Consider the following 212,493-nt stretch of genomic DNA (forward strand, 5'->3'; position numbering starts at 1 on the left):
GGAGAGTAGAATAAATTACTATTGTCTGTCAACTATTTAGCTTCAATTCTCGCTAAATCTTTATCAAGATTTTTGTTTTAATAAATAATCTTAAGCTTAATTGTAAGTTTAACTCTATAAAGACTAAAAACTGCTAGATTTTAAAAACTTAAATCTATTTTTTTAAATTAAAGCTTCCAAAACTATTTGGACTACAAACTTTGTTTAAGCCCATATCATGATATCCCTTTGTTCATGTAACAATTTGAGGATCTGTGGCTGTGAGATATGTGTTGTGGTCCTTTCAGTTTCAGATGCATGCAACGCAGTAAATATGGCTGTTACTATTATTATGAAGCATTTTCTGTTGTTGGCATCCAAATAGAAACAGGTATGGAAAGAGCAGGATAAACATTTTTAATACGTTAAAAATGTATTAAAAATCAGGATAACTATGTCCTGATCACATTTTTAATTAAAAATTATTCTTTGGATTTCTTAATATGCACTTATCAGCATTCTACTAGAGTACATGTATTACTTTCCAGAGAATGCGTTCATGCTTGCTGAATTAAGCCATAGCCATGACTTGAGGCTCGAAAAATTTGCAATTTAGTGTCTTCTGTTCCTCATATATAACAAATGAAGATGTATCATGTATAATTCCAAAAGCAAAAGCATTTTTTGATTTGCTGAACGACCATGGGGATCCCAGAGAAATTGCTGTGTGTAAAAGGTTCATCAGAAAATGTTGTCTCAAGCACAGAATGTTTGGTGCCAACAAGGAGCAATAATTGGCAATTTAAACGCATGGGAATCGCTTCACTTTTATTCACAGCAGTCAATAAAGAAATAAAACAGTATTTGCATTTTTCGTAAATGTATGCACTTTCTATGCCAATTTGGACACATCAACACATTAGTAATGGTGCCAATCTTGGTTTCACGTCCCTAGGGTTAGTGTCCCTTCAAATTTTGGCCATTTCTAATATAAGTGATGAAGAATATTTATCACACATTTTCACTGTTAGTTAAAACTTAATTACAACCAAAGCACCAAAATAATTTAAGATGGAGTACTCACTAAAGGTAGACTGTGAAAACGGGTCCCCTGGGGCACTACTTAATTTAAGTTATAATTTTTTATACTTTTAATAAAATATAATTATTACTTTTGATATTTTGAAATCATAGATAATATAAGTCCGTACCCATAGGTGTTATCACACTAAGATTAAACATAATTTAGTAGTAATTGTAATGTGATGAACGAGGACGCTTCTTAGTGGGAGTCTATCATTATCTCATTATCACATCGTTCGTGTGTGCAATAAAGATGTGGATGTTAGTGATTATAAGTCTTGACTTTTAGTGTCACATTTCAATAAAGATATTTTTATAAAGTAAATTATTGATTATTGATTACGGACTATGGTATAATATTTTCAGTTGTTCTTTGATCTTAACTCAGCCTGATGTAAGTGCAATGTAATAAATAGTTGAAAAATATCTCCACCAAATTATTGATCATAAATTGTTAGTCCTAAGCTGTAATTTTAATTTATTTTTTAAGTTATGTTGGCAGTAATTTTCCTTAGGCGTTGATTGTGGAGTGAAAATTGTGCATATGATTCTGCATGTAATAAAAATTCATATACAAAATTTGTATTAAGAATTACATAATTTAATACAGTTAAATACAAAATATTATATTCTTGATAAAAATATAATATTATTTGTAACTTCTCATCATATTATTATTTGCTGAAAGGTTCACATATCTTTGACCATGTTTTAATTTAAATTAAAAGTGAAAATGAATTGTTTTAAATTAAGTTTTACAAAGTTAGGTTTTGTTAGTTCATTTGTAAAATTTAAAGTTTAAATTTCTCATTTTTACTTGATATAAATGTTTTAAGAACATTAACTAAATTAGACAAAGCTTGTTTAATATTTCTTTTTGAATTTTTTTTTTATCTTAGATGTATTTAAATCTATTTTTTTAATTTTAAATTGGGGTATCACTAGATTTATAAATGTGGTGACTAGCAAGTAATTTTAGAATAACACTATCTTGTTTATATGCTATTTGATATGTTACTATTAGAGTTTTTTTAAAAATAATTTTATCTTTTATTATCTAAGTTTATGTTTTTTTTTTTAATGTTGCATCTTTGATTATTTTTCTTTCATACTTTTTTTAATTTTAATTTTAGATATGAGTTCTAATACCTTATTTAGATTTTAAAATCTGTGCTCATGATTTATTTTTCAAAGTCAGAGGTCTAATTTTATTTTATTCTTCTGACTTTTTTACATTAAACTTTTTTTTTTCAAATCTTTATACTAATAAAGATTTTAGAACATGAGCCTAGAGTTTAAAGATAAGCTCTCTTGTTTTTATACTGTGTTATGTTGTTAATTCATTTTGACACTCCTTAACCAAACTCCATTGAAATCATTGTTCACCCTCACACCTGGTAGCACATTCAAGTTTTATGGTCATAAGAGTTCCACTGTTAAACACCCATAATTCAACACCCCACTCCATTTGTGTCACACTTTAACATTGGCATTAAGCATGTGTTTGGAGCTAATATGGAAAGAAGAAAATATGTGCATTAATTAAGTGTAGTTTTCATGTTAACGTGAAAAGCTAATGCATATGTGTGCATTTTTTTAACTAAGATCACATTTTGAGTTGCTTAGTGTGTCCAAAGCTGCAACCATTTATCTCATTACCTTCCTCCATTTTCATCATTTCTCATTGAAGCTTTAGAATTGACTTTGAATGGGTGGCAACCGTTCTTCAAATATCTTGTGAAATTATAACGACAATCAGATACCCAAACACAAACACAACTGCTTTTTGTTTTAATTTATCACCAGACATATTTTTCTTTCCTTTTTCCTCAAAAATTGATTTTTAAAATAAAAAATAAAAAAACCATGAAATATAATTTTGAGAGTATATTTCAGGAGTCTTTGTTTTTTCAAATCTTAAATTGAGTCAAGTAAGATTTTCAGGGAAATATATGTTGAATTATTTTATTACTTTTGATATTATAAATTTATTTATAAGAAAACTTTCAAAATAAGTAAAGAAAGAAACGTAAAACTTAATTACTTCAAGTTTTTCATTTTCTTTCTAATATGTTTTTTTTTTAAAATTAACAAATGATAATTAATGTCCTAAAACTAACAATTTAAAAAGTTAATATTTTTAAAAAATATATTATTAATATGTATTTTCAATTTATTCGTCCTATAATTGTCAATGTTTTCTAGTGTATGCATTTAAAACATTATTTGTCAAAATTTTAAAAAACATATATTGTTAATCCTTGATCCTTGGTTGACATTAAACAGGGAACCAATCAAAATTTCATTTTTAATATATGAAGGCGATAATTATTTATTTTTCCATTTAAATTTTGAATACCGAAATGACCTATAATCCCATGGGAAGTAAATTACAGGCTCACAGAAGAAGTGAAAGCTACACATATTTTGGGAAGTTTCATTATGTGACACAGTGAATACATAATGAATGATTGATTAGATACAAGTGCAACTATATTTTAATAGGTAGAAGTATATTGATTTGATAATGTATTGACATTCACATCCACATCACATTCTAAACAGATCCACCTCCCCAAACTGTACCTTGATTAGTTAGTTTAATTAATAATTATAATTACTACTATTTCTCTCTCCAATGTAAGAAAGAAAGCACAAAATCTGACAAAAGTCACAACAAGTTAACTATAATTATTGCTGTTTTTTTAAAAGTGTATCTAGGAATGCGTATTAAGAAGTTATTTTTTTTTATTAAAAATTATAATATTAAAAGTTTTTAATAATTTTTTTCATAAAAATTTACTCTATATATTTTACATGAATTTATTTAAATGAATTGATTTAAATTCGTATAACAAAATATAAAACTCTAAATTCATAAAAAAATTATAAAGATTTAAAAAAATTAAATTTACTAAATTTAGACACTAGTTTTATAATTATTATTGCAAAAAGAGGAACATTATATAGGCAGTGGCACAGTGACAGACGGGAAGGAGGAGAGAGCAAGGACAACACAACACAGACAGACATGCGCCCATTAAGATGAACAGAACACAACAATTGCAAATTGCAAAGAAAGAAAGAAAGAAAGAACCTTTAGCTTTTTTTTTTTAACCTCTCTCTCTGCCTTTCTTTTTCATTGATCAGAGATCGTGTTTCTTCTTCTTCTTCTTCTTTTTCCCACTCTCACTCTCGCAGTAACAGTCACCCTATCTGTGTTAGTGAGATGGGTATGCGATGGCGGTGCTGAGAATGGCTCAGCCTCAAAATGGGAGCAAGAGCAGTGCCAGCCAGCAATTGGTCCTTCATGACTTTCTGGGCATGAAGCCCGCAGCTGATTCCCCCAAAACCACCGATGTCAGGTTGTCGGAGCCGTCGCCCTCTGCTTCTTCCGCCGCTCCACGCGCCCCCTTCTCCACCGCCTCTGACATCGCTTCTGGTGTCCTCTCTCAACCATTTCCTTTTCCTCTTTCACTTTTTACTTGTTCTAATAACAGGAATAAAACCCAAGAAATAAAAAAAAAACTTTAAAGCTCCTTCCTTGTGTTACTTGTGATTTCTCTCTCTCTCTTCTCCTTGCATTGAATCTCATCCACTAATGTTCTCTACCCTCTCTTTCTTCGTTAGTGCGGTCAGTATTGTGGGCGTTTGTTTTCTTTATTGATTCCTCCCCACCCCGTCAATTTTCTAGTGTCTTAAGCCTTCATCAGCAAGTGTTCTTTTTAGTTTGTTTGAGTTTTCCCCCTCTTGGTATGTTGATATACTGCAAGGGTTTTTATGTATTTTGTTTTGTTTTGTAGTCTTGAGTATCATTGTTCAATTAATGTAGTAATTGAGTGGGAGAATCGAGTTTATGCTGAAAATTTCCGTTATTTTAAATAGAAAACTATGTTATGTTGTGTCAACGTTTGTGCATTGGGCAGTAATGATGTATATGTTTTGGGTTTTATCATAATTCTTGTGATTGTATTCTTACTTTTTTCTTTTTCTTGATTTTTCCATCAATAAATGGCCGTTCTTTCTTTCTAGTCCTTATTATTATTTTTTAAAATTATAGTTGGAAATAAAAAGCATTTCTGAAAGCTTCTGTTATCTTCTAATTGTAATGTTTTCCCCCCGCATCAATTTGGTAGAAAAACAGGTTGGAAATCATCTTGAGGGAGTTCCATTCTATGGCCCAAGAAGTGAATTTTCTGGCACTGAGATAAGTAACAGATTAGTGGGAAGCAAGAGAAGTAATTCTGATTCAACTTTTATGGGTTCCTCCAGAGATGCCTTCCAAACGGTCCCTGATTCCTTTCAAAACTCACATTTGATGAAGGTTGCTTTGAATTATCACTTAATTATTCTTCTCCAATGTTCTTGATAATCAAAAGGGAAAATAACGTTACTTTTGTCTTCTTTTCTTTGATATCTTGAGTTCTGTGTTTATGCAGGTGCTCCGAAATGCGGCTGGAGGAGAGAGGTCTAGAAGGCACAATGATGATGAAGTGTTACTTGGTATGCAGTCAATGAAGCCATCTTCCTCTCAGTTATTTCAGCCTCCTACCAACACTAAGATTGATGCCAGTAAATGGGAAAGATCTATTCTCATGAATGTTGGCCCTTCCATGCCACATGCACCGCGTGGCGGGCAATTGGCACCTTTTGTACACCAAATAGCTTCAAGCAAGATTAGAGATACTAATGCTGGCCCTTCATTTATCTCTCAGTCAGCTGCTGATGAAGGTTCTAGAACTGGAATCAAGGGCCCTGGAATTTTAAGTACTATAAACACAACTGCTACAGCCCCTGAGAAAACTTCATCTGCAGTACTGCTTGGCAGCAGCAGCAGCAGGCCAAAGCCTGTAACTAATATAATAGATTCATCCACATCTCCAAGGTAACGTATATAATAAATACAGTTACTCAATTTCCATTGATTCTTTTTTATTTTCACCCCCTTTACCTTGGAAAATGGAGATGTTACTTGACTTCATGCATTTTGGTATTGGCAGCAGTCAACATGGGCTAACATCTGTCAGCCGCCAGATGACTATTTTTTATGGAGGTCAAGCTCATGTATTTGATGATGTCCACCCTCAGAAGGTCTGACCTCTGATTGTTAGCACGGTATATTTGGTTGTTGCATTTAGTGAAATAGGGCCTGAAAGTTTAGTTTGTCATTGTTAGAGATGTTATAAAAAACCATTCAGATGTTTTTGCCTAATAGCTAATGGTTTTGGGATTGTTGATTCATCAAATGTTATAAAAGTGTCTATGACTTAGTAGTTGAGAGTTTGATCCTTGCCACTCTCACTCTTCTAATAAAAATGCACATAGGTCAAATGGCTCTTGCATGAAGAGATGTAATATAAGACCATTCATGTGTCCTCACCTAATAGTTTAAGCTTTTTATATTGTTAATTTATGACAGTTGTTTACTCGTGGGATGATTTAGCAATCATTCTTTCTGTTCGTAAAACTATGGAGACTACATTTTCTTAAAAGCCATATGGCAGGAAAATTATAAACTCTTGTTGGACCTTCTACAGTCATACTGATTTAGTTGAGAAATGTGTCGATATTAAGGGTTGATTTCCATACCACACTTATGTTTTAGTTTCTACAACCTATTTTACCTACTAGTTGCAGAATTTGGTGTTTGTACTGAACCTATAGTTGCTGATAGATAGGACTTCATAGCAACCAATAATCTGGTGTCTGACTGATTCGCTCTGCTATTTAGGATTAATAACTGCAAATTTATAAGTTCATTTAAAAGAATAAATAAGGATCAGTGTTTTTTCTTTTGTAAGTGTTGAAATTATTGGGTTTTGGGTATATAAGGAAAAAAGACAGAGTAAAGAGACTTTGAATTTAAACATCATGCGGATACACCTTTGCATTTTCCACCCTCCAAGTTTAAAGGACTCTTGCATGAGAGGGTGTGCTGAAGATTTAATATAATATGAATAAAATCTTCGTGTGTCTCGTAATAGTTTATAAGCTTCTGGGATACTTGATAATTGGTTCATAAAAATATGCTTTCTCCTGAAACGATATGATAGCAGCGATGGGATCTCATCAATTGCCTTGAGGTCCAAAATTTGTTCATATATACTTCTGGTTTGCATCAATTTTTTCTTCTGTGATCCTCTCTTAATATGGATTAATTCTATCAATCAGTTTTATATTTTTATGCTTAGTTTCTTCTTTGTTAGAAATCTCTTTTTCATATATATTGTTATTAACATTGATGTGATTGTTGAGCAGCAAGTGTACTGTACCACCTGTTCTTGGTTTATTTTCATTTTATCTGTCCAAAATTTCAAATTACTAACGATTTGTATTGTACATATGTGTGGATTTGGATTCTCTCAAGAGAACAAGTGTGTCAAGGAATAATATAGGTGTATATCCACCCTTGATTTAAAATTGGTTAAGTTTACAAAGGTACTTCGATTCAAATCAAGGTCAAGGATAGATACATCCACACTTTTAAAACGATCAAAAACCAAAATTTCAGTAAAGGAAAAAGTCTGTTTTAATGATTTCTCCTATAATTTTTTTCAAGACCTAGTTTTGAATATTAATTGATGAGCAAGCTATGATATTCTTGGAAGTTTTGAAGAGCATGTAGGTTGGCTTTGCTTTCAAAGCCTAATAACAGACAGTCTTATCATTTACTCTTCAGTCATTCTACTGTTCTGAAGTTATATGCATGCAAAAATGGGCAAATATGGTTTAGTATTTTATCATGATTTTTGCTTGCTCTCTAATGTATGCAGGCAGATATTATAATGGCTTTGGCTGGGTCAAATGGTGGATCTTGGTCCACTGCATTCTCTCCTAAATCTGCTGCAAAGATGGTCAATGAAAGTAACTTGCACAGTGGAGAAAATGAAACAGGTGCAGTGAGTAATGTGGCATTCCCACAGGAGCTTCACGGGAAATTGTCTATTACTGGCAGTTCTAGCCATGCCATTGGGCCTGGTGATCGAATATCTACTCCAGCAGGTAATCCTCAGGCATAGTACATGGTTTGATTTGGTTACATTCTATTGTCATATCATAACTCCCAGTAGTGGAGTTTTACAAAAACAAAAGATCTTTTACCCCGAAACTATGGGAGAATACCAATCCTTCCTGTGCCATTCTTTTGTTGACCTTATTGGCCTTGCTATCTAAATTCAGTAGAATATCTATCACATGCTTTCTAATTGACCTTGCTTAAATCAACTCAATGTTTTTTTTATTTTGGTTGTGACACAAAGCATAGGAAAACGCTTCTCTTGTTTTAGGTCAAAGTTTTGTTTTGTCTGAGGAAAATAATACGGTGGACCAAGGTTTGCCAGTGATCATTCCTGCAAATTTAGTCATTGGATGTGATGGTTAATATTTTAAGAACATTAAATAAATACGAAAATGATTCATTGATAAAAATAAGGACAAAATTTAGATACAGTACCTTAGGTATTTTTGGTACTATTCTCCAATCAAATAAGATTTTCCCTTCACTAATCAGCATAATAAATGTTGGTATTAGAGGTTAGCTCCAATTTTTGAGGTAAAATTTTAATTGAAAAATAGCATAAAGTACTAAAGGTACTACATTTAAGCTTTCTCCTAAAAATAAGTGTGGACTGACTCGACTTTTGAACTGTTATCTTTGTTATTGATTGGCATTGGTGAATCACTGGTCGCAGGGGCACACCAAGGAAGCGTTTTTGCTAAAGATGGAAGAAATCCGGTTCAAGCAGCAGATCCCAGTTCTGAAGACAAAAGAGCACAGTGATAGAGTTTGAGGCTGAAAGGTTTTGTGTTCCTATTTATATAGGAAGGCTTAAGAAGAGCTTTCTCTTATCCTGATTTATATTGGGTATCATCCTCTTCCTTTGTCAAATTTTCTACTGATCTTTCAACTCCCCCCCCCCCCCCTCCCTCTTCCCCTTTGGTCTCTTTTGTCTTTCTTTCTTTTTTCAAATGTATGTGGGAAAGCAAGAATAGGATGATTGTTTAAAGAGGCCTAACAGATATATCAAGATAATTTATGAAGTGATTTCAACGTTAGAAGCACCTTTATATCATTGTCTAAAACAGTCAACATATTAGAGGAGAAGCTCTTTTATAGAAATAACTTCTATGAAACCTGAGTTATACCACTGCTTTAATCTCGTGTGTCTATTTAAACACTAATAATATACATACACATGCATGAATGCTGCTGAAGTGGATCAAAAGTACCAGATAACTACTGTAATTGAAAAACTTTTACCGTATCCGAATGTAGGGCGAGATTACTAACATCTTGATCTTCATTTTTCAAGTGTTTATGCCCACTTTACATTTTTTTATGTATTCTTTATCACATCTATTAATTTTTTTCAAAGATTAATTGATTAAAATGTAACATTTACCAAAAAAAAAATGAATGTTAAATTATGGGAGCATTGAAAATCAAGTTTGCATGTAAAAATCTAAATATTATTTAGCTAACTTAAAATACCCTGACACGACAAAACTAAAGCTAAGTAACGGTGATAGATATGATAGTGTTATGTGTCGTGTGACAATGGTCTGGTGAAAGGGGGCGTCTTTAGCAGTTCAATTGTAAGTGGAAAATGTGGAGAATGGGGTGGTGAAAGGAGAAAGGAAGGTGGTGATGAGGTGAAAGAGAGAAAGAAATGAGAAGAGGATTGCTATTTTTGCTCTTTGGTTTCTTTTTTGTGCTAATTCTCACTTAGGGTTGACCTATAAATTGGCCCCAAAAATCCTTAAATTTTATGGGTCTGGACTGAAAAGTAAGTGACCCATTTATGGTGGGATTGCTATTTGCGTCATTTTTTTTTTATTTACACTTTTTTTTTAAATTTAATTTTCAGAAGCTTGTTTATTTCATTCTAAAATTTAATTTTTTTAAGATATAAAATTCTTAAAAATTAAATTTTAGACTCAGAGAAAGAACTTTGCAGTCCATAATTGAAAAAATGAATGACAAAATGCAAAGAGTAAGAGTATCTTTGATTTTCTTTTTAAAAATAATTTTTTACTTTTAAAAATAAAAATAAAATGCAGTATAAATTTATTGTACATTTTATTTTTAAAAACAAAGAACTATTTTTAAAAAGAAAATCAAACATGCTTTAATTTTTTCTATTTAATTGGCATGTAAGTTGAGTGAGTTTGTCGATCTACCTATTAACTTGCAATTTTAAAAAAATATTTTTTAGTTATTTATAGAAGAAAAAATAAAGCATAAATAAAGAAAAAGGCCTACTAACTCATTGACTGATCTTTTTTTAACCATAAATTTATTAGTAAAGGTCTATTTAAAGTATTTTTCCTATTTTTATCACTTTAAATAGCCTAATTCTTTTCTATCTATTTTTTCTTTAATTTCTGAATTGAAATTGTCGACCCTGACACGGTGAACTGTTTGAGTAGATGCAGACTTCGGAGATTGGTGCCAACATCTTGTCATCTTTGCTTGCTCCTCTTTCTTGGATTTCTTTTGTTTGAAAAATGATATTTATACACTTATTAAATGTATGTATTGAAAGAGATATAAGAAAAATAAAAATAAAGTTAAAAGTAATTAAAAATAAAGTAAAACACTAAAATAATAAGGATACAGTAGAAATGTGTACAATTATCCCAATTTATTGATTAGTTGACTTGTACTTCCCTCAGTTTTAACTTTTCATGAATGTCTCCACAAGCTAATCTAATTTCATATAAACCATAAAATTGACTAAAAATAAAAATAAAATATTTATGAAATTGTAATACTAAATTATTTTTTGATAATTTTTCTTTTAAAGTTATATTTTATTATTTTAATATATTGATGTATTTGTTTTAAAATGATTTAAATTTATTCTTGTGCAACATATTATTTTTTATCATCTTCTAACCAAGTTAAATATAAATTTGTGAAAATCATATTATTCAATCCAAACCAATCACTTTAAAATTGAATTGTAACATGTATATATATATATATATATATATATATATATATAATATTAAAAATTAAATGTTAGATTAAACTATGATAATATTTATCAAACATAAATAGAGTTTTTAATAATAATATTGTCATTTTATATTAACGTAATAAATAATATTTTTGTTCTGTTAATAGATAAAATATTAGGTTGACATATCCTAAAACTTTCTATAACTGAATATCTTGAAAAATGTTTAGACATGAGAATATTAAAAATACCTTTTAGGTTTGGAAATATATTTTCTAAAACTTTTTATAATCTCATGTCATAATTTTTAAATTTCAATAATTTCTCTATACAATATCAAGGAAGTAGATATATTTAGATAAAATAAAAGTTTTGAAAATTTTGATTAATATTTGATGATGATAGTAATAAAATGTTTAATAAAGATAATATTGAAGATATTTAAAAGGCATAGCCTTTTCGTTTCAAGAGTTGTAAAAAAAATTATTAGTAAAGAGTTAGACATCTGTTGACCAAAACAAAAAGTTAGAGTATCTTAAAAATTAGTATTAGATTTATCTGGTAAAAAATATTTTATTTATTTATTATGGATTGTTTTAAAATTTATGTTAATATTCTGAATTTATTTATGACTGTGAATTAATGATTAAATCTACGGCCACGGGTTATGATAAATAAATGTATTGAAATTTTTATTTTTTATTTTTATTTTTTAATCTAGTTTATATTTTTTGTATTGAGTTTGTTTTATTGTGATGAATTATTGAAATTTATTGTCTTATTTTATTTTTATTTAATTAAATTAATTACTTTGTCTCAACTAAATAATTAAATACAAAAAACAACTTAGGAAGAATCCAATAAAATAAGATAAAATATTGTCCAAAAAAAGAATCTTGGATTTAGAATAAAAAATAATTGTGTAATTTCATTTCTTTTCTCTTAATTTTTCCCTCATTCTTCTCACATTTAATCTTAAATCCCAAGTTTAAGAGTTCAATGATTTAATTAAATACTTAGTATATAATCTTTATGAGATGATACTTTTAAGTTTTGAATACAGAATTTCATTATTCACTAATAGATACACTTGTCTGACAGAAAGATACACACATGTTTGAAGCTCAACATGAATTATTTGGTTTTGTTCATCATGTTTCACATGACTTCAGTCTCACGTATTTTCCATCAGATCACCCATCATTCATGTAATTTGGCTTTGCTTCTTTGAGACCTGCGAAAGAAGCTCAAGTGATCTTGTCAACCTGCACATAAAACAAACACAAGTGTCTTTATTGCACACACACACACATATATACACACTTTGATCTGATATAAACGTTCCCACCTCCACTTTTTAGTTTTAACCTTATGTGATGCAAAGGGAATCATATCCTTTTTAATTTATTTATGGCAAAGGCATCACCACAGTTCCATATGCTCCTGTTAGTGGCAGCTTTCAATATTAATATTACATATAAATATCAACATATGGTCCACTTCATAATATGCAAGATTTGTCTCATCAATAAGATCTCTGACCTTCCTGCCACACATAAACTTAATGAGACAAATCCATACAAAACTTTTTATCAATATTAAGACATTCTTAGATACCCTTAAGTTATATGTATGTTTGTATCTTAACGTTACATTGGCCGAGTCAGGCTTTGCATGTTACGAGAGCACTAATAACTATTAAAATATGTAACATGAATATATTAAGAATATCATGACACGTATATAAACTTTGTACGTATTTTCTTTGGACTTTACTTTTATAGCATTTTGGACAATAAGACAAAATTTTAGAAAGTAAACTTATCCTAACTTTTTATCGCTTTCTTCGAGAGGAATTTTAGCCTTCACAATGTTCAGAAATTACTTTTTTAAGGAATTAATATGAACTAAAAAAATATAATATGATTACCATCATATTAATTTTTTAATTTATCTAGATTATTTTGATTCTAACACTTGAAATTCTTGAAAGATCATTACATTAGACGAGTTGAAAGTTATACCAAGTTCATAAAAGCATCAATTAGAAACACTAAAAGAAAATGATAAAAAAACAACTAAATGCTGCTAAATCTTTTAAAATAATTAATCTATTTTTTTTTTCATATAATAAGTCAGGAGATTTTGTGTTCTTATCTTTTAACCTAGCCCTGCAGTTAAAATTTTTCGTTCACAATGAGCTAGTCTGAATCAGCTAAATAGTCCATTTTATCAGCTATAATATTAATATACAAGTATTAATACATTGTTTAAAGTCTTTAGTGATAATTTAACTTTTGTTAAGCAAAATTTATATGAACAAAAGTCATTCTAACATTTAATAATTTTGATTTATCAGTTGATAATTTTTTTTAACAATATATTATTCACATGAATATTTTAACATACTTCATAAAACTGCTTTTAGAAATTAAGTAATATTATGCAATTTTCTTACATAAATATATACAATATTCATTGCTCAACTTTTCATTATAAAAACCACAAATCTGTAAATTTTTTGCCCTGGAAAAAATGTCGGTAATATTCTGTGTCATATCAGTAGCTCACTCTAATTAATCCATATTTAATTGTTCATTAAGTTTTAGCCTCTACGTGACAAATGTGTGTTCCTTTTTAGTCCACAAAAGCGAACAAAAGTGAGTGTATCGATATTTCTAGATTTTGAAGTGTTTTATGCGTTGGAATTATTTTCAGTCAACTTATGCTTTGCTGAAAAAGTGAAAGCTTATCATGATTTCTGATCTTAAGCCCAAAGCCAGAAACTCAGCCCGCAAAAATCCATGATTTAACACGCGAGAATGTTGACCAATAAAGACACCACATTTCGGAAATCTAGGAATTCCTGTCAGAATTAAATTCCTTGATCGCACATAAGTTTAATTCCTCAAACCTGGTTGCAACATGAGCCAAGTTGTTTAGCTAATTATATTATTGAAATGCCAATTTAATAATTTTTATTATGCAATAATAATTTTCGTTATAAAATTATTGTTAAAGTGAAATATTTGAACACTATACAAAGAAGACTATTCTCACATCATCAAAATGACCATTTGTACAAGAGCATGATGTTTACTTTTTCTACGCTTTTAAGTTTTAATATTATGAATGCAAAAATAAGTATTAGAATATTTTTATTTTTAAACAAGTTTATTTAACATGACTCGAATAATTAATCAGAACTCGGTTTATCTTTCGATTAACCATCAAAAGGCTAATAAAAAAGTGACTATTTTCACAACCAAATACACATGAAACTTTAATTTCTCGCCTTTATTGTGCTTTAACTTACCTATTTCTAAGTTAGCATGAAAGTTGAATCTAAAAAAAAAAGGTAAAAATAAATAAATTAACATACTAATTATATATGAAAAGGTTTTAAGATTATTATTTTTAAAACAAATATAGCTTACAGATTATTTTATTTTATTTTATAAAAGGAGGGAGGATATAAGAGGCAATACATATTCCTCCCTAAGTCTGTTGTCTGCACCATTGCACATGAAAGCAACCCTTCCCAGATATTGAAAACCAGAACTTGGCTTACCCCATATAACTTGTTCTATATTAAATTTTATTGTGTACCTTTTCTCTTTTCCTTTTTATATTATTTAAGACTTTCAGATGCTACAACCTCTTCAGAATAACTTGTTCCTTCTTTTGTCTTTTTCAACGATACATTCCTCCCAATTCCAAAACTCGACACCACTGAGTCCAACAGCCACCCTTCTTCCATCTGTATCATTTTAACCTAATCTCCCTTCATATATACTCATTGTTAAAATATATAAAATATTAAAGTGTATCTTGATTATTTTTGTGATTAATTTCCATATCCCTTTTCCTAATGTGTATTATTATTGACTGATCTATATTTATTAGAGCTTAATCACACCCCTCTCTCTCTATATATAACCAAGAAATAATAAACACTACTAATTCTAAAGATTCATCTAAAACATTTAAAAATAATCAACATAAGCTATTTAATATTTTGACATACACATTTAAGTTCCAATCAATCAACATGTATATATAGCACCCTAATCTCTAGCTAGTTTGCTTGTAATAGTTTCATCTTAATTAAAATGGAAACTCTCTCTGAAGCCTACAGAGAACACCCTCTCCACCTCCGTCATATTATCCCCTTAGACTTTTCTTCAGTCCTTAGCTTACCAGATTCCCACTCATGGTCTCTATCTCAAGATAATGATTATTTTTCGTTCAAGGATACTTCATCATCATCCATACCCATCATAGACCTCATGGATCCTAATGCTAAGGAACTCATAGGCCTTGCATGTGAACAATGGGGTGCTTTCCAAATAAAGAATCATGGCATACCCTTAAGTGTTATTGAAGGGGTTGAAAATGAGGCAAAGCGTCTCTTCTCTCTTCCCTCTGAGCAGAAGTTGAAGGCCCTTAGATCTCCCGGTGGTGCCACTGGCTATGGCAGAGCAAGGATATCACCATTCTTCCCAAAGTTCATGTGGCATGAAGGATTTACCATCATTGGTTCTCCCTCTCATGATGCCAAAAAGATATGGCCTAATGATTATGCACGGTTTTGGTAAGTACAATCTCATGCACTTTCCATGCAACGTGGACAAAACACTCGCTTTGCTTTGCTGAGATTTTTAGTTTGGTCTGCGTAGCTAGCTAGAAATTAAATGAAGCATCGCAAGGCTGGGTAGTTTCCATTTGCAAGAGAAAAAAATATATATAAAAAAACTCGTTTAAGCTCTATTTGATTAAGGCATTCCAACTAACACATGGTACACGATAAAATTATCCGTTAAAACTTCAATTCTGTAACTAATAAATTTATTGTTAGAATATTGTAAATAAATTCAAACTCTTGAATAAATTTAGCTAGCCAACTAAAGAAATACACGACAAGTAATTTTCAATTAGAATCAACATTTTATTTCATTAGTTTCCGATGGTTTTAGCTATAAACTAATTAAGAATACTACTTATCAAACTAAAACATTAATTTAATTTAATTAAAAACCTTTGAGTAAGTTTTAGTTAAAATTTTATGTATAATAATAAACTTAGAACTAGCTAAAGCATGATTGAGTCTTAAGGAAGGTATTTACAATGTAGACTTAGATTAGTTTAATTAGATAACATTATATAATTACTTAAATTCCATGTCTGATGCAGTGATTTGATGGAGAATTATGAGAAGCAGATGAAGTTTATAGCAGAGCGACTAACAGAGATGATGTTGGAGATGTTGGAGATAAGTGAGGAGAAAAGAGAATGGGTTGGTGGAAGCAACATTTGTGGTGCGGTTCAGTTGAATTTCTACCCGACATGTCCCGAACCGAACCGAGCCATGGGTTTAGCCCCTCACACCGACACCTCTCTCTTCACAATCTTACACCAAAGCCAAACCACAGGTCTTCAAATATTTAGGGAAGAAAATGGGTGGGTTCCAGTGCAACCACACCCTAACGCCCTGGTCGTTAACACAGGCGATCTCTTACACATCATTTCCAATGCAAGGTTTCGATGTGCTCTTCACCGCGTCACTGTGAATAGGACCTTCCAACGTTACTCTGTGGCTTATTTCTACTCTCCACCCATTGATTATCTGCTTTCTCCTATGCCCACTTCATATCTCAACTCTGTTCAACGTTTTCGTCCTGTCACTGTAAAAGAGTACATTGGAATTAAGGCCAAGAATCTTGGAGAAGCACTTTCTTTCATTAGTATTTAAAACTACTACTATATTATGTTATCTTATTATGCATCTGTTCCTTAATTTCTTTGCTTCTTCATTTTGTTTCTATGTAAATTTATCACTTAGGTTAATAAGTTGTCAATTTTGTTAATTTTAACTCTTATCATTGAATTTAAGTATTTAAAATTAACTTTTTTATTGAGAGATAATACATATATTATAGTAAATTATGAGCAGTAATCAAATTATTCTAAACATAACTTTAACAAGAGTTATTACACTCGATAATATTTTATAAACATTAAATTTCATCAAATGAACTATTAATTAAAAATTTCTTTTAAGTAAATAAAGTTTGAAAAAACAATTAATATTTTTGAAACATTTATTTTAATATCTAATATATAATTTTAAAATATATGGAATTGGTAAAAATTAATGTTTATAAAATTTTATTAAATGATATAATTTTTATTATATTTTTTAAAATTTTATTATTATTAGTTCTTAAAATTAACCTATAAAAATTGAGGATAATATTTTCATGAATTATTAAAAATTGGTAGATCATAGTTTGTGTGTGTTAGGAAAATGTCGTGGTAGGAAGGATAACGAACAGTTTAGAAGTTGAGTGCTAAGTTGATGTGTCACTAACTGTTCACCAAGTTTTAGTTTTAGCACATGCAAATTTCTGACCTCAAGCTATAATAAATCTCCGGCCATCATATTTAAAGTGAACAAGACGTTTACATTCTTATAAATAAGAGTATTAGGAATATATTATTTAAATACACGATCCTGCAGTATATTTTGTTATAAATTCATATAATTTTTTTATTAAAATTTAATCAAGAAGTTAGAATTTGATCTTTGATATTGGAATGGGTGAAGAGTTAAATGATTTCACAATTTCTCATACAAATCTCTATTCTATACCTTTCTAGAGTTCAGTCTCTAAAAAAATTTAATTTTTATGAACTCGTTAGTAATCATAAAAAGACAATTCTCTTTTAATATAGCTATTTGTGTAACTATTTTACACTTAAGAAGCAATTGCTTCTTGTATATATTATAAATTAAATTATTATAAATATAGTATATTTTTAGATTTTTGTGAATTACTGCATTTATTCGACTAATTCATAAACTGCGAAAATCTCTTTTTTGCTATCTTTATCCCGATGAGTTGAAACCAAAGCTTTAATTTTCTGTTGAGGAATAGTTTGAGTAAATTCTCGCGAAAGTTTCATGTAAATAAACGAATTTTTGTCCTGTGTTTTCTAGCTATATATCCTCGTTTAATTTTAGTCATTGAGTAAATGAGACTTTAGTGAATAATTATTTCATTTTTTTCTTTCAGTTATTCTTTTCACCATAGCGGCTTACTCGAAATCATAATAACCAATTTTTAGTCAATTGTCAAGATTCAAAAGAATCAATTAAAGTGTAATATTTGTTTACTAAACATTAATGAATTAAAAGAAGTCTATTAGATAATCTATTAGAATTTTCTAAATTCTATATATATATATATATATATATATATATATATATATATTATTCTATATTCTTATTCTAAATAGGTTAAAGAAAAAAAGAATTCTATCTATCTATAGATAGAATAAAAAAAATAGAATAATAAATAAATAAATAATCAAATTCAATTGAATATAAATAACGAAAATGAATTTCTAAATTTTTCTTTGGCCAAATTATAAATTAGAAGAATTAGCTTGTATAAATCGTTATTGGTTTAATACCCATAATGGAAGTCATTTCAATATAGTAAAGCTACATATGTATCCGCAATTGAAAATTTGTTAATCGAAATTTGTCTTCTATTTACCATAATATATATATGGTATATTCATAGAATCTATTAGTCTATTGGAAATTTGTATATCTTGTTTTGATATATAACTTAATATGTATTTTTATAGACAATTTAAGACAATTTTTGCTATCTGTATATAACTAAATAATATTATTTTTTATCTTATAATATTCTAACGAATTCTTATTTCTATTTTTCTTTTTTCTTTTATTATCATATCGTATCACATCTGATTGGCAAAAATAAAAAAAATTCAATAAAATCTAAATTTTTGCGGGTGACAATTCACTCTTTTATTACCAAATTCAGATGGAATGTAGGGCATAATTCCTCAATAAAAAAAAAATGGATTCTTTTTTGGTTTGTTTCGCCATCCCACCTAATGAATCATTAAGATTTGTTTTAAAAAAATCATAGATATTCGCAGGTTTCGTGTTCCCGTCACTTCTCAATTAATGGTTAAGTCTGAATTCTACAACCAGAGCCTCTCTAATTATAAGATTTTTTTTAAATACTATTTCTTTTTTCTTGAATAAACTTTCTCAGTTTTTATTGATTTGGAACTCTTGATTTGTTTGTGTTATGAATATATCCATTTATATATGAATTAATTCCTATTGATGCTTTATTACCCTTCTTTTTATGAGATGACCTATAGACTTTTACATATTAGAATTCTATATCATAGATTTTTTTTCTCTCTTTCTTTCACCTCTTCATTTATCTGTATATTTTTATTTTATTGCTTTACAACTGATAATCATATTCATTTTTTTTTCTGCAATATTTGAGTTGCTATAATTATATCACTAATATATCATATCTTTATTTAATTTTTTTGTTTTGACTATTTCTTTAAATCTAGATAATTCGAAGCAATGAGTTGGTTATTAGTTCTTTTTAATTAATTCATATTATGAGTTGGTTTCTTTTTTTTTTTTGTTGAATTTTAAGCATTCTTCTCAAATTAAAAGCACTTCAATAAAAAATTAGTAACTAAGATTCTTCTAAAAAAAAATTTACAGGATTTGAGATTTAATTTTATCTCCTTAATCCTTTTAATTTAATACAACTTTTTTTTTCTATTAATTAATCTATTAAATTAATAAAATATAAGTAATTCATAATCATCGAGTTAGGATTGATATAAACCGGCTCATTATGTCTATAGGATTCACCAGCCAACTATGAAACAACTTATTAGAAACACAAGACAGCCAATCCAAAATGTCACGAAATCCCCCGCTTTTCGGGAATGCCGTCAGCGCCAAGGGACATGTACCAGGTGTATGTGTGACTCGTTTAGATCATTATACTAATAATAAAAAAAAAAACTCATTTTTTTAGTATTAGCAATAAGTTAAGATAGTGTGAATGGATAATATTCTTTCTGGAAATGGAAAATCAATTCCGAGAATTTCTAATACAAGGATTCAATTAGTTCAGACTTGTTTAGTTTTAAATTGGGATCAAGACAAAACAAGTTCTTCTATCAAAAATGTCCACGCTTCTTTTGTTCAAGTAAGTACAAATGATTTGATTAGAGATTTCCTAAGAATTGACTTAGTTAAATCTCATATTTCATATATCAGAAAAAGAAATGATCCGTCCAGTTTAGGATTGATCTTAGATAATGAGTCAGATCAGACCTTTATCAATCTATTTTTTTCTATTTATTCGAAGGCAAAAATTCAACAATCACTTAGACAAAATCACGGAACTATTCGTATGTTGTTGAATAGAAATGATAAATGTTGATCTTTGATAATTTTGTCATCATCTAATTGTGATAATTTTGATAATAAGACAGAGTTAGTTCATTATTTGTATGTCACTATTATGTTATTTAACTTTTTGAATATTTTAACTTTAATTATGTTTTTGATTCATATAAATATAACACTTTTTGTGATAAATTTTTATAATTTTTTATTAAAATTTTTATTTATAAATAAGTCTTTGACATATCTTAAATATTTATAAAAAAGTTATTTAGAACTCTAATCTCCTTTCCTTTCATCACATTCTCTTTTTTTATCTCCTTCTCCTTTATTCCTATTAGTTTTGGAGTACTCTAATGACAAGTTCTATGCATTTACATTAAGATTCTTAACAAGATGTAAATCATTTAGCCCATTAGTAAGATGCTTGTTAAACTTTCCTAATCTTAAAAACAGAAGAAGGAGAAGCTGAAGAAGGTGATGGAAAAGAAAAAGATTAAAGTCACTTCTAACTAATTTTTTATAAATATTTAAAATATATTATTAAACTTATTTGATTAATAAATTGTGAGTCAATTTAACGCTTAACAGAAAAGAAGTTGACAAAAATAATTAAATTTTAATTTCTTTAATATTTCATGAACTAAATTTTAACAAATATTTAAAAATGTATTAAAAATATAAAAAATTATTAAATTAAATATAAATTTTTTTAATTTTAATTAAAAATTAAACAAAATTGCCAACACTTTGTAAATATAAAAAAAAAGAAAGATATGAAAGTAATATATAAATACTCTCTCCTGTCTTTTTTATAAGAAACAAAATGAAACATTTTCTTAGTTCTTATTATAAAAATAAATGATAAATTTAAGATACACTAATTGTTAAATTTTTTTTATATTTTTTTATTATTAGTATAATTAAATATATAAATTACTAACTATACTATTTAATATTATGGGTATTTTTAAAATAAAATTTATATTTATGAAAAATATAATAGAATTAATTATTTTTTTAATCTTGATAATTTTATTTTTTATTTTTTATAGAAAAAATTACAGGAAGTATTATATTATTTAAATATTTAAAATAAAATTGATGTAAAATTGTGACAACCTAGTCTAGTTATGGCACGTACGTGGGGGCTGAGTCTCTATCTCTCTGCATTTATGTGTAAAGTATGCTTTTACCTTTAATTATGAATATCACGATCATAAACAGTTAGTCTACTGAATTAGGTAGTGCGATGTGCAATTGTGCACCGTTCTGAATAAACAACTTTATTAAGTTTGGTGAACATCATTCTTCTACGCTGTGTATCATGTCTCTGCTTTCTAATTTTTTACTGCTATTACCATTGATACTCATTTATATTGAAATTAAATGTGAAGTGAGTTTCACATAAAAGAAGATATAGATAAATTAAGAATTTATAAAAAGATAAATTTATGTATTTATTGCTTTAAAATTTTAAAATTGTATTATAATATTCTATTTATTGTAAAACTCTTTACTTAAATAGTTCTCCAATTTAATAATAGTACATGTCTTTGTAATTTTTTTTTCTTTACATAACTTTAATGGATATCTATCAATTTTAATTGAGATTAAATTTAATTCGCCCTCACCTGTGAATTAATCGATATTTTTTACAAATTTTACAGATAAAAGCTTCTATTTTTATATTTGTAATTTTTTAATAAGTTTATACCAAATCTATTTATTGAAAAAAAATAAAGTTTATTTACATTTTAAACTTATACCAAAAAAAAAATTGTTGAAATTAAAAAACAGTCTATTGAAATGACAAAACATATATTTAGTTCAAATGTAATTTCACAAGAAGTCATCTAACAAAGCATATTTCAACTATACAAAATTATTGTTTCCATCAATGTGTTATACATGGGATCACTTATATCAAAATTTATATACAGTTTATTAAAGTGGGTTTTCCAAAGTTATCTATTCCCAGCATATATAATCTAATGTGATGACTTGACCCATTTTAACGCATCTAACGTGTTATGTCGTGGTATTAATGTGACATGTAATGTGAGGGTTGACATGCATGGCGACAAAGCTTTCTCCAAACTCTTCCAAATGATTTGGCGTAAATGTCACACAATGTCCAGTATTCACGTGACATTCTCAGTACAAATCTAAATTTAAAGTGATAACTTTTGACAATTGTTAGTGTATTTTAGTTGGTTTCCTTTAGGGGTGTAAATGACTTAAATTGAATAGTTAAAATTAAAGAATGTTTAAATTTGACTCATTTATTTAGTAAGTTAAAATTTAAATTTAATTCATTAATTTATTATTTAACATATATCTGGTTAAAAAATAAAGAATAAAACAGAGTGAATTTAAATATATTTATTTGATTATAATATCGATAAATTTGAACAAAATGGTTCGAACAGTGTGTGAATTGTTTATCTGTACAACTTTCGGCGATGGAGTCAGCTTTCTTGCATGAATTTTGAACTCACGGAAGAGCATGTAAAACATTTTGAAATTAAGAAGATACATGCATGAGGACATGCATGAGGTAATGCAAGTCTCAGTCATCGCCATTATAATGTCCTCAAGTTTTCATACAGTTCCACAAAGACGTGTACCGTAAACCAGAAGAAAAATGTATCAAAACCGATATTTACCACAAACACTACTATTTCTTAATTTGACTTTGAGTCTGACTCCAAACACAATGAAGATGTAAAAAGAAATAGAGAAACGCTTGCAATATATTTTCTTATATTTTTTAACATATCTTTAATTATAACTTGAAATTCATTAAAAGTTATAAAAATTTTATGAGTTTCATTCTTTTTCACTTTTGTAGTTTTTATTAAATTTTAATCAATAATAATAAAAATATTAATAGTATATTATTAACATTCATAATAAAATAATAAATGACAAGAAAAAAATAAAAATAAAAATAATTATATAAATCAGCACACATTCCAATTTCATCATATATATATATATATATATATATATATATATATATATATATATTTGTAGTACATGTGTAAAATTGTATTTTAAATTAAAGGTTAATTAATAAACTTAACAATATATAAGAACTTCAACTTAAAAAATTTTAAATAATAAATTTAATAATAAAATTTGCTAAAGTAAGCTCAAGAAAACTCATTGTAACGGGTTATGTCAAAAATAATTTAAGAGATAATTAGAATCAATTTCATGTACACAAATAAGTTACAATTAATTTCTTTTAATAGCCCAAAATTTTATTTTAAAATATTAACTGTTCATATTTGACCTAGCAAAACCGGCCTGATATGTGTAATCTTTAATATCTTGAATTCGATCTGATCAATTAAAAATTTAATCATGAAGCTGGAAGATTAGTGTATTGATCAAAGAAGGCGCACTTTGTCATACTTATACAGCTTAAATACAGTCAACTACCCATTTATAACTTACAAAATGATCCAAAATGTAAAGTTTAAACACTTACATCTCTTTATAATTCTTTATAAAATACAAAATTAACTGATCTAATTAGTAGTTTAAAACTTTTATCAAATAAATAAATTTTATAAAATTTCATATAAAAATAAAATTTATAAATATTTAATCACATTACTTTCTTTTAATATTATATTTTTGAAATATAAATATATATTAACTTTTAAATAACATACCTATATATATTTAAATTATGTAAAATTTGATATATACAATTGTAAAAATAATATAAAATAATTCAATAGTTAAATTAGTCAATCTAATAGTCTATTAAAAATTAATGTTTTGTTTGAGAATTTAGAAAGTGAAGAAAAAAAAGAGTGGAGAAAAAAAGGACGAGGGTTAGGCTTGATTAGGAAGTTAGTTTTTAAGGAAAAAAAAATAAAAGAAAGAATATTTACTAAGTGACAATCCTTATTTAAAAGTTTTTAAATGAGAAAAGAAGAGTTTATAAATTTTTCATAATTATGCTAAAATAATGTTCTGTAGTTCTCTAAATTGAAATTTTTTTTATTAACACCTTCCTCTTTTTGCACTCCTCCTTTTCCTTTCAAATCCTTTCTTTTTCTCTTCCTTCAAATTCTTAAGAATAAATGTTCATTTAAAAATTAATAACAAATTTTCTAATAATAAGACCTTTATGTTAAAGTAAATCGGTGAGATTAATAAAAAAAAATGTCCCTTTTCAAAATTACAGCAAAAGAATTTTCAACGCCTAAAAAAGAGTTGAATATCAATTGGAGAATTCTTCATCCTCACTGGGATCGTCTACAGTTACAGAAAAACCTGTACAAAAATCTCAACCATTAAAAATGCTTTATTTTACCTTAAAATAGAAAATGTAGTCAGTGAATATGAATTATCACAACTGCACTTCACTCATCAGTTTTTGAACTACAGATGATTCTGTTCAATTCCTCACCATCATGGTAAAGATAAAATACACGAGGTGTGAGCACAACCTCTCTGCTTTGACAAGATACACATATTTTGTAACTCAACCTCTAAGTTGTCAGCAATTTTCACTTGGAATTCTGGGACCGAAACCTCTCATTCTTTGCAAATTCGGCCTGGTCATTAGATAAACCTATTTAATAAGAGTCCAAAAAAAAAAAAAAAGCAACGCTAAAGAATGAGTAATGAAGATTGGATCAACGTCCAAATTGCATCGGAACTTTCTGATAAATTTTTTTTTTTTAAACTATTTTGTCAAGAATGTAAACAAAATTATTGAACTGAAATGGTTTTTTGACACTTGTTCACTTCGTTTTATCCATGTCAAGGGAAAAACATATAAAAAATAAAGTAGAAATCAATTTCGTATTTAGCATGGATGAAACTATCTGGAATTAATAAGTGATCCACATTCAGAGTTTTGTTCGTTGCTTGGGCAAAACATGCTTAAAAAGAAGTCATTGACAGCATGACACATGACACTTGGTTGTGCAATAATAAAAGAACACCGCGCGTTGTTGGCAAAACTGCCTTTGCTAACCCTCTCCCTTATTTTTCATTCCTCCCACTTCTTACTCTTATTCTGTTATTATAGTTTACTGTTATTGTTCCAATTACACAGTCTCCTCTTACAGTTTTTGCATATTTACATTGCTAGTATAAAAATAAGTATAATTTTTATATAAGACTAGTTTAGATATAGATTTCTAAATGAGTCTTACTGGAGTATAATCATATAACCTGTTATTTTTGAAATAATTCGTATCCCTAGTATGCTGCCATACAAAAGTTGTTATATTTCACAAAAATAATAGATTAATTAGCTGATTTTTTAAAAAAAATGAAAACTAAAAAAAAATTCATTTTTTCAGCTGAAATTTTGACAAATTTTTGTTTTCCTTTTTGGTAGATTTAATTTGTAAAGGTTTGACAATTAATATTGTATTAATTGATAAATATAAAGTAACAGAAAAAGACACTCAAACAGCTTTTTTTTTTATATATATATAAATTCTAGTTTTATTTTATAAACAAGAATATATTTTTAGCATGTTGTAAGTGTCATAATAAATATTAGGAATTGGCCAAAGTCATTACACCTATCATGAATAGGCTGATAACAAAAGGTGGAACTTCCTCGTACCAAATAGAATCAGAGTTTTTAACAAAAGAAAGTTTTATTAGATTTCCGACTAAAGTTTCATTTCTGCTAACATGAAACACATAACCTAAAGCAAAGCTATTTCGAGGGTTATTTATATAATTCTAGATGATCTAGTTAATTTTGAACTCTTGTGCTTTTTTGTTTAAATATCAATATTTCATTAAAAACTTTAAATGAATAGTATAAATGGTGTGATAATTAAAATAATAAATAATATGATATTAAAAGATACGATAAATGAGAGTTTTTATTAGGATATTGAGGATGAAAAAAAAGTAAATCACAGGCTCAAATGCTATGTTAAGTAGCGTGTAGAAAAAAACACCGTAAACTAGTTAAGTATATTCGTTTACTAAACAACACTATTTAAGGAAAAGTAATCGAATAAAGTTCAAATGATGAACATAGTCTGTATAGATGCTATGCCAAACTGCCAATTGATCAATTCTATTCTTAAAATATACTTATGCTTTATCAGGTAAACACAGCCATCCATTATGGAGCGCGGAAAAAGGCCCACACGAAGAAGAAAACGATGCAGAATTAGCACAAAAAAATAACCAATAAGCTTAACTCTGCGCCACCTACACTGCCATCTGATGAACCGAAAAGCTTACCTGAAAAGCTTTCAACAGAGAATAGCATCGCCTCTGCTCACCATTTGCTGTAGCATACCTATCCTTGAGATCATCACGAATTCTCTCTTCTTCTTGAAGCCCTAGCTGAACCCTTTCTAGCTTCTGCACATAAGTGCGGCAGTTAAAACACTTACAGAAAACACATTTAGTGAATGAATATAAACAGGGGGCAGATTAAAAAAATAAATTGCTAACATTTATAGTCTACTAAAATTAATAATGCCTGCCCCAAACAGGAAATATAAGGACTTTTGTCCACAAAATTATCATGAAACTAAACATGGATTCACAGATTTATTATCTAAATTATAATTTTAATATACTTGTGTTAAAATCAACACAACACCTGAAGAGCAGCAGTTAACTCTTCCAAATTTATAATTTACACATGTCAGAAAATAGCATTACCTGTTGACTTCCCTTGACAATTCCTTCCATGGAATGAACAAGTTTTATACGACCATCGGTGCTACTAAAGGCCTGTTGAAACTGCAACCGAGTGAAAAGAAACATAACAGTTAAAACTTGTTTAGATAACATTATAGAAAAGACACAGATTTTTACTTAACAGTACAAGATTATATCAATATGATGTTCTAATACATGTATCTAAGATCTATAATGCCGATAAAATCCAATGGGGTCAGTAATAAAAAAATGCTCAACATATACTTCATGAAAAAATATTTATGCTTTGTTATGCAGCTAAAAGTTTAGTCTCAAGTTTCATTATATGAGGGATTTGGTTAAAAGAAATTGGAATGAAATACCAACTTATTGAAAATTAATAACCAAAGAGAATTTAACTTTGAGAAAAATCAGAAGACAAATTAAAAACAAGGACATAACATTTGATCAGCAGGAGTGCTAAGCATATATACAAGCAGAAGAATATTGAATAGGTGCAAAGATTATGTATATAATGTTTCAAAATTAAACTCTCAGAAAGACCACTGAACCAAATGCTAAAGAAAAGTTACAATATGTTTCCAATTCTCCAATATATACCTGGGAAATGATCGAATTCAATAAAGACGTTTCCTTCAACATCAATTCTTTTATTTCCAAGAGAGCATTGTAAGTAGCATAGTATTTACGAGTTTGTCGATGTTTCCCCTGCACAACGGCATTGTAGGTTGCATAGTATTTAGTGATTGGATAAACATTATAAGGTATTATTCTACCTCTAAGTGAACTTTTTCTCTTTTCTTTCATTCACAATAAACTCTCTTTTCATAAAAACAATTCATGAACCTGAATTTGAGCATACAGTTCTGAGAGCCGGCATTCATACCTACACAGACACAAAAATAAAGAAATATCCAGTAAATAATATTTTTAAGAAGACAACTTGGTGCGACACTCTTATTGAACAAACCATGTCAAACATGCATGGCATTGCTTTCCCTGTTCCATGCACCTTAACTATAGTTATTTTTTAAAGATATTTCTTTCATGTTACATATTCTATTTCATCTCATACAAGGATACATTTGTAGCTGGGAGATAACTCCCACATGAATAAATATATTTTTAAGACTAGTAAGTGTTTAAGTAAACAGGGATGTGGTATCTTTCTACCAAATTTCCCCTGCAATTTTAAGTAATGTGGGTCTCTCCATATCCTGTAATCAAACCCTGCCCAAACGTTTAGGAAACAAAAATATTGTGGAAATGAAGAACATATCTTAACTTAAAAAACAATTCTATTGAGTTCTAATAAAACAAAATTGGAATCAAGCAATGCATGTATTTTAACTCCATTCAAGAAGAGCTTTCAAGAGTATAGGAGCATATGAAAACATGTGCAAATGAAATTTGAAAGAAGATATCCTGAATTAGTTTAGTTGCACATAATTATAACTTCATTCAGCAAAGAGTTTTAAGGAGCATAATGAAAATGGAAATTGTGTATCAGTGAAAGGTGAAAGAAACAAACATACTGGATGAATTCTGATTGGCATGGTAGGTCGTCAATCTCTCGTCTTACTGCCATAATATCCCTCAGTCTAGCAGCAAGTTGCTAACACAAAGGATAAAAGCATGAAGCATATAGTCATTGAAACAATGGAATATGCAATGATCAAGAAATAATCCAAGGAAGTGTATGGTTCTATACAGCATTTCACAAATGCAATTTCAGCTACAACATTGCAATTGGGATATTTTTGCAACTGTATTGTCACTGCATTTGCAACTGCATGAGCCGTATTTGCTTGCATGTTCCACAATTTCACCAATTGCAGCATGACCGCAACAACAATTTAAAACCATTGAATTGAGTGACACAAAACGAGAATAAAAAGAATAGGAGACACGTCCATTTATTAAATTTGTTTTACCTTTTTCATCAAATTGACTTTTTCAATTAATTCACTAAAAGAATGATGTAGCTCATCAGAGAGGTTCTCATTCTCACAATCATTTGCTATTTTCCTCTCCAATTCACCAATCTCAGCTTGAAGTTCCAAGTGCTTAGAATCACGATTGGACTGAAAACAAATTTCCTGCTTTTCAAGATCCTGAACAAAGAGTGAATAACATAAGCATCACATAATATTCAATTTTTGTGGAATTGTTAATTAAAAATAGTTAAATCCCCTGCACTATATGGCAGGTTTGAAAATTTGAATATTTACTAAATTCAAAGAAGCAATTCACCTTCAGAGACGTCATTAAAGAGACCAATTTCTGTACAGCAGAATTAGCACCCTCCTTATTGATTCTCTCTCGTAGATTATCTAATTGCTTCACAACATTCATCTTCCGGAGATTCTTTAGACCAAAAAAATATATATACAATCTCTATTAACATTAACAGATTAAGCACAAAGCTAACAATCAAAGAATACAAAGAGGGGAGGATGGGGGCATCCGTCTCACCAACCAGTTCATCCAAGTTGCCACTCAATGTCTTAATCGAAGTTTCACACCCATCCACTTCAATAGTATTTTCAACATGACAAACCTATGGTTCCATAGGATACGAAAAATCAGAACTGCATTAAACAAATAATAAACACAAGGTAAATGCGAAGACATTACGAAACCATCGAAATAACTCAAATATCCTCGAAGCTTCCCTTTCATTTTCATCAAAGAGTTACATAACCAGTCCTTCCATTTTAAGAAATGATTCTAAAGAATGAGATATTCAAAAGTTTCGGTCACTATTAGCAATAGTCTAATACCTCGTCGACGCGGTGTTCTTGATTTGATGGAAGGTGTGACGTAAGCCATTGAATTACAGGAAAAAGAACCTCCGCGTCAAGATCTTGAACATGAGAAGATCGAAGAGAAAACGGACATCCAACTAATCTTAATGATTCCTCGATGCATCGTGTATTGTCGTCGTTTCTGCAAGGCGAGTTAGCAAGATTGAGCGCCGAAGAAAACCCTAACCAAATTGACTGAGAGGAAGGAAGAAAGAGATACTTGCATTACGGCGGCGATGCACCAAGAGAGGCCACCGGCGATCTTCTGAGACGGCGACGCATCGGAATTTACGGCGTCGACGTAGCCGGCAGCGTAGAGAAGATCCAAAATCTGCTCAATAGTTATTGAGTTTGAGTCTTTATCATCCATCGTGCTTCTTTCTTTGTTCTTTCTTACTTCTTAGTTCTGAACACTGACTTCAGCATGCTAGCTAATACTGCCTCAGTCGAGTTCTTGAATAGTTTGGATTGTGATTTTTAGTTTTTTTACAATCTATTTTTAGTTTTAAAATTCATTGAATGAATTTTGTCTTATTCATTAGTTTCCTAAATAAAATGACACAGCATACATATAAATATAGAATAAGGATCAAATTATTTTTAAAAAATTATGATTAATGTTAGTTTTCTTAATAACTATTTATAAGAATTATATTTTATTAATTAAACTATTAAATAATGTAATATTTACATATTGATCGTGTATATTAAATTTTAAATAAATTAAATAATAATAAAGATATAATTTTAAATTTAATATTTATTTATATTTTTAAAAAATATATACTATATATAAAATAAAATTATTTAATAAAATATTTATTATTTTTACTTATATAAATTTGTATAGACTTGTATACTCAATAAAATATTTTAATTAAATGATTAACGTTTATAAATAATTATTGAATAAAATAATATTAATAAGCGTTATTTTTTAAATTTTTTTATCTTCAACTATAAATATATACACAATAAAAAAATAAAAAAATAAATTATTGATGATGGAAAGATAATTTGTTATAAGTGTATATTATGGTTTTCTTATGATAAAAATATAAACAATAGTTATATTGATGTGCATATTTTAATAATAGTTATCATGATATGATTCCGATGATTATTTAAAATTTAATATTAATACATTGTTTATTACAATTTTTAATATACTCTCAATATAATTTTTTATAAAAAAAAATAATTTTATTTTTAAAATTCTTCAATAGGAACAATTATAGAGGATCTAGATCCATCTATTTGAAGCCCATATGCCTCATATCCTTTAGAAATTATAAGTGGACTTCTTAGATTGGAAGTCCAAACACACAGTCACATGTTGGATTGTTGAGTACCCGTTAGACCAGTCTGATTAATGAGGAGAAAATCGAGAAAATATGGCAAATGAAAAACTACGGTTTTAAAAAACTATTGAAATATACATATCGTTAATTTACTTAAGCTTATATATATATGTGGAAAAAATGAACATAGTTGTGCGTATCTGATATGGCTGACTTCTTTTGTAAGTGAGAAAATGAAAATAAAATATATATAAGTGAAAATGAAAAATAATTTTTTAAATGTATAAGTGAGAACGTAAGAGTGTATTTATCTTTGATAAAAAATTATTTATTTTATAAAATACGTGAATTAAAATTAAAAATAAATATGTTCTCATTTTTTAGTTCATGGTTTTTTTTTAATTTAACAGAGTTAATTTCATGGTACTTAATCTCGTGTTTTTTTACTATAACATTTTTCTTTCGCATATTTTATTATTTTCCATAAAGTTTCTTTGTGATAAAATAATAATTGAATTTTTAAAAAAAAATCCCTTTTCTATCTTAAAAAGGAAGTGTGTGAGAACATTACATATTAACGGTGGAATCGACTTTTACTACTGCAAATGAAATAAAAATTAAAGTTAAAATAGGATGTGTAACACGTGGATAGGATTTTTTAAAAGCTCCAAGTAAGAAATTCAAAGATTGAAGTAAGAAAATTAGTTAAAGAATTAATGACATTAAAGATGACCTGAGTTAATGTGAAAAAAATGAAAAAATTCAGTGTTATTAATTTATTATGATATAACAATGATATTTAATTGTATTGAGGTAGAATTATATAGTTTTAATTGGAAAGGCATTAAAAATTGGTTTGCAATCATAATAGTAGACAAAATATGAAGATCCTGAAGGTCTCTCAAGCACATCACAATCAGTATTATTCACATGAGCCGCATTTCACAACTTCAACTACAATTGCTATTTAAAATTTTGAGAGTGACCAAAAAGAAAAGTACCATTGTTATTAAAAATATTAGTTATATAAGCAGTTGACGAAAAAAACAATAGTATTCTACAAACACGAATAATATTGCTGTCGTATGAAATAGTGTTCCCATTTTAAGGTTAATGTCGGAATTGTAGCACCCAAACTAATTCAATTGTCTAATACTTGTTGTGTTGGCATTTTGATTATTACTGTATTTTCACTTTTAATCAAATTCATAATTTGTCAAATTCCGACAAAGACATTATTTTGTGCTTAAGAAATGAATTAGTGATATAAAATCGACTATCATAAAAATATAAATTAAGCATATTTGGTTTTGACAATATTTTCAGAATAAATTTTAATTAACCTCTGAAATTATAAGATATTGGTTCATTTTAATCTTTAATTTTACAAAATTCTTACTTCAGTCTTTAATTTTAAATAATAATTTATTTTACTTATTTTTATTTCATTTTTAATTGTTATTTTACACCCAAAAAAACTAAAATAAGAACTTTAATAATCAAGAACTAAAACGATAACAATTTTAAGCACTAGAATGGGGTTTACTCAAGTTTTGTAGAAGAGAAAAAACAGATTTAGAAACTATATATATCTAAAGGGGTAATAAATAACAAACTTTAACTTAAATAATAATATCAATAAATCATAAAGTACTATTTTCATTAAAAAAAAAAAAAAAGACTAAGGATGGAAAAGCTGGAATCCATGCTTACTTCTTCCTAAACTCTTCTATTCTTGGAGAGAATTATGTTGTTTTGCTTTAGGCTTGAAAAAGGTTGGAATCTCAAAATAGCTGTATCATTTATGATGATTTCTAGGATATCCTTAACTTTTTGGATAGGTGAATTTGACTCTTCTACTGTGTGGGGTACACGACTTTATATGATAAAGTATATATAAAATACTAATCATTAAATACAAAATTAATAATTAAAATTTGAACTTCATGAATTATTTTATTATATATATATATACTGAACAAGCACCATATATATCAAAGAAAAAGAAATTTTGGACAAAACAAATGGAATAGTGAGCAGAATCTGTACGTGCTGTCAGTAGATTGAAGTGAAGGTAATCATAACAAGCACCAAGGACAAATCAATAACCCATTTCTTCGTGTCATTTATAAACATTATTTTTTTGCAAATTCATACTTCATCCTCAAACATTGACCCTAATACAAAATATGAATGCATTTTCTTATTAAAATAGTGTAGAAAAATCCCTGTTCATTGTAAGTTCTTTCTTCCATTTTCAATAGATTCTTACATGCAAAAAAAAAAAAAAAAACCAAATGATCAATTTAAATCCCACGAAAGTTAAAGAAATAATAATAATAATGATCTTGAAAATACTGATGATAATAATATATTTATATACAACTAATAATGAGAGGGACACAAATAAGCATAATAAATATGAAAAGTCTTTGTATTTTGCAATAGATCTTAATGCAAAAGTTGGTCTAATTATTCTCCATTACACAAAAGACAAATAGAGTCTTATAGCGACCCCTAGTATATTTTGCCTTGCTCCTATGCATATATATTATATAAAACACTTTTCAATTTCAAAGCCCAGCAAACACTTCAAGTGCGTTTTCTTTGAGAGTTGAAACAAAGTAATGGAAGTACTCTCCATAATTAAATGGACGATAACGGAGAGGATGAGTTTTGTCGTCTACCAACTCAATGGGCACCTCAATATTCACCTCTTCCTTTGGCATTGCAAAAAACCCAAACGAGTACCTCTCTTTCTCTCCACTCATCACCACTCTGTGTGTGGCTGCATGAAGCCTCCCATTGCTCCATGCCTATTCATTCATGCAACACAATTGTAACTATTTAATTAATATTATATAACAACTTCAATTCATTATAGTTAAGTAACCACTAACTATTACTCTCTGAATATATAACTCAATATTGTTCTAATCTTTGTCTACAAATCTTTTTAATTATTAAATATTTTCATATTTCTAAGACAATAATTTAAAAAAAAAATGTTAAGAAGATAAGTAGTGGAACATAATAAAGCTCTTATTTTATACACACCTTAAGTATATCACCAATAATGACCACAAAGCCATCTTGGGGTACCTCTAATCCAACCCATTTGCCTGTTTTGGATAGCACTTGCAAACCCTGGACGTCATTTTGGAATAGAATGGTTAAAGCACTTTTGTCAGTGTGAGGCAACAGGGCATTCTTGGAGTCATTGTTGCTTTTAGGAACTTGGTACTTGATCAACCGTGAATCACTAGAGCCCTTCATGTTTCCAACATCCAAATTGTAATGCCGGGGAAGGCCATAACCCTCCACAATCATTTTCAGGATGAGGAAGCTTAGTTCTAGCATCTTTGAGCTCATAGACTTCAGTGTCTCGCTGCATGTCATTGTCCCATCCCATCAGCAAAGAAAATAATATATTCAAAAACAAAAATGTATGTAGTTAATATAGTAACCACCTCTTTACCATACTTATTGAAATTCATTCCAATTCAACGAACATATTTAAAGGAAAAACTTAATAAAACTGATTAAAAACTAATTAACCATAATTTCCTAGATAAATAACAATCAATATTTGACAGCCCATAAAAACATCATATTTAATAACGAAATTGCTTCTATAGCAATTCACTGGTATTGATGTTGTCTTTTTTAAATTAATTCTAACAACTTCCGGAAAAGAAGAATTCGTTACTCTTTCTTACGTGACGAAATTGACTCATTAATTTTCTTTTCACCGAATTATCGACGAAAAAGACATATTAAGAGCCTGATTGGTTTAACGCTTGTGAAAAAGAAATGTAGTTTTGTCAAAGACAAAATGCTTTTATTGATCTGTAATTCATGCAAAAACAAGGGGCCGTTGATAGAATTTGGCGAAGTGTGTCACATTCAAACACCGCCAAAACAAATAGATCCTGAATTTTTTTTTTAATAACAGATTTTTTAGAGAAAAAGATAGTGTTCTATTTTAAGACAGGAAAATTTGTGAGTTTAAAGAAAGTAGATGACTTGCATTTTCTCAACCCAATGAAATGAGTGGAAGTTCATACAAATTATAAAATATTCATTGTTTACTAATTATATTCATTATTATATGACATATTATATTATGAAAACCCGACAACAATACATTTTAAATAACTAATCAATAAAAATATTTTAAATATTTCTTGCACTAGGGAAATTTATATGTACTCTAGTTTTTCTGTTTGCTAGATCGATATTTTTTTTTCTTTTCAGTATATACCTTAACGAATTATTAAATATTCATAAGCTGTTAGTTATATTTTAATGAATTATTGATATATATTATAAGATATAGTCAATAATCAGTACATAGCAAATAATCACGACGTCAACTAAATGAAAAAAAAAAGTGTAACAACTAATTTATCCTCAGAGTAGAATGGAAATAATCAATCATCTAATAAATATGATATCAGCAGGTATTAATGAACGGTTTTGTGGCTTCTATATTGTAATTCAAATCCAGGATTTTAAGCCAAAATAAAGCAAAAATACCATGGCCAATCCAGTAATAAGCATGTAGTAACAGCAACATAAGAAAGTAATTAAAAGAATAATAATAATAAAAAGACCATGGTTGCATCCAAGTGTTTTGACTTTTGAGTGTTTATTTGAATTGACTCTTACTAGTTACAGGTCTACTAAAATGTTGTACATGTATATTATTAAATGAAACCAATTAAAAGGAGATCTCATGATATGCGCATGCTATTAAAAAGTAATTAAATGACAATAAAAAGAATTAAGTACCTGAAAGATGGGTTTCCTTGAGGCCACATGAGGTTAGTGAAGGCTTCAGCCATAGCTGGTAGAGGAGCATCATCAATACCAAAGCTTTCACAAAGAGGAATGATGGGGTTCTTGCCATTGTAGCTCCTATAAGGTTTTGGACTCGTGTGCTTTTTCTTGGTTTCTTCGGGTAGATCAAACAATGCTCTCATTCCCATGAACATTTGTTCACGTAGACCCTTTGGGATCTCATCAAACATGAAGAGAAAGCAACCATGATTCTCACACGCTTCTCTCACGTTCTTGCTCATTGTTTTCCACTCCTCACTCCCTTCTTCTAATGCTTTGCGAAAATCAAAACATGGGATCAGCATCTCACTCTCACTTTCCATTTCCCTACCCTCTTCTTCTCTCTATCTATCTTTTGCTCTGTCTCTAGCTGTGGATTGTTCTTATACAAGGTTTCGCTATATATAGCGAGTTGGTCATACAATGGCTATAGCTAGCTGCGGAAAAGAAGGAAAATATAAATAAATAAAAATTTTGATATGAAGACAGAAAGAAAGCCTTATATTATGGAAAGTAACATTGGAATGCAGCCCCGGCCCCATCATATAAATGTCAAAGCTACGTTTAAACGTGTGTTTAATTGGTCGACAACATTTCCAGTTTTACTTAAATTTATATATAAGGATATTTTATTAAGAAAAATAACGATTGGTCTTTCAAAGTTGAAAATGATGTAATCAAATAGCTCTTTTAAATATTTTGATATCATTGAATTAATTTATTAAAATCTTAAATTATTATCATTAATTTTTAAAATTTCATTACTAAATTAGTCTTTCAAAAATTTAAAATATTATCACATTAATTATTAAATACGATTAGAGTGGTAAAAACAAGAGTTTAATTTAGTGATAAATTCAAGTTTTGAGGAAAAAAATTACAATTTCATCAAGTTGAGCTTTATAAAGAATTAAAGTGGTTATAAAAAAAATCAAAGAAAAATAATAGGATAACAACTCAAATTAGAAAAAAATCAATTTGATAGTCCAAAACACTTTTACTTTAAAAGGAATAAGTTAAAGGATTTTTCATATTTATTTCATGTTCACAAGTTTCATTTTTGTTTATGTAGATCCGATTGTAAAATAATGAGTTATGTAATATATATACATATAATATGAAAGTGATATAAAAAGATGGTGAAAGTAATGTATAACAAACGTTGGTATTGTATATAGCAAGGTGCTTTGCTTGCTTAAGATGGTTACTTTAAAGAATATAAGGAGTGTTGCACATTTGTAGTTTCTCCTTTTTCAGTTAGCAATGTGTTGTGTGTGTGCTCATTGTCAATGTACAGCTTACACCAGATATGAGCAAGTTGAAGTCAATTTGTCTTTGAATATTACATATGCATTTCACCATTCTCGTTATGAATTTCTTCAGACACACACTCAAATTATAGGGTATCAAAGTGTTGGAACTGCATATATATGTGCTTGAAAGTAGGGTTTTGGAAGAATAAATAATATTTTTCTTTATTTTAAATGAACATTATTTAATTTCATAATTCTTTAAAACGTTATTCATTTAATACAATATATTTTATTTTTTCAATATTATTAAATACGTTTGAATTACAAATAAATTAATCATAATTTATTTTATTATAAACCTTTCTACTATTGTTTTTAGGACAATACCAGCAAATAACATTGTTTAAAATGATTTTTTTTATTTTTTTCCATTCATGTACTGAACTTCGACTAATCCGAAATCAATAAGAATATTTTATTTAAAAAAACTCTTCCTCTTTGGTTTTTGTCTTTCACAAGAATTATTGTGAAACTTTATTTAGGAAAATAAATTCCTTTTCATTTTAACAGACAAGCATTAGCGATTTGAAAGATATTTACTAACAACTCGACAACGCACCGACATATCGTTTATTAATAGAATTATTTAATGAATAATTTTTCATAATTATTTTAAATTATTATAAATTCAAAATAATAAATTTTTTTAGTAAAATTAAAAGAATTATAATAAAAATTTAATAAAACAATATAAATTTAAGTTTGATGTGATTTAGGAGTATTAAAAATGTAAATACTTAAACATAAACGCTTATTTAATGACTTTTTTATATATAAAAATTATGATATAAATTTGATTATAAAATTTATTAAAATAATAAAAATTATGAAAGTCATAGATCATTTTCATAAAATGTTTACCAGCTTTCTTAAATATTTCAAACTAAATCATTAAATTAAAAATTAGAAAATTACAATAATTTCTATAAATTAAAATTTTATTTTTAATTTTTTAAAAATAAAATAATGCACAATAATTGCTATAAATAAATTTATGTGAATTGAAAGAAAATATTAAAATAATTTTTGCTAGTATAGATTTTTTAATAAAAATGAAATTATTAAATTTAAATTTTCTATTAATAATAATATTTATTTATATAATATACCGTATTGTTAGTACAAATTTAAAATTTTATACTAATAATTTAATATTTGATAAAAAAATTATACTAGTAAAAAATAAAAGTTAGTTCAAGGCGTAAAGGATAATCTTTTTATAGTATTTGTATCATTAATTATACCCCAATCATACATAGATAACGTAAATTTTTAAAAATATTTTTTCATTTGCCTCTAAACTAATTATAACAAATATTAATCAAAATAGGACATTGGATGGGCATTTACTATATATGGATAAAAAATTATGCTTTCAAAAGTTCGCATGATAAACTAACGTATTATTTCATTCTAATTATCCTATTTTCCAACTGTCAATTCTTATTGGTAGTATTTTATTAGGGTAAAGTATTAAAACATAATTAATAATAATGATGATACTAAAGATTTTTTAAACTAGAATGTAACTATATGACTAAAAGTTAATTAATATTTAAAAACACATAATTAGAGAAAAAAAATCTACAATTTTATCATTTTTACTCGCGACTGTGCTTTAAACACGATTATAAAGATATGTACACGTGAAACAAAAACAATATTTATTTTATACATATTTATTTTTTTTATTTTTTTTAAATCATGCGGTGAGAAATTGAAAATATTGATTTTGAAAAATTATGCACAAATATATTTTGGAAAAATATAAAATAGATATATTACATATACCATGCATTACATATACATATATAACGAATCACGAGTTTGTTATAATTACTGCACTGTTAAGTCTTTTCCACATCATGATTTAACTCTTTCTTTAATAACTTTGATTATATCAACGATTATATCACTCAAAAGTATTATGTAATTTGATGTTAGTTTAATTTAATGATAATGTATCAACGATAATATAGTCAACATTACACAGTATTTATTGACATCGACAATTCACATTAACTTTTAATAAAACTTTGCAAGTTATTGAAAAAATAAATTTGTAATGACATGCGAAATTAGAGCTTTGCCAATATGTACAGTGCCCATGCCTATTATGCCAAATATCTTGAGGATCCATCATTTCAAAATGAATATCAACTTATGATACGAATCTATATATGTAATTAAAAATATGAGGATTTGGTACCACTTCTTGTATAAGTCAAATCAGTCCTTAGGTAATTAAATTTCTATAAATTTTCCAAAAGCACTTTTTAAAATCTCTTCTCCATTTTTTGATAATTTATTATATGTTTTTTGTAATAATTTTACTTCAACCTTCTAAAAATGTGATACTTTGATAATTTTTAATTGTTAATTTAAATTTTTTCTGATTTATTTTCTGGAACTCTCAAAGTGAACAGGAGGAGCTGCCAGCCATGGGAAAGTGAGGGAATAAAGCTCTTAACCATAACGAACACACATACACAAATTATGCAGAATCAAGACACTTCAGCTCCAATGGAAGTGACTAGCATTGGTGAGATGCTTTGACCTTAACAAAGCAAAAGGCTTAGTGCATGGTGGAAACACTATTTGTACAAGATTAAGAGACATTTAGTTACAAATCATTCGTTTCTCGTACTCCCTTTGGTTTTGTTGTTAGGATTAACGGTAATTAGATATTTTTGTCCTTAACTATGTTGAGATCGAGCAATAATCATTACTAGCTGCATGCTCGTTTGTCTTTCATCAACTATTAATTCTTGGTAATTAAAATATAATAATTATAACTACAATTTTGTTTAGATGTTATAATTACAAATTTGAAGATAATAAAGTTATGTGACCTTGTTTTGTAGTAGTTAATATTGGACGTGGGACTCCAAAACAAGTCGGCAAAGTCACATGCTAGAAGAGTATTAAAATGTAGATCCCTTTGGAGGGTTATTGACACAATTAATTAGTTTGCTGCTGATCCAACAACAATGTCAGTTTAGTACATATCACTACATTCAGTTGTTGACAAGTCGTAATCAATGGGAGAATAAAATTATATTTATCTGAAACATTTTGACTCTCGAGACATTGACATGCATGGAGATTAAATGTATTATAATTCCTTTCCGCTAGCTATTATGGAAGAACAGTGCCTAATCTGAAATTATTTCCATATAACTTCGCTTTATTTCTATTTTATTTTCTTCTCTCTATCTGTTTCTTTTTTGATTGAGGAAAGGCTCTTTTGTCATTGTATTGTTGTCCAAACATAAACACTTAGAATCCGAATATATGAAAAATCAAGTACCGTGTTCTTTTATGTAGATAAAAGGAAGATTGTACAAAACTGCAAATTAAATTGGTGTCACATTTGGAAATGCAGAATATTTCAATTGATTTGTCTTTGTTTAGTCTTTACCTTCTCTATCTCTTTCCACTTTGATTGAAGTGAATGCTTAATTTCTTCGCCTTCGGTTGTCCCAACAAGACAATTACTAAGTTAGAAGAGGATAGAGAAATAGAAGGAAAAAAACAGACGTTGATGCACTAGCTGTCTGGTTGCAAGAAGGACAAAAGGTTGAACATGTAACACGATTTAAGCATTTGTTTGTTATTTTAGGCCTTGTCCTTCGGGAGGTCACAACATTGGCTTTCATTTCCCTGGGTGTTCCAAAATAACAGAACCACATGCACTTTGTTTTGAGAATTATGTCTCTTTATCTTTCATTAGTTGTAGTTTGATAGAGAATACATGCACAGTGTTTGTCACACACTTCATTTTAGTTTTTATAAAATATTTTTTTATTTTAATTCTTACATTTCCCAAAAACTTTAGTTTTAGTTTTCAATTATTAAATGATGACGTGGTTAATTTAACATACTTTGAGGGTTTAAAAACATATTTAAACTAAAAATAATAACAAACAGTATCATGTGATAGTAAAAACATGAAAAAGATACTTTTATATCAAGCCCATTAACATATATAATTGTTGTTTGATTAATATGATAAATGGGTAAGAGGTTGTAGCAAGTTGAATGGTCCTAATATGTGGGGGACCAGAGGTTATACATCACATTCTTTAGTAGCTGTCATCACTTTCTGTACATAATTCAGAAGGTCGGCTTTAGAAAGGTATAGCATCTTCCTGTAGGGTGAGGTTGATGAAGAAGCTCTTACTGATATAGTGTTGTGTAGGATGGCAGAAAGAAACTAACTATATGACAAGAATTGGATACATATATTCCAAAATTCCATAATACCAATTGGGAGAGTAGATAGAATAATAACTTTGAATTGTTTAGCATATTCAGTGTCAAATGTTGTTGAAACTTGGCCACTAATTAATTCTTAAAATCGTCTAATCTTGAAATAAACAGGGACTTGGATCTCCACCGGTTCAGCCTATGCAGTAGAAATTTCTGGCGTTAAATTTACATCCAATCATTATAAAAAATTATAATATTTTACTGTAAATTAATTTTATATTTGAAGGGTCATGGTGGGTTGAAAATGTTGACACTAACAAGGTTGGTGATGACTTGTATCTGAAACCGACAGCCCCATATAACAGTTGTTCAAGTGTTTTGGGGAGTGTTGTTATCCCTTCAATTACATTATTATCCACAAAAACGTGAAATTTGGGTGTCTTAATTATAGTAACTTCTCCTTCCATCAGTGCACACTGCATGTGTTCATATAGTTTCGCTTAATTATGTGGTAATATTTTTTAATTAACAAAAGATTAAAATTCTATCACGTGTGCTTCATGAAGATTGACTGAGATTATAGATAAATGGGAGAAAACGAGATCCAAGATTATAATTCCCTTAGAAATTTTGTACGGAGTTGTTTCTAAAGCTTTTTTAAAAAAATACTTTTTTTTATTAACATAAAAACTTTAGACAACTTTTAATATATAACAAAACGCTTCTGGTGTAAAAAAGAACAAACAAACAAATCCTTAGAAGAGTAAGAAGAAATAATTTTTCATTTTTAACCTCTATATTGCTTGGTAGAGTAACAAATTATAAAATACAAAAATTCAGGCAAGGAATGTTTGGAACAACAAAATGAAAATTAAATTGATTTATATAAATGAATTTTATCTTGTTTATTTACTTTTTAAAACTCAAGAAGAAGACGAAGAAGAAGGTTTATGATTGAGACTCTAATTTCGTATGAAGAGTTGAATACACATTCCAATGAGTTCTGGAAAATTTATGAGGTGTTGCAATAGACTTTTCTATAAAACGTAAAAATAATAAAAATAAAAATCACTACATGTCAATTTTTATTGCCAGCCCAAAGACAAATGAGTTCAAAGTATTAATATTAATTGACACGTTATTTTACATTTTTTAGTACATGTTAAAGCTATCATTTTGTGAGAATGCAAGTTAGTCCTTTATTTAAATGATTTGTAGAATGAGTTTAGAGTTTAATCTCGTTGTTAGTAGACATTTGAATAAGGTTTGACTTAGGTAGTATAATATTCATTCACGTACTCGCACTTTAAAAATTATTTGCATTCGTACTTACATAGTTAATAACTTTGATTTTCATTTATCACAGTTTGTTAATTCAAATAAACTCTTCCGTAACATTATTTTTACAAATTAATAAATATGAATATCATTGTAGAATAAAATAAAAATGTTTATTTAAAAAAATACCATTCAAGCACAGTATCATAAGCTACCAAATTACACATCATAATACAAGTATGCAGTTTTACAGTACCCATATCCAAATCTATAAAATTTAAAAAGTATTTAAATTCATCTAATTAATATTTATCATACCCATTACGAATGTTATTTACCAATATTCAATAAATATAAAATTCGTGATCATCCTTCACTGTTGGTTATGGTTGGTTGTATGGACTGTGGAACCTAGTGTGCAGTTTCAATTTGCGATTAAGATATGTTTATTTATAAACTTAATTTTGCAATTTTCATAATTTTTTACTTTTTAATATAATAAAATATTTAATTAAATCTTAAAATAATTATATAATATCTTTTAAATTAATCAGTTAAAAATTAATTTAATAATACAAGAAAATTATTAATTACTTGTTTGTTTCTACTACTCACTATTCATCTAACTAATCTATATCTACCATCATCTAACTGTACGTCGGAATAGAAAAAATAATAATAGGCAGCGATGTAAGCAAGTAATGATACAATTTTTTAACTTCAACCCTGCTTACCACTTTGAAATAAATATTTCTTTATATTATATAACTCACAAATTTTAGTTACTTAACACAGACCAGTGTTAGAACTAATTTTAAACAATTTAAAAATAATTTTTTATTAAAATAAGAATATTTATTATAGTTTTATGTTTTAAATCTAATAAATATTTTGTCAATAAAAACTTAAGTTTAGATACTTAAAATTAACCTAAACATGAATGTTAACAAAATAATAATACAAAGTTAATGATTTTGCTAACTGGATCACCAATTCTCTACCAACATTGGGAAAAATAAACGCACAAAATATTAAAACCAGTCCATGATACAAAAGCAGAAATATCCAAGTAAATATTTTAAATGGAAGATATGACAACAGGAAGTGAATGTTACATTACATAGGTTAGTAGCTAAAGATACATATAAAATAAAATACACCAAAGGGAAAAAGATGGAGGTGGGTCGATCAAGAAGCAAAAAAGGGAAATAAACTACAAACCTGTGATCAACATTGATAAAGACCTATTTATATTGCCATTATAGTCATTTGGAGACACAAGCAGCTGAAGTTACTCATCTCCAAAGTTTGATGAACTTGTCATGACTGGCAGAAGCAACCAAACCATTTACAGTTGAAACAGCCAAAGCAGTAATAAGACCATCATGAGCAGACAGAGTCATTGTCTTGTTCTCGGACGTGTTCCAGAGTTCCAATGACTACACAACATTTACTAAGCATAAGAGGTCAAAACTACAACAGTAAGAATCAAATGTACTCACCATTCAACCAAGACAAAATACAACTAGGTCATGGCCCCATAAGTAGCCACATCGTAACAATTAGGATCAAATTTCTTTATTTATATCAAAGTAAATTTAATTTTCGCCAAAATTTTAAGGGAATGAAATGAAAAGAATAATTAAAAAATGTAGACTTGCCTGGTAACATCCAATGACCAGCAATGAAGGGTATGTTGGGTGGAAAACACATGCATGAAACTTATTGCCACTACAGCTAAGTTCATGAATAGATTCTCCTTCACTTCCTGATCTAAGAGACCAAACCCTGACAGAGTCCTCACTCACAGATGCCAGCAACTCCCCAGAAGGGTCCCAACACACACAATTTACTGTCTTTGTGTGTCCCTACAACAATATACAACATTTCAATAAAGAAAATTGGTGTTATTCTTGAGACAGTAAAATCAATTACCAAATGAGCAAATGTAAAATTATTGCTGAAATCAACAAGACAATGAACATAACACTGCAAAGTGGTTATTTTTTATGATATATAAATACATTACTGTCGAGGGATTTGATTCTTAGAACAATTATAATTGATGTTTCCTTCCTTAACTTCCCTCCAACAAAGACAGATAAATTGGCAGTTTGCTTTGGAGCAAATGTAATCATCACTTGCAGGTTACAACATTATAAAAATATCTTGGCTAGACTCATCAACTACCCAATAGCTCCATAATCAGCATTTTTTCACATGCAAGAAACTCGTGCTCTCAAATGAGCGAAAAACTTTATTTCCACAATCATATTCTGTCAGGATGTCACTGTCAGGATGGAAAAATACTGACTAATATATGGTAATAATAGACACTTGCGCCAGCCTGCCAGATCATATGGTTAACACATATAGCATTGAGATTGTCACAAAAATAATAAATTATAACCAAATGGCTAGCTATCACGTGCCCGACTATTAAAATTCATGTCTCTACATAATTATGTATATGCCCAAATAAATACAAAATAAAACATTGAATAAAATTGCAAAATTATTGAACACAGAAACTGACTCAAACAGAGACGTGATCGATCACATTGCAAATTTTACAAGTATGTGCGTCATCTTTTGGCCATCTTGTCCTAGGTTATCTATCATTCAATTCATATTTTAACTTTACCTTTGAATCTCCGATGATAACCAGAGAAGATATAAGTTGCATAACAGTGACTCTGACTTCAGCAAAATTGCAAGCCTCTTATTGAAAGAATTGATTTTATACCTCCAAGAAGAAACTAACAAATATAATTATGAAAACCAACCTTCAATGAATATCGGCATGTTTGTGTCTCCACATCAAATATAGACACAATGTTTTCTGCAGCTGCAGCAAGGTACCTCCCTAGACGAGGTTGAAATCTCAACTGGGTGGTGCAACCCTAATCAACAAGAAAATTGTCAGTTAGCAGGCTGAAATGAATGCATCATCACTTAATGCACAATCTACAAAATAGATTTTTCAATTTTTCTTTTAAAAGGGGGCAGCCTAGTGCTATAAAACATATATTATGCACTATCCAGCGAAGGGTCAATCCCACTATGTGGGTCTTTAATAGAACTGGTACCAAAAGGACTCTGAATCTTTATTGATTTGGTTTCTGTTGATTGACCCAAGATAAGGATGATACCCAGATCTATGAGAAGCTAAGAATAATGAAAACAACTCAACTTCAGGCTCTTTGAGTGGCCTGTTAACTCCCACTCTACTTTTTCGTTGAGATTACAGCCTCCCACTCTCCTCCCTCTTTTCTATTTATACTTGTCTGTAATACTAACAAACTTTTAAGTAGACTGGTACAAACGAACCTATTCTGTAACAATTTCTTTAATTCCCTGTTTTGTCCCCTTTATTCCTTCTCATCTAAACTTTTTTCTTGGGGTCTATCAGTCTTGGTTTGAGAACTAAACGTAAAATATGATAATAATTATTGACATTTTACCTTGGCAGTTCTAGCACAACTACCATTTTTTATGCTCCAATACCGTATCTCGCTATTGCCATCACAAGAGCAGATAAGGTCTTCTTCATTTGGATGAAAATCTAGAGACATAACAGTTGAAGAATGCCCCGTAAAGGTGCGAAGTGAATACCCAGGCTGCATAGTAATTATATATTCAGTTAAATCAGAATGCAAACTAGAAAAAAACACACAATTTATCAACTTCTAGACAAAGGAAAGTAAACTATCCAAGATTACAATCAATAGCAACATCCCAGCAAATAAAAAAGTCCTAATGTTCATGTCAAAATACAGCAACAGGGAAACTTTTTCCGAGCCTTGTAAGCTCCATAGCTGAGACATTAATCTAGCAGTGAAAAAAATTAAGCACAGACCACATGTGCTTAAAAATAAGACATTTAGAACATTAGAATTCATGGTAGAATTCAACACACATACTGAATACAATACAATCTTTATAAACATGTATCTGCAAGACACGCTAAATATTACCAGCAATGTGGATTCCTTAAGTTTTATAAGCACTATTGCACCACACTAATTATCTTCATCACGAAAGAATAAATATAACCTTTCTGTATAAAAACCGTCTTTTAATGATTAACTTTTTCATTGCAACTCACCATATGTCTATTGCAATACAGAATAGTAAAAAACAACCACATTAATAAATTTTATGATCTTTGTCACTCTGTACATATTTTCAGTGAAAGATGGCCATCTACACAACTCTGTAACTTCCTGCTCTGCCACCCATAAGTCATGGGAGATATTAGCATTTGTGATGTGCAAGGTCAAGTTACTTCAAACTATTGAAATAAAAAGGGAAAGAAATCTACTTACATTGTCAACATCCCAAACCCTAACAGTTTTGTCAAATGAGGATGTTGCAAGACGAGGCATGCTTGGACTGAAACGGACATCAGTGATTAAAGATGAATGTTCTTCAAGCGTAGCTTTTTGTTTTAGAGAATCGGCATACCATAAAACAACCTGCATTACAAAACAATCAGAAGGAGAAGACCATATTATGACATAGCTAAACAGAATAGAAGGAAAAGAAAAAGTTCTTGATTTTGTTTTCTAACAAGTTCAATGCTTATTTCAGGAAGTTGGTTGAACACAGAAAGTACTAAATAAATATTATTATCAAGACTAATGCTCCGACTAACCTTTTTGTCATGGCCACCACTTGCAAGTAATTTCCCATCAGATGAGAAATGGCAACAGACAACTTTGCTTGTGCTTGCACGCACAGAATTTTCATCAGAAAATGTGAATCCTGAAAATAAAACAAACACATGCCCTTAATGTCTGAATTCTAAGTAATTGCCTTGCTATGCAAGTCAATAAGTTAAAGAGCAACCATGCAGATCCACATATAAACAAAAGTGAAGCACACCCCTTCTAAATTGTATATAGTCCCTGTTTGGATGAATTTGTAGAGAAATCCTTATAGAAGGAAAAAAATATTATAAAAAATAAATAAAACTTCTCTAGTAAGTTAAAAACAACTTATCTTGTCAATTTTAGAGAAACTAAATGAGAGAGCTTATCAGAATTTCTAAAAGAATAGAGAAGTATAAGTTATTTCTAATTTACGAGGGATTTTTTTTTTACTTATTTTTTCTCCTATGAGGAATTCTCGAAAAGTATACCCAAACACGGCCATAACCAACAACATTTATTTGTCAAAACATAAAAAAAAAAAAAAAAAAAAAGAAAGGAGGAATTGAACATGCTCATCATAAATATTGTAAAGAATATTTGAGGCAAGAAGAAGAAAGATACAAAACAAGTATTAAATCATTTTTAATTGTTTAAAATGTGCACTTCATTGTATTTTGCCATAACGTAATGAGTTATCTATTAATCTATTAACAGAAAAGAATTCAAACTTTCACATTGGAGTGAGGGAAAATTAGACATACACTTTGAGAAACTCTTTTGCAAGGATGATGCCAGAATATTTTATGATCAAGATAAAATCGTGTTTACTGCACCTTTGCTTACATCCATACAACGGCCAACCGTATCTCTAGGGTCTGTATCATCATGGGATAAAAAAGACTCGACATTGTCATCTAGAGATCCATCCTCCACAAAGCGATCCACATCAGCCTGCAATTCAAGATCCTTATCATCCCACTGCCAAAATGGAATGGCAATGAGTCTACAGGCAAGGAACTTTATAATTCCTTCCATCAATTCAACCACACAGAAAAGCCACTCACCAACTGGTTTGAAGGTGATGTAAGGGTTCCAGTGCCATCAGCACCAAACATCATTGGAGGCTTTGAAGAACTACCACTATGAGGCAAGGCAGGCATTGATATCACATCTCCAGGCGTATGAGTTGAGGGAGTTGAGGGTGCTGAACTTGGTGATGGCCCTGTTGTATTTGCTGTTCCTGTACTATTGGCAGGACCTGAAGAGGATCCAGGCTGCTTTCTCTTTCTCCCGATCTGGTTTTTTGAAACCTTAAAGTGCATCCAGAAAACCATATTAGGAACCTATTCCATACTCTTCATACGGTATTAAAATCAGATGTCTGTCAACTCCAGGGATAGAAATTTCAAATCATGTAATTTATATAGAAAAAAATAATTGTCAAAAATCTTGTGGCAAAGATGTAAACAAACTAGTAGTTGAAGCTGTGATTTCCACATTGCTAATAAGAAATGGCCTTTCCTTTTATAATTTTTCTGCAAATGGGTCATAATATATCTTTTCAGGAGACTTGAAAAAAAGAAAGAAGTAAATTCCATTTCCAACTAGTCAGTTCTGGAAAGCTTGAGATTACAGAGACTATATGCTGCAATACTTGAATTCAAAACCAGTGAAGAAATGAACAAGGAAATAAATTCACAATGTATAATTTCTCAAAAGTCATAAGTCACAATCATTAAAAGAAATATATGTTGCAGACTTGCAGTCCAAAATTGTAAAAACATAACAGCAAAATTAAACAAAATAGACATAGCAAAGGGAAAGGTAGATGAGATTTTTAATCAAGCAACTAGATGTCAGATCTATCTTACAATTTGCATAAAGATATATGCATATTTTAATATATTTAACAAAATAAACTAATTGTGTACATGAGAAATTTGCTGGCTATGTGGGTCAATAATTATATATTCTTCTACAAGTCAGAAGAAATATATTGCCCAATGATTCCATAAGGAATTAGGATCCAAGAAACAATGTATTGCTTGAACATTTGTGTGGTATCAACAGCTATAAAAGGACAAACCTGATCATTTCCTCTAAATGAGTTTGACATGCTACCATCCACAGTGACACTGGCACCACCTCCCCCTGCTTTATCTTGCTGATGCATGCTATGATTTGAAGTCTGAGATTGCTGATTTGAAAGAGCATGCTGTTGAAGTTGCTGCTGCTGTGCATTGGTACTTGGCTGTTGTTGATGTTGCTGCTGCAACTGAGCCAGTTTCAACTACACATACAATATTTCATAAGATACAATTCATGAAACTTTTGGTAAACATAAAAAAAAAATAAAAAATATATATATATATATATATATATATATATAAAAGTTTAGTGAATTATACAAGAACCATTCTGAAAAATAGAAAGAAAATTAAAATAACTAAAACCTTCATTAGCATATCTGTGTCTCCACGAGGAAAAGGAGGACCACCACCTTGAAGAGGGGATCCAACATTTGATACCACATCACCAACAGGATTTGAAAGACCATCCTTATTTAGACCAATACCCCTACTATTATTCAATAGCATTCTTAGTCTTCTACTTTCTTCGCTGGCAGACGGTGATGCCAAATTTTGTTGCGCTAGCATGAGCTGTTGCTGATGCTGTGGTGTCAACATTTGGAGTTGATGAAAAGGCTGAGGAGCCTGCATGAAAGGTTTTTGTTGCTGAAGTAGACCAGAGCGTAGTTGCTCCAAACCCTAAAAACGGATAAAAAAATGAATTGCTATGTTTCAATAATTAAAGATATTTAGGTGACAAAAAACTCAGTAATACAACTGAGACTTCAGAGAAGTGGGCACCATTTCTAGGAGAAGACAGAGGTTTACTTAGGTTAAAACATACAAGAAAAGGAGGGCCTCTTCTGCCACTTGGGCATGGCTCAAGTAGTTAGAGTCGAATATGGTTTAAGATAGAAGTCATAGGTTCATAAGCTATGTGTACATACACACATACACACACACAGAGAGAGAGAGAGAGAAAGAGGACTACATCCATATCTCACTATGCAATGACTACAGTACTAAGTACACAATTTTGAAGAAAATATGATTTGATTCACATTTAAGAAGACAATATATACATCCACCAGAAGAAATGACATTAACTAAAATAACTATATAATAAAAAGATTACTCACTGTGAGTGGCCACCCTTTCAAAGTCAAATTGTTGCCACCTTGATTCGGTCCTGACACAAGATAATATCTTGTTTACTCCATTTACGTACAAGAAAGAATAATAGTAATAAAAACATTAAAAAAAAAAAACTGCATCCTAAAATATCCTCATCCAACCCCATAAATTACAAAAGAAAAATAATCAAGTTCTATTAACTTGCAGCAAAACAGTTTCAAAATAACACAAATCAGATACAGAAGGAAAAAATCATGGGAAATACCAGGCATTGCTATCAATGATCCTTCAGGACCTCCAGCTCTGGGATTTAACACAGGATTAATCTCACTCTTTATATCCTGATTCCAAGTGGCAAGTCAGGGAAAAACATCTGATAAGAAATATAGAAATTAATGAGGTCACTCTAAAAACAACGGTGTACCAGAGTAGACCCTGGTAATTGCTGACTACGAGCTTGGACTTGTGGAGACATCCCACCACCAGCATTATGCAAAACTTGCCTGAAATCAAGAAATTTGATGCCGGCAAAGTCAACACCCATAAATATAGAGAATGTGGGACACTATGAGAATTGAACACCAAATAACTGTTTTCTTAATAGGGAGGGCATGATCATTGATTCTTCAGAGGCAGGAGCATACTGTACAGAGAAGACTAGAAAATAAAAAGATGATCTTTTTATTTCTCATAAACAAGTAAGCTTTAACTTATAGAATTTCAAATCCAATTTAAATTAGCTATTCTTGATCTGAAATTATGTATTGATCAGGTACAAACTGCGTTCTGTCTCCAGAAAGATTTAGTGCATGTTTGGTAACAATTGTTTCTGTGAAAATAATAGCATATATTTTAAAAACTCCATCAAAAGTTAACAAAAGTAAGCAATTATTTCATAGAAATAAACTGAACCAAACATACACTTAAATCAATAAGCAATAAAGTGAAGTTATGAAAACAATACCCTGAAGGCTGGCCAGTAGCTGCAGCTGACTTCAACATTGATGCATGATTTGGGTCCAAGAGTTGACCCATGTTCTCACCAAATCTTTGCTGTATATAATATACCAAAAGAAAGCAATGAAGATATGCATCATAAAACCAGCATTTTATCTTATAATCAGATTAGATAGCCAGAACTTCCCCTAACCTTCATTGCTGCATCATCCAAAGAATCCCTCTGAAGGGAAAGTTTTAACCTTTCCTCATACATCTTTGTTGCTAGTGCATTTGCAGTTCCGGAGTTTCCAACTAACCCATTTGCACTACCATTCAAAAGATGAGCCCTATCCCTACTTTGCTGTTGTTGTGGTGGTGGCTGCTGTTGCTGTGGTTGTGGCTGTTGCTGTTGTTGCTGCTGTTGTTGTTGTTGCTGTTGCTGTTGCTGTTGCTGTTGCTGTTGTTGCTGTGCTCTCAGGAGCTGCTGCATTTGCATGTGCTGTTGCTGCTGCTGTTGTTGATGTTGTGACTGCGGTGGTTGTGGCTGCTGCTGTTGTTGCTGTTGCTCCCTTGCCTTTATTAATTGTGTCTGCAGATAGAATTTCACAAACTATAAACTTAAAGCAGGGGACCTGACTTATTTTTTCTTAACTGAGAATCTCGTATGAAGAATTGTACAATCTAGTATACCAGTATTGCAACCTAATGGAGATATTAGCTATAGAAACCTATAGTAGATGCTCAAATTGAAATGATTGAGTTCTTGTCACTCTGTAATTTCTGCAGTTCAATAAAGCAGCCAAAGCAGTCCAGTTGGGACCAATTTTCCTGTTTGGCACTAAACTAGCATGCAAAGGCCCCACACCTCCAACAAAAGAGAGACATGGACAGATCACAAATTCATGAAACATGAGCCCAGAGAGGAAAAGGAAATGTAAGCTCTCAGCACAAATCATAGAAATGTAATTAATCAAACCAGGCAAGTGAATTTATCACAGGTTGAGCTCATGGACATAGAGGGGTCATTAAGTACACAAATAATCACAGGCTCAAATGACACAATGAAGTATCAAATCATATTGCTAGTGATATCAACCTGGAACTAAATAATAAAGATTTTCCACAATATTATTTAACTAAAAATGATAGTAAAGAATCACAACTTTCCTTAATGCTATAGAGAAATTAGGTTTGCTCGAGAAACTCAAATCAATAGGAACAACCAGCCAAACCAAATCTGGTTTCCTTATATTAAACGGTGTACAGAAAGCAAGGAACAACTAACCAGAGCAGGTGACTGGCCAAATTAAAAGTTGAAACCAATGAAATCCATAAACTTCCTTATGGAATACATGTAAAGGCATAGTGCAATTTTTTCAACTGCCAATCACATGCAATTCAAAAAAGTGAATATGTGGCAAGATTACTTTTTCTTTGCTGAGTTTCAAGCACCCTCATCCTACTCAAATTTAGCATGATAGAAGGTTGCATAATGTGAAATCTATGAATTTTTTTCCAACCAACCTCAATATATGACGCAGCAACCTCTGAGTGCTTCTCATTAGTCCTTGCAATAAATATGTCCCAGAAAACCGACCACCACTCGAACAGAAAACCTCCAGGAGCATCAATAGCTGCAACCCCACATTGCCATCACACCCGCGCGCGCACACGCACACACAAAAGCAACCAAGTCATTAAATAAAATGGGAAAGAACCAATATGAAAGTAGAAAAACGGAAAAATGTCACCCTTAAACCAAGCTTTTTCTTTGATAAAGAGTACAGTTTTCAGACATCTCACCAACAGGGTCCGAGGATACTTTGCCTTCATCCTGAAAAGCCTGAGCAGAAGTTTTCAAATTCCTCTTGACTAGATAATCATGGATGTAAACATCTAACCTGAAATCAATAGCAGGTTACATCACCCCAGTGAACAGGGAAAGACAAAGATTGCAACTTTACATTGACTACATCACAAAACACCCCACAAAATCCAGTGAACTGCTACATAAAAACTGAAGTTCAGCAGCCAAAAAATAGTAACTTCCAACAAAACCAAGAAAACTACAAACCCTAAGATACCCAGCAACAAAATTTGGAACATTTAAAACACAAAAAATACCATAAACATGTTTAGTTCATCAGAAAAACCCAGACCCCAAATCAACAAAGGAAAGCGAAACAATTGAGCATGAACCCCAAAACCCATGTTGCAAATGTTAAAAAAAAACACTTACATCTTATCAGCTTCCCAGTTAGTTTGAGACATGCTTGAGAGGAACCAATAGTAGAAAACTATATAGAGGAATGAGGTGGGTGTTGTGGAACCAAGTAGCAGTAGTGAAAGAAAGAGTTGAAATTTCTGGCTACAACTGCGTCAGAAGGATAGGACAAGAATGGAAAAGATACAGTGGAGAGATAGAGGAGGAGGCAAAAGAGGTATTACCAGAGAAGAAGAAAATCCAACAAATCAACAGAACACCCTATTGATTTTATGAAATGTATATTTATTTATCAACCACTTAACTAAATTTAAGTCCTCGTTTCAGATAAGATTATAATGTTTTTAATTTTAATCCGTAATTATCGTCGACAACAAAGTATCTTAGTTAGCATTATTATCGATTATGTTAACGTGATAAGTTGTCTTGTCCTGTTACTTTATCAAATGATAACTTTAAATAGGATAAAATAATTAATTTTATCATTTTCTCAAATGATCATATATGAGTTTGAAATATGGATAAAAATGTTGGAAAATTACTTATATGATTAGATGTATAAATTAAGGAGTAAAAAATAAAAATATATGAAAAATTTAATTTTAATGCATTGGTAAAGTTAAAAATATATAATATATGGCAATTATAACTTTTATATGAATTGTTATAAAAGTAATAACTTCTGTTAATATTATAAATGCTAATTAAATAACAATGCATTCTAATTAAATTTCAAAGAAAAATATTGTATCATAAATGAAAGATTATTTGTAATGTTAAAATTGTATATATTTTAACTTTTTAAGGTATACACTTAATGTATAAAATAAAAATTATTAAATTTGATTATCTATACAAAATTACATTATTTAAAATAAAAATTGTTATTACTTTGTGCATTCTATAAAAAATATATAACAATGTAACTAAATTAACTATTCTCGTCTCTTGTACAGTTCCAGCCACAGGAGATGGAGAGAAAGATTTGTAACATTATCAAATAAAGCATTTGATTTTGATAATGTCTGTACTTTTTATCAATTAGTGTTCTATGCTAGACAAACCTGTTAATACGATAAGTTTATCTGTGTCTTTATCGAACAATAAATCTAAATAGGATAAAATAACTAATTCTACCATATCTTTGGTAAAATTTGGATGATTTTTTTATCACAATAAATACATGTGTTGGACAATGTTAAATTAGTAATAAAATACAATGTTGTTTAAAAAGTATCATATTTTTAATCTATTAAAAAAGATTAAAAATTAAACAGCGACAGGAAGAATCTATGACAACTTGGGAGGGTGCTTTCTCCCATCCCAAATAAAAGAGGGACTTTGAATTGCTTTTGAAAATGAAATGAATCAAAACATTCTTAGTCCATAGCATAAAACATGGACTCATGCACCTCAAATTTCAAGAATCCACCAAAATTCAAAGGAATTCCACTCACCATTCGAAATTTGATCAAATGAACTCAGTATTTATTGTTTAATGTAGGCTTTGGCCGAGGAAGATGCTATGCTTTCAGCCTTTCACTGTTCACTTCATTGAAGGATGACATGCCTTTGACCACTTCAAGAAGATTTCCATCAAAACTAGACAATATATTTTAAAAAGTATAACAATAAATACTCATTAAAAATAATTAGTTAAAATTAAATGTTTTAATTATATTTATAACACATGAATAAACAATAATAAAATAAATTTTACATAAAAAAAACAATAGATTTACAAAATTTATTGTTTTTCTTTTTTAAAATACTGCCTTTTTTTGGTCAGCGGTGAAATAGTTATTGCCTTTTCTTTTGGGTTCAATATTCAATATTGCCTTGAATTTATAGTTGCAGTAGAGCATGCTTATATTTGGGCTGGGCCTTGAAAAAGTTCACTTCACCACACTTATAGATAACTGAACTATATGTAATTCTCCCCAGGCCCGGTTTCATTCCTATTGTAATATGTTTTATTTTATTTTATTTAAATATAACTTAACCTTTATCCAATGGCTTTTTTTTTGTGGTTTTTTCTTAAATTATAGAAATATAATTTTTTGGCAAAACTATAAAAATATTCTTTTTTTTCAAATTATCATTGACGATTTTTGACACTATTACTTTTTTATCGTTTACCTGTAAATTTATATACTTACACAAAAGATGGTCTCCATAGTAAATTTTCTAAAACAACATCATATTTTAGTTTATATAATTTTTAAAAATTATATATAAAATATTATCATTATTCCATTAACAAAATAAAAATATATCCCTAAATAGCTTTAGTAGAAAACCCTTTACTGTAAAAAGTCTACCCACATCAAGTTATGATTATCAACGGAAACATACCTCTAGACCTTTTTTTCATCCTTCCAACTTGCTTCTTCATTCTTTTATCAAAATCAGCACCGAATTGCTTTTAAATTTGTTCTAGCATAATTATTTAATAATAATAAGGATAAAAATGTAAGAAAAAAATAATATTATCTAACTCAAGATTTAATATATAAAAAATTAATTAATATCATGAATATTTTTAGAATAGATAATATATGTATACTATATAACTAATTTTTATAATTTTATTTCTTATAAATAAGATTGAAAAGAGTATTAAACTAAAAAATAAAAGGAAAAAATTTCTCAAAGCGTGTTTAATTTTTCCTCCATTTATTATATTGTCTAACTCAAGCCAACCACCTACTATTTGCCGTAAATGCTAGTTGCATCATCAAGCGTTGATATTTCCAAATATACATATGGTGTAAGTACGTACTATGGCAGAGACAGAGATGTGTGAGTAGTGAGGTATACAGGTAACAAAAAGAGGTCAGCAACGGTGGACATTGAGAGGTCTTTCTCCATCTCTTGCTCTGTGTGTGCGTGTGTGTATATATATACGCTTACCCTTCATGTGTCAGCTTAACCAAGCTGCTAGAAAAGCAACGTAGCACTGATGATGATGAGATCAAGAGACCCCACAGAAAACCTGAATCATAGATAAATTCTCTGTTGCTACCACGACCAAACAATGGAGTGGACCCTTAATTAACTATATATATCATCATCGCCTCATCAGCGGTGCCCAAAACAAAATGTAACAGTTTTGCTTTTGGCATATATACACTACAAAATAAAATTTGGTACATACAGAACAGTATAAACTGACATAATAAAGAAAGATCCAATTCCACTTTAATTCATGCGTCGATAAATAAAAATAAAACTGGATGGTCTATTGTGAATCGATGCATTTTCTTGAATGGTGTGTGTTATATTTATGTGTATGTACACGTGGGGCCTGTGCGTTACTTGCACTGCATGCAAAAGAATTTTTATCTTTGCATGGGGATGGGCCAAAGAGTATTGTAGAGTAACAACGAATATTGGCATGCGTTCCATTTCATGTCCACAGCAATTGATTCAGACCTGATAATAGCCTAGCCAGTACCTGTAAATGCCATATCATTCCAACCTACGTTTTGGTAAGATATATATGCACATGTAAGTACACACTTAAGCTTAAAGATAAAAATAGTTATGATTTTACACCTCATCTCTCTTGTGTCTTAACTTTAATTGATGCCTTGAAGCAATTTGTTGTCACATAATATTTTAACATATCACGTTAAAAAATCAATAAATTTTAACATGCTTTACGAAACATAATAGTATAATGTATTAATGTGTTTGTTTTTAACCGACAAATTTTTAATTTTTTTAATCTAATTTACTAATATGCATTTTAACACGTGAACAGCTGTTAATTTATGAAGAAATTGGAGTGAAGCTGAAGAAGAAGGAGAGGGGGGTTGTTTGTTTGCTTCTTGTTGAAACGAAGCCATAGAAATGGAAAATATTGCAATCTGCCCCTGAGAGAGACTGAGACTGAGACTGAGACTCAGAGAAAGCTCAGTAGGCTCAGTGCGTTCTGCGTAATTACACATAGAAAGAGGAGAGAGGGTGTTGTGGTGACGTAACCAGTGACACGGCAACGCGTGCTTCCAACTTGGAAGCGTGTCACGATGGCAATGCCTCAATGGGATGCCATTTGCCCATTTCCAATTCCACACTTTTTTTATATAAAAAATGTTTAATTTAGAGAATTATTTTTTATATGTAGTAATTAAAAATATATATCAAAATATGATATTTTAAAAAAAAATGTAAGATTAAAAAATTTACAGTGTAAAAATTTAAAGATAAAACAAAAAAAATTTAAAATTTTAAAAATTGTTCATGACTATATTTAAAAGAAATTATAAACTAATGATGGTTTTTCATAAAATAATAATAAAATTTGAAAATAATATTTTTTTAAAATGTTAAAAGATATTATTGACGATTTTTGTCAAAAATTATTATTAATTTTTTTAAATGTATCATATTTTTATAAATTATATTTTAGTAATTTTTTCTCATATTTTGATATTAATAATTTTTATGGCAACGAGAACAATTGACTTAATCATAATTGATGGGTTTTTTTATTTATTTTTGTAACGGTGAGGATTGTGCTTTTATAAAGAATTAAATTTTGTGAAATATATCAATATGTTTTAGAAATATTTTTTAATACGTATTATAATAAATTAAATTATGAAACATTCTGTGTATTCAAATTTTATAAAAAAAAAATACTCACCTTAAATCGAATTAATATATTTTAAAATACGATGGGAAATATAAAATTTGTTCAATTTAAATTAATTATGATAGTTTTGAATTTTATGAGCTAGCCCTGTAAACATTTTTATTGAGTTGAGTTTAGCATAGTTACGTTTTTTATTTAACATTTTTTTTACAATATTATTCTTCTGTATATCTCTTTGTCCTATTAATTATATTATCACACACTTTTTCCCTCTTCTCTTTTTATAATGAAATATAAATACATTTATTTGACAAATATAATTTTTTTACATTCTTTAAGTGTATATATACAAAATATATTTAGTGCGAATAATTCTTATCTTAGAATTATAAATTTATAATATATAATTATACATAGATTGTTAAGTCACATGTATTATTTTTAAGTTTAATACTTTAAATGAGATATAATGGTAGATATTAAATTTATTGTTTTTCATTCTCCTTATCTAATAACTAAGTACATGAGCTTGTGTATCTTTAAAATAAAAATAAATGATTGTATAAGTTTAAAGATTAACAAGACTCGTAAATGTATGTATGGCAGGCTACGTACAATTACATTGACAAGAAGAAGACGATGCATCAAAGTAGAGATTCAAAATGTATAAAATTGAGTTTTCTTTGAAATAATGTCATTTATTCACATGAGTTTCACTTCAAACTCCGACAGTTTTTACAGAATAGAAATGGTGTTAAAGATACAGTTTAGAAGATAAAAATAGAATTACAAAAATGTAATAACGAAGCTTATAAAGAGAAAAAACAAAAACTTAAAATTTAAGCTACACCAAAACTACCCTATTCTGGCTGAACATGAACACCATAAGCAATGTTTATGAGCCATGCTAATTTCGGCATTTCTGGTAACGATTTCTAGACACTACTGTCTAAAAAGTTTTCTCGTTACGACTTCTCTTACTTTTCATATCAAAGAGAGTTTCGTTGTCTAAGTTTGTCATAACATAGCCACTACAAGCTTTTTAAATTTGTCTGGCTTTTTTAGCAAATCTCAAATCTGCATCATATGCTAGATAGAATACAAGAGAGAGAGAGACAGAGTTGCAATTAAAGAACGATACATTTTTTTATTCAAATAAACCCTTAACTAAGCATTATATGCTTAATATGGTTCTATAATGAATATCGTAGAGTTGTTTAGGGCCCCCCAAAAAAAACATATAAACATTAGCACACATTAATATAACACTTTGATTTTCTTTTTCGTGAAAGAAAAAAAAAACTCTTAATTATATATCTGAGTCATTTTTCAAACAATTTTTTTTTTAATATATCTCTTCACACAAAGACAATGTCTTCTTCTCTTTTAAGTATCTAATTTTCATTTTATTTATATTTGTATTCCTTTGAGTAATATTACTTAAATTTACTTTATTCAAATTTAAATATTAAATTGCAATATAATACGTCAAATTAAATATATTATTTTTTAGATAAACTACATTTTAAATTATTATAAAAATTAGCCAATTATTATTTAATTTAATTTTAGAAATTGGTTAAGTAATCTATTTTAATAATTTTCTATAATTTTTATTATTTTTTTCTGTAAAAATATTCACAATTAATATTCTCTTTAATATATCTCTATTTGATATTTTATTTAAATTTAAAAATACTTATAAATTTTACTATTTTTTAATAATTTATTTTCGGGTTATGTTAATTACGTAGGCATGTCTCAACGAAAGGGTACGTGAAAAGGATTTTTGCTAAGTTATATACTTATTGCCATGTCTTATGCTACTTTTCTCTCTCAGTTATCCTACATGGCACATTATTTGTGTACCAACCAAATGCCTTTCGTTTCAGAGGATGGGTAGAGACATTTTTTTTTATCACACCGTAGTTTTACACATACATTTTCATTGAAAATTATTTTATATGTAAAAAAGAAAAATAAATCATGAAAATTAATTTACTCACTGTTATTTTATGAAAGAAAGGTATATATATAACATAATGTATGAAATTTGATAATGCCCATGACCAGTTTATCATCTATTCTTTGAAGAAAGGTAGCATTTCATTTACGAAACTGTTTTGAACAAAGCCAAGAGTTGAGAAGTTACACGTAAGAATGCTGGAAATACAAAATTGTACATACACAAAAAAGAAATTAAAAAAAAATAGAAAAAGCCCTCTGCACGAAAAAGAAAATGCTAAGACAATTACGTGAATACCCACGTGATCCTATGTACTCTTAAGCAGGATGACATGTGTGGGAATTAAAGTATGGCTTGTCTCCACTGATCAGCTATGTCTTTAGCAATCTTTACTGCATCTGAGGCAGTTCCGAGAAGACCTCTCCTTGTGAACCCCACCGTATACAATCCATTCTCTCCTTTCCAACCCATTGGAAACGGCGTTTTGGGCATTCCATCTTTGGTGAAAGATTCACAGTTCTGCAGTTCCATATATAGCTTTGTAATTAATATCATTTTACTCACTTCAAAAATTGAATCAGTGTCCATACACATGTGACCGAGTCAGTATTTAAATCATCTTAAAATTGAAGTTGTAATGTAAAATTAAACAAAGTACTAATTTGCATAATTAGTCATTTTAATGATGGCATGCATGGTGAGAAGCAACGTGGAGGGGTGTTTACAATTTCACCCCTATCCCAGAAAAAAAAAAAAAAAAGGGAAAACTCAGACTATTATGGAATGAATTTGTAACAAATTAAGCAAAGGAATTGTGAGAAGAGTTTTAACATAAAAGAATTGACGCGATGTTTCATGATGTGTTTCATGATCCTAACACATCATGAAACGTCACAGGAATGAAGTTTGAACTTCGTTATGCGCACACCCCAAAGTTATTTTATTCTCTCTTTCTTTCTATGTTGCATGAAGAAGAAAACCCGTTTGTAGGTTTCTACACTGCACGTCCCAACTCTACCAAGCCACTACACGACAATATAGAGCCAAAAACGCAAAAGACCAGGTCAACGTTTTTACCTTGAGCCAAGTAGGCACGTTGCTCTTGTATCCAGTTGCCAATATTATAGCACTAAACTCCTTTTCATGTCCATCCATAAATTTGGCACCACTTCTTGTTATCTCCCTCACACCTTCCATTACCTGAAAACCCTAACAAATATTAGCTAAAAGACTAAAGATATGGCTAATTAACATTAATTAACAGTCTTGATCGAATCAACAAACAAGGCAGAGTAAAATGTTTGTAGTATAGTTACACTTTAAGAGATATAAGAATAAAAGAGAGAAAAATGATAGACGAAAAAGATTAAATGTTAATACTTTGTAAATGTATATGAATTGAAGTTATCCGTTAAATGTACACGTGCCTTTATGTTACCGGATCTTATTTGTGCCACTTGTCCTACATCAAGCACAGGGGTTTTCCCGGTGACAAGTTTGAGCTCTATTGGCCCCGTTTTTGGCCTCCTAACACCATGACGATCGGTGTTACCCAGCATGAACCTAGCCACCAGCAAGAGCAACTTATCTACTAACTTTACAGGAAGCCATTTCAAGAGAGCCATAGCTATTCCAAACGTTGAGAAACCAAACATCTCCCTAGGCAGAACATGTACCTGTACCAAAAAAACAAAAATTTGTTTTATTTTTGCGAACAGGTTGAAAAACTTATAAAATAAATGTGAATCTATAGTTTTTTAAACAAGCGTGGATTCAAACCCGTTCTTAAATGATGATTTACTAACTTACCCAGATGAAAATAACATGCATGGGAACTAAGAACGTTCCCATGAACTTGTATTACTGAAAAATAAAAGTGATTGTTTCTTTAAAATAAGTTAAACCAAACAACTACTTACTGTGTTTCTTGCAACCATGTGAGGCATGGCGTTGTATCTACAAAGATCCAAGCTAACTTCCATTCCTGAGTTACCACATCCAATGACCAAAACCCTTTGGTTTTTGTAATCAGAACCAGACTTGTAGTCACTGGTGTGAACAATGGGTCCATGAAACTTGTCCATCCCAGGAATTGAGGGAATCACAGGCTCAGCATTCTCTCCAGTAGCAACCACAAGCCAAGGGGAAATGTACTGAAAATCACCGGTTCTTACAACCCAAAATTCTCCATTGAACTTTGCACTATGAACGGCTTGGTTGAACCTGGGCCGAATAGAAAAGCGTGAAGCGTACGAGTCCATGTAGGAAATGAACTGGTACTTGGAAGGGTATTTTGGGAAATCATCAGGGAAACCCATTAAGGGAAGTTCACAAAACTGTTTGGGAAGGTGAAGTTTGAGACGATCATAGGTTCTGTTTTGCCAAAGTGAAGTTATGCGATCACTCCTCTCGAGAATAACGTAAGGTACTCCATGGTGAGAAAGACAAGCTGCAACGGCTAACCCTGAGGGTCCAGCACCTACAATGATAGGTCCATGAACCCACACACACTTTACTTCCTCTCCTTCTTGCCCTTTACAAGACTCCATGTACGAAAATATGCCAAGAAAGCAAGGGGAATTAAGGGTTCAAGATCTTACAAAGAAGAAGAAAAAGGTTTCTTTTTTATATAAATATTTATTTGGTTTGTTTCAGTTGCTGGGTTTCTTGTGACGAGAAAGAGTGGTTATGGGAAATTAAAGAGATAGCGTGAAGTGGGAGTGGTCAATGAAGTGTGTCTGTGTGTCTTTTAAATGCATGGGGAGAAGGATAGAGGGAAAATGAGCGGTGAAAGAGTGAAGAGACGACTGGGCTGGGAAATGCTGTAATTGAGACGTGAAGCTTAAGGAAAGGATTCGATTCTCTTCCTCCTTCCCCTCTCTCCACTCTCCAATCTTTTAAGCTCAGAAATTATGGTCATGTTATTTATATTTTTTTTTTCTTTTTTCCTTTTTGTAATATCACTTGTTTTATTGTATATTTATTTTTATTTATATTTTGTTTTATGATGCATTATACAAAAATAAAGTACAACTAAATGTCTTTTTGTAATTATATCCCCGTTCATAATTTCACAACCTTTTTTTTAATACTAATTCAAATATTTTCGTCGCTTATTTTTTATGAAATAATTTTTTTACGTATCACATTTTTTCACTTGAGATGTCCTTTTCTAGAGTTTGACTTGAAAGTCAACTTAAAGCTTTACTGTGGATTAAAAGTCGATCATAAGTATACCATTAAAATTAAATAGACTTCTAAATTTATATATATCATCAATTAATTTTTTTATTTTTTATATGATTATAAATTTTTTAGCATTGGCATGATCCATAAAAAACTTTATATATATATATATATATATATATATATATATAAAATAAAATAAGTATATGATATTTACTTACTTTGAAGTGAAATCAACGTTAAACCATTATTATTATCATAAAAAATACAATCGATTGATATTTTTATATTTATTTTCAACGGATGCAAATTAGATAATGAACTATTAATATGTTATTTTCATATTCAAATTCACTTTTGTTTTTTATTAAATAAAACTAATAAAAATATTAATGACTAAAATTGACAGTAAATTTTTTCATCTATATATGTCTTAAATGGAGGAACATCCCTGAAGATGTCCAATTGCAACGTTAAGGAAGTTTAAAGATCAATTGAGTCAACATAAAAGCTTAAGGTGTCTAATTGAAAAAAAATGTATAAAAAATAATTAAGATAAAAGTAAATATTAAAAAGTCTATTTACAAAGAGGATAAAGTTTAAAGTAAATAATTTGAATATTTTTTCTCATTAATTTATTATATATATTTTTTATGACACTAGTAATAGTTCAAGATGGATATCATTTCAGATATATCCGTTGTGAGATGAGAAGTAACATGTCGAAGAAAACAAAATTGCAAATTGCAAATTAGGTCAATAGATGTTTAAAAATTTGACAATAACAAAAATAAAAAAAAGGCAACAAACAAAATTGATACAGAATATAAATAAATAAAATAATGGAGGGGAACCATAAAGATAAAAAAAATATAAAAAAAAAACGAAGGAAAAGATGAACGAGATAAAGAAACTTTGTTAATGGGGTTAATAAAATTTGGAATGGTTATCGAGCTTTTTCATATAGATAAGCAAAAAGGGAAGACACAATTTTCATGCTTTTTTTTTAATTATATGTAAATTTTAGTTATTAATCTAATTTGGTCATGTATAGTTTATTTCTCTATCATATGAATTTTGATTTGCTATTTAGTACTTAGCTAATATGATATTTAATAATACTATTAATATTTTATATATTTTAAATTATATTATTTGTCACATTTATTGTTTTTATTCTTTAAAATAATAATAATAATAATAATAATAATAATAATAATAATTATTATTATTATTATTATTATTATTATTATTATTATTTCCATTACATTATCCATCAAATTTATTGTTTTTTAAAAATATGAATGAACAATTTAAAATTTTCTAAAACTGTTAATTTTGTGTTTTTTAGCGGCACTTGAAAAAATCTTAAATAAAATATAAAAGGTATATACGTCTATGAATTTAATATATATATATATATATATATATATATAATCATTTTTAGTTATTTGATATTTTTTGTTAAAATAAAATATTTATTATTTTTACTATTCTCAACGAAATAACAGTGTTTAAAAGTAATTTTTCATAGTATATGACTTAGAATATAAATAAGTGAAGTATAATGGAAGAAAAAAGTCATAAATATATTATTTATATTTTAAATAAAAAATTATCAAATTTAATTTTTATGGATGAATGTAAATATAAATAAATAATATTTTTAATTAAAAAATATTTAATTCATTAAAAAATTAAAAATATAATAATTACTTTTTAATAAAATTTTATTATTATCTTGAACATTGGGATTAAATTTTTCTTATAAACATTAGTAATTTTTTCTTTAATTTTTTCAAAATTATTATTTTTAATTTAATCCTATATTTTTAATTTTATTTTAAATTAGTCTTTGATAAAAACTAACCATTTTATATTTGATGCACGAGTGAAAAGGAGATCAAATCTGTATTTTAAAAAAATTTATAATTGCTTAAAAATATTAGATATTTTTTATTTTAAATATGATAAATATTTTTTAATAAAAAAAATTCTCATCCCATACATTTGTTATACATGATATAAATTTATTAAAAAAAATTGTTTTTAATAAAAATAAAAATTGCTTAAATTTTATTCACAACAATAGTTTAAAATAATGTAATAAATCTTTACATCAAAATATTATCTCAAATATTTATTTAAAAATCCATTTGTTAACAGTGACTAATAAGATAAGTTTCATTTACATTTCTTAAAGTTGTATGAAATTTTACTTGATATTCCTTCAATTCTTTGACATTACTTTGACCCCTTTTCATTTATATATTTATACAAAAAATAAAGAGCGATTCATAGTTATATAATTTATAAAAAGTGTGTAATTTTATTTTATTATATTTAAAGGAAAATTATATATAATAAAAATATTACTAAATAAATTTTTGCATTTAAGGAATGTGAATTTAATTTATTGTAATTAATAAAATTTTCATGTTTAAAAAAATTATATATTTTAATTTAAATATATTATATAATATAGTAGTCATAACATAATTTTAAGTCAAACTTTATAAGATCACTCAATAATTATATTAGTAAATTTTGTATTTTATGAAATATTATTAAGTATGGTAAGTTTTTAAGTTTAATATTTATTGTTAACATATCTTTATATATATATATATATATATATATATATATATACTATTTTTAAGAGATTAATTTTGAATTTTATTAAATTAAGTACGAAATGGAATAAAAAAAAGTGTAAAAATTATGATAAAAGGTAAAAGATATATATTATTTGGATTGGTAAAAATATTTTTTTAAATTTAAAATATTTTATCTATTTATTAGATAAGTGAAGAGAATAAAAAATAAAATATATTTTAAAATATTAATAATAATCATAAAAGCAATTTAATAAAATAAAGTTTTTATGTTATTTTTTAAATATATTTATGTGATATAAAAAATATTTAATAATATACTCACTCATAAGATTCAAGTATTCGAATGAGATCAAAATTAAACTGGATGAAACAAAAATAATTAAAATAAAATAAATAAAAATATAAATATTTCAAATAATTTTATATTATATAAATATTAATTACTATATATAAAAAAGCAAACAAAAACAACTTACCGTGGCCCCTCCCCTCAGATCCATCTGTCTTTTCAATATTTTTGTGACTTCACCGGAGACAGTGGAGACAATTTGGATTTTTGCGGTTAATCTTTCTTTCAGTCAGTGATCTCGGTAAATTATTTTTTAAAAAATAAAATATTAATAAAAATTATAACTAAAAAAAATAAACGGTGAAAGAGACATAATATATTAATAAAAAAATATATTATAAAATAACACTAATAATATTTACATTATTGTATTTAATTTTTGTAGGTAAGAAAAGGTAAATTGTTTAAATTTAAATGCTTGGGAAGCCTTTGACCTTACCCCGTATGATAAAAGAGACAAATAGATGAAACATTAATTTGAATACAAAACGTTGGAAAAAGTGGTTGAAGCTTATTCATTGCAGCATGAGAATGAGATGTACAAGGTTCAAAAACATCAAATGTTTGAATTGCAAAGTAACGCTTTGGCATATGTAATAGTATAATCAGCTGAAGAGTGAGAGTTTAATTAGCAATATTTTGTAAACCATGTAATAAACATAAGAAAAACAAATTAATTATATAAAATGAGAGTTGCTAAATTAGGGTTATTCGACTCGATATGGTTCAAATAACAGACAAATTAAAAGAGTTTGGAGTTATTGAAGTCTTTTAAGATGTCAACCTATTCTTAACTCTATACAAATAACGAGTTTCTGCAATATAACTTGCATAATTATAATTATAATAATAATCTTATCATCATCATCATTATTATTATTATATAAGAAAACCTAAATAAAGACGAGGAAATTATGAACCATTAAAAGATAAAATATTGTAAATTTTATGTTTTAAGCAACTTAAGATTATCTCAAACGAGAAAAAATATTAGTTTTAGCTATTACTTTTAATTAAAATTAAAAGTTACGATTTGATAACATGCGATAATGTTAAATGTTTATTTATTTATATTAAAATAATGTCCTGTTTTTAAATATTCACTTTAATTAATAAATAATGTTGTTGATTGAAGACGATTAATTTTAAGGAATGAAATTCAAATTATTCTTAATTTAAGTAACCAATAAAATACAATTTTTTTAAAAACAAAACAAACAAACGAATGAATAAACAAACAATGTCTCGAGAAATATTTAAAAATTTAAACATGATTTTTAAATAATATGTAATATTATTAATATATCTTTTTCATGTTTTTATTTTTATTTTTCGATCCTTTGAGATATGCATTAGCAAACTCTAAAAAAAATATTCCGTTCGACAATTTTGAGTGGGAGACAAAAAAAGAAACACAAAATCGGGAGAACTGATTTGAAATTTTGAATCTTCCCCTCTTTAGCATGGCTAGAACAGAACATTAGTTTACCGAAAAAAACAAGACACTAAATCTTAAAATTAATAACCATAAACTTTTTTATACAGATGCAAAAAATAATTAAATAGGTTATTTTCCAAATTAAATTTATAAATCAGTAGATGTGTAACTTTAGGAACTAGATATGCCCAAATATTAAAAGAAAATATGAGTAGTCATATGTATTTTTCTTTTCGAACAGGCATGCATATTTTTATTTTCTAACACGTGTCTTTACAGTTTATCATAAAATTAAATATTTTTTTAATTACTTATCAAAACAATTTTATTTTGTAATTTTAAATTTTAAACTTCAAATTTTCCAATCAACATTATGTATAATATATTTTTTTTGAACTCACAAAATAACATTCTATCAATTGAAAAACTTTTAATTTATTTAAAATTAAAACTTTCAATTTCATAATTTTCTATGGTTTGATTATTTGATTACTAACAAAAATTATAATCCTTAGATACTCTTAAATTTATATTTTGATACTATATATATTTAGAATATGTGCAATATTTAAGATAATTGATAGAAACTTTATCAAAGTAATTCAAATTGAAGCCCGGTTGCACTCTTTATGATATATGAAAGTAATTACGTGTGATATTTTATTATTATTTTGGGAGAATAAAGATATATAACTAGCAAGTTGTAAAGTGGGAGTTGACGTTGGTGCGTGAATGGATCTTTTCATCGAAGCAATTAGATGTCTAGAGAAGAAGAAACACCAAAGGAGCATAACGAAACTTCAATCAACGACGAAATGAAATCCGTATACGTGACTTTCAGTGAATATATTATAGTGTTTGGATACGGGGATCTACATAAACATGCATTTTAGATTCACCTGCCACAAAATCTTACATATCTTGGGACTAAGGATCGACAGGGATCTTTTATGGGATATATACCTAGTTGGAGTCCATCAACCCCTCTTCTATTTAAAGTGATTTAATTCAAATAAAATAAGAAATTACACTATTTTTTTACTGAATAAAAGTTTATAATATCTCTTTCATTTAAATGACGAACATTCTTTCAGTCATATTAAATAAATTAATAAAGATAATTAAAAAAATAAAAAAAATAATCATTAATTATCTATTTTAATCAGAAAACTAAAGATATGGCTGAGTTATGAAATCTATTAGTCAAATATCTTGCTTATAAAAGAAAAATAAAAGATACATGCAAAAGGTTGAGTTATGAGTAATAAATACCATTTATTATCTAAACTGACATCTGACTTTACTATTAAAATATCTTTTCAGGTAACTCTCACGTCATAACAAAAGAATTGGTAATATTCACATCCGTCGTACCAAAGACACTACGTCAAAAGATAAGGAGAGAGATCACGAAAGACATTAAGGAACATTTTTTGCGCCCACCGTGAGGCTCGAACCCTCGACTAGATATGGTATTAACACGAAGCCAGCATGAAGGTCCCAGCCAACCATGGAGAATGTCGCGTCAATATGAAGAGCCTGAGGAGAATCCACCCATGCTGAAGTTTTTCCTGAGAGGAGAGAAGACAAAGATCTTTCCTCAGTTGTAAAGCAACTAAAAGCTGAGATGATGGAGATACAACATCAAAGAGAAAGAGATGCCCTTGAACTGTCGACCCTACAGAGAGAAAATGTTGATTTGAGGAGTGAAATCAGGACCTATATACCTTCTTAGGATACACCACTCGTTCAGGAACAAGGCAAATCATCAGCCTTACAAGAAAGACTAAAAACAGTTCACAGTAACAAAGGCTAACCCTTCGATTGAAAAGTTAACTGGCCGAAGTCTTTTTGTCCAGACTATCCTGGAAGTCAAGTTACCAGACACCTAGAAGGGTATAACTTTAGAAAAGTACGATGAAACTTTTGATCTCAAAGAACATGTAGATATATTCACTACACAAGTTGGGTTATATACTGATGATGATGATTTGTTATGCCAAATATTCCCAACATCGCTACGGGGACAAGCCTTCAATTGGTTCACCAAATTACCTCCTGTGCCTATAGACTCATTTGCAACACTCATCATACGCTTCAATCTGCAGTTTGTTACTAGTCGGCCTCATCGGCTAATATCATTAGCATTGGTTAACACCCAACAAGAGAAAAAGGAATCTCTTAGGGCCTTCATAGAGCGATTTGGGCAAGTGGACCTATCCATCCAGAACTTGGAACCAGCGGTTGTCATGCACCATATTACGATCGCCCTCAAACCAGGACCATTCGTCAATAACATTTGCAAGAAACCACTTGCTGACTTGGATGACTTAAGAAGTCGAGCTACTAAATATATGCAAATGGAGGAACTTGTCGAGTTTTGAAGCCAGGTTAGGATGGAACAAGGACAGAATCAAAGAGACATCAATGGAAACAAACACATAAGAAACATGCAAGAAAAGAGAGACTGAAAAGTTGGAGCCGAGCGACCCCTTAGGGGACCGAAGTATAATACCTACACAACCTTAAACACTAATCGGTCAAGGATATTGGAATAAGCCTTAGCAACAGAGATATTAACCATCCCCAGACGTGCAAACAGCCCCCTCGAGCAAACAAGTCAAAGACGTGCCGAGTCACTATCAAAACAACTAAGTTTTTTAAAGACTTTTGTAGTACAGAGTCAAAACTAGGTCAATTCACGAAGACACATTCTCAGTCAAATTCAATTTTAGGTTTTCTTTTAAAAAAATATAAATAAGATTTTGGGATTTTGAAAATTACAATTAATCAAATTAAATCACAAACAAAATTAAAGTGAGTAAAAAAATGAATTAAGAAACATCAATCCACAAAATACCAATTACGTGTAATTCAGACTATCATAGTATCTAAAGATTTAAATCCACTTTGAACAATTGCCCAATTCAATTACTAATTCAATCGAATAACCTAATTAAATAGAGTTACGAATTAAATCAAATAATCATTTAACATAATTTGCATTAATTATCAAATTAGAGCATCAATCGAGTCCTATTTGAAATCTAACAACAGAAAAGTCAATCATGATCGAAATAAACAATTATAAGATTAGAGAGAAAAAGAGAACAAACTTAGAACAATTAGCGTAGAACTTAAGTAAGAATTACAACATTTGGATTCCGCAGATTGAACAAGAGGTTTAGCCTTCCATCGAAACGCTTAACCCATGCAAGAATGAGAAAAGCACAAGAGAGTTTGAGAGAAAGTAAAAACAATGATTCTTATTTCGGCCTAGTCTCAAAAACTCAAAGTGTCTAATCTCTCCCCCTAATTCAGAACCTTATTAGTCTATTTTTAGGTTTTGATTAGGATAAATTAAGTGGCCAAAATGCGGGCCTCAATAATATCTTAAAGCCCAAATACAATTATTAAATAAAAAGGATCCAAATGCAATCCTGCAACAATATTCAGCAAATCTGTCTCAACTTCATAAAATCATAAAAAATAGAAAGCAACTCTAAATCCAGCGATCCATATATGTATTTTGAAGCCCTGAATGTGTAGAATTTAATGCAACTAGAATCAGCAAAAAATGATATATGTATAAAAAGTTATAGCCAAAAGAGTAGTCAAAGTTCAGAGGTCAGAATAACTAGTTGCTCAGAAAAAAAGTAAAGCTGGGGGTGACCAAGCTCGCGCAATCTGGGAGGAAACTAATAAGCTGTTAAAAGCTGGCTTTATTCAAGAAGTACAATATTCTACCTGGCTAGCTAATGTCGTAATAGTAAAAAAGACGAATGAAAAATGGAGGATGTGTACCGACTTTATAGATTTAAACAAAGTCTGGCCTAAAGATTGTTACCATTTGCCCAATATAGACACTTTAGTTGACAGTACAGCCGGCCACCTAATACTCAGCTTTTTGGATGGATATTCCAGGTACAACCAGATTCGAATGTATCCACTAGATGAAGAAAAAAATAGCTTTCATTACCGATACGACGAACATTTGTTACAGAGTTATGTCGTTCGGCTTAAAGAATGCAGGAGCAACTTATCAATAGCTAATGGGCAAGATTTTTACTAGACAAATAGGAAGGTGTATGGAGGCCTATTTTGACGACATGGTAGTAAAACCGGCTTCCCTCTGCTATCATATAACCCATCTAATTGAAGTCTTTGCCGAAGCACGACGTCATGGGATGCGATTCAATCCAGAGAAATGCATATTGGGGTAGCCGGAGGAAATGAAAGACTTTTTTTATAATACCAACTGGTTGGGAATAAACACCTTCTACCCTTTACAACTATCACCTAAAAATACTAATTCAGGATTTGCCGAGCCATCCCCTCGGCAGACCTTTACAGGTATCGGATAAAGGTTCGAAGCATTGATCTACAAAAGATTGCAACCTCTTATTCTATTGAAAGCATGAGAAGTATGCGGCTACTTCACCATCCACCCACTCATAACCTAGAATGGTATAGGGCAGAAACTTGGGCCTCTTTCTTGGAGGACTAACATTTAGCAGTGACTCATCCGACTCAAAAACCTACCCTTTGATATTAGAGGATTCAACTTCATCTCCAGAATCTCTAACAATATCATTAGGATAATTTATAATACCAACTGGTTGGGAATAAACACCTTTTACCCTTTCGGTCTCAATCACATTGCCCATCTTGTTAGCAGATTTAGTATTCGGCCTTGATTGATCCGATAGGGAATCCTCCCACTCAATTGAAATATCCATACAAGATTAAGAGAAAAGACGAGAAAGGGTAACGGTGAATCAAACGTACCTTAGATTTTACAAATGAAGAAAACTCGAAATAATCAAATGAAATGTACCTCTCGGTATAGAGCAAAAGCGTATATAATGCCTGGACCACCACCTTTTTATAGAACACAAGCCTTTGGGTAGATGAAGAGACACCCTCTCTTCAACCGTTAGATCTCCTTTTAGATCAATTATTATAAATATACAACCTTTCATTTCATAACACGGACTACGAGGAAATCCTAAAAATGCCAACATATCTTTCTTCGAGCTGAGGAGGGCTAATCACTCTAGATAGCGTTGTCTATGGGAGTCAAACTCACGATAATATGGTGATCCGAATACCTATTTAGTCTGACAGCAATATAATCAAAATTGAGTATCCAATCGGTTTCACTAATCATATTCATTCGACATATATAAATAAGGATCATAGTAATAAATCGCCAATAGATCTAATTAAAAGCTCTTACGTCATACCTCTTCGGGTTTGGGGGACTAATATATTAAATAAGATACTACTCGGTCATTACGACAGAAAGAGAAATTTGAATACCTCCTTGGCGTAAAGAACATACATCCTTCCAATCATATTAAATAAATTAATAAAGATAATTAAAAAGACTAAAAAAGATAATCATTAATTATCTATTTTAATTAGAAAGCTAAAAACAGGACTAAGTCACGAAACCTATTAGCCTAATATCTTGTCTATAAAAGAAAAGTAAGAGATATAAGTAAATAGTTGACTTATGAGTAATAAATAACATTTATTACATAAACCGACATCTAACTTTACTATTAAAATATCTTTTGAGGTAATTCTAACGTCATAACAAGAAAATTAAGAATATTCACATACTAATAACACTAAGTCAAAAGATGAGGAAAAAAATTACAACAAGTATATCCTTATTAGAAACAATTTTTATATGTTATATAACTTCAACAAATAAAATATACAAATAGTACATCAATCCTTTCTCGTGTGTGTGCATACAAAGATATATTTAATGAAACAAATATTTTTATATGAAAATAAATGGAAATAATTCCATAATACATAACATCATTGAGTTTATATATATATATATGTATATGTATATAAAAGACACAGAGACGAGTATGAAAGGCCATGAAATGTGCGAAGAAAATTATGGAAAAGAACGAGTCAACGACGGCGAGCACCCTCTAACCCCAACAGCCTCCTCCTTGATTGGGAGCATGCAAATCGAAATTATCGTGACATAGACTGACAAAAGAACACGGGGAAGGCTATTTCCTTTCTGTAATCATATATACAATTGAAGAACGATAATATTTTTTTTCATGGTTTTTTCAGTCTTTTGTTATTATATTATTTATTTATTTTAACCCCCCCCCCCCCCCTTTTTTTTTCTGTTTTCGTATTATCTCTCTGTCAAAAGTTTTAAAAAAATGTACATTAGAGTCATCACATGGATCATCATATTAGAAAATTGCCCGTTTTGATTTTTTTGGACTCATGTTTCTCAGTGAATTACTCTTATTTGATGTAGCACTTTACACTAAGATGACCTTATATATTGCTTCTTGTTATTTGTTGACTACGTAAGCAATGATGCGAAGATAATAAAAAATTAATAGGTCTCTCTCTATACATAATGTATGCTTTGAAATTTAATATAGTTAATCAAAGTGAACTTTGAAAAGGAACATGTGGCCTAAAACTGAACAAAGGGAAGTTGGCGACATAGTTTGGTCTGCCATATTGGCAATAAGAAGCCCTCAAACATTCAATGATAAAAGTTGCCCACAGGTCTCCAATTTGATTTGAAAGTGAATATCTCCCTCTCTTTATATGTGCACCAGAGAGGGAGAGAGGGGGACAATTTATTTGTTAATTTCCACACCAAATCCGTGCTCGTTCGCTATCTGTGATCAGATCTTCAAGGATTGAACAAGCATGAAATTAATACAACATCACTTTGTGTGAAGAGTCTTGTAAAGCATTTATTAATTTCAAAGCTATAAACTCATAGGTTGACTCCCTTAAAACATAGATAACTCACAATCACTCATCCATCAAGTCACTCAATCTTCATTCAAAACAAATTAAAATCAAAACTTTGTTCCAGATAGTGCTTTCACGTATCATGTCGATCATACGTTTTATTAATTACCAATATTATTAGATTCAAATAATTTTTAAAATCAAATTTTGAAGATATATTCTATTAGTATTTTTAAAATTTAATAAAATTTTAAAAATATTTTTATTTATGAAGAAAAAATTATATTGTATTTAATAAGGTTAAATCAAAAGATAACGTTTTTGAAATAAAAAAACAAATTTAAATTTAAATTAAAAAATAATATTAAACTAAAAATCCACATGATATAATACAAAAACGATAATAATTTTTAAATATATATTTTGAAGAATAAATACTTAAATTTAATATATAGAGGTAGATTTATGATTGAAACTAATATTAACATATAGTTCCTCAGTTTCTTTTTATTTGTCACATTTTTAAGAAAGGAATTTTTTTTTTTATCAATTATATCCTTAACTTATAAAAAGCAGTTCATTGTTAAGAACTTGATTTGTTTGCCAGACAAGCTCTGAAATCAAGTTTTTTGTTTTTTTTAATGGAAGCCGTCAAACTTATATCACAGTACGCTAACTAATTAATTATCGATGAGTTTATTCAGATAAACTACGTTGCGTTGATTCATCTAAAATATAGATAGGATTCAAACCTATTTCCTAATTCACGTATCAAAATCTTAAATGTTATAATTGCCATGAAGATATAATAATTAACCCTTAACTTATATAGATATACAGACATAAACACATATATACAGTTACGCGATTCTACTGTTTATAGACGTGAGAAATGAGTAGAAAGCGTGATGTCATCCTTCCCATGTTGCCACCACTAACTCTATATATATAATCTAAAATTTGTGTAGTTGCAGAATGGAAACTACCCATAAATCATGATGCAATTGGATTTCGATCGGAAGTGTACGTGTGATCACATTCCGAGTGGATGCAGAACAAGTGGCTTTTTTTCTTTGGTAAAAGAAAGCACTTAGCCACTTACTGCATGGCTTGTCTTGGAATCTCTTCCCTAATAGAGTGGGATATCAGTAGACACAGTGAAAGAAATATATATAAATGAAACCCAATGCACGCCGAGGCTGACCTATATTTCGACTCTATGGTGATTGGTGAGGTTCCAAGCCGTAGCTGAGAACTTCAGAGTTCTGACCTTCTGGGACACAATGCACACATCATGACCCAGCATCTTGCATTTACCATCTAATCAATAATTAATAGTATAATGTATGAAACATCTTTTATATGTCAACAACCTAATTTATTTCAACAGTGTATCAGTGTTTTTTTTTATTTGATTATCTTAAAAAATTGAAAGAACTATTAACTAATTAGTTAATGGAACCAATTTTTCGATGATGTATTGTTGTTTACGCATGAAGAGTTGTTGCATACTACGAAGTTAAAGAGTAATTAATATTAAGAGTGTATTTAAATATCTAGTTAATAGACTTTTTCTTTAAACCGTCACATTAAATCTTAAATTTATCAGTAAAATTATTAAAATAAGCTAAATATAATTTATTTTAATATATTATACTATGTTTTTAAAAATAATTTATAATCACAGAGTATTCATAAACTCTATTAAATAGACACTAAAAATAGGAGTATATCACTGTATTCGTTTAATAAACTACATATTTTTTCTTTGTTGATAAAGCTTTTTTTGACAAAACGAAATCATAATTAAAGCAATCTGATAAGTACTTATTGTTTATTCTTGTCTCATTTAAATATTATATACTTAATGTTTATTCTTGTCATTATTCATAAGAACTAAAGAAGTATATATCAAGTTCTCCCTCCTTTTTCTGCGCACAGGACAAAATAATCTTATACTGGATATTTGAATCATGAACCATCTGAATCTTCCCAACCCTCTCATCACACCATGAAAAGAAAGACATGGTCGCCGACATGTGTTCGATTAAACTAAAGTTGGTTTAATTTACAGGGAAATGTGTATTTCACACGAGCCTTGCTATTTGGTAATTAAGTTTTGAGGAAATAACATGACTTGTATCATTAATTTATTATTAAATTAAAAAATTATCTTTGTTTAACAAAATTCACGAATAATGTTTATTTTACAGTTTTTTTATATTTTCGTTTTGTACAGTTTATTATTTCTCATTTCACATAAATTACAACTCTTATATTTCATATATATTTATCTCTCTCTCTCTTATCTTACTATTTATTTCATCTTTTACTTTTTTATACTCTTCATCCACCCATTTAACACTCCAACAAAGAATCTTCCATATATTATGACTCATAGTATTATAGCAAAGAGTTGAGGGATTAGCCATCAATAAGTTTTTCATAGGCAGTCTAAAATTAGAATTTAATAAACTCTAATGCTATATTAAAACAAAATTAACTTTATTTATGAATAAAAGGTCGATTTCTTACTCTCCCATAACTTGTTTTGAAATTCCTGCATACTCCATTACATGCAATACAAAATACTCTTAAGAAAAATAGTCACTTGAATATTATAACAAATATTTTGAACATATTTTTAATTAATAGAAAATATCTTAATTATGTACACATTGGGTAGTTTTATGGTGGACCATAGTATCTTTGTACCGCTAGTGGTGCGTGGATTATCATGAGTTAAAAATAAATGGTTCAAATCAAGTCGAAAATGACAGTTTTAACAATTGATAATTAATCTTTAAATGAAATTTATTTGCAAAATCTCCATCTTCCTCTTTGACTCTGGTGCTCCGGAGTAGTGTCTCTACTCATCCACATGGAGTGTGTCATTGGCTTGCTTCCATATTCTACCATCATCCCACCTATTTGAGGAACCTTCAGAGACCGTACTTCATCACGAAGCTAAGGGAGAGCTAAACGACGTCGTCGCATGCGCTATGCCTGATTATTCACACTCTCAATAGTGATGGTGAGGCCTCGTGCAGTAGCGAAGATGATGAGACGAAGGGTTAGGACTTGGGAGAAGATCTCGATTTCCTTGCCTGTAGTATTGGTACAGTTGTGGCAGGATTGTGTAAGGACTCAACTCAAGGATTAATCTTTAATTTTGTATTTATCTCATTTGAATTAATAAAAATTTACATTATGTATTATTACTTTTCATCGTTTACTTTTTTTATGCAAACATTTTTCTTAATTTTTAAAAGTTTTTTTGTTAAACTTATTTCGTTCATTGTTTATGATATTAGTTTAATAGATAAAAATAAATAAAGTACCTATAGAAAGATTTCACAGTTCTCCTTAATTTTCGAGGATATATTTTTTTAAAAGTGAGGAGGTAGATGTTTATCTATTTCAAGTTAATCATATTTATAAGATTTTAATTTAAGTTGAAAATAAATAAAATTTTACGTATTTATTTAATGTATTTATTCACTTTAGTGATCCTAATCTTCACCTTTGACATGTAATTAATTAATGACTTCATGAGCTGGGGACCCTGAGGCTCTCTTTACCATATATGATGATGGATATTGATACATATCTTGTCCATGTTATGTTGCATAAAGGGATCTATAAGGGATGAAGAGGAATATACTCCCGAGTTCAATATATAAATTCTTTTGAATAGTTTTTCCGTGCTATTTGTGGCATGGCAACTTTCATTGCGACGACATCTTCGTTAACCCTCTTTCCAAATTTTAATTCCACTATACAAAATAATTTGTTTCCCACTCAGTAGGTACGTACTACGCACTATCTCAGCAGCTAGCTAGCTACTGATTCTTGTTGTAAACCAAAACAAAAGCTACTGATTCTTGGTTCTTTTACCAGTTTGATTTGCCATGCTATTGCTGTATATTCAATCATGCATGTGCATCTATCAATCATTGATAATTTTGCTCTTTTTATTGTGTTGTTTGGATGGTGACAAAAACGAAGTAAGAAACTTTCAAAAGTTTTTTGGTTATTTTATCATTTAGCTAAAGAGAGAATAAAAAGAAATAAATATTTAGTTAAGTTTATTCTATAGAAATAGTCATTTGCTTTTAAAAGAATTTTTTAAATTAAAATAAACTAAAAGGAAAGTTAGGACTTTAAAAAGTGTGATTCAAATTGTCTTATATGGCGGGAAAGATGAAAACAAGATGGGTTGTTGCCCAAAAAAGTGAATAAGCAAGAAACTTGATTATTAAAGAGTTAGGACTCTAATGTATAACATAGACGAAGTGGACAGGTGATGTGCTGAATATTGATTTGTTGCGTAACATGAAAGTCTCATCACAAAAACCATGTTTCAAGTTAAATGGTTATTATTCTTTACGAAAGATTAATTAGAAAGAAACAAAAGACACATTTAAGCAACAACATGGAAAAACAATCATTTGTCGGGTAAAGAAGAGGAAAACAATGTTGTCAGCAGAGCAAAGACGGGGCTATCGGAGAGGAAAATAACGATTATATTAATTTAAAGTGTTTTATTTGACTCAATCAAATATTGGATAGTTTTTTCAAACTAAATAAACAGTCATCATAGGAATAGAACATAATACTAAAATATATTTCCCTCGTTTTTTCTCACTAAATTCGTCATTTTAAAAAGGGATACAGTATGATCATCAAATTTGAATTTTCAAATAATTAATTAAAAAAAATCCATGCATTCCAGTGTGCACTGCACTACACTACTTTCGTCTTCATGGAAGACTCTTACCTTTTAGAAATTGAAAGGCTGTCATCACATGATTTATATCATTCTCTTATTTGGAGGCAGTTTACGTGTTTGCTTCATAACGTGTTTGGCCCCATGCAATGTAGGGGCCAAATTATACATTACAGCCTTATTTTTGTATAAAATATAACACGTTAAATCAACAATCCTAGCTACTAAACCCCATGTTTCTTCAGTGTACTCGTAAATCATATATTATGATTTTGTGAAAATATGGGAATGCCTATAAACTTTCCTAGAAGTTCTTGAATGCTTGAGGTCAACCATTTTTGTTGGCGGGTTTTAATATTGTTTTTTGATAATATCAAACCTTCAAATTTATTTTAATTATTTGAAAAAATGATTTTTATAAAAAAAAATGTTCATTATACTTCTATATTGATATAATCAATTTTTAAGACAAAATTATTTTAAAAATTTAAAATTTACTCTTAAATTGATTTAATATTTATAAGTCCAGTTGGGGGATGTGTTATTTATTTATTTATTATTATTTTATTAAAACTGTAATATTGAGAACTTAAATGAGATGAGGTTTTTCTTAATATAAACTTGTTTGTAACAAAAAAAATATTAAGTCTTACAACTTAGCAAAGATTATACACAATACGATGAGATATTACTTAAAATGCTAAATATTCTATGAAGAAAAATTATGTACAGTTTTTTAATTTTTTGTTCTATCATTGTTTTATTAAAATTCAATTCTTTTAATATATATTTTTTCAATCCGCGACTTTAAGAACCTAAGAAAGTTTTTGTCAGTATAAGCTCATGTTGAAGCCTCCGGTCAGTCAAAGTTACTGTGAACGCAATATTTTTTATTTTATAAATTAATTTTTGGAATCGAATTAGACTTAGATTTAAATTTAAAATAATATTGAAACCTATAATTTTAAGTCACTCTTAATTAGAAAAAAATATAATAGCCCCAGAAGGTTTTGTAGTGTAATTAATTGGATGAATTTTTCAACGTAAGCTCTAAGCTGCATGACTTTTACAACTTTTTAAGTGTAATATATATAAAAAGTTAGTTATAAAGTTTTTACACCCCAAATATTCAAATTTGAACATAAAAATTATGTTAAATTTTTGTATTAATTATAAACATAGCTAAAATAAAATTATAAAAAGTAAGATAATTTTTACTTTACAAACTAACTTTAAAGTTTAGGTTAAATTCAAAGTTTAAAAACATATACTAATTTTTTTTATGATAAGATTATTAGACATTATAAAAGATAAATTATTAAGATAAAATGCTGCAATTTTTAATAAAAATATATCATTTATTAGTATAGTATAATGTGTATTGTGTCCACATTAAAAAAAAAATTGCACTTAGTTAAGAGGAAGAAACATTTTGCGGCAGTGCAAGTAAAAAAGAAGCAAAGGCACTTAATGGGGCCACAAGCATCAGGATTGTCCAAATCTATGGAAAACAGAGTGAGATTCGAGATAAATTGTGGGCATCATAGATTTGACTAGAAAAGGATACAAACAAAACCTATGACCTACACATTGCCTAGTTTCTGTCCCAAGTCTAACCCAACCATACCTGTCATTCTATCTAATCTATAACACAGTCATACACTAGTCTAGAGAAACAGTCATTGAATTTAATGGTAACCATCGGTTAAATGTCTTAATTAATTTTTGGAGTGAAACCTTCGTCCCGTTGCCATAATAGGCACAACATATAATCTACTTTTTCAGATTCTATCATTTTCCAAATCAAAAGCACATTTTTCTTAATAAAATAAGTGGTTCAATCACTTAGTTGACTCTACACAGCAGTACTTCTGCATGCAGTGTGTTCAGTAAGTGTCTTGCTAAGCCTTCAAGTTATTATTTAAGAAAATAAGAAGAAATCATTTAATATTACGTAGGATTTAAATGGAAATTATAGGAGAAGTATATTAATAGCATATTATAACAAAAAGATTATGCTTTCTATTTCTTAATCAGTGTCCTAAAAATACTAACAAGTTAGCATTTACCTTTAAATAAATAACTTTTTAATATAATTGTACTTGTGCAAATAAAGTATATTTTTTCTAATTTTGTTTGGACTATTTTCCCAGCTTGAAGAGTTCAGTTGTTACCAGCGTAGTTAGCATGATTAATTTGTAGAAGAAATTAGCTAGATTATTTTACTGAAAGTAATTCATTATTAATTTGATAAAAATTTTCTAAGTTACATATAACTCATTGTATTAACTTCATATGCAGTTACTTTTATCATTACATATAACTCATTATAATTAATGTTTGACAATCAGACTAGTAAAATAATTATGGACTTTATCACATGCTACTGTAAAAAGTTTGAATTTAATTTGAACTCGTAAAATGATGCATAAAATGGATAAAATTTGATTTTTGTATAGGCTTGGCTTGTATCAGCTTTTAAAAAGTTAGATTTAATTTGACTCAATATTTAAATTATAAGTTCAGATTAACTTAATTGGATGGACTCATTTTATTGACTATTTGACAACTTTTTAGTGGATATAGTTGACAAATAGTTACACGACTAGGTTTCTACTTACAAACTCACTCAGATACGAGGATTTTGTTGCGTCCAATTAGAAGGACTGAACTTTTCAATTGATTATGGACTTTATGAAATATGAAATTATGAGCCCAGGCCCATCTGGGATTTGAAAGTTTGAGCCCAAAACTTTCACCCAAAAAAGATCCGAGATTGGTGTTTTTAAAATTATTTTGGTATCTTTTGTTATTGAAGTCACTACTCAAGCAAAAGTTATCTTAATTAATTAATCAAATATAAAGTCATTGTTATAGCTAAACATGGCAATTAAATTTGATCTCACCTATATCTAATCAAATTTTAATGAACAAAAACTATTTTAACTGAGTTTGCAGTTTTTTTTTTTTTTTGCATTTAACTATCCACCTTATAATAAAACTGCATTGTATGTATAGTATTTGGAGATTTGATAGAGTTATCTAAAAAACGTAAAAATGTTTGCAAAATAGTATTTTAGAGGCCCTCTCTAAAATTCTATCTCTATTATTTTTTTTTTCAGGATGTCTCTCTCTTAAGTGACTTAGCTTACGCTATTCTCACACATATTCTATTCTCAAAAGGCCTCAGATTTTATTTTTTTTTAAGTTAAGGAGACGGTCTAATGGACCAGCCCAATATATGCGGTATAGAACCCAATATATACACTGAAGATATCATGGGCTAGGCCCAATAAACTTGTGTAAGCTTAGGAAAACAAACAACTAAAAATAAGAAAGTAGTATAGTACAATAGTTATGTATGGTTTTAAGAGGGGAAAGAACTAAAATTTTGTACTGCATGTACTACACAATCCCTAACCAGAATAAATCCAATCGAGTATTGTTATCACAACATAGATACATAGATGATAGAATCATTTGTTAGATAATTTTATTGTTGAAAACAAATAAAAACATAACAATTGAATATGATTAGAAACTAATTATAATAACAAGAATAATTATTATATACAAGCAAATAATTAATTGCATTTTCACATAGAGAAGCAGTTGCCCTTGTTGCTTTGAAGTTTGATGGGTGCTGAAAGCGGCGGCGCAGTCTTGGAAGTGGAACGAACGGACTCATATCTCCGCCGTGCGGATGGCCGTGGAAGATTCTCCGGCACGATGGTTTCAAGCGAGTTGCCACGCCAAGGTGGGCACGTTCTTTTCTCACTCCATTTGGCACCAACGTTGGAAAGTGATGAATTATTTGATACCTCTTCGACAATTAACACCGTCACACTCTCCTCCGAAACAACGGCTTCATGAGGCAGTGCCACTGAATTGCACATTTCTAGTCCAATTATGGTGCAACACGATGCCACTCCCATCACCACTACGCATTGCCTTCTCCAACATCTTTCGTTTTTCACCCTTTACAAAACATGCCATTAATTGGTTGTGTTAGTAAAATTTTATGAGTGACATGAGTGACATGCCATATATGTATATAAGCTACAACCCAAAAGATTAGATCAATTAAGAGCAGCACTTAAAAACTTACAGTGAAACTTGAGGTGGCTTTGTGGGGACGAGAGAAGCGTTTGAAGTAGAAGGGGGGAAACTTAGGTAGCAGCTAGTTCTCATGGTTGAGAGTTGAGACTCTTCTTCCCTCGATCACTCTCTTAACTTTTTTATGTATTATAACATAACATATGGTACTATACATAAAGTTTAAACTTGAAGTAAAAGGAAGGAATATAAATAATAGTAGATATAGGAACAAGAAAAGTAGCCTTGAAAAATCTAGTGTGCGTGTGTAAAGTAAATAGGAGGGAATAGTGAAAAGGATGGTTTGGGGTGGTAGTTGTTGAAATTTGATACGTGGGTTAGAGTTTAATGGCGAAAAAGAAGCCATCTTTGTTTACTTGAATTGGTTGAGTTTAGCTTGTTTTGTTGTTGATGGTGCTTCCTATTACTTGCCGTCTTTGCAGCAATTTCGCTTTGCGGAGTAGAGGACATAGCAGTCACAGTCTCAGCGTCTACCTTAACCCACTTTGTTGGATGAAACTTTGGATCTCCTTACCTTAATCATCGCACTTGTTTCACATTCCACAATGCAATTATTCATAACATCTCGCAACTCATTTTTTATATTTGTACAAAACTCACATTCAAGATTTTATTTAAAAGAGATTAAGTAGATATCATTTTCTACCCAAAAAAAATATATATATTATATGTTATTTTTAATTTAATAATATTTATAAATTTTAAAATATAAATATATTCATTATGTTAAATATTTTTTTTGCTTTTGAATCTTGGCATTTCAATTACGTAATATTGGTTCCATTTCGTAATAGATTAAACAAATAATATATTCACTTACGAAACACAGAAAATTGACATCCGAAAGAAAAGTTGAATGAATTTTTGTGGGTCAAAATTGTCCCCTTTTTTAAAAATGAATAATATTAAGAAAAATCCAAAGAAAGTGTATTACGTTACATTAGCATCACGACTTCGTTTTCGTTTTCGTTTTCGTTTTCGCTCTTTTGTTTTCCCATCGCAATTTTCATCAAACATTTTTTTTTTCCATATTTAATATTTCAAAAATGAACATTGAAAACAATTTCATAAAACAAAATAAAAAGCTTCGTGTGAGATAGTGAGACAAAAAGTTAAGCTTAACTTAAAATACTTTTTGTAACGACAACTTGGCTAAATTCATTTATTGAAGAAAATGGGTAATTGCTAAAAAAAAAAGTATTTGATATAGTACTTCTAAATTTAAGATGTATTAAAATTTTTTTTTAAGATTATACCAAAATATTAAAAAATATTTATATATATTTTAAATATATTGCTAATTCTACTATTAAAATCAATAATTATTATGATCGTTCTATGTATAAAAGAGCATATAAAATCTTTTTATTTTGTTTAGAGTAAATTAAAAAAAGTGATATTTTCCAAAATTAGTATGCTTGCAACGCACTTCTAATATCCAACGGAGCTACCGATTTTGTCGGCATAAAAAGGTTTTGATTGCTTAGTTATAGGTAGCTACCAATTCATTCACAAATTAATTTTAATCACATGACAATTAACAAAATCCCTCAACTAAAATATGAATTTTGATGATTGGTTATGGGTAATGCTAAAATAATTTGAAATTTGCATGCAAATTATAATCGTTAATTAAGTGCTATCCCTTATTGGTAATGGTAAATTAGAATGTTGATAATTAGTATATGTGGATGATGTTGATATGACCAAAGGTGAAGACGTGACTAGGGAACATCTAACCATCATCATTTGGTGAATGCTTCTCAATCATTCTTCAATTTCAAATGTAAAACAAAATATTATTAATCATTCATTCACCTTTTGATATTTCTTTTGTCCAAGATCTTTTTTAAAAGCAACCTAAGAAGGACACGTAATAAGGAAAATATATAAGTCAATCACTTCATTGAAAAACCCTTAACTACCATAAAGGTATAATGCTTCAAATTTTAAATTTTTATGTTTTAATAATTTTTATTTTTAGTCTCTTTTAATTGACGTAGTTCAAATGAATACCAATTTTTAATAAATCATGTCAACAATACAATAAAAATTACAAAAAATATAAAAATAAAAAACTTTGTTAAAAAATATAAAAAATAATTATTAAAACATATTTAAACTAAAACAAAAATGTTTTAGTTTAATGTCAAGCTTAGAGTAAACTAATATTTAATTAGGTTTATTTAATAAATAAATTCAGTTTAGTTTTTTTTTTCTTTCAAAAAGTGTATTTGTTTTAAAAAATATATTTTGAATCATTTAAGAACTTTTTTAATGTTCAATAAATTGATATGTTTAAAACAAATTGTAGATGATAGAATGATATTATAATACTTTAAACAAATAAACGCCGTGCAATTTAATATGATATAGTTTGAATAAGTTTGTTGAAAAGTCGTTATAAAATAAAATATTAATATAATTTTTTTAATTTCCTCATAAAATAAAATAAATAAATTTATTAACTATTTAAATGAGATACTTGATAAAGTAGAAAAAAGTTTAAATATTTTTAATTCCTTTTATTAAAAAGAATAAATAAGTTTAAAGATATGTTTGATTTCTGTTTTTAAAACAGCTTTCTGTTTTAAAAAATAATTATAATACAAGTCTATATTAAAATTAATTTTTAAAAATAAAATACTGTTTTAAAAACAGAAATTAAACATACTTTAAATATTTATTTTTAAAAGTCATTTTTTTTCTTCTTCAAGCAAATAATTAGTGGCTTTGGTTGTGCATTATGAACAGGGTACGATTTTAGCCAACATTAAAGAACGCAGAATCAGGCATACACACAGATAAGATAAAAATACATCCTTATTCATGCATTTTTTCTTCTTCTTCCATTAAAACAAAATATTAAAGGTGACATACTTAAAAATATATTTTTGAACTATGTGTATCAGTGTATATACAAAATATAATATATAATATCATATCTAATAGCAATTTTAAGTGATTCAAATAATAAATTTTAGTAAATTATATGTTTTATAGGACGTTGACTCAAGATGGGTGTCATGATCGAAGAACAAATCTAATTATCATTTGGTTGAGGTTGGTAAATCATTAAAACTTGAAAATTCAACTCATCAATCATCCTGCATTCAGATCCCTTAAATTATTATTATATATATTAAAAAAGAAAAAAAAACCTCATGAATCATCTTCTGTTGGCAAGGAAAAATACATTTATTATGAAAAAGATACACACCTCTGGAGAAAAGGTCCCTAGCTGTTAAACAAAGCTCACAAAGTTTTCCGCAACGTTACATAGAGATACGACGTCGTTACGAACCTGCCACCGCACTTGGAAAGTTAAAACCCCACCAACCACCGACCACCGCCTTCAGATACGACGGTGAATCTCTCTCTCTCTCTCTCTCTCTCTCTATACAACATTTTACATGTAAATCCCTTCTCACGAAGCTCTGCATTTGCGATACATGTTTATTCCATTGGAATCGCAGAGACCCACCCATCCAGCCTAACTCCAAAAGACCTAATTTTTCCACTCGTGATAGCTACCCAATAGCTTTTTGCAATCTGGGTCGAACTCATTTCGATTTGAAGTTACTGGGATCTTATGGTTTGAAGAATGGAAGAAATTGAAAGGGTGAATTGTTGTAGTGAAAGTGAAAATGAAAGTAGGAGCTATAGTGAGAGTCGACCTCCCAATCCAAACCCTGCGGTGTTACCTTGCAAGAAATCCCTTGTTCGCCACGCTTCTCTTGTAAGTTTTTTTTTTCCACAAAAATATTTTTAATTTTTAATGAATATGCGTATGTTTTATGCTAATGGTGTGGATGTGTGCATATCTTTTTAGACCGAATTAGAATAATTTCTGCTTTTGCAGTTGAACAGTTACAGGGGTTATTAGGTTCGATTCTGATATCTATATTTGTCTATTTTTAACACCGTTCCTTTTTCTTTACATTACCGTTTGTCATTTTGATGCAGTGAGAGTTTTTGGAAAGTTAAATGGTTGAGTATTATGTACAAGTATGGTTAGCTTATGGGGTGTATTTCTTTTCTTTTTTAGTAAATAAAACCTATGATTAGGATATATGGAGATTTTGTTGTGAAGAAGCAATGTAAAACAACGATGGTGGGTTGGTCTGGTTAGATCGTGGAGGTAGAAGAGTAGATAACAACACGTGTGAATGAGGTTGCTCTTTGTCCCTTTTCAGGGACTAATGCCCTTACTTTTGTTTTCAGTAGTAGGAATCCTCAAACCAAGTGTGCTAACCTGCTGGGGCTCTTCCTTATTTGTTCATCTCATTCTAATTGGTGGTTTTAATATTGATATAGTTTACGGCCTTTTCACTGGTTAATGGTTATTAATGACTGCTATCATTAGGGCTGTTTGTGGTGTTCACGTTTCTTTCTGCACTGAAATAGTTTATCTTAAAGTTTTCATTTTTTTAATGTGTTTTCTGAATTTTTTTTTATTGCAAAATTGGCAGTTGAAAACGAACTTGTCAGATGTATCTGTCGAACCAGGACATGTTACTGAAGATTGTCACTCTGATTTCTTTCCAATGCTTCGCTCTGGAGCATGCGCTGATATTGGATTCCGGTCAACTATGGAAGATGCATATGTTTGTGTTGACAATTTTATGCAGGATTATGGACTCAAGAACAATGTAGATGGACCCAGTGCTTTTTATGGGGTATATCTCTGCGCTTGGCGCTTAAAATTGATTGGAGTACTAATTGTTTTATTAATGAATTATATATTTTTTGTCTTTTTATTCATTGTCATCTGCATGTGCTTTTCTTTTCTTTCTTTGTCTTCTTTCACTCTTGTGTTCCACACATCTTATCACGTCTGTTTTTGGAAGTTCCTTGCAAATCTTTATTTCACATGCTAATCTTTTCTCGTAATAATGTCTTGCCTTACCTATGTCATAGATCAATGCATGTAAACACGTTTTAGACTCAATGCTGCTCAAGCTGGTCTTGGGAGTTTTACCAGCTTACAAGAATCAATTAGTTTGTGTTTGTTTCTTGCATTTGTTTGTAACTATTTGTGAAAGTCAGATAACATTATATGGCCAATGACTTGTTTAGGTCTTTGATGGACATGGTGGAAAGCATGCTGCTGACTTTGCTTGCCGTCATTTGCCAAAGTTCATTCTTGAGGATGGAGATTTCCCGAAAGATATTGAAAGGATAGTTGCTTCAGCATTTATGCAGACAGACAATGCCTTTGCAGAAGCTTGCTCTCTGGATGCTCAACTTGTATCTGGCACCACTGCATTGGCTACTCTTGTTATAGGAAGGTCAGGATTTTGGCGTTCAATAATCTGGGTGTATATCAAGGTTGTCAAACTCGAGAGTTTACATAAACTTATATAGTGTCCGTAAACTCAAATCATAAACTCATAAGTGTTTACCTTTATGCAAAAATAATATTTAAAAAGCCACAATAATGAAGCAAAGCACAGTAACAAAGTTAAAAGCATATGTAGATAGTCAAATCATACGTTGACAATATGATTCTGGTGCCCTATTTCTGAATGTGATATTTCACAACTTGCGGAGAGAGAAGAAAAGTGATGCCGTAATTCCAAACGGTGTCGTTATGGTGAGAAGAGATTCTCCTTATGCTTTGCTAAACTGGTGGAATTGGGTGTAAACTCACGAGTTTACCTGAATTCATCTAAAAATGAGTTTGCATGCAATTTAATATAATTTTCTTTCCTGTGAATATAAGTGAGTTTGACAACCACACTATACACCATTTTTTCAAATATTGCCAAAAGTATGCTGTTTATTTTTCTTTGAGGAAGTTTCCACTGTTTTTGAGATTTAGTCCATAAAGGCCAGAAATAATTGAATTGAGGTCCAGGAGCATTTTGCCTACCACGGGAATTGGCCCATAATTCTATTTTTATGTTTCTCCTTTTCCAAAATAAAAGACTTACCTGACATCAACTGCATACCTTTGGGAAGTTGCATATTGATTTTAGTTTCTGATTTCAGGTTGCTGGTGGTGGCAAATGCTGGAGATTGTCGAGCAGTGCTGTGCCGCCGTGGAAAGGCAATAGAAATGTCGAGGGATCACAAACCGGGGTGCAAAAAAGAGCAGAAGCGTATCGAGGCATCTGGGGGGTATGTATACGATGGATATCTTAATGGACAGCTTAATGTTGCTCGTGCTCTTGGTGACTGGCACATGGAAGGAATGAAAAGCAAAGATGGTGGACCCCTGACTGCAGAACCTGAACTCATGACCACAAAACTGACCGCTGAGGACGAATTTCTCATCATAGGTTGTGACGGGATTTGGGATGTATTTAGGAGCCAAAATGCAGTGGATTTTGCTCGGCGTAGGCTTCAGGAGCATAACGACCCAGCCTTGTGTAGTAAGGATCTGGTTGATGAGGCTTTGAAGAGAAAAAGTGGAGACAATTTGGCTGCTGTTGTGGTTTGCTTCCACCAGCAGCCTCCACCTAACTTGGTGGCTCCACGCTCTAGAGTGCACAGGAGCTTCTCTGCTGAGGATTTGAAGGAGTTGCAAAGCTTCCTAGACAGCTTGGGTAATTGAGTTGACAAACTCCTTTTGGTTCGTTCTTGTTAAGTTTTCTTTTTGAGAATTAAGATTCATTTGTAATTGTAGGTGTAGGCTGAGAGAAAACTTCGAATGTAACATATGCGGCATCTAGTCGACATTTAATTTAGTCATTGGATTGTTAGCAATTTAGAATTACTGCTACTGCTTCATTCATATTTCCCTTTTTGCATAAGCAAAACCAACAATACATAGCTTCAGGGCTTGTTTGCTTCTCAGTTCTGACTAAGAGCCATGAGGGCACTCCCCTGCTGTTTTACTTGGTTGCTTGATGTTTTTTTTTTTTATCATGCGGGGATCTCAGTGGAGATGCAAGTGCATCATGCATGTTTTCCTACTTGGTAGCTTGGGTTACTGTGGAGGATGATGTTTGGAAGTCACATTCTAGTAAAAATAATGAGAAATTGAAGCTAAGACCGATTTGTAAAGTAGTGTAATTTAAGATACTAAATTATTTTAAAGAGCCATTTTAATTTAGTAATCATAGATATTTCTAATAATTTGTCATGTATTTGAACAATTCTGTTTCGTCTTTAAATTAAAGTGTTTGTGCAAGCAATTCTCAAACCAGTTAAACTATATATTTATATTTGCCCACATCTTTATCACTGATGTTATCTTCAAAATTTCTACACAATTTCATAGTTTCTTTGGATACTACTAAAATGAGAATGAAATACGAAAAGATGAAGGTGAGATATATATGTTATTTTAAAAATGTATTAAAGAAATCTTGTTTTTAAAAGGATAACTAAAGATATATTTACTGTTAAACTTTAATATGTCAAAATTATGATATATTTATAAATTTAATTTAAATACACTGCTAATATAAATATGATTGGCATTCAATCATGGATTGACATATTAGTAAGAGTAATATAAAAATTATATTCACAATGTATTTTAATTAGTTGATTGCACTAAAATTAAATGCTATATGTCAAATTAAGGGAGACTATTTCTTATTTTTTATTATAAAAATAAATTGACTTCAAACAATTTTTTTATTTTTTATTTTTCCCATTTCCTTTCTGAATAAACTAGTTTTTCTTTTTTCAATTACATATCTTTCTTGCTAAAACTTTCGGGTTCCAACATAATCTAAAGCTTGTAACACTCTGATTGTGTGGATTGTGCTCTTTTGAATATATATTTTTATATTTCTGAATATACTGGAAAGTTTGTTTTAAATATATTTAGTGAAATAGTTACAGCTTTGTAATTATTTTAAATTTGAAATTTAATTCAGGATAGTTTCTAAGAAAAAAAAAAAGGCAAGGACATTAATAGTTTTTCAATTGATTGTTTTTCATCAGTTATTAACCTATATTTAATTTTGACTCAATTAACACTTGACGTCACTTTTACTGTCAAAATAAATAGTGAGTGTGACGTAACGTTGTTAAGTAAGTACTTTTTTTTTTCCTAATAAATGACACTTTATTGTATGTACGGTTATTATCGATCAGATTCATTAAAATGGAATCAATTCGATCAAAATGGTCCCCTAAATAATTTTCTTTGCTTTTGTTGGTTTTCCATTTATCTCTTAGTTGACTTAGTCTTCTTTGGCTCTTGCTCTCTTTTCACAAGCACATTCAAATGGGCCAATCATTGAGATTCCCAATCAAGAAAATACAATGAAGCGGGTGTTGTGGAAGTAAAGATATGAATTAAAATTTTAGGATAAAAAGTTAAAAAAAAGTGTTCTTTGACAAAGAATCCAAGAGAGAAAGTGACACAATGGGCAAGGAGAAATAATTATCCTATTCATTTTATATTATTTATCCTTTAAAATATCGTATACTTCTTAAAAAAATATATTATTTACATAAGTTATAGTGATAAAATAACTTCTTTAACAAAAATACTCTAATTAAAAAACACAAAAATAGAATGCAATGTGAATTTATTTAGATGGGAACGGGAGATATTTTGAGACAGACTAAAATATACACATGTAATGTAATTGGAGGGAATAAAATGAAAGTGCTTTCAGAAAAATGACTACAACCAAACTTGCACAACAAAGGAGGGTTGTATCTAAGTTTCTATATTTATATCCCTTGAAGTTCAACAAAATTCTGGAACATATGATCATTCATTTACAAGTTGTATAAAATAACAATGCTCATCTCTTTTGGAAATTGAATGCCTTAATTGAGAAGGCAAAGGTAAATCCAAAGAGGAGTGAAAAGCCAACAACAACAACTGCAGCTACACCTATAAAATCATCTCTATATCCAAAATAACTCCTAACAAACTCTTCCACAGTCTCTCCAGTCTCTATACGTTCTTTTATATCACCAAATTGTGAAGTAACCAATCCATATAAGGTCCAAGAAACAGGACAAATCCACAAGTACCATCTCCACCACACTGGCATTCTCTGTGACATATCATGATCATAATAGCATTTGTGAGTTACTAACTTTAACTTACTATGTACATGGTCTAGTGTAGAAATGTGGCTAAAGGGACACATAAACTTACCGTTCGGGGGATGACAAATCCTGAGAAAAGGTTCCATATCATGTAGAACCCAAAGGAAACTATAGCAGCAACATTGTGATCTGGGGTGAGACCCACAGCCATCATTCCATAGAAGGTGAAGTATAAAAAGGTGAAGAACATGAAGAATAGATACCAAAAGAACTTGCTGATTGTCCAATCAAAACCAATCATGGCATACACTATAACTCCATACACAAGGGTCTGTATGAGTATGTATGGGATCTCAATAGCAACCTGAACATATCAAATGTCGTGTGAGTTGGCTAAAACTTCCTCACAAAGAAACAAGTTTTGCTTTCTTTCAACTTCATAATTAGTGTTCAATAATTAAAAGAAAAGGTTAATTGATTGTTAATAGTAATACTGATAATGTTCTTTAGTCATTGCATGAGAAATTTGTTGCATACCTGTCCAAATGCATAGGGTAAAGCTGAGTACATTCCTGCAGCTCTTTCTCTATAGAAGACTGTTCTCTCAATGGCTACAACTGGTTGCACAGATGTGGCATTTTGTACTCCAATGAAGAGGACTGCAGCATACATGGATCCCATTGCATTGAATAGATCTTGTTTTCTTTGCCTGCATCAGAATAATATGTGAATAAAGGCAATACAAAACAATGACGAGGCAAAATAAATTAGGGACATTGGTTGTATTCTCTTACCTTTTGGAGCCAATATCCCAAAATATTGTCCCAAACAAGATGGCTATGATTGTTGTGAATAGAAGTCTCACTGCACTATATGGGGGATTTCTCCAGTAAGATAGGTTTTGTTTCCAAAGGCAAGCCATACATTGGGTAAAGAAAGACTGTGAGTACTTTGTGGGGAAGTACAAGTCTTTAGAACCAGCTAGTGGGGTATTAAGTTCCCCGATCAAGGCCTTGTTTCTCCTGAATGTAATTGTTCAATATTGATTAACCATACAAAAGCATATTAACAGTAACAAATGCTTATAAAGCAGTGTTTTCTTCTAAACATCTGAATGAAGTTTTCCATTATGCATTTCTAATGATATAATAAGGGTTTTACTTTAAATTTCAAGTTGTTCCTACCTGTATAGGTCGGAATTCTTGTATAGTTCAGCAAAGTTAACTCCAAGAGCTTCTTCTTGTGCGTCTGAAGTAATCTCCAACATCCAGGTGGCAGGATTATAACCGTTCTTAATTTTTGTCACTCCATTAATTCCCTACAAGAAGCATGGCTTACTTTGATGAACAAACTTATTGCAAATATAAAAATATTTACAAGTACTAACTAAATGCTAGTAATTACGAAATAGAGATGGTGCATACCTCAAAGTAATTGATCAAATGAGAACAATGCCGACCTAAAGGCCCCACATATATTTCCTCACCTCCACGCTTCAAGAGGAGTAACTGTAATATTACAACACAGATATTCAGCCTTCAGGCACTGATTTTTTTTTCAGCAAGTCACAAAAAGGAAAAGGGTCACTGACCTCATCAAAAGCATCAAATATATCAATGCTAGGCTGGTGAATTGTGCATACCACAGTTCGACCTGTATCCACTGTATTCCTCACTGTTCTCATTACTATAGCAGCAGCTCTAGCATCAAGGCCAGAGGTAGGTTCGTCCATGAATATAATAGATGGATTGGCAACAAGTTCAACTGCAATTGTCAACCTCTTGCGCTGCTCCGTGGACAAGCCATTCACTCCAGGCAAACCCACCAAGGCTTCTCTTAATGAAGTCAACTCTACCAGCTCCATCACTTCCTCAATGAACATCTGCAATCAATCAATCAATAGGAGTTGTAAGCAACTGAGATGACAGTGGACACTTCAAAGAAGGTCTAATGTCATGTGTTATGTGTGTACGCGTGCCCCTGTGTACTAAGAAATCCTAACATGAGCAAGAGCACGGTATTCATATTAGGCATAACCAATCAAATCAAATATTCAAGATTTCCTCCTTTCAACCAGTGATTGGATTCTCCAATGTTTGTTAATATACTATGTATCATAGTTTACAAAGTACCTGTCTGGTGGTAGAATCAACCTCAGGGGGTAACCGGAGCCATGCAGAATAAACCAATGACTCAGAGACTGTAACATGGGGGGAGTGGATATCAGTTTGTTCGCAGTATCCTGCTATGCGAGCAAAAGTTTCTTGCTTTTTAGGGTACCCGGATATTGTGATTTGCCCTTGAATATATCCTGCTGTTTTTCTTCCAGACAACACATCCATTAGAGTTGTTTTACCTGCCCCACTTATACCCATTAGGGCTGTTAGAACTCCTGGTCTAAAAGCTCCATTAACACCCTTCAAAAGTTCAAGTCTATCTTCAAGAATGCCTTGGTTCTTCATTTCCTGCAAGCATAAAGGGAATGAAAATCTGATCTATTGCCTTACTAATATATTAGGATGGAGACTACAAATGACTCTCACTTTTTCAAGTTTGTTTTGACCGAAAATAGTTAACATAATTTCCATATGCTACTATATTATTATGCTATGAACATGAAGGATGACTAATTCTAATGCTCTATTATAGAAAAAAGCCATTCCATTCGAAGTCAGTTCTTGTACCTGTGGCATTTCCACTGCATATCTGATTTCATCGAAGGTGATAGAAAGGGGTGTGAAAGGAAGAACCATCCCTCGCTTCCTGCTTTGATCAGTTGCACTAATGCTTCCCACTCTTGCTGACAGTGTTCTAGATGACACACTTCTTCGACTTTCATTCCCTTTATCTGCATTGAAATTATATTTTGATCGTCTTACATGCATGAGCAGGTGCAATCAAAATAGAAAAAATAAAATAAAATGAAGAACTTGTAACTCACCAGAAGAACCTCTGAATCTAGATGACAGTTCGATGATGTGTCCATTTTTGCCCGCATTTCTCTCAGCTAAGGCTTCTTCTGATATTAAAGCTTGTGGTTTACCAAATGCTGAAGCACAATGTTTCAATTGTTAGGGCACTTCATCAATTGCATAATTTCAAAGGTTCATGTCTTATAGGATACTTGTACTTACGGTCAAGATAATGTAAGGCCAATGGGAAAAGGAAGTTGAATAGTAACATGTATCCAATGGAAGCTCCAACTCCAATCCAATACCAGTATGTTTCAGGGAAAATCCCACGTGACTTCAAGACTAGTACTCCTAATGGTTCTGTTGAATTAGGCAGAACCTGCAATGCAACAGTGTAGCCAAACACTGATCAAGATTGTTTACTAGTTATACTTTTGTATTCTCCCACATGTTTCATTTATGGGAATGTGATTTTATTGCTTACATGTGACCAACTCTTGCCGAGGAATTCATTCACAGCTAGAGCATTCTGTGCATACATCATGGGTGAGAACCAATAACCCCATAACCACCACTTCTGCACATCAACTGATTCAATATAACTTATCTCTGTTAGATAACCGAATACCTTGAAACAAGCAACATGCTGGTTTGAAAATAAACTTGATTATTAATAGGACAAAACTTATGTGCCGTTTTTTTAAACTGTTAGTGTTGTTTATCAATAAAAATTAGAGTTTTAATTTTAAAAAAGATTTATATTTAATGTCATCACAGGATACCGAGGTAAAATTCTAATTTTGTTAGTAAACAATATCAACATCATCTCAAGAATTGTATCTAAGTTTTGTCATTACTAATACTTTACCTCTAGATAGGACAAATCCACCCATGACCATAACTGCAAGCAAAGCAAAAGACCCAACTGTGTTTGCAACAATAATGTTCCTCCCAACTGCCCCCATAAATCGAAAAAGTCCAGATGCCATCTGGTTGATACAAACTAGTAGAAAGTACTGTTTGATGAACCTGCATGGAGAGCTATTATTAGTACACGGCAAAGCGAACTATATAAATTCTATACATTAAAAATTAAAAAGATTAATTCTCACCTAGCAAAGCTTGGATCAAATCCTATAACATAGTAAGTCATCACATCCCAAATACCAACTTCCACTAAGGTTATAGGAATCTTAAGGATCCATGTAGGTATAGAGTATGCCCAAGAAGGAAAAAAGAGAAGGTCCCTTTGCTTGTAGAAAACTGGGAGTTTCATGATGGACATGGATAGTTCTGAGTATCCATTGAACATAATAACAATTAGTACAAAGAACAGTGCACCCATAAAGATCCCACCATCAGTTTCTGTATCCCGGTGCATCTCAGTTCTCAGGAACAATGTCATTGTTATGAATCCGGTTAAAATCAACTGAAAATGAATGAAACAAAACATGAGCTAATCTAGTTGAAAAAGCTAGCACTAATGATTAAGGAAGAGAAAGCATTGAAGTTAGAACAGTGCTTACTTGCCACATCTTGAAAATATATATAAATGAATTCCTTTTCATGAGTAAGAATTCTCTGGATACACAAGCTTTCAACAGTTCCTTCTTGCTAACACCATACTTTTTCTTTGTTAACACAGCAGGGTGGCCTTTGGAAGTGTCAAATGGAGTACCAAGTTCATCACCAAGTTTTCTACCAACGTGAAATGATTGAAATGCTTCAGCAAACTCTTTAACAGTGATGAAGGTATATGGCTCATCTTTATTAGCCCAATACTGTTCTTGATCTTTTCTTGATGTTACCTGTCATATACATGAACATAAAGAGCTAAGTGGTATGTCTTTGAAGGATGAAAATATCAAAACAAGTATAGCGAAGCTTAAAATTACCTCTTGTAGAAAGTCTGCTACTCCTTTCCTCTCTGGACATTTGAAACCCATGTATTCAAAGAATTCAAGTACATTTTCCCTTGGACCCTGATAAACAATTTGTCCATCTGAGAGGAGAATTATATCATCAAATAACTCATAAGTTTCTGGTGCTGGCTGGAGAAGAGAGATCACAGCAGTTCCATTGAGAATGTGGATTGATTGCCTTAGAGAATTAACCATTTGGAATGTGGTAGAACTGTCCAAACCAGTTGATATTTCATCCATGAAAAGAGCTCTTGCTGGTCCAACTAGCATCTCACCTATAATTCATTAGCATCAAAATACACAAAAAGTAAATCAATCTGGAAAGAAGGAAAAAGAAAAACTTCACTTTACTTTAAATAGATATTGAGATTTTTTGTTTACCAGTTGTCACTCTCTTTTTCTGTCCACCAGAAATACCCCGAATCATGTCATCCCCTACCATGGTATCAGCACAAACATCTAGTCCCAAAATCTGTGAAATGTTAGGAACAGAAACAACTAAGTTTCTTCATCATTTTACCTTAAAACCATCTTAAAAAAATTTGATGAATTCACTTTGCTACCTTCATTATATAATCTGTAACTACATTGGTTTCTTGGCCTTCTAGTGCTGCTGCCTGAAAATTCAGCAAGTTTAGTTTAGCTACCAATATTTCTAACTTGTTCATGTGGACTTCATTTGAATAACTACAAGGAGGTCTATTAACATATATATATATATATATATATATATATATATATATGTCACCTTCATATAAATATCAAGATCAGGATCTGGCTTAATGTTTGCAGCCTTCTCTCTTCTTGATAGTTCTGCCAGCATCTCTGCAAGTTACACAAATAGAAAAAGGTTCAATAAAATTTGAATAACAATTTTCTTAATCCTATGTCGTTTCAAAGGGCTTACTGACCATAACGGGTTCCAATCCCTTGACACCTTGCTGAAAAAGCCAATGTTTCTCTGACTGTCATTTCTCCTATGTGCAGATCAGTTTGACTTATGTAAGCTGATGTTCTCTGTGGCACAAATTCCTCCATCCGATGGCCATTATACGAAACTCGGCCCGAAAACTGCAATAGAATTGAACGAATCATAAGCCTTAAATGATTCTGATTCTCCATCCTAAGCATTCATTAGTGCAGTTGCTGAAACAGGAGTTAATCTCACACGCCCTTACTTTTAGATCTTTACTGAGTCTTCCAGCCAGTGCCAACAACAATGTGGTCTTTCCAGAGCTTGGAGGGCCTAAAAGCAGTGTCATTCTGCAAAAACCAAAGCGAAAAATTGTTGAGAAATACAGTTTCCCAAGTTAGTACATACCAAATTCACAAAGTTCAAACTGAACCCTCTTACCTTTTAGGCTTGATGATTCCACTGACATGATGAAGAATTGTGAATGGCTTCTTTCTACTGGGAATAAGGTGAAGAGAATTCAAGAACCCCTTCAGAAAAATAAAGAACAAATGCACACACGTGAACCTGGAGTCAGTTTTATCTGCTTCAAAAGGAACTTTTTGGGACAACATCCAAATCTATTGACCATTTAATTACCTCTAACAAATTCACACAGAAGTTAAGGATTGTAGGCAATGCCCTGCTTCCAACATGAGCTTCAGCTTCAACACTCAAGTGCTCAAAACGTACTTCAATTGTTGGAATTTCAAGTCCAACTCTGCACTTTCAACACAAACACATTATAACTGAAAATTTCATTACACATACAATAAGCAGTAGCAGGAGCACAGGTCTAAAAAGATCCAATTTCTTAACAAGTGAAAGAGCTCAAATAAAAACTGAAACATGACAAACACTAAGGGTATGTTTGGAAATACAGCTTAATTAAGCGCTTATTGAGTAAACTTTTTTACATGAAGACTTAAATCATATAATTGACCATAAAACTTCTAGTCATAAGCTGAAAAAGAGCTTATTCAGACAAGTTATATTATAGCTTATTGGAATAAGCTGAAAAGAGCTTATGAGAGTCACAAGTTATTCCATAAACTCTTCCAAACAGGGCCTAAATCAGTGGCTTACCGATCAATGCGATCTCTAAACTTCAACAAGAACTTCTCATTATCTTCTTCTGCAATCTTGACAAGCCTCTCCACCAAAGTCTTCCTCTGAAGTGGACCAAGTTTGTTTATATCAATCTCTATAGGTTGAGCATGTGGTTCATTGAGGATGCCCCTATTCATGCGTAGATATGTGGGAAGTTTCTCAATGGCAGCCCATTTAAGGTCTTGTTCATCATCATCTCTTCTTGAGGACCCTGAAAACACATCAACACCGCTGCTTCTCCATATGCTAGAGCTTCCAATGCGTGCACTAGGCACTCTCAGTTCACCACTTTCCATTGTGTATGTAATGTATTATGAACTTGTCATGCAATGCAAATGCAATGGTTGAAGTTGAATGAATGAGTCGTTCAAGCATGAACATGAGTTGCATACATAATGGAAATATTTTTTGTGTGTTCTCTCTTTCTGTTGTAGCAACTATTTATAGTACATAAAGAGGATTGAATTGATGGAACCTTGGGAATGGAGGCACCTACTTATAGTGCTGGAAGAACTCACACACACAATCCTACGTGCAATGTTCTCTGTTCTCTGAATAATGTACATTTCTTATTGAAAAGGACAGCTCTTCAAAATCATATAGCAGTTAGCCCATTAAAATAACAAAAAAATAAATTTATTTCAATATATATGTATATATATATAACAAAATTGCATGTGAGTTATATAAATTTTTATACTGTTAAATAAACTTTTATTGAATATTTTAATTTTAAATTAATTGTTAGATTAAAAAACAAAATTTAAATCAATCCAAAATTGTTTGATAACTCTAATAACGTTTTTTAAAAATATTCTCTCATCAATATTATTCTAAATCAAATCAAATTTTAAAAAAGAAACAAATATAGTAAAAAAAATCAAACAAACTAAGTTATGTATAATTTTTTAAAAAATTACATTTATTTATTTTTTATTAAAAGTAAGTTTATTAGAGTCATATAAAATAGATTAAATAAGGGTAGGAGACAAAAACTTAACATTATAATTTAAGCTAAAATAATGTGGTGATAATTGATTCACTTATTCGCCGTATATTGTTGCTTATCTTAATTTATTTCCCTCCAACAACATTAAAAAAACTAACGACGCCGTCTGATGACCAAACATAAAGAAAGAAAAGTAAACATGGTGAAGTTCATCTCTTGCGTCGTTTTCTTGCTAACATAATTACCCAAATGGCAGAAAACTTTTTCTGAAAAAATAGAAACTGTCTTATGTAAAATACTATAACAATGGTTAATGGGTATGCTATGAGAAATGGATCCTATCAATTGATAAGTATCCTAACTTGGACCCCCCAAAAAAATAAAATTTATGATTGGCATCTATAGTAATGAATCAATAGTAGAGGGATATCTACTTATAATACAGAACCCAAGAAATTTGATGGCATTTAATTAAATTTGGATTCTCTCAATTAAAAAAAAAGCACAAAAAATTATTTTACTATATGTAGTTATGTTGAAATCCTTTTTAAAAAAAATGCTTAACTAGATTTGGGATGATTAGCTTAGAAGTTTGATCCTGCCAAACAAGGTAATAACAAGTGGAAATTTCCACTTTTGGTGAGTTATTATTTTAAGGGCAAGTAGTCGCCGACCTCACTTATCTTATCATAAAGAGAAGGGTTGCTTAAGCAAAATTCAGATTCTGTTCTGAGGAAGCAAATAATTAATCACTTCCACCTTTTTATTGTTTCAAAATTAGCTTATATTTCACTAGTATTTTTATTATTATTTATATAATTTAGTTTTATCAATAAAAAAATAAGTGCAAGAAAGATTTATTTCCTTAAGAGTAAAACACGATTTTAATTCCTGTAAATATAATTAATTTTAGTTTTCATAAAATTTTGAAGTCTTGAAAATGATGACTCCTATAACCCATTATTAATAACATAACATGTATACAGACAAATACGCCAATGTTATTTCAGAAGAATTATTGATATAACATGCTTAAATATATGTATCAGCATCATATGTTATAGGAGTCTATGTATTTTCAAATGTTTAAAATTTACAAAGATGAAAATCAATAAAAATAAGTTAAATTAAATTTAATCACATTTATAGAACTAATATTTATTATATTTGACTCTCTTCTTAAACCGATTCAGCTAACTCAGCTAAAAATAATAAAGACTCATATCATCACGACATTAAAGCATAGAAGATCTTGAAAAAAAAAAATTTCAAAACTTCATTGTTACAATATCTGAGTATGAACAGCCTGAAACAGCACCACACGTTAACTAATCAGACAACAAGGAAATGACAGAAGACACATTCTGTTGCTGATAAAAATTGTTGGAAATAGGCAACACCGAATTTGTGTCATTTTTCTTACTTCACTTTTTATTATATTACAATAAAATACTATAAATGCTACAATATCTTCATACATTAGCGAAAATATCATTGATATGGCTTCAAATGATCAAACAAACATTAATACGTTTTGACTTGAAAAATCATTGTTATTTTAAAATGAAATAGTGTGTCCCATGACATAATAATCTACCTAGAAGAGAACTGCGATTGGTGCAATGTTATCGGATTTGGATTCAAATCATAAAGGGAGATAAGAGGTGTGACCCGAAACCCGACAGATGAGTTGTGTGGATCTATGATAAATGAGATAGCCATGTGTATCAAAATCCCCATGGATCCGGAGAAAATCTGCTGGGTCATGGGTCAACGGATATATATTCATTATATATCATACGTACTATATATTAATTTTATTTGTATTATTATATCTTATACACTATTATTATAATACCTATTCATCTCTAATGCATGTCCATTCTTGCCATGCATGTGCCTGGCCAGGGTTTCTTGATCCAAAATAATGTTAATGTGCTTGTATCACCTCTTTGCAAGATTTTATTTACCTCCCCAAGTGTACTATTTATATTAATTTCAAAAGCAACACAAACAAACGCACGAGTATAATGATATAGGATTGTATTTAAATATGAGATATCGATCGACATGGGGAGCATAAATATCAAGCAAGTATCAATTTTGCAAATGAAAAGCTTTGTTAGTGTAAGAAGATTAATCCTACGATAAAACAATCGTCATATGAAAGGATTTAGGATCTTCAAAACGAATATTAGTCCTTTCCAAAAGGTGTAATACCTCGTAAGATCAAATTTATTTAAATAAAGAGACTATTTTTTAATCATTTGTAAACAACAATAAATAAATAAAGTGACGAGTAAAATTAAGTTTAACTTTTGCTTTTTTTTTTTTTTTTGGGTAATGTGTGATTTTGATAAATGCTCAACTAAGCAATTAAATTAGAAAGAATATTTTCGTGAAGAACAAAGGGAAGTTAACCTTTTAATTTGGTAGAGACAAAAGCAAGTTTTAGTTTATTATTTCCAATTTGCGTGACGACTGAGGAAATATTATGTCATTGATGTGTTTTTTGTGCATGCTTTTCTCTAATAAAATTAACTGTGTCAACTGGTTGTTTAAATCCCATTGTTTAATAATTTGGAAGATAATACAAACTTGGAAAGAATAGAATCAAGTTCCTTGAGGTATTAATATGCTTTTGTGCATGAACTAATGAATTATAACAAATAATCAATAATATATTGCACATCATGACATAAGTTAAGTTGATGAATGCCCTTTTATTTTTATAATTAAACAACAGGTGATGGAAAAGTTTTGCTTTGTTTTTTTTATGTTTCAGGAAGAACTATTGGTTATTAGCCACATAATTAGGGTTAGTTAGATAGGCAGATCCATCCCTATCATTGGAATGAACTAGGGTTTGTACTGAATTTGGGAATTTTAGCATATTCTTATAATTGATTCCTTGATATGCTAACTGACATTAGAATACTAACAAAACACTGCTGCAATTCTATTCAATTAATCAATTGTGGTTAGCGACACCAAGTTCAATTAGTACCACTCCATTAGTTCTGATAACAAATTAACGGTTTAATTAAATTTTTAATCTTTCAAAAAATATTATTTTTATTAGTACTTTTTTATTTTTTAAATTAATATTTATAATTTTGTGTTAAATGATTATTTTGTTTGATTTTTGAAACGTTATAAAATTTTTATTTAGTCTCTCCTCTTTGAAAAAATCAATAAAGAAATTTCATTACATTCTATGTTTAAAAGGATCAAATAAGAAATATAAAAAATATTTAATAGAAATCTACTTTAAAATACTTATTTAAATAAACTAAAAATAATATATTAAATAAAAAATTTAATTTTTTAGAAACTATGGAGATGATACCAAGGAGGAGATTATTCTACTGCAGTACCACTACATGAAAAAAAAATTAATAGCTGAGTTTTCAAAAATAGGATATCAAAAACTATAGAAAATATTTTCTTCAAAATTTAATTTTCAGTATTTAAAATTGATAAAAATTTGATTAAAAATAAAAAATTATTATATTAAAAATATTATTTTATATGTTTAAATTAATAACAATTTAAATATAAAAATTAAAAATATAATATACTAAAATATAATTGCAGATTATATTACCTTTCCATGGGCTGCCCAGAGAGCTAGCCAGAGGTTAAGGAATGTTAAGATTGCATTAAAAAAATGGAATATTGAGGTATTTGGAAATGTTGATAAGGTAATCTCTGATTTGACAACTGAGTTGAGCTTGATTGATGATAAAAATTCTGTGAAAGAACTTTCCGATGTGGAGAAGAAGCGTCAACAAATGTTGGTGGATGATATTTGGAAGGCTAGGAAGAATAGAGAGAGTCTCATAGCCCAAAAAGCTCGGGTGAGATGGGGGAAAGAGGGTGATTTAAATACAAAGTTCTTTCATTTATGTGTTAATGGGAGGCGGCGACGAAATAATATATATGCGCTCCAAATTGGAGAGAAATGTGTCGAAGAGGTTAATGAGATTAAAACAGGTGTGGTGTCCTATTTTGCGGCTCATTTTAGTAGTAGAAGTTGGCTTCGACCTACTATTGATATTAATAATTTACCAATAGTCTCTGTTCTACAGAATGAGGAGCTTGTTAATGCTTTTTCGAAGGAGGAAGTGGGAAAGATGATTTTGGAGTGTGAGGGTGATAAAAGTCCGGGGCCTGATGGTTTCAATTTTGTGTTCCTTAAGAGGTTTTGGAGAGTGATCAAGGAAGAAGTGATGGGTATGCTTACTGAATTTTGTAGAAATGGGAAGCTACCTAGGTCTTTATTATCTTATTTTGTAGCACTTGTGCCAAAAGTGTCTTGCCCACAACAGATATCTGATTTTCGGCCTATCTCATTATTAGGTTGTCTTTATAAGATTGTTTCCAAGCTTTTGGCAAATAGGTTGAAAGGAGTTTTGGATTCAATAATTTCAGAAGAACAATCAGCCTTTATCCCGGGAAGGAACATGTTAGATAGTGTACTTGTGGCTAATGAAGCAGTTGATTATGTGCGGAGGTATAATAAGAGGTGTTTTGTGTTAAAGCTTGATTATGAGAAGGTGTATGATTCGATAGAGTGGGGATATCTTTTGTTTATGTTACGTAGCTTTGGATTTTCAGACAAATGGGTCAGTTGGATGGAAGCTTGTGTGTGTGGGGGAAGCCTATCAGCTTTGATTAATGGTTGTCCTACATTGGAGGTTCATATTGAGCGGGGCCTAAAACAGGGGGATCCTCTTGCCCCTTTTCTTTTTCTTGTGGCAGCGGAAGGGTTAGGAGTTCTTATGCGGAAGGCAGTGACTTGTGGGTTGTTCTCTGGTGTGACGATTGGGGAAGGGGGACCAGATATTTCTTTGCTGCAGTTTGCGGATGACACATTGATTATGGGAGAGGTTTCGGTGCAGAATTTGTGGACTTTGAAAGCAGTATTGCGTAGCTTTGAATTAATGTCAGGTATGAAAATTAACTTCCATAAATCTTTTGTATTGGGGATTAACACTGGTGATGACTTTGAAAACTTGGCTGCGGAGTTCCTACATTGTAAGATTGGTAGTTTCCCATTAAAGTATCTCGGGTTACAGTTAGGTGTTAACCCGAGAAAGTCTAGTGCATGGAAGGGTGTGTTAGAGGCTCTTAAAAAGCGGTTAGCATCATGGAAGCATAGGTATTTATCGATTGGAGGTAGGGTGACTTTGATTAATGCCGTTCTTAATTCTATGCCATTGCACTCGTTATCCTTTTTTAAGGTGCCGAAGTCGGTAATAAAGGAAATTGTCACTATCCAACGGAATTTTTTATGGAAGGGTGTTAAGGATGGATCTAAAATCCCCTGGGTGAAATGGAAAACTGTATGTAGACCGCGGAAGAATGGTGGCTTGGGCATTAAGAATGTGCAGTGGTTTAATTGGGCGCTTCTTGGTAAATGGTTGTGGCGAGGTATTAACTGTTCTAGTTCATTGTGGGTGCGGGTGTTGGAATCTAGATATGGAAGATTAGCTTCTTCTCTTCAACGTTCATCAGTTCACAACAGATGTTCTTTGTGGTGGCGTGATTTGCTGGAGGTTATTCATCAAGGGAATTCATGGCTGGATGAGAAGTTTGATAGAAGTGTGGGTGCAGGTTTACACACTCTTTTTTGGAGAGATAAGTGGCTAGGAGGGGTGCGATTGTGTGAAGCATTTCCGCGATTATTTGCAGTGGCGAGAAATGTTGAATCACGTGTATTGGAGAATGGTTTTCATGATGGCACTAGATGGGTTTGGAATGTTAGTTGGCGAAGAGGACTCTTTCAACATGAGATCTCGAGCTTTAATCTTTTGTTGGAGCTTGTGGATGGAATTTCTATTCAGTTACTACAAGAAGATAAATGGGTATGGAGGGCAGATTCTTCAGGTTGTTATTCAGTGCAATCTGCGTATTCATGGCTATTTGAACTTTTTGGTGGTCCTAATAGTGTAGATCAGTGTACGGCAGATGCCTTGCAAAGGCTATGGAGAGGGAAGGTCCCTCTTAAGTGTCTGGTTTTTTCTTGGCAATTGTTGTTGAATGCACTTCCTTGTAAAGGTTTACTGATTGATCGTGGTGTTCAAATTGATGATATAACTTGTTGTTTCTGTCATGATTTGGAGGAACTTCCAACTCATTTATTTTTAACGTGCTCAGTTTCATCTCAAATTTGGTACTTTACTGCACGTTGGCTTGAATTCTCACTGGTTTTGCCTTCAGATTTATCGACTCACTTGCTTTCTTGGGTTGGTGTTGGCTGTAGTAAAAGAGAAGGAATATGCTTATTAATTATCTGGGTAAGTACAGTGTGGTCTTTGTGGTTGTATAGAAATAGAATTATATTTTCCAATGGTGTTTTGGATGAGAAGGAAGTCTTAGATTCTATTATTCTGAGATCCTGGAAATGATTTTCACTTGTTAGTAAGGGAGAAGCTATTATGTTAGCTGATTGGTATTTGAACCCACGAAATTGCATCTGTCTTAATTTTGCATAAGTATATTTTTGCTTTTTATTTCTCTGAGTAAGTAATTTTTTGTGTATATGGGTTTTGAGTTCCCCTTAAACTCTTTTTAATAAGATTTGTTTTGCCTATAAAAATAAAAATAAAAATATAATTGCAGAAATATAAAACTCAAAAATATCCTAAAATAAGTTAATTTTAGTTGATAATTTCTGAATCTTAATAAATTAATTAAAATTATATTTATATTTTATTATATTATTTTTAAATATTATATAAAAAATTTAAAATGATGCTAACAATTTTTATAAAAAAAAATTGCATTGTGAGTGCCGTTTTGGTTTGGATACGTATAAAAAAGGATTTGAATAGTGCCATCAAGTTGTAGCGTTAGTAGTCCAACGGTTAGGATAATTGCCTTCCAAGCAATAGATCCGGGTTCGACTCCCGGCTGACGCAATTATTCATTTATTCAATTTAATAAATTAATAAATCTCATTTTGACTAATCATAAAGCTGAGAATATGTATATTATCGTTTTCCTTTTCTAGGGAATACAATTTTTTCTGGTTATTCTTTTTTGGGAGCAGAAACATTAACGTCCTCCAACTAGTTGACTTGTTACAATATTCTACCATCACAATCATATATTATGGATTAAAAATAGACAGCGAATGTATAGCTAATAATAATATGACAGGTAAAGTGAGAAGCAGAAAAAAGAAAGAAAGAAAAACACTGGGAACTATGATCCTTTGTACATGGACATGATCAACAACTTGGAAACTTAATATAAAGATAGAATGGGAGACACAATCAACATGGGAAAGTACATGTCTTTGTCTCAATGCTCAATCATTTACGATTGTATTCGCCATGATGACAAACCTTAGCCAGCTGGGCTCAGTGTAGCTACCTTTAGAGAAAGAACTTTCCTTTCAAGCAAATCTCACTATTACACACGTGTATATGTAAATGGTGAATGTGAATCACAATTATATCCTCATTCAAATTTCATCACTGGGCCGGTAGAGATGGGCCCAATAATAATATGATAATCTTCAGACTAGGTGCCCAGTAACAGCTTCTTCTCCCTCCAAGGGGTTTCCTCGCCTCCTAAAGTAGGATGGATTTTTTCATTTTCATGGAACTTTCTTTTCATGATAATTAGACTTTTCCTTTTCCTAATAAGCGTTTTTTTTTCTTCATTTTTATCCTTTCTTTCAATCTTTTCTTACCCATTACTATTTCAATCATTATCCTTTATCTCTAATAGCTAAGACTGTCTCTAATGTTTTTAATGACTTTTTTTTTTGCCTATTTAACTGAAGCATAATTCTAATACGAGTAGAGTACTAGAGTTGGTTACATAAACGTAGTAAAAAGAAAAAAAAGACATAGCAAAAGGGAAAAAAAAAAAAGTAGTTTATTTTGTTTAGCTGGATGAAGCTTCACTTTCAAAAAATATAACAAGTGAAACGTGTGTTAAAAACTTTTATATTTTTATTTTGTATCCATTTTGAGGGAGCATTCTTTGTGTTTTTAATAGTTATTTATTGAAGCATTGTTGTATTTCTCTTGCTGAAAATTACAAATTTTCAATGTCTCACAGTAAGTTTCGATTTTAATACTTGATTTAAGCACCTTAGACTAATTTTAAAACTTTAATCTCATCATTATTGACAAAAAAAAAAAAAAAAATTCCACTTCCAACATGCAGCCAAACGGCTATTCTCCAAAACTCGCATTATGTAAGAAACTTGAAACAATTGAAAAAAAAAAAAAAACTCATCTTCAAACACATAAATGAGATTCAATTCTTCTTTTCTCTTTTGGTCTCTCAATTGGCAATAGAGTGTTCCTTTCATGTCCATTTTCTTTTCTTAACGTGGCACTTTGCAAGTATTGCATTAAATGATACCAAAATACTACCATAATAATTTCCTTAAAAATATTAAGAGAACAAAGTTATTACAAGCATTTACTTATAAGGACACAATATATAAATAAAAATAAAATTAATTAAACTTAAAGGGATTGGTCAATTAAATTAAATCTCATAAGTCACAAGTTTATCTCTTTGGAATGAGATAAATATGTATACGAGTGTCTTTGATTATGGAAAAACTGCAAATGATGCATAAATCAGAAGTGTCCTACGGTAAGTAAATTTTCAAATGTTTCTGCTTGAATTGACAAAGACAGGAAAACAAATCCCGTACTCCCGAGATTACAGTGTCACTGATATTCGATCAAATAATACGATATAGTAATTAGTGCATTTGTATCACAGAAGTAATTGCAAACTATATCAACACATGAGCACTAAAACAGTTGTTAGTATCTTTCGGCAAGCAATTACAAATGATATAATTTTACTTGCTAGCTCAAATACATATATGGTAAATTTACATGGTGTGTTGAGATTTGATTTCTATTAGTGCTGTAATTATAAAATCTCTATCAAACTCCATGAGCTGCTGAGGTCCTGTAATCAAGATTGAGTAAAATGTACAAGAATTTTACATTGGATAAGCAGAACACCGATTATACCCCTCATTTAATACATAATAACATCTGAAATTCTTACATATGTACAAATTTTACAGATTAGGAATAATATAATGAACATGATTCCAGCAGTGAATGTTATTTAATATGCCAAACCACCAGCAAATGTATCTCTATCGTGAAGCAGAGACTCTGTCAACCAGTAACCATCCCAGCATCCACCAACTCTCTGCCAGTCACAAACAAAATCAGATAACAACAGTGAACTAATATATATACTAAAATAACAGTTCAGAAATTGCCATTGTAAATTGAAATGATGATGAAACCTGAACCATTGTAAATTGAAAGATCTCTTCTTCCTCCGGTCTACTTCCACGAATCCAAACCCGCTGTTTGTATTTGTTCTGCTTCAAGTTCATCAATTTAACCCATAACATGCCCTTTAGATAACAAAGATAAATAAAAAATAAAAAGAGAAATTGAGTTTGTCATTACCTCCTCCACAAACAAACTGCTCATGATCTTTCTTTCCTTGTGACCTAGTAAGACTCGATAAGTTGAATGATGAAAAATTCGCCTGAACCTCTCAAACTGCACACCAACAGGTTTAACATCCAATCAACATACACATATTTAACTATCAATAAAAAATAATAATTTTTTTAACGTGTTTACTACTACATATTTATTAAAAATTACATGATATAACTGAATTCAATGCTTTAATAATATTAACTACTTCAACAATAATAATATTAATAATATAATAATTAAGAAAAGAAAAAAAACTAATAATACTAACCTGACCCAAATCGAAGAAAGGGCCAAAATAGGTAGACCTTTCAAAAGGATCAAATCCAGCGAACTATAACAATTAATAAGAAATAGGGTGTTAAGAGGGAAAGGGAAGAAAATAAAGAAAGAAAGAAAGTATTATACTTACCCTATACATGACCTCGATTCCGTAATCTTGACGAGGTTGGTCGTTAAACTCCAAGGCTTGAAGCTGGTAATGAACAGCATCTTCTGCACTAAACTATAGAAAGATTCAATTGAAAGCAAGCGAAAGGAAAAGAAAGAAAAGAGAGTGTGTGTGAGAAGATGTTAGTTACGTCTAATCGAGGACCAAAGGGTCTTTTCTTCCGAGATTCAAACCAATCTGCAGAAAGAAAATCGGGAACTTGGGAAGCGGCTTTGAAGGTAGAGGTTCTGTTCGGTAACAACCAAAGAGCATGGGAATGAGACAACAGAGACGAACCAAACGACATCGTTCCACAATCTCTTATGGGAATTCTGAAGAACGATTGCAAATTGCAGATTCGGATCAACGTTTTCTCTTCTCTCTTCTGACCACGACGTCTATGGTGTCTCTTCGCTCCGTGCGCGCGCCCCCCTTTTTTCTCTACAACGATAAATTAATTAACAATGTATTTTTTTTTTTATTGTCTGCATCAAAATTGTAGTTTCTTTTAACTAATTTTAAAGACATTCATTTTTATTATCAATTTAACAAATTTTATCAATTAAATCCATCTTATTTTAAATTATTGTAACTTTCATTTTTTAAAATTTCCCAATATTGATCTTACAAAAAATATTTTCTATTTAAGACAATGTTAATCATTTTTTCCAGAACAATTATCCAACAAGTGCTACATCTCAAGTAATCTTAAATAAATAAATTATTTTTATATAATATATTTTTTTCTACTGAACATCTTTATAATACTTTATAAAATTAAATACTAAATTAATCTATATTATAAATGACAAATAGAAACTATGGAACAGAGAAATAATTGAACATGTCACAATTATATTCTTAGTTGTTAGAAAATTCATGTAGTAGTTGAAAATTTCCCTTTTCACACCTTTCAGTTATTTATAGTTTTTCAAAATAAACTTTTTTTAATAAATTTTATGATTAAATTTATAGTGTAAAATTTTATTTAAAAGTAATTTATTAAATAAGTATTAAATTAAATTGTATATATATATATATAACTAAATTTGATTTTCTCTCATGTTATCATCGAGTAATATGATATGACCAGGTTTAAAAAAATAAATGTTATTGATTTTAATTAGTAAAACTTATAACCAGTAAGGTGAGTTCTTATTTTATAAAAAATAGTTTTTTGTTCTCTTTAACATCAACATGTTACTTTGTTTTTATAAAACAGTCTCTTTAGCCAGTATTTTTGTTTTTCTCAAAATAATAGTCACTTACAATTTTAATATTATCTTTAAGATAATTATTATTTCAAAACTCATTCTCTTTCTTTTCTCTTTGTTTACTCATTGTATAAAAGAAATTTTAAAATAAATATAATAAAAAGTTTTGCAATACTTTTAAATAAAAATAAGATAATTAAATATATTTCTTAATTTTTTATTCAATCTTAAATGACTATTTTAAAAATAAAAAATATTTATTAATATGAAAATACTACTTCAAAGGATTGACCAAACAGAGTAAGACAAAATTTTACTATAACATGTTAAAAGTTTGAACCTTCACTCGCCCTTTGGGTAAAGTAAATATAGTTTTTTTACAATTGTTTCTTGAGTCTAATTGTAAATAACAACCTTAACAATATATCTTATTTATTCTTTTAAAATCAGACAAAGTAAAAAGAGAATTCATAATAACGTAATTTATTTTTTCACTATTTTGTATTAAAAATATCGTTAACAAAATAAATGTTGTCTGGATGATGTTAATTAGAAGTTTTTTCTTTTTTATGTGTAGCCATTAAAACACAATACAAATTTACATTATCGAGTACGTGGATGGATGGGTAGAACCGATAGAACAAAAAAATATTAAAAATAATAAACTTCTTTGTAAATTTACACTTTAAATAAAAAAAAAGTACTATATTTCATCTTTATCTTTTTAAAATAAAAAATTAATTCATAAACTTATAATTCAAAATATAAAAAAAAATTCTAAAAGATACTAGAGTCTAATTAAATCTATGTCTCTTGTAAGGAGATTTATATAATGCAGAAGTAATAAATATGTGTTTGATAATATAAACTCCAATTTATGTTTACAAAAGTTACTATAAATAATGTTCTTAGATTACATACTATCAATTTACGTGTTTAGAATTTTTGCAATGTATATTATTTTATCGAGTATTGTAATTTTTTATTACTTTTATATACGTTAATCGTTATTGTTATGATTAGAGACGAGTTTAATCACCAATTTACGTGTTTGATTTTACTTTTGTTGAGTATTGTGATTTCTCGTTATTTTTATATGCATTAATTGTTATCGTTATTCTTAGTCAAGAATTTAATCACCAATTTACGTATTTAAAACTCTACCGCAACGTGCATCATCTTCTTTAAGCATCAAATCAAACGTGAATCAAACCCATTACTTCACGTTAGAGTAATAATTTTAACGTGAATCTAATAGAAAGAACATCAGATTTTATGAATGGAAAATATGAAAAAAAAATTACTTTCAATATTTAATTATTTTTATTTGATTAATTAATAAATTGTATGCATTTTTAAAAAATTAAAACAACTAGTAATATTATATTAGACTTTTTTTTTACTAACACGTTAGATTATTATTATTATTCTTGATTTGTCAAAATAAAATTTGAAAATCAAAATATTTTTTAAGCATCCGATGCAGTCCTTGTTAATTATATATTTTGAAACTATATATACTCCTTATTCTCTCTTCTCATGTCAAATCAAAATCGTTTTTTGGGTTGATTTTGCAATGCTTGAACAATCAGCCCAATTCATTCTCCCAGTCTAGTAAGTACTCGTATGAAGATTTTTGTTTTCATTTATCATATATATACACACACAAATTCATGCTATTTATGTGCATTGACGATGGATCATTCATGTTTTGCAGAGTGGTTGCTATGGTTCTGACTTGCATTTCTTGACAGTCCCAAACAACGCAGATCACAAATTTCTCATAAAGTTCACATTCTTTTCTAAGTAACAATATTCATGTTTCTTTGTTCTCACTGTTACATTGGCACAAGGCATAACAAACTTTAATCACGTCCATTTTCCGCTTGGTCCTGTTTGCACCCCATCGCTTAAAACATCACAAAAGATGTCAGAAACAAATCAAAATTCTCCATTGATCCAATCAAAGCTTCCTGATTTAAAACAATCAATGACATTGAAATACGTGAAGCTAGGCTATCACTACCTCATCACCCATGCAATGTTACTGTTCTTATCACTTTTTGTGGTTCTAATATCGCCATGTCTCTCCACACTCTCAGTCCAAGATTTGCATGACATTTGGGGCTATATGCACTTCAATCTCATATTTGTGTTCCTTTGCATAGCTCTCCTTGTGTTCTTGTTGACCCTTTATTTTCTATCTGGGCCTCTACCAATTTACCTTGTTGATTTTTCATGCTACAAAGCTGAGGATGCACGCCAATGCCCAAGGCAGATATTCATGGATTGTGCTAGTATGACAGGAGCTTTCACTGACCAAAGCCTCGAGTTCCAGCGCAAGATTCTGGAACGATCGGGGCTTGGTGAGTCAACATACCTCCCTGAAGCTGTTACAAGAATTCCTCCAAACCCATCAATGGCAGAGGCCAGGAAGGAAGCTGAGGCTGTCATGATTGGTGCTGTTGAAGAGCTATTTCAGAAGACAAGGGTGAAGCCAAAAGACATTGGATTTCTGATTGTGAACTGTAGTTTGTTTAACCCCACACCTTCTTTGGCTGCTATGGTTATTAACCATTACAACCTTAATGGGAACATTCTTACTTACAATCTTGCTGGCATGGGTTGTGGTGCTGGTTTGATTTCTATTGATCTTGCCAAGGAACTTCTTAGTGTTCATCCAAATTCTTATGCTCTCATCATTAGCATGGAGAACATCACCTTGAACTGGTATTTTGGGAATGATAGATCAATGCTTGTTTCTAACTGTTTGTTTAGAATGGGAGGAGCTGCAATCTTGCTTTCTAACAAGAGGTGGGATAGATTTCGATCCAAGTATCAGTTGATGCACACAGTTAGGACTCACAAAGGTGCTGATGACAAGAGCTTCTCTTGTATTACCCAAAGGGAAGACTCCACAGGAAGGGTTGGTGTTTCTTTGTCAAAGGATCTCATGACAGTTGCTGGTGATGCTTTGAAGACCAACATTACTATTTTGGGTCCTCTTGCGTTGCCAATGTCTGAACAGTTGATCTTTTTTGCCAACTTAGTAGCAAGAAAAGTTTTCAAGATGAAAATGAAGCCTTATATACCTGATTTTAAGTTAGCTTTTGATCATTTCTGCATTCATGCGGGTGGAAGAGCTGTGCTGGATGAAATCGAGAAGAACCTCCAACTCACAGACTGGCACATGGAACCCTCCAGGATGACCCTTTACAGGTTTGGCAACACTTCCAGCAGCTCACTTTGGTTTGAATTGGCTTACATTGAAGCCAAAGGAAGGATAAAAAGGGGCCATAGGTTATGGCAAATTGCATTTGGATCTGGATTCAAATGCAACAGTGCAGTTTGGAAGGCTCTCAGGAAAGTGAACCCAGAAAAGGAAAACAATCCATGGAAGGATGAAATTCATCAGTTTCCAGTTGATGTTCCCAAATTCTCAGCTATCTAGGCGACGTGGCAACATTATGCAGCTTCATTTGCCCATTTAGTAAAGTTGTGAAACTATGATATTCAACTATGCGATGTTTTTTTCTTAAGAACATTATCAAGTTATTTATTTAGGTTGTAGCCTCATTATCAAAGTTCATGATTCAGATTGTATCCACCACCCAATTGGGGTCAAACAATAAAGAATAAAAATCCATTTTAATTTCTTAAATTATAAGTGTGGATCACTTTAATCATACTTTATAAACATCATGCTTTGATCTTTTACTTTGTAAAACAATAATGATTTTAGTATCTTTTAATATAAAACAAAGTAGAAAAAGATCAAAACAAATATTTAAAAAAAACCAAGGACTAAAATATTTTTTTTATAAAATTGAAAATTAAAATGATCTAAACTTACAATTTAAAGAATTAATTTGGTTGTCGATTCATTTCCCTTGCATCCTGATAGGGTTGATGGCCCAAATGGTTAGTTATTGGATCTAAAGGAGAGGCCCAAAGCATGAAGAGTGTATGTCAGGAAAACGAAGATGCCATCCGTTCATTCATGGAGAGATATGAATTTAGTTCTGGCAAAGAGAAGAGAGTATCTGGAAACGAATGAAACGAGCGGCAGAAGACTGGTCCACCAAGGATTTGCCAAATCTTGCATATGCCAAGCAGTTCAAAACATCATAGAGAATAGGGTGAACAAGAAAATTAACCATGTTCTAACATACATTCTAATTCCTAAACAGCTGGTCTCATGTAGCTTGAAGCACCACAGCACAGAAGCCAGCATGTCAGTCAATACAGGTCAAATAAAGATATAAGAATTACTACAGGAGGTCTCTTACTACCAAACTAACACAACAGGCAAATTATCCACTAGTCAAAATACCATCAAATTTACAGTAATACTCATCTCCAAGGTTAATCAGAATATTCTTTCAACCCTCACTCCTTTGAGGATTTGTTGATAAGAGACTTGTGGATATGAGGAATAACACCACCACCTGCAATCGTTCCTTTAATGAGGGTGTCAAGTTCTTCATCTCCGCGTATAGCAAGCTGTAAATGTCTTGGGGTAATACGCTTCACCTTCAGATCCTTGCTTGCATTGCCAGCCAACTCCAATACCTCTGCCGTTAAATACTCCAAGATAGCAGCAGAATACACTGCAGCTGTGGCCCCAACTCTTCCATTGGCAGTCACCCTTTGCTTCAAAAGACGATGGATACGACCAACAGGGAACTGTATCAAAACATAAAGTTGACACATCAGAGGACATGAAATGTATTAAGTTATTACACCAACAAACAAAAGACCAAGCAAGCACAAACAGGATTTCATCCAAATTTGAACCAACAACAGAATTTTCTTCATGCCCTAATAATTAGGGCCATTACAAGAGTAACCGGAACACGAGTCAACAACTTGCAGAAAGGTAACAGCCCATGAGCTTGAAGCTCGTCTTAAAAGATTTGTATGTGATGATGATATGTTAGATGTTTTATCATTCCATCAGGGACTCATACTATTCCCCTGGTCCACACAGGCGCTTTCACGTTCAATTTATCCAATAAAAAAAACTAATCTACTAATTGTGACCTTGATTATGGTTGCCTAACCCCTCAAGGATAAAAAAAACCAAAGCCATCTTCTGCTGACAGAAATGTGATTCTACTGCAACAATAACTCTGTTAGGTCGTCCCCCATCAAACACAAGTTTGCTCCAAAACATTCGTTGGACTAGAAGTTAAAAAAAAATAACTTTTGCATCAAAGTTGAAAAATTTATACTAAGTGCGTGTTTGAATGACCACAAATTCACATTTACTTTAACACTGAGTTTGAATGACCACAAATTCACATTTACTTTAACACTGAGTTTGAATGACCATAAATCCGCTTTTACTTTAACACTAGTAGTTATAGCTTTTGCATTGAATCCATGTTTACAGATTGTTTTCATAGAATTCAAATACACATTAAGTAAACTCGCGAAAAAGACTTGTCTTGTAATAAACTGCTCCACTTCAAACCCACTTTTAATTAAAATAAATTTTGCAAATTTAATCAACTTTGCCAGAACAGCCCACCCAAACACACCAAGTTCTCACAAATCATCCTCCAAAGTTCAATTCTCAAATTCCAATAAGATTATTATTATCAACAACCCTGACCTAACGGTAGCACCTATCCACATTCGGGAGGAAATAGAGAAGAGGAAGAAGAACAGATGAACAAGAACGAACAAGAACGCAGAACACATAATTATTTCACTAATTAGTCAAAGTTACCACAGAATACATCCAATTGGGAACAAGAACGCAGAAACACAAAAATTAGATTGAAGTCAACCTCGGCTTAGACTTGATGAAAACAAAAAGAAAATAACAGAAATCTAAACATAATCTAGTTTATAGTTATTTAGTTAACAGGCAAAATACCATAAAACAGGATACTAATTATTTTATTAAAAAAAAGACAGAATTTATAATTCAAATAAAATCCTAAAATCAGTTATTCCAAACATAGTCATGAGAAGATCCGATCGGAGAGCCCTAAAGTGAAAGACCCCACCTTGAGTCCAAATCTAGAATTAAAATATGAAGGGCGTTCAATAAAAATAATTATTTATTTATTTCGGTAAATAAAAAGAGAAAAAAGGATAAAATGATAGAGAGAGACCTGAAGACCAGCGCGAGAGGAGCGAGAAACAGGTTTTTTCTTATCCTTATCCTTATCCTTGTCCTTCCCTGAAGCTGGGGTTTTACCCGTTATAAGCCCCTTTGCACCCTTTCCTGACATATCGATCGATTATTAACTCACCAAACCACACCACACTCAACCAAACCCTTTCTTTCTTCCTTCCTTCCTTTCAGTTTCAGATTTCCAAACAAGAGAGGGTGCGTAAGGGTTGGGTCTTTCTTCTTCTTTTATTTCATTCCCTACACATTTCTTAACTTAAACATCCTTACTTCATCTACTTAATTACCATAATGCCACTCTTCCCTTCTGTCAGTCAAGTGTGTTACTGTTATCAACTTCTGCAAAAGTTTTGAACATTAATTTGATAATCAGAAATGCATGTTCAAGAAATTTTATATATATTTATGTGCCAACCTTGAAGTGAAACAAAAGAAAGTGCTGTTTTTAAAGGTGATTTATTATAAATTTACATTTTTTTAATTACTCTTAAGTGCATTCTTTACTAAATAAGTTATGTAAAATTAGACTACACATCCTTAATAGTGGCCAGCATCCATCACTTGGCAGATGAGAGAATAAAAACAAAATCAAATGAGCTTAGCGTACTGAATGTAAATTTTTTTATACTATTAATTAATTAAAATATATCATACAAATTAAAAAATTTGTGAAAATTTTTAAAATAATGTGCTGATTGCTATGTAGTGTTAAGATAAGCTTGAGAGATCTATTATATTTTTGCTATGCACAAGAATGAACAGTTTAACAAAGACTAAATAATGGTAAATCAATTTAGTTTCAAAACTTGAAATTTATAATGTCATTTTCATAATAAATTTAATTTTGCCATTAGTCAATAGGATACTGCCTTTATGAACCAAACTAATAATTGCTGCCAAATTCGTTGAAAGTTTCGTAGTTCACCTCTGGTCTAAATTTGAGATATTTTCCATAAATTATATTTACAATGAAAATAGTTTATATATAAGTTTTAAACACAAAATTGTACTTCAAAAAATTAAACATGTAGAATTTAAATTAACGCTCATTGTTATAGTACTTTTAATTATAATAATTCAAATTCATTTTTTGTAATTCTTTAATTATTCGAAGTAAATCTTTGTTACGTGTCAAATTTATATCAAACATTCAATATAAATACAGTAAGTTGATACATTTCCAATCTATACTGATCATTATACTGGTACAAATGCAAGTTCATCTACACATTGTCTGCAGCAATAGCCACAACCACTAACTTTTATGGCAACAAAATTACCAGGCTCTTCCTCTTGCACAATGACGCTTTCAAACCCTGCAATTTGGGAAAATTACCGTGTTTTCAGAAGCCAAAAAATAAATAAATTTTACTGCACATTTCAATAAATCAATAAACACTCAGGCATTCATCTAAAATTGGAAAAGACTTACATGGATGAATACATGTAGTTGGAAGTTTTAAAACATTGGTGGAAGATTATTTTTTTTATGTATGATATTTAAAAATAATATATCTAAAGTATGATGTTTTTAAAAATATTAAAAGTTATTTTAATAATTTTTTATGTAAGTACTGATATTCAGAAATAAAATAATATAAAGTTAAAAAATTTGAAAACTTGTGTGAATGGCATATATTAAAACTTGTTTTCCACTTAAACAAAACGAAAAATAATTTGTTTACAATAAAACAAAGAAGAGTGGAAGATTCTAAGATTCTTATCCAACATTTGAATTTTTCAACAACTAACCTTGATATTACATAGGCAAAACCAACACGAAACAGAAGCAATAATAAATTAAGAGAGAAAAGCAGAACAATTAAGCAAATCACACATTCAGGGTTGAATTACTTACTGTTGGAATTCAATGTTAAGGAAGGAAGAAGAAGAACTAGCTATGGCCTGAAAAGCAGTGGTGGAGAGAACCATAGATGTTCCAGTAACGGAAGGCCTAGAAACAGAGGACTGTGCTCTATCAACAATCTTAATCTGAATGGTCTGGCCAGGAATGCATGTTCCAGGAGCTGCTGCGCTTATACACCTCACCTCGTACTGTCTTCCACATGCGGCACCATTGTCCCATATTCCTTCCCCTGCTGCACCAAACATGTTACTCGATGGGAATTGTGATGCGTCTCTACCGAAACACGCCGTTGCTGTGTCATCACAACACACAGTAAGATAAATCCACTTAATTAGAGTATACACTACTTTGCCAATGTTTTGAGTTGAATCCAGATTTGGTCCATTTGTGATGATGATGATACATACATCAAAGTTAATTTCAAATATATTATAATACTTGTGATGATGACTTACGTAAAAAGGGAGAGCCATATTGGGCAGCAGTGCCAACGTCAGCCAGAGAGTAGTGGATGAACAATGTTGAGAGGACGAGACATAACAGGATTAGGGGTTGGAAATGAAGATGAACCTTGGACATTGCTGCAGAGGGAGGGAAAAAAATTAAGGAATCGAATAAACGTGAAGCCAAGTTGCTGAGAAAAATAATGTTCATAGCAGAGTCAGCGCTGCAAATCTATGGTCAGCACAACGGCGCGCCAACCCTTTTCGTTAATTTTTAGGGAATCACGTGCCTTGCAATTATTTTCTCCAGTTTCTAGAAATTTTCACCAGTTATTAGTAATTTTCGGTTGAAAAAACCATTACTTAAATATTACTCTTCTATAATTGCAGTCTCTTGGCTTTAGGATAAGAGAATGACCTAAATAGTGTTTTTGCAAATTAAAATTATATTTTTTTCAAAGAATTAAATTAATATTGTTTTAAATTTTTATGTATATGGCTTTGAAGTTGGATTCTATTTTTCCATTCTCAGAACATTTACAGTTGAAAGTTGTGAAAAAAAGTCATGCCAAGCATTTATTAGTCCTCCTTTTGTTACATTCCAGTCAAATGCACCCTCAGACGTCATATTTTCCTGTAATAAAACTTATATATAACTCATCGTGTCACGAAAAATTAGAATGAACTTTTATAATGGATTTTGAGTTATATTAGTTTCTTAAAATATCTAAAAAAGATAATGTTAACATTTAATTTTATGAAAAAATAGTTATTTTAATTTCCTTTGTCATTTTATATTAAAATATATCTAAAATTATTGGGTCTGAGATGCCGGCCACCGCGGGTTGGTGGTTAGGAGTTGGGACATGAGCTTTTAAAGTTTAATTATACGTATAAATGCAAAATCTTGAGAGTGAAGAGATGTAAAGCGCATGGACGTACCTGGTGATGTGTTCAACGCACAGCGATGTCGAATTGTGAGGAATGATCTACGAGGAAGACGATTGAGTAACTGATATGGAAAATCAATTGATACTATTTATATATAGTCATTAATCCTAGTATTTATTCGGAATAGACATTCTTAAATGTTAATTATTTAATCTATATACATGAGTATGCGAAATTAATACTCTATATATTGTTTGCTTGCAAGGGTTACGTTGCTTGATCAATTGATTAGATTCCTATTAAAGGAGTTAATTATTTTGATATTACGTATTTTAGTGAGTAACGTGCGGGCCACGAACCTTTCGGTCGGGAACAATGTTCTAAGCTTAATCACTAATCCATGTTTTACAAATTTCAGTTTGCAAACAAAGACGCTTATTATTCTTTAAATTGTTGTTATTATATATAGTTATTTATAAAAATGTAAACTTTATTCCCTAATTATTAAATTACATGCAGATTTATTATAAAATAAAATACTTGTAAATTAATACAAGTAAACTAGTTATTGCTAATTTTTGAAACATCATAATTTATGAATTGTTTGATGAATATATTAAGATGATATAAATGATAATTTAATAAAATGTCTTTATTATTTTTTAATATGTCTATAATGTATTAAAAAATTAAATATATATAGCTCAAACCATCACCAGTTAATTATATCAATTGAATGATTTAATAACAGGACTATAAAAAAGAAACTCTCTAAAATCCAAAAAAAGGATAAATAATTGGGTAATCAGGAACTGTGTAATCCAAGCCGTTCATGTTGTACTGTCAAAATTTTATAATTTACAAGAAAAATTTATACATGTTACAACTTGAGTGGTTTAGGGTAAAATTTCTCCAAAAAGGGGTAGAAAAAAAGAAGAAACTGTGATTGTGATAGTTGTTGCAAGTATGATATGTAGAAATGTGGTGAACGAGTAGGTGGTTTAGATTGCAGGCCTTTGTCGTCAGGGGGGCTAATCGCTATTACCCTTTGTCTCTTCTTTCGTTTTCATTCATCCGATCACATCAAATTTTCTTTTTTCTTTTTCAATTAATTTTTGGTTGTGGCGAAATTGCTAATACCTCTAGCACTGCAATCATGGTTCCCCTTGAACCGTGGTGAACTTGGAAGATTCCACAAACAATATTTGGTTTGGTTTCTCCATGGCCACTGCTCCTTCTGCTTACCCATTTGGAGTCCCTTACCACTCCCACGTTGGAACAGTGGATTGCATAACTTCCCAGTTTCCCCTTCACCTTCACCTTTCAACCACTCCCCTGTGCGCACGTTCTACTTCTAAGGTATCTATCTCAATTACTCTGTTTTGTGGATTGGATAGAACTCAATTAACATCAATTTCAATGCACATTTTTGTGGCAAGTTTATATCTAGTTCTATAAGGTTCACAAGCATTCTCCATGCAAATGCGATAACTTGGATTAACAAATTTTAAGGACATGTTTAGTTTGAGAAAATGTTTTCTGTTCTGAGTTTTAATTTCAAAGATTTGTATGGGAAACAATGATATAAATCTTTGAAGATTGAAAATAGAATGAAAACAAGGTGATAGTTTTGTTATTATATATCAAAAAGCTCCTTAGTTTTACAGTGTTATTTACTTCTCCATTACAGCAAATACTTACATTTATTTAATATTACTGGATGAGTGAGTAGTATCTAAACAGGGTTCTGGATGCAGGGATTAATTGATCGAGTATGTGCACAACCTGATGATGGTTTCCACTGGGACGAAGTTCCAACACCCATTCTTGACATGGTTGAAAACCCTCTTTGCTTGAAGAACTTATCTCTTAAGGTTATCTGTAAGCTTGTTAACATTTTTTCAGAGCAAATAACATTCATACTCCCTGAGATTTGACAAAATTTCAACTTATTCCCCTCCTTTTTCTACAGTACACAGAGTTCTCTTAATTTATGTAATAACATAACACCTAATACTCTCGATTACACAAATTACTACTGATTTCTTATGCAGTGATATGAATTAGGGGAGGTTAAAGTAATGTCAAAAGAGGGAGGGGTATCAAGTGAAATTTTGTCAAACCTCAAGGAGTGTGAATGTAATTTGCCCTTTTTCTTTTATCATTTTCAGTTTGCTTTTACATCATTTGTACTTACAATCTTGAAGTATCACATTCCCTGAATAACTGTCTTTGCAGGAACTGAAACAACTAGCAGTTGAAATCCGTTCGGATTTGTTTTCGATCATGTCAGGTACACAAATATCACTGAAAGCAAGTATGGCAGTGGTGGAGCTGACAGTTGCAATACATCACGTTTTTCATGCTCCAGTAGACAAGATATTGTGGGATGTTGGGGATCAAGTAAGATTTTAAATTATTGGTTTTTCTAATCTGTGCCCTGAGGGCACATGTTAAGGAGCACTAAATACATCCTATTAAATGCTTTAAATGCATTAAATTATTGTAAAAAGTATGCATTGAATGCCGGTTATGATTTTGAGATTATAAATATTTTCATTTTGAATAAAAACTTCTTATTTAAACTTTTTAACATGTGCCACGCAAGTTCTCCGTTCTTGTTTTAAATTTTCCTTTTTCCTTTTGGGGATGAAAGTTCAATGCAAATCACAGATTGTTAAAATAGTTATTTCCTAGGAGTTCATTTTGCCACAAACCAATGAATATTCCTTTTTCTCAGTATAGTTTCTAAGAAATCAATGAAGGACCTGTTTTTGGTTGTGTAACCGTTTCCTCATTTGTGTGCAGACATATGTGCATAAAATTCTTACAGGAAGGCGATCCCTCATGAACACAATGAGACAAAAGAATGGCCTTTCTGGTTTTACTTCCCGATTTGAGAGTGAATATGATGCATTTGGTGCTGGTCATGGATGCAACAGTATTTCTGCTGGACTTGGTAGTTTGTAAATCCTTTTCCCTTTTTTATAATGTTAATTCTTTCAAATATTATTCCAGTTTTGTTCATATTGTTTTAATTTTCATTTACGGTTCTACGGTTTTGAGTTGATAAATTATACTTTTTTTCTGCAATGAATAAGGATGCTTCACATTTTCCTTTTTAGATGAATTAATTAAAATTCCTAGAGGTGAGTTCAAAATGATCTCAAAGTCGTATATATAATATTTATTTCAGGCATGGCAGTGGCACGGGATATTAAAGGGAGGCGAGAACGTGTCGTTGCAGTTATCAGCAATTGGACAACTATGGCTGGTCAGGTGTACGAGGCAATGAGCAATGCAGGATATTTGGACTCAAATATGGTGGTGATTTTGAATGATAGCCGTCACTCTTTACTACCAAAACTTGAAGAGGGTCCGAAGACATCTGTCAGTGCCCTATCTAGTACCCTGAGCAAGCTCCAGTCCAGTCAGTCTTTCCGAAGATTTAGGGAAGCTGCTAAGGTATGCTACCTGTCCTCCACCTTTGCAGAGAAAAATGTTATATAGCCGTAAATTAGTCATGCAGGGTCCACATGATAATGCCATGTTATTCAACTTTAGTTGAGCCTGATGATAAAAAAAACATCTTTACCTGCTAAATAACTTATAACTTTTAGTACAAAATGGATTAAATTTAATACACTTAGAGAAATGATATTATGATATGATCTATGGCCTGTCAAAAATATTCATCACCTTTTCTTTTTTAATATCGTGTGACAGCTGAGATCTGTCCGTGTGTATTTGGAAAGATAAATAAATGTGTAAATCTGCTTCTGACTTCCCCAAATATGTGGTTGTCTGTGCGTCTTTTGCTCTAGTGTTTCTATGTTACCATCTCATATAAACAAATAATATGATTAATAAGTAACAATGATGGTCCATTTTTTATATTCCAATTTTCATATCTCAATGCTCTGCGCATTCACATTATGATCAAGTGACAATTTGGCTAGTTTATCACAGGGTGTTACAAAACGAATTGGGAGAGGTATGCATGAGTTGGCAGCTAAAGTTGATGAATATGCTCGTGGTATGATGGGTCCACTTGGTTCTACACTTTTTGAAGAGCTTGGGTTGTATTACATAGGCCCTGTAGATGGACACAATATTGAAGATCTAATATGTGTTCTGCAAGAAGTTGCTTTGCTTGATTCAATGGGATCTGTCTTGGTTCATGTGATAACTGATGAAAATCAAGCTAACAAAAATAGTCAGAAAAATGATATAACAGACAGGCAGCAGGATGGTATTTCTTTTGCTGTTTTCTATCATAATTGTATTGTATGCAATATTCCATTGCATTTGATTTCTTGTAAGATAGCTTATCGAGCCTGTAATGAACTTACACTCTAGTTCGTTTTTTTTTTTTTTTTTTTTTGGTTTTCCATTTACTTCATTTGTTAATTAGCTTATAGGTAAACTCTGTGCAATAGTTGAAGATAACTTGCTCATAAAGGATATGATATGATACATTGATACTACCTAAAACAACAAGAACAAACCAATGAGCCTCATCCAATCATCCCACTAGGTGGAGTTCGCTACATAAATTAATGGACACCATTGGGCTTTACCAAAAACCAAATTTCAGTAAAACCTTTTAGAACAAATTTTTTAAAAATTATTTGTCTGAATGTTTTTGTAGGTTTCCTTCAATCCCTTTTAAAATTATTTCCATGCCTTTTGACCTTTTCCTGAATCCTGATTCGCACTGAAGCCAGCAACACATTTATTTGGCTTCTTATCTGGATTCTGGGAGATATAAGTAATATTCATATACGTGTAGTGCCATATCTTCTAAATGTAGCTTCTTTATGGGCTTGACTTTCGCAGCATTTTGAAAATTTGATTGATATTTGATTTGACCAAACAGTTATTAATGAGCTATTTATGTTAACTTTTCAGATTCTGTTAAATCTGAATCCTTAGATAAGGCTGCTCGAACTCAAACATACGATGATTGCTTTGTGGAGACTTTGGTTGCAGAAGCTGAGAAGGACAAAGATATTGTGGTTGTTCATGCAGGAATAACGATGGAGCCATCACTTGAACTGTTTCGGCAAAAATTTCCAGATAGGTTTTTTGATGTGGGAATGGCTGAGCAACATGCAGTCACATTTTCTTCTGGCCTGTCATGTGGTGGATTGAAGCCATTTTGCATTATACCTTCTTCCTTTCTACAAAGAGCCTATGACCAGGTCCAACCTTATACCTGCCTACTATACCTACTTGTATGCAGATTGCAGAATGGATAGTTAAAGTACCTTACATAATGGTTTGATATCAGCAATTATTTTTTTTTAACATGTTACATATAACATGTAGGTGGTACATGACGTTGATCAACAAAAAATTCCAGTGCGTTTTGTCATTACAAGTGCAGGATTGGTAGGTTCTGATGGTCCCCTCCAATGTGGAGCATTTGATATAACCTTTATGTCATGCTTACCAAACATGATTGTCATGGCGCCTTCTGATGAGGTTGAGCTCATGCACATGGTAGCTACTGCTACTTGTATCAACGATCGGCCAGTCTGCTTTCGGTATCCAAGGGGTGTCCTGGTTGGGGAAGACCGCACTGTAGGTGATGGAATCCCCATCAAGGTAACTGGAAAACACTATTTTCTTGATGCATTGCGAGTTGATCTTTTCTTTTGTTTTTGTTTTTTTTTGGGTCAAAATTGTGACTTGTTCTGAAAATGATTACTTTTAAAAGGGTAAGGTAAACTAATTATCGAACCTAAGGAAACATTGTCCATTCTAACTTCCCAAATTATTTGTAATAATGTTGTTTAATACATCTTCCATCTTTAATTTTGGAGTGGCTGTAATCTATTCATACACAGATTGGAAGAGGAAGAGTTCTTATTGAAGGTAAAGACGTTGCTTTACTAGGATATGGGACGATGGTTCAGAACTGCCTTAATGCTCATTCACTTCTTGCTAAGCTTGGTGTTGAGGTGACCGTTGCTGATGCAAGGTTCTGCAAGCCGCTTGACATCAAGCTTCTGAGGCAGCTTTGTAAACACCATTCTTTCCTAATTACTGTTGAGGAAGGATCTATTGGAGGGTTTGGTTCCCATGTTGCTCAGTTTATTGCACTTGATGGACTGCTAGATGGAAGAATTAAGGTAATCAGTTCAAGCTATGTGGAAACGATATACTTGTATTAAGGTTCTAAGAATATTTGGGATTGTGATTGTGATTGTGTATTGATAGAAACCCAGTCAGTATCTTGTAGAAAGGGAAAATCTCCCTTGACTACAGCACTGCAGAACATTGAGGGCCTGCACCTCTCAATGCCCCATTGGCCCCTATTCTCTTACAAATGACAAGATACTCATCTCTCTCAACCTCTCCTAGGCAACCTGCCTTTATTCTTGTCTATCTCAGCCCTACAAACTAACAGATATTAACGACTAACTAACTATCTAAATAATAACAGATATCGATAACATACAGCTATCTAACAGTTATTCAGTTTCTTTTTATAATTGGCATAAAGATATAAAATTGACAAATTTCATTTCTGTACCTCTTTGAATTTCTTGGTGGGAAGATATTAGTTTTTGGATTCATGATGTGTGGGTCTATCTATCTGAATGCGGAATCTTAAAATTTGGGGTGGGCGCACATGCAACTAGCTTGGCTTCCCTTCCATAAAGTATATTGTTGATTTTATATTGTTTCAAAGATCATTTGGTAATTTTAGTATGTTGTGTTTGTTGCATTATTATATATACATAGCCTTGACATACCTAGGTATGACTAAATTTTGTCTTTTGGAACCAAGTTTCTGATATTCTGTTCCATTTTTTTTCTGGATCAACTCTTGTAGTGGCGACCAATTGTATTACCAGACAGTTATATTCAGCATGCATCACCAAATGAACAGCTTGACCAAGCAGGGTTGACTGGACATCACATTGCTGCCACAGCTTTGAGTTTGCTTGGCCGTACCCGTGAAGCTCTCCTATTTATGTGTCCCTAACTTGCATAGGAGAATCGAGAATGCAAAGGGTTATATAACTTATATTAGGTTTAATGATAATCTCTTTTTGTACTATTGTACAGTTCAGCTTTACTTGTCCGGTCATGAATGCCATTTTATTTGTATAGAACTGATGCCAATTAGAAAGAGAAGCTAGTATTTACTGTGGTAGTCTAATAAATCAAAATCTATGATCCCAAAGAGAATGTGTTACTTATGTGATTTTGTTAACAATGATTTTTAGGGCTAATTTTAAACATTCAAAAGTAATAATTTTTATTAAGAAAAAATTATTTATTATATTAGAAATATAGAAGTGTAATTTGTTTTTTTATTTTTTGGCAATCTTTTAGTTGTTTAAATTCAAAAAGAAAATCGATGATGATGTTTTTCTTTAATTTAAAAGTTTAATTTTTTTTAAAATATTCATTTAAGCAGAACAAACAAGTGGCAGGTACATGGATATCCTGAAATAATACGGGAGAGGACTTTTATTCAAACAACATCACCTAAGTCAAAAATACCAGTTCTAAGTCAAAATTCACGATGCCAAGTAGAATGCAGTTCCAATTTTTGAAATCACTAAAATAATGGTATTGTTGAGAGCTGATTGTTTTATAGGTGATATCATTAATGAGCAGCAGTGTGCTTAACTGATAAAAACAAAAGTGCCCTTAAGGTATTAGTTAAAGTCCTTCTAGATAACCAATCTTTGAAATCTGTCATATCCTTCTCTCAAATATACAAGCCAAGAGGGGATACAAACCATATTTGCCTCACATTTTATGTAAAATTTAGCAAGCAGCTGGGTTATCATATCACCCCTTTCAACTTTTTAACATAACAATAATAATGTCATATCATGTATTTATTTTATTATATTTATCATATACTAATTTTTTAATTTCTTTGTATATTTAAATAAAGAACCTTACTAACTAGTGCACTTGGGGCTTCAATTACAAAATTAATAACTTGTTTTTTTATTAAAAATTATTATTAAAATATAATAATAATAAAAATGAGTATATTTTTATGTTTTAAAACAAAATTTTTAATTTTTAATTTCTTAACCACTATCTCTAGGAGATTGGTTAGCATTTTTCTTAAATAAATTACTTAATAAGAATTTATTCATAAATTTAACTTTAATATTTATTAAAAGCACTAAAATTTTTATTTTAATAAAATTTATTGTAAAATATAGAAATAATAATAATTTATTTTTATAAGTTCAAATAAATTATTTTAAAATTTCTTGTATTTACTTCTTAAGCTTACACTGTAGTTTTTAGCTCTGTTTTACTAAATGTACGGTTAGTTTACATTGTTTTTAATAAAATAAATGTTTTTACTAATTTCTTAAGATTTTAAAATAGATTATTATTAAAATAATCATGACCACAAACATTTTAAGTAAGTAGGTCCTTTCGTCGAAGTTTCAAACTAGAGTGTTTGCGTGCGTACGTATGAAAACCAAATGGGCTCTACACCGACATAAAAAGAAAGTGTATTTGATTTGAAATGTGTTTTGAATGGGTGCAGATTTTGTTTGACCCAAGGGACAAAATGGATTAGACAAGATTGCAAATCTAATTTTAGATAAATTTTGGCTGAATAAATATTATTTGAATAATAACGATTGAAATGACTTCGGTTTTTAATTATAAAAATAATAAAATAATATTTTAAATTGCAATATTTATAGTACATGTTATTATTTCAAATGCGGTTTAACGAAATACATAAATGTCGCTATAACTTTTTATTTAATAGTAATGCATAGGCTTTCTCTTAAAAAATAATTTACATGTATAGTTAGTGTAAAAAAATAATAATCTATCATCTAATAGTATATGTTATCTCATTATTTAATGAATTAAGCGATGCAATAATGGATAGTTAAATGATAATATCAATTTATATTACTAATAATTGTGATTTTATAAAGGGACAAGAGAATTAAGTTAAATTGGCTCCTTACACGCCATTCAAAGAATAAAAAAAATAAACAAAAAGGAAATAATTATGGAAATTATAAGAAAAACACAAAGATCCAAAAAAGGCCAGGTCAGAGTCTGCATACGCGGTTCGGTGAGGTCTCACTCTTACGAAAATGTGAACCAGTTTCCGTGTGACACCGATGATGCATGCACACATGCAATTCATGCATTTCGCATGAAATTTTAATGTTTTTTATTATTATTATCATTATTTTCCAGCTGGAGAATCGTTCTTCGGCCGACAGTTGGACTCCACTAACAGACTTCGATTAATGAATTAATAAACGGTTGGGGCGTGTGGGGCCAACATGGGAGGACGCGAGAGGACTAACATTGGTTCTACGTGGGACCCTCCAAAATCCTAGGATGTTGAAAGTTGAAACGGATCTCCCTATTTGGTTCCAATAATTCCGATTCTTATTTTTGCATTGGCACCTGAGATTCCCTCTCTCTCTCTCTGCCTGCCGGTGTGCCTCTCTGTCTACCAACGCCGCTCTAGAGAGAGAAAGAGGGCCCAACCCCACCAAACTTACTCTGCATTCTGTGGGGTCTCTCTCTCTCTCTCTCTCTCTCATTCGCTTCTTTTTCACTGTTTCCATTTGTTATATTAATCTTTTCTAAGCCTTTTTACGCCATCAAATCATGCTTTTGTTTTGGACTCTTCCAGTGATAGACGCAGTTGCCGCTGCCTGAAGCCTCCGTCTTTGGGCTTCCCTCGTTCCAAGCACATTTGCCGCTTCATCTCAAAAGTGAGAACCCATTCTCTTTCCTCTTCTCTCATCACCTTCTTGTAATTGTTCACATTTTTCATCTTTAAAAAATTCCTTTTTTTATTTTTATAATGCCATTCCTTGTTCACATGCAGCGTGTGGACTCTGACCCGTCCTTGATTTCCTAGAACCTTACCACTAAAAATAACACCCATTGGTTTAATACATTGAGAGGAAGACAGAAAGAAAGGAAACAAAAGTAATGTACCGCGTAATAAAAATAAAGAGATACAGAATGTTTAATAAATAGTTAAATATTTATAAATAACTTTAATTTTGAGAAAAAAACACACTACTAATATATATATATATATATATTGCCTGTGCTGTATACACTCACAGCAACTGAAGAAATGCATTTTATCACGTGTATCCAACTGTTTAATGTCCTCTTTTGAAGTGTCAAATTTTGTCCCATTTGATTGTATTTTTCGGTCATTCACTCCCATCGTTTTCTCCCCTCTTCTTATATATAAGCATGCTAATCCCCCTCTTTTCTTTCCCGAGTATTTCAAATGCAATCAGTTTTTTCAAATTTGTCAAATTGATATATATAATTAACCTGTGGATAATTTCCTCCATCAGTTGTGGGAAGCATGGGAAAGCCATTCAAGGGAATAATTCAAGATGTCAAAGGAAGAGCTCAATGCTATAAACAAGATTGGGCTTGTGCACTCTGTACTGGCGTTAGGTAATTCTTCTGTAACTTGGGCGACACATTATTATCAGCAAAATGCTGATTCATTCTTCTTTGATTAATGGCAGCATATTGGCTCCAACGTTCTACATATTCTTTGCTTCTGCTCTTCCTGTCATTGCTTTTGGAGAGCAACTTAGTAGGGATACAGGTAAACAATCTCTTCTATCAACATCCACAAATCTTTGAGCCAAGAGTTATTTTCAGTGTTTTTTGGTGGATACTTGATATCAATACCATGCTTGTTATTCTATAAATGAGCTCAAATATCATGTTTATCTGCAGATGGAAGCTTGAGCACAGTGGAAACACTTGCATCTACTGCTATTTGTGGAATTATCCACTCAATACTTGGTGGCCAACCATTGTTGATTTTAGGAGTTGCTGAACCCACTGTTATAATGTACACTTATCTCTACAGTTTCTCCAAGAAAACACCAGAACTAGGTGCCAAGCTCTTTCTGGCTTGGGCTGGTTGGTACGATACTTCACATTATAAGTCTGCTCTTGCTTTCCACGATTTCCTAATAACATGTTTGGTTTCGATTTAGAATGCATGTAGATCCATGTTTACTTCAACACGCGAACATACAGTAGTAGCTTCTGCATTGAGTCCATGTTTATAATTTTTTAACTTTTTTCCAAAACAAGCGAATCTGAGTACAACGGCATATTCGACTAACCTCAATGTTCATCCGTGTTGCAGGGTTTGTGTTTGGTCAGGATTCTTCTTGATTCTGCTTGCAATTTTCAATGCTTGTAATATTATCACAAGGTTTACAAGAATTGCTGGGGAGTTATTTGGGATGCTAATAACTGTTCTTTTCTTTCAAGAGGCTATAAAGGTGTTGCTTCCCCTTCCTAGCAATAGATTGTGATTTTGACACTGTAGGGATCAACTTGACAATTGTTTGAGCCTTGAATTGAACCACAGGGATTGATAGGTGAGTTCAGCACGCCCAAGTCTGAAGATCCTTCCTCAGAGGAATTTCAATTCCAATGGCGGTATACAAATGGACTACTTGCAATCATTTTCTCTTTTGGAGTGCTTCTCACTGCGCTTAAAAGCAGAAGAGCAAGAACATGGCGATATGGAACAGGTGAGTGATGCCAAATTAATGGCTACAACATTAGACCTTGTTACACGCTTTTGTATTGAACTTGATTTATCTTAGCACTTCTTTGATCATTGTTATGGAATCCACTGCAGGGTGGCTTCGAGGTTTTGTTGCAGATTATGGGGTTCCGATGATGGTAGTGTCATGGACAGCACTATCATATGGTATACCAGGCAAAGTTCCAGAAGGTGTTCCTAGAAGGCTTGTCTGTCCCCTTCCCTGGGAACCTGCGTCCCTCTATCACTGGACAGTAGTGAAGGTATTGTTGAAGTTATACACATAGCACATTTTTTTCCATCCAAATTGCATCATTCTTCTGAAAAACAGGGCTAGATCCATCATTGTCTTAGTTTACTTTCGCCCAAGTTGTCTCAAGGGGTAAATAACCCTATACTAGATAGACTAATGAGATTTTATCTATAAAAAGTTAAATAAAAATTTGGTACAATTTTCAATCCAATATATTTACTTTGTTAGTCCACCTAGTATCTGGTTATTTATCCAATGGAATAACTTAGACAAATCAAGCTAAATGGATTCATCTAAGTTACCCTATATGGTAAATAACTCCATTTAAGTGGACTAATGAGAATTTGTGTACAAAATATTATACAATTTCCAATACAATATCTTAATTTTATTAGTCCAATTAGGATATGGTTATTTACCCATGAGTTAACTTAGACAAACCTGGGGGTTGGACATTGTAAACTACAACCAGTGAATATTTTAGTTTGACAAGTCCAAATATTCATCTAACAGTAAATACAAACTACAGGACATGTTGGAGGTACCCATGGTTTATATAATTGCGGCAATTGTTCCAGCTCTGATGATAGCAGGCTTATACTTTTTTGATCATAGCGTTGCCTCCCAGATGGCACAACAGAAAGAATTTAATCTTCAAAAGCCATCTGCTTTCCACTATGATCTTTTGCTGCTTGGAATAATGGTATGTTAATGTTATTTTCTCTAAAATCCTTCTTCTTATAACTTGGCTTTATGTTATTCAATGTTGCTGAAGTTTCCTAACACATCTTTTTGGTCTTTAGACTATAATTTGTGGTGTCCTTGGCCTTCCCCCTTCAAATGGAGTCCTTCCACAGTCCCCCATGCATACAAAGAGTTTGGCAGTCCTTAGGAGGCGGGTAAGTACCATCTTTTGCATCAAGATTCTTGGTTCTTTTTTTCTTAACATAAATTCAATTTAGATTCTTGTTTTATGTTATCAATTTGCAGTTGATCCGAAAGAAAGTGGTGAAGAGTGCCAAGGAATGTATTAAGCAGCAGAAGACCAACTCTGAATTATATGGAAAGATGCAAGCAGTGTTTATAGAAATGGAAACAGCCCCTACAGTAAGTTATTGGTAGCTTGATATATATCTTTTTGTCTTTGCATATGCAGGCATGTCCTAGAGTAATATAATGTATGTTTTGAAATTGACATAGGTTAAAGAATTGGAGAATTTGAAGGAAGCTGTAATGAAATCTGATAACAAGGATGGTGCAAAAGAAAAATTTGATCCTGAGAAACACATAGATGCATATCTACCAGTCAGAGTTAATGAGCAAAGATTGACCAACATATTGCAGTCTCTCTTTGTTGGAGTGTCAATTTTAGCCATGCCTGTTATCAAAAGGATACCAACCTCAGTTCTATGGGGTTATTTTAGTTACATGGCAATTGATAGTCTCCCAGGGAACCAATTCTGGGAAAGGATTTTGCTCCTGTTCATCACCCCAAGTCGGCGTTACAAGTAAGTACAACTTTATTGTGTAAACTTTTTCAGTGCATAATAGTTTTGAAATCAAGAGATTAATCACTGATTTCAAAATTTTCTTTCCTTGGTGATGAAAAGAAATACTTCTTTCACTAGGCATTTTCATATAGTATTTAAGAGGCTAAGTTCTTGATTGTTTTGGCAGAATTTTGGAAGGTTCTCATGCATCATTTGTGGAGACAGTACCATTCAAGACCATAGCTGCATTTACAGCCTTACAGTTAGCATATTTTCTGTTCTGTTTCGGGGTGACATGGATACCTATAGGCGGAATATTGTTTCCTTTGCCATTCTTCCTTCTCATAGTTATAAGAGAACACTTGCTTCCAAAGCTATTCAAGCCTAGCCATCTTCAAGAACTAGATGCTTCTGAGTATGAGGAAATTGCTGGTGCTCCACACGGTTCACTGAGGGTACAATTTATTGTTACGACAAATCATGTGCTGTGTGCTATATTTTGTATATTCTAAGCTTTTTAACTTAGGACCTGAAAATGTTTAATCAGGATAAGGAGTCACTTGATAATGACACTGATGCAAGCTCAGAAGACTTCTACGATGCAGAGATATTGGATGAGATGACTACCAACCGGGGAGAGTTGAAACTTAGAACTGTTAGCTTCAATGACAGAAACCACAGCCGCAACAGTAACAGTAACAGTTTCAGTGAAGACAGACACTCTCAGGTAAATGACATGTCTAATTTAGCATCCATTAAGGTTTCAACTTCTAAGAGAAATGTTGGCAAATATAGTCTTCAAAGCATTCCTTATGATTGATTCATTTTTTAAAAGATTAAAAACACTTATCTCATTATTTGATCACTTTTCACAAAATGAAAATGTTAAATTAAGTCTTAGAACTGAGTTTAAGCAACTATTTAATAAAAGATTTTTATTGATTACACTTCTATAATTTAATATAATAAATGTGTCCTTTTCATTAAAAATTTACTACTCTTGAAAGCTTAAATTTGGTCTTGAGAACAAAATTCAAATTATTTAAACTTTCTATAAAAACAGACTAATCACGAAAAGTGTTGAAGACTCTGATTAAAAGAGTACGTCGTCTACCATACATTACATGTCTAATATTATGTTATTTTTGGTCATGGACTTGGACAGGTTTATCCTGAAGATGCTGTCTGAATATTATGAAATCTCTGGAACCACCATTTTGGATGCAGAAGAGGTTTGATATAAAAGTATATTAGAGAAAGGATTGCTAACAATTCTTGTTTAGTCATTCAAGGTTGAAGATGATCTTCTGTGGAACAAGTAAGGATTCAATCGGTGAAAGAGAAGAAATGCAAAAGGAAAGAGAACTTTGAAGAAATGGGCTTCAATATTTTAGCTGAAAAACACATTAAAATAATAGACATTAAGGGTCAACTCCTTCCATAGTTGGCGACAAAATTCACAAAAAAAAACAGAAAAAAAAAGATTATTATATAATTATTTTGAAGAAATGAGGGAACTGAACGATAGGATATGCAGGGGGTTTAAAAGAAAGAAAACTGAGTTATTATAATTATTTTGAAGTTAAAGTATAGATAATGTTAGTGGAACATTCTTCCAATTTTTTGTTGACATGATTTTTTGATTGGATATAGCAGAGTTTGCAATCACATTTTTTCAAAACATTCAACAACGGCCAAGTGTATTATATTCTATTAGCATTCAATGTGACTACAATGGAATAGAATTTGGTTTATATTCTTAGGATGTGAATACTTTGATACGATTTTATAGAATATTGAATTTTTTAGGTGCTTATGCATTAACTCCAAATTTTACTGCGTTCACTTTCATATAGTTCATTTCAGTACATGCATTTTTATTTATTTGTTAACTGCGTCACTCAATTTTTTAATCGTCATTTTAAAATTGCTCGTTTAAACCCTAAAATTTTAATTGAAAGGCATGATTTTTTTTTTAAAATCTGTTTTTAAAAATTATTTATAAATTGCTTCTAAGCTTAGATCAAAGTAATTTTCAAACAAAGATATTAAAAAAAAGCAGTACAAATAATATGAAAAATCATACAAAAAGTAATTTCCTTCAATGTGTCGAAGTATGGAGTACATATAATATAAAAATTATTTCAGTTTTTTTCATTTTTTAATAAATGTGCAGTTAAAGTTCCTATTTTTTTGTCAATATAAATATTATATGTAGAAAATCACTTTTTTGTTTTTTAAAGTATGGAGAAATTACTTTAAAAAAATATAGCCATTAAAATGAACTTATCTAATTAAATCGGCTTGAACTTGTTTGATACATAAGACTTAAATTTTAAATCAATTTCAATTTGAACTAAACTCTAAAAAATTAAATTTTATCTTTTTTGTTTATATTTTTGTAAATTTAAATTACATCTAAACTTTTTTAATCCAACCCATTAAAGTCCATTGCCAATGATAGGTCGATAACTAGTTTTGTCCACTCCATTGAAAAAAAAAAGAAAAAAACATGGATACAAATACAAGGTTGAGCTTTTTGAGTACAAGGTTGAGCTTTTTTGAGTTCAAGGTTCTTTTTTGAGTTCAAGGTAGATCTCATTCATAACTACCCACCTTTTTTCTTCTTTTTCGGTAAAGGTGCATTTTCTTCCCAAGTTTACATTTATTTAACCTTTATAGTAAATAAGAATTTAAATTCTTCAAGTATATCATAATTATTCAAACTGGATTTCTTTTGTTGTAATAATATAATTTTTATTAAAATAATTTTATTAATAAACTAATACACGTGTCATATATTCTGATATATAGTTTCACCTTATTTTGCTATACACGTTAAATGGGTGTTACCTCTTAATATTGGTATTTAATTTAAATATTTTTATTTTAACTAAATTTTAAATTCAAATTTTAGTTTTTATTTTATATTGATTTAAGTTTGAATTAAAACTTTACTGAAAATAAATCTTCTTAATATTTTTTCGCATTGATTACAAATTTGTAGTCCATGCCCCCACACCTTCTTTCATACGGGCTATGTTGTCATAGCAATACTCTTAATTATATTAAAATTTATTAAACACTATAAAAATACTAGAAAAATTATTAATTTAAAAATAAAAAATAAAATGTATATATTTTATATAATTTAAAATAAATTTTAATTAACAATTAAAAATGTATTAAAGATTTTGTTGCTAGCCTTTCTTATATTATCATTAATTGATAAAATATATGATAACTTATTTTGGAGAGATGCTAAAATTTTATGTATATATTTTTAAAATAGTAATAAACGTAAATTACACATTATTTTTGTAATATGATCAAATTTTTTATAATGATAAATATAATTATAAAAACATCTTCAAATGATAATTTATACTAATTTTGAATTTTTTTAATTAATTTTAAGATTTTAGAAAGTAAAACAAAGTTTTAAATATTTTTATTATTAACTTTAAAGTTTATCTAATTATTTCATCTTCTAAACCTATAGATTGATAATAGATGTTATCAATCATGTTAATATTCACCCCGTAAGATAAAAAAAATTCCTTAAAATATTTATTTATGTTAAATGAAGGTTTAAGTCTATTTTTATTTCTCACATTTTAGTATATTTTTTATTTTAGTCTTTTAAATAATTTTTTTATTTTAATATTTACTTTTTTATAAATGTTTGTTTTTAGTTCCTAAGATGTAATCAAATAAAAAATTGACAGTTAATAGTATTTTAATGGATCAAATCAGCAATAGGAACTAAAAATAAAAATAAAAAATCACTAAAATATAAGTATCAAAAATATATTTTTAGTCAGATAATTTAATGAGAAGAAAAGCGTGTAGTTCAGTAGTTTACGCAATTAATAAATGATTCTTCGGATTTTCTTGTTCTAGTGACAGTATTTGAAGAAACAGTTTTCTACTTTCTACAACTGTAAGCTGAAAACGAGAACAATTCTTGCTATAGATTTTATATTTTTCTTCGTAATAAAAACAAAATTGTTTTTTTAAAACATACAGGGAAAAGGGTTAAGAATGCTACTTAATACCAGTTCCCGCTATGGACAAATGCTCTAGAGAAAACTTAGAGGAAAAAGGGTAGTGAACTAGTAATAATATAGTATTGCACAACAATGGATGCCCATGAAAAAAGGAGGGTGTGGGAATGGATTAATGTTTCCCATATCAGTCCCGTGCAATAATAAGATGATCACCATCTCTTATAAGATTTATATCATCAATTTCAGCTCTGTCTTCGGTCAAAATTTTGGTGGGAGATATATCAAACTTTCTGGCACCAATATCTAACAGTTCTTGAAGTGACTTGGGCAGAAAAACAAGCTTCCTAGCATCTTCACCTCTTTCAGGACAACCAAGTATCACCCTTGTGAATCCATTCACATTCCCTTTACTAGTGTTACTGCTTTCTGATGCCCGACGTTCTCTTTTATCTACAAAAATTCAAAATGAAAATATAATTCATCAATCTGACAGCCAATGTAAAAACCCCCCCAAAATATTCATATTTTTAAAGGTTGTAGTAAATTATGATGAGCAAAAAATAACTTTGCACTTGAATAGGGTTTTTGGGCCAGCATAAAAGAAGCTGTTCAAATTTGATTCACTAACTTGTTCCAAATATATATACATACACTTACCACGATTGGCAGCAGAGATCATCCCAAAAATGGAATTATGAAAAGAGCTGGAAGACCTTCTCCTCTGATTAGTATCTAGCCAGGTCACTTCTTGAGTAGCTGGCAGTGGCATGCAATCTTGGGAAAGGGTAAGCATACAAGGATCACTTTGAAACCTCCCAATCCTTTCATTATTAGATATTGGAATAGCAACTGGTTTTCTACTCTCTCTAATGTTCTGAAATATATTTTTAATTTCTTCATGGCATTGATGATCTGCCAAAGTCCAAGGACTCCACCCATTAGCATCTTGCTTATCAATGTCTGATCCTTGCTCTACAAGAAACTTAACCATCTCAGTGTTTCCTTCAGTCACTGCTGCATGCAGAGCAGTGGTTCCATTCGTTCTGGCTTGTGTCACATCCATACCACATTGAACTAATTCCTTGAGCAATTCTATGTTATTCTCCTCAGCAGCACTGCATGCCAGACGGCCTGCATCTGCAGAAGATATGTCCGCACCATTGTCTATCAGAAGTTTCATCACAGATTCATGCCTACCCACCATTGCTTCCCACAGTGGGACACTTCCATCCATATCTGTATAAATGAAAGCAATTTGAGATCTGCATGAAAAGATAGCTAAAATTTTTAATAATGAAAAAAAAAAAAACATTTTAATTGCAATGAGTAATAGAGGATTTTTTTGGCTTTAATAAAATAAATGAGGCTATGTTATGGAAACTATCATCATTTCACAAATTAAACGAAAGGTATTGTTAAACAGCATAAAGTCATTTGTAGGCTTAATTATTCCAAACAGGCCTGAATACTACCTTTGATATTGGGATCAGCACCGTATTCTAGAAGCAAAGTTACACAATGATCATTGCCCTTTGAAGCTGCAATATGCTGTTACATGAGAAAAAAAAATTGTAAGCATATAATATTGTGCCTATGGGTATATACTTTCGTATGAATGCGTATGTGTTCATTGAAAGAGAGAAAATGTACAAACCAGTGCTGTCTTTCCATTCTTATCTACTTCATTTGGATCTGAACCCTTTTTAAGCAAACGATGTAACAATAGATCATCATTTCGGATTGCTGCAAAGCATGTGCTAATGGGCATTTCCATTCTACCCCGAGCCAGCATGGCCTCAGTTTCTGCCAAAACAGAATCCATCCCTGGATGCCTTGATTCTTGCAAATGCTGCAACAAAGTATAGCACATGTCACAAAATATGCGTATAAATAAAAATGTACTACAAATTAAAAAGGTTATGTACAAAAGATTATGTGAAAGAATCTAAAACGTATCTAGCTATTAGAATCAGTCCTAGATTAAAATACAAATCATAGTTGTATAGAAACTTCATATACCTGGAGAAAATTGTTCATGATTATTGTCCCATCTCCAACATTTGAATGAGCAAGATTTAGAAATGCAGTACGGTTCAAGCGCAGAATTTGGCTCAATCGCTTAGTTCGAACTGTAAACACCTGTGGCCTATAACATAAAACCCCTATCTCGCCAACTACATCTCCTGACTGTGCCTCACCAACGACCTGAAATTATTTGCATACCACACGTTTTATTAGTAAAATATAGAGTTAAATTCTCAAAGGTGTTTTAAGAAAATATACACTTGCCTGTTCTATTCCATTCTTTCGTATGAGTAGTTCCTGTCAATCATAACAAAACGAAAGTTCAATTTCTAATTTTTTATAAAAATTAGATATTTGAATTTTGAAATCCTTAATTTCATTTGCATCATGTTACCCCTCCTATTTTAAATCACAGCAATTCATTTTCTGCATTCCACTGAGCACATATGAAGTAAATGAAAATAAAGAGAGGGTGTAGTTTCTTACCGCAGCACCAGTGACAAAGATATAAAAGTCTGTTGGGGCTTCATTCTGCAAAATCACATCTTCCTTTGGAGGAAAATACTCAGCCTTCATCTCCGTGACCTTCAAATTTCAACAGTTGAAGATATGAACATTAAACAATATGTTATCGGTCATCTAATATAATTATTGGAGCTTATATCAGTTAGATGATTATATTTTGGATGGAACTTAAGATATTAATTAGTTAATAAACACTTGAAAAGAAAATCCCATTTTTCTTTTCTTTATCTTTTGGGTCTCTCTGGGGGATTCTTGATTGCCAATGGATGTTTATAGATCATAGTTTTCCCACACGAAATTTCAGGGTCTTTTTATACCAAAACAGTGGATAAAATGCAGTTATACAAAATCCTCAGTTACACTAACACCATTGAAAAGCTTCACGCGTTATTTTAGCACGCGGTTACATAGTTATATGGCAAGACCAAGAAGAAAATGTTACCAGTTGAAAAATCAGATCACAGGACACTCCATGAAACAAGTACACTTTGTCCACAAGTGAATAGAATAGGTAGTGTGAGATGCTAGATCGAATAGCTTTTGGAAGCGATTCAATAATTTCTTGTTGCTGCAGTCCTTCTAAATCAGTTCTGTACTTCATAAACAAATGAGCAAGCATCTGTTCTTGCAAGCGGATAGGTAACTGATTCCTATGAGCAAAACCTGTGGCAGCTTGCACTGTGTCTCTCTGATATGCCACAAAGCAGCCAAGAAAAACAAATCAAAATACTAAAATGGACATCTCTGAAAGAAACGAAGTATTTTAGAGCCTCATTAATGATGTCAAATGTGTATAGTTCTATGAAGCGCATAATATTCCCAGACCCAGAATGCTCATTGTCTCAAACTCCCACCATTTGTCAAAAATATAAATTGCATGCCAATGAATTCCAAAAGTGATTTAGAACTAGTAAGAAAACTTTGAAACTCGAAGATTGAAATGATAAATACCCACATATTTCCTAGTTCTGCTTGTTCCATGAACGACTAAGTTTGTCATGTTTCCAATGAGATATGATGTGAGTCCCAGGTTAAAGAGCATATAGAGTATGTCAAATACCATCTCCCTGGTATTTACAGGATGCAAATCACCATAACCAACAGTTGAAAGAGTCACTATGGACCAATACATTGATGTTACGTAGAGACTCCAAAGATCCTTTTGACTATCATCAGAAACAAGGCTGAGCCATGTTGATTTTTTTTCATGATTTGCAGCAAGAAAATAGTAAAAGCAGGCAGCAAAATGCAACGCGAATAGAGTAACCTACAAGTGTAAAAACATCACAAGCCTCATAAATAAGCTTGTTGTATGTAATTCCTAAGTCACCGCTCTAACAAGAAAGAATTAAAGTATGTAATTAAATAGCAAAGCAAATAAAACTCACACATATAAGCTTTGAACAGCGCACCCAGAAGTAGTTATAATTTCTGTGCTTCTCCAATCTGACACAAAGAAGGGAAGGAATATCATAATCAGTTCCTATATAAAAAATCCCCTGCCCCACGTCAAGCCTATTTTTTTGCCTTTAGCTAGACTAACAAATAAGTTGTTACTTACTATGAATTCAAAAATGAAGAAACGTTTGAAACATCTATGTAAACATATATGAATTTTTAATCAACTAATATAACTATTAACCCAAAATAGTAATACAATATAATTGCATGACAAGTACCTTGCAAACATGGCACTGACTCTACGGAGCCTCCAAAGACGTAGTATATTGAAGTAGCCATATGTCTTAAGAGGAGAGGGTAATACACTACGCGCAAATTCAGAAGGGATAGTAGAAATGACATCAAAAGCTAGCCATGTTTTTGCATATCGCAAAGCAATGAGCTTCGGCTGGTCCACCAGTAAATATGTAGCCTTGTCAAGGTAGGCAACAAAGAAGGTGAGAACAATGTCAATGGCAAAAAGGGCGTTCACAACATTGTCAGTAATGGACAGAGGATCCTCTGGTTCGTTAAGGAATCCAAACTCAAAGGGACACACCCATGCAGTGTAGAAAACTAGAAACACCAGAAACGTTTCCCACAGTCTGTATCAACCCCATCAAACATCAATTATGAGACAGTGCTGTATAATTCTACTATTTCAACATAAAAAATTTGACATGCTCACGTGACATTGTATACAAATATTATCTTTATGTATATATTCATCTATAGAATATATTTCAAATTTATGCCAATTTTACTTCACGAAATATTTCCCTGCAATGAAAAATATCACAAGATTATAATACTGATATTACATATCAATATCAGTCACATGAATTTAAACTGAGAACCTAATGATAATCCAGTGGAATTAGTTCTATAAGTAGAGATTTATTTTATAAAATTAAAAATAAAAACTCTTGATAGGAAACTATCTCGTGCCGGCTAACAACTTTCCGGCGTCCCTTTTGCTAAACCAATAACTTACAGTAATACACCGGCAATATTACTAAGTATTATAAATTTTAAAAATAATGATTTAGAAAGTGAAGAGTAAAAAGTTGATATTATTTATCATAAAAAAATATTATCCTAGAATATTATAAAATAACGTAAATAGATACCTGTAACGAGGGTTATAGGGGGAGAGAATGAAGCCTCGGAGCTTGGGTCTCCGGCTGTTGGCGGCGGCGGCGCCGAGAGAAGGAAGAGGAATGCCGGTGAGGCTGTATTGGCTGGCATCGTCCCTGGACATTTGATCAATCTCAATGCGATGCTTCTCATCATCTGTAACCTCATCGGGGCTTCGAAACAACCATGAGAACATTTTCTTCGCACGCGAGGACATTGATGTTTCTTGCGTGCGAAGGTTCAAATGTTGCTTTGAAAGCTGTCTTTGTTACGTTATATGCTCATGTTTGGGGTACGTAAAGGGAATGGCGATGGGCACAGATAATAATAGCATGTTGTTCTCTGTGGCATCACCTAACGAATCTAAATTGTTTCAAAGTTGAATGATATACGGCTAACTATAATTTCGTGATTTACGTATCTTTCTATAACTGCCCCTAACCCAAAGTTAGATATTTCCTTCTTTATATTATCTTTCCATTCTTAATAACATTATTTTATTCTCATTTTTTTTATATTTTCTGCTCGCAATAAAAGTTATTTTTAGTTAGAAATTATCAAGTATATCCTGTATGCTACAGGTACTTTTTTAAATGAATATTATTTTAAAATTATTTGATTGATACATAATTATTTTATTATTAATACAAATATAAAATATATGTGTTTGAAACTTTCAGTTTTCATATTTCTATAAAACTAATTTAATTTACATAAGATAATTTTATTCATGATTTAAAATTATCTGCGTGCAGTCAAATATTCTTTGACTTGTTACATAAGATAAAATATCTATTGATCGTTTAGACAAGACAATTACACATATTTTATATATAATTAAATTTTGGAAGTAAAATATTACTAAAATTATTTTTATTTACAATTTGTTACGTATATATTTGAAGATTAAATTTGGTTAAAAATGACGTATAAATTATATTTTTTTATTTAATAATTTTAATTTCAATTTATATTTTTATTAATTTTGTAGTAAATTTTTAAAATTTAAAATTATTACTTAACTTTCTTTATGTAAGTTTTTATATATATATTTTATAAAAATACAATTTTGTATTTATAAAACTATTCTAAATTTATAAATATATATATATATATAAATTATTGATATTTAATTAAAACAATTTACATCATTTTTTTAGTTATAGAATCAAGTTAAAATATTTTTAAATATTATTATTTAAAATATTTTTATTATATATATAAAAAAAGATTTACAAATTATAAAAATTAATTATATTTTAAAATAAAATATCATTGTATTGCATTAGCTACTAAACTAATAAAAATATAAGATAAGGCGTTGGATATTTCAGCACTAAAAAAAACCTAATTTAATTTACATAAGATAATTTTATTCGTGATTAATAAATATCACTGTGTGGCCCATAAATCTTCTCCAACATATTATTTCATTAATTAAGAAATAATGTTAATTGATTGTATATATGAAGAAAAAAAAAAGATTGTGTTCCTAATTTATGATAAGAATTTTTTTTGAATGATTGGTTTTGAACTAGAAAAATCATCTAATAAAAATTATTAAATGACATAAGACTAAATATAGCTAGTATAAATTAATCATTCTTAATATAATAGCATCATCAAATCATATACACATATTTTTTACTGGATATAATTACGTTCAAAGCAGGTAAAACTATTATGGCAGAAATTTTTTATTAAATTAAACATTTTAATTAAATAAAATATTTTTTAATATTTTTTATAAAAATAAAATTATCAATATATTATTCAATCATACAATATTATTTTAGTCATCACTATAAAATTTTATAGAATTTCAAGCCATAGATACATAACTTAATAATATAAATATCATATGTTAAAACGAGGTAAGAAGATAAAATAAGATTAAAACAAATTATCTTATTGAAGTTTATTAAAACTATTATTACTAGCAAAGTTCTCTCTTGAATTAAGATCATTATCAATTGACTCATGCTCAATGTTTTGTGTGAAATTATGCAAATATTAAGTATATATATAATTTATCACCATTTGTTGTTAAATTCATGTCTAATAATTATGAAAAAATCAGTTATTATCCAAAAATAACTCTTAATTAATTCAATAGAAATCATTAATAGGGGTGTAAAAACATGCCTATTGATGGAATATATGGTTTAAAGAAGAGCGCTGGAGATATATTTTATGTTATAATGACACACGAAAAAACTTTTCTATAAACTACCTCTTATATTTATAATACAAATAGATTATAGATTTAACACAATTACTTAAAATATAATATCAAATCATATTTCTGTGCATCGATTATTAAATTTAGTGATTGTTGACGTGAATGGCAAAATATATGTAGTGGTTACTAAACAATTAAAGCTACATTTTTTAAAATATCTTTACATTAATAATGGATTATAATTTATTTATTTGATTTGATCTTATAACAGTATTATTTGAATCAAGTTGCACATATAGCCCAAAGTTACAAGGAGAATAATGATTGTACATGTGTCGCAACTGTAATCGCAAAGAGGTAAGTAAATTTTAAAAAATAAACATCTTTTTAGAAGATATGTAATTAAAGAATCTGAACTATTTTCGCAAATTATGTACTTCAAAAAAGTATGAGCTTGGGAATTGATGGATTTTACAATACAACTTCATGGTAGTTTTACAATACACGGCAGTTCTGATGATGCACCATAAATATATTAAGATAATAGCGCGGTGGTCGACACATGCACAAAGCAGAGAGATGTAAAGGTGGTTTTCTTTATTATTATTTATACTGATTTAAAGTGGCTTTAGAACTTGTTCAAATTCTACAGCGATAAAAATTGCTAGTTTTATTTATAAGTTGGCATTTAATTAAATTAGATTATTTGAGTGGCTAGTCATTAAAGTCAGTGTGATTTGTGAATTGTGCGTTTGTTGACTGAAGCAAATGAGCATCTCTTTTACATTCTTGAGGCACACACAAGGGTGTCTGAAAATGTTTGGCAATGCAAGAGATGCGCAATATGGAAGGCGTTTAAATGCTATGGCTTCCCATTTAATCACAGCTGCCACCACAAAGAAAGACAAAGGGTCCGGTCATCACTTGGAATTTGCAAAAGCTCAAACCCCTTAAATGTTGTCATTCAACGCCTTAAATGGACAATCCAACTTAATTTGACTGGAATTATATGCTCACTGTTTGTGGGGCTACTACTCTCCGAATCTCATTCTTTGTTTTATGTGAAAAGGAATATATATATATATTCATTCACATCAAGTGTGATGTAAAAAAGATTTATACTAAATTTTAATCATACAAATTAAATAACAATTAAAAAATTATTTAATTTAACTAAAACAATAAAGTAAAAAGAAGTAATTTTTCAATCATTAAATTATTTAATTTGTATGTTTGATATTTAATATAAGTCTTTTAGTGTGGGTAGTAATACAAATATTTTTTAGTACATTAAATAAGTATTAGCTGGTATGAAGCAGGTCAATTGTATGGGATCAAATCCATGCCTTGAAAGCTATCTATTCTCACGGTTCTTATGGTTTAATTTTTTGATCGAAGTTTACAAATTCATATTATACGGAGTTCAAGCTTCCTAGTCTGAGTTTGTTTAAAATATGATTGAGCTAAGTCTTTCGCTACTCATGTGATCCTGTATCATGATTTTAATGATTATCCTATATATATATATAAATGAAGAATGATCATGTTAGTATAAATTTAAAATCTCTTATATTTATTTGAGTTTTTTATTTAACTTATATCTAATAAGTTATAATTTATTACTTCATTAACTATTAAATAAATTGAATAAAAGATTCAAATCGAGTATAAAAATATCATATCTCTCTCTTTATATATATATATATATATCATTCTTCATTTCATTATTAATAAAAAAATTAAACATACTATTTAATACATTTTTTAAATATTGATTAAAATTTATAAAAAATAATAAAATTTATATAATTTTGTAATTTTTAATAAGTATTAATTAATAGTTAGGAGTGTATTAAAAATAATCTATTATTATCATTCTTCTTAATACAAATAGGTCTTATTAGAAAGAAAAAAAACCTAAATATTAAAATACAATATTATTCAAAAACAGAATATTTATAATATAATAATTTTATATCTGTCAATGCATTTTTACTTTCTTATCCTCTTTTCTTTCTTTAACCTTTTCTCTTTTTCTTCTTTTACGATATTTTCAACATTTTTGCTTTCTTTTCTGTTTTAGCTTCTTTATTTTGTTTTAATTCAAGTAAAATTTTTAATTTTTATTTAAAAAAATTTTAAGACTTAAATAAATCATTTTTATATATTTTATTTAAACAAATTTAAATTTATGTAAAAAAAAAAACACACACACTGCAAATTGTCTGTACTAAATTTGTAAAAGATTCCAATACAAAATATTAGTATCATAACGTATTATTTATGATAGTACTAGACTGTTTGAGAAGAAGAACGAAAAAGAAGTTGTATTGAATATGAAGATGTTACAAGCTTATATATGTATATCCAAGACAGGCAGAAAGGAGTAACTGCATTATTCTTAATTTAATCTTATTTACAGTATAGTTATATAAATACATATTATTGTTGAAAAATATTTATTTGAGGCTCTGGAACACAATTTATTCAAAGTAATTTTTAAAGTCGAACAATAATAATAATTAATACATAAAATTAAGACAATGCATAAACACTATAGGTAGGAGTAGTTGTTTGTCAAATCATCACTTAGATGTAAACATAATTAATGTTAGAAATTAAAAAAAGATGTGAAATTAATACAGAACTATTTATATTTGAATTTTTTAATAAAATTTTAATGATTCGAACTATATATTAAAGTATAACAAAATACTTACGTAGAAATTAAAATATTTTTTTAAATACATGAATTAACATAAATTATAAAAAAATTAACCGTCTAATTTTATTTTTTTTAAAAAAACGAAGTATCACAGCAAGCTACAAAGAAGACACCCAAGGGCTCAGAGTAAGAGTCATTTTCTAAGTCCATCATACATCAACTCTCCATAACGATCGGGAAGTTCTTAAAGGAATCTGAATCATATAATAAGATATCATTTGTATTTAATATATACATATATATATATATATATATATATATAACCTTTATTAAATATATTTAATAAATCTTAAAATCATTTTTAATGGATTTTTAATTATAACACACATAAATCAGAACTCAAATTCTTTAAAACACACGAAAAATTCCACGTGCTTTACTCATAGAGGCAATTCATCTTCATTCTTCAACTCACAAGTTTCAAGATACCGATTCATTTAAATTGAATAAATATGAGTAATAGTATAATATATTTATAATTAAATTAAAATGTGTTGGGCCTTGAAAGGCCCAGTATTCTAAAAAAGAAAAAACATGCAGTTGGAGGACGTTGAAAAGTCAAACGAAATATAGAATCCATGGTTACCGTCTGATGTTGATACCAAAGAGTGTAGTGTAGTAGCATTGGAGGATTGGGCACAGTCACAGAAAGAGATCAATGTCGTCGTTGTTACATTCAATTTTGGATCCGAAGAAGAACTGGGTCGCAGCACAGCACATGAAATCCCTCTCCAAACGCCTTCGCAGTTACGTTTGGTTAGTTATTCCCTAATTCTAACTGTCCTCGTTATCTCATCTCTCCCATTTATGAAATTAAATTTGAGAATTAGGGCTCCGTTACGATGATCTCTACGACCACTATTACGATGTGGACGTGAAAAGGAGATAGTTGACGCACGCCTGCAGCGTCTTAAGCGCGCCATTGATCTTTCCATGAAGCACCAGTACCTTCCCCACCACCTTCAGGTTCCACTTCACTATCGTTCCCTGAAATAAATTTTTTATTTTCATGCGTCTGAAAAAATGTTGTTTAATTTGAAATTTTCGTGTATGTCGTTTACAGGCATTGCAAACACCGTTCAGGATTTACCTTCATGCTCGCCCTTGTAAGTCTTATTATTATTATTGTGTAAGTAATTTAATTGTTTCAATAATCAATTAGAAAAATGTGTTTTCATTTTTTTGAAAAAATTAGTTCTCGTGTGATTCCTTGTTGATCACTAATCATTCTACTTTCATTTTACTTTTCAGCATTATGAGCTACTTGCTGATTTTTTGAAATTAAGAAATATGAACAATCTTATCGTGGCTGAAGCTCTACTACTAACTCTAAGTGTGTGTTTGAAAATATGATAAACAGAGGTTATAATTAGTAGTATTGAAATAAACGAGAGTATGGTGTACATTATAGTGCGAAATCAAACACACCATAAGTGTTTTTTTTTTCTTAACTCACTTTTTGTAGGTGAAGAGGGAAAGAGCAGAGAGTGAAGCATTGGGAGCTTTGCCTCTATCAACGAACCATTCCTTGAGTGCACTTACTTTGATTGGAGAGGAACCTTGTTTGAAATTGTATTAATGTTGCGCTAGTGTGTTTTCATTGTAGATGTTCGTCTCCTTATATGAATCACAATTTTTTATGATATGATCTTGTCCTCAGTTGTTTCCTAATAAATATTTAAAACCCATTAATCGATTATGCTGTTTGATAAACAATCCGTGCCTTCAAAATTGACTCCTTGCTTTTGTTCATCCCCTTATATTACTTTGTTCCTGTTCATTTAAGATTGCTCGGTTTTAGATAGTACCGTAGTTGTGTTTGATATTTATGCTCGTATACAAGTCCTTGCCTAATTTCAGATGAGAATGGAAGGGATTCTCATTTTCACTTATTTTCGATTTCTAACTTGAATGTGGTGATCTGATTTCAAAAGGTTATGCTGATAATTGAAGACTTAATTATGAGATTTTCACATCCTTCGCCACGTACTCTAATGCAATAGAATTTTGGATTTATGGACTATCAAAGGTTTACGTTTGCTTAGATTCAACCCTAGTTTAAGGAAAGAATTTTGTATCATCTGTTACCACGTGATCCCTTATGTTACATATTTAAATTTTATGAAAAAAATTGACACATGATGGTATTACGTTATCCAATAATTAATCATAATTTAAGAAAATTAAAAGTAATATACTAAATTAGTTCTTAAATTTACAAATATTTGTCAATTTAATATTTAAAGTAAAATATTTAAATATTAGTTATTCTAGCTTTTTCTTTATAATTTGTGAAACAAATTTATTTATAATTTGATAAATATAAATGTTTTAACTTAATTTATAAGGAAACTTTATATTTATGACTTCTCACTGAGTTCTCACGGATAGAACACAGACAGCTCTTTCGAAATTCTCTAACATTTTTTTTAATCTACGCACAGGCATTGATTAAAAAATAATTCTAACTATCTTTCTGTTTATCTTCCTATTTATAGATATTAAATGAAGAAAACAATAAATAATTTGTATGTTTTCAATATATTAAATATCTTTACATTTTCATTGAATATTTTCTTCACATGATGTTAGAAAAACTAATAGAAAGGTTTATAAGTGAATGTAGCTGTTATCTAATAATTAAGTTAAAAAATTATTTTAAAAATTTGTTATATCGAAAGACACAATAGTCATTCATTATTTGATTCTTTCAATAATTAAAAATATTTATAAAACATTTCTATACGGAATAAATTCATAGTTTAAAGTTTTACATTGTTATTAAACTTTACTTATGACAGAGTAAGTATAGATTTAAGAATTTCAAATTCCACTTCCAAACCCAGTATTCTTTCTTTAAATAACCCTCCCTCCCCTCCCCCAAGCTCGGGCAGGTTTATCTAAACGACTGACATCACACTCTGTAGATTGATGGCTAGTAACAAAATATCCTCATAATTGATTCATCTAAAACGATAATTAATTAATTAATTATGTCCGATGAAGGTGGCTCATTGTACTCATAGAATTGAGTTTCCCAACATTAGATGCCGCCGTAATCCTCTCCAATAACAACTGCACATGCCATGTTTCTTCAAGCTATTGTGGAAACAAATTCATGATTTAACTAACATAAATATATATTTCCAATTAGAATTAACATGGGTTGTTGTTTCTTATGCCAAACCATCCAATCAAAATAAAGTACCCTAAACATTCAACATAATAACAAAACATAATAGGCTCGCTTCGCAAGTTTACATGTGCGTTTCAAAGAAATTCTTTTCTACAACACATGTATCCGGGCCGAATTGGGTAGACGGAAATGGACAAAGAAAACTCTTTCTTTTAATATTTAACGCTGCATGCGTTAAGATATTAAGCTGGAGTAATATATGTAAGTTGATCCATGTATTTGTAGTCGTTTCAAAGAGTTTAAGAAAATAATTTGTATTAAAATAAATTATTTTTGTTTTATTTTAAAAAATTTCATAATCAAATTTATAATATGAATTATTATTTATAAAAATATTAAATAAGATTAAATACAACATTTTCTGTTCAATTGGTATGAACTGAGTTGGATCGACTAGGATGATTTGCTAACATAGCTAGTTTCGGGTGGAGGAGCTAGGATGAGCATGCATGTGACATTGAACAGCTTTTGTCTCCGACCTACCCCAGAAAACATCCTAGGGTCGGTTCATATTTTAATGCAGAAAACGTAGACAGAGTGAAGTGACTGACAGAAATTGCAGTTGAACACGTTGAATGGCATATTTGCTATTTTACTTCTAACCTTGGTGCCTTTTCATAACAGAACATGCATATAAGGTCATCACTCCCTCCGCTGCTACATGCTATTCTCTCAATTTTAATTTCCCTCTTTCAGATCTCTCTTTCTCAAGTTCATCAGTTTCATGGGAAGCCTCTCGTTTCTCTTGCTGCTCTTCTGCACCGCCTTCCATGTCGCCTTTTCCATTATTGACGGTATGTTATATATATATATATATAAGCAAGAAAGTGTGCTAATAGCATTCATCATCCAAAGTATATATTTGTCACTTGGTGTATATATAGAAAGTTAATGAAAATATATTAAAGTGTTTAAGATTTGGGTGTAAAACGCATTCTTTAAAGTCACATATTCTCCCTTACCAAAGTATTTGATTAGAACTCCAAACTATAGGAACTAGACTAAACATCAACATATATAATTACCAGTTAGCAAACCTTATACATAGTTACACACCCAGTTGCAAACACTCAACCAGTATGTAGGAAGAAGAAGCACTCTAAGTTCATTTTCAAATTTTAATATTTCAGGCGAGGTTATTTAACAATATGCTGCGTGTCAGTGACTCATAAATTTCAGTTTGATAAAGAATTTGAGCATTACAATTTGCAGATGGATGAAATCATCCCAAGTTACCGGGGGTTAATTTGTTGGTGTCGACTTCACGCATGAGTAGAATATGTTTGTACAGTGTACACCGCCTTATTATCCTTATGGGTTTAATAGGTGTATGCATTTTCTGTTGATCTCTTCCTTCACGTTGAATTAAGGTTAATATATCCTGTCAGATTGCTCTCAAGATTCACATGGCCATGGGGACCACATGACATGACAGTGGATAATGCGCTGCAGACCACATGACATATAATAAAAAGTAGTTTTGAAATCACTAAAATGCAACTAGCCAATTTCCAAATAAAGTAATTTAAGTTCAACAGTGTTGTGGAATAGTATGTAGTCAATAGAAGTGTAACATTTTTGTTTTCTTTTGTTATTCCCTCTTAAGGGTCTAAGTTCTAAAATAATATAATTGATGCAGGATTAGTGACTAATGGAGAGTTTGAGCAGGGTCCAAAGCCAGGAGACATGAAGGGCACGGTGGTGACGGGTGGCCCCCACTCTATACCGGGGTGGGAGATTTCTGGCTACGTTGAGTACATAAAATCAGGGCAGAAACAGGGTGACATGTTGCTTGTGGTGCCAAATGGAGCTTATGCGGTGAGGCTTGGAAACCAGGCATCTATTAAGCAAAAGTTACAAGTAGTGAAGGGAATGTACTATTCGATGACGTTTGTGGTGGCACGCACGTGTGCTCAAGAGGAAAAACTCAACGTATCTGTGGCTCCAGACTGGGTGGTGCTACCCATGCAGACGTTGTATAGTGGCAATGGTTGGGATGCCTATGCATGGTCCTTCCAAGCAGATTACTCTCAAGTGGACATGGTTTTTCATCACCCCGGAAAGGATGAGGATCCTGCTTGTGGACCAATCATTGATTCTATTGCTCTCAAAGCTCTTTACCCTCCTAGACTCACTAATAGTAAGTTTATCTCCTTAATTAATCACTTACTCGTTTCATTTCATGTAATTAATATTCCTTAAGACCATTGCTAACATAGCTATCAACTAGTGTCCTCGTTTATCAAAGAAAGCAGTAACAATATATTGTCAACTTGCCATGTGATGAAAAGATGCCATGCAGACTATATAGTTGGCTAGCGGTGATCCTATTAATGGACTTTTTACAATTGGTTGACTACTACCCAAATTGCCACTCATAATTTTCATTTAAGAAATCAAGGTTTTAGTGTCCATTTTAAGATGTATTTAGATACTACATAAACTCAAAACAGGTCATGATCATAAGTTATTCGAAATTGCCCTTTTTATAATTATGTGGACTATATTGGATAGAAAGGTTTCATTTGTGCGTGTTGTTATGTGACACTTGTGACAGAGAACGTATTGAAGAATGGTGGTTTTGAAGAAGGACCATACGTGTTCCCTAACACATCGTGTGGTGTGCTTATCCCACCCAACATTGTAGACCTCAGCGACCACTCTCCCTTACCGGGGTGGATAGTGGAGTCCTTAAAGGCTGTTAAGTACATAGACTCTGATCATTTCTCAGTTCCCCAAGGGAAAAGAGGCGTGGAGCTGTTGGGAGGAAAAGAAAGTGCCATTTCACAAATAGCCAGAACTGTCCCTGGCAAAACCTACTTCCTCTCTTTTGCTGTGGGAGATGCTGGTGATTCTTGTGAAGGGTCACTTGGCATTGAAGCTTATGCAGGCAAAGACAGCATAATGGTGCCATATGAGTCCAAAGGCAAAGGTGGGTTTAAGCGTGCTGTTCTCAAGTTTGTGGCTATTAGTCCAAGAACACGCATTGTTTTTCGCAGTAGCTTCTACACCATGAGTAGCGACGACCACTCTTCGCTGTGTGGGCCCGTGGTTGATGATGTCAACTTGATTAGTCTTCGCAAAATTTAACATTAAATATGTAATGACATGTTTGGATCCGTGTGATGTTGTGAGTGTTGTATACTTATGTCTTAAATACAAAATTAGAAGATGTAGCGCCTGATAAAGAGTGCAGTATCACACATTTAATAAAATTATGTGGCTTATACGTGTTAAAGAATGCAGTATCAAACATTGAACTACGAGTTCGAGTTCAAGTTCACAAGATTTCTGTTAAACATTTATTCGTGTCTCAATATACAATTACTCTGAACTTTGATCATGTGCTGTTGTCAATGCTCAAGTTGTGAAAATAACGAATCGTTAAAAATATAGAAATGAAAAAAGAGAAATGACTAGAAAATAAAGATTTTTTTTTTTGGTAAACAATATAATAAAGAGTTTGCCAAAAAAAAGAAATTCCCAGCAAGAAAGAATTTTTCTTTATTTGACAGGAAAGAAGAAAAATAAAAAATAAAATGAAAGAAGAAGAGTATTTTGACTCAAGAATATAAAATTAAAAAATTGAAATATTTTATATAAAAATATTAAAATAAATAATCTCATTATACTAAAAATATTTTCTCAAATAGAAAATCTTTTTTTTGTTTTTTGTTCAAGAATAAAATTTGTAGCTATAAAAGATGTGTGTTCTACACCCAAAAGATTCAAAGGGCTCTAGATATACGAGGGTATATGGGCTAATCGGGTCGAGCCCACTTTAATTTGGACAGAAAGTAAGGGTAGTTAATCCCCTACAAAAAATAAAACAGTCATTAAAGAAAATGTGGAGAGACCTGCGTTAGGTTAACGCGTTGTAAGAAAACACGAAACCCCTCGAAACCCTTCCCCATATAAACCCTTGTTTCGTTGTGAGCACTCACAGAACGCAAAACCGCCATTGTCTCCAAACCGCAGCACCATTCCATGGTATGATTTCTCTGTTCAACGCTTTTATTTTCACTTTTCCTATAGCATTCCATTCGCATCTTATTCTTTGCATCGCAGGCTTTGCCCAATCAGCAAACCGTGGATTACCCCAGTTTCAAACTCGTCATCGTCGGAGATGGTGGCACGGGTTTGTTTTTCTTCTTTTTAACTTTTTCTTCGTTATTATTTTTAGTCGTCGACTTTTTTATTTTGAAAAAATAAGAAAAAGTCATTGAGGGTTATGTTATGTCTCTTTGGCAAGGGTCTAGGTTTGAGCTTGATTTCGCCTCTGCGCTATGTTAGCGTCTGAACTTTGTTATGTTGTGTTGAATATTTGCAGGAAAGACAACCTTCGTGAAAAGGCATCTCACCGGTGAATTTGAGAAGAAATATGAACGTAAGACTTGTTTTGGTTATTTTAAAGGTTAAGGATGTATGTTTATATGTTGATCTTCATACGAATTTGACTCATTTGTTATTTTGTTTTTGCTTGTCTGAAACAGCAACTATTGGTGTGGAAGTTCACCCGTTGGACTTTTTCACAAACTGTGGGAAGATTCGTTTCTACTGCTGGGATACTGCTGGACAGGAGAAATTTGGTGGCCTCAGAGATGGATATTAGTAAGTCACTTCTATTCCCTACGGCGAAATATTTTAGTGTGAGCAATTGGCAAGGAGTATATCGGATTGAGTTGTTAGTCAAGTGTCTTGTTCTATTTTACTTTTGCATAACACCCTGTTGATTTTCGTCTAATGTTGAAATGTTAAATCTCTTTTTTATTGTTTTAATGCTTAGAATCAAAATTTATAACTTTCACCTATGCTTTCTTGCATGGATTACTGGTTTTCAATGCAACAAGAGATTTTTGATATCTTTCATCATATTGAGCTGATGACTTGATTTTACAATCATGGCTTGTGTTGTGCATGTGGCTTAAATGTAAAATTTGTTTCTTGTCAACAATCTTATCTCTTTTGAGGCCTTGTATCATGATGATGCCTTGGGTTTTATTAGTATTGTAGTTTTGCATGTAAATTACATGCTTTTGCTGCTTTCTGTTGGGATGACTTTGTTAGACGTGTACTGATTCTATAAAGTCCAACACATTTTCTTTATGCATCTGTTTTACTTCTTAATCCCCATCCAGTGCTTCTAACACAGTGTCTTACTTGCAGTATCCACGGGCAATGTGCAATAATCATGTTTGATGTTACTGCCCGGTTAACATACAAAAATGTCCCTACATGGCACCGTGATCTCTGTCGGTGAGTTACAAGTCTTTAAATTGTGTTTAACACAGTTTTGTTGGTCTTTATTTAGCACCAAGTTGTTTACATCACTTTGTGAGCACTCTCTGCCCAACTTACTTTTCAGGGTCTGTGAAAACATCCCAATTGTTCTTTGCGGTAACAAGGTTGATGTTAAGAACAGGCAAGTGAAGGCAAAGCAGGTGACTTTCCACAGGAAGAAGAATTTGCAGTACTATGAAATATCTGCTAAGAGCAACTATAATTTTGAGAAGCCTTTCCTGTACCTTGCCAGGAAACTTGCAGGGTAGGTACCATGCCACTAGTTTCTACATTATAAAGTAACAAAACGTCAAATTTTTGGATGCATTTAACTTATGTTTCACTACTTGTGTCAATTTTGCAGTGATCCTAACTTGCACTTTGTAGAATCTCCTGCATTGGCTCCACCAGAAGTTCAAATTGATTTGGCTGCACAACAACAGTAAGCTATCTGTCATTAAATGAATTTTTTCTTTCTCCATCAACCTTAAGGCCTGGGTCATGGCTTCCAGCACGATAAAATCAGATAGATTGTAGAACTGCAATGTTGCATATTTAATTTAAAGATGGTCTCCTGGTAGTGAGTTGTCATGGTCAAGATGGATATAGAGTTTTTAGAGTGTTCTATTTTTAGTTTCCTTAAACAGAACCCACAAAATCCATTAGTTTCTTGTTCAATTGGAATTGTACGTGAATTCCTGTAATTTATATATGTATATATTGGTGACATTTGCAGGCATGAGGCTGAGCTTGCTGCAGCTGCTAATCAACCTCTTCCTGACGATGATGATGATGCATTTGAGTAGGGCTTGTGCATCTGTGGACCATCTTTTCCTGAGTTTCTTACTCGTATTTGTGTATGCTACTAATATGTTTTTGGGGTTGTATTAATGACATTTTTGGACGTGGATTTGAGGATTTAAATTCAATCTCTATGAGATGTTTTGCTTAAACATGAAAATCTCATTAGTCAGTCATTTCGTCATCGTTATGGGCATTCATGTTTGTTTCGCGTGGCGATCTCAACAAGAGACAGTGCATGTGTGGAAATTTATGAGGACTTTTTATTTTTGCCCGTAGCGCTTAAGTATTTTATTTTTATCTTAGTTCTAAAGCTTTTATATGTTAATTTATTGTTCATTCCATTGGTGTAATCGTGTACGTGGCTTCTGTTATTGGACCTTGTGTTCAAGATACTGTTGCTCCCGTTAGCGCTTGCTGTAGCTAATGATCAACACTTTCGATTATATTTAAATGTATTGTTTAATTTTTCAATAATTTTATTCATTGTGTGATTTGTTTTGAGAAGGCAATCACCCATTATTTATGTAAGTAGAAATAGTTAATCTTTTAATTATTATTATAGTAGATATTTTTTGTGATGAAATGGCTTAAATTTTTGACATAAATTGTTATTTCATATTTATTTTTGTCAATTAGAAGTATAGTGTTTTGTTTTTAATTATTATGTAGATTAAAAAAAACTAGTGTGTCCTTGTGAATGTATTTAAATTTTACGTTACTCTTGGTTATATTTCTTTTAGTTTTGGACTTCATAAATTTTAAACCTCAATAATTTTTATTAACACTTCCAGTTAGTTACTTCTTTCTTTCCGGTCAAGTAGTAAGTTACATCAAAATGATCCTCTCGTGTTATGGTTGTGTATATGTAATGTCATAATTATAAAGTAAATAAAATTATAAAAATATAAAGTTAGTCAAACGTTAACAGGAAAACCTTGACATATAATTTAATGTCGCATATTGAAAGTGAGTGGTTTTTTGTAAATATCATCCCACATAATAAGTGAAGGATTGATCTCTTATAATATAACTTTTGCTACACTATACACGTGTGTGTGAATTTTAACTTACTAGCTTACGAGTGCACTGTTAAGCAAGTCAAAATTCTCAATCCATTTTTTAAAGCGGAGTGAGACAGACTAACCCACTTTGAGTTGAATTTTTTTAAGGATAAAATGGACTGATCTGCTTTGCCACTACTAACAATAAACAATTAACATGTCATACTTGTCTAAAATATAAATATATTTTTTGTTCATATTTTTAGTAAATAAATTTTTTGACTATTACCTGTTAAGAATATTTTGTAAGTTGTAGTTTGGGGATACATTCTTGTAGGCTTTGCTTGCTAAGTCTAACGGTGAAGAGGGAAGAAAAATAAGAATCAAGAGGATGAAATTTATCCCTCATATGGGAGGAGCTTCAGCCATATGATGGAATGACTAAGTAGACTACTTCCATGACCCACGCCCTATCAATATCAATAATCTAAACCTACTTACCAGCAATTGTAGACAATCGAAATCCTATACTAGAAGACTAAAAGGAAACAGTTTTATCAACAACTCAACCCCCCATTGAAAGATAACATCCGTTTCCTTTCATTTTTTCTTTTCTATCAGATTCCTTTCTTACCTTTGTCGTTTGCCCAAAAACCAATGCCAAAAAGTAAAGTATTACATAAATTTGATGCCATTGTTTTTCAACACATCTTGAAAGTCCAAATGATGTTATAAAATTAAAATCACTTTTACACCATTCTAAACAGAGTACATAATATATTAATATGTGATATTTAATTGCAGTGGAACAACCAGTTTTCTGCATAAAGCATCAAATTAAACTTAACATCCAAAGTGAACCCGCGTTTTGTTTGCATTGATGAAATCATTCAATATTTTAAGGTTATAAATCACTTGGTGCGCATATTTGTACTCCGTAGAAGTGGAAAAAAGATCCATACCTACGTCATGTCAGAAGCAAGGACTGCAGAAACAAATATTGTTTAACTGTTTGATTAGAGACTAATCATATATTGAAATCTAGATTTCTACTGTGGTTGGTTATTGTTTGATTAGGGATTACCAGTGCCTACAGTACTGTAATTAGTTAGACCTTTATTATGAGTTAAATATAAAACAAATATTTGGATCATCTATTCACCTACTTGTGACTTTATATATTTATAACAAATATTATTATTATTAAGAGTTAAAATGCTTAAAGTCATTTATTTTATTAGTGACTATGAATTGCATTTGATAAAAATTTATTGAAATTAATTATAAGCTAAACAGAAGAACGTGGAGCTCAGACTCTGTGCCATATGCGGTGCGGTGAGGTCTCACTCTTCCTAATCTGTGACTCAGTTTCCTTGCACACATCACACATGCAATTCCTAACCTGAGACCCAGTTTCCGTGCACACATCACACATGCAATTCATGCTGATCGCAATGCACACGTGCAATTCATGCTCAATCTCATTCCAACTTAACGACAAAATTATATTTTGTTTTTATTGTTATGATTATGATTTCAGTATTGCCACACTACTAATATTTCTTGTATTAAAACAATCTAAAATAGTTTTAAAAAATACAAAAAGGTTGGGGGGTGTGGGGCCAACATGGGAGGAGTAATATTGGTCCAACATGGGATCCTCCAAAATCCTAGGATGTTGAAACGGATCTCCCTATTTGGGTCCACAAATTCCGGATTCGCCCTTTGAATTGAATGTTTCTAATTTTTGGATTGGCACCTGAGATTCCTTCTCCCTCTCTCTCTCTCCCTCTCTCTCTCTCTCTCTCTCTCTACCAACGCCGCTCTAGAGAGAGAAAGAGGGCCCAACCCCACCAAACCTACTCTGCATTCTGTGGGGTCTTTCTCTCTCTCTCTCATTCACTTCTTACGCCATCAAATCATGCTTTTGTTTTGGACTCTTCAAGTGATAGACGCAGTTGCCGCTGCCTGAAGCCTCCGTCTTTGGGCTTCCCTCGTTCCAAGCACATTTGCCGCTTCATCTCAAAAGTGAGAACCCATTCTCGTTCCTCTTCCCTCATCACCTTCTTGTAATTGTTCACATTTTTCATCTTTAAAAAATTCCTTTTTTTATTCTTATAATGCCGATCCTTGTTTTCTTTTTCTGCCCATTGCCACGTACTGTTTGATCATTGTGCATGTCATGTTCCCATGCAGCGTGTGGACTCTGACCCGTCCTTGATTTCCTAGAACCTTACCACTAAAAATAACACCCATTGGTTTAATACATTGAGAGAAAGACAGAAAGGAAACACAAGTAATGTACCGCGTAATAAAAATAGAGAGATACAGAATGTTTAATAAATAGTTAAATATTTATAAATAACTTTAATTTTGAGAAAAAAACACACTACTAATATTTTTTTTTAGTCTCAATAGTAATAATATAAATACTGCATTTAATTTTATTTATTTTTATGTATATATTGCCTGTGCTGTATACACTCACAGCAACTGAAGAAATGCATTTTATCACGTGTATCCAACTGTTTAATGTCCTCTTTGAAGTGTCAAATTTTGTCCCTTTTGATTGTTTTTTTTTTCTGTCATTCACTCCCTTCGTTTCCTCCTCTCATCTTATATATAAGCATGCTAATCCACCTCTTTCCTTTCCCGAGTATTTCAAATGCAATCAGTTTTTTCAAATTTGTCAAATTGATATATCTAATTAACCTGTGGATAATTTCCTCCATCAGCTGTGGGAAGCATGGGAAAGCCATTCAAGGGAATAATTCAAGATGTCAAAGGAAGAGCTCAATGCTATAAACAAGATTGGGCTTGTACAGTCTGTACTGGCCTTAGGTAATTCTTCTCTAACATGGGCGACACATTATTATCAGCAAAATGCTGATTCATGCTTCTTTGATTAATGGCAGCATATTGGCTCCAACGTTCTACATATTCTTTGCTTCTGCTCTTCCTGTCATTGCTTTTGGAGAGCAACTTAGTAGGGATACAGGTAAACAATCTCTTCTATCAACATCCACAAATCTTTGAGCCAAGAGTTATTTTCAGGGTTTTTTGGTGGATACTTGATATCAATACCATGCTTGTTATTCTATAAATGAGCTCAAATATCATGTTTATCTGCAGATGGAAGCTTGAGCACAGTGGAAACACTTGCATCTACTGCTATTTGTGGAATTATCCACTCAATACTTGGTGGCCAACCATTGTTGATTTTAGGAGTTGCTGAACCCACTGTTATAATGTACACTTATCTCTACAGTTTCTCCAAGAAAACACCAGAACTAGGTGCCAAGCTCTTTCTGGCTTGGGCTGGTTGGTACGATACTTTACATTATAAGTCTGCTCTTGCTTTCCCGAGTTCCGAATAACATGTTTGGTTTCGATTTAGAATGCATATGGATCCATGTTTACCTCAACACGCGAACATACAGTAGTAGCTTCTGCATCGAGTCCATGTTTATAATTTTTTTAACTTTTTTCCAAAACAAGCGAATCTGAGTACAACGGCGTATTCGACTAACCTCAGTGTTCATCCGTGTTGCAGGGTTTGTGTTTGGTCAGGATTCTTCTTGATTCTGCTTGCAATTTTCAATGCTTGCAATATTATCACAAGGTTTACAAGAATTGCTGGGGAGTTATTTGGGATGCTAATAACTGTTCTTTTCTTTCAAGAGGCTATAAAGGTGTTGCTTCCCCTTCCTAGCAATAGATTGTGATTTTGACACTGTAGGGATCAACTTGACAATTGTTTGAGCCTTGAATTGAACCACAGGGATTGATAGGTGAGTTCAGCACGCCCAAGTCTGAAGATCCTTCCTCAGAGGAATTTCAATTCCAATGGCGGTATACAAATGGATTGCTTGCAATCATTTTCTCTTTTGGAGTGCTTCTCACTGCGCTTAAAAGCAGAAGAGCAAGAACATGGCGATATGGAACAGGTGAGTGATGCCAAATTAATGGCTACAACATTAGACCTTAACCTTGTTACACGCTTTTGTGTTGAACTTGATTTATCTTAACACTTCTTTGATCATTGTTATGTAATCCACTGCAGGGTGGCTTCGAGGTTTTGTTGCAGATTATGGGGTTCCGATGATGGTAGTGTCATGGACAGCACTATCATATGGTATACCAGGCAGAGTTCCAGAAGGTGTTCCTAGAAGGCTTGTCTGTCCCCTTCCCTGGGAACCTGCGTCCCTCTATCACTGGACAGTAGTGAAGGTATTGTTGAAGTTATACACATAGCACATTTTTTTTTAGCACATTTTTTTTCCATCCAAATTGCATCATTCTTCTGAAAAACAGGGCTAGATCCATCATTGTCTTAGTTTACTTTCGTCTAAGTTTTCTCAAGGGGTAAATAACCCTATACTAGATAGACTAAAGAGGTTTTATTTATAAAAAGTCAAATAAAAATTTGATACAATTTTCAATCCAATATATTTTACTTTTTTAGTCCGCCTAGTATCTGGTTATTTATCCAATGGAATAACTTATACAAATCCAGCTAAATAGATTCATCTAAGTTATCCTAGATGGTAAATAACTCCATTTAAGTGGACTAATGTGTACAAAATATTATAGAATTTCCAATACAATATCTTAATTTTATTAGTCCAATTAGGATATGGTTATTTACCCCATGAGTTAACTTAGACAAACCTGGGGATTGGACATTGTAAACTACAAGCAGTGATTGTTATAGTTTGACAAGTCCAAATATGCATCTAACAGTAACTACAAACTACAGGACATGTTGGAGGTACCCGTGGTTTATATAATTGCGGCAATTGTTCCAGCTCTGATGATAGCAGGCTTATACTTTTTTGATCATACTGTTGCCTCCCAGATGGCACAACAGAAAGAATTTAATCTTCAAAAGCCATCTGCTTACCACTATGATCTTTTGCTGCTTGGAATAATGGTTTGTTGATGTTATTTTGTCTCTAAAATCCTTCTTCTTATAACTTGGCTTTATGTTATTCAATGTTGTTGAAGTTTCCTAACACATCTTTATGGTCTATAGACAATAATTTGTGGTGTCCTTGGCCTTCCCCCTTCAAATGGAGTCCTTCCACAGTCCCCCATGCATACAATGAGTTTGGCAGTTCTTAGGAGGCGGGTAAGTACCATCTTTTGCATCAAGACTCTTGGTTCTTTTTTTCTTAACATAAATTTAATTTAGATTCTTGTTTTCTGTTATCAATTTGCAGTTGATCCGAAAGAGGGTGGTGAAGAGTGCCAAGGAATGTATTAAGCAGCAGAAGACCAACTCTGAATTATATGGAAAGATGCAAGCAGTGTTTATAGAAATGGATACAGTCCCTACAGTAAGTATTGGTTGCTTGATATATATCTATTTGTCTTTACATATGCAGGCATGGCCAAGAGTAATATAATGTATGTTTTGAAATTGACATAGGTTAAAGAATTGGAGAATTTGAAGGAAGCTGTAATGAAATCTGATAACAAGGACGGTGCAAAGGAAAAATTTGATCCTGAGAGACACATAGATGCATATCTACCGGTCAGAGTTAATGAGCAAAGATTGACCAACATATTGCAGTCTCTCTTTGTTGGAGTGTCAATCTTAGCCATGTCTGTTATCAAAAGGATACCAACCTCAGTTCTATGGGGTTATTTTGGTTACATGGCAATTGATAGTCTCCCAGGGAATCAATTCTGGGAAAGGATTTTGCTCCTGTTCATCACCCCAAGTCGGCGTTATAAGTAAGTATAGCTTTATTGTGTAAACTTTTTCAGTGCATACTAGTATTGAAATCAAGAGATTAATCATTGATTTCAAAATTTTCTTTCCTTTGTGATGAAAAGAAATATTTTTTTCCAAATAAGCAGAACCAATAAATTTACCAATAAGTTCTTGCTGTTTGGGCAGAACTTTGGAAGGTTCTCATGCATCATTTGTGGAGACAGTACCATTCAAGACCATAGCTGCATTTACAGCCTTGCAGATTGTATATTTTCTGTTCTGTTTCGGGGTGACATGGATACCTATAGGTGGAATATTGTTTCCTCTGCCATTCTTCCTTCTTATAGTTATAAGAGAACACTTGCTTCCAAAGCTATTCAAGCCTAGCCATCTTCAAGAACTAGATGCTTCTGAGTATGAGGAAATTGCTGGTGCTCCACTCATGGTACAATTTATTCTTATGACAAATTATGTGCTGTGTACTATATTTTGTATATTCTAAGCTTTTTAACTTACGACCTGAAAATGTTTAATCAGGATAAGGAGTCACGTGGTAATGACGCTGATGCAAGCTCAGAAGACTTCTACGATGCAGAGATATTGGATGAGATTACTACCAACCGGGGAGAGTTGAAAGTTAGAACTGTTAGCTATCAATGATAGAAACCACAGCCGCAACAGTAACAGTTTCAGTGAAGACAGACACTTTCAGGTAAATGACACGTCTAATTTAGCATCCATAAAGGTTTCAACTTCTAAGAGAAATGTGGCAAATATACTCTTCAAAGCCATTCCTTGTGATTGATTCATTTTTCAAAAGATTAAAACACTTGTCTCATTATTTGATCAAATAGAAATGGTAAATTCAGACTTTAGAACTGAGTTTAAGCAACTATTAAAAATAAGATTTTTATTGATTACACTTCTATAATTTAATATAATGAATGTGTTCTTTTTCATTTAAAATTTACTACTCTTGTATGCTTAAATTCGATCTTCAGTTTGAGGTCAACAAAATTCAAATTATTTAAACTTTATATAAAAACAAACTAATCACGAAAAGTGTTGAAGACTATATTTAAAAGAATGCGTTGTCTACCTCACATTACATGTCTACTATTTATTATGTTTGTTCATGGACTTGGACAGGTTCATCCTGAAGATGCTGCCTGAATATGATGAAATCTAGCTGGAATTGCCATTTCCTAAGGATGCAGAAAAGGTTTGATAGAAAAGTATGTTCGGGAAAGGATTGCTGACAACATCACCTAAGTCAAAAACATCAGTTCTGAGTCAAAATGCACGATGCCAAGTAGAATGTAGTTTCAATCTTTGGAATCACTAAAATAATGACTCTAGATTGTCGAAAGCTGATTGTTTTATAGGTGGTATCATCACTGAATAATAATGTAACATAAGTGCCTTTAAGGTATTAGTTAGAGTCCATCAATCTCTCTTAGATAACTAATCTTTGAAATCTGTCACAACGTTCTTCCAAGATATAGAAGCCAAGAGGAGATATGAACTTTTTATGTAAACTTTAGCAAGCAGGTAGCCTATCATGTCACCCCCTATTATATTAAAAATGTCATATCATGTATTTAACTACCTGTCTTTGTATTCTTTTTCTGTTAATGTGCATTTTCTTCCATATTTTACATGTATTTAACCTTTATATTAAATAAGAATTTAAATTCTTCAAGTATCTCAAATTATTCAAACTGGATTTTTTTTGTTATAATAACATAATTTTTATTAAAATAATGTTTTTTAAAAACTAATACACGTGTCATATATTCTGATATGTAGTTTCACTTTATTTTGCTATACACATTAAATGGGTCTTACCTCTTAATATGATATTTAATTTAAAATTTTAATGTTTTCTTATTTTAACTTAATTTTAAATTCAGATTTTAGTTTTTATTTTATATTAATTTAAGTTTGAATTAAAACTTAAAATTTTCTTTCACTTTAACTAAAATTAAAATTGAAGTTTGAATTTTATTTTTCATCTTACATTAATTGAAAATTAAATTTTTTTGTTTTTTTTTTTAAGGTTATAAATCACTTGGTGCATATTTGTACTCCGTAGAAGTGGAAAAAAGATCCATACCTACGTCATGTCAGAAGCATGGACTGCAGAAACAAATATTGTTTAACTGTTTGATTAGGGACTAATCATGTATTGAAATCTAGATTTCTACTGTGATTGGTTATTGTTTGATTAGGGATTACCAGTGCCCTACATAGTTAGACCTTTATTCATGAGTTAAATATAAAACAAACATTTAGATTATCTATTCACCTACTTGTGACTTTATATATTTATAACAATTATTATTATTATTATTAAGAGTTAAAATGCTCAAAGTCATTTATTTTATTAGTGACTATGAATTTCATTTGATAAAAATTTATTGAAATTAATTATAATATTTGCATAATTTAATAACTAAAATTATAATTGATTTATAATTATTATCTCTGAATTATGTTTTTAAAAAATTATTAGCATTAATTATATATAAAAATTTACATTAATCAAAATTTATTAAAATCGATTATATTTATTAAAATAGTAATAATAAATTTTCTATGAATTGTATTTAATAACAATAATATTAAAATTTATTATATATAAAAAAATTGAAAAAATTATCGTAAAATGTTTAAAGCATGCAGAAATGTTATGTAAGATGTATCAAAATAATTTTGTAAAAATTTAATGAAACTCTCAAGTTACTTGTTAATTGAAAATAAACTTGTATTGTTATTTTAATTCTATTTAAATTTAAATGATATTTATTTAAATTTTTTATTAAAAAATTTAATATATTAAATATTTATAATTTGTATAAAAAAGCTACGTATATTTACTAAACTATTATTTTGTATTATATATTATTAAATTATATCTCTTATAAAAAAAGAAATACGTTATAATAGAAATAAAAAGATAACTTTTATTACATTAATTTTATTTTTTTCTAACTCTTCATATATCACTAGATAAGTCTTTGTCTTTGCTTATATAAATATATTTACACAACTTTTAAAAATTTGCAAATAGTTTTTCTACCATCTTGCTTTGATTTTTTACAATTATGTTGTCCATCAAAAATTACATATCTAATTAAGCAAATATATTTTTAGGTTAATATTTTTTTTATTCTAATAATTATATTTATTTTTTATTTAAATATGTTAAATAAACATAAAAGTGCATTATTTTTAAGTGATATTGTGTATTATATTTTATCTTTAATTAATTAATTTGTATTAAATCTGTCAATATTTTTTAATTACTTTTATCTACAATATTAATTTAGATTGTCTAAAATTATGTCATAGAATTTATATATTATTATTTCATTATTTACAATAATTTATATGTAATTAAGTTATAACTTGAGGAAAACAAAACAAATAATGTATAAAACAATTGGGGAAGATTTAGAAGATTAAATAATTTTTATTGTATTAGTATACAAATAATGATAAGATTTTGTAAATTTAAAAAGTAAAATATTTTATCAAGACATGTATAAAATTGACTACATTTGCTTGTGTTATATGCATTTATAACTATTAAACGTAAGAATATTAAGTCATGTATAATGTTGTAACATAAATACTGTAACACAAAAAAAAATATTACATAAAACTTTAGTGACATGGATAGTTAAAACATATTATTGTGCATGTTAAAAATAAAAAATAAAAAATTAATTATGAATTACATTTAATAAAAATATATTAAAATTAATTATAATATTTTATATTATTTAAGAATTTAAATTATAATTATTACTTCTTAATTATATTTTAAAAAAATTATTAAAATTAATTGTATATAAAATTTATACAACAAGAGTGGGTTAAAAACAAAAACAACAAATTGCATCTAACAAAAAATTAGTAAAATTGATTATATATGAAAACTAAACAAATTCACCATAAAATATTAAAAATAAAATCATACAAAAAGTAATCTCACAAAAATTGAACAAAACTCTCGAATTATCATTTTATTAAAAAAATTATATTATTATTTTATGTCTTGTGATTTAAAGAATTTAATTAATTATTTTAATATATTATGTAATTTTAAATATGCATTAAAAATTAAAATATATTTTAAATAAAAAATTACATACTTACAAAATTATTATTTTATATTAGATATTATTAAATTATTTTTTTACTAAAAAATAAAATAAAATATCATATAAATAAAAGATAATATTTATTATATTATTTTTTCATCTTCTAATATATTATTAAATAAATCCTCATCTCTAATTATACAAGTAATTTTTATATAATTTATAAAAATTTGTTCACAGTACTATCGTTTATTTTATTTTTGTATTTTGTGTTCAGTAAAAGATAATCTTTAAAAAATTTAAAAATTAAATAATTTTTATTATAATATTGTAAAAATACTTTTAAGTCTATTTTTTTAAAATATTTTGTATAATTTTAAAAAATAAAATATGATCAACAATTTCATATTTTATAAAATATTAAATTATATTATTATAACTTGGATATAAATTTTTTATTTATATAATATTTATTTAAATTTTATATGTGACTCATATTTTTTATGCGCTAACATGCTATAAGTTTAATTAATATGAATAATATTTTTTTAATAAATAAAAATATTTTTAAAAAAATTTTATCTAATCATTAATTAGTTTTTATTTAGTATTTTACTTATGATGAAAAATTTAAATTATTTAAATAAAAGATAATTATTAATAATTTATATTGACAATTTCATCCTAATATTTTATTTGTTATTAAAAATTATAGCAATGATTATAAATTCAAAACTTTCAATTTTAATTACAATAACTAAAATTATTTAAATATTATTAAATATATATTTAGAAAATATATGAATATTATTTGTTATTAAATTTTTATAGTAATTATTTTATTTACATACTAAATATTTTATTTAATAGATGAATAAATTTAATATGTAAACATAAATTAAGTTGAACTAATATATTTAATTTTTATATTAAAATAATTAAATAATTATTTTATATTAATTGTAATTATTTATAGGTGAAATTAAGTAATAAGATAAATAAAAATATAACCATACAAATTAGTGCGCGTCGATCTAATTTAAAGTGAAGTAGAATTAATTTTGACGGAATTACCATCAATGCATCGGCCTAACATCCATAGTTGCTGCGAAATTTGCTCCATTTCATTGACTTTCAAAGTCAAAAAAGTAACTTTAAATTTTTTTAGGGGATTGAGAATGCCATGGGAATTTAAACTTCAAAATTGGGCTCTGTCAATTGTATTCAGGTCCAGGATTAAGCCCAAAAGGTACATTGGAGTAAAAACTATCAAAGCCCAAAAGGGTGGATGGGAAAATGGGCAGGTAAAGGCGGCCCAATAAGGATAGATAATGAAGGAGGGGTGCGTGAGGTTAACGCCAAGGAGGGTTATAGAAAGAAACAGCAAATTTGATTTGATTTGAAACCCTTCCAATTCCAATATAAACCCCTTTCTATTCTTCTCACTGAATTATTCTTCTTCTCACCCACCGCTTACAACATGGCACGATCTCCATCTCCCTCTCTCTGATTTTCGCTTCTCTCTCTCCCTCTCTCGGCATTCCTTTAACATTTGATTTTTTGCTTTGCAGGCTTTGCCGAATCAGCAAACTGTTGATTACCCTAGCTTCAAGCTCGTAATCGTCGGTGATGGAGGCACAGGTCACTTTCTTCTTCCTTCTATAATCGAAACACTTGAAACAGTTATTTTTTAATTGGTGATTTTTTTGTAACCATATAGGTTGATTTCATTAGCGTATGAGCATCACCTTTATTCTACCTTGTTCCTCAATTGCAGGAAAAACAACCTTCGTAAAAAGGCATCTCACCGGTGAATTCGAGAAGAAATATGAACGTATGTCTCTTTTTTACTATTTGTATTTTCAAAGGTCGAGGACGAATCTTATGCTTTCATCTCTTCGTATCTGTTTAACTCACTCTTTCTTTTGATTTTGTTTGTTCGAAACAGCAACTATTGGTGTGGAAGTTCACCCTTTGGATTTTTTTACAAACTGTGGTAAGCTTCGGTTCTACTGCTGGGATACTGCTGGACAAGAGAAATTTGGTGGACTCAGAGATGGATATTAGTAAGTCACTTTTATTCCCTATCGTTTCCAATTTTGGTGTGAAGACTGTAAGGCTAACAGATTATTAGAGTGGGTTTGTTAGTCAAATTTACTGTGTTATTTACTGGTACCTAACACCCTGTTCTTTTTTATCTAATGGTTAAAATTTAAATCTGTTTTTTATTGTTTGATGCTTAGAATCAAATTAGAAAAGTTTCACCTATGCATTTTGGTTTCTTGCATGGATTATTGGTTTGCAGTGCAACAAGATATTTTGATATCTTTTATAATGTTGAGCGGACACTCAACATGGTTTTACAATCATGGCTTCGGCATGTGTCTTAAATGTAAATTTTACTAGTTGTCAACAGTCGTAGCTCTCCCACGTTCATGAATAAAAAATGCCATGGGTTGTATCACTTCCTTAGTTTTGCATGTAAATTACATGCTTCTTTAGCCTTAATTTTTGTAGTGATGTCTTTGATAGATCTATGAATGAATTCTAGCATTTCAGAGGTAAAATGAAGTATTATGTACCAGAGGATATGTATCTGTACGCTTTTTATTCATTCATCTGTTTCACTCCTCAATCCCCATCCAGTGGTTCTAACATGGTATCTTATCATAGTTTTGTTTATTATTTGTTAGAGGTGTACAAATTCTAGCATTTCAGATCTGCCATGAAATATTTAGTTTGTTCTGTTGGAAAGGTCTGTGTATGGTTTTTATTCCCCATGATATAAAGTCCAACATCTTTTATTTTATGCATCTGTTTTACTCCCTAATCCCCATCCACTGCTTTTAACACGGTATCTTATTTGCAGTATCCACGGGCAATGTGCAATAATCATGTTTGATGTTACTGCCCGATTAACATACAAAAATGTTCCTACCTGGCACCGTGATCTCTGTCGGTAGGTGACAACATTAAATTGTGTTTAACACAGTTGTGTCTGTCTTTATTTAGCATGGAGTTGTTTACATCACTTTGTGAGCACTTTCTGCCCAACTTACTTTTCAGGGTCTGCGAAAACATCCCAATTGTTCTTTGCGGTAACAAGGTTGATGTTAAGAACAGGCAAGTGAAGGCAAAGCAGGTTACTTTCCACAGGAAGAAGAATTTGCAGTACTATGAAATATCTGCTAAGAGCAACTATAATTTTGAGAAGCCTTTCCTGTACCTTGCCAGGAAACTTGCAGGGTAGGTACCATACCACTAGTTTCTACATTATAAATTAACAAAACATCAAATTTTTGGATGCATTTTAACTTGTTTCACAACTTGTGTCAATTTTGCAGTGATCCTAACTTGCACTTTGTAGAATCTCCTGCATTGGCTCCACCAGAAGTTCAAATTGATTTGGCTGCACAACAACAGTAAGCTATCTGTTGTTAATTGAATTATTTCATTCATCAGCAACCTTAAGCTTGGGTCATACCTTTACCATCATGATAAAATTAGATAGTTGTTACAATGGCAATGTTGCATTTTTAATTTAATGATGGTCTTCTAATAGTGAGTTAGTTGAGGATCTTCATGTTGCCAACCTCACCTCACCTCACCTCACTTAGTGAGAGAAGTCTTTGTTATTGAAAACATAACTAAGAAAATTCATTTGTTATTTCTTAGTAATCAGGAAGTGTTGCTATTTTGGTCGATCAGAATTGTAGGTTTAAGATTTCTGGTAATTTATATATTGGTGGCTTTTGCAGGCATGAAGCCGAGCTAGCCGCAGCTGCTAATCAACCTCTTCCTGACGATGATGATGATGCATTTGAGTAGGACGTTTGCTTCTCTGAGCCATATTTTCCCGAGTTTTTACTGGTATTTGTGTATGCTGCTACATATGTGTTTTTGGTGGTTGTATTATTGACATTTTTGGACGTGGATTTGAGGATTTAAATTCAATCTCTATGATATGTTTTACTTAAATATGAAAATCTCCTTAGCCAACCATGTTATTCAGTTTTGGGTACTGTTTTTCTGTGTGACGCATCTCAACAAGCAACATTGCACGTATGATAAGTTTGTCCTCGCGTCTGCTTGTCTGTTCTTTTTTGAAACGAATAATTGTATAAAATGACTTGATATTTTTACGGGAATAACGTCATAATCCTTTTCATAAAAAGGGTCAATGTAGTACAATTGTCAACTGAGTACTTGTAAGAAAATAAAATGAATCACCAGAATTTATTTTTCTGTACGATGAAAGTCAATGAAATGTATATGCCTTAATTTTATAAAAACCTTATACTTTTTATACACTATCCTAGTACAAGGTAATGAAGTGTCAAACTGGATATGGTAGCTGTGAATGTGATTGTGTTTTTGCAAAGGGAGGGATAATAATGGTAAATGGTGGCAGTGTGCATTCGATTCGAACTTTTTCCCGTAGGTGTAACAATAGTAGTAATCTTACCATTGCTTTTGAGAAGATTATCAGTAGTGATGATTGCACTTTTCTTCCATCAAGGGGAAGTAATTAAATTGTAAGAATAGTTCAAGCTTAAATATAATGCCCAAGATACGATTAAAATTTATTAAAAAATAATAAAATTTAAAAGTTTTATTCTTTCTTGTTTTTAAATTAATATTTTTTTATTTTTATAGTTTTCAATAAATTTTAACTAATAATAAAAGATGGGTTAGAAAGTATATTATTAGTATTACTCAAAGTTATAGTAAGTTACTTGGAATGCATTAGACTAAGTTTTTTTTATTCATATTATAATTAAATAAAAACATACTTAAGAACAGTTTAAATTTTCTTTAAAATTATTAAATTGTCTGATTTTAAAAATATATGCTTATTAATATAGTTGTCATATGATTTTTTTTTTCTGTGAAGTATTAAAAGATGCATTTTAAAAAAACAACGTATTTATTAACATATTAGAAATAATTTTTTTCAAATTCAAACCTTTATTATAAATTAGAGTTTTAAGTAGATAACTAAATATAGTTTTTGAAAAGTCAATTAATATACTTTTTTAAGCAAGGTTGACTAACTTCTCGAATTCAGTTTTATATTAAAAATATGAATTAGTTATAATATTTTAGTTAAAAAAAATTGTTCAACATATTTCAATAAAATTTATACAAGAGAGCTAGAGAATCTGGTCCATCATAATCTTATTAAGTTGTTGTATTATGTACTTTCAAACATGTTAAATCAAATTCATTATATATATATATATATATATATATATATATATTATATAATTTTTTTTAACTAATATAAGTTTAAAAAATTTTATATTTAATTTAAATTTAACAGTTTATAATTTATTATTTAACTAACTATTAGATGTAAGTATTAAATATAAGTTACATAAAAAGTTTATATCGAATGTAAAAAATTTTAAATTTATAAAAAAATCTTTTATATATATATATATATTATTCATCCTTTTAAAAATATATTTATTTATTTTTTATAGTATTTAAAAATGCATATAATTTGAATTTTTATACACATGTATTATTTATTTAGTGACAAGTACTTAAATAAAAATTATGAAAAAAATCAGTGAACAAATAAATTGAACATTTTAGACAATGTTTTTACATTCAGCAAAAATTTTAAAAAATGTCATTATATGATGATGGTTTATCTGCTCTCCTGACCAATTGTAAATTACAACAGCCTTTGTCAGACTCTGTTTATACTTGGTTGAGGGATTTACGTGTAAAAAGAAACCACGGAGAAAAATGAAGACAGAAATCTGACACAGTTTAACACACACAATTGACAAATTTATGCATTGAACGATTCAAAAGTATAAGAAATCTTGTTTGAACGTCATATCACCAGCCACCTCACTTTTTTCATTTAGTGATGCAATATAAAGTAGAAAAAGTATAAATAAATATAATAAAGGGTAAGATATTATATAAATATTAAAAAATTATATTCAAATAACATAAAATGTTATTGATGAAAATTCAAATAATGTATACAACATGTACCATGCTTTCAAAGCTATTGATATTTATTAAACAAAAGTGTCCCTAACAAAGCAAATAATGTAAATGATAGTTCCATAAAAAAATCAAAATAAAAAAACAAATTTGCTGCTCTAAGTTAATGCTATTTCATTTTTGTCTGAATAAATGAACCACAGCAAAACAAATGTCCAACAGAGATTAAAATACACACACACAAAAAGTGTAAAAAAAAAATTGTGGAAAAAAAAAACCTTAAAAACATTAAACTCAATTGAAAAAAAAAAAGAAATCAAAAGACAAAATAGAATATCTATAACCTCATTTTAAGAAAAAGGTAAATCCAAATTAAAGAACTAAAAAAATAAGGAACCAAAAGTTTGATTAAAAAATAAAAGCTGACTTTAAGTAAAAAACCACACATTATTTTTTTAAATTAAATTTTTATTTTTTAAAATGTACCATATTGCACAAATAGAAAGTTATATATAATTTTAACAAACATTACAAAATTCAATGTAATTAAATACATTAATACTACTAAATATTACAATGTTTAATAAAAAAATTATCTTTTTATGTTGTGCAGTGCAATGTATATGTTAAAAAAATTATTGTATAAATTAGAAAAATATTTTATTTTTATTTTTTCCTAATCTAAAATGAAGGGACAAAAAAGGTAAAAAAAATCTGAAACTGTGAGGGGTTAGGTCATTGGGTGGGCTAAGGGGTAACAACCAGCTGTAGGGAAGTAATTTCATATTTGAATTTTGAGATTGAATTTTCATTTGATCTAACGGTGGAGAAAGCTGCGTCACGTTGACGCTTCAAGAGCCTCTCTCACAACTTCAAACTCCAAACCCTTCCAATATAAATAAAATCTTACCATCCCTTCTTCCCTCACTCGTATCTCCTTCTTCCCCTCCACGCTAGGAAACAACACTGCTCTACTCTCCATACCTAACCTTCTAATGGTAATCTCTCTTTCTGTCACTTCACTCTTTATTTTTTCAAATTTCATGCAGCATTTGATTTGAATTTCATCTCTCGAAAGCAGGCTTTGCCCAACCAGCAAACCGTTGATTACCCTAGTTTCAAGCTCGTTATAGTCGGTGACGGTGGCACAGGTCATATTTATATTTTCAATTTTGTTTTCACCCAAAATTTATACAGTTATTGACTTTTGAAAAAGGGTTTCATTCATTGTTATGTTGTTTTGATATGGTTTGGAATATGATGATTGTGATGTGGGCACAACTGTGTTTTCTTTATGCCAAGTATGAGTTTTTTATACTGGATTGAACATTTGCAGGAAAGACAACCTTCGTGAAAAGGCATCTCACCGGTGAATTTGAGAAGAAATATGAACGTAAGAATAATTTTGGTTATTTTTAAGGTTAAGGATGTATGTTTTTATGTTGATCTTCATGTGAATTTGACTCATTTTTTATGTTGTTTTTGCTTGTCTGAAACAGCAACTATTGGTGTGGAAGTTCACCCATTGGATTTCTTCACAAACTGTGGGAAGATTCGATTCTACTGCTGGGATACTGCTGGACAGGAGAAGTTTGGTGGCCTCAGAGATGGATATTAGTAAGTCACTTCAATTCCCTGTGGTTACGTAATTTTGTGTGAGCAATTGGCTTGGGTTGAGTTGTTAGTCAAGTGTCCTGTTCTATTTTACTTTTGCATTACACCATATTGATTTTCATCTAATGGTGAAATTTTAAATCTCCTATTTTATTGTTTAATGCTTAGAATCAAAATTGAAAACTTTCACCTATTCATTTTGGCTTTTTCCATGAATTACTGCTTTTTAATGCATGTGGCTTAAATGTGAAATATGTTACTTGTCAACAATAGTAGCTCTTTTGAAGCCTTGTATCATGAGGATGCCATCGTTGTAGTTTTGCATGTAAATTACATGCTTTTGCTGCTTTCTGTTGGGATGACTTTGTTAGAGGTGTACAAATTCTAGCATTTCAGATCTGCCATGAAATATTTAGTTTGTTCTGTTGGAAATGTCTGTGTATGGTTTTTATTCCCCATGATATAAAGTCCAACATCTTTTATTTTATGCATCTGTTTTACTCCCTAATCCCCATCCACTGCTTTTAACACGGTATCTTATTTGCAGTATCCACGGGCAATGTGCAATAATCATGTTTGATGTTACTGCCCGATTAACATACAAAAATGTTCCTACCTGGCACCGTGATCTCTGTCGGTAGGTGACAACATTAAATTGTGTTTAACACAGTTGTGTCTGTCTTTATTTAGCATGGAGTTGTTTACATCACTTTGTGAGCACTTTCTGCCCAACTTACTTTTCAGGGTCTGCGAAAACATCCCAATTGTTCTTTGCGGTAACAAGGTTGATGTTAAGAACAGGCAAGTGAAGGCAAAGCAGGTTACTTTCCACAGGAAGAAGAATTTGCAGTACTATGAAATATCTGCTAAGAGCAACTATAATTTTGAGAAGCCTTTCCTGTACCTTGCCAGGAAACTTGCAGGGTAGGTACCATACCACTAGTTTCTACATTATAAATTAACAAAACATCAAATTTTTGGATGCATTTTAACTTGTTTCACAACTTGTGTCAATTTTGCAGTGATCCTAACTTGCACTTTGTAGAATCTCCTGCATTGGCTCCACCAGAAGTTCAAATTGATTTGGCTGCACAACAACAGTAAGCTACCTGTCATTTACTGAATAATTTCTTTCTCTAGTAACATTAGGCCAGGGTGATGGCTTCCATCCTGATAAAATAGTAAAATCAGATAGATGGTAGAATTACAATGTTGCATATTTAATTTTAGAGATGGTTTTCTAATAGTGTGATTTGTCATGGTCAAGATTTAGGGTTTATAGTGTGTTTTATTTTTAGTTTCTTTCAACAGAACCCACAAAGTTCATTAGATGTTTCACAGCAATCAAGGAGTGTTACTATTTTGGTTTATTGGAATTGTACTTTTAGGTTTCCCGTAATTTATATATTTGTGGCTTGTACAGGCATGAGGCTGAGCTTGCTGCAGCTGCTAATCAACCTCTTCCCGATGATGATGATGATGCATTTGAGTAGGGCTTGTGCGTCACGTACTCATATTTGTGTATGCTATTATATATGTTTTTGGGTTTGTATTATTGACATTTTTGGACTTGGGTTTGAGGATTTAAATTCAATCTTTATGAGATGTTTTACTTTAAGTTTGAAAATTTTATAGTCGTCATTTCATCATCTTCTTGGGCATTTATGTTTATTTAGTTTTGTCGGGGATGCATCTCGGCGCGACTTGATTTCTATTATTTTTTAAACGAATAATTAAACAAAATCGCAGGATATTTGAACTTTTATGTGAATTAACGTCATAATCCATTTCATAAACAGAGTTAATGTACAATTACTGTCTACCAGTGCTACTAAGAAATAAAATGAGCGAATGTTGTTAAAAAAATTTTTGGAACAATAGTGGTATGAACAGTGAGCTATGATTATTTTATTTACAGGTTAATTTATGTCATAATTTTTTTCACAAATCTTATCTTCTATATAAAGACTCAATAAATTTACAAGAAATTTTTCCAGAGTTAGAGTTTAAGAATATATATTTATATAAATTAAAAAGCCTTTACGTCTAAGTCAAAATTAATTAATTATCTTGTTCATTCCAGTACTGTAATTGTGTGTGGCCTTGTTTTATAATCAAATGTCCGGAGGGAAACCCTTGGCTTTCTGCTATTTCTCTCAGCTTCCAAAATTTCAGTAGCCAACATCATCAATTCCACGTTATTTATTCTTATTTTGTTCCTGTTTACTGATATTGGAATAAAATAATTGGGATGAAACCAAGCGGCTACTGGAGAGAAGTGTAATAATAATAATAATAATAAATCGATCAAATTCAGTAACTCGCGTAACATACTTGACAATCAACTCAGAAAGTCCGCATCAAATAAAACGGGACCAACCAAGCGGCTACTGTACGTTGATGATCAAACCAAACAATTTTTAACCCGTTAAACCAATCTCAAAAATTGATTAAACAAAAACTTGAACAAAACAATAATAATAATAATAATAATAATAATAATAATAATAATGTTATACTACCGTTCAATTTTTTATTTTAAATTTTTATTATTAAAACTGAATCAAATTGATTATATGTTAATATTAAATTAAATCTTAATCTTAATCCTTAAAATCATAAGTATCAGATAATTTAGTCTTTTAACATATTAAAAATGTCATTAATTTTTAAATTCTTCTTTTATTGGACATTTTAATTCATAGACTCAAACAACATTAATAAATAGTAATAACTTCTTTTTCTATTTAATTAAGTGACATGTATAAGCTGACTTTGACCTTAAATAATGTCTTAATTAGAATTTTTTTTCTTTTCTTTCTCTTTAAAACTTCAATTTTTTCCAACCTTGAGTCTTTTCTTTCCTAATCCTATGGGTTGTATTTAGAATGAGTTGTTTGCATATGTTAAGGGCTATGTCACCTATGTACATAAAGTGACCATAGATTATGTATGAGGAGGTTTGATTGGTAAGTATTGTTGATGATATAAAAAATTTGCAAGAGCTTATTGTAATTTTATGGTTGTAATGTTGAAGGAGATAATGAGGATGAAGATGAAGGGGAATAAATCCAAAATTTTGTATGGGTGTTTTTTAAAAAGTTTGTACTAAGCACTTTTGTCTTAGAAGTTTTCAAAACTTCAACAACATCGCTCTTATTTTCTTTTTTCTTTCACTTGATCTTGTACATAGACTAAAGTGATTGCCTAAATTCAAATATTTTTGTTTTATTGTAGTTTTCAACATTAGCACCTTCTTAATTGATAACTACATTAAAAAAATGTAGATACCAAAATTGGCCATTAATTATGATTTTTGTAACTAAAATTATATATATATATATATTACATCATCATTTTTAACATATCAACATTTTATTATTTAAATCAAAAACTAATATAACATTTTTAATATTTTAAATACTAAATTGTCTAACACTAGAGTTTAACCATTTATATTATTTTCTATTATATTAACATATAAAATTATTTTAATTTTACAATACTATGATATAAATATAAGATACAACACTTACATCTCTAGATTACCTCTTCTTTTTTTTTCGTCTTCTCTCCGATAAATCCATCATTCTTTCTTTGATATCTTCCCCTTTTGTTTAATGGTCATTTTTTTATTTTAAACTAAAATACTTTGATTAAACTAGTGCAGTCTAAATTTAAAATTAAAATCCATATAAAACATGAAAATATAATAGTTTTGATATTACAGTCAAATCTAACCGCATATTTTTATGTTCATTTTGAATAACATTCCGCTTGAAAACCAAATCACAATCTTGCGGTGATTTTGAGTTAATTGGTAAAAGCCTTCAGTATCAACATCGGACAATACTCAAGTTCATAACAGAAAAACGGAGTAAAGAGAGCACATTGTTATTGAGCTAACGGCACATTAATAGATAGATTACGCTAAAATGTGGATTACAAACTGCAAAAAATGCCTAAACTAATATTCTATTTAAGACAACAACGAACTTATACACGGCACAGGCTGCAACATAACGTACATTGTCGAAAGAGGAGTTTTTTAACTGTAACATGAGTAGACAAAATTAAAATAAGAAAACAAATCAGCCTTTACATAAATATATACAGGCACAAAAAAATACGCATCAGAGGATCAGAGTAACTTGTTCGTATCCTCTTCACAGGTACTTCCTCTCCACAAGCCTTTTGATATGCAAGGTCAAAGCTTGATCAGCTCAGCAATTCTCACAATATAATAAGAGACTCAGTATCTACACCCAAAATTATTCCCACAACAGAACAACCTAAATGAATTTAAAAGAAAACTGCATTGAATTAAATATAACGGAACTGTGGATTCGAATACCCAAGATGAGCTTAACTAATTATCAAAGCTACATGCTAGCACAATGTCATCAATGGACCTATTTAGCGATCAGCAGAGATTTCAGAAAACCCAACAGACAACAAAATTAATTGGAGCCAAAAACAAATTAATAGTTTAAAAAAGACATAAATTTAGCCTCAATAAGAAATAAAAACACTGCACCATGTCAAAGCAATCAATAGAAGTTCAACACTTATCTCGGAGAATTTAAAAAAAATTGTCTATAATGTAATCTAAGAATTCTAACAAAAGAACCATTGTACATCGTGAAAATGCTTGATAATGGAGTGGCAAAGGAGAACTAAAGCTGCAGACATTTTGAACTATGCCAAAACGCTGCATGGACAGAAACAGCTCATACAAGAAAAAAGAGGAAAGGAGCTGATTGTGACATGCGCATTCATGCATTTTCATGTTTCATTACAATTTCTTAGATACGGTAAAAGTTTCAGCACAAAATTGCATCGACATCTTTCTTGCTTTTCAAGAGCATAAACCAACAATTATTGATTTATTGTCTTTTACATGAAACAATTTTCACCTAAGAGCCGCTAAAAACGTCACAAGGCCATGTACTATATATCAATTGAAAAATGTCAAGAGGGCAGGTTTCAGAGGCATGCCGGCTCTTTAACAATGGGGCCTAACAAACAAGGAAGACAACTTATAATTTTTATGAACTATGGAAATTTTAAAGATCCTGCCTTGACAAAGTGAACAATAACTAATGGCACCAAGTGGACCAAATTAAATGTTTATTCATCATTTATAATTGGAAGTCATAGTGACAATAGCGTAGATGCACATTTGCCATTAACTCGCGACGTAATTTACCAGAGTCAATAACAAAGGGGTGTGAAGCACAAAATTCACCCAAGAAAAAAGTCATAACAGAAAAGAGGTCTTCTTGAAGCAGAACAGAGGTCATATAAACCAGTAAAAACAGGTGACTGCGAAGTGCAAATTGGGACAACACAATACACACACAAATAAGAAGCTCTTAGAACTGCAAAGACAGGACAGCTGGCAGACAATGATTGAAGAGTGGAGAGGGCTTATATCACAAGCAAGGGGAGTGGAAAGAGACAAAACGGTCTTGACCAAAAGACCTGAAAACAACTAGTAGGATGACACAAAAATGTAGGCGAAGCAAGATTTTTACCAAGATTTTTACCAGTTTTAAGTAGCAGCCGCAATGCTACTGTTGCAGCTGAGATTCGTTCCCATGTCAAAACACGACACATCTGCAGGCGCATCATGGGGAGGCCATGTGACAAATCCAGTGCGATTAACTAGCCTGATATAACATGAATTGAAACATCCTACCATCACTTCCTTTTCAATTGACAGGATAAAGTATTCAAGTCACACTGAAAATTATCCACAAGACAAGCAAACATGGGAAATAAAGTGCCACTATCTGAACAATTGTACTATAAGATCATCTTCCAAATGAGGATTGCATCTGCAGCTATTAAGAAAGTTCATATTCTGGCATGACATGGCAGTGTGAGATCTAAGACCTGAAATATACTACATTATTGGAGGGCACACAAATAATCAAAGCAAACAGTGATCAGAAATCTCTTATCTCTGTAAGAAAATAATTGGTAGAAATCACCAATTAATTTGCTGAGAGAGAAGAAGCAAACCTAGCATCATATTTAGCCATTGGAAGCAAGGCATGCAAGCCTCCTCCTACACTGGCCCTGGAAAATGTAGCTGATTCATCAATAACAATCAAAAGATGGAAAAGTTGACACCATAAAAGAAATAGCTTATAAAGTTTATCCAAATTAAGCAAGATTTTAGAGTGATCTGTACTACTACAAACTAATAAGCAAGCTGTCCAAGTCACATCCATGATGTTGTCAATAATTGCTTCAAAATCAAAAGATATACACGAGCATCAGAAAGTAGTGAAAGAAATGATTAGAAGAATCTTTCATCTGCAAATCATTGCAGGCTCCTAAAGACTAAAGTTGGATAGGAAAATTAGAACATCAAATAAACAGGGAAAATAAATAAAGAGCATGGAGCATCATTAACTTGGTATATACATAGAGAGTATTGCAACAGAATTTCCCCAATATAGAAATATTAAGAAAAGAGAATGATTCAAATATATGCACTTTTGTTCAAAACCTAATAAGGCTGTACAAAGATGTGGTGGTATCCCTATGTTATATAAACATTTAAAAATTCTGACCAGCTGAAACTAAGTTCTTTATCTCCATCGAATGTTCATCATTTGAAATATTGAGTGAAATACGAAGATTAGTCAATAATTCTTCTTGTTCCCAACTTAAAGGACCAGAAACATATATTGCCTCTAGCGTTCTGCGATAGGCATGCAACTCTAACCTATGAATTCTTTCTGCTACAACGTCTTCTGGAGAAATGGAGCATCCTTTATCCACATCTCCAACATCTACAGATTCTGCATCACTACGAAGGGTATCCTCATCTTCTTGGCAAGAACCTTCTAGGGTATCACTGGAGAATTTATTTGTATTATTACTTATCACACTACAACTGCCAACTGAACTCATAACACTACAAGAATATTCAGGTTCTTCAATTCTTTCAAGAAAGTGCGTTGAAACATTACAAGGATTCTTCTTCCCTGTTTCATAATATTGGTTGGCACCATTAGTAAAGGAAGTATGCATGCATTTTTCACCCATATTATTTTCTGGGTAAGCAACAGCATCTACCTTTTCCAGCAAAAGGGCTGTGGGTAGTGCTTTGAGTCTTTCGCATTCACCCATACTTGCAACAGCCCTCAATTTTATGGGATAAGGCTCAATAAGAGAGGAGCCATAAGGAGACTTTCTCTTCAATGTTGAAGTTGAGGCCAGATGAGATTCCTGGGGAACACTTGCGTCTAATCCTGGTAAACAAATCTTTCTGGTTTGCTGAATTTCAGGCTGATCCTTGTAACTGCTTGAAATCAAACTCCAGCTAGACTTCCCAACTCCGGACTTGCATGGTCCCTGGGACAAGCATGAGCAAATGTAAGGAAAAGGCATGTCAACAAATATCAGGGACAGTTGACATAAGCATCTTCTCAAGCAAAACTCATACGGACTTAAAGGGTAAAAACATTCAAATTCACGAGATATATTCTAACACTTGGCAAATTGCCCAAACTTTGAGAATACCAGCTAAAATATAAAATGAGATGATAAGCAACATTGAACTACTTATATAGAGCAAGTAGGAATTTACCATTGGCATAATAAACCATTGACCATTATGCCAAGACTGGCGTGGCCTCATGTTTACTTTGTGAACATGTAACTCCTTGCAAGACACCCACAGCCTTGCTAAGTAGAAGCCTCTGCCTATGAATTTCAAAACAGTAGCTGCTTTCCAACAACCAGCATCATAAACCTCCAAATGATCATTAGCTTCCCAACTCTCAACACCCTTAATAGGAGGAGGACATGGTCGGATGGCCTTCCTCGGAACTCTCTCCACACTGGCCTCGCCTGTTTTGCTAGAGCAGTCATACTGGACACTGTAAGTGTGCCCATTACCAGAAATTATTCGAGCACAGCGCCATTCTACTCTCAGCCTCTCTGTTTTGCCAATGATCTCCACTTTACTTCCCTTTTTCAATCTCATAGTGAAGACGACAAATCCAAGCACAAGCCTGTGACATTCATAAATATATGTTACTCACACAGAAGAAAAATATCAAAATTATCAATATTTGATACCATTAGTGCCTTTTTCATTCTACATCTCTATACCTCAAAGGCTCAAACACAATAATGTTTCAACACAGTATAGTATAGCATCAGGATGATGGATTTATGATATGACACAAAACCAGACGCATACTTAAGGATTAGAGACGTTTCACAAGTTGAACTGCAAAATAATCTAACATTCATCATCAATAAAAAAATTACTACTCATCAGAAAAGGTGCGGTTAATGGAATAAATTTCAAAATTTTAAAAAACATTTTAACGATACCCAATACCGTGATTTTTCCTCCATAATTTTGAAATGAGAAAACCACAATGAAATTTGGTTAGACGTTTAATTGAAAATTAATTAGAAATTTGGGATAGTCGTCGTCATAATAAACAAAGGCAGATAACTCAAAATATGCCGAAGGATCAAGAAACAGAGAGAGATATAACAATATTAAAATTCACACAGACAGTTACCAGAATCGGAGTAGCAAAGCGTTAAATGAAAAAGATAAAAAATACCAAAACAACTGTAATCAAATGAAGAAGATGAATACTGACCTTTATCGACGATTAGCGATGTATGATCGATCTTTCAATCTTCGAATCAATCGCTGCCTTGACTTTTTCCAAGGGAATGAGAATCGAAACAGCGTAGAAATTAGGGTTTCTCAAAACCAATAATCAATAATAACAAATGAAAATGCATTTCAAGGAATAATAGGGTTTCTTAAGAAAATAATAGGTTGAAGAAGGGTAGCGATGGGAATCTGGTAGATGGGCCGCAGAGGATCGAATCAATGCCTATGGGCCCTGTGCAGGCTTGATATGATATGATTCGTTTTAGAAAATTTAAAAAAACATTCGACCAGAAAAAAATATTACTGACAGAAAAAGGGAAAAATAGTTAATGTCAACAAAATAATTAAAATATTCTTAAAAGTATGATATAATTAAATTATATTTCATCTAAAATAAAAATATAATTTAATAAAAACGTGTTTTTAAGTTCAGTACTTGCATTTATACCAGTTTCATTTTCATAACTAAATTATTGGTTCAAATGTGATATATTTATATGAAGTATGGATTAATATTTAATTAATTTTCTATCATTTAAAAATTATATAATATTTTAAATAATATATATAGTCTGGATATTTATTATTTATTTGATGCAATGACTTTGTGTAATTTGATTTTAGCTTAATTCTTTTGAGTTGGACATTATAAATAAGTAAAATATTGTAAAAAAAATACAAAAAGGAAATTAAAATTAATTAATTAAAATGAATATTTAAATTTGATAAAACAATTAAGCATTAAATTATCTTTAGGATAATAATTAAGTTATCGTAAGGTAATTCTCAAGTGCTTTTTAAATTAATCATAACTCTAAAGGAATCAAATAAACTTTAAACTACAACCATAGTGTAATTCTTTTGTGAAAGTGAGCAGAGGTAGAAGTGAAAAAGACAGTGGAGAAAGCGTTAATAATAACAAAATGAATCGTATTGCAAGATTTGAAGGTAAAGAAATAAAAGGATCAATGGCATTTTAGTTAAATGACAGTGGAATTGATAATATGAGTAATTCACGATGGTTAAAGATAAACGAGACGAGAGGAAACAAAAACGAAAAAAGAAGATGAAACAAGAGATTAAAAGAAGAAAATAGACATGATTATTATAAAAAATTTCAAATGTCAATAATATATTAAATACTGAATTGACTGATAGTTATTAATTTTAAAAATATAACAAATTTAATTTTTATCGTGTTGTATATTTGAGAAACTAGAATGCATGTTTATCTTTACTTTTTTTCTTCTTCTAATTTTCGACAAAGTTTTAAGGTACATTTAAATAATTGCTTATATAAGTATTTGTTTAATCATTTTTTTAATGATAACTTATATCTTAATTTTAATGAGAAGTTTTATTAAAATAAGGCAAAAATAACTTGTTTTGACAGACTATATTGGCAAAAATATTAAAATATTATTATTATTACTATTTTCATTTAATTCATATGTTTAAGTAAAAAAATACTGTTAAGTTGTAAAAATTTTATTTTAGTGACATAATTTATCAAAACTTTAACATATATGGGTCTTATTCATGACTAACAGTACTTAAAGAGGAGTAATATATTAATTAGATTTTGTGTCTTGGTCCACGAATTTATATTGTGTATGATACTTTTTATAATTTAAATTATTGACCACTGTTGATTATAATAACATTCAATGTACTTATCTATCTACATTAGCCTTTTTATTAATTACAATGTTATTTAATTTTTTTTTAAATAAAATATTAATTTGTTTATCTAGTACATTGTAAAACTATACAGTGATAATTTAGTTATTGAAGAATTTAGACAATTTAAATTTGAAATAACTTATGACATTAAAATAGTCATTTTATAAAATAATAATAAAAATTATACCTTTTAATACTTGACGAACTTAATACTGTAATATTTTAAAATATTCAATAATTTTTTGGTAAATCCTTGAATGGCTGAAATAATAATTTAGTACATAATGATAAAATAATTAAAGTCTACTCAATATATCTATATATCTATATCTATATATATATATATATATATATATAATGATCACCACTTAACACACGTATAAAGGGTTTAAATATGTTTTGTTAGTTATCCTTCATACTACGTCTTTTAAACTCGTACTAATATACAGAAAAGGAAAAATATCAATTCCAATATTAAAACTCACGTAGAAGATTAAAAGAGTCCGAAAGAAAAACAAAAAAATCTCATCTATTCATGAATTTTAAATTATATAAAAATAATTTAATTTTTTATTTACTTATAACGATCTTATTTTATTCACTGATCTACTTGGCTAAAAAATATTTCCTTTCTTCTGTGATTCATACAAAAAAATTATAGTTGTAGAATTATGTTATTTATTAGAACATTATAATAATAACAACAACGAACAATACCATAAAATATATATGTAAATAAAACAAAATGATGAATATAAAAGAGTTAGTGTTAGTAAACATGGTTTTGAAGAAAATAAAAATAAGAAATCAAATAAACTATAAAAATTTAGTAATTATAATGCTTAACAAAAAAAATGACTTTATATACTCAACTATTTTTAATTTAATATAACTACTAACTAATTTTTATAGTTAAATAATAATATTATGTGATAATTAAGATAGAATAAATTTAATGTGACGTGTAAATGTTTTTTTTTTGTTAATGTGTATAATAAAATATTCAGGAACATTACAAAATAAATAAAAAAATTATGGTATAAAAAAAGGGTGAATGTTCTGGCGCCTTAAAAATTGGAAGGCATCTAATGCACTTTTTAGTTGGACTAATAATCAAAGAAGTATGATGATTTTTTATTTTTTGAAAAAATTATAAAAAATATCTTATAAATTTAATAAAAATATAAAAATTAAATATTTTATGCGCATTGTCGGCTCATGATAGTTGTTAATAAACTTTGTCTACCTTTTAAAAGTTTATGATGTTATAACTCCCTTTTTACATTTTGTAAGATCTCTCGAAATGGATCTTATATGTGAAAACTTGTCAACAAATTTTTGGACGGATTATAATTGTTGTTTAGGTACAATATTTGATTTTTCACTTGCAAACTTACAAAAATATTTTGATCTAAGAAGGTATGAATTAAACATAAATTTAAAATTTGCCGATTGTAAAAAGAAGAGATGAACCTGTCACAATGTTGACCCATTTAACATCAGTGAGGTAGATATACTTGTTAAAATATTTCAATACCAAATATTAACTTGCACCTATAAACTAATAATGATGGAATAATGTGTACCTAATAACGTTGATCACTTTACACAAGTCTCTGATGTGAGTGATCACAGCCAAAGCACTGAGATGATTATAAAATCCTCGTTGCTAAAGATGTTACCAATAGATGGTGATCTCTTGATGCGAGCGAAATAGGCGTGAGAGGCTACAATCACGGGAGCTTAAGCGAGTTTTAAATTCTCTGTTTGGTCCATTTGTGAAGTTGAGTGAATTAGCTTTGGGTCGAAGATTACCCAAACCAATACTTAACGAATCCTGAATCAATATTAATATTTTACACATTTATGATCAGTACATATAAGTAATGACTTTAATAATGTATTTTGTAAATCCTTTATAATTATATTTTCATTTATTAATGACAAAAACCAATATAATAGATTTCTTAATAACACGTTAAATGCCAACTTAATATATTAAACGTCAATTAAATTATATTAAAAGCCATGCAATGAATATTCTGAAGGATTTAAAATAAACGAGGATAAATTTATCCACAAAACTATTCAATTTTGTTTAGAAAAACTTAAATGTCAATTTCAATATTTTTTTTCCTTAAAATTTGCATGGAATTTTTATGATGTAGGATTACATTTAACGCGTTAAATTAAGACTGAGCATTTGTATTCGTCAATAAAAATTATTTGTATTGCGTTAAAAATAATTCAGAAGCAATTTACAAAATTATATATTAAGAATCCGTTTATTGACATATAATATAAACTTGGTAGAATATAAAATAAATTAAACTCTTATCTAACTTTATAATGGACATCATATTATTTTATTCTTCCTTTTTATGCAATAAAGTGAATATTTACTCGAGATTATTTACATATCTTATAGGGACATAATCGTCCATTAGACATTGTTTCGTTGATGAATCATCATCACCATCCGCCAACGTGTTAGAGAGAGCAGGGACAGTCCAGTAACTTCACTTTCCAATGGAAGCAGCTAGGCTCGGCTCTTCTATAAGTCATGCCTTTATATATAAAGCTTAGGTTTTCTGCTCTCATCTTACTGAAAAAAACCTTTCCGTGGTTCTCGACTCGGGTAAGAGCTTTAGGGTTCTTCATCTATACTGTTCCGTTCCGAGCATGCAAATCTTGCGCAACGTATGTGTTTCCTCATTAACTTCTCCACGTAATTGTAGTTCAGCACTGATCTATCTAAAACTTTGTTCCTCTAAGGTTTTTCCGGAATCTAACTAGGGTTTAACATCTGCTACTTAATTTGATGATTTGTACTATTTCCGTGCCGTTTGTTTCATCTTCGCTGGTTTGTCTTAAGCGTTTGCTTTTCTATTAGCTAATTGGTTTGATTCCTTGTGTAATGTTCCCTTTCCGATCTGGATTTCTCAACCCTTTCAAGGGTTTAGTTGAACTCGTTGCGGTTTGTTTTCGAGATTTCACCATCAACGGTCGGTGATTGTTGCGATGTGCTTGGATTGGATTTGATGTTCGAGATTGACATGAACTGAACCGGTTTTTTAATTTTTTTTGAATTATTATTTCGTATCGACTCTGCTGGATTGGATAGAGCACTGTTTGTCACTGCACTAACTTTGGGTGTGGATATCGACAATTTCCTGTTGCCATTGTTCGTTAGGGTTCTTGTTTGTCTGGTTTTTGAATTTGGCATGAATTAGTATTTGGAAAATTTATCTTGACTAGCTTGAAACTGCAGTTCTGTATTTTTGGCGTGTAGCTGGAATTAGAGTTTGTTTCCTGTTGATATATTGTTAATTAAGATCCACTAATATTTGAGGGGTTTGTTTGATAATGCTTTGTTACTTCAGGTTAGTGGGCTATGCTTTTTTAGATTTTGACAAGTAAGACAAAGACCATGACAAAGAAGAAGAATCCCCTGGTTTTTATGGACGTGTCCATCGATGGGGATCCTGTTGAAAGGATGGTCTTTGAGGTACTTTGTATTCTTGTATTTACTGTTTATGCTGCAACTTTTGCAGTATTCAATCTAATGAGTGTTCACCTTGCCCTTATAGCTTTTCTTTGATGTTGCTCCCAAGACTGCGGAAAACTTTCGTGCATTATGTACAGGTATAATAAATTTAACTCTCATGGTAATTTCTTCAATTCGAACTTTATTAATAGGACATTTTCTTTTCCTCTTCACAATTGGCAATTTCTACCATCAAAGTACCAACTCAACATGTATTTGGACATATTTGTGTACTTAACTTGCATTTGCTTTTTGATTGATGTCAGAACATTTGGTAAAGATTGTCTCCCTGGTCAATGACAATGAGTCACTGACTGATTCCTCCATTTTTGCATGAAATTTTGTTCTGTTCAGGAGAAAGAGGTGTCAGTCCAAATACTGGAAAATCACTACACTACAAGGGTTCTTTTTTCCATCAGATTATAAAAGGTGCCATTGTACAGGTATGTTATTTTATTTATTCTTACATTTAGGGTAGTTCTATGATATGTAGTATGTCTTGATATCTTCTCATTGTGGTTGAACATGGCTTAGTAGTGGTCCACGTTACCCTTGTTTATGCTGTAGGATACACTGGGCTGATGGTCACGACTGCTTTTCTTGTGATATAGTTTTAAGGTTGTACTTACTAAGTTGTTCATCCTTGTAATTCTAATAAGCCTCATGAAGCCTGATCCCCATTTGTATGCATTAATTATTGTAGATGATTATGTGCTCAACAATTGACAACTGGTTTTGCTTTTGCAGGGTGGTGATTTTGTCAATCGAAATGGTATGTATTTTATTAATCCATTGCATCTCATTGAGTTACCTTACCTCTCCATTTTTTGAAGGTTGCAATTTGATACTATACATGTAGTCACTTTCTTTTATGTTTTTATTATTTGATCATTCAGTTGTCCGAGTTGCCAGCCTTGTTCTTGCATGTTTCCTGTGACAATGGTAATTTCTTTTCTAAGTCGATTAGGAACATGATTAACAAAGTTCCTTTACATGAACACAGATTGGCCTGTATTGAGTTTGGTATTAAAGCTATTTGATTTGGAAATTTGTGTTAGTTTTTTTATATTAATACATATGTGAATGTTGATTTTCAATTCACCTTAATCACTGGGGCATGCCTTCCTTATTTTTTTAGTGTTGAAAGTATTGTTTGCTGATAAAATATTGTATCACCAACCTCTTTTCTTGTTCCTAATTCTTATTTATTGCCTTGATTGGTAGTAGTTTAGTCATGGTTCATGTGCATTTTTTCATAAATTTCCTTGATGTGTTGATTTATATACCCTCTGGTCCTGTCCTGATTTTCCTGTATTAACTGCATGATATTTTCCTATGTTTTGCAGGTACTGGTGGTGAAAGTATTTATGGTTCCAAGTTCCCTGGTGAGAATGCCAAGTCTTGCTTATAAGCTCATATTATACACAATGAATTGCTCATAATTGACATAGTTTGTATTGGTGATTTGTTTAGATGAGTCACCTAGGTTGAAGCATGATGCTTCAGGTCTTTTATCAATGGCAATTGCAGACCGTGACACTGTTGGTTCTCATTTTATGATCACTTTGAAAGCTGATCATCACCTTGACAGGTTTGTGTGTCTGGTTAACTTTTGGTGGCATTTTACTTCTTACTTAGATGTTCTGTATTGGTTGTTGGGGTGGAGGGAGGTAAAATGCCTGACTGTACAGTTGTGTGGCCATTTTGCAGGAAGCATGTAGTCTTTGGGAAGCTTGTGCAGGGACATAATGTTTTGAAGAAAATTGAAGAAGTGGGTGATGAAGAAGGGCATCCAACTGTAACTGTTAAAATCATTAACTGTGGTGAATATAATGAGGGTGAGGATCACTTGGCCCATTTCAAAATACTTAATTTTACTCCCAATACATGTGATGGTTAAATTCCCAAACAATTTTACTGATAATTCTGTCTCCCAAGTCTTTAAATGCCAGATCATAGTGAATTTTGGGTTCATTTTTCTTGTTCAATCAAATGTGCCCTGCTCTGACCCAGTGTTTCATTTTTAAATATGATTGTTTTTTAAATATATTTGAATCTTGATCAACAGATGGAAAGAAGGTAAATAAGTCAAAAATGGGAAGGGATGGATCTTCTGAAGCCAATAGTCATGAAACACGGAGAAAGGGAAAGCATAAAAAATCTTCCAAAGACCGAAGGAAGAGGAGAAGATACTACTCATCAGATTCAGGGAGTTCTTCAGATTCTGATCTGGAATCTTCAGAAACTGATAGTGATTCTGAGTCGGATATATCCTCATCATCTTACATAAGCTCCTCCAGTGATGACAGGCGAAGGAAGAGAAAGAGATCTAAGAAAGATAAATATAGACGAGGAAAAAGAAGAGATAAACGCCGCGACAAGAAGCGAAGGAGACGTGATAAGAGATCAAAGCGGAAATCAAGAAGGTATTGAATACTCAATATTGATTTGGTTTATGATTTTCAGTCATCTATCCTTGTTGCTTTCTTCTTGTTGAGATGAACTTGTAATGGCCATTAGTTCAACAAGGTTTGTGTTCATTGCAATTTTTAATGCAAATATGCTAGGAAAGATGTAGGTTATCTCTCATGCTGTGTGTATTCATATGAATAAAGCAGTTATTATATGTATTTGATTGTTCCTTTTTCTCTCGTTACTGGCAAATACTTTTTCATGTGATGTTTTCTTGCATTTATGTAGAAATATGTGTGGTTGAAAGTCTCTGAATTTGATCTCTGATTTTAATGGTCATGTCACTATCCGTTGGCATTCTGGGATGATTGATGCAAGGGGCCATCTCATATTGTGACAGTTCACGTTCCTTAGAAAATTTAATAAAATATATCATTGTTTTGAACTAGTACTTTGCACACATGTAATATTTCAGTCATACTTAATTTTCCTTTTCTTTTCCTTGATTGCCATTGAATTTGTTGTATGTTTTAGGGAATCTGGCACTGATTCGGAAAGTGAGAGTAACAGTGACAGTAGCTCTAAAGGTGAAAGTACTGATGCCCAACGGAAAGGGCTGAAGCGTAAAGATCATTCTCAGAAAAATGGTAATTTTTTAAATAATTCTACTGTTCCAAATAAATCATTGTCTGTGACCATTTGTTGTCTTCAATGAAACAAAGTCTTGAAATATATTCCGAGAGTTTCTTTGATTCTGTTTTCTCTTTCAATTCTTTGGGTCACGTGGATGTTTTTTCATTCTTTTTCCCTTCATTCATTGTAGCAGCTGAAATTAAATCTCCCTTGATTGTTGGGAAAGATGTACCTCCTGTGCATCACAAAAAGGAGGAAGGGGGTATCCTAGAGAACGAGGAAAAATTGTCTAAGGAAAACGGAGAACGGCATAGCAATGGCAATGGAGCTAACTATAGATCTGACGGAAGTGAAGAGAGGCACCCTGACGTGATGGATGATCATTCGGGCAAATCTAGGTCTACTTTCCTCTTTAGTCACACCTCAGTTATTTCTTTTGCTTACCATTTCTCCCAGATCTGGTATTTTATTAAAAGTTGATGAGCAGGAGTCGAAGTGCCAGTCCTAAGCGAACCATGAGTAGGAGTATGAGTATTAGTCCCAGGAGGAGTGAGAGCAAGAGCCCAAGCATTACTCCCAAAAGGAGATTGAGCAAAGGTCCAAGCATTAGTAGAAGCCCTCCTCCATCACGGAGGAGTTTTAGTAGAAGTCCTGTAAGAAGCATCAGCAGGAGTCCAAGCAGAAGCATCAGTAGAAGTCCAGTGAGGGGCAGGAAGGGCAGAAGTGTCAGTAGAAGCCCTGTGAGAAGCCCCGTGAGAACTCGTTCTCTTAGAAGTGTCAGCAAGAGCCCTGTAAGATCCCATTCTCGAAGCCACTGGAGCAGGACTTCTCCCAGAGCATCATCACGAAAAACAATCAGCAGAAGCCCTGCAAGAGTTTCAAGAAAGAGTGTAAGCCGTAGTCCAGTTAGATCATCCGCAAGAAGCTTAAGCAGAAGCTCTGGCAGGGTTCCTTCAAAGAGAAGCATCAGCCGAAGTCCTGTCAGAGCACCAAGTAGAAGCAATCGTCGCAGTTACTCCAGGAGTCCTAGCCCTGTTCGAAGGACAAGGACACCTCGTGGGAGGAGTGTGTCGAGGAGCGATTCACCTGATGCTTCACCAAAACGTATCAGAAGGGGAAGAGGTTTCAGTGAACGGTACTCGTATGCAAGAAGGTACAGAACCCCCTCTCGGTCTCCTGTGAGGTCATATCGTTACAATGGAAGAAGTGACCGTGACAGGTAAAGTTGAATGCAGTTTTCATTAATACACTAAGATGGTATTGAGATTTGATTGATGAATGGCAGAATAAGCATTTTGCGTCTTTTTTCCTCAGGTATTCTAGTTACAGAAGGTATTCCCCTAGGCGATACAGGAGCCCACCACTGCGTGGAAGAACTCCCCCAAGGTTTGTTTTTTTTCTCTCTCCTTTACATTAGCTTTTCACGTTATACTAGTATATCTTGTATTTGATTTATAATTTGTTTCTTATCATGAATATTTCATATTAATGTCCATTTTAGTTTTTTGCGTCATTGTATTGTAATATGATTATTTGAAAACATGTGTAGGTACCGAGGCAGGAGGAGCAGGACGCCATCTGTTTCACGCAGCCCACGATACCGACCTCGACGATATAGCCGAAGTCGGAGCCCAGTTCGCAGTCGTTCCCCAGTTGAACCATATCGATCTCGCCCCTCTCCTCGTGTGGAGAGGCATGCATCTTCACGGAGCAGGAGTCCATCAAAATCTAGGTCCAGGTCTAGGTCTTCTGTGGAATCACGATCTCCACGGAAAGCAAGTAGAGATAGCAGGTCAGGCTCATCGTCCAGAAGCCCAGATGGAAAGAAAGGCTTGGTCTCATATGGCGATGGTTCTCCATATTCGGGCCAAAGATGAAATACTTTGTCCCAAGGGTTTTGGGTTTACTGTAACCTTTAATGAGCCAGAGGATTCAATTTTTAACAGCACCATCTGTTCGTGAATGTCACTCTTTATAGACCGCAATGGATGTTGAAAGATTTAGAATAAGTTAGACGGTACTTGGGACATTAGGTTGCTGCCTTAGATGTGGGGGGTTGTTGCGGTATTTGTTGTTAGGAGAAGCATTTGAGTTGAATTTATAAAATTATGGCTAGCTTTACTGTATGGACTACTAGATGATAGCGCAGTGTCCGGTAGTGGAGTTCGGGAACACATTCATGCCTAATTTACTAGGATATTTAGCTCAAGATTCAAGAGGATTGTAAAACGTCGGGGGTCTATGTACTTCTCTTTACGCTTTTTTTTTTTAATTAAAAACTTTTAAAAAACATTAAGTGATTATGTAAGTTTCTTTTAATTGACGCATAAAAGTTATTAGTGTTTTCTTTGAAATTTAAAGACATTAATTTAAACAGTATATTTTTTTACAATCAAAATCATCGTTAAAAAAGATTTGCGGTTAATAGAATTAGTAGGAAGTGCATCAGGAAGTTTTCGTTTAATTTTAATTATACTTTTTCTGATATTTTTAAAAATAGAAATTAATTGAGGGTAAATGAACTTAAATGCGTTTGGCACTTGCATTCTTGAGTGAAAAAGGTGTTAATAGTTTTTAGGATATATTAATTAAACTAATTATTACAATTTTCATATAATATTGATTGTGAAGGTGAAATGTATGGGAGCTTTCTTTGAATTTACTCGATGTGGATGTGAATATAATAGGCTATTAGGCAAGCTTTCTTTGTATGTCTGGTTGCATTTGAGCTGAGGCACTCGGGTCAAAATCACATCATGCGTGAAGTTCTAAACCGCAGTAAAATCTGCCTTTTACATAAGTTTGGGTACACATTTCAATTGTAGTTAAAAACTCAAATTAATTATATTAAAATAATGCCTATTCAATAGTAAAATAAATGGGAATTAAGTTTGTAATTTATTTATTTGAGTAGCAATATATTTACAACCAACTTTTACTAATTTTTTTTTATAATTTACTTTTTATGTATCTCTCTTCATCGTATTATTCATTATTTTAAATAGTTTTACTTTTTCAAACTATTTTACTTTATATATATACTCTAGAAGTTAAAGGAGGTGCTCCTCTTAATACTTTATCAACAATTTTTTTAAAATTTTGAATTTCTCTCTTTTTTTAAAAATTAATTTTTGACTAAATTGAATTACATCGTAAAATTCATATAATCGATTCTATCTAATTGAATGAAACTCGATTGTTGGTGTATGAATACAGAAAAAAAAATAATCTTATTTTACTATCTTTTCGAAACAATTATTAAATCATTTTGTCTAGTCTTGTTTTTTTATAAATTAAAATTGCAATCAATGACCATAAGTTTGTCATGTTAGAATAATTTTTAAAAACTAAAAAATAAATCATGTAACTTTAATTATTTTTATTGATTTGGGTAATTTAGTTGAAGTAAGTTATAAAAAAATTGTGGGTTCTCCCCATTTATAACTAAACATTGGGTTAGGAGTGGCCACATGTAGTGTTAACAGGACAACTAACCACCTTAGCCATTGCATTAGTTCGTTGCTAAACCGGTCACTTATTTCCCACTTTCCCTAATCCCATTCCTTGCCAAGGGGAAGGGACAAATAGACGGATCAAATGTGCCAGGACACCTAAGAGGGAGACAAAGATCTTAAGAAAGAAGTGGAGCATTTTCCTATGCAAATAAAACATTGAAACTATCTTCATTTTCTTTCTTGTAACTTGTTTGCAGTTTGCCTAATTTATTATATCAGCAAAGGTCTACAGTTTTCATTTAAGCTTTTTAAATGCTTCAAAAGACCACAGCCTTGGTGGTTGAGACTTAGATCAAAAGCCTAGGAAAGATGTCAGTGTCATCATCATCTCGTTTTTTTGACACCATTAGTGAATGTCTCACCCTAGTTCAATCAGATTCCCATGAAACTCAAGAGAAAGCCCTTCAAACGCTTGTTTCCATCACCAAGGTAAGTCCCCAAAATAGAACCTTTCTCGCTCAAATAGATGGAGCCATCCCAACATTAGCTACACTCACAAATTCTTCCTCCCCCATTATCCAAACACTTTCTTTGTTGATCCTCTTCAACCTTTCCTTGAATCCTGATTTAAAGCAATCTCTTGCAGATATGGAAACTATTTATTACCTCAATTCCCTCATTAGCTCCTCGTGTTCTCTTGATTCTTGCAAATTGGCCTCCTCATTGATTTGTAGTTTAGCCATGCTTGATAAAAACAAAGCCAAATTTGGGGTGGCAGGTACAGTTCAGTTGCTAGTGAAAGGTATTGAAGGCTTTCATGATTCTGATGCACATCACCTTTTGAGTTCTTTGGCTGAACTTGTCAATTTCCATGGAAACTGCACCTTGGCTGTGCGAGCTGGTGCAGTTCCAGTGCTACTAGGAGTTGTTCAAAGCACTGATAACGAGGACTTATCTTCAACTTCACTTACTGTTCTTGGTCTCCTTGCAAGGTTTGATGAAGGGTTAAATGGTTTGAAGAAAAGTGATGAGATAATTAAGTCAATGTTAAGTGTGTTGAAAGGGAGGTCGTTGTTGAGTAAAGAGGGTGCAGCTGATATCCTTCTTCGCCTCTTTGATGATAGTGAAAGTTGTGTCACAGAGGCTTTGATGTTACCTGAGTTCTCAACTGTATTAGCTGATCTTTGTGTGAGGGGTTCTGTGAGAGTTCGAGATAAGGCTGATTTGTTAATGAGAAAGATGGCAAAGTTGAGCTTAGACTCTGATATGGAACCAAGCTTCCTATAATATGTGCTTGACTTGGATCAAATTTACATGTTGAATCATTGAGTCAATTAATGTCCGTTAATTTGCAGTTGTTTTTACACCCATTCTAGGGATAATAAGTATATTTTAGCATCTCATTGATACATTTGGCCTCATATAAATTCATGGTTTGTACTGATTTTGAGTACTTGAAATGATAAAATTTTAATAAAAAAGAAAATATTTATTATATAAAAATATTTAAATATTTGATGGTGATATTTGTACACACTGTCAAGGGATGTGATTTGCATGCGAGAAAGACAGGGATAAAAAAGAAAGAAAAAAGAGAGTAAAAGATATGATAAACGGTACAAAAAAATATAAGAGAAAGTAAATGAAAATGAAATGAAAAAATATAAAAGTATTATTATTATTGAATAAAAATTATTAATTTGTTTGCGTAAAATCAGCTTATGCTTATGTTTTATAAATTAAATTACTATGAATCTGCATATTATTTTTATGCTTAAGTTTAAAAATATCATGACAAATTAAGTTATAATTTCAAGCATTTAAATTGAAAAGAAATATTAGTAATATTTTTTTAATATTTTTAATTATTATCTAAAATTAATTAAAATTATATGAATGCTAATTTTATTTTATTTTACTTTTAAGTTGATTATTATCTATCACATTTCATTAGTTTTTAACAAATTTTAATCAGTAATTAAAAGTATAAAAAGGAATATATTTTTAATACTGGATGAATTAAGCAGATATCCATTATGTGAATGTTAACTTTTTTTTTAAACAAATTTTTACTTAAATATTTTCTCTTATTTTTATAAATTTTAATTAATAATTAAAAATATGAAAAAAGAGTGTGTTTTTAATACTGGACGACATAAGGTGAACATCCATTATGCATTATAATAAGTTAGGTAAAATAAGAGGTATTGTAGGGTAAAGAAGGAGTGTTTTATGACAATTAAAGTTTGGGGTATCTAACTATGTTAATTGTTTATCCAAAATATTAAGTTACCACTATGGGCATAGCTTGCACCTCACCATGGCCTGCTTGCTCTGTCGACTTCTCAGACTGTGTGCACAACTATTCTCCATTCTTGTTTTATTCTGACCATCTTTACTGTAATTCAAGATCAGGGTCATGAGTTTCATAATATGACGAGAAGAACAATGAAGGATGTATATATTAATATTTCAAGTGCACATTTTATTTGTTCTATTGTTTTATTCTCCTGCTCCAATAGTCCAGCTGTATCCTAGCTGAAAGAAAGAAAATAGTGGCTTGTAGAATCAAAAACTTAGTCAGAGAGAGAGAGAGAGAGAGAGAGAGAGAGAGAAATTTAAACGTATCAAAATTCAAAAGTTTTTCAAGATAGTACAATGTACTCATTCTCTTCTAAAAATACGTACAAAAATAATTAAAGCGTTATAACTATTGATTTAAAAATTAATGATTTGAGTTGTAATTATATATATGTAATCAAATAGGTTTTAACTATTAACTTTTAATCAATATTTAAATTTTTTCATTTTTGGTCATAATTATATAAAAAATATACTGATCTCCGAGATAATAAAATATGGGCAACATCCAATATTCTACAGCAAAGCAGCAACATCCCGTAATAACTTTTTCACAGCTTTTTCAACCCTAGCACACTGAGAAAGCAATTTTAATGTTGTTTTAAATATTAACTTTGTTTGATACCAACTAATATTGAAATAATGTCTGAACCTATGTAAGTGGCATACAGAATATCAACGACATAGAAATAGTTTTAAATTTCTACAGATGCCTCGACACACCCCTTTTGAAATTACTATTTAATGTCTTCTTTCGAATGGTTCTGAGACAGTGATAGTATTTTATATACATATATTGCACGATCAATACATTAGGTTTAGGTTATTAAAAAATAATAATTGATGAGAGGCAAGAATGCCTTTCCTTGCTTTACGCCAGTTATTCCAGTCACTCTGCAATGAATTTCGATTTCTTTTGTGTTACTACCAACTTCCATTCTCCTTTTACTTATTGTGGGCCTTGCCAAGAGTTGACTACTTAAAAAGTGTGTACAAATTTGTAGAAATAAGATTCCATTTTTATTAAAAGAGAAGATGAATTGTAGATGTTTTATAGTTCATGAGAATAATGGTTATGTAACTTCAAACTCATAATAGGTTAGTAATAACTGGAATGCATTTTATTATGGCCAGCAACGATTCTATAGTTATCTCGTTGTAGTACGTACTAGTTCTGCATTAAGGTATGATTAAATGATAATCGAATTTTTTAACACGAGTAAGTTTATTTATTAAATAAAATTTGGGATAATTAATTCACATAATAAACGACTACGAGACACGTTAACTTGGTTTTGTATGTGCAAATAATAACTAGTTTTTTTAAGAAAGAAAATAGTGTTAATAAATGTTAGCGAACCGATAATAATGGTTAACCAGCAGCAAACTCATCAGTTCCATGAGTAAGATCAATTGTAAAAATAAAATTAATTAACGGCCATAATAATAATATTAGTATAACAAATAAAAAGGTGGTGGTAATTAATCAATAAATTAATAAGCAGACTAGAAATAGGTCAAGCTTACTCAAGTCTTGTACCACAAAAGAATGAATAGAAAATGTCAAATTTATAATGGGATTTACGTCTATGTGAATTTTAATAAATTTTTTGTGTCAAAAATATATTATTAATATCTCTCTCACACAAGATTAAACTTATTTAATAAATAAAATAATTTAATTAACTTAAAATTTAAACTAAATCATAAAATATCGACCAATAAAGTAACTCCAAACGCAAATTTTGGCAATGCAAAATGAAAAGCCGACAACATTATCCTTTTGTGCATCCCCAAAACAAAACCAAATTGCCTTCTCCACGAGCCTGGGCGATGAAACCTGCTTTACTTTTCATCAATCAACGTTGAAAAGAAGAATATCGTAGGTTTGTGTTTAAGAAATGAACAAAAGTATATTAACTTTGACATCTGTTTCGTTAATGAAAAGAGAGAAAATAAACTAAATTTTAAATTTAAGAAAGGTACAAAAAGAATTTTTTGGCAGAAAATATATTGTTATTTATGTTTTTTTCCTTCATCCAAATAAATAAACATATTTTAGTATAATTTATGCCTTTCTTTCGATTAATAATGTGAAAATTAAATAACCCAAGTCAATTAATAATTAAATGATTTTTATTAATCAAAATGACTTAAATTGTCATACAATCATTTATTCAACATTAATGATTCTATGTAGGACCAATATCAGTAATCATAATGATCAAATAATTATATACCATGTGAGTGAGCCAAAAATTTCAAACACACGCTTGTATATAGAATAATAAAAATAAGATTCCGTTAAAGGCACTAGTTAAAAAAAATGTTAAATGTTATGTGATGTATATTAAAAATTCATACGTAAATATATTTTTAAATATTTTAATCAATACCTTAATAACAGTAAAAATTAAACCATTAATGTTAGTATAAAAATTACATTGATAATTTTAAGAAATGCTAACAACTATTCGGATAAATTAAAAGTATATTTAAAAATTAATTTAAATGTAACTTTAGTTATGTAATAATTAACCTGACTGAATAGAAGGATATTATTACTACTAAGAGTGTTACAGTTACTGTGAGGAGTACTACGTAGTACGTAGGGGCATTGTGGTCAAAAAAAGGTTGTAAGAAAACAAGCGGCTTAATGCTGGGTTTGTGTTGTGTTGTGTTGTGTTGTGTTGCGGTGAGAGTGTGAAGTAATAAAACAAAAAGAGTTGAGGGAAAGTCGTGGGAACGAAGAAGCTAACGAAGGCAAATCAAGGAGAAAAGGAAAAAAGCCCTTATGCTTTTTGGGTTTGTTTCCCACCAGGTTGAGGTGTTTAGGTTTGTGCAAAGAACATAACTTTGCTCACTTTTTCCACTTCTTTTCACCTTTCAATGTTCTTTTTTTAATTTAAGATTCTGGTATATATTATGTGAAAGAGAAATATACCAACTTTGTTCATACCCCCGAGTATGAATGTCATCATTTCAAAATGAACCTTCCAACTTCTTTTAGTTAATGCTATTTTGCACATTATTTCGTTTTCTTTTGGAAAATTCAAGGTGGCAAATGGCAAAATAAAGAAAGGATTTTGTTATAGCCAAATATTCTTGTTTGTTGTCTTAGGCCTAGTGCTTTCTGGCTTTACTTAATTTCCACGAGCATAGATTCTCCAATCTTATTCTCTGTGTATTACAAAGTAAAATGCTTACCTTGGCTCCTTCTCTGCATTTTGTGCTTCATTTGTTGTGGGTTCTTGCTCATAAAGGGTTACAATTTTATTTTTTTTGTTGGCTCCTATAGTTTCTATCTCCTTTTCTTGAGTGCCTTTCACTTTCTGTCAATTTTCAAGGAGGTTTTAGCTAGTTTTGTAAGCAGGGTAGCTGATGCAGATTCATTGTATTATTATTTTCCTTTGTCACCCTCCCATTTGGGTATAAATACAGATTGCTAATGTTGGTGCTCTTCATTGCAGAAACTCATCTTAAGCATTGTGGCAGTGACCTGAGCATTTAGCTGTTTGGGTAGAAAATATGAGCTACAGCAGCTCCTCAATGAGTTCTGGTAAGTTGTGATCCTACATTTCCATTTTCATCTCATTGCCGTACACACACTACATTTATTGATTTACTAGTGAGCCTTTCTAGCAACTAAATCATCTAGGATTTCCGGCATTTTTTTAATGAACTTTATTGCTGTCATATTTCAGGTAGTGGAACTGCTAGAAGGACATTTGAGTTTGGAAGGACCCATGTGGTAAGACCTAAAGGGAAACACCAGGCAACTATAGTTTGGTTACATGGCCTTGGTGATAATGGCTCAAGGTATGTTGCTAACATGAATATCTTATGTAGTCATGGTTTAAAGATGGATATTCTATTAAAATTGGAGTACATCTGGAGATTTGTTTAAGGGAAAAGTTTTCTTCTTTTTGAGCTGGTTGGCAAACGGAATTAAAGGTTATAGTTTGAAAACCCATTGTACTCACACCAATAAGACATAATGCACTTTCCAAGTGACCATTCTTGTCAGTGTGCATGGCTCAACAGTTGGAGTTGGTGATGTTTGGGATTTTATTGTTTGTATAAGTTTATTCATTTTTTTATTGGCAAACACTTTGAGTGGACTCCTCCTTATGCTTGAGAATATACCTTCAATGAAATGGTGGTAAGGGAGGGAGTAAGGGAATGTCAATATCTTGTCCTCTTCTGTTGAAGTTTGTTTATTAAATAAGTTCTTAAATTCCATCCCCTCATAGGAAATTCTTGCCAATTGATTGGGTGGGATAACACAAAGGTACTGTCAACCAAAAAAGTTAAATAATCATTTTATTTCATCTTCTAACTTGAAAGTTTGCAGTAAAGGAAATCTTGACTCTCAGATTTTTATATGCCAGAAAATAGAAAGGGGACCACTTCTTCACAGCTATGTTGTTACCAAAACTTAATAGGCATGTAGATACTAATCATCAAACAAGGACACATCTAGTCCCAATGCATAAGTAATAAACTCTTGATTTTCATAATTTTGAAATCAGGTTGATTAGTGCTTTTAATCATATAATACAAATTATGCCATTTATTAATACGTGGTCCCAAAATCAGGTAGGATTGATATAATTTTAATGTGTATTATTTCCTTGAAGAAACCTTATAATAGTTTCAAATGTGATCTTTACTAGTTATAATTTTTTTTTACTTAAATTTGTTGTATTTGTAGTTGACAACTTCCTGATTAACCTATGGTGAATAAAATTGACTTCGTTTTTTTTTTGTTTTGCAGCTGGTCCCAACTCTTGGAAACTCTTCCTCTTCCAAATGTGAGAATAAGCATGTTTTGACATTTTTTCAGTTGCTACTGCTTATCTGAAGTTGCATCACATGCTAGTTATGCAATATTTGGAAAGCATGTGATAAACAGTTGCCATTTGTTTTCTTGAAATATATGTTGCAGATTAAATGGATTTGCCCAACTGCTCCTACTCGGCCTGTTGGCATATTTGGGGGATTTCCTTGCACTGCTTGTAAGATTGAATGCTTGAAATTCTACATTATTTCCTTGAAAACACCATTGTTCTTTTACCATTTTCCTTTGACTACAAAATTTGCTTCTTCACTGCAGTGATATATATAGATTTCTTTGCTAACTTACTGTATGTTGAGTGTAGAACTATAAAGTCAGGTCCATTTTAACTGTCAAGAATAGTCTAATTTGATTGAGGCATCTCTACCAGGGTTTGATGTTGGGGAGATTTCAGAAGATGCTCCTAGTGATTTGGAGGGTTTGGATGCTTCTGCAGCACATGTTGCCAATCTTTTGTCAACAGAGCCCCCAAATAGTAGGTTTTCCATGATCTCTTAAATAACTCATTGATATGATCTCCCATGCTCATTGAAATTTGAACATGAGAGGATCCATTCTCAATTCACAATGTTAGCTATATCTATGATAGAAAATGTCATAACGCTAATGGAAACAATGGTATTAGTTGCTAACAGCCTAACATCACAAATACAGAATACATCTCCTTAACAAGAGGTTCAGTCTTTTATAGTTTTCGTGAACTCCTCAGCCATGTATGGCTGGATATATGAAGTGAGCTATTGCTTATGGTAATGTAGAGTGAAAGCAAATGGTTTTCCTGTACAGCAGAAGAGTTCAATGAAATTATCAACAAGATTTGGAGGTTATTGAAGTAATCAACATGTTAATGCTCTCTACATTCTTTTATAGATTCCATCTAATAATTCAATATAGTTGTCCTGGAAAAAAATTCATTCTATTGATTATCCTTTGGTAAGTATTGAATATTGATACTGCAAGTACTGTCTAATTACATGCATATTTGTTTGGGGAAAAACAGATTGAACATTTTGATCAAGAAAAACTATTTATTTTATCTTTTAACAGTTTCCTTGTTTGTAGAAACAATAAGAATCACAAGAACTTGTTTTGATGTCTGCTTCAGTAGCAGCTGAGTATTATTCTCTATTTGTTATTCATCTGCACAGAATTTGGTATGAAAGTATAGGAAGAAAAAAGTGAAAGTTTACGACTCCATAAAGCCTTCCCGAGCCTTTAAAATAATGACCTTCCAAATTTGCTATCAATAAGGTGTTTAGATATTAAAGTGACTGAAGTATTATCTCATAAAATGAATAAATTAGAATGAAGCCAAATATTACATTTAGATTGTATTCACGGGAATGTTTGAACTAAATTCAAGTTGCTTGTAATTTGACTTTTCTACTTTTACTGTTTAGTCAAACTAGGTGTTGGGGGCTTCAGTATGGGTGCTGCAACTGCTCTATACTCAGGTACCTGCCATGTTTTGGGGCGCTATGGGAATGGAAACATTTATCCCATTAACTTAAGTGCTGTTGTTTCTTTAAGTGGCTGGCTTCCTTGTTCAAGGTTTGGTTTCTACCACTTGTCACAGTGATTATGTAAATACACTATGAATATGGCACATCCAAGAGTATTTTCCTTTTCTTTAAGCTATACATTATATAAGCCACTGAGAAGCTTCTAATTGATCCAGGACCTTGAAAAGTCAGATTGAAGGATCACACAATGGCATAAGGCGCGCAGCATCATTGCCCTTATTTCTCTGCCATGGAAGAGGTATTCATAAGTTCTATCATTTATCATTATAACTTCAAAAATTTTAAATTGTTATTGAAAGGAATCTTTTCCCTTTCTACAAATTGAGGGTGTGAAGGTATAATTGATTCATCTGGCCCTTACCCTGAATTCCTTTCAAGATGGGCCTGCACGCTAAAGTTCTCTTTTATAAAAATTTCAGAATTACACATCTTTCCTGTTATATGTATATCAAAGTTGAGATGCTAGTTTTATGCTTTTAGTGATCAATAATCTATAGTTATGTCTGGTCAATAGTAGTTCCTGTGCACAAAAAAAGAAATGCCTCGTAAGAGTTACTGGTTAAGACTCTTGACCTGTGCTTAATACTGTCTGGGAAGTGAACACTTCACATATGTTGAATTCCTTGTTTAAGTTGGTACTGATTTATCACATAATGCAATTACCAGTCTAAAATTCATAGATTCATTTACTCACCATGTCTAGATCTTCATTTGGTCTGACCATTCGACACTTTTCTGGTTTGTGAATATCAGAACTTCTAACAAATATAAGATTTAGTTAATTCTTTACATATATGTGTATGCCAACTTGTACTACTAGTCCCAATATTCTTTGCTTTCTTCTTGGGCTGTAGTTCAGACTTTGAAGTTGTATGATATATGTTGAATTGTTTTTGCAGGTGATGATGTGGTTGCATATGAACTTGGAGAGAAGTCTGCAATGACCTTAAGCTCATCAGGATTCCAGAATCTTACATTTAGGAGCTACAACGGGTATTCTACTTGTTCTGCAAAAATTATCACTATCATATTTGTAAATGACGTTAGTCTAATGAATAATACATATATATTGTTGCTTTGCAGGTTGGGTCACTATACAGTCCCTGAAGAGACTGATGAAGTTTGCAGGTGGCTAACTGCAAATTTGGGACTTGAAGGGTTTCGGTTGAACTAGAGAAGTAAATCTCTATGGGGTCACACGGATATAATAGCATAGTTTTAGGCAATGAAAGAGGCGCTATAGAATAGATAGTGGTGTGGGGGTATATTGGTAATGGTATAGCCGCTTCATTCTCTCTCTTCTATTCTCATGGTACTAAATAAATGTTCTTTTTTAATTCCAAGGGTCACTGTGCTTATTACTCTGGGATTTGGGAATGCTTTAGTGGGAGGACATGGATAATTTCCTCTCATCCAGCAAATTTTGTTTATTTCTTATGGGCGTGGATATATATGTTGCTTTCTGTATTTATATTCTGTCTAAATAAAGTTAAATTTTAGTAAGTTGATGATATTTAAAAAATAAAATACAATGTGGAAATTTGGTTATGCTACAAAGCGTATAAATAACAAGAATTAATATTTGGTAAAGAAAGACAGACATTTTCTCCTAGGCCATAGGTTGTTTGAGTACCTCAGATCCCAACCTTTGTAGGTTCTAGTTTGATATTATTCTCCTACCTTGTCTTGGGACAGCTTGCTCATACATATTCAATTCAATCTTCAGTGTTCAAATAGAAGCTATTAAATCTTCAGATAAAGGGGAGAAAGCTGTTGAAATTGAATCTTTATTTGGACTATGTGCAGTAGAATTTGATGCAGTTTCTTCAAATTAGGCGACGTTGACGGTAAATAAACTCAACAGCCAAAAATGCAAATGCCTAAAAGGCACGCTTGCAGTCTATTTTCCTACAAAATTTTTATCAGCAGATCAGTCATTTGCTTAGTAGATAATTCCACTAGACTAATCTCATCAACTTTTAGCAAACAAATCATTTATTGATGCATCTTTTTTCACTTAGATACATGAAATCAAAAGGATTTTCAATAAGAATCTTCCTTCAGTTTCGTCACTTCCAGAATCATGCTTGCAATTGATTGTCCAAAGATTTTTTTTAAAAATAGATTAGTGACATAAGTCATTTACCATGTACATAATAGTATAACTAGTGTCTTTCCCCCATCCCACGACTTAAGCTAGCAAATTATTCATTCAAACATCCTTGTCCATGCTCAACAATATTTTCACGAATGAAAATACTCAAACCATAATGATGTGATACATATCTCATGAGAACTAATAGAATCTTGAGCAATTACGATTGAATGAGAAAATGTAATTGCCACATGACCTCATAATTTTCCAAGTTCCGATATTGCAAAATTAATAAGAATAAAGGTAAAATAACTGACGCACATAAAGACATACAATAGACAAGACACTACAACCTTTGCATTCTTTTACATTTTGAATGTTCTTGCCATTCATTTTCTGCATCATAATATTGTTGTTTCTTGAAAACGATGTCAACAAACAAATTCAAATGTTGTCCGATGCATTATTGAAACACCTTGTACTTTTCTTGATACATCAACATATGCTATGATTCTGAATACGACTAGCACATTCGAGGGTGTCAGGTAAACAATATGAAGGGATAGTGTTATAATTGCCTATAAGTCTTCGCAGTCTCCCTCAACCGGAATATATCTATAAGAAAGAAATAATTTTGAAATGAAAAAGTTGATGTGCAAGCATGAATGAACACAAAGAATAGTTATGGCAAAGATATGAAACAGTATGAAGAATAGAACAGTTCACTAAAGAATATTCCAAAAGAAGGTGATTCAACGATAAACATGTGCTGCTATATTATCAAACCAAAATGCATGAATATCTATAGGAAGTTATGTAATACGATGCATGGCACAAGAAATGACAACAAACCTCAATGAAAGAGATTGAATTTGAGACGTACATGAAAAGGTTGTGAATGAAATGATGAAGAGGAGAATGGGGTATTTTTCTTGGAAGCTTTAGGAGAATTCATGATGAAGATTGAGGGAGAACACAGAGTACATGTGCGCTACTGTGTTGCGCGAATGAGGGTATACATACATATATCTCTGTGTGTAGAATAATGATGATAAATATCATACTTTTTTATATATACAAGTTAGTAAGGGTCTTTTGGGTGGCTTAGACCTTTTTCTTTTCAGAATTATTTTAACTGACTTTTATATATCTAAAAATAGATCGAAAATATTTGAATTTTTAATAACAAAAACTAAAACCACATATCTCATTCTTAAAGTAATTAAACAAATTTAATAGATAAAAGTGAATTATTGATGTTTCAGTTTTTCCTTGTATTTTATAAATGTATATACTTAAAAAAAAATTACTCATTTTTTTGGGTAATTAAAGTAATTTAAAAAATAAAAAAAGTCTCTACCAACACGAATGTGATTCCAAACATCTAGTATTTAATTGTAGGTTATTTTTATGATTAAAGAGTGCTAAAGATATTTTTATAACAAGTTTTCTTAAAATAGAAATTGTATCTTTAGATTAATTCTCAAATTAATTCATTTTAATTTCTTTCAAATATCATCTCAGCTGCTTATGATTTTTCGCACAAAGTCAAATCGGTTGATTTTGTTTTAATTGATAACTCTATTTTAAGCTTCGTGCGAGTAAAAAACAAAAAGGAGTGTATTTTTTTAGGTTATGGATAAAAAAAAAAAATGTTAAAAATAGGTTTACTTTAGCTAATGAAGATGGAAATAGTTCACTTAAAAGTATACCTTTTTTACTTCCAACATAAACCTATAATTACAGCGAGGTAACAATCATTCCTCCCTAATGTTTTTCTTAATTAAACAGAAAAAACCCAACAAACGAACAAAAATATACACAAGACTAAATAACATATCGTCGGCTTCAACAAAATTATACACAACTTAAATAACAGAACAACTTTAGGAGCTAACTATGTTAAAATCAAATAGAATTGATTTTGCACTATTAATTATAATTAAAAAATGTATAAAAATTAATTTTAGCCATAAAATTTTAAACGGTAAACTAACAGGACATTAAACATGTCACCGACAATAAACTTGGGCACGATCGAGATATCCTCCAATCCCTTAACAAGGTTGCAAACGGCAATGGATTATTTGGTCATTGGTTGAAACTCACAATAAGCAGAGATTTGGGCTTCTTAAGAAACTATGGTTTTACATTGGGCTCTATTTTCAGTTGAACAAAATAGATTTATGATTTATGGCGGCCCATTATTATATAATTTCTGTCAATTATTTTTTATGATACTAACTCGTAGTAGTTCAGAGTTTGATTTTCTAAAACAATATTTCAAATTCAGGCAATTTAAATAAAAATAAATAAATGAGTAGTGCCACTTTATTCAACTTAGTCAGAAATTGAAATGAATTGTATGAAACACTATGGTTGGGATGTAAATTGTCCAATCCAATCTGCATCTATTTTAATCCACAAAAATAGATTGATTCCGTGATCCATATATACTCACACTCAAAAGCGTTGACATTTAACGTATCGGCTTAAACCTGTAGTTAGTTTGCAGACTAGTTCATATATTCACTTTTATCATACGTACTTTACAAATATGGATTATTATGCAAATCAACGGATTGAATCCACATAACTTACAAGTTTTCATGCATCAACCAGCTTATATAAGTTCATTATTAAATGGGCTCAAATTTTACTTGTTTCAAGTTCATGGGTGCCAGAGTTGTCAAATTGAGCTATTCTGTTTCGCCAAATCTAACGCGCGAGTTAAGCTTATGTAAGTTTAGGATAAAAAGTCTGTAATTATTTAAATTTCTAAAATAATAGTCTAAAATTTTTAAATAAATTTAAACGCATTAAAATTCAATATTATCAACTCATCCAATGAATTAAATATAAAAAACTATCATCGATCCATCCAATAATTTTATATTTTAAACAAACTCTTTAAATAATCTCAGCTATTTAAATGTAACAATGTAACATTTAAACATGATTATTTCTACACACAAAAAAAAGGAGTAATGTGGACAATCCAAATCTGTATAGGCAGGCCCACATTAGGCTCACATGAATAGTGGAATTTTATCGGATCAAGTTAAAAAAATTAAATTTATTCGATTATAAAATACACAAATATATATTTTTTCTATTAATCAATTATATGAACCATCATTAAAATATACCCATATTCTCTTTAACATAAAAGCCACATATATGAACATTTTAGGTAGTGATTATAACATTTGAGAGTTGAGAAATGCAATCCGAAGCTCGTGCACTAACGACATTTCATTAATTTGGGTAGAAAACTGTGTAAAATCAAATAAGATGGACATTTGGGGACTCCAAGAGCATATTATAAAAGATATTGGAGGTCTAAAAAGTAAAAGAAAAGAGAAAACTTTTATCATTCTGATGGCGTCACTCACATCTTTCTACCAACTCACGTGCATGCAACCATAAAACAAACGAATGATATATATGTTACATGTACACTAATACGTACATTTCACTCTAAGACTATATTTTCAATAATTACAAATGGTTATGTGCTTATGTGCGTGCATAACTCAGAAGACAATTCGGAAACAGTTAAAATTATCGTACTGCGACATATGAAAATTGAATTATTGCTTTACATAATGCGTACTACATATAATTCGCGAGATTAACCTTTTCTTAAAAAAGACATGTAATGTCTTTATTTCATTATTTAGTTGGCAGGGTACATTATTGTTAATTTGAATGTGTTATATTTTAGAAGTACACACGTTCATATGCACATATAAGTACGTTAGCGCAAAAGCATGGGTACGTTTCTGATATGTGTGTGTGTGTGTGTGTGTGTTATGGGGTATATAATAATAAGAATAAATAAAAAGATAAAGTGAAGAGTATGAGTATACGTTAGGGGTCGATGGGTACGGTGATGCATGGAAGCATTTCCCAATGAGAGAATCGAATCAGCACTCTCACTCTCTCCTTTCTTTTTGCTTTCACAGCTTGGTACAGCCTTCTTTACCATTCCCCAAGAAAAATGGTGGGTGATTTCTATTAGTTTTAAGATTTCCTTCTTTTTATTTTTTTGGGGGTTTTCGTTGCTATGTGTTTCCCTCTTTGCTGGCTAATTCTCTTTCTTTGTTACGGAGAGAGAAGGAAAAGGGTGAGAGAATATGCGATAATGAGGAAGGAAAAGAACATGACAGCGAAAAAGCCATATCAGTGTAACGAAGGGGAAAAAAGAAAAAGAAAAGATGGTCAAAATTTGAACCTCGAAGACTTCTCTTCCATCATCATCAACTTCGACTATCTTTATCGAAACTCTACCAAGTTTTGCTCCTTTCTTTGATTTTTGAACTATTCCTTCAATTCCAATCAACATTTAGTCATCAATGAGAATCGTTTCTCTTTCACTAAATGGTATCGTAGTGCAATAATTTGAACCAAGGACGTTCCTTGAAGTAATGGCCATGCAACTTTTACTTTAACATCGCCTACGTCTTGGAGCTATACACAATTTTACTCCTCTAGATCTTCAGCATCTGACATGCACGAGTGATCCTCATTTTTTTCATTATAATATATACAAACACGGATTTATATGTTCACGGTCCAAAATCTCGTCGCCACTATCGTCAATAAAATATATGCGTTTTCTTCATGTTCTATGGTTGAGATAAAGATTTGTCTGTGTTAAAACAGTTCTCTAAACATGGATCACTATTTGGGACCACTTTAAAGACTAGGATTAATAGCTTAATTAATATTGCTTAACTGACATCTCTATAACTCGACATGATTAATAACCTTTTTTTTATATCTTCGTTGTAGTGTTTATGATTTTATAGTATGTTGGGAAATGGGAACACGCCTAAATTCATTTAATTAGGTTGGTAAAGGTGGATTGGAAATTATGTAGACATAATTTTAGATTCCATGATATCTTGATCATTAATTAGGTAAGTAAGATGGAATGGAAACAGAGCACAATATTTGGGTTGCAGGTAGCTTGGCCAAATGTTCATATAAATATATGATTATTGAAGTAAAAAGAACATTACATAATAAGGTTATGTGATATTATAATCCTTTTTGACTTGCGCCCAAAAGAAATTAAGTCCCAAGTACAAAAGAGGAATATTCAAATTTGAAAAGCAGCACCGATTTTTACCATATAGTTTGTGACGACCCTTATAACTCCCGGCCAGCTTCTGAAAGTATAATATTGAAAGTGAGACATGACACCTCCTTGTCAATTATTTATGAATATGGGAATAAGCTGGGCCACTACGCACTGGGGTCAACAATCTCTGATCTTAAGGTTTTTCCTTGAAGTGTGAGGAATATTCATTTTGTCTGGTGATAAACAATGAATTTCGTTCCTTCTTATCCAATCCTCTCTTTGATCAATAACATCA

General features: G+C 30.8%; 24 protein-coding genes, 1 non-coding gene and 2 pseudogenes across 49 annotated transcripts; 16 read left to right on the top strand and 11 right to left on the bottom strand.

Moving 5' to 3' along the window:
• Positions 1–4,055: 4,055 nt before the first annotated feature.
• On the top strand, positions 4,056–9,138 carry LOC113865441 (protein TIFY 8). 2 transcript variants are annotated; one of them, XM_027499988.1, is made up of 6 exons: positions 4,056–4,504; positions 5,199–5,386; positions 5,502–5,947; positions 6,066–6,153; positions 7,836–8,064; positions 8,754–9,137. In XM_027499988.1, exons 1-6 carry the CDS (start codon positions 4,303–4,305, stop codon positions 8,840–8,842), a joined length of 1,242 nt encoding a protein of 413 aa, XP_027355789.1. In that variant the 5' UTR covers positions 4,056–4,302; the 3' UTR covers positions 8,843–9,137. The 2 variants fall into 2 exon arrangements, with proteins under 2 accessions (XP_027355789.1, XP_027355788.1); XM_027499987.1 differs by having other exon boundaries at positions 4,076–4,504; positions 6,063–6,153; positions 8,754–9,138.
• A 5,998-nt stretch (positions 9,139–15,136) lies between these two features.
• Positions 15,137–16,776, top strand: LOC113866021 (gibberellin 3-beta-dioxygenase 1-like). Its single transcript, XM_027500907.1, has 2 exons — positions 15,137–15,618; positions 16,218–16,776. Exons 1-2 carry the CDS (start codon positions 15,137–15,139, stop codon positions 16,774–16,776), a joined length of 1,041 nt encoding a protein of 346 aa, XP_027356708.1.
• Positions 16,777–24,708: 7,932 nt separating this feature from the next.
• On the bottom strand, positions 24,709–30,179 carry LOC113865709 (coiled-coil domain-containing protein 93). Of its 2 annotated transcripts, none has more exons than XM_027500431.1 (11): positions 30,002–30,179; positions 29,754–29,919; positions 29,450–29,530; positions 29,224–29,337; positions 28,905–29,054; positions 28,506–28,585; positions 27,817–27,856; positions 27,571–27,678; positions 26,971–27,051; positions 26,542–26,664; positions 24,709–24,875 (listed from the first exon to the last, which is right to left on the bottom strand). In XM_027500431.1, the coding sequence occupies exons 1-11, from the start codon at positions 30,145–30,147 to the stop codon at positions 24,828–24,830; spliced, it is 1,137 nt and encodes a 378-aa protein (XP_027356232.1). In that variant the 5' UTR covers positions 30,148–30,179; the 3' UTR covers positions 24,709–24,827. The 2 variants fall into 2 exon arrangements, with proteins under 2 accessions (XP_027356232.1, XP_027356231.1); XM_027500430.1 differs by having other exon boundaries at positions 28,905–29,084.
• A 3,472-nt stretch (positions 30,180–33,651) lies between these two features.
• On the bottom strand, positions 33,652–36,243 carry LOC113866350 (probable 2-oxoglutarate-dependent dioxygenase AOP1). Its single transcript, XM_027501229.1, has 3 exons — positions 35,873–36,243; positions 34,136–34,466; positions 33,652–33,894 (listed from the first exon to the last, which is right to left on the bottom strand). The coding sequence occupies exons 1-3, from the start codon at positions 36,241–36,243 to the stop codon at positions 33,652–33,654; spliced, it is 945 nt and encodes a 314-aa protein (XP_027357030.1).
• Positions 36,244–43,725: 7,482 nt separating this feature from the next.
• LOC113865243 (transcriptional corepressor LEUNIG) lies at positions 43,726–54,027 on the bottom strand. 6 transcript variants are annotated; one of them, XM_027499667.1, is made up of 19 exons: positions 53,969–53,996; positions 53,760–53,894; positions 53,324–53,421; positions 53,045–53,154; positions 51,732–52,109; positions 51,546–51,634; positions 51,006–51,084; positions 50,847–50,922; positions 50,587–50,636; positions 49,832–50,146; positions 49,465–49,668; positions 48,443–48,688; positions 48,212–48,329; positions 47,381–47,490; positions 47,052–47,201; positions 46,188–46,343; positions 45,510–45,626; positions 44,385–44,591; positions 43,737–44,162 (listed from the first exon to the last, which is right to left on the bottom strand). In XM_027499667.1, exons 2-19 carry the CDS (start codon positions 53,789–53,791, stop codon positions 44,019–44,021), a joined length of 2,679 nt encoding a protein of 892 aa, XP_027355468.1. In that variant the 5' UTR covers positions 53,792–53,894; positions 53,969–53,996; the 3' UTR covers positions 43,737–44,018. The 6 variants fall into 6 exon arrangements, with proteins under 6 accessions (XP_027355467.1, XP_027355472.1, XP_027355468.1 ...); XM_027499669.1 differs by having other exon boundaries at positions 43,810–44,162; positions 47,052–47,118; positions 47,191–47,201; positions 48,212–48,356; positions 53,760–53,981; XM_027499666.1 differs by having other exon boundaries at positions 43,726–44,162; positions 48,212–48,356; positions 53,760–54,027.
• Positions 54,028–60,617: 6,590 nt separating this feature from the next.
• On the bottom strand, positions 60,618–62,859 carry LOC113865767 (annotated as a pseudogene).
• A 20,126-nt stretch (positions 62,860–82,985) lies between these two features.
• LOC113866211 lies at positions 82,986–83,603 on the bottom strand. The gene is made up of 2 exons (XM_027501091.1): positions 83,498–83,603; positions 82,986–83,367 (listed from the first exon to the last, which is right to left on the bottom strand). The coding sequence occupies exons 1-2, from the start codon at positions 83,578–83,580 to the stop codon at positions 82,986–82,988; spliced, it is 465 nt and encodes a 154-aa protein (XP_027356892.1). The 5' UTR covers positions 83,581–83,603.
• Positions 83,604–86,696: 3,093 nt separating this feature from the next.
• On the top strand, positions 86,697–90,261 carry LOC113865032 (probable protein phosphatase 2C 22). Of its 2 annotated transcripts, XM_027499367.1 has the most exons (5): positions 86,697–86,872; positions 86,982–87,244; positions 87,978–88,184; positions 88,585–88,796; positions 89,500–90,261. In XM_027499367.1, the coding sequence occupies exons 2-5, from the start codon at positions 87,110–87,112 to the stop codon at positions 90,062–90,064; spliced, it is 1,119 nt and encodes a 372-aa protein (XP_027355168.1). In that variant the 5' UTR covers positions 86,697–86,872; positions 86,982–87,109; the 3' UTR covers positions 90,065–90,261. The 2 variants fall into 2 exon arrangements, with proteins under 2 accessions (XP_027355168.1, XP_027355169.1); XM_027499368.1 differs by lacking the exon at positions 86,982–87,244.
• Positions 90,262–92,222: 1,961 nt separating this feature from the next.
• Positions 92,223–99,667, bottom strand: LOC113865253 (pleiotropic drug resistance protein 1-like). The gene is made up of 24 exons (XM_027499687.1): positions 99,348–99,667; positions 98,862–98,982; positions 98,664–98,752; positions 98,488–98,572; positions 98,221–98,380; positions 98,058–98,134; positions 97,873–97,926; positions 97,691–97,781; positions 97,283–97,584; positions 96,914–97,195; positions 96,500–96,816; positions 96,256–96,416; positions 95,872–95,975; positions 95,575–95,766; positions 95,417–95,528; positions 95,160–95,317; positions 94,608–94,940; positions 94,067–94,357; positions 93,900–93,983; positions 93,660–93,793; positions 93,270–93,497; positions 93,013–93,184; positions 92,585–92,839; positions 92,223–92,480 (listed from the first exon to the last, which is right to left on the bottom strand). Exons 1-24 carry the CDS (start codon positions 99,665–99,667, stop codon positions 92,223–92,225), a joined length of 4,380 nt encoding a protein of 1,459 aa, XP_027355488.1.
• Positions 99,668–107,174: 7,507 nt separating this feature from the next.
• On the top strand, positions 107,175–107,246 carry TRNAG-UCC. Its single transcript has one exon. It is a non-coding gene; the product is annotated as a tRNA-Gly (tRNA).
• A 1,863-nt stretch (positions 107,247–109,109) lies between these two features.
• On the bottom strand, positions 109,110–110,715 carry LOC113865385. Of its 3 annotated transcripts, none has more exons than XM_027499887.1 (6): positions 110,414–110,715; positions 110,245–110,337; positions 110,104–110,166; positions 109,797–109,892; positions 109,628–109,705; positions 109,110–109,527 (listed from the first exon to the last, which is right to left on the bottom strand). In XM_027499887.1, the coding sequence occupies exons 1-6, from the start codon at positions 110,567–110,569 to the stop codon at positions 109,441–109,443; spliced, it is 573 nt and encodes a 190-aa protein (XP_027355688.1). In that variant the 5' UTR covers positions 110,570–110,715; the 3' UTR covers positions 109,110–109,440. The 3 variants fall into 3 exon arrangements, with proteins under 3 accessions (XP_027355688.1, XP_027355687.1, XP_027355685.1); XM_027499886.1 differs by having other exon boundaries at positions 109,140–109,527; positions 109,628–109,708; XM_027499884.1 differs by having other exon boundaries at positions 109,140–109,527; positions 109,628–109,741.
• A 2,329-nt stretch (positions 110,716–113,044) lies between these two features.
• On the bottom strand, positions 113,045–117,874 carry LOC113866370 (probable histone H2A variant 3). Its single transcript, XM_027501263.1, has 2 exons — positions 117,602–117,874; positions 113,045–116,162 (listed from the first exon to the last, which is right to left on the bottom strand). Exons 1-2 carry the CDS (start codon positions 117,719–117,721, stop codon positions 115,866–115,868), a joined length of 417 nt encoding a protein of 138 aa, XP_027357064.1. The 5' UTR covers positions 117,722–117,874; the 3' UTR covers positions 113,045–115,865.
• On the top strand, positions 113,404–114,927 carry LOC113866369 (3-ketoacyl-CoA synthase 11-like). Its single transcript, XM_027501262.1, has one exon. The coding sequence runs from the start codon at positions 113,404–113,406 to the stop codon at positions 114,925–114,927; it is 1,524 nt and encodes a 507-aa protein (XP_027357063.1).
• Positions 117,875–119,475: 1,601 nt separating the features above from the next.
• Positions 119,476–120,096, bottom strand: LOC113865995 (putative EG45-like domain containing protein 1). The gene is made up of 2 exons (XM_027500854.1): positions 119,944–120,096; positions 119,476–119,780 (listed from the first exon to the last, which is right to left on the bottom strand). The coding sequence occupies exons 1-2, from the start codon at positions 120,065–120,067 to the stop codon at positions 119,476–119,478; spliced, it is 429 nt and encodes a 142-aa protein (XP_027356655.1). The 5' UTR covers positions 120,068–120,096.
• Positions 120,097–121,830: 1,734 nt separating this feature from the next.
• Positions 121,831–128,015, top strand: LOC113865438 (probable 1-deoxy-D-xylulose-5-phosphate synthase, chloroplastic). Of its 3 annotated transcripts, none has more exons than XM_027499981.1 (10): positions 121,831–122,181; positions 122,580–122,696; positions 123,061–123,225; positions 123,631–123,781; positions 124,019–124,287; positions 124,792–125,074; positions 125,734–126,026; positions 126,154–126,432; positions 126,675–126,959; positions 127,667–128,015. In XM_027499981.1, exons 1-10 carry the CDS (start codon positions 122,044–122,046, stop codon positions 127,817–127,819), a joined length of 2,133 nt encoding a protein of 710 aa, XP_027355782.1. In that variant the 5' UTR covers positions 121,831–122,043; the 3' UTR covers positions 127,820–128,015. The 3 variants fall into 3 exon arrangements, with proteins under 3 accessions (XP_027355782.1, XP_027355783.1, XP_027355784.1); XM_027499982.1 differs by having other exon boundaries at positions 121,911–122,181; positions 122,580–122,657; positions 127,667–127,967; XM_027499983.1 differs by lacking the exon at positions 121,831–122,181 and having other exon boundaries at positions 122,594–122,696; positions 123,116–123,225; positions 127,667–127,967.
• A 2,238-nt stretch (positions 128,016–130,253) lies between these two features.
• LOC113865475 (probable boron transporter 7) lies at positions 130,254–135,959 on the top strand. The gene is made up of 14 exons (XM_027500056.1): positions 130,254–130,571; positions 131,178–131,283; positions 131,358–131,440; positions 131,575–131,767; positions 131,996–132,134; positions 132,224–132,389; positions 132,500–132,666; positions 133,186–133,359; positions 133,460–133,555; positions 133,647–133,763; positions 133,857–134,164; positions 134,334–134,601; positions 134,694–134,873; positions 135,312–135,959. The coding sequence occupies exons 2-14, from the start codon at positions 131,189–131,191 to the stop codon at positions 135,333–135,335; spliced, it is 2,010 nt and encodes a 669-aa protein (XP_027355857.1). The 5' UTR covers positions 130,254–130,571; positions 131,178–131,188; the 3' UTR covers positions 135,336–135,959.
• A 2,371-nt stretch (positions 135,960–138,330) lies between these two features.
• LOC113865422 (potassium channel AKT1-like) lies at positions 138,331–143,407 on the bottom strand. Its single transcript, XM_027499948.1, has 12 exons — positions 143,277–143,407; positions 142,386–142,751; positions 142,095–142,152; positions 141,662–141,973; positions 141,149–141,394; positions 140,668–140,766; positions 140,446–140,478; positions 140,176–140,361; positions 139,811–140,005; positions 139,629–139,704; positions 138,804–139,392; positions 138,331–138,599 (listed from the first exon to the last, which is right to left on the bottom strand). Exons 1-12 carry the CDS (start codon positions 143,405–143,407, stop codon positions 138,341–138,343), a joined length of 2,550 nt encoding a protein of 849 aa, XP_027355749.1. The 3' UTR covers positions 138,331–138,340.
• Positions 143,408–148,848: 5,441 nt separating this feature from the next.
• LOC113865877 lies at positions 148,849–149,722 on the top strand (annotated as a pseudogene).
• A 2,388-nt stretch (positions 149,723–152,110) lies between these two features.
• LOC113865794 lies at positions 152,111–154,476 on the top strand. Its single transcript, XM_027500542.1, has 3 exons — positions 152,111–152,180; positions 153,032–153,526; positions 153,944–154,476. The coding sequence occupies exons 1-3, from the start codon at positions 152,111–152,113 to the stop codon at positions 154,474–154,476; spliced, it is 1,098 nt and encodes a 365-aa protein (XP_027356343.1).
• A 731-nt stretch (positions 154,477–155,207) lies between these two features.
• Positions 155,208–158,045, top strand: LOC113864364 (GTP-binding nuclear protein Ran-3). The gene is made up of 8 exons (XM_027497984.1): positions 155,208–155,376; positions 155,455–155,524; positions 155,717–155,773; positions 155,880–155,997; positions 156,553–156,642; positions 156,752–156,931; positions 157,031–157,108; positions 157,403–158,045. Exons 1-8 carry the CDS (start codon positions 155,374–155,376, stop codon positions 157,470–157,472), a joined length of 666 nt encoding a protein of 221 aa, XP_027353785.1. The 5' UTR covers positions 155,208–155,373; the 3' UTR covers positions 157,473–158,045.
• A 3,172-nt stretch (positions 158,046–161,217) lies between these two features.
• On the top strand, positions 161,218–165,363 carry LOC113866212 (probable boron transporter 7). Its single transcript, XM_027501093.1, has 13 exons — positions 161,218–161,312; positions 161,387–161,469; positions 161,604–161,796; positions 162,025–162,163; positions 162,253–162,418; positions 162,535–162,701; positions 163,231–163,404; positions 163,507–163,602; positions 163,694–163,810; positions 163,903–164,210; positions 164,377–164,662; positions 164,728–164,835; positions 165,340–165,363. Exons 1-13 carry the CDS (start codon positions 161,218–161,220, stop codon positions 165,361–165,363), a joined length of 1,956 nt encoding a protein of 651 aa, XP_027356894.1.
• Positions 165,364–169,679: 4,316 nt separating this feature from the next.
• Positions 169,680–172,312, top strand: LOC113864362 (GTP-binding nuclear protein Ran-3-like). Its single transcript, XM_027497982.1, has 8 exons — positions 169,680–169,782; positions 169,871–169,940; positions 170,077–170,133; positions 170,248–170,365; positions 171,169–171,258; positions 171,366–171,545; positions 171,644–171,721; positions 172,058–172,312. The coding sequence occupies exons 1-8, from the start codon at positions 169,780–169,782 to the stop codon at positions 172,125–172,127; spliced, it is 666 nt and encodes a 221-aa protein (XP_027353783.1). The 5' UTR covers positions 169,680–169,779; the 3' UTR covers positions 172,128–172,312.
• Positions 172,313–175,198: 2,886 nt separating this feature from the next.
• On the top strand, positions 175,199–177,502 carry LOC113864363 (GTP-binding nuclear protein Ran-3). The gene is made up of 8 exons (XM_027497983.1): positions 175,199–175,264; positions 175,348–175,417; positions 175,603–175,659; positions 175,766–175,883; positions 176,428–176,517; positions 176,625–176,804; positions 176,903–176,980; positions 177,304–177,502. The coding sequence occupies exons 1-8, from the start codon at positions 175,262–175,264 to the stop codon at positions 177,371–177,373; spliced, it is 666 nt and encodes a 221-aa protein (XP_027353784.1). The 5' UTR covers positions 175,199–175,261; the 3' UTR covers positions 177,374–177,502.
• A 3,428-nt stretch (positions 177,503–180,930) lies between these two features.
• On the bottom strand, positions 180,931–184,666 carry LOC113864361. Of its 3 annotated transcripts, XM_027497981.1 has the most exons (5): positions 184,523–184,645; positions 183,487–183,913; positions 183,224–183,251; positions 182,620–183,169; positions 181,830–181,964 (listed from the first exon to the last, which is right to left on the bottom strand). In XM_027497981.1, exons 2-5 carry the CDS (start codon positions 183,883–183,885, stop codon positions 181,880–181,882), a joined length of 1,062 nt encoding a protein of 353 aa, XP_027353782.1. In that variant the 5' UTR covers positions 183,886–183,913; positions 184,523–184,645; the 3' UTR covers positions 181,830–181,879. The 3 variants fall into 3 exon arrangements, with proteins under 3 accessions (XP_027353779.1, XP_027353782.1, XP_027353781.1); XM_027497980.1 differs by lacking the exon at positions 181,830–181,964 and having other exon boundaries at positions 182,394–183,169; XM_027497978.1 differs by having other exon boundaries at positions 180,931–183,251; positions 184,523–184,666.
• A 4,096-nt stretch (positions 184,667–188,762) lies between these two features.
• Positions 188,763–195,142, top strand: LOC113864423 (peptidyl-prolyl cis-trans isomerase CYP95). Of its 10 annotated transcripts, XM_027498100.1 has the most exons (16): positions 188,830–188,925; positions 189,609–189,733; positions 189,816–189,870; positions 190,127–190,215; positions 190,340–190,390; positions 190,520–190,544; positions 190,669–190,714; positions 191,119–191,157; positions 191,246–191,363; positions 191,483–191,610; positions 191,841–192,198; positions 192,719–192,831; positions 193,011–193,215; positions 193,305–194,036; positions 194,132–194,203; positions 194,367–195,116. In XM_027498100.1, the coding sequence occupies exons 6-16, from the start codon at positions 190,542–190,544 to the stop codon at positions 194,692–194,694; spliced, it is 2,142 nt and encodes a 713-aa protein (XP_027353901.1). In that variant the 5' UTR covers positions 188,830–188,925; positions 189,609–189,733; positions 189,816–189,870; positions 190,127–190,215; positions 190,340–190,390; positions 190,520–190,541; the 3' UTR covers positions 194,695–195,116. The 10 variants fall into 10 exon arrangements, with proteins under 10 accessions (XP_027353897.1, XP_027353893.1, XP_027353896.1 ...); XM_027498098.1 differs by lacking the exon at positions 190,340–190,390 and having other exon boundaries at positions 188,830–188,863; XM_027498096.1 differs by lacking the exons at positions 190,340–190,390; positions 190,669–190,714 and having other exon boundaries at positions 188,763–188,863; positions 189,610–189,733; positions 193,044–193,215.
• A 1,499-nt stretch (positions 195,143–196,641) lies between these two features.
• On the top strand, positions 196,642–197,559 carry LOC113866213 (U-box domain-containing protein 1-like). The gene has a single exon (XM_027501094.1). It carries the CDS (start codon positions 196,642–196,644, stop codon positions 197,557–197,559), a length of 918 nt encoding a protein of 305 aa, XP_027356895.1.
• Positions 197,560–201,303: 3,744 nt separating this feature from the next.
• LOC113865098 (acyl-protein thioesterase 2-like) lies at positions 201,304–206,514 on the top strand. 2 transcript variants are annotated; one of them, XM_027499462.1, is made up of 10 exons: positions 201,304–201,468; positions 202,104–202,192; positions 202,338–202,452; positions 203,411–203,447; positions 203,582–203,651; positions 203,862–203,966; positions 204,892–205,042; positions 205,170–205,252; positions 205,914–206,007; positions 206,098–206,514. In XM_027499462.1, the coding sequence occupies exons 2-10, from the start codon at positions 202,162–202,164 to the stop codon at positions 206,186–206,188; spliced, it is 777 nt and encodes a 258-aa protein (XP_027355263.1). In that variant the 5' UTR covers positions 201,304–201,468; positions 202,104–202,161; the 3' UTR covers positions 206,189–206,514. The 2 variants fall into 2 exon arrangements, with proteins under 2 accessions (XP_027355263.1, XP_027355264.1); XM_027499463.1 differs by having other exon boundaries at positions 201,376–201,454; positions 206,098–206,450.
• The last annotated feature ends 5,979 nt before the right edge of the window (positions 206,515–212,493 follow it).

This window comes from Abrus precatorius, unplaced genomic scaffold (assembly GCF_003935025.1).
Source record: "Abrus precatorius isolate BTA unplaced genomic scaffold, Abrus_2018 Scaffold4, whole genome shotgun sequence".
Taxonomy (NCBI): Eukaryota; Viridiplantae; Streptophyta; class Magnoliopsida; order Fabales; family Fabaceae; genus Abrus; species Abrus precatorius.

Excerpts from the sequence above, each read along its gene's own strand:
- LOC113865709 (XM_027500430.1), bottom strand. The coding sequence starts at position 30,147 with ATGGATGATAAAGACTCAAACTCAATAACTATTGAGCAGATTTTGGAT. Across the intron at positions 29,085-29,223 it reads CTTTAATGACGTCTCTGAAG|GATCTTGAAAAGCAGGAAAT; the intron begins GTGAATTGCTTC and ends CTCTTTGTTCAG. Across the intron at positions 26,665-26,970 it reads TTGTCAAGGGAAGTCAACAG|AAGCTAGAAAGGGTTCAGCT; the intron begins GTAATGCTATTT and ends ACTTATGTGCAG.
- LOC113864364 (XM_027497984.1), top strand. Across the intron at positions 155,525-155,716 it reads CGTCGGAGATGGTGGCACGG|GAAAGACAACCTTCGTGAAA; the intron begins GTTTGTTTTTCT and ends GAATATTTGCAG. Across the intron at positions 155,774-155,879 it reads ATTTGAGAAGAAATATGAAC|CAACTATTGGTGTGGAAGTT; the intron begins GTAAGACTTGTT and ends TGTCTGAAACAG.
- LOC113865422 (XM_027499948.1), bottom strand. The coding sequence starts at position 143,407 with ATGTCCAGGGACGATGCCAGCCAATACAGCCTCACCGGCATTCCTCTT. Across the intron at positions 141,974-142,094 it reads GCTGTTCAAAGCTTATATGT|GTTACTCTATTCGCGTTGCA; the intron begins GTGAGTTTTATT and ends TTACACTTGTAG. Across the intron at positions 140,479-140,667 it reads TCTTTGTCACTGGTGCTGCG|GAACTACTCATACGAAAGAA; the intron begins GTAAGAAACTAC and ends TATGATTGACAG.
- LOC113866370 (XM_027501263.1), bottom strand. The coding sequence starts at position 117,721 with ATGTCAGGAAAGGGTGCAAAGGGGCTTATAACGGGTAAAACCCCAGCT. Across the intron at positions 116,163-117,601 it reads CCTCTCGCGCTGGTCTTCAG|TTCCCTGTTGGTCGTATCCA; the intron begins GTCTCTCTCTAT and ends GTTTTGATACAG.
- LOC113865032 (XM_027499367.1), top strand. The coding sequence starts at position 87,110 with ATGGAAGAAATTGAAAGGGTGAATTGTTGTAGTGAAAGTGAAAATGAA. Across the intron at positions 87,245-87,977 it reads TTGTTCGCCACGCTTCTCTT|TTGAAAACGAACTTGTCAGA; the intron begins GTAAGTTTTTTT and ends CAAAATTGGCAG. Across the intron at positions 88,797-89,499 it reads GCTACTCTTGTTATAGGAAG|GTTGCTGGTGGTGGCAAATG; the intron begins GTCAGGATTTTG and ends TTCTGATTTCAG.
- LOC113865253 (XM_027499687.1), bottom strand. The coding sequence starts at position 99,667 with ATGGAAAGTGGTGAACTGAGAGTGCCTAGTGCACGCATTGGAAGCTCT. Across the intron at positions 95,767-95,871 it reads TCGGCAAGAGTTGGTCACAT|GTTCTGCCTAATTCAACAGA; the intron begins GTAAGCAATAAA and ends GTTGCATTGCAG. Across the intron at positions 92,481-92,584 it reads GATTTGTCATCCCCCGAACG|AGAATGCCAGTGTGGTGGAG; the intron begins GTAAGTTTATGT and ends GATATGTCACAG.
- LOC113865475 (XM_027500056.1), top strand. The coding sequence starts at position 131,189 with ATGGGAAAGCCATTCAAGGGAATAATTCAAGATGTCAAAGGAAGAGCT. Across the intron at positions 131,284-131,357 it reads GCACTCTGTACTGGCGTTAG|CATATTGGCTCCAACGTTCT; the intron begins GTAATTCTTCTG and ends GATTAATGGCAG. Across the intron at positions 133,360-133,459 it reads TTTTGCTGCTTGGAATAATG|ACTATAATTTGTGGTGTCCT; the intron begins GTATGTTAATGT and ends TTTGGTCTTTAG.
- LOC113866021 (XM_027500907.1), top strand. The coding sequence starts at position 15,137 with ATGGAAACTCTCTCTGAAGCCTACAGAGAACACCCTCTCCACCTCCGT. Across the intron at positions 15,619-16,217 it reads AATGATTATGCACGGTTTTG|TGATTTGATGGAGAATTATG; the intron begins GTAAGTACAATC and ends TGTCTGATGCAG.
- LOC113866369 (XM_027501262.1), top strand. The coding sequence starts at position 113,404 with ATGTCAGAAACAAATCAAAATTCTCCATTGATCCAATCAAAGCTTCCT.
- LOC113865385 (XM_027499884.1), bottom strand. The coding sequence starts at position 110,569 with ATGTCGTTTGGTTCGTCTCTGTTGTCTCATTCCCATGCTCTTTGGTTG. Across the intron at positions 109,893-110,103 it reads CTTTCTTCGATTTGGGTCAG|TTTGAGAGGTTCAGGCGAAT; the intron begins GTTAGTATTATT and ends GTTGGTGTGCAG. Across the intron at positions 109,528-109,627 it reads TTCAATTTACAATGGTTCAG|AGAGTTGGTGGATGCTGGGA; the intron begins GTTTCATCATCA and ends TGTGACTGGCAG.
- LOC113865098 (XM_027499462.1), top strand. The coding sequence starts at position 202,162 with ATGAGCTACAGCAGCTCCTCAATGAGTTCTG. Across the intron at positions 202,193-202,337 it reads CAGCTCCTCAATGAGTTCTG|GTAGTGGAACTGCTAGAAGG; the intron begins GTAAGTTGTGAT and ends GTCATATTTCAG. Across the intron at positions 203,448-203,581 it reads AAACTCTTCCTCTTCCAAAT|ATTAAATGGATTTGCCCAAC; the intron begins GTGAGAATAAGC and ends TATATGTTGCAG.
- LOC113865438 (XM_027499981.1), top strand. The coding sequence starts at position 122,044 with ATGGCCACTGCTCCTTCTGCTTACCCATTTGGAGTCCCTTACCACTCC. Across the intron at positions 123,226-123,630 it reads TGTGGGATGTTGGGGATCAA|ACATATGTGCATAAAATTCT; the intron begins GTAAGATTTTAA and ends ATTTGTGTGCAG. Across the intron at positions 125,075-125,733 it reads AACAGACAGGCAGCAGGATG|ATTCTGTTAAATCTGAATCC; the intron begins GTATTTCTTTTG and ends TTAACTTTTCAG.
- LOC113865441 (XM_027499987.1), top strand. The coding sequence starts at position 4,303 with ATGGCGGTGCTGAGAATGGCTCAGCCTCAAAATGGGAGCAAGAGCAGT. Across the intron at positions 4,505-5,198 it reads CGCCTCTGACATCGCTTCTG|AAAAACAGGTTGGAAATCAT; the intron begins GTGTCCTCTCTC and ends TCAATTTGGTAG. Across the intron at positions 5,948-6,062 it reads GATTCATCCACATCTCCAAG|CAGTCAACATGGGCTAACAT; the intron begins GTAACGTATATA and ends TGGTATTGGCAG.
- LOC113865995 (XM_027500854.1), bottom strand. The coding sequence starts at position 120,067 with ATGTCCAAGGTTCATCTTCATTTCCAACCCCTAATCCTGTTATGTCTC. Across the intron at positions 119,781-119,943 it reads ATATGGCTCTCCCTTTTTAC|CAACGGCGTGTTTCGGTAGA; the intron begins GTAAGTCATCAT and ends GTGATGACACAG.
- LOC113864361 (XM_027497978.1), bottom strand. The coding sequence starts at position 183,885 with ATGAGATTGAAAAAGGGAAGTAAAGTGGAGATCATTGGCAAAACAGAG. Across the intron at positions 183,252-183,486 it reads AATGGTTTATTATGCCAATG|GGACCATGCAAGTCCGGAGT; the intron begins GTAAATTCCTAC and ends TGCTTGTCCCAG.
- LOC113866350 (XM_027501229.1), bottom strand. The coding sequence starts at position 36,243 with ATGGAAAGTGAGAGTGAGATGCTGATCCCATGTTTTGATTTTCGCAAA. Across the intron at positions 34,467-35,872 it reads CAAGGAAACCCATCTTTCAG|CGAGACACTGAAGTCTATGA; the intron begins GTACTTAATTCT and ends AATGACATGCAG. Across the intron at positions 33,895-34,135 it reads TTATTGGTGATATACTTAAG|GCATGGAGCAATGGGAGGCT; the intron begins GTGTGTATAAAA and ends ATGAATGAATAG.
- LOC113866213 (XM_027501094.1), top strand. The coding sequence starts at position 196,642 with ATGTCAGTGTCATCATCATCTCGTTTTTTTGACACCATTAGTGAATGT.
- LOC113864363 (XM_027497983.1), top strand. Across the intron at positions 175,418-175,602 it reads AGTCGGTGACGGTGGCACAG|GAAAGACAACCTTCGTGAAA; the intron begins GTCATATTTATA and ends GAACATTTGCAG. Across the intron at positions 176,518-176,624 it reads TGGCACCGTGATCTCTGTCG|GGTCTGCGAAAACATCCCAA; the intron begins GTAGGTGACAAC and ends CTTACTTTTCAG.
- LOC113865243 (XM_027499666.1), bottom strand. The coding sequence starts at position 53,791 with ATGTCTCAAACTAACTGGGAAGCTGATAAGAT. Across the intron at positions 49,669-49,831 it reads ACACAGATATGCTAATGAAG|TTGAAACTGGCTCAGTTGCA; the intron begins GTTTTAGTTATT and ends TTGTATGTGTAG. Across the intron at positions 45,627-46,187 it reads GTTGTGCTAGAACTGCCAAG|GGTTGCACCACCCAGTTGAG; the intron begins GTAAAATGTCAA and ends CTTGTTGATTAG.
- LOC113866212 (XM_027501093.1), top strand. The coding sequence starts at position 161,218 with ATGGGAAAGCCATTCAAGGGAATAATTCAAGATGTCAAAGGAAGAGCT. Across the intron at positions 162,419-162,534 it reads AACATGGCGATATGGAACAG|GGTGGCTTCGAGGTTTTGTT; the intron begins GTGAGTGATGCC and ends AATCCACTGCAG. Across the intron at positions 164,663-164,727 it reads TTATTCTTATGACAAATTAT|GATAAGGAGTCACGTGGTAA; the intron begins GTGCTGTGTACT and ends ATGTTTAATCAG.
- LOC113866211 (XM_027501091.1), bottom strand. The coding sequence starts at position 83,580 with ATGAGAACTAGCTGCTACCTAAGTTTCCCCCCTTCTACTTCAAACGCT. Across the intron at positions 83,368-83,497 it reads AAGCCACCTCAAGTTTCACT|GGTGAAAAACGAAAGATGTT; the intron begins GTAAGTTTTTAA and ends TGTTTTGTAAAG.
- LOC113864362 (XM_027497982.1), top strand. Across the intron at positions 171,259-171,365 it reads TGGCACCGTGATCTCTGTCG|GGTCTGCGAAAACATCCCAA; the intron begins GTAGGTGACAAC and ends CTTACTTTTCAG. Across the intron at positions 171,722-172,057 it reads GATTTGGCTGCACAACAACA|GCATGAAGCCGAGCTAGCCG; the intron begins GTAAGCTATCTG and ends TGGCTTTTGCAG.
- LOC113865794 (XM_027500542.1), top strand. The coding sequence starts at position 152,111 with ATGGGAAGCCTCTCGTTTCTCTTGCTGCTCTTCTGCACCGCCTTCCAT. Across the intron at positions 152,181-153,031 it reads CGCCTTTTCCATTATTGACG|TGACTAATGGAGAGTTTGAG; the intron begins GTATGTTATATA and ends ATGCAGGATTAG. Across the intron at positions 153,527-153,943 it reads CCCTCCTAGACTCACTAATA|AGAACGTATTGAAGAATGGT; the intron begins GTAAGTTTATCT and ends CACTTGTGACAG.
- LOC113864423 (XM_027498092.1), top strand. The coding sequence starts at position 189,656 with ATGACAAAGAAGAAGAATCCCCTGGTTTTTATGGACGTGTCCATCGAT. Across the intron at positions 189,871-190,126 it reads CTTTCGTGCATTATGTACAG|GAGAAAGAGGTGTCAGTCCA; the intron begins GTATAATAAATT and ends TGTTCTGTTCAG. Across the intron at positions 193,216-193,304 it reads GATCATTCGGGCAAATCTAG|GAGTCGAAGTGCCAGTCCTA; the intron begins GTCTACTTTCCT and ends GTTGATGAGCAG.